The sequence below is a fragment of the Cynocephalus volans genome, chromosome 8 (genome assembly GCF_027409185.1).
Source record: "Cynocephalus volans isolate mCynVol1 chromosome 8, mCynVol1.pri, whole genome shotgun sequence".
Taxonomy (NCBI): Eukaryota; Metazoa; Chordata; class Mammalia; order Dermoptera; family Cynocephalidae; genus Cynocephalus; species Cynocephalus volans.
The window spans coordinates 45,523,400-45,810,985 of NC_084467.1; the positions used below are offsets into that span (position 1 = coordinate 45,523,400).

Sequence of the window (287,586 nt, forward strand, 5' to 3'; positions counted from 1 at the left end):
GAGCTCTGTCCTCACACATCTCCACCTGTCCTCTACTTCTTGGGCTCGCTTAGCACCTTGAGAGGCACAGCACCCAGCCATGACCTCTCAAGTTTCCGGATGACAGGAGCCCTTTTGAGTGGATCTTGGCACTAAGGATATGGCTGGGTCCTCATCAGTGTCCCATGATGAGACCCCACCAGCCACCAGACTGCATAGACCCTACATGGAGTGAGGGGAAGGGGAGGACAACACATTCTAAGAGGGTCTGTCAGTCACCACTGGGTGGCCATGTCTAATATTTAAACATCAAATATCTAAAATGGGACAAAGACAGACAAGAACTTCCCCAGACCCTCCACTCCTTAAGTGGGGATCCCCTTAACACCGTTAACTATGAGTGAGAGTATTGTTTTTGAGGCCTTTACCCTCAGTGGCAGTGGCATGTCCTCGGCCCTCCCCTAGGCTATGTTAAAGCCCCTGCCATCCACCCTCCTAGCACGCCATACTTCCCCTTTATAATGCTCATCTCTCTTAGAATTAAGTTTAATTTCTGCCTTCTGTGCCAGGCTATCAGCTCCCCCATGGAAAGGGCTGCATCTGCCTCATTTACTGTTGCTTCCCTGGTGCTTACAAGAGAGTCACGCTTATAACAGGCCCTCCAGGAGTATCTGTGAGTAGAATCAATAGGACGTGCTAACTGAGGGAGAGGAAAGGGTGGAGGAAAACTTGCAGATTTCAGAGCCCCGAGAGAGGAAAGTGCCTTGCCCAAGTCACAGGCTAGGGAGGAAGAGGTCACAGATCCTGCTCTGGAGCTCTGAATCTCAGTCTGTGCCTTTTCCACTCACTACCCTGTGCTAGAAACCCACAGAAAAGTGTTCCATAGTTAAATAAGCTTCTTTACCATTGGTCTTCTCAGAGCCTTATTACACTCATATGCATACGATTCTTGGAGAAGGTCACATACCATATCCCCCATATGTATGTGACTGTAGAATACTGCCTGGGAAAGTTTGAAGCCTTTGGCACCACCCCCTGGTTGCTTATCATGATTTAGTGAACATGGCATGCACAGAGATTTGTTGCAACTTTTGGGGCAGAATAGGAAAATACTTTTCCACAAATGAAAACTACTCCAAACTCCAATATATAAATGGGATAAAAGACTCTGGTTGAAGGGGGGCCTGGAGATCCATCTGGCTGTCCCTGCACCACTGCCATTTGAGAAACTCTAGCGCCCTGTGGAGCCATTGGTACAGAACTCAGCACAGGGTTGAGATTAGGAGACTTTTCGTGCTGGCTCTGCCATTGACCGTTTCTCCTTGAGCAAGTCATCAAGCCTCATTGGACCTTGGTTTCCCCATTTACACAATGAATCTGTTGGACTAAATGCTTTCTGGTGTCCTGAACTTTCAGCATGGATGTGATGAGGACTGCAATTCTGTGACTCTAAAAGTCTAACTCTAAGATCTGATGGCTTAGTATTCTGATTCTGGGACTGCCTATAGCCAGCCTGAGCTGGTGCACACACTGGAGCCTAGGCTTTGAAAAGCAGAATTCATTAACTGCAGTACATTGCCCAGGGGTGCTGGGCTCCCTAGGCAGGGCATGCCTTGTGCAGGATGGAAGTGGTGGGGTGGGGTGGGAAGGAGATGGGTGGGTGAACTGGAATCAGCTGCTGCTCAGTGGGCAGAGCCAAGAGAGGAACCCAGGTCTCCGACTCCAGCTCTATCTTTAGATCTCCATAGCAACTGTTGCCAGGGCTCTGGAGCTGAAGGCGCAGGCTGAGCCTGCTGCCTGCAGGAGGAAGGAGGGGCACTTGCTTCCTGTGCCTTCTCTTTTGCTGGGGAAAGGACTCTGGGCTGGGCTCTTGAGCCAGGAAAGGGACACTGACAGCAAAGCAGTTTGCAGTGGGAAAGGCTTGGGGCCAATACAAAGGTAATCCAGGGCCCCACCTTGCTCTAAGAACATAGTCAAGTCAAAGAACCCAAGACTTTCGGCATGTTAGGCTCATGGCACTGGAGGTACTTTAGGCAAGGTCCTCCTCCAAAGGGCTCTTGGCTTCTTTTGGGATCATTCCCTAAATACCGATGGAGCACCTAACCTGAGCTGGTGCTGAGGCCATGGTTGGAGCTCCCAAGAAACCCTCTAAATCAGAGAGCCAGGGAAGCTCCTCTCGCCTCTTCTCCTGCCCAACTGCTACTCATCCTGGAGCTCAGCCTGGACTGGACTTCCTCTAAGGAGTCCTCCCTGACTCCCAGGCTGGATGCTTGCCTCCTTGGAACACCTATAGCCCTTGGCCTCCCTCTGCACAGCAGGAGGCTGGGAGGGAATGATTAACTTCATGGGGCAGATGAGAAACGGAGGTATAGACACTTGCCCCCAAGACACCTGACAAGCTAGCAGCAGGGCCAGGCCTGGACTCGGTGTCTTCAAATTTTAGTCTGTGCTCCTTCCTGTGTCATAGGAACAGGCCCTGGCCTGGGCTTTGGAGGGGAAGCCTAGACTAAAAGAGGAAGTAGGAGTCCTTGGTTATGCCGGCACACAGCAAACACCCAGCCATGTCCTTGGTAAACTCAACTGAGCCACACACCAATACAAATGGCTTTCTCCGACAGCAGCTGAGCAGCTCTTCAATTAGGTCCTGGCCCAGGCGGCCAAAGTGAGTCTTCTCCCGGTAACTCCAGGGAAGCTTCTCTGGGGAGCTCTCCTGGGAAGACAAGAAATAGGGGGTGTAACTGTTGGGAGGTCCTCAGAGTTCACCCAGCCAGCTCCTCTGCCAAATGAGGAAACTGAGGCAGAGGGGGTGGAAGCCAACCCGTTCCAAGCCGTACCATGAGCCAGGCACTTCCTCATCTCCCTCTCTGCAAGCCTATGGGTGGGCTGTTCCTCTCATACAGCAGATGAGGAATGGGGAAACAGGGGCTTCCCTCAGGGCACTCAGTGAGGCGGGGGCAGTGGCAGGACTAGAACTAGAGCCCCACTGTCTCGCCACCTCTGTCTTCTCCCCATGACCCTGGGTTTCCCAAACTCTTTCCAAGGTTATCCATCATTATTACCCTTGCAGCATAATTTCCATTCATTTAAGGTTTCAGTGGACTTATTTATTTAACAGATATGTACTCAGTGCACCGTGCTGGGCACTGGGGATATGGCAGCTGCTCAAAACAGACAAGGCTCCGGCCCCATCCTGGCTGCATGTGACACAGCCAGCAGTGCCTTCCCCAGGAAAGGTTTCTTTCTGTCCCACAAGAAGGCTATGCTAGCAAGCACTCCAGGGATGTGCGATGCCCCCAGGGAGCCAGGCTCCATCTCTGTTTTGGCCCTTTCCAGCCTTAGCTTGTGGCTTTCCTTCTCAGGGCCACAAAATGAAAGCTCCACCTCCAGCTGACTAGGAGCAATTTCTTCTATTTTTTTAAGTAAACATTTTATTTAAGTATAACATACGCATAGTGTACAAATCATTAAGTATATACAGTCTGAAGAATTTTAATGAAGAGAACAAACCATGTAACCAGCACACAAATACAAAAACCCAAAACCAGTGCAGGACCTTCACTGCAGATTCGATGAAGGTGAGCTGTTAAATCCCAGGATGGTAGAGAGGCAGGATTGCGGGGCACGGGAGGAGCTGGAATCCTAGTTCCACTGCCACTTCCTGGCTGAGTGACCATGACCTCTCTGAGCTGTTGTGCTGAGGGCACTGACTGTGGAAAGGCACTGTCCGGTGAGCCACGGTGATAGCACAACCCCTGGTAGAGGCTCGTGAACAGAGGCCTCTGTTGTCAGGTGCGTGCACAGGGCTCTGGAGCCAGGCCTCACAGTGCTTGTCTGACCTCGCAGGCCTTCTGGTGTTGATGAGGGGGACCCTCTCTGACAATCTGAATCTTCCCTCACTCCCCCCATGGCAGCTTGCTTCACCTCTCCTTCCCACTGCCCAGTTCCCTTGGGCTAGTCACCCTGAGCCCCATAAACACTGGTAGTGCAGTTGGGGTGCTGTGAAGGAGGAGAGCCAGGACTGTGACAGGAGAGACATCAACGCCAGCCTGGGGGCTCCAAGAGAGCTTCCAGGACGGAGCTACACCTCTGAAGAGACTGAGGGATGAGTGAGTGTTAGGTGAAGATGGTGGGAAGAGCTCTCCCAGCAGGGCTAACAGCATGAGGAAAGGCCCAGCAGCCAGGACAGCATGGCACACTTGTATCCATGAGCAGACCAGTGACACCAGGACACAGCATGCAGGGAGGGCAGGCTGCAGAAGCTGGCAGGCCACTGCACTTGGACAGTATCCTGAGAGCAGCAAGGAGCCAGGAAAAGGTGGGAAGCAGGGTGGGGGTGGGGGCAGATCTGCCCTTCAGGCTGCAGGATGAAGGACAAATGGGAGTGGCTAGAACTGGGCACCCTTGAGGATGTTGTTGCTGTGGCCCAGGGAGGGGAAGGAGTGTCCTGAGTCAAGGGAGTGTGATGGGCAGGAGCCACCACAGTCACCCCCTTCACCTGCCCCTGCCATTGCAGTCCAGCCCACTCACCTGCCCGACCCCAGTCCACCAGCATCATCAAATCTCTGGCCCAGGGCTGAAGTCCTCCGTGCTGGTGAACTTCAGTGCAACCCTCAAGCCCAGGCTCAAATGCCATCTGCTCTGCAAAGCCCACCCTCACCACCAGCATCCTGAACACTCTCACGGAACCTGTGCTGTGCTGTCTTACACTGATACCAACTTAGAGCATGACTGCTGGGCAGGACCACTTGGTTTATACCCAGCTCTCCACCAGTTAGCTGGGATACCTTGAGCAAGGTTCTTAATCTTTCTGTGCCTCAGTTTTCACATCTGTAAAAGGGGCATGATGGCAGCACAAGCCTCGTAAGATTATGGTGGGGACTGAATGAGTCAATACATATAAAGTGCTCTGAATGGTGCTGGGCACAGAGAAAGTGGTTAAGGAAGGGGAGCTGTTATCAGCAAGCCCTGGTGCTCTCCCCCACATGCAGTGAGTGTCTGGAGGGCAGTGAAGGGGTCATGTCCATTTTTGTGTCCCTTACACCCAGCATGTGGTTAGGGAACAGAGGAGAGAAAGGAAGGCTGGCCAACAGCTGGGTGTCTCTGCTGGGTGCTACCTTCCTGCCCTTGCTCTCACCGTCACTGCCCAGGCTCTCGGGCAGGGTTTACTGTACCGCTGGGCAGTGGTGGCCCTTCCCCCACCCTCTACCACCCAGGCTACACACCAGCCTTGGCCTCAGTCCCCTGCCTTGGGCACTTCCCTGATGCTACTAATGTTCACCAAGCATGAGCCTGAGCATTTTACCACCTGGACAGGCCCGCAGACCCTGGGCCCTGGAGACCCCAGGAACTCTGGTACCAGGAAGGGAGATCCAGATTCCTGACCCCCTGCCCCCAGCCACAATGCTGAGGATCTCCTAAGTCTTTAGGGACTATCCAAAGCTTGCCTCAAAGAGGAAATTGATGAGAGGGGGCTCTACAGTACAGGGCAATAGGACTGACACTGAGCAACATGGAATGCAAGGGAGGGCCCTGCAGGGATGCAGAAAGGAGAAGTAAACACAGATGGAGGAAGGCATGTGAACAAGGCAGCTGGGGGCCTGGCTTGAGATAAGGGGCAAAGATGGTCCCCCACACTATGGCCTGTGGGGAGAGCCCAGGAAGGGTCACCTGAGTGAACAGAGGGCATAGAGAATCAGGTGGTAGGTTCGCTTCTGCTAGAGAATCTGCAGCTTGATGAGTTTATGGCAGCTATTCCCCCAGGGAGGGACAAACCGAGGTGGTAGGGATCCTAATAAATGCAGTGAACTCGGATCCAGTTTACTCCATCAGTCGCTGTCTGAGTACCCTACTCTGTGCCTGGCACTATGCTAAGCACTGAAGTGAGAGTGCTAATCCTGACATGTGGTCCCTGCCTCGAGGCACTCAGCACAGCCTGGAGGTCCCTGCCCTCTGACTGCATGGCCAGGCCTCTGGCCTGCGTAACTTATGATGCCAGAGGGCGGATGGAGGGCAGCAAGCATGGCAGGGCGAGCCGGAGCTCAGGAAGCACACAGACCTGGGCTCCAGTCCTGGCCTTGTCCCCGTCTAGCAGCACAACATGGCTGCCACCTTCACCTCCCTGAGCTCCCATTTCCTCACCTGTATAATAAACATGATGATACCTGCCTTCCATGCCAGGCACATGGTGGGTGCTCCACCAGTGGCAGGAATTATTATTACAGCATGGGGTGGGGAGGCCACAGCTGGTGCTCAGGACAGGCGCAAAGGGACAGCAGAGTCTTGGTGAAGGAAGTCACCACCCTGGGCTCACCTGGCTGAGTACAAAGAAGGTACGGACGTTCCAGAAACGGGCCTGCTCCTGGAGGAAGGATTTCAGGTAGATGCTCTCGAAGGTCTTGAAGCAGCCAACCAGAGTGACAAAGGTCTCATCATCTGCATTGTCTGTGATGCTCTGCAGAATGGGCACCATGGGGGCCAGGCCTGTGCCCGCAGCCAGCATGAGGAGCTCACCATACTGGGAAACAGAACAGGTACATCAGATGACAGGTGAGTTGGGGGGGGGGTCTCACCCCACCCACCCCACTATGGAGCCTTTTCTCGGGCTTGCTTGAATTTGACAGTAATGCCTTTCCTGGATGTCCCAACCATCTCTGTCCTCTTTCTACCTCCTCCAGGAAGCCATCTTACCTTGTGAAAGGTGTGTGAGGTCAGAGATTATGAAATCTTGAGGCTGAAAGGGAACATATCAGTGTAGCCCATTCTGTAAGTGGCTTATTTGCCTTCTAAAGCATCATCACAAGGACTCTCTGCCTATATACTTCTGCTCATTACAGGGAGCTCCTTACCTCCAAGGCAGCTTGCTTTATTTACTATATGCCAACTCCCCTTGTCTGTGAGGGCTCTCCACCTCACACTGAGCTGAACCTGTTCCCACCAAAGCCTTGCCCACTCCCCAACCCTACCCCATCCCTGCTCTCTGGGCTGCTTCCTCAACCCCAGGGCAGCCTAGCAGAGATCTCAGGGCCCCAGCTTGAACCCCTGAGCCTGCTCTTCTCTAGACCAAATGAGATAATATACATAAGTACCTAGCACAGCACTGGCACAAAAGAGCCATGCAATAAAGGTGAGTTCTCACTCCAAGAGGACCCAGTTCCATAAATTCCTCCTCACTGAACCCATTTCCTGGCTCTAGGTCTCTTAAAGAAGGGCAATCCTCTTTAAGATCAGTGCCTTAATGGTTAGTGCATGATCCATGCAGAGAGCTATTCACCTCCCTCCTTCTAGAGATTAGGTCTCTGTGTATAAATCCCCAACCACCTAACCTTGGCTAGCTCTTTCACCAATCTGAGTCTCAATTTCTCCACTGGTATTAGCACCTATCTCAGAACTGTTGTGAGGATTAAATGAAATGACATAAAGTGCCTGGTGCAGAGCCTAGGCTTAATCCAATTAGATTCCTTCCCCTTGCTAACTCCTGAGACTCCCTCCTGTCAGCTACTGCTGGGCCATGCCATTCTGTCCTATATTTGAGTTCTCTCCAGCCTCCGAGTCTTTAGCCTGCCATGCTCCTCCTCTTTCTTCCAACTCAGCTCAGGTTGTCCTCTGGAAAGCCTTCCCTGAGCTGGGAGAGGTCCTTCCTTTGTGTTCCCACAGTTCACTGTGCATCCTTCTGCAGGACACTGGTCACACTGCGTTGCTGTCATCTGTTTGTGTGTGTCTCTCCCGTCAGACTGTGAGCTTCTGGAGGACAGGGGCCTTGTCTGACCTATCTCTGGGTCTCCAGAGTCCAGCATAGGCCTGGCTCTGGGTGGACACTTGTGTCTGTACGTTGAAAGAATGCACAGACAGATGCTAACGTGTCAGTCCTCAGGGCTGATGTAGTATCCATCTGTAATGGAGACAACTGCAGAGCAGAAAAATAGACTAGAAGAGGGCAGGAACACCCTGAGTGTCCTCATGGGAGCAAAGCCAAGACTTAGCTGGAATTCAGGGGCTAAATATTACTGTGTGAGATGCCATCTCTTTTTTCTCACTGCTGGGCCCTACAACCTTCCTAGATTAGAAATGCAGGGGCCTTCAAGTGTTCTGTGGATGAAAAGGAGTAGCCACAGGCATCGAGAGGCTCCACCCAGAAAAGGTGGTCAGGACAATAGTCATCCAATGTCCATTCTAGGCCAGGAGGAAACAGGAACAATTCCTATTCCCTGCTCTCAAGGGCCTGGGGACAGGGGCATACTCTGCTAAAAATGCTGTGCTAAGCATGGCTAGTACGAGGAGAATATTGTGGAAGAGTATTTATATATGCACCCCACACATCTATAAAATGGGGGCAGTAGTACCTAAATAGCTGCTGTAAGGATTAAATGAGTTACTGCACAGCAAGGTCAGAGCCTGGCACGTAGGTGTCAAATACGTGTTTGATATCATTATACATACATACATACATGTGTGTATGTGTGTGCTTGTGCACATTTGCGTATACACCCACGCATGGAAGAGGATTTGAAAGGACATACAAGGTAGTAAGATAGGTGTGTCTGGGTAGACGGCCTGTGGGTGTTTTTTATTTTCTTGTTTTTGTTTCTCTATATCTGCTGATTTTTTTGGTAATAAACATGTACTGCATTTATAATAAGGAAAAAACAATAAAAGCTATTTTTAAATTAAATAAAAAGAATGAACAAGAAGGCATGATTCATTCTTTTCCATTTGTTTCTGTTTTGCTTTGTTTTCCCAATTATAAAAGTAATATGTGTTCATTGCAGATAATTTGGAAAGTATAATGAAGAAAATAAAAATCACCCATAATTCTACCACCCAAAGGTGCTAACATGTCATTGCATTTTCTCTTCATATTTTTTCTGTGCATTTTAACTTGGTTTCCCAACCTGTTGTATATTCACTTTGGTACCTGGTGTTTGTCACTTGATCTTATGGCATAGACATGTAATAACATCATTTATATACACAATTTTAAAATCCAAGATAATATTCTGTCAAGTAGCTGTAACCCAGTGTACTTAGCTAAGGTTGTTGGATATTCAGTTGCCTCCAGTTTTTTGCTATTATAAGGAAAGATGCAATGAATACGTGCAAAAGAGTAAGCAGTTTGGATTCTTTCCATAGAACAGACTTCCAGAAATGGAATTACTGGGTCAAAGGATTTGAAGATTCTTGATACATACTGCCAAACTGCTTTCCAGATATGCACCAACTGATCAGAAATAACTAATTCTTTCTGGGAAAGTTGGGGAAGGATTTGCACATGCCATGAAAATGAGGGAAAGAGCCTTCCATATTCAGAGGCAGTGGGCCCCAAGCAGGGAGTCATGGCGTGTATTTAGGAAACTACAGTGTATATTTAGGAAGCCATGGGATATATTTAGTCTTGTGACTGAAATGTGAAATTGGAAAGGTATCTGAGGGCCAGATGGTATGGGGTCCTAAACACCAAGTACACAAGTCTGATTTTCTAAGTAATGGGCAGCCATGATAGTCACAGAGCATGGGCAGGCAGTTTTCTTTATTAGTGCCTATTGCATCTCCACTGTGTCCAAACCCAAGGATATTATCAGGATTGGGTTCAAGCTCAGGGAGAACGGCATAGTGAGATTTCATGGCCTGAAACATGAAAAGCACATCCCTGGAGGATAAGCCAAGGGGGATCTCCTAAGGACTAGGGTGCTAGCACTGACCTGGTTTGGTTTATAAAAGAAGTTTCCAAAAGGTCCTCGCCAGAAAGCTGTGTTTCCTGCTCTCCAGGACTCGATATACCGGGACATCAGCCCAGTCTGGTAGCACTGGAAGCAAACACAGGAAGATCTCAGTGGGACAGGCACATGTTGCCAACACAAATCAGATTAGCCATTAATGTGGAGCTCTTCCTGTAATACTAAGTTCTTTACATATATTATCTCATTTAATCTTCCTCCTCATCCTGCAAAGTTGGTACTGTTATTCCCAATTTTCGGATGAGGCCCAGAAGCTTACCCAGAAGGTAGATAGCAAGGCTGGGATAAGAATCCATAGTATCTATAGCCCTTACCCCAGAGGTCTCAAACCCAAATGCGTATAGAGGACATGCAGGTAATACAACTAAATGAAGAACTTGGTGATGATTTCATTAATGGCAATTAACACTCAGTCTCAGTGTCAGGGAGACAGGAGGGAGTGGTGGGGACTGTGATAAATTGGTGAATGAATGCTCCTTCTAAAGAGGGAAGCCACTTTGGAGCTTTCAGGCAATAGTTTGTGGGCTGATGATGCCAGATCTTCTGATTTTCCAAGAGAAGTAGGAAGTCCATATTTTTATTTAAAATCTCCCATTTCTGAAATGTCAGAAATTAATTCAAGAATTTAAAACACTATGCAGGTGAAAACCAAATACGTTTGTGGGCTGGATTCAGTTTGCAGGCCATGCATTTGTAATCTCTGCGTTATTGTACACCATCTCCTGGATGGATGAAAAAATGAAGATTGTAGAAGGGATTCCTCCATGGGGGGAGGGCAGTCTACATTTCCTGGGTGCCTGCCCACTCTGTGCCAGGCACCATGCTGGGGCTGCAGGGAAGACAGCTGGACCTTAAGCTCCATGAAGGTAGCCAGTGTCTGAACCATGGGAAGGACTTAATAAATATGTGAATGAATGATTCAATCAATCAATCAACCAATTAATCGAGATTCAGGATCTCCCCTTAAGGAGCTCACAATCTAGGAGAGACCTAAGTCTCAGACATTACATAAGGTAGAGATGACCTAATACTCCATGAGAAGGATAAAGTGCTAGGAGAACCCTAAGGAAGACGCAGTCATTTCCATGGAGTGGGATCAAGGATGGCTTCCTGGAGGAGAAGGCATTTGAGTTGGACCTCAAAGGATGGGCAAGATCAAATTCACTGGGAATGGGAGCAGGAGTGCAGAAAGGATTCTGGATATCAGGCATGGTATGGTAGGACAGGCTGGGTTGTGTTTTGGGAAGAATGAGTAAACATGGTAGAGTGGGGATGTGCAGGAAGCGTGGGGAGACAGGACTAGAATAATGTGTGGAGTGAGATTATAGCCAGGCTTGAAGGAGAGACTGGGCTTTGGTCCCCAGACCTGCTTTTAAGCACCCATAGCAATCTCCGATACCACTGCTGACTTCCTTGGGCACCATCTGCATAAAGCAAGGGAAGCCCTTGGCTTACCTGGACAAGGTCTGGGAAGGAGGGTATGGTTTTTCTCCTGCTTTGCTGAAGGCTGTGTCGCAGAGCATGCTTTGTTTTTTCGCCCCAGTCTTGGGGGAGACACAACCCCAGCTGTGGCCTTAGAGGCCCTCTGGCACAGATGGCACCCAAGGAGAAGGGAAGGATTCTTCCGTGTCTCTAGCACCCACACAGAGCTTGGCACAGAGGAAATGCTTGATACACTCTTGTTAAATAGAACTGACATGGAACTTTTGTCCTTCCACTTAGATCATACGATTATTACCTGAGGGGCCTCGGTACAACGACATTGACTCTCTGAGCTTCAATTTCTCACCCGTGTAATGGGGATAATATGATCTACTCTGCAGGGTAGTTATGAGACAATGAGAATAAAGAGCTAGAAGCAGTGCCTAGTGCCCAGAAGGTGCCTGAGAAATGGGAGTTCCTCCTTCCTTCCACATGGGAGGGTAAACCTATAAAACCCCGCCTGCCTTCCCAATTTGCAAAGACATTTCCAGCTCTTCCTAGCCAGCAGCTTAGGGATAATTAAGCATCTCTCTAAAGAGAGGCTTCCCGGTAAACGAAGGAGAAAATCAGCCTTGCAGCTGGGAGAGATCCAGCTGCCCTGAAGAACTGTCTCCAGGCTTATCCTTTCAACAGAAACATACCCAGACAAGCAGCTTGGGGAAGCAGGCCATTTGGAGAGGATTTGTGGAATCTCCCAGACAAACTGTTGCGTGGAGAAGGGATCCCATCCAAGCTTATGTGTGAGGGAATAAACACTCAGGTTCTGAAGGCAGGCAGGGAAGGCAGGAGCCAGAGACAGTGCTGGGGTCTCAGAGTCAGGGGGCCAGGGCTCACCCACCAGCAGCACTTCTTACTAGCTGTGGAGCCTTGGGTCCTCCTAGGGCCTCAGTTTGCTTATCAATGAAACAGGGATAATAATTCATGTCTCATAGAGGAGATGAAGGAAGTGAAAGCTACTCTTAAATACTGGTATTTCCTAAGATTCCATTTGGGAAATGATGATCTAGAGCTATATATTAGGTTGAGCAATACGAAACTGCTGTTTCTGTAAGTCAAAAATGTTATAGCATCAGCAATTTCATGTAGTTCAACCTAATTGTTTTGTCCACGTACTTGGACCTCCATGACTTCTTATACGTTTGTTATCTATTCCTTGGGTCTCCAGGGTGTTTTGTATCCAACCTATCTGTCCATCTCATCTCTGCCAACTCCTCCACCAACCCCTGCTCCTTCATAAGCACCCTCTCCCCCCACCACTCAGACTGGGTACAGTTCCCAGAAGACCTGTTCTATTTCACCCATCCCTGCCTTTGGTGATCCATCCCCTTGGCCTAGAGTGCCATTCCCTGCCAATGCCAGATTGTACTACTTCTTCAAGGCTCAACTCAAATGCCTGCCCCTGCCCAACCTCCCCTGAGAGGCGATGTCAGGTTAGTTCAGTACACAAGGTCCTCCATGGCCCACCTTTTGCCTGATTCTCTCAGCTTGCATCCTGCTGCCTTGGCATGCCCCCCTTCTGTTCCAGGATGAATAACTTACTTCCCCCAGTCATGCCCTTTTTTGCCACCGGCCACACTGTTCCCAGTGCTTCCTGTCCACATTTTCCCTCTAATTTCCCATCCTTAAATATATGGCTTCTGCTAGGAACCCCAGCCTGTCTTCCCTGCACCCCCAGCTCCCCGAGTTGGGCTGGGCCTCCTCTGTCACGGCATCTGTTGTGCTGCATGGTCCTGGTCTGGTCACTTGTCCTGGCCTGGGTTTCTCTAGGGCAGGCACCATGTCTGACTCACCTCTGGACTCCAGTACCCAGCACACAGTAGGTGTGGAGAGACTTGGTTTCCCTTCCCCTGCCAGCTCAGTGTTCACTCTTCATTGATGGGTAAAAAGGTGAGAATGGGCAGCTTTCCCTTTCTCTATCAGAGCCTTCTTTGAGTAAAATGTGTCAAGAGTACGTCCTTTGTTGGGCATCTTCCCTTCCCCAGGAAAGAAGGAGGTAGGAGAAGGCCTTCTTCACCTGTCCCCTCTCCTCCCTCAAGTCAGCCTCCTCCCATGTGAACAATGGCCTTTCTCGTGTCAGTGAGAACTGCCCCATCCTGACCAAGCTGGCCAAGGAGACACCAGTCCGTGGCATCTTAGAACATCCTTGACAGTCAACTCACCTTAATTAAAACTTCAAAGTATCCTTCTGCATTGGCAGGGCTGATGGGCGTATAGGCTCTCTGAATTTCTAAGTCATCTACTATCCCTCTGGGAAAGAGAAGCACACAGTCAGGCAGTCAGCCAGTCATTCAACAAACCCTTATCAGGTACCTCTTCTGCCAGGCTGCTGAAAGTGAAGGGGAGGTCCAGTCATCCCCAGAGGATCTCACTGAAGGGCAGGCAAGGGGCAGCATAAAAAAGAGCACTGGGATCACCCACTGCCATGTGCTGGCTGTGAGACCCCGGGCTGGTCATTTAATCCCTTAGCTGCCCTTTCTGTAAAATTGGAAAAGCCATCTGTGTTCTGGTTTTGTGGCTCCACTGGGATTAAAGATGGGAGAGTGCTTCAAAAAGTGCACTGATGATGTGAGGTGTTTTGGGGACATTACTGTGGTTTTTCCTGATCTCTTCTCAGAGAAACTGGAAGGATCCTTAAAGGGGCCTTAGTCCAAATCTCTATCCCACACATGAATCCTCTCTACAATGTTATCAACAATGGGATAGGGATAACAATCATGAGTGATAATAATAGCCATGTCATATTAAATGCCTACTATGCACCAAGCATATTATATGCGTTATCTCATTTAACTCAAACAATGACCCAAACACAGAATCCAATGCTTACAGAAAGGAAGTCACTGGCAGGGCTAGAATTCAGATGAGATCAGGCACGTTCAGGGTGGTATGGCTGTGGACTGGCAGGGCTAGAATTCAATCACAGCTCTGACTCCAGAGCCAGGTTCCTCACCTTACTCCTCAAAGCTTCCCAGGAGCACTTAAGCACTCCTTTCTCAAGTCCTACTACGTGTAAAACTTTCTTCTCTGAGGTATGAAAAGATTAAAAAGGCCCTGTCCTAATGCATCAAAAGCAGGGGAGCTGGATGTAAATATTTAATAAAGGCTTATGAAACAAATGAGAAAAAAAGGAGCAGAACATATGACATGGCCTCGATGCAAAGAGCACTATGACATCTGTGGCAAAAGAGGTAAAAACTGACATGTTTCAGAAGGAGTGACCACTCTCATCCGGGGAACTGCAGAAGCCTCCTGGAGTTGGGTATTGAAGGACAAGCAGACCACTAACAGGTGAAAGTGGGGACAGAAGGGAAGTAATTCCAGACAGAGGGAATAGCCTGGGCAAAAGAGTAGAGGTAGGACAATGTGGGCAAGTCAGGAACTGGAAGTGGATCAGGAGCTGAGACAAGGGGCGTGTATGGGGTGAGGGAGGGAGAAGAACTTGGTGGGAAAGGAAGCTGAAGGTCTTGGGTTAAGATGTCATTGTGGAGGCAATGTGAAGCACCAGAAGGTATCTGAACAGGGAGTGACTTGGTCAGATGTGTGTGTTAGGAATGTCACTGGAGTGGCAGAGAGGAGGGAGGAGAGGAGCTAATCTAGAGGCAGGGAGTTCTGGGCATCCCTGGTTTATGGATAGAGGGTTGCATGGGGCTGTGACCTGCCCTGTGGTCCTTCTTGCCCACTGGAATAGTGAACTTCAAGGACCACCAGCCAGGACACAGGCCAGAATGAACTGGACACAAACACCAGGGTCCATTGTGAGGCAACTGGCCAGAGTCTGACCAGCAATAAGCTCTCTTCTGGTTCCCAACTTGTCCTCTGGCTGCACCTTCTGTCTCCTTTATCAGCTCCTTTTTCTCTTGCCAATACCATAAATGCTGGTTTTTCCAGGACTCAGTCTTATGCCCTTTCCTCTTTCCATGCACACACATTCCCACATGCCATCCAGGGATGTGCCAATGACTCCCAAATCCATGCACGCAGCTCAAATTTCTCTGCTAAGTCTCAGACCCATAGAGCCAACTGCCTGGCAGACACCACCACCTGGACATCTCAAAGGGTCTTGTCCCTGGGCAGGTAGGAGTAGAGATTGGGGTGGCAGCAGAGTGCCAAAGTAGGGTAGGAGGAAGAAGAAACCTCTGAGGAGTGGTTAAGAGTGTAACTCTGGAGCCAGGCTGTCTGGGCTAGAATCCTGGCTCCATGACTTATTAGCTATGTGATATTGGGCAAGTCCCTTATTCTCAATGACAGTGTCCTTTCTATCAACTGGTGCTAATAATATTAAGTTAATACAATAGACCCTAGAGCCAGACTGCTTGCCTTCAAATCCTGGCTCCAACATTTCCTAACTGTGTGACCTTGGGCAAGTGCCTGAACCTCTCTGACTTCAATTTTCTCTGGGGATGATAATGGCATCTAGCACACAGGACTTTGTAAGGGTTAAATGAGTTCACTCATATGAGCACACAGAACTGTGCCTGGGATGGTAAATGCTGTTAAAGTGCTCATGTTACTATTATTTATTAGGAAAATGCATTATTGAGTTCAATCCCAAGAACCCTCATGTATTACTATGTCTACTTTTTTTTTTTTTTTTTTTTTGTCTTTTTCGTGACCGGCACTCAGCCAGTGAGCGCACCAGCCATTCCTATATAGGATCCGAACCCGCGGCGGGAGCGTTGCTGCGCTCCCAGCGCCGCACTCTCCCGAGTGCGCCACAGGCTCGGCCCTACTATGTCTACTTTGAAGATGACAAATGGAGGCTTAAGGAAGGTTAAGCAAGTTGCCCTAGGCCACCCAGCTAGCAAATGGCAAAGCAGGGCTGTAAAGCTTGGTCCTCCCGCTACCTGAGTGTACCGTAGGACAAGGTGCTGGCCAGGCCGCAGGCCAAGCTGGCTGTTCCCGGGTAGTGCAAACCGGACATAGTAGGTATCCTCAGTGAGTTTGTCCATGGCACTGATGTGGAAGGCCAGGAAGGTCTCTGGACTCAGGCTGGAGGGGCAGCTCTGCAATAAGAAAAGATCCAACAGCTAAAATCCAGGGCTCAAGGGACACACAAGCACCAACATGCATCCTACCCACTTTCCCCAAGGAGAGGCTGTCTTGGCAGGTAAGTGTCCTGTGTAACAAAGAGTTATACCTTAGTTCCATTTCATGCTTTGGCCTAAGAATGCCAGAGCACTTTATATTAAGCTTACACTGCCTCCCATGGTTCCCTCAGCCCCAGGATAAAGTGCAGCCTCCTTAGCTGGACACTCAAAGGCCCAGTGGACGACTCTCAAGCCTTATTTTACCTCCCGTGCATCAGACTTTTCCCATCCTCCCAAGAATACCCTTCTACCTCTGCTACCTCCTACCTCTGAGTCTTTATTTGCTCAGGCTGTGCCTTCTGTCCAGAACATTCATCTCCAATGTATGAAAGACCTACTCATCCTTTAAACCTGTTAAACTCCAGATTTGCAGAATTTAGAAACTGATGGGACCATAAAGATGATCTAACCCCATGTCTTGGAGAAACTGAGGAGAAACTGAGGCCTGAGTGGTAGTGACTTACTTGTCCAAGGTCACACTGTAAGCAGGGACTTAAATTCATGTATTCTAAGTCTCAGCCCACTGCCCTTAACATTCTACCCCCATCTGCACCTCTTCCAGGAAGCTTTCTCTGAATGCCACAACTAACAGATCTCTCTCATGTAATATGCTGTCACTCAGTTCACTCCTGGGACCATCCCCCCATGCTCAGCTCAAGGTCTAGCACCATGTGTTCCAACTCTGGAACCCCAATTACACAGAGTAGTGCTGACAGTGTCATAGAATTGACAAACTTTCAGGCTTGGCATCGGAGGCTTTGTCTCCATTGCACCTCCCCCACACACCCCCCATCCAGGCCAGGATTACCTCTTTATCATCAGCCAGAGCACCCAGGCACCCTCTGTCACAGCTGCCTGGTGCTCTGCAAATAGCACTGAGCTGGGAGTCAGGAGAACTGGGTTTAGTCCCGCTCAGCTACTGTCCACCTGTGGGGCCTTAGGCATATCATTTGATGCTCTGGGTCTCACTTTCCTCATCTGTAGAATGGTGCTTCTCATCCCTGATAACTTTATTGGGTTATCATGAGGGTCAGGTGAGAGAACAATGTAAAATCATGTTATAAAATATAAATTGCTATGAAAATGTAAAATCTTTTTCTATTATTATTATTTCATTAAAAGCTAAAAATGAAATTTATCATTAGATTGAAATATGCTATTTTATAAGACAGACAAAATTTGTATTATCATCCCACTTTCCATTTGCTATAATAGGTGATAACAGCTACTATTTACTGTGCACCTACTATGTGCCAGGTACTTTATGTATTTATCCCATGAAATCTTCATAACAACCTAAAGTATTACCATCCCCATTTTCAGATGAGAAAGCTGAGGTGTAGCAAACTAAAGTGACATGCCCAACATCACACAATTATCTGGCAGAACTGGGTCTTAGTTCATGCCCTTTCTATCACATCCTTGTGGTTCTCTGTCCCTCTTCTATAAACTGGGTTTTTTGAGGGCTGGTACCCTGGCAAGATACTTTCATCATCAACCTCTTTGCGCTGAGCATACAGGACATGGTACTCAGCAGATCTGGGAGAAACTCATTCATTTGTTCAACCAGTACTTATTATTGAGTGCTGACTGTAATGCCAGGACATGCTCATGGTACTGAGGAGAGAACAGTGAGCAGGACAGCACCTCCTTCTCTTTCAGAACTTATATTTTAGCAAGGAGACATAGACAATAAACATATAAACAAGTACGTCTTAATGGTGTCTGGTGATACTGAGAGTTAAGAAGAGAAATGAAATTTGAGCAGAGATCAGAAAGAAGTGAAGGGGTAAGCCATGCAGACATAGTGGGCAACAAGAAGAAAGAAACACAAAAGTTGTCATGAACATTCCCCCAGTCGCCGGCAGAGGCCAGAGGGCTCTGGTATCCTCTACCACTCTCCAAGTGGCAGAACTACAAGGGACATTTAACAGGGATAAATATAAAGTCATGTTTTAAGATTCAAAAAACAACTGTATTTGTGCAGGATGTATGTTCTATAGTTTAGGAACATGTATAAAAATGACTGAGCTTTGGTTCAGTCTGGACCCCAAGAATGGAGAATGGTTGGCCAAAAAGTGATGGTGAGGCCAGACTGCGTTAACAGATGTGGAAAAGGGAGGAGAGATCCCTATTCCACACTAGTCGGAAGGGACATGAACAATGGGAAGCCCATTCAGAGGTGGGAGACCAGAGAGGGACAGATTCAAAATCAGACCTACACACAGCAACAGAAGAAACGGGTCCTCAGTTTCCCTATCTGTGTAATAAAAGGGTTGAACTCTACAGTGTTCTGACATCTGTAATTGTAACTGTGAACTCTCTCAAACATTATAATGAAGGGCTAAACTGCTTGGTCCAGACCCTGCAATCCCATAGGAGTTCAGAAAAGGAGGAAAAAGTCCATAAGGGCCAGAGAAGAAATAACAACAACATCCTCTATTCACCTAGTAGAAACAACTATATAAATGCTAGTTTCCTCTATGAAGGCAACGACTGACTGTCTTGTTCTCTCTTGAATCCCATGTGTCATAGGGCCTGGTATATAATAGGTAGTTGATAAACATTTGTTAAACGAAATGCATGTCAGGCTCTGTGCTAAAGGCCACAAATGTTTATCCCCACTTTACAAATGGGGAAACTAAGGCTTACAGAGATGAAAGGACTTTGCATAAATCCACACAGCTGCTAATAAGTTGGCTGCAGGGCTGGGCCTCGAGCCTGGAGCTGTCTGCTTCCATCATGCACTCTTTGCTCTCTGCTGCCCAGTCGGGGGAGGCTTCCCAGAGCAGGTGCATCGAGCAGGGCCAAGGCCAGGGAGACTCTGCCACCCTGGCCCTCTTGTCTGAGGAGCAGCCTCTCTCACCTGTGAGTCCTCTCCACTTAGCAGGCTCCTGTCCTGGCAGGCTCGAGCTGCCTCCCACCTGGCCAGGTCTCGGTGATAGAGGTCGAACACGCAGGGCGAGCAGCCGCTGCCGCAGCACTGGGAGGGCAGGGGCTCCATGGGCCGCAGCTGCAGCCAGGCTTCCTCAGCAGCATCCTCCTTCCTCTCGCCCATCGGCAGTGGGCTTGGGCAGCCTGGGAGGGACACCGGGTGTCTTCCCAGAGCAGGCCAGTTTCTGCGAGGCACAGGCCCAGGCCCTCCTCCCTTGCTGGCCTGTGAGAAGGAAAACACGGGGGTTATACTCTGGTCTCCTTCATTCTTCACTTTCTCCCTGAGGGCTGCAGGTGCCAGGCTCTGTGCAATCAATGGGGACAGATATGGATCAACCATGAAATCTGCTGTTGGGTGGGGAGCACTTACCATTTCTTGGCACTGGTTTTAGGTCAGTCCGTCTGTATGAAATAAATCTTTCTTTAATAGAGGAAGGGATTTGGCTTCAGAAAACCTGGTTCTACTGCTCATGAGCTCTATGACTGCAGGAAAAGTTCAGCAGGCTGGGACCCCCTTGAGGACAAAGATGGTGTCTTGATCTTTCTATATTCTACTACCAAACACAGCCTGGTAACCAAGGTTTGCTTACCTCTTCCTGTGTTCTGAGTGCTGGGTTAAGCACTTTACATGGAAAATCCCACTGAATTAAAAAAATGTTTTAAATGATGAAATAAAACATGCATATAAAATTTAATGAATAATTAAAATTATAAAAAATAGGGCTGTCTGGTTAGCTCACTTGGGAGAGTGTGGTGCTGGTAACACCAAGGTCATGGGTTCAGATCCCCTTCCTAGCCAAGCTGCCAAAAAAAAAGATTTGTTAGAGCACAGCCTTATAACCCCAAGGTCACATGTTCAGATCCCATACAGGCCAGCCACACACACACAAAATTAACTAAAAATATTATAAGAGAACACCTGTATGACTATCACTCAGTTAAGTAAAAAGAACCTTGCCAGCATCCCAGAAGCCACCCTTGTGTGGCTTCCTGATCAAAATCCTCTTCCCCTAGGTAACACCATCTTGACTTCTGGGATAATCATTTCCTTCATTTTTCCTGGTTTTGCCACCTTTGTTTGCAACCCTAACCATCACGGTTCAGCTTTGCCCAGTTTTTACCTTTATGTGAGTAAAATCAAACTAATGTATTCTTCTGTGTCTGGCTTCTTTCACTCAGCATTGCTGGTGAAAGTCACCCACCAAATTGTTGCATCTCATTTAATCTTTACAACATTTTATAAATGAGAACCTGGGGTCCGGAGAGGTTCAATAACTTACCCAAGGTCACACAGCTCCTAAAATGGGATTTTAACTCTGGTCTGTCTGGATTCGGAACAACCACAGGAAAACAGGAGGAGGTTGTGATGGTCCAGGTGAGATGTGATGAGGATCTGGACCAGGGCAGCCTCAAGTGGCATAAGAGGACAGGGGTCAATTAGAGAAATACTGAAGGGGGATGAATAGGACATACAGACTGATAGGTGCGAGGGAGTGAGGGGGATGGAGGGGTTGGAGGAACATCCAGGAGTCTGGCTTGGATCCCAGGGTGGACAGTGGGCTCAAGAGAAGAAGGCGAGTTTCAGGGGAAGGAGGAAGGGGGTAAAGATGATACATTCAGTTTGAGGTATGCTGAGTGCCTATGGGGCATCCAAGTGAAAAATTCAGTTGTGAGTTGGATTAAACAGGTCTAGATATATGAGTCTGGAGATGGAGATCTGGGTAACTGACACCAAAGGAGGAATGGTGAGTAGAGGAAGAAAACAGGTGCAGGTGAAGGCCTGTCTGGCATCACTCCCTCCTGTCAGTATTTCACAAACTTGTACGACCCCTGGCCATTGTAGGTGCTCAATAAACACTTCTCAAATGAATGAGTCTCTATTTTAAAGTATTCACATTGTTCAGAAATTACATGTTCATGCATATCTCCTTTTTGAGATTGTGAACTCTTTGAGGGCAGAGTCCTGTTTTTATTCATTTTATGAAACAGCACAGTCGTTATTTTTTTAATCTATGTGTTATGTGAAAGGAAGGAAGAAAGAAAGAAGCTTGATTTCGGGTATTAGATAAATATTGTGTAAAAGACAGATCAGTGAGGAAAAGTTAAATGGCTAGGAATTATCTTGGGATGTTTCTGCGAGGACAGTTTGGGATTTGTCAGAGTTCTCCATAGTTACATGTGGAATTCTACAGTTCATATGGAAACAGACCTGATCATCTCACCTGCAAGCAAACTATTCATTTAAAATTCCACAAGCAAGTCAAAAAGAATCCTCTTGACACTGAGAGCAAAGCTGAGAGGAAGTCTGATGTCACAGTATTATTTGATGTAAATAGCATGCCTCTAAAATTCAACTACCTCTAAGCTCTCCCAGCTTTTGATTTCCTCCCATTCATTCCTTACTAGGCAGGAACGAGGTGCTGGGACACAGAGGTGACAGTCACTCTTCCCAGGCCTTGAGGAGCTCCTGGCCTAGTGGTAGAGTCATCCACTAAACAGGTAATAACTGTTACAAGAATCGATGCCACATACTGGGCCAGAGTCTGTGCCAAGTGCTTTGCACTGCCTCACTCAATCCTCCTAACAGCCATGTGTAGGTGGCCATACTCTTCCTTATTCTACAGAGGAGAAAACTGAGGCCTCGGTGAGGAAGCCAGAAGTGGTAAGGCCAGTACCTCCAGGATGGTGCTCTTTCTCATTAGGCTTCCAGCTTCCAGAGGGCAGGGGAGGGCAGTATCTTCATCTCCAATTCCCAGTGCTCACACTGGGCTGGCATAGACCATGGGCCCTACCTACCACATTGTCATCGAATTTTATGGGCATCTCAGGACCTCCAAATGGCACTAATTTCATTTGTGCATAAAGTGCTAGGATGGAGGTGTGGGCCATGTCTGTGGGAAAACAGAGGAGGAAACTACCAAGTATGCTGGAGAGGAGGGAAGTCCCATTTCTGGGTTCGCAATCAGTCCCCAGGAGTCCCAACCTTTAAGATCTTTTCCACTTTTCCTGCTTCCCACCCACATTTACACCCCCCACAATCCCAAAGGATGTGCTTCCCATCTCTCCCTATGCCATCCATCAGCGCACCTGCCACCAGCTCTGACGACACCAGTCCTCTGCTTAGTAATCTCTAGCAGCTCCAATCTCCTCACCTGGTGTCCAAGGCTCTTCCTGATCAGACTTTATCTAAATTCTCAACATTTAGTATCATTGGTTTTAGGAGGGCAGTCCCTCTGTGTGCAATAAATCTTTCTTTAGTAGAGGGTTTGGTTTCAGAAAATCTAGTTTTACTACTTATGAATTCTATGACCTCAGGGGGGTTCAGCAGGCTGGGACTCCCTTGGAGACAAAAACCATGTCATCCTTTCTGTATTCTACCACCAAGCACAGCCTGGAGTAAGGAAGGTTCCCAGTGACTGGTGAGTGTTCATTCAGTTTATAAATATGATCTGGGAGCCAGGCAGAGTGCTAAGTGCCGGGATGCAATAGAACTAAACAGGACATTGTCCCTATCTTCACAGAACCTAGCATGGTGTTACATTGATCCAATCTATTTTTATTGCGTTCTATGTACTACTATGCACAATCAGTGAATGAGGTCTGGTCCCCTCTTTATGCCAGTTTCTTACTCCTGCAGTCTTGCAGGCTAAAGTGAGATAAAGGAAAGAGCTCAGTTAATTGTAAACTGAAATACAGTGTGAGGGTTAGTCATATCAGTCTTTGCCTTACATTTACCTTCTCCATGTTTTAATAACCCTACTTTCTCTGCTGTTTTGGAAATTGGTAGAGGAGTTGGTCATGCCAGTCGTGAATTTTATAGAGCCGGTTCATTCCTCCTCTCAGCCTCTATCTTTTCAGCCTAAGAGGCACCATCTTTAAGCCAGGCCTTAACACATGTTGTTGCCTCTGCCTGGACGACTCTCTCTACCCTTCAGGCCTTGATTTAAAGGTCATCATCTCCCCTGAGAGGCTGTCCTTGAGCCTCCCTCTTTCTCATTCTCCATCAAGCACCCTATTTGTCTTTATTGTGTACTCATTCGTTAAACATATATTTACTTATGTGCCAGGCACTGTTCTAGGTGCAGGGGATACAACGGTAAAGAAAGAGAAACCCCTGAACTCATGGAGCTTATCCGAGTGGGAGAGACAGTCATTAAACAAGATCAAAACAGAAAATGTATGATACGATAGTGTTAAATGCTAAAGAGAAAACAACTGGAGACAAGCGATAGGAATTGTGTGTTGTAAACTAACTTACTCGTTTACCTGTGTTGTCTATATCTTCTACTAAACTGCAAGCTCTATATCCCACATCTGCTTTATTGGCCAATGTCAATCCACTGCTGAACACAGCGCCTGACACACAGCGGCGTCTAATCACACGTGTTGAGCAAGGAGCAAAGGAACAGCTCCATCGCTCTGGCCTTGCTTCTAGGTGGTGAAGAGGGAAATCCCGAGGAAAAGGGAGGAAAGTCACTCTCTCCCGGCGCTGGGGAAGAGGCCGGTCAGTACGAGCAGTCGGGCAGTCGGGTGAAGTTGGTGTGCCGGACGGGGCCACTCAGGCTCAGGGGAGGGGCAGCGATGAGCGCCCGCAGCAGCGAGAGGTGGGCGGGGAGGGAAGGAAATTTACTGAGCACTCTGTCCTGAGCGCTGTACACGTACGCCAGCTTAGGCATTTCCAACTCTATTTTTACAGTGAGGGACGTTGGGGCTCAGGATACTGACTCGCCCAAGCTCCAACTGCTCGTGAGCGGCCAAGGACGTTCTAAGGTCAGGTTTGAAGCGCTGGCGCTTTTCACCAAGTCCCGCCCCGGCCCCTACCACGACCACTCACCTACACGTCTGCGCTCTCCGTCACGTGGGGCTCCTCCAGGTTCCGCCCACCCCCGGGAGGTGGGGAGCGCTTGGGTCTCACCTATACAAAAATGGGATTGGTCGGCGGGGGGGAACAAGATAGGATGTCTGGCGGTGATTGGTTGAAATGGCTGCCACTCACAAAACGAGCCTTGGAGCCCAGCCCCTTTCGTTCCCAGAAGTCCCTGTGTGGGGAAATATGGCAGCGTCCTGGTGGAGATCTTGAGGAGACCGGGTCCGTATGGCGTTGGCGTCGGGGCCCGCAGGGCGGGCGCTGGCTGGCTCTCAGCGGCTCGGCCTTGGGGGCTGTGGGGTCCCGAGACGCGGGGCGTACGAGTGGGGCGTGCGCTCCACCCGGAAGCCCGAGCCTCGTCCCCTGGACAGGGTGTACGAGATCCCTGGACTGGAGCCCATCACCTACGCGGGGAAGATGCACTTCCTGCCCTGGCTGGCGCGGCCGGTCTTCTCGCCCTGGGACCCCGGCTGGAAGCACCCAAAGTTCTGCCGCTCGCCCCCGATTCACGAGCAGCCGCTGTACAAGGACCAGGCCTGCTATATCTTCCACCAGCGTTGCCGCCTTCTCGAGGGTGAGGCCCGAGGACAGGCGCAAGGGGACCTGATCCTCTGCCCAGCACGGACTCCTACCCTATGTGGCTTTGGGCAAGACGTTGAAATTGTGTGGGTCTCAGTTTCTTCGTCTGCGAAATGGGTTCATCGTGATTCCCATCTTCTCAGAGTTGTCAGGATTAAGTGGGATATAAAGAGCTGTGTTTGTGTGAGTTTGAGTGTTAAGTTAAACATTATAGAGAGGAATCTCTAAGAAAGTTTTATTTGGGAATAGGGCATTGTAGTGGGAATACACATGCCATAGTAAACTATGTGCGTATTCCACGAGGTAAAGAAAGACAAAATTAAGGCAAAAGAGAAAAGTACATGTAATTTTTTTTGAAACGGAGAGCATTAGTTACAGGGGCTTATCATAGGGATTGATGCCAGTTCATTAGTGGGAAAGGTGTCAAACGAGATCTTGTGCATCCAGCTAGCTGTCCTTGCGACTCATGTAGCAAGTTGCAGTTTGAAAGGTCCTTGGCAAAAGTTTTTATTACAAGCAAATGTGTGGAAGAGAGTCTTTGTAATACTCTTATCTGGTACTTATCTTAGGCATGAATGTATGAGGGGCCTCCCTTCTCAGCCTCCAGCTGTGTTTATTTTTTTAGAGTTTGACACACGTGACTTCATTTTGATTCTGACAATTTTCACCGTGTTAAAGTGAAAAGACCTGATTTCTAGGCCTCGCCCTGGTTCTAACTCTGTGTGTGACTTTGGGCAAGTGGTTGACCGTCCTGAGCCTCCATTTCTTGTGAAATGAATGGTTTTGACCAGACAGTCCTTATTGACCTGTCCAGCTCTGACATCCTGGAGATTGACTGTACATTTAAGAAATAGATGGAGGGAGATTATAGTGGAAAGGGACAGCAGAAAGAGTGCTTAATCTCCAAGCCTATCACCTCATTTCACAGGAGAAGGGAAGTGATTTGTCCATGGGCACATTATGGCTTGAGAGTGAAGCCAGGACTACAACTTCGGTTTCCTAGGTCAGTGTCCTTTGTAAGAGCTGAGATGTTTTCAAGGAAAGGATCTGGACCTGAAGGTCTTCTAGTCCCCTTTCACTCCTCTTTCACTCTCACTAGGAACAAATCAAAATGACTGAACCAGTCTGTCTGTCTACAGCAGTACTAGGAATTATTTTCCATAGTCCATTGGAGTGAGGGGGCCTTGTTTATTGAGAGTCCCTTTCCCCAGTCTTCCTTCCCAACCCAAATCAGGATGGGGATAGGGCAGATTTTGAAAACAAAATGGTTGAGGTAAGTGGGAGCAGTATTTTCCAAGGGCTAATTAGGAAAGAAAGAGACCTGGTAGGATTTGGGGACTAAGCCAGAGAATAAATCCTAGATTTGAAAAAACTTAAGTCAATTGGCTAGCCTCTTAAACTGCTTAATCTCCTTCCTGATAGCTGGTTTTCCAGCTTTTAAACATTCCAGTGTCGTTACAGGGTTCTGAAGGATCTCACAAGACTTGGCACCCTTGAGTGACCCTGTAAATGGAATACCAAGTAGATGAATGCATTAGCAGTATTTCAGAAGTTAAGATTACACTTGTTTGACGAGGCTGAAAATCTGTCCTATATCCTACGCTTTCACCACTCACAGAAATGATCTGTAAAGTCTGTAATAAAACTCTGCAAGGTACAGTGCTAGAGAAGCCGATTGGGGTAATGGAGAGATTATTGGACTTTAGGGTAGACCGACTCAGGTTCCCCTCCCAGACCTGTCACTTACAATTATGTGACTTGAAGCAAATTCCTTAGTCTGTGAGTTTCATCCTTCATTTCATAAAATCCCATCTAATTTGTAGGTAAACTTCTGGCATGTTTAGTAAATGGTAGCTCTAATTATTACATATTATTATACTACATATATTAATATTATTATTATGCTAGTGGACCATAAAATCTTAATATTTTATCCATTTTCAAGTTTAAGGAATAGTGGCAGTGTCAAGACTAAAACTCAGTTTACCTTTCAATGTGAGGTTCTTTCTGCTGCAACACAAAATCCAGAAGTGACATTTCTTTTTTTTTAAAAGATGATTGGTAAGGGGATCTTAACCCCTGACTTGGTGTTGTCAGCACCATGCTCTCCCAAGTGAGCTAACCAGCCGTCCCTATATAGGGATCTGAACCCGCAGCCTTGGTGTTATCAACACCACACTCTCCCAAGTGAACCACGGGCCGGCTCTCAGAAGTGACATTTCTAAACATTTGTATTTCCATTGTGATTTCTTATGAGCCTTAAAATGAAAAGTCTCATTACCCTCACTGCTTTTCATTTATTACCACAAGAGGGATTGCTTGAGAGTGTCTACCCCAAAGTGTCTTCGGCTCCCTTTCATTCCAGACATAGCTTTTCAAATGAAGATATGTCCGTGAGTCAGAGTAGTGTTTTTCCAGCTGGGATTGGTAGCCTGCCAACCAAAGCAGTCACCAGCTGTCCCCACTAGATTTTCCTGTTTTCCTGGTGGATCTGGGGAAGAGGGGGTGGGAGAGGATGCTGACATAACTATGCAATTCTTGCCAAAGGAGGATTACATTGGTATAATGACTATAATTTTTTTTCTTCTGAGTATCACCTCGTTTTTTTTTTTTTGTCTTCCTCCAACCTGACGTAGTGGTTCTAGGACCAGGTCTTACAACTACAAATGCGGGAAGCAGGGAGGATTCATAAGAAAGTGTAACTATGTTTTTAAACTTTATGTCAGAATTCCAAAGGGCCTCATGGGAGTGGGTTGTGCCTTCAGTCCATCTGGCAAAACCCAGGTTAACAATGAATGCAGCTATATTGGCTGGTGTTAAATAATAACCCACTAGTTCTGCACCTATGTAATCTTACTCTATATGAATGGGAGTGGACTGAGGGAGAGCACTTAAAATAGTAGTATTGCTGCCTGCAATCTGAACAAGCACAGTCACCAAACCTAATGTCCCTTCCGAAGGTGGAAAAGTTTGGGTATTAATGGAGAGAAGGAGGAATAGCAGCTGAGGGTTAAGAAATGAATAAATGGTTATGAACTGAGGGGAATTCATATTACATTAATGCCTCAAAAGAAGCTGTGAGCACAAGATGACATTGTCTCTTAGCTCAGTTATACCAGATGCCCAAAAAAGTGAGGTTATGTTTGCCAAAAACCACTCCTGCTTTTGGAACCTGAAAAGATTGAATGGTAGCCTTCAACCTGAGTGACCTCACCCAGGGAGACATTTATGCAATATCTTGATACACTGGACTAATTATTAATGATTAAATGGGATTCTTCTAGTAATTTGCCAGTGTCTTTTGAGTTGTACATCCTTTTGCTGTAAGGGATCTGTCTTCAAAGACCAGAGGGTACACTGTGATATTTTGAAATACAGTATATATTTGGTCTTTGTTCCCTTCCTTTCCCTTTCCTGGTGTACAACTCCTAAAATTCTTAGAATCGCCAAAGTGATGAGTGTTTTTTCGTATGCTAATAAGTTGGCCCTTAGGTAGCTTCATGATGGGGGTTGGGCAACACTGGAAACACATAGGGTTGAGACTTTCAGCTCACCCCCCAGCCTCCAGGGAGGCTGAAGAGAGCCTGAAGGTTAAGTTGATCACCAGTGGCCAATGATTTAATCAATCATGCCTACATGACGAGGCTTCCTTAAAAACTCAAGAGGCCTGGGTTTGGAGAGCTTCTCGGCAGCTGAACTCATCTGCCTGCTGGAAGGGTGGCACACCCCAACTCCAGGGGAATGGAAGCTCCTGTGCTCGGCACCCTTCCAGACCTTGCCTTATGTACCTCTTCATCTGGCTGTTTACTTGTATCCTTTAAAATATCCTTTATGGGCCGGCCCGTGGCTCACTCGGGAGAGTGTGGTGCTGATAACACCAAGGCCACAGGTTTGGATCCCACATAGGGATGGCTGGTTAGCTCAGTGGGGTGAGCGTGGTGCTGACAAAACCAAGTCAGGGGTTAAGATCCCCTTACTGGTCATCTTTTAGAAAAAAAAAAAAAAATATCCTTTATAATAAACTGGTAGATCTGGGAATATAGTGAAAAAATATACCAACGTACTTTCCCTAAGGATTTTAGAAGTATACCAGGAAAGGGACAGGAAGGGGGATGAAGACCAAATATATACTTTCAAAATATCACACCAGCCCTCCATCAACTTGTGGGCATGATCATTGTGAAGAATATATTGTTAACTTTCATCTGAGGGTGGAGGACTCATGTGCTTACTTGATCCAACAGGTCTGTGCCTGTTTCTCCCTTAGGGAAGCCAGGTTTGGGGAAAGTGAAACTAGGGAGGTTTTGCCTGGCACCACAGCCCATCCCACTGAGAGTATCTAAGGTTCCTTAATGTTTAAAGACTCAGTCAGTCTGAAGTGAATCTATTTTAGTTTATATATCATCTTTTCCTGAAAAGTATTTGGGCAGCTTACAAAAATCTTACAGTACAACCAGATTAAATTAAAAATAGGTAGGTGAGGGAATCAGCACAAAGGAAAAATAGAACAGTGAGTTGAATACAAAACATCTATTCTGTCAGGCCTACTTGCTAAAGGGGATCCCCAAACTTGGCTCTGAGCTTGCCAACAGTCAACAAATGGTATAGGGCTGGGGTAAGCTAACTAGGCCAGCTGCCTGTTTTTGTAAATAAAGTTTTATTGGAACAAAACCATGTGCATTTGTTAATTATTGCCTGTGGCTGCATTCGTGCTACAATGGTAGATTTGAGTGGTTGTGACAGACTATGTAGCCCAGAAAATGAAAATATTTATTACCTGGCCCTTTAAGAAAATGTTTGTTGACCCATGGTATAGAGAAAAATGTTTTTGGTTATGCAGTTCACTATGTCCATGAGACAAAATAGTTCTGTACCCAGGAAAAGCCCAGCCTTTCAGTACTAAGGCCAGAGAGAGGTTCAGAAGGTTTCAGAGATAGAACATCCTCAGTATGACCCTTTTGAAAAGTACAGCAGTATGTTTCATAGAACTGGTTCATACAAACATCTGTTTATAAAATAGCTCATTTGATAATCACAGGGTTAAATGAGATGTGAAAAACTATCTGTTTACATGGTCTTAAAATCAGGGCTCCTTCAGTTATTCATGAAGATTCAGAAGTTATTCCTATTATTTCCCAAAGCAACTGTCCCTTGATAAGGCAGCATGGGCTTAATCCTGAGCCCACACCTCATAAGTGAGGTATATTTTGTACACAGGCTTTTCTAGTTGTGGTGGGGGTGTGGGTTCATAGAAAGGATCTTAAGTGAAGGGTCGAGATCCATTGATCTAGTCCCATAGTCTGGGGTCTATCCACTGCCTGCAGGATTTAGTCATATGATCTCAGCTGTCTTAGCTGCTGTTTGAATTCCTCCTGTGGCAGGTGCTCACTGCCCCAATCAACTGTTAACCATCCTGAAGTAGACAGTCATTCCTGAAGTTGAGTTGAAATCTGGCTCTCCTAGCTTCCACTCTTGGAATTTGCTTCTGTCCCCTCAGGTGCCACAGAGCAGATCCAGTCTCTTTCTTGAGACACCCCTTTCCCCAAGATGCTACCTGGCAGACATAAGCAGCTCTTTCTGAATCATCTTCTTTTTTCCTTTTTGTGTTTTTGGCTGATTACTCCCAAGGTGTGAAGCAGGCCCTCTGGCTTACCAAGACCAAGTTAATAGAAGGCCTTCCTGAGAAAGTGCTTAGCCTTGTTGAAGATCCTAGGAACCACATAGAGAACCAAGACGAGCGCGTTCTGAACGTGATCTCTCACGCCCGTCTCTGGCACTGCACTGAGGACATCCCTAAGAGAGAGACCTACTGGTAAGTTCCCCCAAGTAAATACAATTTCCAACAAATGGATCTTGGAGTCAACTGTTGCTTTAAGTTTCCAAATGTCTCTTTTTTTCTCCAAGCCCAGTCATTGTGGACAGTCTGATACAGCTGTGTAAATCTCAGATTCTCAAGCATCCTTCCCTGGCCAGGCGGATCTCTGCCCAAAACTACACTTTATCCACCACCTGGAATCGAGGTTGGTCATTTTGTACATCACCAGAAAGCCTTGTCTTTTAGCCCAGCCATGAGCTCACATCCCCTCCCCGCAAATACCTGTCCTCACTCCTGTCCTTCATGGTCCAAGTTTGTAGGCTCAGACACATCCTCAGTATCATTAGCTATAGTTCACCCTTTTTTTGTTTTTTATTACTTCTTTCTAAGACTGTTAATTCAACCATTAACAGTCAGCTATATCTATTGTGTGCCTGTGATGTGCTTGGGAGTGCCTAAATGCTGAAGATAAGGAAATAATAAAGCACATATAAGTCTCTGTCCTCACAAAGCTCATATTTTATTGCAATAGCCTTCTTACCCAATTCACACTTCTCTACTCTTTCAAATCCATTTTCAATATAGCTGCTAGAGTGATCTTTCTATAGTACGAGTCTTTTTATGTCCCTTGCCTGTTTCAAATTCTTCACAGTCTCCCAGTAGCTTAAACCATTTATCATGTTATACAAGGCTTTCTGTGATTTGGCCACCATCTAGTCTTCCTAGTCTTATCTCCTGCTTTACTGCCCTGTCATCCTTGCACCACCCTCTATCCCTAAAGTAGCGACTTGCAGCTTTTTGGCATCAAGTGTTCACTCCTTTGTGACTTTGCACATGCTGTGCATTCTGTCTGGAATGCTCTTTTCCACTCTCCTCATTTGACTAAATTCTGCTTATCTGCAAAACCACTGAAGCCCCTTTCCTTTGTGGATCCAGACTGGGCTGGCTGTTTCTCCTCTGTATTCCTTATATCCATTCTGCCATCATAGCACATGTTGCTCTATATTGTCTGTTCTGTCTGCCACACTGAACTGTGAACTGCTGATGACAGGGACCATGCCTTACTCCTTTTGTCCACAATGTCTAACAGTTCATGGCACACAGTAGGTGCTGACTGAAGGGACGGATGAATGAATACCAACTCTCAGGTGTTCTAACTGGTGGAATCCTGGAGCAGGGAAACCAGCTATGGGAATAATTTGGAATTTTGGGACATCTGCTTGGTCAGGTTTCTCCAGCTTGCCCCTTTGTGTATGGACTTTCTGGCAAGGAGTCAGCTTTGCAGAGGTAATGGCACCACTAAGGAAATTAGTGAACCTCATTAATAGAGGAGTACTTGTTGGCCCATCATCAAGTATTACCTCTAATTAAACTGCCTCTTTGGAGCTGTCACTGGAGGAGAGATGTGGAGGGAATTGAATTAGAAACCACACTAGAGTGGTCTGTGGGGAGAATCTAAAACCCAAGGTTAGGAGAGGTCCGGGCACATTTATTTTCATTGTAGATTATATGTTAGAAAACAGGAAGTAGTTTAGAAAACTATTCTTGAGGTGTGAGTGTGATGTATTTTAACAAACAGGTCTGAGTTCATCCATCCACAGATGTAGTCTGTTTTTTACATACCCAGTAAAGGAGGCCACACACTAAGTATATGACACTACTGTTCACCAAACCAATTTTTAAACATACAAGAAAAGCAGGGCTGGCTGGTTAGTCCAGTTGGTCAGAGCATGGTGCTGATAACAACAAGATTCAGGTTCGATCCCTCTTCCACAGACAGCTGCTAAAAAAAAGAAAACCAGCCTTGGAGTCCTAGATAGGTGAACATGTGGAGGTTCTTAGAGGGTGGTGCACCTGGGGAGGCATGGAAGCTCCGTGCCCCTTTCAGCTTACCTTGTGCTATGCATCTCTTCATCTGTGTTATTTGTAATATCCATTGTAATAAAGGAGTAAACATTAAAAAAAAAAAAAAAAAAAGCAACCTTGATCCATTACCATCACTCTGTGATGTGACTACTTCTAAAAACCCAAGCCCCTTCAGAGGAAGATTTGCCTCCATGAAGACTCGTCAGAGGCCATTCTCAAGGAGTCTTTCCAGGCACATTTTGTCTGGTGGTGGCATGTGGCCTCCCATAGGGACCACTGTGAAGGGCATCTGCACACATTCACAGTGGCAGGCTTGTGATGAGTGAGTTTGTTTCCTCATACCACCCACATCTCCATGTAGCACATATGCTAGTCTGACTGAAGTGAAGCTTTCTGACTGGCCCAGTTTTTTTCACTGTCAGTTGTTGAGGACAATCTTGCCCTTTCCCTGGGTTTAATAGCCTTTCTCCTCACCCCTAGTTCTTAGGGCTTCTCTCTCCATCCCTGCTTCCCTACCATGTCATACTCTAGCATCTGGATTGATTTCTCTACACTCTGCTGTGGGGCCTTTGCATGTGTTACTCCTTGACTAGAATGCTTTTCTTCCTCTTTCTTTGCCTGGCAACTCTTACCCAGTGGTTTTCAACCAGGGACAGTTTTGCCATGTAGAAGACATTTGGAAATGTCTGGAGACATTTTTGATTGAAATGCTTTGGATGGGGGCGTGTAGGATGGGGAGGGAGTTCCACTGGCATCTTGTGGGTAGATGCCCGGGATGCTGCTAAACATCCTGCGATGCACAGGATAGCCCCTCACCAAAGCATTATCTGCTCCAAAATGTGAATAGTGCCAAAACTGAGAGACCCTGCTCTTACTCTGTCCTTGAAAACGTAGTTTTAAGGCATTACTTCTTTCAGGAAGCTTCCTAGGCCCTTCAGAGAAGGTCATTTTTCCCCGCCTGTATTATTTCCAAATACAGTTCAGATTTTTCATTGCAGCACTGACTACCTGGTGAGCTCCTTGAGAGCAGAGAGTAAGTCTCACTCATCTCTGGGTCCCCAGCTTAGGGCAAGTGCTTGGGAAGATCTGTGTGGGGCAAACCTAAACCTTCAGAGACCACCGGGCTCAGGGTTTGTTGGCAAGAGAACACAAGGAGACTGTGTTGGTTTATCCTCTTAGCAAGGATCCCCGGTTTAACATCCGAAGGCAAAGTTGTGTTCTGTGCTTAGGCTGATCATCTAGAAGTGTGTGAAGGACTTCGATGCATGAAAGGGCTTTAGACTTGGCTGAGCTGAGAAAAGGCTTTAGACCAGGTTAGACTAATTGTCTTTCTCCCGTTTTAGACTCTATTCTCCTTCAGGTTCGTGGTTCTAGCGGAGCCCGACTGAGTGCCAAGGATCCTCTGCCTCCCATCGCCTTCAGAGAGGAGGTTGAAGCTACTGAGAATCATGTTCTTGAGACCTTCTATCCCATATCTCCCACTATTGATCTTCAGGAATGCAATGTTTATGATGTGAAGGATGACACAGGTAAGGATTGAAGCCTTTGATTTTTAGGCAGCATGGGGATGAGAGACATACTTTTTCCAAAGAGAACAGATGTACTAAGAACTTACTAGCTGCTGGGCACCTCACGTGCATTATGTCCTAGGATCCATGTGGTAGCCCCTTGAGACAGGTACAATTATCTTCATGTTATAGGGAAGGAAACTGTGACTCAGGGATGTTAAGTGATTTGCTGAAAGGTTGACTTTGCTTTTGACCCCTAAGAAGTAACTCTTTTACATCAGAGTTTTAATGGGTGGCTTGAGGGTCTTTTGACCAAGGCTTTTCCCTTAGTCATAGGTCCCTTGAAAGACACCCTCCTTCTACTCACCCTGTAAACTGCGACCAACCTCCTTTGACTGAGGAAGCCCCTGGGACCTTAAATGAGGCTATTAATTCAAACTCTATCAAATGAGGTGCCACCATACGCTTAGCAGAGACAAACTAGGGAGTCCAGTTAGGCTGGCCCCAAATTCCTGCCATCCACTCCTGCTATGAGCTGCATTGTCTCTTCACTTTCACAGCTACAGCCTAGGTCAGTCCTTACTGTCCTTACCTGGACTGTTGCCACGGCCTCCCATTCTGGCCCCAGGCTATTTTCTTTCCAGTCCATCTAGTTCACAATTTCAGAGTAGCCTTTCTAAAACATCCATTTAATCCCACCTCTCTCCATGCGCACCTCCCATTGCTTATTGGGTAAAACTGGAACTCCTTAACTTACCACACAAGGGCCTTCACGTCTGGCCCCCGCCTCTCTCCAGCCTCATCTCTGCCTCATCCCCGCCTCATCCCCCACCTGCCCCCTGTATTCCAACTACACTTAGCACATCATGCCCTTTCTCACCACTGTGATTTGGTGCTTCCTCTTTCCTCTGCCTGGAACTTTTTTTTCTTCAAATTGAAACATAATTAATTATATGTATTTGTGGGATTCAGAGTTGACTGTCAATACTTGTGTACAATGTGTGATAATCAAATTAGAGTAATTAGCCTATTCATCCTTACAAAATGTAATCATTTTTTGTATCCATTAACCAATTTCTTGATAACCTCTTCTCCCCCTTTCCCACCTCTAGTATCCACAGTTGTGTTCTCTTTCTGAAAGTGCAGCATGTTACTGTAATTGTTCTTTTTCTCTCTCTTTTTCTTTCTTTATTTTTTAGCTCCCACTTGTGAGTGAGGCTATGCAGTATTTCTCTTTCTGTTCCTGGCTTATTTCACTTAACACAATTTTCTCCAAGCTCATCCATGTAGCTGCGAATGGCAGAATTTCATTCTTTTCTATGGCTGAGTAGTATTCCAGGGTGTAGGTATACCACATTTTCCTTATCCAGTCGTCCATTGATGGACAATTCAGGTTGGTTCCATATCTTGGCTGTTTGTTGTAAATAGAGCTGCCATAAATGTGGGAGTGCAGGTATCCCTTCCACATGATGATTTCCATTCCTTTGGGTATATACCCAGCAGTGGGATTGCTGGAGTGTATGGCAGTTCTATCTGTAGCTGTTTAAGGAACCTCCATACTGTTTTCCATAATGGCTGCACTAATTTATAGTCCCACCAACATCAGCTCCACATCCTCACAAGCATTTGTTATTCTCTGCCTAGAACTCTTGACCATTCGTCCCTTTTTGTTTTCACCTTACTAGCTCTTCATCTTTCAGAATTCATCCTGGGAATCACTTCCTCTCTGAAATGCTCTGGTATCTTCCAGTCTCATCAGGGAACTTTCATTTACCCTCCCACAGTCTCCTGATCCATTTCGTACTTGACATATCTCTCTGTATGGATATGATCAGTTTTCCCCTCTGGACTGAGAGCTCCTCAAAGGCAGTGGCAGCCTCTGCTTGGCCTGTGGTCCTGATACCTGTCTTAAGAGTTTGGCACAGTGAGTGCTAGGTATTTACAAGTGCTGAGTGACTGAGCAGACTGAAGGACCAGAGCATGCAGGAAGGCCATCTCTCTGTCTTCTGTCTGCCTGTTTGTCTGTCTGTCTCTCTCTTTCTCTTTTCTATTGGCTGGCTGGTAAGGGTCCAAACCCTTGCGCTTGGTGTTATCAGCACCATACTCTAACCAAGTGAGCTAGCCAGCCACCACTCTCTCTCTTAAGTAGTGTTGTCCTCTGGGATTTTCAGAGCCTACATTTTCCCAGCCTCTTTGTTTCTCCTTTTCATCCATATTCACTGATCCAAGTTACTTATTCTGGAAGCCCCAAACCTACCAAGGGTTACCCATAGCCATGCAGGAGAAAAAAATCATGACTTGACAGGTTCATGGCTGAGATGAACAAGTGCTAAACTTTGATTCTCGGCACCAGTGTTGTGCAGCTCAGTTATATGAGGCAAGCCATTTGTTACTAATATTAAAGTAATGAACTTTGCAAATGATTTACTTTCTTTTTAATAATTACCACAGATTTCAAGTTATTCTTCTTTAATGTCACTGTCATCTGTGCACCTGAATGAGAAAAGGGTAGAGTTAGAACCGGCATGCAAAAAGCCCCTGTAACATGTTGGCAGGCATTTTCTGTGAAGAGCCAAATAGTAAATATTTTAGGTTTTGTAGGCCACGTATGGTCTCTGTCACAGCTACCTGGTAGACATATGTAAATGAGTAAGGTTGTGCTCCAGTAAAAACCTTATTTACAAAAACAGGCAGCGGGCCAGATTTGGCTAGTGGGCTGAAGATTACCAGCCCTGAACTACAATGATAATATCTATCTTGAGTCTCTCTGCAGTATCTGTCCCTGAACTAAGGTTAGGTGACTTTCCTGAGGCTTTGTGACAGACATGAATTTTTTACACCCCTCCACATGATTATGTATCTTGCAGGATTCCGGGAGGGTTATCCTTACCCCTATCCCCACACGCTGTATTTCCTGGAGAAAGCCAATTTAGCATCCCACCGCTTTCGACCAGATCAGCTTCGGGCCAAGATGATCCTGTTTGCTTTTGGCAATGCTCTGGCTCAGGCCCGGCTCCTCTATGGGGTATGTATGTGGAGAAGACCATTGAGCTGCTTCACACGATGTTGGTCTCCTGCCTCAGGACACTGCTCAAAGGGAGGAAGCGGGTGTGCGGGGACTCCTTGCTTGACTGAGGAGTTTTAAGGAGAAGCACTTCCACTCACCCTGCTGAGATAAACCGTCACCCACTGGGGGCTGACTGTTTGCCTGTGCTTTACCCAGATACCTCATTTGTGGATCACAATAGCCCCCAAGGTTTCATTGAGATCCCCATTTTCCAGATCATGCCACAGAATCACAGGGAGACTAAGCAGCTTCTCCAGTGTTACTCAGCAATAAGTGGAGGAAAAAGGACTGGAACTAGGTGTACCCCACTCTGAAGTCTTCAGCTCTTTGTGCCCCAGCACACTGCCTCTGTTCTGTAGTATCTGGATTGGAGCACAAAGCTCTGTCAGGCAGACAGAAGAAAGTGAAGCAGTAGATGCTGCCCAGACCTGCCTGCCAAGTCAGAATGGGTTCTGGGGATCCAAGATACTGCTGGGTGGTAGCCCCTTGATCTTAAGAAGCAGTCTTGGACCTAGATGGTGTGTAAAGTGCAGGCTGAGAGCTTGTCACAGAAAGCTCCCTACAACTGGAGGGAAGCCTGGCTCAGGAGCAAAGGCCCCCAGGGAGGGAATGGCCACGTGGGACTCCCCAAGCAGGCCTGGGATACCAGATCCCTGTTTTTGTTGGGGGGGAGGGTGGTGATTCTGAGAGAGGCTGCTGGGCTCCCGGGTCTTGGTTAGAGCCTAAGGCCCTCCTGGAGGAGTGAGAAAACTCACAGTATTCTGCTTCCCATTCTCCTTGGTCTAGGCACTCGGTGGGGTTGAGGAGGTGTGGTTAGCCACATGAACAGGGAGTGGAGTAGACCTTGCCTGTATTGAGCATCTGCTACATGCCAGACATTATAGTGTTTTATATCACTGGTTCTCAAAATACTTGTATAGCCCTGGATTAGCACCAGGAGCGTTATCTGGGAACTTATTGGAAATGCAAATTTTCAGACCCATTGCAGACCCACTGAATCAGAGAACCTGGTGTTGGGGCCCAGCAGTCAGTGTTTTAACAAGCCCCCCAGGTGATACTGATACAAACACAAATTTGAAAGCCACTGCACTAAAATTTGAGAACCACTGCATTATGTAATCGTTGTAGTAACCCTGTGTGGCAGATGCTGAGAGGCTCAGGAGGCTAAGTAACTTGTCCAAGGTCATACAGCTAGGAGATTAGCAGCTGTCACATCTTTATGTGACCTTCTTGTCTTTCCAGTTCTAAGAAGGTTATCTTTATTCCTATTCTCTGACTGCGTACTTCCTGAAGGCTCTGAAAGTTTAGGTAACTTGCCCAAGGCCCCATAGCTAATGAGCAGGGAAGCAAAGACTGGAGGTGTGATTCTTCTAGCTTTGAAGGATGTGCTGCTTCCCAACTCAGTCAGCGAGAAGAGGCAGAGATGGTGGTCACATGCCGGGTCCCAGGCCTGCAGGCTCATTGTAGCTTCTGTACCAGCTACTGTCAGCAGAGCCTGGGTAGCAATGCTGCCACTAATTGCCACCTGGTTGGGTAGGAGAGGAGGATTCCCCCATCCCCTCTAGGTACAGATTATTCCTGGGGATGTGAACTTGAGCAATTATGGGAAGAGCCTCCGTGTAAAAGGTAAAATTGCTGAGAAATTTATGTACTACCTGCAGTTTTATTGATCTGTAGAGGGAGATAAGAGTCAATACAGAATGCTCGGCTAACACTTACAGGTACTTTTCTTTTTATTTATTTCTCATGCAGCTAAGAACAGGGATTTCTAAGGCCAACAGCCCCAGTGTGGCCCACACTGAGGTCTGACATTAGCTATTCCTAATGTCAGATTCAGCCCTGGAGGGGTGAATGCAGGCAGCATTTTTGAATCAAGGATGCCCTGCTTCCTGGGGCCTGACTCCTGGATCTTTGTCCAATAAGTAGCAATCACCAAGCTGGATTGCTGCAAAGTCTCAGTAGATTGACCATACGATTTATCATCCAAACTGGGACACTATTGGGAATGAAAAAAGGTGCTACTATCAGATACTGTGGGACAACAGGTGTAAACTAGAGCAGTAGGGTTTTAAGTGACTCATAGCATGGGGTCTGATCCTGGGTCATACCTCATGGGTGACCTTGAGCAAATTATACTACCTCTCTGAACCTCAGTTTGCTTATCTGTTAAGTGGGATTATACCTCTAGATTTATGAGAGTAGAAATGACTTATATAAAATGGGCAAGATGCCTGGCACCTAAGTGGCCTTCAGTAAACAGTTTTAATATTATTACTATTACCAAGTGGCACTAACTGAAAAAGATCATTAGCAAATGCGTTGACTGCTGAAATCCTGATGGTGATGTGGCTGAACAGACACATTAGGAATGTGGCACATTCTGAGTTGCAGTAAGAACATGAAGCCCAGGGAAGATGTCTGCCTGCTGGTTTAGGGCAGTCCGGGATGCCAGGCCCTGAGGTGCAAGGCAGAAGTAGAAAATGTGCATGGTCTAGCATAAGCCAGTTTAGGTTCCAGTGCCACATATCTTTGTGACTTCAGACAAGTTGCTTTATCTGGATGAATCTTAGTTTTCTCATCTGTCACATGGAGTGAGAACTGAATGAGATTATATCTATTCATTGACCCTCCATTTGACAGCTTATGTCACTGTTGTCCCCATCGGGTAACTCCATGAGTTTGAGGGATTTCCATCACTAGCCTCCCAGCTTGCCTGCCTGAATTTTGCAGTTTTGTGGTTTGCCCAGTAATCACCTCTCAGTGGCTGGAATTATTACTTTAATGTGCTCCAGTCAACGAGTAGGCACGCTGGGGCCCTGAGGCACAGGGCAGAGCCAGGCCAGGGGAGGGAAGGCTTGGCCCTGTGCAGTGCCCTCAACTCCTCATTCTATTTTAATTGCCCCAAAGTGAAGCTGTTAAATGGGAGTGGGTGGGTATTTTAAAGGGCAGAACTGGAAGCTGCTTGGTTGGCGTCTGCTCCTTGTACCCCCAGTTTGATTTGTTTTACTTGTTTTCCCCTTTTCCTCTCAGAATGACACGAGGGTCTTGGAGCAGCCAGTGGTTGTGCAAAGCGTGGGCACAGATGGACGTGTCTTCCAGTTCCTGGTGTTTCAACTGAACACCACAGATTTGGCCTCTGATGAGGGTGTCAAGAATTTGGTGTGGATGGACTCAGACCAGCTCCTCTATCAGCATTTTTGGTGTCTCCCAGTGATCAAAAAGAAGGTACTTGTGGTAAGTGCAGCCATCTACAGCCTGGTGATTGGAAAAGGACCATGACTTGTGCTAGCCAGGGTGAGCCTGGGGGGGTGGGGGGTGAGGATTGAAGGGGTGCTCTGAGTAGAACCCTGGCTCCAGGGACTTCATTCCCAGGATCTCTGCCTAGAGGGCTACTTCAGCCCCGCCTGTCGCCTATAACATGACACCTTCCACCCTGGGCCCTGTTCAGCCCTTCAGTTCAGCTGCATCCCTCTGCACCCCGTCCATCCCCACATCCCCAGCTGTGCCCAGCTCCTTACAGCTCCATGGTGTGCTCTACTGCTCAGCCAGCTCCGGACCTTTGCAGATGCTGCTCCTTTTGTGTAGAAGGTTTCTCTCTTCTTTCCTTCTCCCCTCCTCCGTCTCTCTCTCATCTGAGCACTCTCTATTTGTTCTCCCAAGTTTAGCACAAGTGTTTCTTACTCTGGGAAACCTTCCCTGATCACCACTGTCCCCACCCCCAGCCTCACATAAGTGCCTCAGGTAGGCTCCCCTAGCCTCTGTATTCCTCTTCACAACATGATCACGCTGCTCTGCTGTACTTATCTTCAGTTTATGTGTTTTTTGCCTCTACGAAGCAGAGCTCCTTGCTTCTCAAGGGCAGGGACTGTGGATGGTGCATTCATCCATTTTATTGCACAGACACAGATGCCTCCTGTGGCATTGTCACTGCTGCAGCCTGCTGCCCAGCTGACAGAGTCCAGGTCTGCTCTTTGTGCATTGGGCAGCGACAATATCTAAATAAATTCATGATGTCCCATCAGGCAGTGATAAGCACTTGGCAGAGACATAAAGCAGGATCAGGGGTAAAAGAGAACAGAGTAGGGTAGGGTGCTGCTGGGTCTCTGACTAGCCACGTCCCAACAGGGCCTGAGGACAGGTTTGCTAAATGGAGCTGCTGAACCTTTGGACAGTAGCAGCGTGTCAGCTCTTTATTTAGTTCTCCAGCGTCTGTTGATGTTGTTCCTACCCTTGAAACGCCTGCCAGGTCACAGGTCCACCCTCTCTGCTCTTAGTCGTGTTCGCCCTCATCCCTTCGTGTCTTCAGGTTGTCTTCCTTCAACCTCTTCCTTCCATAATACTAATTCTGGTTTGGTCAGACGGCTCCTTCTTACTTGTCCGATGTCATCTGCTGCCACTCCACCCACTCTGCCCCCACCCACTCTGCCCTGAGCCCTGGCTCCAGCCTCGCCCCCGCCCTTCCCGTCTTCACTTTTCCCTCTGCACCACCTCACATGCTGGTCTCTCTGCAGTCTCCTCCTTCTCCTTCCTCTTTCTGACCCATTCTACTTGCCCTTCCCATTGTGAACGTGGGTGAGTTAATCATTTCGCCCTTGCTTTTTTAGCACCTTTTCCTACTTCTATAGTGAGGTCTGTCACCTTTTATTATTACTATTTGAATGCCTGACTGTAAGTGCCTTGAGGACAGGAATCAGGTTCAAGTTACTGCTGATGAGTCTTCAGCACTGGGCACAGGCCCAATACAGAGAGAGCAGGTGCCTGATAAATGCGTGTGCAAAAAGTGAGGGATTATTGTCCCTGAGATTAAAGGGGGCAACAGACCATTTGTTCCTGGTGGTTGAAGTGGGAGGGATTAGGGAGCAGGACAGTGTCCACAGATAATTTGGCTGAAAGGTGCCAGGAATGCTTCCTGTCCTCCTTCCCAACCACAGTCCCTCATTCCTCAGTGCCAGCTACTCAGTGCCCCTTCTTGGTCCATGAGAGAGGTGATGTCAGAGAAAAGCATGTAAGATTCGCATAAAACCGACCTTGGTGTTAATTGCTGCCATGAAACCTAGTAGCAGAATCCTAATAGGCTGTGTTCTTTCCAGGAACCTGTTGGGCCTGTTGATTTCCAGCCAGAGACATTCAGGAAGTTTTTAGCTTTGTATTTGCACGGCGCTGTGAGAGCCGAGGACCATCGTGAGGCCTGACCCCCTCACCCCTCTGCCACCGAAGAGCCTGCATCGTGGGCAGTGCCTGGGGCCTGCTTGGAGCCTCAGCCCTCGCTTGGCCTGGTCATCTCACTGACAATAAAGAGCGCTTGCCTTGCGCTGGAGCCTGTGCTTGGTGTGAGGGTGCTGTCAGGTGGGGCACCGCAGGGGCACATGGGCCCCTGCAGAAGTACAGGCCCTGGAGCCTGACCTGCCTCAGTGCGAGCCCAGCTCTTTCTCTGACCATGTTGTGACCTTAGATAATCATCATCTCTCCGAGTTTCACTGTCTTTATCTGAGACTTGGGGCTAATATAAATCTTGCTTTGAAGACTATAGATGATGTATCTGTCTGCCATGTAGCAGGTGCTGTGATGGTCACTAGGTTCTTATGGAATGACAAATTGTGGACACACTCCACTATGACTGCAGAAAATCTCAGTAGAATATTCATTGTAGCCTTCTCACTAGTATCCTAGTTAATGGACCATGTAAACCCTGGTTCAGGGGCCTCTATTTGTTCAGATAACACCAAGTCCTGCTCTGTGCCAGACACTGTGCTTTCATGGTGGGCACAGTGTCTTGCTTTATCCTTACACAGCCCTTATAGGGTAAGTGCAAGGTAAAAGTCACTTCCACATTCAAGAAAAACAGAGTGCTTGGTATGTGCTGGGCACTGTTCTGGGCCCTAAAGATAAGAAAAACAGATAATTTAAGGAATTTGCCCAAGGTGACACAACTGGCTTTTTAGATCATCTTCCCTAGGAAACACTCGAGATGGAGATTTGAATGTGAAAGTTTAGGGAGAACCTTTAGGACCAGCACCTGTTGGGGGTGAAGTTGGCTGCACTGTGGGGAGGAAAGACTGAGCTCAGTGTGGGTACACCTGAGGCCTAGGCCAGTTCCATGGCGCTCTAGAGCCAGAGTTGTCCCACCCGAGGCAAGGGAGTGGAGCTTTTCTACAAACACCATCAGCCTGTGTATGCGCTGGACCCCACAGCGGGAGAGACCTTGGGTGCGGTGGCTTTGTTGAGCTGTGCACTGTTTGTGGGGAAACTTACAGCAGCTGGAGAAGTCTCTGAAGAGAGACCTGGGAGCATGCTGCAGTGTCCACGCTAATAGATGGCAAAGCTGGTTTTCCAGCCTGTGCCTTTGACTCCCAGGCTTGCGCGCTCTCCGCTTTACAACTAATCCTTTAGGCTTGGGGGGGGGGGGGGGGGACAGGAGGAATTACCAGGAAAAGCAACAGCATGGAAAAGCAATCCTGCAGGATCCTGGTGAGTTGGGGAGTTACAACATGGGGAGTGCAGGGAGAGTTGGGGGCTGAGGCTGGAGCCAGTAGCTCATGGGGGGCCTTTAAGGCCAGACACTTCAGGCTTCCATTGGAGGTGATCTGAGGCCAGGGGGGTCCAGTAAGTCCTGTTCATTTTACTTTTTATTTTAAAGATAAAAAGTCTAAAGTCACCACACCATGGCAATCACTAGTCCTTTTCCCTAAAGGTAACCACAGCTTATTTTTTTACGTTCTATTTGTTAAAATGTATGTGTATAATGAGAATGCATATATGTACATTAGTGTCATCTTGTTTATAGCCTCCTACACTTCATTTTTCACTTAATATTTTGGGATTGCAGGATCTTGTCACATCGGCACACCCTGTTCTTTTGAGCAGCTGCATTAGTATCTATGGATGGATGTTTAGGTTGTTTCCAGTCATTAGTTATTACAAATAACACTGCAGTGAGCATCCTTGTTCATGTATCGTGGAGTACTTTTGCCAACATAACCACTGGGTAAATTCTTGGCAGTAGAATTGCTGAGTCAAAGTGATTTTTTTAAAGAGCACTGGTGGGCACACAGAGGACGAGTTGGCAGGATGACAGTGCAGAGCCCAGCTGGAGGCCATTGAAGTAGTCCTCAGGTGACTGGTGATGATGGCTGAATCCGTTGGAGGCTGGTTGAGTGGGGGCTGACAGGGTGACGTGAACTGAAGCCCTGAGTGTCTCTGAGTAAGCAGTCAGCAGATGACCTTGAGCTTGAGGACTGCCCTGGAAGAAGGCCAGCGTTGCAGGGCAGGCCTGGGCAGCCTGCCCTCCAATCCATCCTGAATGAGGACAGCCCTGATGGCTGGCCTCGGTGCTAAGTTGGGGAGCCTGGAGCTCACTGCAATCTCCCTTCAAGGGGAGCTGCAAAGTGCAGCTGATCTGCAAAGTAAGGTAGGGGCAGGACTGGCAGTTTTGACACTCCGCATACAGGTGAAGAAACTGAGGCTCAGAGACCACATGAGGTGTGAAAAGCTGGAAACTTCATCTGTGTGACAACTGTGCCCCTCCACAGAGATGTACTTAACTTCCCCAAATCCCAAGTGCCCATCTACCTCACCCCCACCTTGCCTCATTAAACACAGGAAGAAATAAAGGGCGACATTCTGGCCCCATCTGACCTTAACACCTGAGGACAGGCTACCCAGGTGGCAAGAGCGAGTCTGGGAGAAGGAAGCAAGACATGCACTGTGTGGGACAGTGGGTGCAGGGGCACACTTGCTATCGAGATCCCACTGTAGGGACTTCTTGGCAACAGATTTGAAGCCAGAATGTTGACATTCCCATGTGAAACCTATATGTAAACATATTATAGCTCATATATTTAGGTGCCTGGTTGATCCATTAGGAAGTTCCTCAATTTACCTTTGGGGCTGCATAGAAAAAAAAGTGAATTCATTTCTACCAGATTTCAGTAGGAAGGGAATAACAATTTTGGTCTGGAGGGAAGCCATTGCCAAGAGCCTCCTATATTCCAGCTGCGCTGTCAGATCCTCAGCTTCCACATCTGCAAAACAGGGATAAAGCATGTCCCTTTCAGGTTCTCCCCACCTTTGGATCAAATAGGCTGCATTTGATTAGGAGGCTTCAAATAGATGGGTTTGAAATTTTAAGAGGCCCCAGGAAAAGGTGGGTTTTCTTGCAGGGGCCTCACTTTAGGCTGCTCAGGCTTAGTTTGAACCTGGGGCGAGTGCTTGCCAGAGCCTTTGTGACTTGGAGGGCTTTTCCCCTCACTCAACTGCTGCCCAAGGCTGGGGAAGGTGCATGACAGGGTCATCTCAGGTTTTAGACAGCATCTCCCCAGTTTTTGTGGTAGATGAAAGTCCCATAAAGCACGCAAGTGACCCAAGTGTCTCCAACTCCCTTTAACATGAATATTCAATCTCTGTGACCCACAGGCTACCTGCTTGACTGCTGGAAGACCACTGTTGTTGTTCGTTGTTCAGGGACCCCTCTCCAGATGTGTCTGGGAATTCCAGAGATGTGCACTTGTTACCAACCGGTCCTAGTGCCCACTCCTCCCCTCAGGATGACAAATGCTCAGTTACTTGACTCGTTCATCCTACGAGTATTGATTGAGCATCTAGTGTATGTCAGCCAGGAGGCAAGGCACTGGGACAGTAAAGAAATACTTGTCAAAGTGAAATGAAGAAAAGGGGAACAGGGTGTCTTAGAGGTGTGGCAGATGTTTACTGGGGAGTGTTCTCCAGAGGGAGAGATCGATAAGGAAGCGGGGGTGGGGGAGTGGGGCACAACTGGGCAGAGGGAGAATCTGAGGCCTCAGCTGATTCTATAGAAAACTGCAACTAGGATGGCCTTTCAGAGCTGTCCAAAATTGAGACAAAGTGAGGTTTTGTAGTCCCACATCAGCCACTGGCCACCGCCTGGGAGGAGGTGAAACCATGGGTGAGGCAATTCACAGGAAGGGACAAGTTGTGAGCTGTCAGCGCTGGGGAGTGGGTGTGTTGGCTCTTACCCACAGAATAAGGGGTGCTGCGTTAGGTAACCAAGGTCAAGGAGGGCCTCTGAGAAAAGGCAACATTTGAATAGAGACCTGAATGAAGTACGGAGCTGGCGGGGGAGATACCTGGGGACTGCAGCTGCTCTGAGATTGGCATGGGATCGGTGTTTGCAGAGCAGTAAGGAGACCAGTTCTCTGCTGGACCATAGGCCCAGTCATCAGAACCAAGTCCCTCTACCCAGCCCCCAGCCTGCCCTTCTCTGCAGCATTTGCAGAAATGGATCTGCGGTAATCTTTAGCCGTACTGGGAATTCAAGTCACAGATCAGCCGAGTCTATGGAGACCTCTTATTTATTCATTCATTCATTATTTATTTGGTGGCTGGCCATATGGGGACCTCTTAGTGGTGACAATACAGGCCCAAAGCTGCAGTAGCAGGTACCCATAAAGACCACCTCTTTCCCCACACTTGAGCACCTACCCACAGGTGACAGCAAGCAAAAGGGAGGGGTGCCATGGGGTGACTGTACTCAACAACATCCAGTTACTCCATGAATATTCATTGAGCATCTACTGGGTGCCAGGCCGTGTGCTGGATGATTCTGCGACAAAGACGACTAAAATAAGGTCTCTGACTTCATGGCGCTCCTGGCCTGATGGAGGAGGCAGACTGAACCATTACAGCATAGTGGTCATGGGGACCCAGGCAGAGCTGCCCCAGCCTAGAAGGCTTCCTGAAAGAGGCCATTTGAGCTTGGTTCTAAAAGGCATGTAGGAAAGGCACACCAAGAGGAGGAGACAGCAGGTACAAAGGCCTAGGTGGACAATTATTCAGAGAGAGCTCCACATGGTTGAAGCATCAAGTGCTGAGGGCAAGAAAAAGCAAGAGAGGCCTCAGGGGTGTGGCCCTACAGGGACTGAAGGCTGTGAGTGGTGTGGCCTTGGCCCTGGCTGTGGTGGCATGGCCATCGGCATGGCCTTTTCTTCACATGGCCCCCAGGTCTTCTACTCACTTCTTGGCCTCTTTTGCTGGTCCCTCCTGTTTCCAGGTCTATGTGGAGAGCCCCAGGGCCCATTCCTGGGGCGTCTCCATTCATGCCCCAGTGATTTCAGCCTGTCTTGTGGCTTTAAAGACAATCCACATGCCTACAACTCCCAAAGTATGTCTCCAGCCCAGACCTGTCTACTTGACATCTTCACTGGATATCTAATTTAACTTGCGTGAACAGAGCTCTTCCTGCAGCCTGCCCCACCTCCACAAAGGGCACCTCTATCCTTCCATGTCTGTTCCATTCACTACTGTGTTCTTAGTGCTAGAACAGTCTCTGGCATATGAGGTGCTCAACACACACATGAATGGGTAAGTGGATGGATGAATAGAAAGAAGGAAGAGTTTACGGAGGCTCAGAAGTGAGATCTTAGTGGCATTGGAAGGGCTGAGATGGAGGCAGGAAGCCAAGTAGGTGGCTGAGTGTCCAGATACCAGATGTCAAGGACTGGAGCTCCACAGCATCCCAGGAATTGAGAGGGAGCACCAGTGCAGGACAAAATGGGCCCTCTACCTTTCAGCACCCACCCTTCTTGGTCTGGTCCTTTGTTTTAAACTCCCAGCCCCAATGTTAAGCTCCAAGTGCCAATGAGTACAGGCCTGGGCAGAGTAGGGTTTACCCATCTCTAGCCCCTTCTCCCTCCCTGCCCAGCCCCTACATCCAAGCCATGGGGAACTCTGCAGACCAAGTCTGGAGACAAGGCCTGAGCCCCAAGAAATTCAGCTCCACTCAGTTCAGGGCCAGACTCAAGGTCCGGATGTATTCTGAGCTCAGCCTCCTAGAGTCTATGGAATCTGGAACACAATCCACCATGTTTCCTGGATAGCAGAGGCTGGGAATGGGTTGGGGGTGGGGATGGTACGTCTTCAGAGTCACCCAGGGGGCTGGCTGAGTGGCCCCAGCCCCAGTTGGAGTCCTGCTCTGGCTGTGCGTCTTGGCAGCTGCTGGCTCCTTTTCTAGCTCTGGGGGAGGGTGTTGCTTTTAGGAAGGGGTACCCAGAAGGGAGTGGGGGAGGGGAGTGGGTCTCCAGTCAGCCAGCCTTTCCTGACTCAGGCCTGGCTCTCACTCTAGACTCTCAGGCTGGCTGCACCCTAGAATCAGACAGTGGTGACTAGCAGGGAAGCAGTAGCTTTGCTGGGTCCCAGCTCCTGGAGCCTCAGGCCAGGCCTCTCCACACCTGCCAAGGTTTCAGTGATGACGGCTAAAGCCTTCCTCAGCGGAGGACAGACACAACATCCCGCTCTCCTGCCCCTCACTTCGGGATCCCTATGCTGGCTCAGTGCAGAGCTCTTGCCTGACCCTGCATCTCAATCAGGCCTGGGCTGGGCAGGGTGTGCTTTCTGCAAAGATGTGCCCTAGGGAAGGTTAATCCTGAGCCAACCCTCACCAGGGCCATCTGTGTTGTGGAGGGAGCTGGGGACAGCTGAAGGGTGCTGGGGAAGAGCACTCAGTACGGTCACCCTACAAGTACAGGTGGGCGGTGGGGTGCACTGCAGGCCCCTTCCTGACCTCTCCACCAGGGCTCCCACGCCCTGGCTTCCTCTCCAGCTTGGCACCGTGGCTGCCGTCTGTGCCTGACTCCTGCTCCACAGAGCCTGGGGGCAGCAAGGGTAGCAAGTGGACGTGCCACCATCCCCACCTCCCCCTTCCCCAGCTCTGGGTGCGCGTGAGGCAGTCGCCTCTTCAGAGCTGTCAGGGCAGGTTAATCACAGCCTGAGTCTCCTCATATGTCCAGTGGGGATGTTTCCCCAATAGTTCAAAGGTGTCTGTGCTGAGGAAAAGCCTAAGAACCACATGGAAGCTTCCAGATCCTCCCAGCTACTCCCCATCACACCCATTTGGATTCTCCACAAATATGAGTAACAGCATCACCAGTAGCAAGCACATACCGCTCTTACTACGTGCACTGTTCTTGGCACTTCACATGAACTGAGCCTCACAACCCCATGAGGTGGGTAAACCCTTACCCATTTTATAGGTGAGAAAACCAAGGACAGATATGCACTAACTTGCCAGTGGCCACGAAGCAAGTAGTGGCAAAGGCAAGATTTGAAGATGGAAATTTACAATCTGGTGGTCCTGAGATCTTTGTAAACATGGATTGAGGCCACACTTTGCTCGAGCACTGTGTGTTGTACCCCCACCCCCACCACAGGCCTAAAATGAGGTCCCCAGAGCTCCAGGTCAGTAGAAAGCTCAACTTTCTAAACTTCGTGCAAGTCAGCGCCCACCTCCGCTGCCCTCACCCCAGCCCTCAGTATCTCCTGCCTAGATGACAGTTGAGAATGGCTCTCCCACATCCTGTGCAGCCCACCCAATGTAGCTTCCAGGATGCAACCAGCCTAAGTTTTCTAAAATTCAAATCAGACTGCACTACTCTCAAAATCCTTCAAGGGCTCCTCTTTGCCTTCCAGAGATTAAAAAACAAAAATCAACCTCCCTGTGGCCCAGCCCCTAAGGACCCTCAAAGCAACCCCTGCAGTCCCGAACATACCAAGCAGGCAGGCATGGATGAGGGGTGACCTTTGGTGTTAGCAAATTCCAGTTCAGGGGAGAGAGCAGGGTGAGGCTGCAGCTCACAGGGCCATCCTGGCTCCCAACAGAAAAACAGGGCACCAGGAACCTTCTTCTACTTCCAGAAAGATAAAGACATTCCGGCAAACCAAAATGTGTTTGCAAGACAAGAAACTCAAACCAGCTAAAAGCCTTCTAACACAAGGCCCCCAAATATTTGGATTGAGAGTGATGTCCTCCCCTCCCAACCCACCTTCCCCAAATGTCACTTTGGCTCTCCGCAAAAATGCGGAGTTAACATGCCCAGGAAAAGAAGGCAGACACCTTCAACACAAAACAAAATCTTGCTATGCGCCAGCAACAAAAACTCTGTGCCCAACAAATCACCTTGCATTTTGTAATCAGTATAATAAACTCCAACCCATGTTCACCCAAACATGTCAGGAAGGGCTGCGGAAAAAAGATGTCCCTTTAATAAAACGTTATCAACATATATCGTACACAAACTACAATGTATCATAATTACTTTTTTTTTCCCCCTCTCTTAATTCAGAACCAGACTACAAGGTAAGAAAAAACACAGAAACAGCTACAATGTTCCCAATAATCCGCACAAGGTCTTTTTTTCAGGCAGATGATATCTCACATGATATGATATACATGGACTGGGAAGGGGAGGGAATAAAACAAAGACCAGCTACAGGGCTGGGAAGGAAGGAGAAGGGAGTGTCAATGTACAAAGAATTCGGGTGTCTTCAAGGGCGAGACACAGGTTCCCATGGGGGGTGGTGAGGTGAGAGAGGCCACCGGTCACCCCTCCTGGGAGTGGACAGGCTCCGTCGTCGGGTTTGTCGGTTTTTGAAAATAAAAACAGGGGCGGAAACAGTCTGTTTGGTTGTTGCTGTTCCCCCACCCCCACAGCTAATCCAAAGTCTTTCCATCCAGTTCCAAGCATTTACAGCACAATTCTGGTCAACATCCCATCATTGAAAAAGAAAGACAAATTAGGAGAAAAAACAAAAGAAAACCAAACTCCAGCCCACCCTGCCTGTGCACACGACGACGACGCGAGGATCGCGGGACCAGAACGTGGAGGTCATGGTTTCCATGTCCCAGGTCATAGCCATCCCGTCGGTGGCAGCCTCTCCTACTCGGGTCCGGGCCACCACCCAGCAGGCAGGATTCTCGCTGGGAAGACTGGGGTGGGGGCTGAGCAGGGGCTGGAGAGCCAGGACGGGGAGAGAGATCCGGAAGAGAGAGAAGAGGAAGAGGCAGTCCTGGGAACACGGTGCACGCCACCAGGTCACAGCGAAGCCTCGGCTGTGGCAGAATCCTGAAAGGGGGTTGGGCAGTCTCGTCCCTCCGACCACATGATGGGGGAGGTGGGCTCTGGGGTCCCAGGTGCTGCTGCTGTTGCCACCTTGTCTGGGAGCAAAACAGGTTCCCACCCCTCCCCTGCCCGTTGCCCAAACCAAAACCCAAGCGGAAATGGGTGACTTCGTTTTTCTTTCCAAAAAAGGCTTTGTGAAGGAAACCACTGGTTGTAAACTGTCCAGTTTATTATTATTTTTAGATGGCTACAAAGACAGTGTGAGACTTCACACCTAGACTAGCTTTCCTGGTGGAAGGGTTTGGGTACAGACAGACAGCAGGGCTTGTGGGTTTTTTGTTTGTTTTTTGCCTTTTTTTTCTTTTGTTTAAAGAAGAAAGCAAAGAGATTGACTGGGGCAGGGTGGGGGAGGGCTTGCTAGAAGCTTCCATTAAAAAAAATCCCCCCCCCAAAACCCCCCTGAAAACAAATAAAAAAGAAATCCCAACAACGGTAAAACCCCAAACAAAAAACAACAAATAAGTGTCATGTACAGAAAAGGTCCTTTTGGGAAAGGGGAAGGGGTGGGAATTTTCTGGTCATTGACTTGAAATATATTTTTATTTTGAGTTTTGTCCTTCATGTTTTACGGAATAAAAAGTTCAGCCTTTTTATTGCATGAAACTAAAATTGGGAAAGGTGGGGGGACTGGAAGGGGAGGTTGGGGTAGAGGGGGAGCGGGGAGATGCCCTCCCCCAGCTCCTGGATAATGACCCCTCACTTCTTCTTGCATAATTTCTGGCGTCTTCTGCCTGCAATGCCGGCTCTCTCAGCATCTTGGAGAAGGGGGTCACACGCTCATCGTCATGCTTGGAGAATACTGGAAGGGGAGAGGTAGACAAGGGGGAGGTCGTGAGGGCTGGGCTGCGGGGAGGCCACGGACACACCACGGTGCCAACAGCTCTGTGAAGGTCTCACTGCACACAGATGAGCAGGGCCAGGCTGGGGTGCGGCTGGGCTGAGGGGTGTGTGATGGCACTGGGTGGGCAAGAGCTGGTAGCGCCACGACAAGGGCAGGGAGGTGGGAGCTAAGCCACCTCTCAGCCGCAGCCCGAGTCCCCCCCTCAGGAGCCATGGCAGCCAGAGGAGCCTCCCTCTGCCCCGTCTGCTCTCTGAAGCAGCCCTTCTTTCTAGCCCAAGGAAGCGGCACAAACAGCTTTCCTGGAGCCACGAGACCACAGGGAACTGGGGTCTTAGGAGCCTGAGCACAGCCAGGGTGCCCTGAGGGTGGGGGCCAGTCTGGGGTACTCAAAAGCCACTTAACCACAGCTCTGTTTCTTCAATTGAGATTGTACACAGAAGCCCCCTACAGAAAAGCAGCCAGCCAGCCCCTCTGTGTGGAGACCCCTGGAATCATTGGTTGCATAAACCTTCCTCCTCAGGACAGATGGAAATGGACCCCGAGAGGCAACACTGTCCCAACTCTCTCTGCCCAGGGCTTTTCCAGTCATATCTGCTTAATCTGTGCCAAAGGCATCTGGCTGGCATGGAGCCGCCAGCAGGAAAACTTGGGGCAGTGGTGGGGGCTCCGCATTTGGTGTGGGGGAAAAGAATGAGGTGAAGCCCACAACGTGGCTGCTGGGCCACCAGCTCAGTGGCCGTGGTGCCCCGCTCCCCAGGGCATGAGGATCCAGGGATGCTGGAGTGAGCAGGGGGCAGGGGCTTACGTTGTCGTTCTGGAAGGAGTGGAGGAAGTTCCCGCCTAGCTCACCGTCGTCCCGAGGGGTGCCTGGAGGGTTGCTAATGCCACTTATGTTGTTAGGAGAATTCTGCAGAAAGAGGAGACAAGGTGAGCTCTGTATGCCCAACAACCTGCCCGCATGATGGGTGTGTCAGGAGGAGACACCGAGTGCACACTCACTTTTGGGAGTCCATCTATGTCGCCTGAACCTGGAAGGGAAAAAGAATCCCATTCAGTTTCTTGCTCACTCTCCTGTGAAGGGTCTCCAGCGTCACAGGAGGACCCCTGCCTCCAGGCCCGATCCAAATCCCACACTATTCCGTGCAGAAACTTCTGTCTGGGCAGTGTCCTTCTCTTGGGATCTTCCTGTGTGCCAAGCTGTGGCCAGGGCTGGTTCCAGGCCTAGCTGAGCCAAGAGCTGAGGCACTTCTGCCTCAGGAAGGGCTGGGCATGACTAGGGAGAGGTGCTGGCTTACCTAATGATCCGTTCATGTGGTGTGGCTCCATGCCGCCCATACCTCCCATCGGGCCATCCGAGCCAGGACCCATCGGGAACTGAGGGAGAAGCACAGGGCAGGGTGGCTCAGTGGGCCCCAGGCCCTCTGCACCCCTCACGGGCTCCCTCGCCCAGGGAGTCAGCCAGCAAAGCTCACCAAGCACCTCTGAGGCCCGGGGTCCCGGGCTACAGCTGCACAGAGCCCTGCCCGCAGGAGCTTCCATTCTGGTGGGCTCTTCTCACACACACTTGGACACTTACCGCCCGGGAAGCTGAGTTGGAGGGCAGAGATGCTCATCGTTACATACCAGGTGAGGAAACAGAGCCAGAAAGGGAGGGGACTGGCCCATGGCCACTGAGCTCCACACAGAGGCAGCTCTCAAGCCTCCCGGATCCTGTTGCAGGACTCTTCCCTTACCAGGGGTGGGGTGTGGGGCTCACCACAGCCTCACGCAGAGGGTGTCTGACCATGCCAGGCAGGAACCAAAAATATCAGTGCTTTTCATGCCCATTTTACAGATGAGGAAACTTTAGCACAGAGTGGAAAATTCTGGCTTGAGGTCTCTCAGCTTGGAGATGGAGGGACTGGGACTGGAACCTGGCAGCTGGGCCCAGAGCCCTCACGTTAGCCTCCTCCAAGCTCTTCCTTAGAAATGCAGAAGCTTCTTGGGAGTGGGCAGTGAGAACAGACTGGGTTGCTGAGCCACAGGGGCAAGGGGAGTGAGGGTTCTGGCGAACAGGATGGCATCAAACCTTGGGGCTGTGGTGGCTGGTGGAGGGAGGTCACTAATGAGGCTCCCACAAAGAACTGAGGGTGCAGGCAGATCAGAGGCTCAGAGACGGAACTGATTCTACCCCATCCTCAGGACTGTCTGGAACTATCAAACTCATCTCAGAAAGAAAGCAATTGAAGGCCAGAAAGGTCACATTCAATGGCCACAAGTCACAAGGCCAGGGAGGGAGCCCAGTCTGGAAAGCCAAGGTCCTGTGATGCAGACCGGATGTAGGGTGGCAAGGGGTGGAGATGGTGGAATGGAGAACTGTTTGGCACCTGGCCTGGGCGCTGAGGACAGAGCTCAGTCACACCTAAGCCTCAGCCTGAAGGAGGTACCTGACTACCTCACAGGTCAGTGGTGCCAAGTTCCAAAGACAGCTGTAGACAAAGCATGGCTGCAACTTCAGACAGAGGAAGGGAAATCAGAACAGGCTGCCTACAGGAAGAGGCAGAGCCAGAGCATCACTGTAATTCAGGGGTAGAATCTGGGTAGGCAGAGAAGTCATGGAAGTCATTCCAGGCAGGAGTCCTGCATCAGCAGAAAGCTATCTAGCAGGTGGCAGCATGGAGTGACAGAAGAGGAACACTTACGTGGGGAGTAAGGCCCAGAGCAGTCTGTGGGGCAAGGCTGGGGCCTGAGCTACTTTCCCATGCCACCCGACCACACTGCGGTGAGGTATCCTTGTCTCCCCAGAGGCCCCCAAGGCAGTTCACAAGCTTTGGAGCACATTTTGCCACCTGGCAAGAAATTTCATGCTTATTGACCCAAGGGTGACCAACGTTTCAGGGAGCCAACCCAGGACACAGCCATATCAGACCAAAAAGAAGTTCCAAAACATGATAATGTAATATATAATCATGCACATGTTATTACTTTAACATAAATATGTCATTACTTTAACAAAATATATAAGAAAACAGGTATTTATTGGAAATTATATATTATTGTGTATTTTTTGTATATTATTTTGATAGCTTGAGATCTAATTCACATACCATACAACGGGCCCATTTAAAGTGTACAATTAAGTGGTTCTTAGTATATTTACAGGGTTGTATAACAGTTACTACAATTTTAGAACATTCTCACCGCCTCAAAAAGAAATCCTGTACCCATTAACAGTCTCTCTCCAGAACCCCTCCAACTCCCAGACCCAGGCACTCATTAATCTGCTTTTTGTCTCTATGGATTTGCCTATTCTGGACATTTCATACAAATGGAATCATGTGATCTTTTACGGCTGGCTTCTTTCACGTAGCATGTTTTCAAGGTTCATCCACGTTGCTGCATCAATCAGTACTTTACTCCTTCATATGGGCAAAAAATTAGTCCATTGTATGGATACACCACATTTTCTTTATCCATTCAACAGTTGATGGGACATTCAGGTTGTTTTCACTTTTTGGTTACTATGACTTATGCTACTACGGACATTAATGATCACGTTTTTGTGTGGGCACATTGTGTTTTCATTTCTCTTGGATAGATGCCTAGAAGTGGAATTGCTGGGTCAACCAGTAACTCTATGTTTAACCTTTCGAGGTAATGCCAGACTGTTTTCCAAAGCAGCTGCACCATTTTACATTCCCACCAGCAGTGTACGAGGGCTCCATCTTCTCCACGTTCTCACCAACACCAGTTGTTATCTGTCTTTACGACTATGGCCATTCTAATGGGCGTGGAGTGGCATCGCACTGTGGCTTTGATGTGCACTTCCTAATGACTGATACTGAACATCTCTTCATGTGCTTATTGGCTATCATCTTGGGAGAAATGTCTATTCAGGTCCTTGCCCCATTTTTAAATTGGACTGTACTTTTATTATTGAGTTGTGAGAATTCTTTATATATTTCTGATTCAAGTACCTTATCAGATATATGTTTTGCAATTACTTTCTCTATTCTGTGGGTTGTCGTTTTACTTTCTTGTGAAGTCCAATTAATCTACTTTCTTTTGTTGCTTGTGCTTTTGGTGCTGTATCTAAGCAGGCTTTGCTTAACATGGGTCATGAAGATTTACTCCTATGTTTTCTTCTAAGTGTTTTATAGTTTTAGCCCTGACATTTTAGGTCTATGATTGAGTTAATTTTTGTGCACTGGTGTAAGGAAGTAGTCCAACCTCATTTGTCTGCATGTGGATATCCAGTTTTTGCAGCACTGTTTATTTTTCTGTATTGTTTACTTTCCTGATACATAAATGCTATTTAAATAAAACAATAGGACTAGTTAACAGTGGCAATTAGTAGGAGAACTAGTTAATTACATTATATATGTGAGAAAAATATAAGATTTTTGTCATGTTTCTGTCCTCTGATACGGTAATTTAACTTTTTAAAAACTCTTTATTGGAGGGCTGGCCTGTGGCTCACTTGGGAGAGCGTGGTGCTGACACCACCAAGTCAAGGTTAAAATCCCTGTACAGGTCATCTTTAAAAAAAAAAACCTCTTTATTGGATATTTAAATTTTGTAGGCTATAATACTGTGTATTAAGATACATAAATGCAAGATTTAAGAAAAACAACACAAATACAATAGGATGAATTAAACAAATATTGCCTATATTTAATTTTAAAAATAACAATGACATGTTTCTTTCTACCCCATGATACGGTGGGATATTTTTGCTCTGCTTCCTTTTCCAGTGTTACTTCTTTGGTATGCCTACAGCCTTTAGGACATTTTTTTTTTTTTGATGCAGTGATAAAGTTGAGCATAGTCAAACGTGGAATTCACTTGACTTGCCACTCTGCATTTAGCAAGCCCACGTAACACTGATTCCTGGTGTCACTCCAACATGATAACACCAAAGTAAATATCCTCTCCACATAACGTTTGCACATGGAGTATTTAGGATTTTACTTATTAGCACAGGTTTTCAGACTTGCAGGAATTCATTTCCAGCTCTGCAAAGCTGTCCGCTCACTCCGTGTCTGCAGGCTGGCTTTAGTGGACCAGCTGCTTGTCAGTCAGGACTTCTGCATCTATAAATTCATCAGATGGGCTCTGTCTATGATGCCCATCACTTTTAAACACTCCAAAGCACACCAGATGTTAAACCTCTCAGAAAAAATGGTTTTAAAAGCACAGGGGTAATTTGAACTTGTGAGGTTGAAGGTGGATTCCATCTAAGTTACAGTTTTGTTTTGTTTTAAAAAAGATGATGGGTAAGTGTTTTAAAAAAGATGACTTGGTGTTGCCAGCACCACGCTCTCCCAAGTGAGCTAACCAGCCATCCCTATATGGGATCCGAACCCGTGGCCTTGGTGTTATCAGCACCGCACTCTCCTGAGTGAGCCACAGGCTGGCCCCTAAGTTACAGTTTTAATGAAAGAATTGAGAAAGTCCTGTTTCACTTGGCTGCCCTTTCTGGTGACATTTTTTGAGTTCTCAAGTAGTTTCACTTCCAAAACATGACTCGGTATTTCTGCTGTATGAGGTTCTGTTCCCAGCTCCATGGCCCCAACAATGCAGGTACGGTGGGCTCCTTTCTCTCTAGGCTTCTCATGGCCTCTTTAAAGATAAAACAGTTTTGGAGGAACAGCATATACACTTGATCGTAATTCCTTTTTCCATTCTCATCTTAACGTATTTCCGAATTAGAGAAGGACATCCTTTGTGTCTTATACTTTAAAGAAAATCAGTTTTCGCAGCAGGCCAACATCTTATCTTAACATTTTTTCTACGGCCAGCAACAGTGACAGGCATCTTGTGGGCACTTGTCTGAGGAATTCTCCATTTCTACAAAGTCAACAACCTCAGTAGATGCTTCTGCACATTTTGAGGAACTTGCAAAGTGATCAAAAACTTTCCTTATGAAAGCTGATCTCACAGGTGGGCAAATCACACCTCTTGGTGGCAGTGTAGGGTACAAGGTGTGCAGGACATTGAGCAGGTAAGATATTTTCATTGGTAAGAAGCTTACAGACTAAAAAAAATTTGCCCAATTAACTGAGTACTATCTGTGAAAAAGGCAGACACGTGAGCAAAGGCTAGTCTGTACGAGGACAAGAAAACAATAATCTTTTATGTTTTCTGCAGCTTCATTAAATTTCACAGAGGTGAAGATGATGATTTGAAATTCTAGTTTTCAAATCAATGTACCTAAGAGGTAGTGGAAACTTGTTTTTATTGCCATGACATGAGGCATCACTTGACATAGTGTAGAAAACACGATTGTTGGTAAGATCAGACAGAATCAGCTCTACCAGAAGGGCCAACACATCTTTTCTTTTGGCAGCTGGCCGTTACGGGGATCCGAACCCTTGACCTTGCTGCTACCAGCACCATGCTCTCCCAAGTGAGCTGGCCAGCCACCCCCCTTACACATCTTTTATCAAAGTTTCCTTCCCTTTTGTTCACACAGAGGACTTTTAGCTGTGACCTCCCAGTCAGTAAATGTAACCTTCTCGGCTCATGGCGCAGTCAAGGGAATGAGATGATAACGGTGCTCCCTTGAGGGGATGCCCAAGTTAGTTCTGTGACCACTAGTTTTCACTGAGCACTGGTGTCTCTTTGGAGGATGAAATAAAAAAAGTTTTGATTTAGAAAAATGTGCCTGTGTCTTCCCAGACTCAGAGATTCTACCTCCAATGCGCTTCCACATCTCCTTCTCTGCCAGGCCTAATTCCAAATTCTTTCCTGCAAACTGCGCAGTAGGTTCTGTTCTGGTTCTTTACCTCCCTAGTCTGGTTGTGGGTGTCCTTCCCTCTGTCGTTAAAAGACATGGTCGCTGAGCCTTCTTTCTTGGTGGTGTCTGGGTCATGCTGGTGCTCACACCGTCATCGTTCTCATAATCCCAACTCTTAGAAAATATAGTCATGGCATCCATAATGCCAAAAACGAAACCAGCTCTATCTCGACACAGCAGTGAACACAAAGGTGAACTCTGCTGGTGGCCACGATGCTGCGCCCTGGGGTCACAGCCCTTGAGTGGCAGCACAGGCGACCCACCAATCCATCGTGAAGAACCACAAGTCACAATGCCAGCATCCGTGGGAGGCAGATAATCTATGCCATTTCCATTTGACACTAAAAACAGTGTTCTCTATCCCTGACTTTCGGGCCTGTGTACGGGCTTCATACTTTTCCACCCAACCTTCTACAATCACTGCCAAAACCCAAAACTTTCTTATCCAGGGTTCCTCAGGATGCAGGGCTTTTAGTTCTAAACCCTGGATGGTCGGTCACCCTAGTGAGAGGGGAGTAATGAGGCTGGAGTGGTGGGAGGTGCTGGTTGCCCAGGAGAGGAGGGAGAGGGGCAGCGGGACAGACTGTAGCAGGTGTGGCATGAGACCCTGGTTAAGAGGCCAGGGATCCTCACCTCAGAGGGCTGGTAGGGGAGGGGAATGTGAATTAATTGTGTCCTCAGCCTGGGGCAGCCCACACTCGGGGTTTAACATAGAACTGAGCCAACAAAACTGAATAGAGTGCCCCAAGGGCCCCATTCACCCTCAACCAGGCCAAAGGGTTCTGAGCCCACCCTCTGGCTCTGCAGTCCATAGACCTCCTTTTTAGACCATAAGCTCCCTGAGTGGGCCAGGCTGGACCTATTCACCACCCCACCTGCATGGAGGAGGGAGGAGATGAACTGGTGTGGAAAGGTCATCTGTGGAGATGAATCAGACCCGGCCCCATCCTTGGGGAGCTCCCAGCTGGGTGAGGGGGGCAGGCTACCACTGCATAGTCAAGCCCCATCCAATGGGCTCGGGGAACACAGAGGGAGCGTGGGTGAGCAGGAATCAGAACAGGTGCAATCTGAGCCGCACCATCACTCAAGGATTGGAACTCTGGGAGGCAAAGAAGAGAGGGAATGGTTTCTAGACGAGGGTATGGCTTGAGCAGAGGCAACGAGGTTGCCAGGAACAGGAATCACAGAGCTCACAGCAGCCGCACAGGGAAGGCAGGTCCCCAAATGAGCTGCACACTCCTGCTGTGGTCTCCACCCTCAGCTCCAAGGCCATGGAAACAGGGCCGAGAGGGTGAGGGATCACTGGCATGGCACAGCCAGTCAGTGGAGTGGGGACCAGGTGGACCCCATCTGCAATCTGGTGCTTTCCCTGCCAGCACCCCACACAGTGGCCTGTCCTAGAGGCAGGGCCCTGTGCCCTCACTCTAACCAGAGCCCCTTCCTTCTCACCCCTGCCAGCTACATAACGGGAACCGAGTTGCCCAAGAGTTAATCACTTTCCTGACGGTTTATTTTATTCATCTTTGGTAACAAATGGCTGAAATCAATTAAACTTGCTTTCCCCTCAGCTGATGAAGTTAATTATGATTTGTTATGGTGTCTGATATGTAAATTATTAGAAAGCAGACTTACGTTGGACCGGCTGCCTCCAGGCGGCACCGGATTAATCATTGTGTAGATGTTGTCACTGGAATTTGTTGAATCTGTAGAACAGTGGAAACCCACAAGTCGGGGTGATTAATTCATTTCTTAATTAAAACAAACTCGTGGCACTTGAACTCATTCTTTTGTATTTTATCACTTAAAATTTCCTCTAAGTACCACCATTTTCTGGCTAATTTGTATTTAATGAAGATTCACAAAGTTTTTAATCATAGAAAATTCAACTGTGAAAACCACTCAACCCCGGCAGTGTGGACATGACACAGGGGATTACAGGTTCAAATTCTCATCTCCCCACCCCAAACCAAACCTGGTCCCCAGATACTGCTTGGGACAATGTGGGGGCAGCGAGACCACCCCCTAGGCTCTCCCCCTGACAATCCCATCCAGCAGTTTTAATCAAATTTGGAAAAGGGAAATGCTACAAATGACCAGGGGCCACCCTGCCAAGCTGATGGGGCAGGAGAGAGAGGCAGGGCTGGGGCTGGAGACACATTAGCATATGGAGTGGGTTAATGTGACCCAGACTGAATGTAGGTCATGCAGCTCATCAAAATGCAGCAGCAGAAAGAGGGAGCCTGCAAGGGAGCCGGTGCGGGAGCGGAGCATCGTGGCCGCCGGCAGCTCCACCCCTGCAGCTGAGCAGCTTCCTTGGTACAGGGAACCAAGGATGGGGTGGGGGAGGGTCCCCGCCATCTCCCCAATTAGCCAAAAAAGTCTCCTCAGGAAATCAGCTAATGTTCCTTTCAAGAGCAGGCACCATATTTCTCAGGCAGAAATCCAACTAGCTCTCACTTTTTATTTTTGGGGTGGTAAGGATTGTATGTTGGATTCTTCTAGCTGGCTAGAATCTATTCTTAGCTGGGAAAGAAACATAATTGTGATGCTGTGTGAGTGTGTGCATGTGTGCATATGCCCACGCGTGTGCACACGTGCCCTCTTCTGATTAAAGAAAAAGAGAGAAGAGACCTTCTACATAGAGAACCAGAAGCCAAGACCTATGGAAACTCTGGTCCCAAGATGCCAGAACCCAAAAGCCCATTTGCAAGTCATCTAGGAAAATGCCCATCCAGGACAGAGTTCTCCCTAACAAGAGGGAGCCAAGAACAATAAGACCCCTCATCCCACACCTCCCTGTTCAGCCCTGCCCTTTATAAACCAGTGCCTGAGAACCAGAAGATGAGTGGTCTGAGGCCACACGAGGGGGTCGGTAGTATCGGAAGCCTCCTGCCCCCTAAATTCCTGGATGCCACAATGCTCGGTGGAGAATGTGCTACTGCAGAAGGAGTGGTGGGAAGCTTTGGCTTTGCACCCAGGCCCTCCAGGATTCCCCAGAAACTACATTCCCCATCAGAGGCACTGTCCCTGAGCTCTCTTACCTGCAGGACTAGGCATGATGGGTGTTCCGGGGGGGCCGCCACCACCAGGGGGTCCCTGGAGATGAGAGAAAAACTGGTATCAGTCACCCACTGTGATGGCTCACATGGGGAGAGGCCACCACCACGCCCTCTCCTAGTCAGCAGCAGCTGTTCACCTAGGGCCCATGTCAGTGTCCCAGGGCTGAGAGATTAAATGTTTAAGCTTGAGGAGAATTGGACTCAGAGCCCACCTTCCTTTCTTCAAACCAAGAGGCACCTGTGGATGTGCACATGTGTGCTCACACCATGCCGACTGGTACAAACCAGAGTCCTGGGTGGAAGCTGACCAGCCCACTGGTCAGCTCCCCAGATGGAGATCCCACTCTCAGGTCTTGCTGGGGATTTCTGGGCCACTCCAGACCTGTACAGATGCCTGAACATTTTTTTGTCTTTTTTTTTTTTTCGTGACCGGCACTCAGCCAATGAGCGCACCGGCCATTCCTATATAGGATCCGAACCCGCGGCGGGAGCGTCGCTGCGCTCCCAGCGCCGCACTCTCACGAGTGCGCCACAGGCTCGGCCCAGATGCCTGAACATTGACAGCAAGGTCTAGCAGTTTGGAACCTGTTGCTGAGAATGTGTTTGAAAAGGGAAAGAGACAGGGACCACCAAGCAGTTCTCTTGCACACTCATTCAGTCACACGTGGCTAGACATGTGATGCCCCAAACCCACACTTACCACATAGGTACCGGGTGATGAGGAGGAGTATGGAATCTAGAAACAAGATGTGGGGGAGTCACACGTCAGAGTCACTTCCTCCGATAGGCAGTGCCCCTCAGCTTCAAAATCCACTTAGGGACACAACCTTGCTATTCATAGGAAAGGCTCTGGGGCCCAGTGTGGCAGTTGTCTGATTAGTTTCCCTAGGAGGACTAGGGATGTCAGCAAAGTCCAGTTCTCCCTGCTACAGTGAGTGATCCTGAGAGCCTGGTCATCTATTCACCAGTCTTGGGAGGGAGCTACAGGGTCAAGGGGGCATAGGAGACCCTCCAGTTTGGGAGGGAAGGAAAAACAGGGCTTCACCCCACCCCTCTGACCTTCTCCCCTGGACTGTCTGCACTGAACCCCTTACCCACTCCTTCCTCTGAATGCTGGACGCAGCCCTGCCACAGAGGAGGAGATAGGCGGAAACCTCTACCCTGAACAGTGCCTCTGAAACCAGCTTCTCAGCTTAGACCTTATAGCTTCTGTAGCAGTAGGCTGGGCAGGGCAGAGGCCAGCATGTGATGACCCCAGCGTGTGACTCCCAGGCCTCCTCCACACACAGCCTTCTTCTTGGGGGCATCAGGTGGGGTCCTGCTGGATTCCCCCACCCCATGACACCTCCACCTGCACCTAGAGGCCTTTTCCTGACAACCACCATCCACCTGACCTGGGTACTCACTGAGTTAGCACTGTTAGGATTGGGCCAGGGTCTGCCAGCTCCCGGGCCCCTGAGAGAGGGAGAGAGAGAGAGATATAGACAATGAAACAGGCACTATAAACTCCAAGGTCACAGCTGGCAGGGGCAGACCAAGAGGGCTAAAATCAGAGCCAGGAAGTCCTTCTCCCAGTCCTAGGGTCTTGGAGTCCATCTAGTTTTGGGGTAGCAACGGTTAGTTCTGTGGATGGAAATCTATGAACTCCTTTAAATTACACATAAGATATATAACATTTATAAAATTATAAATGAAGTATATAAAATTCCATCTGTATGTGCATTTTCCTAGGACGGGAGTCCATAGATTCTCACAAAGGGCTATCACTAAAGCACTAGAGAACAGTGGCTAATTATACAGGGGTTTTCAGATCTCGACTCTGCCACTGAAAGCTGTATGAGCCTGGGCGAGTTACTTCACCTCTCTGTGCCTCAGTGACCTCATCTGTAAATGGGGGATAATAATAACTGTCTCATAGGGTTATCATGAGGATTAAGGGAGCTAGCCCAGGTAGCATGCCCAGAACTGTGCCTGGCACACATAAGCACTATAGGAGGCTCAGCTCTCATCACCGGGATCATCAACGACCTCATTCTACTGATGAGGACACCAAAGTCCAGAGAGGTACCAGCAATGACTCGTATTGCGAGTCTTCCAGGGTGCCAGCAGAGGGCGGGGAAAGCCACGGGCTCTGAGCCCCAGGCTGGGTCGTTTTCGCCTTACATGTTAATCCCGGGCATGGCGGGGCCGAGGGAGTTGGGTGGTGGTCTCATGCCGCTGCCGTAATTCTGCAACGATAACCAAGGGTCAGTCTATGAGAAGGAGAAGGGAACCGGAGGGAGAGGAGAGGGGAGAAACAGACAGAACATAAGCAAGAGGGTTAGTCTGTGAAAAGGATCTGATGAGAAAAAACATTCTTTCAAAAAAGGCAGGGGAGGGTGGGAACCACGCAGTGGGGACCACAATGACACAAGCCAACACAGAGGGGCAGTCACAACAATCAATGCACTTTCAGGGACTTTGAGATGATCTTCTCAAAAGCGTGGACGTCAAGCAAGCTGCACACAGCTCTGGGCCCCACAATGCTAGTCTACACCTTCCCTCCCCATGGATCTCAGGCAGGGAAGAGGGAAGGGACTCAGTCGTGGGACCCAACAGGTGAACAGGAGCCGCGTGGGAACTGAGGGAGAAGACGCTGCTGGGGGCAGAAAGTCCGGGGGCAGCTGAGTGTGCAGGGGAAGAAATGCTCCTGAAGGCCTGCCCTGTGGTGGGCCCAGGCCCGGTATGTAGAGATGCCCAGCCCTGCCCCAGTCCTGGTTGACCCCCACGCCACCCACAGGTCAGCACGGGGGACCCTCAGCAGGCATGTTGCTAGAGGAACAGGAGAAGACTCCAGCTCTACACTCAGGGGATCACTATTCTGTATGAGAAGAGTACACAGAACTCAGAATCTCTGTGAGTCCAGATTCAGCTCAGTACGACTCACTGAGGCAGAGTGGGGTGGGTCACAGTGCACCCCGGGCCTCTTGCACCGTTCATCTCCTGTCACAACCAAGCCAGTGCTGCCCCCCGACTCTGCTGAGTGCTGTTTTCTCTGCAGGAGTAAGTGCCTTGCCCCCTTTCTCTACTTGGAGGGCTCCTATGTGTCCTCCAATGCCCTCCTCCAGCAGCAGCTCCTCTGTGAAGCCTTCCCTGCCCCACCCCTTGGGGTTGACCGCTCTTCCTAGTTACTCCCATAACACCTCAAAACCTCCCCCCATCACACTGGTTATGATCATGGCCACACGTCTGTCTTCCATCTGTCTCCCTGGACTCCGAGTGCCTTCTGAAGGTGGGGACTGTGTCCTAACAACCACACCCCTGCCCCCTTCACTCCATGCACCTCCTGGCACAGACTGGGGGCTCAATAAGCCAACCCTGAAGCAATCCATGAAGGAGGGAAGAAGTGACTGAAAGTAACAGGAAACTGGCTGCAGCTGAAGCTCTGTCCTTGTAGGGGAACCTGAAGGAAGTAGGCTGGTGGAGCTCTGATGGCAAAGGAACAGCCTGCATTAGCTGCCCCTTACTGAGCACATAATATGCTCTGCATGCAGTCTCTGGTCTGATCCTTAGAACAACTCCAGGAGACTATATTATTCCTATTTTATGGAAGAGATTGAGGGTCTGAGGGAGAAAGGTTTGCCAAAAGTCAGTCAGCAAATGGCACAGCTGGGGCTTAAACTTGGATCTGCAGGCCCTGAGAGTCTGCATTTTTAACCACACATCTGGTGAGAGACAGTGAGAAGGGGACTGAACAGGAGGATTGAGACCTGGAGCTGACAAACTCAGAGCCAACATCAGGCTTACGATGGGTTCTCATGAAGGGACCATCTCTCAAATCTCATCACCTTGGGGCCACCTGCTCTGCTTGGTCACCCACAGAAGCGTCTGGAGTCTAGAAGAATGCCCAGACAGGATTGTAACCAGTGACAGGAGCAACCCCAGGCTGGCTAGCCAAGAGCAAGGCCTGAAGTCTGACAGGGATGGGGACAGGGGGGCAGGCTGCGCGAAACCCTCCAGCCGCCAGCACTTGCAAGCCTTGCATCTCCCTGTGCCTACCCAGGGCTGAGCCTGCAGACCAGGAAGAGACGTGCACTGGCTCCCAGCAAACAGCGGCAGTCCTGGGGACATGTGCCAGGGCCAGGCCTGCTTCACAAACGGACGTCACAGGTGGCAAGCAGAGCCCAAGATGGGAAGTCAGAGCATGGGAGGGCTGCTGACTTTGGGCAAACTATACAAATAATGACAATGCTTACTCCAAACCAGGCTGTGCTGTATGCTCACTGTGCATCACCTATAACACCGGCATCATCCCCAGTTCAGAGACTAAAAACGATGGTGCAGAAGTAGAGCAATGGCCGCTCTGTACAGCTGTGCACGGCTGAGCCTACAGCCTGGCCCTGGCTTTAGAGCCACACCCTCTCTGCTGTGCTGCCTTGTCTGCAAAATGGGGACAAGGAGCCCCACATGCTTCCCACTGTCCAGGGCCCCATGTGGATCACAGGAAATGATGACTCTGAAGGGCTCCCTAAGCCCTCAGAGGTGTAGGCTGATTGGGGTTGTCAGCAACAAACACCAAAGCCCTTTGTGCTGCCCAGTGTCACAGAGCCTTGGGCCGTACAGGGCCCTTTCTGAGGCCTACATGCAGCTACTAGATGCCTGCTACCAATCTCAGCCTCACTCCCTTACTCCAGAACAAGAAGCTCACCCCTCCCCAGGCAGCCTACTCTCCTCTGGGTACAGCCTGGCCAATTAGAAAGGTCTTTCAGGGCCTGCACCTACAGCCCACTGCCTCTCCCACCAGGAGGAAGGCCTGTACCTTGGGGCAAGAGTGGATGCCCTGGATACCACAGCACTCAGAGTGGGGCCAGGGGTGTACCATCCTGCTGTTCCTAACCTTACCCAGCCCTCAGGAGCCTCTCAGACAGACAGCATGGCAGCTTCCCCGGAGGGAGCTTCCCCACCAGGTCCTCCTTCCTACAGAGGCACAGACCCTGGAGGGCCACTCACACTTCCTCATTTCACAGATGACAACCTGGAGGCCCAGAGAGACCAGAGATTTGCCCAAGGCCATACACAATAAGTCAGGTATGAAAGTCGGGCTGAAATCAGGTTTGGGGGAAAAGTTTTCAAATCAGAAACACCAGCCTTTTCACATATGGCTGGAAACCTTAGAAGTGTGGTTTCAGAGCCCAGGTAGACACGGGTTCCCTCTCCTCCCAGCTCCTGCCTGCCTGTGGCACTGGGCTGCTGGAGGTGACCACGGTGAAGCTGTGCAAGGCATGGCTACTGACAGAAGCTCCCCCTTCTTCTGCCATCCGCTCTGCTCAGCAGGGACAGGGACGGCTGGACAGAAGGGAGGAGTCCCCATGCAGTTGTGGGTGGGGACACACGCACGGGGTGTCTCTCACCCTCACCCACGTGTGTGCCCCAGATCCTGGACAGAGGGGTCTGGTCCACAGTCAGGAGCAACGCAGGCCCCCTACCTTCTCAGTTTCAGCACTGTGCTCTTCCACGGGAAGGCACCAAGAAGCTTCTAGAAGGGGCTGGGCCTGGGGGTGGGGGTTGCTACTGCTACATCCCGTGACCTCCTCAGAGGAGCTCTTTCTTGGTGCTGCGTGTGGCCCAACCCAGTGCCATGTTTACCTTGAAATAGGGGAAGAGCTGTCTAGTCTTTAGGACTCATCTCTAAGAGTGGACTTGAGGCTGTCTGGGCGGTTTCTGGGCAGCCTGCCACGCCTCCCTCTAATCACGTGGGGGCCCCGTCATCCCACACTGGGAGGCCTCCAAGGGGCCACCCAGGGAAGTTCCTCCAAGTGTCCCACACCCTCCTCACCCAGACCCTAGGGTGCCCTGGGACCAGGATTAATGATCCTTCCATCTCTTTCTGTGGACTCCACTCAGAGGCACTGAGCTTGGACTCGACCTGGACTAGCAGGGAGCCCCAGGAGACTCACTTTCTCCTCGGTGGCACAGGATCATCCCTGGGGGTGACGAATCCTCCTTCATCTGAACTTTCTCAAAGGCACACAAGCCAGGATGGTGATGCCAGTCCAGGCTGTGCTGACCCCTGCCCCAATCCGAACACCAGAAAGGCTGAGGGATGGTGGCTGCGGGGTCTGCAAGCTGCAGCACTTCTCATGGGGTCTTGGTTCTCCCCACCTGCGTGTGACCAGGAGCCCCCACAGCTTTAGCCTTGTTCCAATAGAATTCACTTTTGAAACACCTGGACAAAAGGTTATGCCTGACACCGACACAGTATTTTTTAGAGAAAACATGATGAAGTGGAAGTATTATCTCCTTTTTGGCATTGGCCACTTCACAAAACCAGAGTAAAATCTGTCTGAGGCACTCAGGGCAAAGGACAGGGTGACGCCTGTGTCACTGGTGCCTCTGGGATGTTTAGGCTGAAACACAGCATAGGCTCAAAATTGCAATGTCACTCCATTAGGTTTTGAAATCCATGGACCACACCGTACCTCCTCTTTGTTCAGAACACTGTGGAGAGGTCACTGGCCAAACGCAACCTAACTCCCTACTGGGACCTCCCTTGCCCTCGGGGATGCTCCTGGGGCCTGAGGGGAGCCCCCCCACTTGCGCACTGCTCGGCTCTCAATGGGCCCAGGAGGCCCTTTCCAGCAAGACCTCAGCCTCCGGGACCCTCACCTCTTTCAAGTGCACCAACAGAGCATGCTGGACTGCTGGTGAGAAACACTGACATGACGAAGCACCCCCCCATGCCTGGAGGAAGTCCTAAACTTCTGGAACACTCTGCTCTCAGAAAGTCTGATAACATCCATTCCAGCTTCTAGAATCTTAATATTACTACAGGTTTAACAAACTGTTGATTTCACCAAGAGGAAATAAAAAAAAAAAAAAGGAATCACCAAACCTGAGCAACCAAAGTCCTGAACACTGGTATTAAGTCCCCAAAGTTAGAAACCAAGGGGGGGCCACCCTGTGCCAAGCACCAGGCCAAGGACTCGTCCGTCTTCCTTTCAGCAACCCTGCAAGGCAGGAACCATTCTCACTCCCATTTTACAGATGCGGCTGCTGCGCCTCTGAGAATCCACATGGGTGGGCAGTGGAATTAAATTCCACCCCCTATTGGATTCCATCTCCCTAAATCACCCAGATTTGCAAGGGACGTGGCATTATGAAACTCCAAGGCCGCTGATGATTTCTACACCAAGAATGTGTGACTACCGCACAGGCTGAGGGGACTGAGAGCCACTTCTGACTCACGAGGGGACGCACTGCTTTCAGATCCAGCCCCCACCCCCGCCTGGGTTCCCTGGCCAGGCAGCAGCCCTGCAGAGGTCAGCTCAAGACGGCCACCAGGCAGGAAGCTGGCGGCTTAAACAGGGCTGGTGAAAACATGGGCTTTGGGGGATTTGAGGAAGGAAGAAAACAAGGACGCCGGAGGTGTAACGGCTGTGGGCTTGCTTCCTTTTAGGATTATGGGGCCAGCAGAAGCCAAGGCCCTCCCTAAAATCTTTCAACACCACAGATGCTCCCACCACCACCACCACCACCACCACCACCACTGAGAAGGAAGCAGCGGGGAGCTGGGTTTACAAATCTGGGATGGAGCCGAGGATTGTGGGCCTGTGGGGCAGACACTGCTCCCTACAAAAGGAAGCACATGTGGGGGTGTGTGGGGGTGAAACCTGTGGAGGGGCCCAGAGGATCCCAGACACCTACAAGCAAGGGACGGAGAGACAGGCAAAGCAGACTTCTAGGCAGGGAGAAAAGAAGGGAAGGAACACATTAAAACAAAACCCTCCCCTTTTTCAGATTTCTAGCTTCTTTTAGATAGGTTCTAGAGAATTCTCAGGAGGGGGGAATATGGCAAACTCTCTGCTATGGTTACTGCAGGAAACAGCCATGTTCAAATACTTGGAGGGGTGAGAGCAACTGTGAGAAGGTTCAAGAGTGGGAATGGCCTGTCGGTCCCTTGCCTGGATAGTTCTGCCCTGTGGGGTGTGCAGCTGGGTCAGAAGCGGTGACTTCTTTGGTATAATTGTAAAGAAGGATACAGGGCACTTGACATAATTTCTTCCAGAAGTTTCTAAACTGCTCTTTTAGGCAACGGAGCCCTCTGGTCAGAAGGAATCTTAGGGAGGAGCCTAGTATATAAAGTTGGCTAAGGCTCTGGGAAGAAGTGGGTGCTAGGGAACCTGGCAGCCTGGCTTCCTCTTGCTCCCAAGAACCATGGCTCACCCCTCATTTGACAGGTGGGGAAACAGGCCTGCTGGGGCCCACTGAGGTCAAAGGTATTCCTCCAAGGACGGACAAATGGTGAGTCGCAGGCAGAACTAGGAACGCCAGTCACTTGCCCTGTGGGTCACAACAAACTATGGCCCTTGAGCCATCCTGAGTCTACACCACCCAGGGTGGGGGTCAGCTTTGGGATTCCTGGATGCCATGGCTTGGGGCACCAGACCCTCTGCCCTTCAAATTCCTTGAACTCCATACCAGAACACTCCACCCCAGAAAGGGCTGTCAACTAGCAGGTTCCCCAAATACCTCCCTTCTCAGACTCCCTGGGGGGTCCTTCAAAATGGCTTGCGGCCTGCCAAAGGTCTGCTCCTGGCTGTGTGGGGCTGGCCTACTGTGTGTGCCGCCCTTTCTGTCCCCCTGCGAGCGGAGAGCCATGGAAGACTGACAGACCATGGAAAGAGGAGGGAAGGTAGGTACACACAGTGACTGGGGTGGATGGACAGACAGATTGGCTGGTTACCTGTGGGCCAGGACCCATGGGCCCCATGCCTCGGGGAGGGTTCATTCTCTGCATTGATCCTCCCATGTTGGGGTGGCCTGAGTGACAGAGCAGGTGAGTTGTGACATGGCAGGTGTAGAGAGACGAGGTGTCCCTCCCAACACCCCAGCCCCGCCCGCCCTCTTTACCTTGTTGTCGTGTGGGATCCATGGAATTGGGCAGCAATGGCTGTGTCCCAGGAACTCCTCCTGGAGGCTGGAAGAGATGTGAGACATGGGTGAGTAGTGTCTCCCCAGAGCTGGTGGCTGGGGAAGGTCCTCCAGGGAATAGCAGTCAGTGCGAGCTAGTGTTAGCTAAAACTGCAGCATGGTGGTGGTGGTGGTGGTGGGGATTGGGGTTTTGTCTGTGGGAGAACAACCATCTCCCCACCCTGCTGTCTTCATGGGTCTCTGCACCTATCAGAGCCCTGAAATGAGGCAGGAACATTCTCTAGGTCACACTTTGGCTGCACTGCCTGCCACACCCCCTTCAGGGACAGCAGTACTCTTTCCCTCCCATCTGCCCAAACCCTACCTGTCCTTTGCTTCATGGAGATGTAATTTCATTTTATCTCTCCCTCCAAATTATGGGGACTGAGAGACCCACTAGCTAAATCCTACCATCATAGGAAGAAACCCTTTTTAAGGGGGAACAGGGCATGAGGAGGTTTTTGAGATTTGTGGCTTTTTTGGTGGCTGGTCAGTATGGGGACTTGAACCCTTGACCTTGGTGTTACAACACTGCACTCTAACCAACTGAGCTAAATAGCGAGCTCGGTCTTTGAGACTTAGATTGGGAAACTGTAGATCAGAGGCTCAAGGGCCTCTATAATAATAGAGCCACGATAGCAAGCACCCAGGTGTACTAACTGTCAACACACAGAATGCCACCTTCCAACCCCGGGGGTGAAGAGGAGGCTACGTGGAGAAGAGCCAGGGGTGCTGAAAGAGAGCCTGCTCTCGAGGGCCTGGTGAAAGTGGTGGATGCTGTGTGGCTGCTATTAAGAAAGCAAGAATGGGGGGCCACAGGTTCCTGGGTGAACACTTGGCACACCTGCTGTGTAAACCTATTAAAAGTCATTTACTTGGGACTGAAGTTATTTCAGCTGCAATTTGAAAAAAGAGAGGAGTAGCAGCTGGGGGGAAACATTTACTTCTAGGGCCCCATCCCTCAGGACTAAACACAGCTCTCACCTTTGAAGGGAAAAAGGCTTTGGAGACAGGGTTCCCTTTCCCACCTGCAGGGGCCAGGGCTTGAGAGGCTGGGCATCTGTGCCAGGGAGTCTGTCTCTGAGGGCCTCCAGCCCCTTGCCCAACAGTGACCTCCAATCAGGTTTTGGAACGAGGTGATGGGAAACGGAGGGACAAATCCTCTGTATTCCCTGGCTTAAGAATGAAATGGGGGAGGTGTGTGGCTAGGGCGGGGAGGCTTGCCTGAGGGCCACACAGCACCAGAGCCTGAGAAGTCCCTGATATCCATCAAGTGGCATTTGGCAGCTGCTGTTTCCACCTGCCTGGGGGTGCTCAGAGTCTGTCTTCCCAATCCTTGGATTTTAGCGGTTTCAGCCTCTCTCCTTCCCTCAGCTCTACTTCCTCGACCTGGGTTCCCAAGTTCTGAATCACGCAGCTCGTTGTGTCTGCCCAATGGGGGCTTGGCGTTTTTAGAGGCTGGTTACAGAACTGAGAGGACCCAGGAAGGCCTACCACTGAGGCTGTCTTGAATGGGGGATTCCCAGGATGTTGAGGTGGGTGGGGAGGCCTCCAGGGTCATGAGTTACCCAGTGCAGGATGACCCCCAACCTCCCCGAAGGCACAGCCATGGGAGTTGGACAATCATTTCCTCCCCAGGTAGCCCAATGTTGACTGCCAGTTCTTGTAGAAAGCTTCTCCTTGGCTTCCCCTAACCCTACTTTATGCCAGGACTCCAGGAGGAAAGCTGGGCTGTCCAGAGGCTCAGAGGGGGCCCGGGAGCCACTTTCCTTACTGGAGTGGTCCCGAGATAGGGATAGGACAGTCTGGCCTCCCCTAGAAGGAAAAGAAGGTGTGCAATGACCAAGGAGAAGGGGTCTCGCACTGAGAAGGCTGATACCTCAACATAGGAAAGAAAAAAAATGACATCTCGCCTATGGGACTATAAGTGTGTGCACACACCCCCAGGCCACAGGGGAACGTGATGCTCTGTGGCCATCACACGAGCTCCTGGAAGTAGGTCAGCTTTTCTCCTTGAGCACCGTGGGGCAAGGCATAGGAAGCATCTGCCCAGGAAACAGACAAATCCTGGCTGCATCTGCATGTTCTCCCATCTGCTCTGTGGGACAGCCAGCAAGGCCAGGTGGGAGCTCACTGAGCTGTGCATGGGAGGGCTGACAATACTGGACCCCAGACCCTCCTCTCCTAAACCCAGCTGAACCCCGCTGCCCACCACCCATCCAATCACCCTTGCTTGAAAAATGGCCCCAAACCTCTAGTTGGGGAGGCAGGTGGGAAGCTGGCCTTGCAATACCTTGAGGCCAAATCAATGATCAATGACCCTTAGCTTCTTGTTCCCTGAAGTGCCTTTTCATCACCCTTACCCAGGAGGTGCACTTAGAACAAGCCTGGGCCTAAGCAAGTCCACCTGTGAGAACTGAGTTAACTCAGGTGGCACAGAGGCTTTTGTGCAACTGGCAGCTCCAAATGAGACACCCTCCAAGAAAGCCCCAAGGGCAATGCCTGTGCAAGGCGCACATTCCTCCTTGGAGAACAAAAATTTCTTAAGTTCACAGGAATCTGGAAAATCAGTGTAGATTTCTGATGGAGGGTGATGGGGAGGTTGGGAAATTGGGTTTGTAATGCAAGATACAGATGATGGATTTATTCTCCATTTGCTCTCTGGGGTACTTGCTCATGCTTAATTGTTAAACAGAAATATACACATTCCCTCTTCATGTCCCTTGATTGCTGGAGGAAGGACCACAATTATGATAAGAAATTATGTGCTCTTTCCCTGGAGCAGAGGCCAGTTTAGGGTAAGGACAGCCCCGGGATGGGCAGGAGGGAAGGCCGCTGTGCAAGGGCTGCCTTGGTGAAGGGTTAAAAACTAAGGCAGGGGCAACAATCCTACAACTGTGGAAGTACAGTGAATGGTGTGGGGTGGGGTGGGGGGAGAGCAGACATAGCACTGGGCTGGGAGCCGGGGACTGACTCAAGCCCAGCTCACTGACAGACTTTGGGAAGTCACTCCTCCACTCTGACCTTCATCCAAGGGTCCCCACATGCTCAAAAAACTGGGTCTCTACTTCCCCTTTGTGTCAGAGAAAACAGGAAACAAAGGACCTTTGGAGAAAAAAAAAAGGTGGAAACCTGATAGGCAATTTAACATTAAAATTGGAGGCCCCTGGTTATGAGCATCTGTATCATTTCACTCAGGGGCTTTCTTGCAGAGCCTCAAGAACACTAAGAATCATAGTCAGATAACGCCAATTGAGGTGGTGACCAAACTCCCTGCTCCAAAGGCAACAAGGGCTAGATACGCTGGTATCGCTGCCAGATTTTTTGAAGGGCTTTTGCAAAGTCACTGAAAGAATTCTGTTAAAAAATATTTTGGCATGAAAAGAAATTTCCCTGACTTTTTTTTTTAAAGTTTCTTTTAGGTCTGTCTACTCTCAAAAGAGGTGTCTATTCATCTTTAGCTCTCCAGCTTCTCCCCTGCCCCTAGATGGGCTGAACTGGAGAGGGCAGTGCGGGGGCTGATTTCTCCAGACCACCTAGAATTGCCAACCCTAATGGGCCAGCATAAGGCATACGACCCCAGGCTAAAAAGCCCTCCCCGAAAGCAGACCACTTTTATAATTACACGAACAAATCCTTTCTTGTTTTGAGTTGGGTCTGGGAAGCAGGCAGATGTTGCTTAAAAACTCACAACGTCCTGCTCTGCTGCATCCAGGCTCCTGATCTAAGCATTCCTATGGGCCATTTCTTCCCCTAATAGCAGGATTATATTTACCAGCCTTGGCAATTCTCAAAAGCTTCCAGGAAAAATGCGCATTGTCAATTAACTTCATTAAAGAGGAAGACCTTTTTCCAAGAAGTGGCTGGAAGGGGCATTACCACTTTCTCTAGAAGAGCCGAAACCCTGCAATCCCACCCAGGCTGCTTCTACAGCTGCCCTCCCAACTCCAGAATGGGCTGCCCAAAGCCCACCAGGAGGGGCAGGGGAAACGCTGCCCCATGGACACAGAGCAAACACAGGGCCTTTTCTTGGGACCTGCTGGTGCTATCCCCCACGTTAAAACCTGTCCCTCTACCCCTCAATCTTTCCCCAAATTGTGATTTGAGTCGAAGTCCACCTAGGGCCAAGGATGGCTGAGTGAGGAAAGAAAGAACACAAAAAGGTACAGTACCTGGTTTCCCATTCTGATCGGGGGCCGGGGGCCGCCTGCGTATCGCGGTGACATAAAAGGCTGCAATTACAGGGAATTAGTTCAATGACAGCCTGCAATACTGCACAGTGACAAACACAAATGCTCTTCACTCCACAAAGTCCAGTTTCGTTACAACTAGCGATCTTTTAAGCTCTCTTTCTCCTGGTAGCCTCTTCCCTCCAGGCAAAACTTCCTTCAGGCAGAGGGAACAATAGATCTATACAACAAATGGGTCCCCCGACTCCGCATTTGTTGGCAGAGATCTAGTTTGGGTGGAGGGGCAGCAGATGGGGCTTTGCACAGAATGCAGAAAAACAGTTAAATCAATACAGGGCAGAGGAGGAAACCTCTGCTCTGGGTAAGGGCAAAAAAAAAAAAAAAAAAAAAAAAAAAAAGAATAAAGACTTACACATAACATTTTAAGGGTTTGCAGACAAAGCTGGACAGGCGCGCACACACGCGCACGCACAGAGAAACCACCGACAGAGAGGGGTGGGAAGGGGCGAGGATTTAAGGGGGGAAAACACAATGGAAGACGGTGGGAGGAAAGCGGGCTCCCTAACTTAATGCGGGGGAATGGGCAAGGAAGCTTTCTCAGCAGCAAGAGTGCACAAAGAAAAGGCTTGGGATGCAGCTTTGGTTACAAACAAATGGTTAACCAAATTCAAAAACCAAACCAAAGGTGGGAGAGGAAAAAACAAAAACGCAAAGGCCACTGACAAGGTCACAGAAATATTTTTGCTTTTCTTTCGGTTTCTTATCCAAGCTGGGTGTGATGTCCAAGGAATGAAGACTATCTTTAGAGAAAAAATTGTTTTCTTAAAATTTCATTTGTCCAGAGAGACTTGAAGGCAAGGCAAGAGCACATTTTGATTTTTGTTTTTCCTCTGCTGGCTCGCTCCTTCCTCCGCGCCCCGCGCCCCCCGGCGGGCGGGCGAGCCACAGTGCGTTACCTGACTGTGGGGTCCCATCATGCTGCTAGGATTGTGAGGTGGAGGCTGTGCGTGCGGCGAGGGCTGTGACCCCGGAGGACCCTGTGAGGCCAGACAGTAGAGGCAGGTTATAGATCACAGCACATGGAGAAGCGCAGAAGAAGCTTAAAAGAACAAAAATTAAACCAAAACAAAGAGTGGGCGGCGGGCGTGCGGGTGGGTGGGCTCTGGTTGGCGGGGAGGTGGGAGAGCTGCTGCTTGGGTCACCGGCTCAATGGTGTGACACGGCGAGCAGGAGGGAGAGAAGCTGATAATACATTCACAGGGGATTCGGAAGAACAAAAAATAAAATGAAGCACCTTTGTCAAAGCACACAGGAGTAAGGTCCCGGACACAGCCTACCCTTTGAGCGGAGTTTGCCATGTTAAATACATTGGTTGAGACAGGCTCAGAGAACCACAGTGACACACGGAAACAGGGTGCACTATGCACCTGGCCCCAATGCAGTGTGTCAGTGCCACTTGTGGGGAGGCAGGGAAGAACCAGGGAGGGTCCTGCCCTCAAGGAGCTTACAGTCTGGGGGCACAGAGACTCAAGGCGGGATTAATCAAAGGTTAGTGAGAGCCCACGTGACTAGTCTGCCGGGGGAGCAGGGCCTGGGGCACTGACGGAGGAATAACAGAGGCGGGGGGAGTGAGATGGCACCACAGCCTGAACAAGAGGGGAACAACAGCCAGTAGCGCAGTGGGGCTCTGTGGCTCATGAATTCACCCGCACTTCGAACCAGCCCTGTGAGGTGAGCTTCTCATTCCTATTTTCACCAAGGAGGAAACTGAGTCCCGGGGGATGAAGGGACATGGCCATGGCCACACAACTGGTAAGTGGCAGCCAGGACAAGCAGCTGATGGGTCCAAGGCTCGGTCCCCCCCTGCAGCCCAGAGGTGAGCAGAGGCAGGGCACGTGAGAGGCTTGGGGGGAAAGGGTTGGAGAGTCCTGCATGCTGCGTGGGCAGGTGGGAGGAGGGGCTGGCTTTCCACACCAGTTCCAAGCTGTCCCTGAAGCCCTGGGCTATGCTGACCTCGACTCCACCAAAAGAGATGGGCAGATGATTCACCTAAACCACATGCAGTTGGTCAAACTGTGGGTGCCAACCCATCAGTGGGTGGTGAAATCAGTTTAGTGGGTTGCAACTATTAGTTTTAAAAATTCTAAAGCAATCGGGCCAATCCGTGGCTCACTTGGGAGAGCGTGGTGCTGACGACACCAAGTCAAGGTTTAAGATTCCCTTACCGGTCATCTTTAAAAAAAAAAAAATTCTAAAACGATAAAAAATATATATATCAAGCTTTATGTGTTTTAAGGCCGCTATCTTTCAGGAACATCTATTACATGTGTAAATACACATGTATGTGTGCAGACCGGGGTGCAATGCCAAAGGAAATCTCCTACTGTGGGCCACAGTCACAAGGTGTGAAGAACCTGCCTCCCAGCCCACCCCAGCCATTTGAGTTGGACACCGGTGCTGGGGATGGGGAGCCAGGCCCCAAGTCATTCTTCTCCACCCAGGACTGTGCTGTTATCCTTGGAAGCCGCTTCTGAGGCAAATCCAAAATGAGCGTGGCAGATGGGTGTGGCTACATTAAAACAAGAGAGGGAGACGCATAGGTAGCGTTTTCCTCCTCAGCCTTCTCCCTCAAAGCCAGACCACCAGCCTCCTGCTCGCTCAGGAGATGGTGCAGAGCTGGGGAGGGGGAGGCACGAGCCGTGGGCATGGAGACCCAGAGGAGAGGTGTGCTGAGAAGGACGGGGGGCTGTGCAGGGACCCAAGGGCGCCACTGAGGACAGGCCTGGGAGCTTCTTGGCCAAGCGAGGGGCTGTTCACTTCCCGAAAGCTCTGAGGAGCAGATGTTCTCCTACCTGCCATGCTACTAATTTCAACAAGTGTGTGTCTTTCTAGTGGCTGCCAGCAACGGCATGGTTTGTTACCATGAGCAATTTTCTTAATTAACAGACATTAATTAGCCATTTAGCAATTTTGCAAGCATTTGTTTAGCGGCTTTCCTAAACATGAATACCACTGTGATAATGGCACTGATTAGAGGGTCCCCTAATTAACAGTACAGGGAAGGAAAATTGAAATCACATAAATTAAAAAGGGAGGGGAAGTTAATGAAGGCGGGACATATTTGCACCTGCAAGTCTTTTGTACCACAAAACTTGGGTGTAATGTAAACAAAACAAGATAATTCGAAGCCAACCCCCCAAAAAAGAAAAATAAAAAGAACGGAGGAGGAGGGTTCAAGGGCGAGGTCCAGTTGCCAAGAGGGGGCAAAAGAACCAGGCTTCTGTTGGTTCCTCAGCTCCTGGCAAGAAGGGAGCCCCTCCTCCCTTCACGACCCTCCGCCTCCCTGGCAACGCGGAGTGCGCGCTCGGGGCAAGCAGCATGGCTCTGGCCAAGCCCCTCATGCCTGTGGACCCATCGGTCAGGGAGGCTAGCAGCAGCCGACTTGCTGACCAACCACAGAAGTAAAGCACCCAGGAGGGCCTGGCCCATGCAGTGGGGCCCCAGGCGATGGCTGTCCACTAAGCGGCAGTAAGCAGACCCAGGTCTGAAGGGTCCTGCACCAGGGCTGCTGAGGTCCGTGACTCCTCCACGAGGCCCCTGAGGTCCAGAGGGCAAGGCTAGGGTGAGTGCTTCCCCTCTGTGCCTGCCTCAGAAGACCCCTGTCGGGCTCCAGGGACTGGTCCCTGAATTAGCGAAGACGGCACAGGTTTTCTCTCAACTTGATGAGCAGCAAGGACGGAGACCCAACCCTGGCCACTGCTCTAGCTTGTGCAGGGCAGTGGGGAACAGGTTGTTAAATCTGGGGAGGGAACAGCAGCTCAGAAGTCTCCCCTCTGACTGGGAGTTGGGGTTTGGAATAACGAGCACTAGGGAATCCTGGCCCAGGCCAGCCAGTCACTCAGGGAAAATCCCACTCCAATCGTGACACAGGTGAAGACAAATCTCAGTATCCACTTCCCCAGGGCATCCCAAGCACTACAGGAAGCTCTGTGGGCTGGAAAGCTTTTCCTCCACGGAGCCAGAAACCTACCATTTCCCAGGGAGTCACCATATCCACATGAAACTCCATCCTCTGTATCCCCGCTACCTCCATTCAGCCTGTAGCTCTGTCACTACATTCTCTGTGTCTGGGCTGTGTCCGTAAGACTACGCAGCTCACAGGGAGTGCGGCCATTATCTGCACTGCTCACTAATCCTGAGATCCATGCAGGAAGGGCCATCAATTACTCCACTTTATAGCCAAGGAACCAAGACTTGGAAAGGCGAAGCCATGCACCAGGATCTCAAAGTGATCCAAAGTGATGGAGCCAGGTCTCAAAGTCTGATTCAAGAGCCCAAGGGGGTCTTAGGAAGCCTACCATTATACAAGCCTGTAAGCAGCACCCCTGTGTCATGTGTCAGGCATAGAGAGCGAGGAGCAAATAGGAACGGACCTTAGAGGTGGAAGGACTTGGGAGCGCATCTGGATCCAAGGTGCTGACCTCTATGTCCCCGGCCAGCCCCATGCCAGGGTCTCAGGGCACATCAGACTTACTGTGGCCCTGGAGGGCTCCCAGGCTTATTGGGGAGAAGGATGAGGACACAGCGACAAGTAAGCTGGAATGTCTGCTTAACCTACCAGGGGCTCCAAGAGAAGGTGATGACCAGCTCTCTCTCACTTCCTAGAGAGGTAAACTGAGGCCCACAGCAGCTGTAAGCCCAGTCCCTCCATGAACCGACATGGAGCTGGGATGAGGACTAGGGTCTCCTGACTGGTGAAAACTCTTTGTCTTGTATCGCACTGCACAGCAAGGGGATCTGAGCCCATGGGAAGACCCTAACTCGGGGATATCCATGCTCCTGAACCTGGAAAAAGGAGGCAGAACACATACCAACTTCCTATTTGGCCTTCATACTGCCCCAGACCTTGTTAATGGACTTGCCATTCCATCTCGGACATCCTTAAGACCTTTTTGTTTGTTTTTTCTTCATCCTTAAGAACTTGACCAGACATCATCTATCTCCCACACTTCCTCTTTATTCTTTTTCCTGTAATTTCAGCATTGGGTAGTGTTACATCCAGCAGCTTCTGAGAGCCACTTAGGCAGGGCCCAGGAGGCTGTTATGGGTGTGATCAAGTCAAATGCTGGGCTGTTGCACGAAAACTCTCAAGTCTGGACACTGACAGTTTAGTGAAAAAGTCTTTAGCAGCATCAACATGGTGGGAAACAGAGTGTTTCCATGGCACTACGGATTAAAAGTCTCTGTGGAACAGCATTACAGAACTTCAGCAAGACCCCCCATCCCTCCTGTCACATTTTGGCTAGGTCCCTGTACTTCATTAAAGCCACTCTTGAGGGACGGCCTGTGGCATGCTGGGAAGAGCTCTGTAGTTACACAGACCCGGCACCCAACCCCAGCTCCTCCAGAACACACCTTGAGCCTTGGTATCCTCATAAGGAAAACGGGGACTACGCTACAAATACTGCAGGGGTGTGGTGCAGCTGATAGTGTGAGACATGTGGAGGGTCCTCAGTCTTCATGGTCTCCCATGCCTTATGTTCCTGTAGCCACTCACTGGCCAGGGAAAGCGGGAGCTTCTCTCTGCCGGGAATGTCCCCCAGCCTGAAGAAAGCCACACGCCCTCCTTTGTCAAGCCTTTCCTGCACTACCCAGTCAAGTGCTTTTCCAACATGGAGCATTCCATTCTGACATGCTGCCGTATCTGTGGGTGCTGCATGGGCCCCTCACTGCTGGGCCTAGTGGCCCTACCCAAGGGCCTCAGGGCAGCAACTGTGGCCTTTCACCCCATGGGTGCATCCAAGGCAGGGCCCCAAAACAGCAGTGAAGCTCAGCCATCAGGCAGACCATGCAGCGATGGACAAGGGGCAAGACGCAACAAGCTCCTGGTGGGCACATCTAGTACCTCTGGGTTCAAGGAACCAGGAAGAAATACTAGCACCCACAGGTTGACCAAGCTGGTCCACTGAGCTAAACATTCTTGGAAGTGAGGGAGCGTAGCTCCTTACAATTAAAAATCAGATTAAACCTGCACTGGTTTTTTTTAAAGGAGAAAGGTAACGTAAACTATGTTCTAAGTTAAATATTCTCCAAACTCACTGCTTCCTCCCCAAAGGCCACTTCCCATTCCTCAAAACTGCCTTCACCTGCTGGGAAATCACAGACAGGAGAGAAAAAGAGCTGGGACTTAAGTCCAGGCTTTCTGGGTTCAGAGGGGATCCTGGGAGGGAGCGTGCATGAAGACAGGCTTCGCCCAGGGCAAGAGCACCATTCCTGAAAGCCCAAAGAGCTATGGTCGAAGTCCTGGACTCATAACCCAGGGCCTTGGGCTTATCCATAAAGCCAGGCAAGGGGTCCAGGCTGTGCCTTCCTCATGGGGACACAAGAGCCATGAGAGTACTTTGTAAACTGCCCAGGGATACCTAACAGAAGGCAGCATCATCACCATCTAGGCCAAATCTGCCTTTTGTCTCCACAGAAAGCCTTTGGGGAAAGGGGACTTGAAGTTTTAGGTTGCTAAGAGAAACACTCCACACATCCCATCCCTCCTGACTCCTGGGGACACTGGCCTCTAGTCTGACAAGGCTGAAGGGGTGGATTTTATCAACCATCAGCAGGAGGCAGATGGCTTGCAGTACTGGTGGCCTGTGAAATCTGCCTGTTGGGCGTGTCACTTTAATTGAGTGAATATAAAATTACAATAATTACACACATAGCAAAAGGCATGACGCGACAGACAATTCAATTTGCTCCTTGGACAGAAATACTGACGGAAAATGCCATAAGCCTGTTCTGGGGAGAGGGCCAAGGTGTGCCGCTGACACCCTGAATCTGTCAACGCGGCCTGCCTCCACCCACGGCCTTTCTGGAGTGGGAAGCTGACCACCCGGCAGGTTGAGGGAGGGAGAGCAAGTCAATTTTACATGCAGCTCACTGGAGAGAAAGTTATTTCCTCCTTTCAACCCACAGGAATGAACTCCACAGGACTGGAGAGCTGTCTTCCTATCTTGCTTCAATCTGTCCCCTGGGGAAGAGGTTTCTTTGCATGTGCGTACTTGTGGCCAAAGCTGGGACTGAGATTACCAACTCGAGGGCATGGGGAGTCAAAGCCATCTGTGCGTGCACCCAGTGTGTACCTGGCATACGCACAGTAGGTCCTCAGAGGGCTGAGCTGGACCACACCCAACAGTGTGGTAACTGCCTGGGCTTCAGTTCAGGCCTGAGAGAGCTCCCAGTCATGTCGGGATCCTTCTGCCCAATAGTTGAACCCACAATAATCATGACTCTCCGTGGGCATAGGATAAGAGGTGCTAGACCACTTTCTAGGACAGTGTGGCAGTCACCAGTTACAGGGAGCTGGAATATACCACATCTCTCCTTTGGGGTCACCACTGCATAAACGTCAGGGATCCTCACAGCCACCAAGGCCCACTCTGTGCAAAGATTAGCAAAAGGTTCATTGATTTCCCTTTCAGCAAAGGCCCCAGCTGACCTCCCTTCCGCCATGTGAGCCTCTCTGAAGAGTTGGGACAGCCCTAGGCAGACAGCAAGGGCGCAAGGTCCGCACAGCTGTGAATGTGGCTTCCCAGGATGGGCCCTGCTAAGACATGCGCAGGAGGTGCTCAGTGAAGGTTTTGCTCAACAGGCATGAGACACACTTGCCCGCCGAGGTGCAGAATCAGCAGGCAAAACAAAGGGAGGAAACACGGACGATGAAAATACAGGTGGCGCCCAAGACCTATTGTGGAGCTCCTCCACACCCTGGTCGCCACTGCCTCTTCTCAGCCCTCGCTGTGACTGCAGCATTACACAGGTGGCAAGACTGGGCATCAGGGGTGTGAGCTCACTGGTCCCAGGTCTCACCCACTTCCAGGGTCCATGCATGGTCCCCTGCACTACACCATGTACCCAACAGTGGAGGCTTGGGTCAGAAGTAGCATCAGGATCCCAAAAAGCACAGCTACCATGCTGAGCTAGAGCAAGCTTTAGGCCAAATCTGGCCTGCCACCTGTTTTAGTAAATAAAAAAAATTTTTCTAGGGGGTGGTGTGGGGGAGAGGCAGCAGGCTGGTACAGAGATCAAACCCTGGACCTTGTTGTTATCAGCACCATGGTCTAACCAACTGTAAATAAAGTTTTACTGGCACACAGCCATGCTCATCCGTGTACTGTCTACGGCTGCTTTCACGCTACAACAGCAGAGCTGAGTAGTTACAACAGATACCAGATGGCCCCCAAAGCCATATTTATTAGCTGGCCCTTCACAGAAAAAGTCTGTGGACCTCCTGAGTTTTATGATGATTCTCAAGACTGAAAAGGGAAAAAACTGGGATCTTTTTTAATTCTCAAGGAAAAACAAAGCAGTACTATTATCTACTTTCTGATTTTTAATGTGGCATCTCACTCATAAGACAAATGAAGCAAAAATTAACCACTTTTTACAAAGGAGAAAACCGAAGTCCAACGACATTAGTTATTAATGGAAGAGCCAAGATTTACCCCACTGAGGACAAAATGTGCACCAACCCAGGAGTCACAGACCTGGATTCTGATTCTCCCACCAACATGCCACATCACCCATCAATATGTCCTCATTTTCCTGGCCATTGGTCTTGAACAAAATGACAGTTCATCCTCATAACACAAAACCAGCACTCATGCCCACTGCTGGTCCCAGAGCACCTCCTTGCTGATGGTCTCTCCAATTCTGTTCTTGCCACAGGGCTGGGGAATCAGCCCTTCCCTCCCTTGCCGGCATACTTTGGGGGCTTGATTCCCTGTCCTGAGTTCTTCCAGCAGGTTCAAACTGTTTGGACCCTTTTCTGTGGAATGGATTCACATAGGGATTCTCCAAGAGGAAAGGGCTTGACCTTGAATGGCTGTGGTTGGGATGGGGCAGGGGATGAGAGAAGTGATTTCGCCTCTAGCCACTAAACCCTTGAGGGTCTCCCTGCTGGAGACTGTGTGCACGTGTTCATACAACTGGGCACTCTTTTCAGGGTCACAGGAAAAAGCATCAATACGCAGAACATATGGGCAAAAGCCACCTCTATCTGGCAGCCCATCTAGCCACTGGGTACTGGCACCCAGGGCTGAGTGTGTGCTAAGCACTGGAGACACACTAATAAGCAGTCCTCTGCCCTCCCATAAAGAGTCCCAGGCTGGCTGGAGAGATCTGAGTTTAATGCTGCAGAAGCACTATAACAGAGGCAGGTACCAGGTACAACAGGTAGTGAAGGTGAAGGGGGCAGAGATCACAGAACTGTCACTTTTAGGTAGGACTTGGGGCTGGCTGGTTAGCTCACTTGGGAGAGTATGGTGCTGGTACATGAAGGTCAGGGGTTCAGATTCCTGTACCAGCCAGCCTCAAAAAAAAAAAAAAAAAAAAAAAAAAATTCAGGCAGGATTCGAAGGATGAACAGGCATCTCTTAGCAGAGAAGAGGAGGAAGGGGATTCTGGGCCGAGAAGACGGCATCTATGCAGCCCAAATGTGCAAGAGAGGGTGTGGTTCTGGAGGACGGTAAGCACACGATGGTAACCTTGGGGCTGGGACCACCAGGCCGAGGAGGGGGGTATTAAGTTGCGGGAGCTCATGCAAGAGAATGGTGATCAGACCTGTAACCTGGGAACCTTACAGCCATTCTGTTCCTTCCCAAAGGTGTTTCTACACCCTCTCTCAAGTTAGAAGTCAAGACTTACGGGCACTGGAAAACAGTGAGTTCACAGCTGTCTAGGGTGCTAATTCCCACCTACGGCAGACAGCACATGGAATGAGGAAACCCATGAGACTCTTGTTCACGAGTGGCTCTTCCATCCCACCTGCTGCCCCACTGAGCCACCCCCCCCCCCCCGAAAAGCCAGCCTTCTCTGATGCTAGTGAAGGAGCTGGGCAATCCAGTGACCCTGGGGGGGGGGCGGTTTCTGATGCCCATTCCCATCATGTGGGTTTCTGGCAGGATCCAGATGGCACATCTCTCCCTTCCCAACCTCTACTTGCTGCAGGAGAGACAGGCTTTGTAAGTTGGAGGAAGGGACAGACCCAGGATCCAGAACCACATCAGTCCCTTGGAACGCAGGGGAGCACGCCTGCCGTGCCAAGGGAACCAAATCCTCTCTTCTGCAAGATAGCCCTTGGCTCTGAAAATGGACAGTGCTGCAAAGATGCATCCCGCTCCTGCTCATCAGCCTCCACACCACCTTGCCAGAGCCCAGGCTCCACTGTTAATCACAACAACACAGTGAAGGTGAGACGCATATTAAAAAGGCACTGCCTCATCTACCCAGAGAATCCCTGCTCTACTTTAAGCTCTCCAGACACACGCGTGCACACAGCCTTCCTGCCCTACCCCTTTCCATGACAAACAATCTCCAAAAGTAATGAGTCATCATGTCCAACTAGGAAGGAGGACTGCAGGGCCCTGGAAGCCACAAATCCAGAATGCCCAGAATTCAACCCAACTGTCCCTTGAGCAGAAGAGGTCTAAGAATGGAACCGGAGGGTCGGCCGAAGTTTTTTTCTTTTAGTCTGGCAGCTTCCTTAGTAACTGGGTGGTTTCTCATGGCTCTTCCTCCCTGGGAAGCCCAGGGAATGGCTCAAGACCTTTCCTTCCTTCCTCTGTTAAGGTGAAGCAATAGGATGGGGTAGGGATAAGAACCAAGACTCTGGGGAGACACAGGTTTGGGAAGCCTGGTCCACAGTCACACGGGCAGTATGTGAGGATACCTGGCGAACACTGGCAGCAACATGAGGAGCAGCGCTGTGCACTGCTAGAAGAGCCCCAGATTCATGGGGCCAGGAGCCCAGCCTGCAGTTCCCTCTGAAACTCACCTCGTGTGGAAAATAGGGCTGCCCCACATGCCTCGCAGAGGACCACAGGACTGAGATACTGAGAGTCCAGTGCCGAGAACCAGCCCTCACCGAAGGGCAGCTGCTACTAAATCAAGCTGTGTCTTGGCATCCTCCTGCCTCATAGAATCCTTCAGGAACCACCTCTTCCTTTGACTCAGCTTTCTTTATTACCCACTCCACGGGAGCTGCCTCCCTCGCCCAAGACACAGAACCTGTCCTAATCTGAGCTAGTCTTGGAGCGGGAAGCATGCCCCTCAACGAGAGGCCCTCAGGAACCCCACCAGCAAACTCTGTGGGCAGGAGCCATCTGGACCTGGAAGTGGTCCCCTACTTCATTTGCCCCCAAAGCCTTTGAATGAAGGGCAGATTCAAAATCTGCACAGGGCTCCTGACCATATTCCCAGACTCGTATACAACTCATAGCTGGAGAAGCAGGTTGATCTGGTCCTATTTTACAGGTGAGGAAAACAAACTCAAATGATACTCAGGTGAAATTCACTAGATAGAACTCAGTTGTATAGGCGAAGACCTAGCTCCCTGTTCAGAGAGCTGGTCTCCATCAAGCTCACGTTAACAAGCTTGGGAGGAATAGGGTCAGAGGTTCTTGGACATACAATCTACTTTCCTGCTTCCACCTCCCCTGGCAGCCCCTGTTGGTGGACCAGGGCCCAAGGAGGTAAGTCAGGTGGGCAGGACTAAGTGAGGTAAACATAAAAGCCAACTGGGACCCAGTGCTTAGTAGGTGCCAGATCTGTCAAACTGAAGGATTAAGCACTAAAAAGCTCATCGCTCTGGAGAATACCAGAACTTCTCTCACATATCAGTGCCACTAAAGCTGTGCTAAGCTCCTAGGACTCTCCTTCTGGAAAGAGGAGAAAACTCAAGGTGGCCCTCACTCTTGGAGGAGCTGGAAGACCTAGCTCTACCCTGCCCTCTAGTGTGCAAAAAGACAGCCCGGGACACACCTACAGCAACACTCCTACCCGCTAACAGGTAAGAGTGTTTACCTGGCAGTGGGCAGGGCTTTGTGTGCATTTTCTCATGGCAACCTCACAACTGCTCCAAGTGGTCAGGGCTGTCATTTCCCCCAATTATCAGATGAAGCAAGTGAGGTTCCAAGAGGTTAACTGACGTTCTCAAGGTAACCCACATACCCAACCTGGGCTACATGACCGCAGAGGCCACCAGGAAGGAGGGACCAACTTCAGACGGGGTGAGGGAGGTGTGAGCCCAGCGTGTTCCTGCCCAAGACAGGGGCAGATGAGCCAACAGGCACGATGGGAGATCCAGGGGCCCAGCAGCTCAGCTTCCAACCACTGGTCAACATGGATCCTGAAGCCAACCCAGTCATCTTTGAACAGCAGTAATAAACCACTACTGAACATTAATACACATTTATATGTACAGTCAATTCATACTAAACATGAATACACGTTTATACGTACAGTCAAGCTCCGCAAAGGAAGCAGCATGATTTGCTGCATGACTGCTCCTATAGCACAGCTGAGGAAACAGTGCCTGAAGAGGTCAGGCAACTCCCAATCACACCGCCAGGAAGTGGCAGTGAGCTGCCTTGCTCCAAAGCCCCCGCTCACAGCCACTCCGTGTTCTCTCTGAACCCCAACTGGGTGCCTTGCACTCCCCATCCCCGCACTACAGAGCTGATATGGCCCCTGTGGTCGGGATGCCAGCAGGGAAGCTTCTTGGGGTGCCTAGCACCCAGCACAGAGCTGGCACTTCATGAAGGCTTTACCTACCATTTTGATCTGGAGCAAGAGACAGGGGGCTTTTCTGGGAGAAAAATTCACAGAAACATGCATGGGTGGGCCTGGGCCAGGGGCTTCATTTATTCCAAGGCCTTCATTTGGGGGAGAGAGCTTTCCAGGGAAAGGTTGCCTGGGGAGTTAATTTAGGCAAAAACAGGACATGACCCTGAGACCTGCACTGAGAGTCCCTGCCATGTCCCCAGCACTCAGAACAGTGCCTCATGCTGAGCTGGATGCACGCACGGCCCCTGACCTGTGTACGATGCGCTGGCCTGGCTCAGCCCAGACTCCCAAAGGGCAGTTTCGTTTCACTGTGGCGTGATCTTATTCAGTGGGTCCATTCTGATCCATGTAATGCCGAGGCGTGTTATTACAGGATTCTGCTGGAATTCTTTTCCTGAAACCTCTTCTGCTACAAGGGATGAGGAATGTGACCTTTTTTTTTTTTTTTTTTTTTTAAGGAAAAAAACCTCAGCACAATCTGCTGAGAAGTGGAGGAAAGAGCAGAGGAGGGCCTGCCCCCTCAGTCAGCTATGAAGAGACAAAACAGAACCACCATCTACCCCCACAGGGGGCTCCTCCACAATGAGAGGCAGGAGAACTTCATGGGGGAAGGAGAACAACCGTGGCACAGCACTGGGAGAGATGACAAGACATGGCAGCTCCCAGGCACAGGGAAAAAATTCAGTTCTAAGAGACACCCAAAGTAGAAACACAGGTCCAAAGGGGAGGAGACAAATCAGCCCAAGCTCTTAATAACCGAGAGGTGAAGGCAACTATTGACACCAGTCATTCCAGTACCTGATCCATAAAAGCCAGAGATGCAGACGGCCCAGGAGTAGAGGCCCAGAGAGGGGAACAGCAATGAGAACACAGCCAGGCCTCCTGGCTCAGGGTCCTCCCAAGACTCTCTCCCCTCCCCTCTCTCAAAGACAGCAGAGAGACCTGGGGTGGGGATGACCGTCCCATCGCGGGAGGCAGGCAGGCAGCCAGCCAGGAGGAGCAGCGGGCAGTCTGCCGGGCTCTGCGTTAGGGGGCAGTCGAGGCCCGCAGAGCTGCCGGGTGCTTTGTTACTGAGCAAATCTCCCAGGCGCTGACTGCTGATGCATAGCTAACCGGGCGGCAGACATTGATTTATGTTCAACTTTCCATTTCATCGGGGAGAGTTACAGCGCTACATGCGGAGTTCACGTTTTTCGGAGGGGAGGGGAGCGGCGTAAGTGTGCAGATGTGAGCATGTCCACGGACGGGCGTGCACACAGGCACGCTCCCAGTCAAGGCCGCAACTTTTTTTCCTTTTTAAGAGGGCGCGTGAGAGGCCGAGGCAGCCACCAGGGAGGCAGCCTGGCACGTCAGGAGTAACCTTTTGTCCACTGTTGCTAGGAGCCCTGGTGCCGGTCATCTGCCATGGGGCAGACGTTAGGCACCAGGCTGGCTGCCGGGCAGGGAGGGAGCACAGCCTGACCTTTACTGGCAAGAAAAAAGGCTTTCTTCCCTCTCTCCTGCCCCAGGCCTTTTCTTGCAGGCCGAGTGACTATGGGGGAGGACCAGCCCAAACCCACTGTGCTGCAGAGTGGTGGCACCCCTCACTGCACAGATGAGCAGTCTAAGACCCAGAGAGGGGAGGAAGGCTCCCCCAGGACATACAGGCGTTTGGCAGCAGGGCTGGACTCAAACCAGGGTGTCCAATTCCTAGGGCAGGAGGCTCCAGGCTTAGAGCCTGTGGCTGGCTTCAATCACAGTGACCAGAGGAAGGGGCTGCTGCGACCAGAGCCATGTCAGTTTGGAACAGGTGGGGCTGGGGGTGGGGAAGAAGAGCAGTTCCCCACCTCCGACTGTGGCCTGGAGCCCAGCAGTTGGGGTCCCCCGCCTCCTCTCTAATCCTTCTCAGCAGGGGTGACCCTGCCTTCTGTCAGTCTGCAGGGGTACAGCAGGGCAGAGGGACTGGAGCTTCTGTCCCCTGGAGGACCTGGCACATTCACCCAACACAGCATGTTGTCTTCCTCTCCCACAGACCCCTTCCACCTGTAGGGAAGCCCACAGGGCAAGAGGCTAGGGTCGGAGGATAGGCCCAGAAAGAGGAAGGGCATCTGCTCCCCAACAGACAGGCAGTTCATCAAGAAGCTACAGATCCCACTGCCCCATCCAGGCCTTCTTCCCGAGCAACTCTCTTGGCATTTGAGCCTTGGTTTCCTCATCTACACAGTAGGAATGCTATTGGTTCTTGGGCCTATCTCAAAGGGTCAAATGAAGTCACAGAAGGGGACCCCTCTTCTAACCTACAGAGTGCTCCCACCAACAACTATAAGAGGGGTTCAGACAGTTCCACTTCAGGGCCTGGGAGCACTGGCTGGGGTGGGCAGCCCCGGGACCACACACTGGGCTCTGGCTCCTTCCCAGGGAAGAGAAGGAAAGGGTCTCATGGGGTAGGAGGCAGCTCAGACTCAGCTTCTCACCACCACACCTGCCTCCTGCTTCCCCCAACTCCCACCTCAACCTGCACGAGGTACTCAGCATTGCCTGTGCAGGCCCGGACCTCCTTCTGGCTCTGCCTCCTGCCTAGCTCCAAAATCCATCAAGAGGCCACCAGTCATGGGAAGGGAAGCTGCTCTCTGTTTCACCCAGTCACCGCTCCAGCTCAGGGCTGTAGCCACCATCTGAGGGGACCACAGCCAAGACTCCACTGGCCAGCCTGCCAAGGGCCCAGCACCTCCAGCACTGATGCTCTTCCTAGAATCGTGTTCCCCTTGGTAGGAACCTTCCATGGATCCCCTGCCTTTATGTTAAACTCCTTCCTGTGTCTATTCCTGGCTCACCTCAGGCCACCCTGTCCACTTCCTAGGTCTGTCCCCACGCCCTGGCCCAGCCATCCAGGTTTCCTGTCATCCAAACTTGCCCTTTCACATCCACGTCCTGGCACATGCTCCCTTTCGGCTGGCATACTCCCCTCCTGCACCTCCCCGCTCACTGGCAACTGCCTCCCCCTCCTTGTGGCTCAGCTCCAATGTCAGACCCTGGGGAAGCTTTTCCAGATGGCCTCCAGGCCAGACTGGCCTGCCTGTCCTCCAACGTGGCATGTCCCACCACATAGTTGTTCCCTGCCTCCTCCACTAGACCATGAGTCCCTGAAGACCCTGTGCCCTTGGAGACCACATCTGACCAATGGGCTAGGGGACGATCAGGCAAGACTAGCCAGGTCCCACATGGCTCAGGTTCCAGCTCCTTCACCTGCCCGACCTGAGCCTCACCATTTGTCCAATGGGGGGTCCTGACCCCCAGTCATTAAGTCCTTACTAGTAGCAGGCTTTGGAAACCACAAAAACAAGGTGTTTAATTCTTCCCAAGTCTCCCTAGTGCCAAACTTGTCCTAGTCAGCAAAGGGAAATCTCTCCTGTTGCGGCAACTTTCTGGCAGGAGGAACGTCCGCTCGCTCCGCTGCTCACTGCTTCGCACTGGAGAGGAAGGCAGGAAATGGACAGCACACGGCCCCATTCCTAGGAGCTGCCGCAGTCACTGCCTGGCATGTTCTCATTTACTGGGCTTGGACTCTCCCGGTTGACATATCACCCACCTCGAGGCTCACGGCCCCAAGGCTCTACTGGGCATCTTGATTACCACCACTGTCAAGCAGCTCACTACTTCATAGTTAAATGGGCGGATGGTAGAAATGTCTTCCATACAAAGACCCAAATTTGCTTCACTCTTCTTTTCTCTCGAGCACCTGAGTGCTGAAGCCTGCAGTTCTGAGTACATGGTAGGTTCTTCTACACGGCAGAGCTTCAGATGCTTCAAGACAGTCATCAGAGCCCTCCTGAGGCTGCTTCTCTCCCAGAGAAACCCCAGCTACTTTTGCAGGAGATGAGAAGAAAATCATTCCCTATAATCTCAACAGGAAAGCTTTAAGGTCATGTGTATCTCTTTCCCCTCTTATTTTCTGGATCACTTCTCTGGTTCCTGGGCTATATGCATCATTTGCTCCTTCTTGTCTCCTCCCCCATAACTGACTGGGAGGGTTCTCTGGGGGCAGACCTCAACCTCTTTCCAAGGTGGGTGGGCTTGTCCAGCAGGAATGAGGACTCACTGGAATGAGGGGATGTGTCAATCACTCCCTATTGTTTGCCACCACGGTGGAAGGTATCTGGGGATATTCAGAGCAGGACGCGATGAGCTTCTGGCAAAGAGAACTGGACCTCCCAGCACTGTCTTTTCCAGAAAAGGCACAATACTTAACCCTATGACCTCTGCTGGGTCTCTGCAATGCCAGAGTCCATCATCAGTGTGGTCAGCTCCTTCCTGAGCACCAGCTGCAGCACCCAAGTCCCCGCCTCCACAGAGCCACTGGTGCAACTGCCCAGGAACTGTTTTGGAACACAGATATGACCAAGGCATTATCCAGGCCAGGGTGCTCCAGTGGTTTCCCACTGCCCATACTCAAAGCCCATCAACAACTGCCTGTCAACCTCTCCAGACGTTTCTCCCACTGAGCACCTGTCACCCACCTCATTCTGGACACCATCTCAGCCAGGGCTGCACTGCTGCCAGGGAGTCCTTCCTGACTTCTGATCTTGGCAGGCAGGCCTCTCCTCTGTCCTGTTACAGGGCAGGGGTTTACCTGTCAGTCTCTCTGGTAGGTTGGCTGCTCCTCTGGGCAGACCATGGTTCACTCAGTTCTAGCCTAGAGCCAAGCCGCATGCCTTGCACATTAGAGGTGGTTGATGACTGTCACTAAGCACAGTCCCTTCTACTTCTGGGATTCCACTTCCACATTATAATTAAGAAGTCTGGACTGGCTTGGGGATGGCAAACAAGTAGGATATGTACTACCGCTGATGTGCTCATGGTCATGGGAGACATTGTCAATCACTATCTGCTGAGCCTGGACACAGCTTCAGAATCATTCTCAACACAGTGTTCTGAGCAGCCCCCATTAATCAATCAGAGCTGGCATTTGACTGGAAAGTTATTTGCTACTTTTGAGAGAAGATAGCTATGGTTTCTCTCTCTCTCCACTGTCTCCCTCCTTTTCTCTTATTCTCTGTTCCTTCTCCTTCTAGAAAATCAGACATGTATCTACATTTGGACTTCTGTCTATGCAAGACTCTGTGTCAGGAACCAAGAAACCCGTGTTTAGATTCTGATTACAGCCCTCTGTTGATAACTTTGGGTGGGCCATTCACCTTCCTGAGCCTCATTTTCCCAATCTGTCATGCCTCCTCTGCAGAAACACTCAATCAAAATGAAAGTTACATGTTTAAAAATACTACATAACTGAAACAATTATTGGAATTTAAAACAAAACAAGAACAAAAACAGTCTGTACCCAATGCTCTGTTTTCTGTGACCCCTGCCCTCCTGTAATTCCCAAGTTCTGGGTCTGGAAATCCTTACTGGACATTGCCCTCCTTAGGATGACTTTAGGGCCAAGGAGCTAGGGGACCCACCCACACCAGGGGGCCTAGCCAAAACCACGCTGGATTTGCCAGATGTGCAGCCCCACTGAGTTAAGCTGCATGGAAAAAAAAAATGTCACTGCCTGGTTATGTAAAGTCCATCTGCATCCAAAGCAGAAAGTCAAAGGGGGAAGGGCCCTCAGACCATCTGGTCCAGCCTGCTCCACCGACTGCCAGGAAAACTGGGGCCCAGAGATGGGGAGCAACTTACCCAAGGCCACTCAGCAAGTATGTGGCCAAGTCCTCTTTGCCCGTCCCCACTCCAGAGCACCACAACACCACTCCTGGACCCTATGCTGGCTTCCTGTTAGACTCTCCTAGTCAGGATGCTGAATCTAGTACTTTGGGGCTGGTTGGGCTCCTCGCCATACTGTGCACAACACAAATAAACTCAATTCAAACATTTACTGGGTCCCTAAATACACACCACGTGCTGGGATGCCAAGATTAGGGCAGTCTTGCTACTAAACACATCTCATGCCATAGGACTGGACAGACACTGCCCACCTTGGAAAACCAGACACTGAAGAAGAGAAAGCAAACAGACCCTAATGAGTGAATGGCTGAAACTTCTGATCCCAAAAGCGGCCTTGAAGCCTGGCAATTAGAGACCTGAGGAAGGAAGTCCCATGTGTTGCTTTCTGAGGGGCTAGGGTGGGGGTGGACAGCTGCTCCCTCCCACCCACATTGGAGGCCCCACTGGCTTCTAAATTTAGGACCAACTAGGGGTGAAGTCCTGACCTGACAACTGGGCTGGCCACTGTGGGACAGGATCTGGCCAAAGCTAGATCAGCTACCCCAGGCTGGCCCCTTACTTTGAAGCCCTCCTGCGGCAGGAGCTGCCTGCCCAGGCTGCAGCCAACGAGGGGAAGAAGTGCAATTATTGGCAACAGATAAAACCCTTGATACCATCTCTATTTCCCTTCTAATATCAGAGTGGCCGCCTGCAAGATGAGCAAGGGGCAAGGCCAGCAATCAATAGCTAATATTCCTGTTGTGAGTCGCCCTGCTCCGGAAATGGGCAACCACTGCCTCCTTCCAGAGAGATACCCTTTCCCCTCAGCAGTGACCCAGACAAGTGGTTCAGCATCACAGCCAGGAAGGACAAGGCTGAGTACCTGGCCTGCCTGATGCCCCTTTGTCTGACTGATGAGAAAATGATGAAGGGGGGTGGGACAAAAGAGTCATCCAAAGTCACCCAGGAAGCAGAGGCCAGGGCACGCAGCTTGACCTCAAGTCAGGAATGTCCAAAAGTTACCTCTTTGATGGTGGCTGGTGGTGGCTAAATAAGGATAAGAATCAGTCTGGGCTTTCTGACCACACATCCCCAGACGTCACAGGGGAGGGCCCAAGAAGTATGTTTGGAATTAGGCTTCAACCATGGATGATTATATCAAAGCAGGAAGTTGGGAGCTGCCCACATATCAGGCAGACCTGTGCCTTGTCCTACACTCTGGCCAAAATAGAAATCAATGGGCTATTTAAAAAAAATACACCTGGCTATTGTCCACCTCTTCCCACCATGATGGCCTGCACTGGACTCCCAGATGCTAGCAAGCAGCCTCAGTAAGGGTGCACACAGGTGGAACATGGTACCTGGGTGGGCTCTGTCCACCAGGCAGGGAAGCCACACTGCACTGTATCAAGGGCACCTATGGCATCACAGGTGAGGACATGTGAGCCTGGGATAGAATTCTCAACTAGACAAAACATCAGTGGGAAAGGCTACCAGATGCATGCAAAACACCTGTCTGCAGCAGCCGGGGATGGCTGCTCCCATTGAGGATGATCCTCCGAGACAGTAGCCCCTCGGCTTTCCCCCTTCTGGAGGGGCAGCAGCCCACCTGGCACCTGCCTTTCTCGGGTTTCACTCTCTCAGCCCCTCTTCCACGTGTCTGCAGCCTCACATCAAGCTGAGACCACGACAGTGCCTGGTCTGGTCTGACCTGGAGCCTCACACATCTACTGCTGAGGCTGTACCCATCTCTACTGCTTGGACAAAGCCCCAGTTTTCGCAGCATGCTGGGAATACATACAGATTCACATGTGGCCATCCCTGCCTCCTTCTCTCTCCTCCCACTGCCATCTTAGTGGGCTACCTGCTGCTTCTGTTTTAGGGAAATCCAAATTTCCCTAATGCCCTTCTTGGCTGGTCAGCAGCATGTCCTAGCCCTCCTCTCCTGGGAGTTAACACAACCAAAACGTGAAATAGTGCAAAAAAGAGCGTCTTTTGGTCATCTCCCACCCAGGGGATCACTCCCTTAATGTCTCTAAGTGGTGTTGTCACATCCTTGCTCAGATGCTTCCAGCGCCAAGGCCCCTACCTCCCAAGGCAGCCTGTCTTGCTGCCGGACGTGCTTATACAAGCAAGAGTCTCCTTGGACTTTGTCTCACTGGTTCTGGTTCTGAATTCTTAGGCTTCGTAAAAGAAATCTGCTTCCTCTTCTACACAACAGTTCTTCCCATATTCTTATCTGGGCGTGCCAACACTTTAAAGGGTCTAAGGAACTCAGGTGGATCCTCAAACTCAGCTGCACACAGGCCCAAAAGGATGAGAGATGCTATAATCAAGAGCGTCATCACTAAAGTTCCTTATAGCCCCGCACAATGAACCTCCCTATGACAGTATTTCTCAGTCTCCACTGGCTCAAGTTGAATTAGCCTCCAGGAGAGGAAGGTAGAGGTGGAGGAAGAGGTGCAGAGGGGGTGGTAGCCACACCCAATCCCAACAAAACACCAAGCCTGATTTCACAAGCAACCGAGAAAAAGGCCAACAAAGTGTCTTTTGGGGAAGGCTGGTCTCGCGACCCATGTGGGATCTGTTCCTGCCTGTGGCGGGTAGGGTGCGGGCACAGAAGCTTGTGGGATGCCGTCTGTGATCACACTTGGAAAAATCAAGTGGTTAACCAGAAGGAAAGGATTCCCAGACCTGCCAGGATGGTGGGTTTTTTGTTTTTTTAGATTATGCCTAGGGTTTGTGTTGGACAGGCAAAGTAAACAATGACAATGACAGCAGCAACAAAACAGAAACAAAGAACAGCTTACTTATTTTTTTAAAAAGGCTTTTGTGAAAAGAAAGTTCCCCACTGGCTTGGAAGCACCCCTGAGCAGGGACAGGGTGCGTCACGCCTACAAAGCTGGTAGGAAGAAGGGCAGCCCCGCAGAGGTGCAGAGCAGCGCAGGAGGCACCTGCCTCCCCTCTCTCCTCTCCCTTCTTAGCTTCCAGGTGGGGTGGAGAAAGAGATGGGCAGGGCAGGGCTTGAACCAGCATAAAGCAACTGTATTTAGACCATGGCAAACTGAGCTACTCACTTCTCTTCCCCTCCCTCCTGCCTGCCAGGGCCCCAGCCTGGAGTGCAAGGAGGAGCCCGAGACCCAGGGCTCAGCACGTACCTGAAAGAAACCTGGTGGGATGGGGCCTCCGGGCATCCCATCATTGGGGGGAATGTTGCCAAGCACAGGGCTCGGGGCAGCTGCTGCACTCTGTGGAGACAGGAAGGTAGAGGGTCAGTGGCCAAGACACAAATAGAGACACAACATCCCATGCCCTGCCCACATCCCCCACACACCCTCCTCAAAGGCCACCCATCCTAGCTAAGCATCACCTCGGCACCAACATGGCATGGGCATAGGTTTAAAATCCAGATGTGTCACTCACTGGGCAACCAATGAACTCTCAGCCTCCATTTCTCATCTTTAAAATGGGAAAACAATGCCCATGATTTAGGGAGGCTGTGAGAATGGCCTAGGACAAAGTGCCAGAGGTACTTCCTGCAGTGCAGAGCAGGAGCTGGTGGCCAGCACACAGTACCTATTACTGACATTATGATAGCCAGGCCTTACCGACCTGGCTTCTCTAAGAAGCTCTTTGAGGACAGGGAAGGTGATTCATAAATTCCTGTGGCCTCTCCAAGTGGCTGCCAGGTCGCATAGAGCCGAAGATCAATAAATATCCACACAGCAATGAATAAATGGATGGACCAGCAGGGAAACATCCCCGGAGACAGTGAAGGAGGGCGGGGTGCGTTCTTGGCCCCCACAGAGCCCTGGGTGCCTCATGAGAAGGGAGGGCCCCATGAAGGGGGACTGTCATTTCTTTTCTCTTTCAATGCTGGTGTTTTGGCATTTACCTGGTACATTTGCCTCCACAAATGCCTCCCAGGGGTGAGCAGATGTTGCCCACCCCAGCCTGGCCTCCTTCCAAACAATCATGTCCGACCTATTCATGTGGTTGGCGTGTCTGTGCCTGGTCCATCTGTGCCTGGCCCAGTGCTCACACAGGCAGGGGTGAAGCTGGGAAGCCCATGCACCAGCTCTGAGGAAGTCACAGGCCTGAAGATCCTACCTGGGACTGTTCCCTGTCCCTCCCCACCAATTCTAAAGCTCTAGGTGCTCCTCCTGCAGAAAGCCCACTTCCAACCTCAGTGGTCCCCAAACCCCACCATGACCAAGAATGTGAAACTTAATCATTAGTCTATCTCCCACGGTTCTGGCTGGTTCTCTAAGATAGGAGTGAGCCCCTTGGGGTCAGGAGACATTGCCTCTTTTTCTCTTATAAACAGCCTCCCATCACCACCTTGGAAATGTAACGTTTCCTTCCCTTTCTTCAGTCATAAAATAGGAATCAGCACCCCTAACTTTCAACTTAGATGAAAGAAAATGAAGCAATGTGGGAATACCACTGCATGAAACAAAATGAAGAAATACACCTGGCTTCAAGAGCTGTCACCTGTCCTAGTGAGTGGGATGGCTGCGGGCGAGCTGCACGGCCTTTCTGAATTTATTTCCTATAAAAACTGGGATAGCTGCTGTCCCACCTTCTCATCAGGATTGCAGAGGATTAAGTGAGGAGATGGGCTATGTTTTGTAAGCTGGAAAAGCTCTGTGAATCTGGAAACAAAGACGACCCAGTATGGGGCATGTGGTGGGTTTTGACAGACCTCGGGTGGAGAGCATGGGCTAGCTGTACGCTACTTTCAAAATGATTCTGCCTACAGAACCACCACCCTCTTGGTAATTAAAGAGATTCTGCCAACCATCCTGTAATGTGTTTACAGGTTTCAAGCATTCTCAAACATTATGGGTCTAGGTCTTCCCGCCCCCGCCACGTCTGAGCCACAGGCCCACTCAGGAGGAGAAGACTCCGTGGCCCCCCGACCCCAGCATTATCTGGGATGGGGGCCACATGGGGGACCCCGCCAGGTTCTCCATTAGCTGCATTATCGTTGGCTGCATTACTGTTTCTTTGAGGTTAGTGGTTCTGTGAAAATGCAACTTTTTGTGATTAATTGCCAACAGTTACTCCTCAACAGAAGCAAAAAACTTTTTTTAAAAAATGGGGTGGGGTAAACATCCACTTATATTTTCTTCAACTTCTTTCTGAGACTGGTGTTACACATAACTCTTTAACTCTTCACAGACAGCTCATTATTTAACCAATTTAATAACAGGCACTAAGTCAGTGTTTGCTAATTTGGTAGTTCTTATCTCTTTGGTATTTGGTATTTTTGCTTACCTTTTAGATCACTATCTTTTGAAATGGTTTACATTGGTAATTTGTAGATTAATTGTCATGTTAAAATATTCATGTCCTTTGTTATTTGGGCATTTGAGTTTTTATATACTGAGAATATAGCATAAGAGTATATTATAACTTTTTTCAAAAAACACTTTTAAATGAAAACTTGAACCTGTGAGTGCTCTGCCGCATTACTTATGAGGCTCCTTTTCTTGAACATGTCATTTTCCTAAGAAATCAGAAGTGAGTCGATGGTTCTAAGACCTGGGGGTGGGCGGTGGTCTGTGGTTCTTTGACTGTAATGGTCACAGTAACCAAGGTTCTGGTTAATGATGATGATATTCTCTGAACTCTGGGGTGGGGGACGGAGTTTTGCTATCCTACAGTGGAGGAGGACAGCAGAAGCAGGCCATGTTAGCGCCTAAGGGGTTAGGAAGCTGAGGAGACTTTTATCATTCATTTAAAGCCTCCTCTGGCAACAAAATTATGTAGCTCCACACTGCTTAAATCGCTGTTCTGAATTATGAGTTATTGCTGTTACCCTCTGATTATGAAGCAAATGCACTCACAACAGAAAACTTTTTAAAAGGGCAAAAAAAAAAAAAAAAGTGCAGAACAAAATGAAAACAGCAACAAGTGTCATAGCGCAACAAAGGGTTAAGAGGTTGGGCAGGGCTCAGAAATAGCTGTTGCTCATAAAACCCAATCCAAGGAAGTCCCTTGGATTCCACACCTCTTAACACGACACTGGATCCCCAGCCCCACCTTCCTGCACCTCAATAGCAGGGGTGCCCAGCACAAAGTGAGGCATGCAGCAGGTGTTTAATAAATGATTACTACTTGTATTATTCAAAAACCTGCTCAAACGTGACCATCTGGAATCAGGCCTTTCTGGATTGCTAGGAGTCAGCCTCTCCCTGTGGTTTCCAACTTGGAGCTACAGAGCTCCATTAAGGCACTCAAGCAAAGCATCTTGTGTGAGTTTTCTCTAAAAACACAAAACCCAAACCGAAACCCCCTGACATTCACCGAGGCCTGCAGTATGCCAGGGTTGCGGTAGGTGCACGGGATAGAACTTTCCCACCAGGGTAAGAGGGGAAAGAGCACTAGATTCAGAAACCAGAAACCTGACACAGGGGCTCAGGTCCTAGCTGGCAGTCCACAGACAAGTCCCTTTTCGTTCTGAGACTCAGTTTCCCCATGTGTTCAAGGATGGGGTTAGAAGAGATAAACACTAAGGCCCTTCTTCCAACCTGCTCTCCCCAGCCCAGTCCACTTACCCAGGGAAGCAGGAACTAGAAGTAATAACTCCTGCATGAACAGGAAAGCAATCCTCTTTCCAGAGGACCCTGAATTTTAACTCTTCTCTGTTCATTATAGAACACTTAGAGATCAAAGATTAAAAACCACCCACACACCTATTTGTTATCTGAGCACACAGATAACCACCCAGGCCTTCCTCATCAACATTTATCCACATATGCAAACATACATGGACTGTTAAGAAGTAGAATCGAACTGCCATGCAGCTTGGTAACTTGCACTTAAAAACAAACCACAAAAAACCTAATTTAAAATTCTCCCCTAAACAGAAAACAGGCCTTGCACAGGGTGACATGGCCCACTTCAGCCAGCTGCCTCCTCTAAGCCTCAGGGGTATAGTCAACTTGAAAAGCCTGAGGTGCCTTCAGAAGACTGCCTGAAGCTCCCCTGCAAAGTTGTTTTGCTCTTGGCCAGGGAGACTTCAGAGCAGGACTGATCCCACAACTTTCTCTCTAAAGAGAAGGGTTTCTTTAGGATCTCAGGGTGGGTACACAGCCACTGTGCTCAGGGCTTCCCACTGTGACCACAGGCACCCCTTCTTGTCCAGATCTGCTTGGCTTTCAACAGTGAGGGGACACGTGAATACCTCAGCACCAGCCTCACCCCAGGACAAGGACATTCTCCCCCTACCCTCCCCAGGTGGAGAAGCAGGATTCCAACCTGGTGCCCCAGGGTCTGAGTGACTGGGAGGAGCCTTAGAAGACAGGCTAAGGAATTCAGACTTTCTGTTCTGGGAAGTGGGGAGGATTTCTAAGCAGAAGAGTGACCCATGACCTCTGAGAATCCCACTTTGCCCCACCTCACCCTGTGCCCACGTACTACTGCACCGTTGACAAACCTACCCCAACACCCCCAGAGTACCCAAGTGCCCACGCTCCTGGAAGCCTCTCATCCCACCCAGAAAGAGGAGTGGCTCGTAGCAGGCTACAGCATTTGTGCTTCCTTCAAGAAGCAAGGGTCCAGGGACACTCCCTGCAAGATGTTATCTTCTGGCCTCACCCCAAGAACTCCAGTTATCCTCACTCACAAACTAGCATGAGATCCCCCACCCATTTTTTCTCTCTTTTAAAAATAGTTCTGTGTACACAAAGCTCCTGGAAAACCGAGTAAAAACAAATGCTCAATGCTCAGAGGGAACTGTGGGACTACTGCCAGGCCGGCCAACCCCTCCTGACTGATTTACAAGGCTGCAAAATGGTACTTTGCTCTCAAATCCTCTCCCTCCCTTCTTGCCCCGCCCCAATCCTCTAGCCTTGGTGTATAGCAGTGCGGGCCACATGAGAAACCACCAAGTGCATGTAGCCTTCCTTAACTGAAACTCAACATAAGCCTCGTGGCTGAGGGCACAAGGTGCCAGGGGGTGGGGATGTATGCTGGGAGTGTGCTGGTGGCTGGAAATGGAGATCAGCTTGGGAAGCTTGGGCCACTTCTGCAACGACTACAGGAAGAGGGCAAGCAAGAAACAAAGGCCTTTGAGCAATGCGTGTCTGATGTCCCAGAGAGGGGTGGAAGCTTGCACTGGTGTCTGCAAGGAGCTTCAGGATTTGCTGCAAAATATTGGAGTGACCTGGGTCCCTCTAGAGCCAAGTTTCCTGGAGGGAATTTTAGCAGCATCTACAAACTGAAGATGTAGATGTGGAATGGAGAGAATGGAGGAACATCATCACCCAGATGGGAAGGCCAAGACTGACAGTGGGGTCCAAAGAAGGGTAGGGGACAGAAGGAGGTCTCTTGGTTTTATGCTTAGACTTTAGAAGAAAATCAGCTTGGGAGAACAGGGGCTCTTATTCTGCAGCTTGGAGAAAACACAGAGCTGTTGCTACGTGAAGAGACAGAACCAGCTGGTGTTAAAAATAGGTTCGGATGACACACGGGAGTGACACAGGATCCCTGCCTTCAAACAGCCAGGGGGCCGTCATATGGGAGGGATGGACATGCCTCTCGATGCCAAAGGATGGCCCCGGGTCCAACAGTAGACGCCCCAAGCTACAAAATGCTTCTTCGATTTGAGTATCAGAATTGGCTGCCTTAGGAGGTGGTGGACTGCTTAAATGTGGGGCTGCTTGAATTTGTGACATGGCAAAAGCCATGTTAAAGGGGACTGCCACTTTACCTACCACTGCCTGATGTTTCCTGGGGATGATTATGAGAGAGGAGCTCTGGACTGAGGGTCCCAAGGTCAGGGTTCCAGCTCTGGCTGCAAAGCACCTACTGTGTGACTTGGGCAAGCCTTCCTGCCCCGGGTCTCTGCTCAGCTCTGCGTTAAGTCAGCTGAGATCCTGCTGTTCCAATGATATGGTGGGTGTCACACTGAGCTCTTCAGCCAAGCAACCTGAAAAAGGGCCAGGTGTAGACAAAAAAAGCACCAACCTGCCACAGCCAGGCCATTAGGCAAATGATGTCGGTCCTGACATCAGAGCTTCTTTCACCATGTCCCATCTCATTTCTGTCTCCCAAGTGAGAAGATTGACCCAGGAACACAGAGAGGGCAGGAGAAGCAACTGCCTGTCATTTTGATCCCCAAAACCAGGAGGAAAGAGGAAGGAGGAAATATTTACTGCCTAATGCCCCTGGAAAGATGTTTTACTGGTAAAGAAACTGAGGCACAGAGAGGGGCATTATGTTAGGATCCTGCAGCTAATAAGTGATTCTAACTTTAGACTTTCTGTGCCTTCACCTTGGGTTAAAGAAACCCAAGTAACAGCCTAGCTGATTAGCTCAGCTGGTTAGAGCGCAGTGTCATAACACCATAGTCAAGGGTTCGGATCCTTGTACCAGCCAGCAGCCAAAAAAAAAAAAAGGAAAAGAAACCCAAGTAATAGTCTCTTCCCACGAATGCCTGCAGTTCCCGAGAAAAGTCCTGTATGCTTCTCAACTCTTAAGAAAGAAGAGCACACAGATCATTAAAAACATAAGATAAGCGCATTCATCCTCTGAGTTTTGCTCTTCCCCAAGTAGACTGACCTTCTAACTCTGCTCCTTCTAACAAATATTGCAGTGAGTTGGCATTAGCCAAGGGGGGCAGGGGGGTCTGTGTGCACGCAGGTGTGTCAAGGAATGCAAGATCCTGGCGGAGGGTCTTTTGGATCTAACTGGAAAATCACCCTGGGAAGAGAAGGAGAAACGAGATGGGTGGGAGGTGTAAAACGGTTATGAGTGCTTTATGCATTCAGCAAACACCTGCTCCTGGGGCCTCCCAGACTGGGCTGTGCCTGCTGGGACAGGAGATGACAGGGCAAGGGTCTGCCCTGAAGGCCTGGGGGATGAAATGAGTCGTGGTGACAGAGAACTGGGGGACTTGGGAAGGTGCTCTGGACGGGTTCTGTGAGACAAAGATTAGGGGGATCGGGGAGGCTTTGTGCAAGAGGTGGCATGTGAACCAGGGCTTTAAAGGATGGCAGGACTGGAAAATCAGAGACATGATATGGGAGTGGGAGATCACTGCTGTCATTTTAACCCTTCCCAGGCACAGGGCCTCCTGACAACCTCTCCTTCCAAGCATAAATCCCTCCAGGATACCACCCACCCTGCACTCCATTCCATCTCTGCGTTAGGGGGTGGGCATGGGGCTCACTCACTTTACCTCCCTCAGCTGGGGGGGGGGGGGGGTCTTCGCAGGAGTGGAGCCAGACACCCAGTCAGAGAAGGGCTCACCATGCCCATGGCTGTCACTTCTGAGCTCACTGTGTGGCTCATCCAGATCCTCTTCCCTCACCCTCCCAGCAACCCTGCAGTCACTGAGAAAATGGAGGTTCCGAGAAGTAAAGGGACTTGTCCAAGGTCACACATGGCTCAGAATGGGCAGAACTAAAAGCCAAACCCAGCTTTTCTAACCACAGCCCCAGCTCTTGGCTGTGTTTCAGAATTGATGCTTAAAGGTGGCCACCTAGGAACAGAAAGGTTTGGGTTCAAGGCCCAGCCCTTTCATTCACCAGGAGCCGGGGTACTCAGGTACCTCACTTTACCTTTCTGAGCCCTTCATAGTCATCTGTAAAGGAGGGGAGACCCCTACCCTTTGTGAGGAACTTAAGTAGGACTCTCAGGTAAGGTGCTCAGCCAGGCTCGGGCCACTGTTAGCATGGTACCCAGCAAATGGTAGCCCTTGAGTCAGCAACACAGCACCAGGCAAATGACAGGCACACTTATTGTTTATGATTCCATGAACAGAGTGGGCTAGGTGGGGGGCCAGAGCTGTAGAAAGACTAGATCTTCTGCTCTGTAGAAGCCACTCTTCTGAGAAGTTGCCTCTTTTTAGTGCTTTCTTTAGAAAAATATTATCTTTTTTAAAAATGAAAGAAAGGCACCCTAGTCAGAACATTTCCAAAAGTCAGAGGAACTGGTTCCACTAGGCTGAGGAGGCTGAGGTCGCCACCACTCTGAGCCCTGCCCTCCATCCTAGGAAGCAAATGGCTTCTTTTGGAAATGGGATCAAAGGGCACCGTGCTGGTAAGAGGTGGAGCCCTTGTAATTAATACCTGGTTATACCGTGGATCCCGGCCAGGACACCCTCTCCATGTGCAGACACCTCCCTGCTAGGCTACAAAGCACAGGGCTCAGGTCCTAGGCATGTACATGCAAGATGAGGTAGATTAAGGGCTAGAGGTCCCCCCACAAATGAACACTGTGGAGTGTATCAACAGCATGCTATTTGTACAATGCTGACTTTCTTCTTAAAGAGGGATGAGCTTCAGGCCCTGGTTTACACCATGAGCAAAACACACACACACACGCACTTGTGCACGTGCACACACATTTCCCACTGTCTTAAAGGAGCTACTTACAACCACAAATATGTCATAGTAGGCCGGTGACAGCTCCTTAACAAGAACACTGGCAGTTGCTTCTGCAAAATGGAAAATTTCCTGGCGTGGACCCGCACACACGTTCAGTTCCAATGACAACTTAATCCTGCCAGGACTGAGGTGTGCAGAGAAGAGAAAACCACCCCATTCTAGAAAAAAAAAAATTTTTTTTAAAAAAAAGTTTAAAAGAGGGCTGGCCAGTTAGCTCAGCTGGTTAGATCAGTCTTGTAACACCAAGGTCAAGGGTTCAGATCTTCACACCAGCAAGCCCCCGGAAAAAAAAGAAAGAAAAAAAAAGAAAGTTTAAAAGAAATCATTAAAGGCAGGGGCCCTCAGAACATCTTTTAGAGATGGGAGCCCATACTTCCCTCAGATGGCATAAAGTAAAGTAGGAACAGAGTCACGTTCCCTCATCTCATCCTCTGCTACAACAGGACGAATGTGCATAGTCTGAGAAGTTCAGGGGAGTCCCCTTTTTAACAAAGCTGGGGAAGTTTACACTTGGCGGGGAAGGGTCACATGACTCAACCCTGACACTGCCTCTTCTGTGTAAATGGTGGGACCAGGAATCCTTGGAGACCTCTTGACAGGCCAGGAGGGAAGCTGTGAGCAGCTGACCACCGTGGTTTGCACAGCCATCCCCAGTGCATGGTCGACACACGGGCTCAGAGCTGAGCAGATGCTGCCTAAGCCTTTAAAGCACGAACTAATTGCGTTAATTTAGCTAACAGTCTCTGTTTCGTCCCCCACCCTGAGTCAACCAGCGTCCTTTGGTACTGCTGGAGAGATGCAAGCTGTTGGCTTTAGTGTTATTTTGTCAGCCATTAAACGATTCATCGGAGTCATTAATTGATTTATTACTGCTGCCTGCTCAGAGGGTTTAGCAAATAAAGAATGATGTAGGTCACAATGCAAAAGAAATTGCACCAAACAATGCCACAAGGACCTGGGCACTTAGAATGTCTGCTGTTGTCCATGAGGGCAGCCCCCCATGCCCAGCCGTCAGGTGAAGGCAGCGTCGATGGCTCTCCTGTCTGAAATCTACATGCCAGCCTACCTCCAGCTCAGGCACTGATGCTGCCAAAGATGTGGAAGGTGGGGGACCTTGTCTGGAGCCTCTGGAAGTAGCCCCCGGCACCTGCCAGATTCAGTCACCAGCAACTGAGTACAAGGGGAGAGAAGCCTACACTGCCCCCACCACCAGGTGGGCACTGAGCAGCAATGGCTGAGCCCTCCAGGGTGCTGGGAAGCCAAGGAAAGCCTTCCCCCCCCCAGCCAGGGCTCTACTTCCTGGAGGTGACATGCTCCAACTGCACCCTCTTTCCCCCACTGCACTGCCCATGGGAGTGATAGGCCAGCAACAGTTGACATGTTAACAGGTGGCTCCTGATGCCTGGCCTTTTATTTACTTATCTCTGATCTTCTGAACCGTCCTATGGGGTAGGTGGCATTATCTTCCTGTGTTACAGAGAAAACACTGAAGCTCAGAGAGCTGACCTGCCTGAGGTTGCATGGCAGGCCAGGAATGGCAGTTCTGGGATTCAACCCAGGTACCTGATTTTAAAGTCCACATTTCTTCCCTACTATGTAATTCTTCAGACTGATTCAAAAGGGCCCTACAGCTCGGCCTCAAAGAAAACCTTGACAGGAACTAGCTACATGACCAAGAGCAAGGTAACCCCTTCCCTTCTCAGAGCCCCAGGTTCCTCATTTACAAACTGACATGGTTAAGGTGGGTGAGCCCTGAGGCCACACTGAGGAAGCAGAGTCCAGAGCTCAGTCCCATCTGCCTTGCCAGCTGCCCTGTCCCACTGCGATGGCTGACGCACTGGTTACTGGCCAAACTGTCAACAGAGTCTCGTCACCTGATGCCACTTCTGCCATGAACATTCGCTCCTGTGCTGTCAGCGAGCCCTCCCCGGGTTCTGCATCACCCCATGAGGTCTCGGCCGCCTGACCTGCCCGGCAAGCCCCGGACTACACGGCAGCGAGTCCAGGAAGGTTCACCACACTGGATTAGACCAGAAAGAAGCGACCCTCCTTTGACCTGCTCCCAGTCCTCAGGGGCGTTGAGGCGAGGGGAATGTTAACACCTCTGACAAGAGGATTCACAAGGTCACATTGTGTGCGTACCTGTGTGCATGTATACGTGTGTGTACATGCGTCTCTGAGGTAGGAAAGGTAATGGCTCTGGTGCCTCATGTCCCTAGGAACTAAATACAGTCTGAATGTCTCAAATTCTGTGATCACAGTTATCAGCCTCTCAAAGAGGCATCATGCCCCCACCTGGACCAGTGGCATTCTAAAACAGAGCCCATCCTGTCAAGCTTTCAGAGGAGGTTCCCGGAGGGTGGTGACTGGTTGATTTGCTCCAAGAGGGGGTGGGAAGTGGTCAGGTACCAGTCTGCTTTGGTCCTTGACACAGCCCTGGCCTGTGAGCTCAGTCTGTGGCCAGCTAAAGACTGGGAGAACCCCGGAAAGTGGGGCTGCTGCTTCAGAGCTCATCAAGAAGAGGTCCACAGATATCTGCTGGCAGGGCCTTCTTGTGAGCAGCCCCAACAATAGATCCAGAGCATCCATGAACACACAATCCTTTAGAATCCTAGTGAGAAACCTGCTATGGGGTGGGGCCAGGAGCTTGGCCTGGCAGGACCAGAGAGCTGGCCAGTCAGAAGGTTCTGAAAAGACATAGAGTTCATCTACTGAGAATTCTGACCCAAACTCGGCTGCTGAAACTGACACAGGATTTCCCATGGTACAGACCCATCCCTCCATCCAACAATATGGTACGGAAAGTGCAAAGGAAGGTCTTTATGAGACATTTCTTGGGGTCCAACAAATTAATCTTTAAGTCCCATTTGACAAAGAATACCCTATTATTACTTACATATATTTAGTACTTAGTACCAGCTTAAAAAGGCTTTTCTTTCCCATATATTGACTTGATGAATATACCCAACCACCCTTCGCAGAGGCTGGTCCCTCTCTCCGGAACACTCCTCCACTCAGGCCTGGTGATACCTCTTCGTTCTGTGTGTTTCCCGTCACAGCGAATGTCACAGCTGACTGTCAATTCCTTATTAAGTTAGCTGGCTGTTTTCCTAGGGATGGGGATAGGAATGGTGTGCATAGCACAGAGATGACACTGGCTCTGTAAATATTTTTTGGACGAATAAAATTCTTGCTTTCCATGAGAAGTCACTACAGCTACAAGGTCAAATTCCAAGACTAGCTAACTTAGTCACCTTCTGCCAACTTACCATTTGGCTACAACCAAACAACTATTCCCTCCACTCCAAACGACAACTACAACACACACACACACAGCCCATACATGTCTCACGACACGCTGTTCCTCTGCCTGTAAAACCTCCACTTTGGGCACTCAGAAAACCTGGATGCTGGTGCTTCTCGGCCCTGGCTGGCAAATAACTTGGGCAGACCATGTCTCCTAGAGACACTGGTCCATCAGTAAAATGCGGATCATCGCTGGACCTCCCTTCCCAAGACAGCTGTGAAGACAGCTAATACCTGGGGACAGCCTTTACGGTTCCAAGGAAGGACAAAGGCAATGAGTAGGAGTGGGGTGGCCTCAAGCAGCTGAACCCGTTATTCCCACTCTGGAAGAAGTCAGTGGTCTCTATGGGTTGCTAAGATCTAGCTGCCTCTCCCAGCACTCTCAGCCCAGCCTCCCATTCCACCTCCAAAACAAAACCTGCTATTTATTCTCAGACAGGTTGGATGTCCTGGCTCTCACCCACTCTGAAGAGAGGTGTGTGCTCCACTGGCCCACGAAGCCACTTTGCCCACAGAGGCCTCTGAAAGGGGCTAAGCGAACCTGCCTACTAGCTGTGGGGTCCAGGGACGGCAGAGGGGGCAGGGACTGCTCCCAGGCCTGGGCAGAAGCTGGGGAAGATAGCAAGGCAGAGGTTCCACCCTTCAAGCCTTTCTCCACGTGCCAGAAAATGTGCCCCAGAGGCAGAGGAATCCTCTGCCAGCCTGGGGACTGCCCTTCACAGCTGGACCCTCCAAGCCACAGACTTAGACAAGCCATAGCACAAGCCCTGAGCTCACTCGAGGAACGCATCGCCCTCATGGTTGCAGTCCTCTTCCTTCTCCTCCCCACCTTTCCTCAATCTCTCACTTGACATGAGATAAAACTTGAGAGCGGTAGCGAGAAGGAGGAAGGCTGAGACCAGGCTCCCTGCAGCCCGCAGGCACCTCTGCTCTGCTCCCTCCCTGCCCTTACTATGTCCTGGGAATGGCTCCAGCCCCTCACCAATCAGGTCTCAGGTCCCTCACTGTTCATGCTACTTTCACTTTCTGTGCTTGACAAGCTCTCCCTATCCCCTTCCATTCAGCTACCTATAGAACTCCTAGTCATCCATCAATGCCCAACTCAACTGTGCCTGATTCCCCGCCCACAGCAGGCACTGAAGTTCCTGAGTAGGTTTGTTCATGAACTAGAACTCAATATTAGAAGATATCAGTTTCCACCTATGTCCCTTTCATGAGGCACACAATGGAACACTCAATACCAGTGGACTCCTAACCAAGGATTGCAGTGGTAAAGCAGACACAGCAATGAACTTAGGGCTGGAGCTTCAGCTCCCCAGCACCCCGGCTAATTGAAAGAAGCAGACAATTCACCACAGACTTGAGATGCGCCCCTCTAACGCAGGACAATCTCTCTCTTGAGGTTGGTATGAGAGTTCAAGAAAACAAGGAGATAATGAAAGGGCTGTGATCTCTGTCTCTCTTCTCTTCCTCCCAATCCAACCTCCCTCTTTTCTTGTACCCTGAGCTTTGGCTACAGGGAACACTTGCTGGTCCCCAGCCTTTGCACAGGCTTTCCCTGCTACCATAATGCCTACCTCCCTGCCGGTTTCTGCCATTCTAACACATCCTTCAGGTCGTCCTGGGCACTGACCAGGCAGGATGATTTATTCATCTTTCAGCTCCATGTGAGCCCCTAACTCTTCCAGCAACTTCTGCCTGGCCTCAGTACATGGACAAAGGCTATCTCCCTGCAGGACTGTTGGTTCCAAAAAAGTGGAATCCAAATATTTACTATGTCTAATAATCAATAAACATCCAACGACTGGGGACTGTAAAGAACTTTCTGGACAAAATTAGGCTTGGCTCTTCTGGGAAATTTCTTTCTTCTTCCTTATTTTCTTCCTTTATAAAGGTGTAACTTTAAAAAACAGAACAGACTTTTGTAGCCCCAAATGTCAAAAGGGGCAAAAGAGACCTTAACTCCCAAAGGTTTTCATGTTTTTCTCCTCAAATGATGGCTGGAGGAGAGAAACATGGAAATCTTTGGAAAGATATGAATTTGAATCCTGGTTCTGTTCCTAGCTTGAAACTTGGAATTCAGATAAAGTTAGAAGGACTATCCTTGACAGATGACTAAGCTCCCCTATTCTGCTGCAAATCTGGCCTAAAGCAGTCTGTTTTTCTTCCATTTTTGTCTAATTCCATTTAAGGCTATGGCCTGGGTCTTCTCCATCCAAGACAGGAATTTTTAATAAAATTTGGATAATACATGGGCCTTCAGAAACACTGAATCTAGAACCTAAGAGCAGGAGGGAGTCCTACAGCTCCTAAGTATAGATGCAGTCTCCTGGCCACATACCAGTGTCAAGGGTAAGAAAGGTCTGGAACATGTGTTTCCCAAGATGTATGTGCCCTGGCTGTCTCATATAAAAAACAAGGATAATAAATCCTGCCTGTCTCACACGATTTATGAGGGTAAATTTTCTGCTGCCTCCCCTAGACCAGTGCCAGATGCTACATAAATACCTGTTGAATGGACACTCCTTCTAAACCCTCTTCTCTACCTGTTTTCTGCTGAGGAAGGCCCATCTCCTGTGGGGACCAGCTAGGCAGTTCTCCCATGTAGATCAGAGCCTCAGAGCGTGCCCATCCCTGCCCCCAAAGCTTCCTGGCTCTGTGTCCCAGGAACAGTAATAAGCCCCCAGTTCTAAGACTTACTCTATGAAGGCACCAAGAGAGGCTGATCTGACTTAATCCTCCCAACAACCTCCTGAGGTGAGTGAATCCACTCCATTATTGTATATCCGACCTATCTTGCTGGTGATGATCAGAACAGTTAAGTGCCTTGCACGAGGTCACAGTTAACAGAGGCTGGGATTTTCCTCCTGGCTGGTTGCAAACCCACGTTATACCCCCACCTCCCCAACCCCCCACAGTGGGAACCAGAAGGACGACTTAAATCACAGAAAGAAAAGTCCTTAACCCTAGAATCTAGCCCTCTGAGTCTGGCACCAATTTGGGGCAGGTCTCTCAACCTTAACTTGCTCATCTGCAAAAAGGGAAGTCACTAATCCCTGTCTCGCCTACCTCACACAGTGCCAGAAGCACAGATAAAGGAACAAAATAAAAACTGTCTGTGAACAGAAGGGCGACACCACCACCTACATCACTGCGGACAATCCAAGGAGCTGGGAAAGAAGAGAAGATGCTATAGTGACAAGGGCTCTGGGTGAGGAGTCAGGTCCTTGGCTGGCTGCCCCCTGACGAGGCCCTTTCCCTCCCTATAAAACACAGGAATGGATTCAATTCCTGGTTTCTACGCTTGGCTGAACATCAAAATCACCCAGGGAGCTTTGCAGCAACCCAGCTGCCTGTCCTCCAGAGGGATCCAGCTTTTGGGAGCTCCTGGACCAGATATGCCATCAGATCCCTCCTGAGTTCTGTCTCTGCTCTGACCCTAGCAGGGGAAACAGACCCCAGGCCCAGGGACAGCCAGATGGGTAGGCCTCTTCTACCCCCTCACCCTCCCCAGACAGGCTCCCAGGAGGCCTGCAGGAAGCCTCCGGGTGCAGGTCAGGGCTTAAACAGCCGCCCAAACAGGTATGGGCCCAGATTTAATTGGCCTCTCGGTTAAGCTTTCTAATCTCATTAAAGCTGCCTCCATCATGCAGACCGAGGCTCTGAATTTAATAACAGAAGAGCCCTGCCCTGCCCTACTGTAAGCTGATTAGGTCTGCGGAGGCCCGACTCGGACCCCTCTCTGCCCTGCCATGCCTGCTGCCACATGGATGGCACAAGCTCAGGCTCAAGGAGAGAGGCACAGTGACAAGGGTGCAGGAAGGAAAGAAATGCGAAGAAGTGCTTCCAGCAGGGGTGCAGGGCCAGACCTACCTACCCCACCCTGGAGAGCCAGTGCTGTCCTCAAGACTTTCAAAAAATACAAACCCAAGAGTCATTTTATCTCATATCTTAGTAGAGTGCAATACCAGAGTCCACCCCACCCCAGGAGACAGCTGCCATTTTGGGCAGAGCGTAGGACTCAACAGCTACCTCCCCCGATTATTTCTGTAGCTTTAGACCCCTTCTTCATTCAGATGGGAAGGTAGCAGCAGAGGGCTTCAAGCAGATGCTTTTCATCTTTGGCAGAGAAGGCTTGTCCTGCCACTCACTCTCTGCTTTCCACCCCCTCAAGAAGAAATACTCTGCACAGTCCCTCTCCCACAAGCATATAGGGAGGGCCAAGGAAGGATCCAGCTCCTGGACGACAGCTCCGAAAACACCACGGCCGACGTGTGCAAACAACCCTGTGCAAATACACGCCGCCCACTTCTCGATCATCTCGCTTTATCTAAATGTATCCCAAGGAAATAACTTGGCAGTGGTGACAAATTCTGCAGTGGCTCCAAAATAACAAAAACAACACACACAGAGCTCTGTTCAAGGTGCCACGCTGGGCCGCGGACAGATGTGGAGACAGAAATGCTCACAGGAGACAACTGCCCAGGGTGTGCTGGGGGTTCAGTACTCCTGTGGGTTTGTGCCTGGTTATCATTCATATTTAACAGAAAGACAATATTTTAGAAGGGAAGGGACTCCATGCAGGTTCCGAGCTGGGCTAGTGCAGATGCCCTGTCCAAGGGAGATGTTAGGGGGCACGCCCAACCGAGTTACACACACCCATCCCCACACCCTGTGGGACTCGCTGCGAGACGCTGGCATTTTCCACTCCACCCAGTCTTACATGCTTGATCCTCAAACCCCTGGAAACAAAGGCAACAGTCATGGGGGGTGTGCTAGCATACCTCAGGCGTTGGTTTCCCAATCCTCTGCCATTTTCACTGAAAGGGAACCTAAGGCCCAAGACAGGAGACAGATTAATGCCCAGAACCTGGCCAGGGTACCTCTTATTCCAACATGCTGTCATGCTGTGGATAATACTGATAGAAGTGGCTTTTCTTTTTCAATGCACTCAGCTGTTTGCAATCACTCCTAAGGACATCCCCTTGGGCATAAAGGTACCAAATTATTAGGAAAATGTCTGAGGGTCCAGGGTGCCGTGGACAAGCCTGCCAATCCTACCAGCTCTCAATGGGCCAGCCCTGTCTTCTCCATCCACTATCTAAACGTGGACCACAAGCCTGGAGTAGGGTGAGTCATGGCCTCTCTGCTCTCTGCTGCATGCTGGCTTAGATGGGCCCTTCATGACCTGACCTGGACTCACCTTCAGTTCCAGCTCCATCCACACAAGTCCTCCTTCCCTGAACCTGGTGTGTCTTTTCAAGCTTCTGTGTATTTATAGACTCTTCCCTTACCTTGGAATGTAAGGTATCATCACACTCTTCCCTCTCAGTCACCAACTTCTATTTCTTTTTTCTCTTTTAGATCCACACACAATACCACCTCGCCCAGAAAGCCCTCTGCATAGAGCCAATCAGGCTTTCTCTTAGGACACCCAGTGACTAGGTCCCTTGGACAGCATCAGCATCTGCTTATGTCCATGTGAGCCCAAACGGTCTCTTCTGCATCTCCAGGGCCTGGCTAAGGGTTCAGCACATCAAAGGCATTTCCAGGCAAACACCAGTTCTAAAAGAAACTTAAAATCTCAGAACCAGACACATCATTTAATACAATACTAGGTTTTTTTAAGTCAAGAAAATGAAAACCCAGAGAAGATAAGGGAGTGTCAGACATCACACTGGTTAGCAGCACTGGGCTGGTTGCTGGCTAGTCTTCACTGACTCCTCCAGGCTGGCCAAAAGCCCCCAAAGACCACCCCCAATTCACCAGTTCTACAGTAAGACCAAACTCAGGAGAGGGCTACTAGGGACCAAACATGTAAGAACAAGGCCCCTTAGAAAGGTCTAAAGGCAGCATGGGAAGAGGCGGCTCGGGGGCTCATGAGCCCAGCAGACACAAAAAGCACGTACCAACCTGGAAGCCCTGAGAGTGGAGAACATCATGATGACTCAGCTCAGGCCCAGAACAGGTGCCTGGCGAGGACATGAAGAAGGAACGAGGATGGTACCTGGCACGTGCAGGCACTTGATAAACATGTGCTGTTGCACAAATTAATGGCACAAATGACCAATTATAAACCAATGCAATGCACAGTATTGCACAGGCCTGTACTTGGCTCCAGGATCCCAGAGAAATGAAGGATTATTTCTGCTGGAGGGTGGGGCAGTCTGGGACAGCTTCACAGAGCGGTGACATCTGATCAGACACCATCTGTTATTTTTCTCTAATTGTTCCACATGTGTGAAATTTTGATTCTCAAGCTAGACTTCAGACTCTGAGAGGGCCAGGACCGTGGCTGCTTTCCCTGCCTTCCTCAACTCCCTCTCCAAAATGTCCATTCCACCGCTGGACTCCCAGTCAATAATGAGGGAACTCCAATAAGAGTGATGGACCACACATTTACTTCAAAGAGGAAGTCAAAGCAAAGTTGTTTTCCCACAAGTCTGCTTTACCCTGCAGAAGCAACCTGCACCCCATCACGAAACCCAGCATCCCAAATGCCCTGTGCACCCGGTGTAGCATTTAAGAGATGGGCACTCTTAGATTGTGTTGAACACTTCCCGTGTCCAATGGGTGGCACTGGGTCTCTTACACGCCTTATCTATTTCCCCCCTCAACATACCCTGCAAGAAAGGAATCAAGATCCCCACTTGACAGGCTGGAAAAACTGAGGCTCAGAGAGGTCACAGCAAGGTCAGGAGCAGACCCACATCCGATCTTTTACTGTATCACACTGCCCATAATATCAATTTTCTGCCAACAGTTTCCTGCAGCAAAAGCCTCACCAGGGCTGTTTGGAAGGCAGGAATTAGTGCCCACTCAGAAATCCCATCTGTGAAAAAGTATTATTATTAAAGAACACGACCCCCAGCACACCACCTTTGGTTTAGCAGCACAAATTTACCTAAGGGGCAGAGGGTACCAGGAGGTGCTCACTCATACAGACTATACTGTACCCCACTTTTTACAGACTGTGACTCACCTTCTCACTCTGAGGCCTGACAACCCGCACCCCCAGAACATCCCAGTTTCCATAGAGGCCCAGAAGAACACAAACCCCATTATTCCCTTTCTTGTGTGGATTACGGACACTTCACAATTCTCCCTCCCAGGCTGGGACCCTTGCTGTTCCTAAGGCTCAGAACCCTGAGCAGGCGTTCAGTCCAGGAAAAGAATAAACGGGAGGGGGGATGGCAAATACACACAACAGTAAGCTCCAACCCAAACAGAACTAATCCATTCAGAGCCAAGTGAAGCTGAGCAGATGGGAAGCCAGGCAGCCCCCGCCTGCCGGCCCACCCGCCCGCCTGCCGCCACCCCAGGTTCCGGGGCATTCGCCACAGTGGTATAATTATACAGGGTGACCCAGCCACATGCTGCTGGGGCCGCCCCTTGCTCCCAGGCACCCGCAGGCACCGCCTTCATCTGGTTTGCGTTTAGAATCCTACCCAAGCCTGCCCCAAATCATATACGCAAAGGCAGGAGCACAAACACCCCAGCCTCGCGGCACCACTTCCCAGGGAAGGAGGAGGCAGACGCAAACTTTGTGCACTGCTCTTAGGATTCTCTCCCCATTCTTCCCCTGGCCTCTGCTCCTCTCCCTCAGGGCACCCCCACATGTGTGAGCACACCTTTGTTAGTGGGTGCCCATTTGTCTGCCTCCCCCTCCAGCCTGCAGGCTGTTCTGCTCACGGTGGTACCCCCAGCACTAGCGCAGGCCAGGCTCTGCAAATGTATTCAAGCACTTGCTGAGTGAATGCAGCTCACAACTCTGAGTATAATATTGGCATGTTTATTCCTTTAATATTTGTTTCCTTCTCTACCCCTTAAGTACTCCAAGGGCAGAAATCCTGTCTGTCTCATTCATCACTGCCTCCCCAATATCTGGCACTTAGTGGGCACTCCATAAATACTTGCTGAGCAAAGGAATGACCAATGGAGGGATGTCCACTACATTAGAGAATGTGAGGGCTCAATGGGGGACTCAAAAGCCACTGTGTCACTTGCTCATTTGTAACAGGAGGGACAGTGAGTTGTTGACAGCCACAACTAAGCTGGTGTGGCCGATGCAGGACTCAAACCCGGGCCCCGAAGCCAGGCTCCTGACGCCGAGCCATGACCTGGCAGTGCTGGGCCCAGTGGGGGAGACAAAAGGCACAAAGACGGTGCCTGCTACTCAGAAGGAGCAGGTAATCTAGCGGGGCAGACGAGACAGACATGTGAAACAATTAGTGAACAAGATAACTGCCAGGCTGATGGTATTATATCCTGATATAATAAAGTACATGCTGTACAACACAATTAGAGACAAGAGTGAAGCACATCGCACTAATTACAGAGGACAAAGAGAGAGCTAATGGCAGCCAAGGGGCGCTGGTGCTGTCACAGAAGGCTCTGGGGGCCAAGACACCAGAGGTGAGCTTGGGGTGGAGGGTGCCTCTACCATGAAGCCTCTCCTGACTACCACCCCCTCCTCAGTGCTCCTGCTACCTCCAGTCCCTATGCTAGGCAATCGCTCTGACAATTCACTGTCCTTGCTCAGGCAGTTTGATATCGACCACTTGGACAGTCAGCCTAGGGGCAAGTCCTGGTACCCAGCCAGCCCCTGGTTCCTTAACTCAACATACACAGCCACCAGGATTTCCCAGGACTGCACGCCAGGCAGGCCACCGTGCTGACCCTGTCCTCCTCCTCTCATTTAATCCTTATGACAACCCTATGAGGTGCAGATAACAAGCTCAGAGAGGGGAAGTCACCCAGCCAAAGCCACAATGTCAATAAACGGCAGAGTCAAGGGACAGTATAAAACAGGTCCACCACTCTACAAATCTGGTGGTCTTAAATCTCCAAACCCACAGGGCCCTGCATGGAAGTCCTCATCACAAGTGGTTACTGAGTACTTGAAATGCGGGTGGTTCAATTGAAGATGCGCTGTAGGTGTAAAATACATACCAGATTTTGAAGATTTAGTATGAAGAAAAAGAACATAAAAGATCTTGTTAATAATTTTTATATCAGTGACATCTTATGACAATATTTTGGATATATTTGGTCCTGATTAAATGTTTCATTTTAGTATGTTATATGGCTGCGAGAAAATCTGAAATAACCTGTGTGGCTCGCATTATATTTTTATGGGATGGTGCTACTCTACATAGCAGTGGCTCCACGTGTCTGCTGAATGAAGGACCAGCAGGATGTAGATCAGAGGACAGGAGAATGGAGAAGATGGCACTTGAGGCAAAAGGAACCTTGGAGCCAAGATGTAGCTTGGGGGGCAGCCCTGAGCTCATGTAGAACAGATGGGCTGTAATGACATTTGAACATAACTGGGGGAGCACTTGGTCAGGTACACTGGAACCAAATGACATAAGATATGGAAAGCAGGGCAGGTCTCTTGACCCGGGGATTTTGATAAGGAGAACAGCAGCAAAGCTGTTCACCATACAGAGGAGAAGGTGGCAGTGATGATTCCATGTGACACCAGTGGCCTAGAACTAGTCACCCTCCTGTCTCCTTCCAGAACATGACAGCCACACCTTGATTTTCTTGATTTCAGTCAAAGAGCTCTGAAGTGGGTCTCCCTGAGGACCAGGAAACACTTACTCCAACTGGGCACCAGAATATGCTGTGGGCAAAGGGCTAGTCACATGTGGAGGTGCTGAAGAGGCTGCAGGTGGGGGTGAGGGGGGGTTTAGGAAGTAGGGGTGGGTGAAGGAAACAGCAGGTTGAGGTACAGAATGGGTCATTCCAGGCATAAGGTCCAGTGCATGCAAAGGCCACATCCATAGAGGAGCAGGAGGTAAGAGGGCAGCCACACGCAGAGGTGGTAGAGTCCAGAGGGGTCCCTGGAGCCAGACACCAAAATTTTCTGCTAGACGTTGTTTCAAGGTTGGAAGTTGAGTTTGGAGATGCTGTCAGAGAATGAACTGGTCCTACTTGTGGAAACAACCCCAGAGTCTGGTACAAAGGCCTCTCAGATGTCTTCTGTTGAGATGAGTCTTGGCCCAGCCAGTGCAGCTGTTGTGAAGGAGATCACACATAAATACATCCTCAATGCCCACAAAAACACTACCATCAACACCACTGTGAAGGAGCAGGGACGTGTAGGACCTGACGCTGATCTTACTGGAGCATGCTCACTCCACCGGCATGGGTCAGGTCATCCTCTACGCCCGGCTGAGGTTTCCTATGACCAGAGAAAGGCAAGGCAGAGGATAGGGGCCTAATGTGTCTGGTGGGAGGCATGATATGGGGGTCATGGGTGGGAGAGGGTAGTAACAAACTTCAGCTTTGACATCACTAGCTGAGAGATTACAGGCTGGTTCTCAGCTGAGTAAGAGGGGAACCACCACCTTACTCCCCGGGGTGCCTATGATGAATAGAAAGAATCAGTAGCTGTGAGTTACCCAGGACAGACCCAGGCCCTTCCCTTCCCAATGTCACCAGTCCTCCAAATGCATCCTTTCCCTATTCAGTGGGCAGCACATGGTATGGTTTCAATAAGTAGCAAATTTTCTATTATCACATGTCACAGATGAGGAAACAGCAACTTAGATCCATCTCTGGCTGGAGGTGGAATTTAGGAGAGTGGAAAGCTGCCTTACTGAGCAGTCACATGGCCAGGGAACCTTCTTAAAATGGAAGAAAGCTTCAAGCTGGAGGCCACTGGCTTCCTGTGCCAGGTTGGGCAATTGGTAGCTGTGGAGAAGCAGCAAGGGGACCCAATTTTGGATATTACTGTAAAACCACAGGCAAGAAGAAACTGTCACTTAGTTTGGGGGCTCATGACTATCTGGTTCTTTGTCCAGCAGACTTTACTCCCCTGCCCAAGCCCAGTCGCTCTTATCTGCAAGCTATTTCTTATGACGTTATCTTCTATCATGATAACCTTCCACCATTCCTCACGTGTGCAAATACTACTGCCCTTCACGGTCCCATGGACATGCCACACTCCTCAACAGCCCTTCCCAGACTTCCCCTTGCACCCTGATCCCAAATCCTGGCCCTCTTGCAGCCAGGCTGGCAGCTGCTGGGCTCATTTCTTATTCTTCCTCCTGGACCATAAGCACTCCCAGGACAGGATCAAGTCTTGCCTGCACAGAACCCAATGGGTCAGTCCCAAGAAGTGAGTGGATATCACATGCTGTTGCTAAGTGAAAGAATGGGAGGAATATGATAAGACACACCTTGGTGCGATAAGCCCTAGGCTGGTGTCGGCCATGTGTCAAAGATCACATCCACCGGGCGATGGGGAAAGCTACAAGTTCAAATAGGCATAGAGTTTCAGGCCAGGACACCAGGCTCATTATTGGCAAATGCTGGGTTATTTGAAACCAGACTGTGTAACAGAGGTAAAAAGCCACGGCCACAGTGCGGCCTCACCAGGGGCCATCTTCTCCTTTTACATGATTATCCCTGCAATGAGTGGGAAGGCTGCTGGCTGGGCAGGGGAGCACAGGACCCTGACATTTCTTAGGAGTTGTCACTGGTATTATCATTAGGAAGATGATAACAGTAAACATTTACTTGGTGCTTCTGTGTGCTGAGCACTTTCTGTGATCACCTCTCTTTACCTACCTTCACACCAATTCCAGGGCATAAATACCTTGTAAGAAGCATTTCACAGAGCAGGAAACTGAGGCTTAGATTGCCGAGAGTCACACAGTCATAGGTGGCAGGGCAGTATCCGCCTGACATTGGGCTCTTTCTACTACAACTTTCCCACTGGGGCCCACCAACCGTTACTTACCTTGACTTTCTTTTTTTTTTTTTTTTTTTTTTTTTAAAAAGATGACCGGTAAGGGGATCTTAACCCTTGACTTGGTGTTGTCACCACCACGCTCAGCCAGTGAGCGAACCGGCCATCCGTATATGGGATCCGAACCCAGGGCCTTGGTGTTATCAGCACCGCACTCTCCCGAGTGAGCCACGGGCCGGCCCAACTTACCTTGACTTTCAATCTTGGGATTCTAAAGGTCAAACAATGAAGACTCAAATTGCATTCCAGCTATTCCCTGCCTAGGCTTCAACAGGCCGCCTAGGCCCCACACTCCCTTTACAGGGTCACATTGTGTTCCCTCTCCTCTTTCTCTCCTTCTTCTACTCTTCTGGCCCTAGAGCCACTGTCTCCATTGAAGGAAAGGGCTTCCCCACCCCCTTCTGGTCGCCCAGCAAACATCCACTCTCCACTCCCAAAGCAGCTCCAGCAGCTCCTCCCCTACCAATTCTTACACGCACCGCCATGTCTCCCTTGGCCCAGGGAGAACCAACCTCTCTCCTCTTCTCTGTGCCCCAGCTGACTCTGGCCTGGGCCCTGCATGGAATCTACACTGCTTTATGGTTTTTAATCTTTGTTTTGCTCTATCAGACTTGGACTCCTCGAGGGCAGGGATTCTGTCTTAATTTTCTTTGTTTCCCTGGTGCTTATAAAACACATTAAATCATGTTTTAAAGTACACCTCCCTTCAAACAACCCTGAAGCCCCTCACCAGAAATGCTTGTTAATAATTAAAATAACAAAGAAGAGAAGGATAGGTCACTAGGAAAGCAGGGATTCATTCTGAGGTCAGTTCTGAAAATGAAGACTCTAAGAACACCTAAGATAAAGGCAATCTCTGCTGGTGGCTTGTACAAGAAAAATCTGGTTAGGAATAATCTGGGATAGGAGATGAAAAGCTGGTCTGGCTAATCAATATAACAAAATTGTAATGTTCTTCTCACATGTGAGGCATACACAGAATACAGCTTTAGTAACTAAACAGGGGTCACTTGTCATTAGCACGCCCAGGGCAGGTAAGCAAGCAGTCAGAACAAGCTGATCTCGAGTGGTTTATCAAGCAGGTTTCCTAATCTTCCTGCGTCTAATGAACACTACTCACTTGCTTGGCAAACCTGCCTTCTGGTCTTGGCCTAAAGGAGCGAAGCATAAACCCTACCCTAAGGGAGGTTATAAATCTCTATCAGATCCCATCAAATTGAGCCACTCTCCAAAAGCACATTTTCCAAGTAGCTTGATGAGGGCCTATGATGCTGAGCCTGATCAAGTCAACACTGGCCAGTGAAGACTTTTGCCAAGATTGGTAACAGAAGACCAAGGCAACATCAGCATCCCTTCCCTGTACAGCAAAGAGGTGAAACAAAGCTGCTACGCCAGCCTTTGCCTCCGACTGACATTCAGGAGAGCAGTCCTACTGAGATTTGAGGCAGAAAGCACTGTGAGAAATTATTTGTCCTATACACATAGACACAATGAGCTGAGAAAATGCCAGGCGGTCGGAAAGTTGCTTCTTTGCCACTCACTGTTCCTGACACCACTTGGTTACTCAAAGACCCTGGAGTGGTCCCGAAAATCCCCAACTCCCCTGTTCTCAGAAATAACCAAAAGCTTTAGCCACTGCCAAAAAAAGGAAAAAGAAAGAAAACCCCAGGAACACACCAAATCCATGTCCAACTCCTTTGCCCCTTAGAACAAAACCCATTGCAGGCACACACAAAGAGGGGGAAGGCAGGACAAAGGAGAGGCCAGGTCACACTCGACAAGACGCTTTCTTGTCGTTTCCAAAACAGAACTGTCCTCTATTAAAACGCCCTTGTTGCTCGGATGTTGGTGTGGGGAAGGAGGGGGAGCACAAATCTCAAAACAAAAGGCAAGATGTGGCGGGTGGGGAGGCCCCGGCCCCGGCCCCGGCCCGCTCCTTCTCCTGCACACTTCCAAGCCTTTGAATGCCCACAGACCTCAGTCCAGAGCTGGCAGCTGTCCGTTATTATCCCAACCACTCCACGGGCCCCAGCACCAGGGCGCGTGTCCCGAGCAGGTGAACGCCATCTGCCCGGCTCTGACAAGATGCCCGTCTTCGTGCCTGCTGCCAGCCTCTCACCCTCTCTGGATGGTTCTTCAACTCAGCCAGGCTTTCTTCTCACTCCCCAGGGGATGCAGGCTCAGTCACTACCTAGCATTTATCACAGAGGGAGAGCTCTTTTAAAAAACACTTGGTCACCTTTCATAGACGTTTCTAAAGGCAGTGAGAGTATGGTTTTTCAACTGGTGGGGGGAGGGAGGGATGCACAGAGTTAGGTCCATATGAGAAAACACAGCCCACCAACACATCTTCCCAGGGGTTAATCTTAAGAAGGGTTTTTAATTGATCTACAAAGAGAAAAAAGTTTTCTACCTGCCTTTTAAAAAGCAATCCCTGCATCAACTAAAATATTCCCAACACACCTCAGCCATTTCCTCCCTCTCCCACCCTCACGGTTTTAATTGGGGTAAGTGGCTCCCCAGTGCAATCTGCAGAGTACTACTCCAGACCGCGGGAGAGCAAGAGCTAAGTGCAAAAGCGGGGCCGGGTGGGCAGAACCCGGGATGGGACTCAGCAGGCCTAGAGTTTTCCTGGGAAGAGCAGGGCTGACCCCACCCTTACTATTTTACAGATTAAAGTACATTTACTTGCTGGTCTGCCAAACAACTAAAATATCTACAACGTGTGAGACAGGCAGGGGAAGTCACCCCTGCTGCCTTTGGCAATGGAGCTGCCTGCTGGCCTTTGGGTCCAGGTCTCCATGGGGGATAACAGCACCTGGAAGGACCGCAGGTCCCCCACCCACATCTCTCTGGGGCCCTTGGGCAATAAGAAATCTGTGGCTTCCAAGCCACATGCTTGGGTCTATTTCACTAAGACCAATCAATGTCAGTCAGACTTCTCTCTGCTTCTGACTGGCCAAATGTTGATGAGAAAACAAGGTGGGGAAGACGCATGGGCGGGAACTGGCCATCCCAGAAGGGGGCAGCAGAGTTAAGGTCTGGCACCGGGCAGTCTCTAGGCTTGAGGTAGAAATCCACCAACAGCCTGGAGTAGGGAGCAGGGTCCTCATATGCTTAAGGCCAGCAGCTGAAAATCCCCATGGGAAAGGCTGAGACCAAGCGCTCTCTGTTTCTGAACAAAAGCCAGAGGAGGGTGAGGCAGTGTGGAGAACCTGTGAAGTCAAAGCCAGAGCCAACCCTGCTAGACCCCCAGGCCCTGGGTGAACTTTCGGGCACAGTGAGGACAATGACTCTGCCTGCCTAACTTCTGGGATCTGTTGTGGTGTGCTTGGCTTGAAAAACTATTAAAAGACTGTACCAACAAGGTGCCCGAAGAGTCAACCTTGCCTACCTCACAGGACACTCATCAGGAGCGGGTGAGCCAGCCATGCAGCCCACAAGGTAAGGCATCCGTGGCCACGGTGGCACTTCCACCTCTGCCACTCGGAGGGAGCAGCAGGCTCAGGAGAGCGGTCCAACTGCACTGAACAAGAGGCCTTTTCTGTCTCCCCCATACCCTGGATAGAGACTGAGTATCTGACTTTCAAGGCTTGCGGCTGGAGAATGAGCAAATTATTGTCACTACAAATAATCAAGTAGGAGAGACACAGAAATCGTCCTTGCACTACTCTCCCCTAAGTAAGCTCTGTATTGTGCCCTCAGGCCCATGGTTCTGGGGACTCACTGACACCTGCAGCAGCCAGGCCCTGCCCTGGCACCTGGCACTGGCAGAGGCCCTCACACAGCTCTGTCTTAGCCTAAACCCAACTCTGCCTCTCTCCAGCATCCATAGCTAATCTGCCTTCTCTCACTATTGTGCAACAGTGCTATCACCCACAGAGAAAAGGGCTCCAGCACACACAGCACCAAAGGAAAGGGAAATTGTTTGGGGCAAGTGTTCAATCAGAGAGGGCTTCCTTTCACCAGGAGGGTGTAGCTCATGATGAGACTTAAAGAATATGCAGGATTTCATAGGGGATCGGGAAACACACTCCTGTTCACTCCTCCACAGACCTTACTCTGGGGCCAATGGAAAGAGACGACTTCTCTCTGTCCCTTTAAGGCTGTCCCATCCTGTTGTCACAGATCCTGAGCCCAGCATTCGGATCAGACCACCTGGGCCATGCCAAGGGGCTGCCAAGCCTCACAACCTGTGGGTCCCACGTGGGAGGAAGAGCCCATGGCACAGCACCACAATGAAGCCCCTGGGAGTCTCCTTGCACTGAGCTCCCCTTCCAGTGGGGGATGATCGGTCCAGTTTCCTGGAAACGTCTCCTCCACTTTGAATCTACTTCAGAAACGCAGGTCCGGACAGGAGGCCAGGGAGGGGCTGGGATGGGAAGGAACATCCTGTCTGCATCAGAACAGGGGAGGTGGCTCTTGGGCTACCCACATGTGCGTTGGACTTTTCATTGAGCAGGAAGTGTTCATTCGACTGACAAACAAGCATCTGGGGTCGTGGTAGGGTGAGGGCGGTGGAGCCTACCTCTGATTTGTGGAAGTGAACGATCTAAGACAATGGGTGTACAATGGCGGAGAAATCAGCTCCAGATGCAGGCTGGGGCCAGCTGCCCAGGGACCAATCAGGGCAATCAATCCTGTTGATATGTTTATTCTCAAAAGGAGGACCTGGGAGAGGGGGTTGCAGCCTCTGCCTCATCAGACAATGGAGGGCAGCTGGGAGCACAGTCTTTTGTTGCTCCCTTCTGACACAGTCTGGGGTTCCTGCTCTCTCTTGTGCCTCAGGTCTTCCCTGCTCCCTGGCCAGGAACGGGGGTGGGGGTGGTGGTGGAGGAACCAAAGCCAGCAGTGTGCTTGTGCTTTTTGATATCAACAGTCAAGTGTTCTGGGGTCAATGCCCAAGGTCTTGTGCCAAAGTGTGGGGGCTAGCGTGCCCTCCCCCATGGCTGCAGGCTGCCTATCATCTCTGTGCAGTGGTCTTAAGTGCTGCTAATCAGGGTCAAGACAGATCAGCTTTCTCAAACCTTAGGGTAGCTGGTAAGGACAACACCTAGGGTTTTCACTCTTCACCCTCAGGAGATATCAGAGTAGTTAAGATGGAAAATGGGGGCCAGGAAGGGCCTAGCCACCACTTAATAAGGAACAGAATTGGGCCCAGCACCCAGGTTTCCCTTCCTGTCCTGGGGCTCCTCCTATCCAGCCCCCAACATGTAATTCTAGACCCAGGCCCCAAGGGAAGACAGATTACTTGGCTGTCTGGCAGGGATGGGGGAGGAAGACCACACAATGAATAGCCACACCAACCAAGTATGAGGGGACACACCAAATAAGTTCTGAGGCCCTACCATGTAGCACAAACTTAAGGAGAAGCAGAGTACCCCCGTGCACAGAGCTTCAGACCCACAGGGAGAAAGGCACAAAAACCCTTCTATATCACTTGACATGACCAAGAGCTGTGGCCTGGAAGTTGTACCCAGACCTGGCTAGTGTAGTTTCACCAGTGTTGGTGGGGACAGCAAGGACTCCCCACTAGCGCACACAAGTAAGCCCTCAAAAAAATTTTTTTTAAAGATTTGTTAAATAGATTGTTAAATGGATGAGAAGTTGAGCCTGACGCACACTGCTTCCCAAGACAAAGATTCTATGAACTTAAATATTTCTTTAGACCCTGTCTAAAAAGGACCTCAAAGGGCTCTTAAGGAAAAAAGTTGATCTTTTTTGTGAAACTGGTCTCACCAGAACTGGGTAGGGAGCTGCCTACTTAGGTAATGAGCACCCAGTCATTGGCTATATCCCACCACAGGCTGGGAATGCCGGCTTCCCAGCATAGAAAGTCCATGAAGTCATAAAGCCATCTAGGTACGAGCACTGGACAAGGAGGGAATACTTGTTGATTTGCCTGACCTTCCTTGATAAGCAGGAGAGGGGGAAGGGAGTTGAAAATCCTAAGAACAAAAGAACGGCAGAGCTTGTCACTCTGGCCCTGATCATCCATGGCACCCTATCCAGCCATCTGTCACATCATATAGAAATTCCCTGTGTGTGATTCTGTCTGCCTGGAGAGACTGCTGGCTCTTATCCATCTCCCTATCCCCACTGAGCCTGGTGCCCAGGAGGCCCCCATAAATATGACTGAACAAGATGATGAATCAAGGACACTACCGGAGCCTTCCTGTACTGAGCTGGCACTAGCTGTACCCATTCCTCAAGGCCACAGCTCTCTAGGCCACACACTTCCTTCCTCAACTTCTGAGAGCACATGTAGCTCATGCCACACACAGTAGCTCGAGATCATGCCTGTTCTACCTCTGTGCCAATGAGCTGCCGCCTCTCTCCTCTCCCCCAGGCAGTTGTGAGTCCCTGTCAGTCAGGAAATGGAAAGAACTCACCACGTACCACTTGCTACTATGAGAAGCACACAGCAGTCGGACGTGGTGGTTGGTACAAAAAGTAGAAAAGTTGGGGTCGTAACATTTTTCATCTGAAGCAAAAAAAAAAAAGAACTTCCTCAAAAACCTATTCAATAATCTCCAGCACAAGTAAAACTGTAGTTACCCATTTATCTATTGGTAGCATCAATATAAATCGAGACAACCCTTTTGAAAATAATTTGGCAAAATGATTCGACGGTCTTAAAAAGAGAGGTCCATACTTTCTGACCTAGTAATTTCACTTCTGGGAATTTATTCCAAGAAAATTATCTTAGTCCGTTCCTGCTGCTATAACAAAATACCTCAGACTGGGTAATTTATAAACAACAAAATTTATTGCTCTAGTGGTTGGGCGGTCCAAAAACAAGGCACCAGCAGACGTGGCATCTGGTGAGGGCTCACTCTCTGATTCAAAAATAGTGCCTTGCTGCTGCCTCCTCACATGGTGGAAGGGGCAAAAACACTCCCTTCAGCCTCTTTTATAAGGGCACTAATCCCATTCAGAAGGCCTCTGCCCTCATGACTTAATTCCCCAAAGGTCCCACCAGTTAATAGTACACACTGGGGATTAAATTTTCAACATATGAATTTGGGAGAGACACCAACATTCAGACCATAGCAGAAGTCATCCAAAATGAAATGCAAAAATGTTCATTGCAGTGGTATGTACAACAGTGGGGTGGGGAAGTGGAAGACAGGAAGGAATAGCCAATAGCAGTGAATGGTTAAAACAAAAGTATCCATTAAAGCATAATTATGAATAACTGAAAACATGCTTATCAAAAGAAAAAGCATTAGACCACAAACATATGTGTAGCTGGACAGCATTTTGTCCAAGTCTAGAAGCTGTGATAGGGTAACAACAGAGTGAATGTATTCCTTTAGCTTTTCAAAATTTCTAAAGTTGAAAGAGACAGGGGTGCCACGCTTATGGTAGGAGGACAGCGATGCCTGTGTCTCCATCCTCTTTCTAAGCCATCTACCTCTATCTCCAGGCCTAGGACATGATTGAGAAACGGGTGGGGTGAGGGGACTCTGAACCAAGCAAGGCAAATGAACGAGGTTTCAAGCAGTGTTAACGTGACACCTCCAAGAATGACATTTAACCAAAAAGAACCTTCTGGGAATATTTAAATACCCTCCAAAAAAACCAAACCAGGCAAGCAGCTTTATGTATGTAATGTGCATGTGCGTACAGAGAGAGCGCCACAATTTTCAATACAGAGAGAGAGATATACCATTCCGTTCCCTAACAGCAGCAGTGGCCAACTTTCTACCCCAACCAGCCATCTGGGGCTCAAAGGGAAGGTGTCAGATTGATCGCCAGGGTAGGATTAAATTTTTTTTCTTCTTAAATCCCCTTAACTGAGAAAGCAGCTTGAGCCAATTCTGCTTTTCTCACAGACACCAAAACACCAAGCTATAGTTACACCAGTTCATCTTCACACCCCCAGTGTTTGGGGGCTGGGGAAGGAAAAAGCTTTCCAAGCCGCTCTCTTCCGAGTCTTACCTCCTGGTAGAGGAGCTGGAAGCACAGGCTTAAAGGAGCAGGACTGCCAGGAGAGGAACGTACCCCAGCCTTCTCTCCCAGGTCTCCTTCAGATGAAGGAGGTGGCACCACCTTTCAGAAGCCTCTGCAGCCTATCATCCACTCCAAGTCAGGAATCTTCCCCCCTCCTCTCCTTGCCCACTGCTAAGATTTTCTACACTATTATACTACTTGCACCAGCCTGACCTATGCCAGTTAAAATATCCTTAAAACTTAATTGAGAGACTGATGGGAGGGGAGGAGGCTGTCCTGTCCCAGGATGTACCAGGCGCCTTCCCCCCATGACTTCATTCTCCCCCCTCAGCAATCCGGTGAGTGGGAATGCCCATTCTATAGATGAGCACATTGAAACCTGGAAATGCTGCAATTCCGTGACTGAATCCTTAATGGCTGAGGTTCTCCAAACCACACTGGCTGCTAAAGACCACATTCAACAGAGGAGAAAAGGGCTAGCCGGTTACCTCAGTTGGTTAAAGCACAGTGCTGTAACACCAACGTCAAGAGTTCAGATCCCTGTACCAGCCAGCCACCCAAAGAAAAGGGGAAAAAAAAGAGAAAACAGAGGAGAAGAAGAAGCAGTCAACCTACTGAGCACCCGGGGGCTGCCAGGTGCCTCTACATGTATTCTTTTTCTTATCCTTTTAACAAACTACTTCCTCATCCCCAACCTACAGATGAAAACACTGAGGCTCAAAGTTGAGCCAACTTCCTTCTCATACAGCTTCCTGGTGACTAGGCAGACTTCGGTGCACGTCCCCCCACAGTGACTGTTCAATCATCTCCCCACCCCCACCATTAGATGAAAATGTCCTCCAGGAATGGGACTGTTAACCGAGCTCTGTAGCTCCCAGCCAGGCCTATACCTGACACTATGAAGGCACTCAAGACATCTGTTCTTGTTGGGGGGAAAGGAGAAGGAAACCAGGGTAGGGATACCTCTTGAGGATTTCCCTCTAGTGGGAACACAAGAGGCAGGAGCCTCGTGGCTCAGCTCCTGGCTAAGCCTTAGCAGGAGGCTTAGCATCTATCTTCAGCCCCAGAGTTGGCAAGGTCCTTAACACCCCACACCACAATGCAAGCCCACTTTCTGTCTTACTGTTTTTATCACCCAGACCCTCCAGGAATTTGTTAATGATCAATTCTCCAGGCAGGCACCAGCCTTCCAAGGGGACAATGATCACCTCCAGGAAAAATGGCCAAAAGCAGGTTCTCCATCAATGTATTAGGTTGTAAAAAAAGAAAAGAAAAGGTGGGGGGGGGTCCCCAAAGAAAGAAAGAAAAGCAACTAAGACATGGTGTTTTTGGTATTCTTGGTATTTTTATTGTTCTTTTGTTGGCTCCTCTCTTTGAAGATGGCAGGTGACCGGGGAGGGGTCTAACGAATGAGCCAACCACAGAGACTAGTGCTGAGGAGACTGGTTTCACACTCACTGTCTAGACAGATGTCACAATTTCAAGTTTTGACGGAGGCAGGGGGACGGCTCTTCAGCTCTCAAACCCCTCTGAACCACAGCAGCAGCAGGCAGCTTGCCGTCCACTCTCCTCAATACACCTAGCACCTGCTCCCCACGCTGGTAGGAGGGAGCAGGCCTTTGCAGGTGCATCACAGGCATCTCGGCCCTCCAGTGGCTTCCAGTCTAGTGGGGGAGACTGGCCACAAATGCCAGTGACTTCCAGGGGTGAAAAGAGGTTGAACAAAAATTATATGAAAGAAAAGCTAGTTTCTGAGATGAGAAATTCTGATACTGCCCCCAACACCCCCCGCCCCCCAATAAAAAGGAAAAGGGAAAAAAACTAAGACCAAGGAGGGGAGAGGCCCAGCTTCAAAAAAGTCAAAGTAAAGGTGACACCAAACAGGTTTTAAGCTCCTACCAGAGTGCTGAGGGTGGGCAGTCAGTCAGGATGTGGATGTTGAGTACTGTCCAGGTGCCAAGAACCTGGGGCAGACACAGACACATGCCCTGACTTCAAGAACAGTAGGGGAGGGGGAAGAGAAGCAGAGAGATAACTTCAGTTTACAGAGCTAAGCTCCAAAGCTGTCTCAGAAACTCCAGCAACTAGCACAGTGCCTGGCATATAGCAGGCATTCAACCAGTGAATTTGTGGAATGAATGAAGAGGAGTACAAAACAGGGAGCATTTTACTCCACCTTGGGAGGCAGGAAAGATCTGCTGGGAAAATACCTTGGAGCCCAGTTGTAAAGGGAAACTTGTCCTCCAAGCAAGTAAAAGGAGCAAGGTGCATGCTGGACAGAGGGACCTGCATGTGCGAAGGCACGATGGCCTGAGGGAATGTGGCATTCATGCCAGAGAGATGGGATGTTTGGTGGGCAAAGGGCAATGACCCCACAGGGCCTCTTCAAGGCTTTGAGCCCAGCTAGGGAGCCTTAGACTTCATCCCGAAGAAGAGGAGAGAGAGCCCTCAAGATTGCAGGCACTGGTGCAGCATGGCCAGGCTTGCATTTCAGAGAGAGAACTCTGGCAGCAGTTTCTATTCATCTCAGTGCTCCCAGTTTCCAGACGAGGAAACTAAGGACTTGAGTGGGGCAATCACTTGAGGTCAAGTGGCTGGATGGTGTCCATCCTGGCTTCTGTCCCAGGGCTCCTTTCACCACACCCTGCTACCGTCCTGAGAGCTCTCACTGCATTATCTTAATATTCCACAAATGCTACAGAGGCTCTTCTGGATGAGTCTGCAGAAACAAGTAGTGCAACTCTTGGGCCAGAGCCCTGGGAAGGCCTAACCTGTCTGAGCTTCAGCTTCCTCCAGTGGAAAATGGGGGAATCGATGCTAAACCTAAAGAGCTGCTGTGCAAATCAAATGAAGGATGTGCAAACTTCAGCACAGTGACTTGCAGATGGTAAGCCCTCCAAGGATGACTGACTAGTATCACTCACTCAAACATACTCAAGTGTCTACTACGTGCTGTTCTGGTAATTAACAGCAGGATGAGAAAAAGGGAGCTGAAGTTCAATAGGATCAAAATGTAGAGAATGTCCCCATGGTGGGGGACAGCGGAGTCCGAGCCCACAGCCTTATGAAGTAGGGGGATTATGAAGTATGAAGATTTTGTTCATTGCTTTATTTCCTGAAGATTAAAAACAGAAAGATGTTTGGGAAAGAGATAGGAAAAACGGAATGCATACTGCTCTACCCTGTCCCTCCAAAGCTTCAGGACTGGGAAAGGCGTGGGTCTACCTGAAATCCAAGGCTGCAGGTAGGAAAGGGGAGGGGCACAGCTGTGGCCCTGGTGTCCAGTCTTTCCAAGGTCCAGCTTATGAGATCACTATACAAGAAGGTTCTGGATTGGTCTCAAGTCTCTGCTATTCCTCTTATCCCTGCCTGGCTGCTGGGACAGGCAGACCAGTCAGGAGAGTAATACTGTACACAGTTGCAGGTACTAAACAGTGTTGATGTGGACTAAAGAATCCCATGGATCTGAGGTACTAAGGGTCCAATGCAGCACTGCCAGGGAAGTTTTGTGGCATGGGAAAACAGAGGCTTCCATGGATTGAGGTGTATGTGAGATGAACAAATAGTCATGGCCAGTAGCCACCAGCATGAACAATGGCCAGCCTTCTCTGATCTGTGCTCACTGCTAAGCTTATGCCCCTGGGTCAGGAGGCAAGCCCCCCCTGGATCCACAATGTAGCTTGTTCTTCTTGCTGCCACTATCTAATGATTCATCTGGCACCTAAATTCAAGATGCCACCTACCAAATTCCACAAGATAATGGCCAGGCCAAGTCAAGAAGGAGCATGGGGTGTACGCTGAAGAGATGCAGGTGAGGCCCTCCTCCCCTAGTTAGAGCAAAAGTCAGAAAAGGAAGAAACAGCTATGGTCTCCAAGAAACAAGTCAGCTGTCTCCCCGCCCCCCCCGCCCCCGGACACCACATCCCAATCAACGAAGCGAGGTTCAGGTAAAACCAGCAACCCACTTATGCCTCAAATGTTTAAGTCAACTGGCATTACCAGGCAGCCTTTGAAAGTCCAACACGGTGCCTGACATAAAGTAGGCACCCATACAATCGTTGGTTGCCCCCAAACTAGACAGGCACCTGACTGGGAGGCTGGGAATAAGAAGCCAGAATCCCTGCCTTCCAGTACAATACTGATAAATAATGACTTACACTCCACGGTCTGTTCACTGAACCCTGACCTATGATTTTCAAGGAGCTCAGGAGGAGACTCCAAGATCTCAGGACAAAGACAAGGCAGAGATATTGTGAATTACTAAGACCTTCCTTGGGTGGGCAAAGGAGAGAGGTAGAGGGTCCTTCACCCTCCTCCTTCCCAGATCAAGCAACCAATGGTCAGCCCTTAAGCAAGTCAGTTAAGCTCCCTCAGCATCTAAAACTGTTTCAATTGGAAAAGAAAAAAATCTAGGCCTCCAAACTCTGTCTTGAGGGCTTAATTAGCTTTGTAAATGGCCAGGAGATGCACAGATAACAGAGACCTCTGCCAAAAAGGGGGGAAAGAGTAAACTATTCAAAGAAACAGAGAAAATCCATGCCCCAGCCCCCAGGCTTCTTGAATCCCAGGATCCCTCTAGCAGGTGGGGCTGAGAGTCAGGCCCTAGAAACCAGTTCCTCCAGCAGGGCAGGATGCCAAGGCATCCTGCTGGAAGAAGGCTCCCCATCTTCTAGCCTCCTGTCCCAGCCTGCTTGCCAGACCCTGTCCCAACAGGCAGGCAGGACTGCTTCTGGCCTCACCTCATCCTGTGATCTGCCTTTAGGAAAGCAGGGAGAAGGCCCAGAGGTAGTGGGTTCTTGGCTGGGAAAGCTCAACCTTAGATTGCAAAAGCCTGGATTCCAATGACTGCTGAATTCCCACCTGTTCTGGAAATGAAAAGAACTGACGAGAGAAGGAGCAGAAGGATCTGACCCAGAGAGACTCTAATGAACGACTCTGTTCCTACCTGTAAAGTGAAGCTGCAAAGCCTGAGGGGAGGGAGATAGGGAACTATCCAAAAAGAGGGTCTTCCCCCTTCAGGCTAGGACAGGCCCAACCTTAGGAGGAGGTACAAGTGGGGTGCAGCTATATCCTGTGTGCGACCTCCCTTGTAAGACTTACCAAGTATCATTTATAGAAAGCCAGCATTAGTAGTATCCTAAGCATTTTACAAGAATTTTCTCATTTAATCCTTGGGCATCCTTAGAGAATGTGTTTTATCCCCATTTCACAGATGCAGGACAAAGCTGAGAGGTTTAGTCTGTTGCCTGAGTTCCTGAGGTTAGTGACCAAGAAAGCCCGTGTTTCACACCCGGGTCTGTCAGGCTCCAAAGCCTCAGCTCATGGACAGCATCTTCTTCCAAAAAAAGGAAGCTCTGGCCATGGAAACCAGAAGTGGAGATGGAGTCTTTCAACAGTCTTCAGGGGTATGAAGAAAGTCCCTTTACAACAAAATCCCTCTTCAAAAATCAGAAGAATCAAGGAAGGGGTTAGTCCCTTCCAGACGTCCTTGACGGAGCTCCAATGCCCAGTTCAACTGCTATGCCATCAAGAGGCCCACTGCAGTTTCTGTAGCCCCTCCTGACGACAGTCCAATCCCTACCCTAGAACACTGTTCACTCAGTGATCCCACAGGTCAGAGCAGGATAAAGGAGAGCAACCCCTCAAGACTGACGTCCATCCCTGGGATGCACCCTTGCAAGCCTGCAAGGCTGAAGCTTTACCTGACCCCATGGCATTCCATCACCAAGTCCCCAGCAGCAGGCCCGCTGGCGAGTGAGGGGAAGAGAGAGCCGGCCTGATTTACAGAATTTACCAAATGGGTCCGTTTTTCACCACGTTCCAGTCCTTTTGGGAAAACTCCAGGTTTTTAGGAGTAGATTAACAGCAGGGAGTTAATGGGGCAGTAATATATCCTGCCTGAAATTTTTTGAAAAGTTCTGTGTCGAGGTGTCCAAGTCCAGTGGCCCCACTGTAATTTAGTGTGCCAGCCCCCGAGAACAGGCAGGTCCGCTACGTCAGTAAATCTGCTAAACGAGGCGGTTTCTGGAGGGCGGTTTTCAAGATATATGGCCTGACGTGTTGCCAAACTTCCCGGCTAGCTGAGCCCCCAGTGTGAAGACAATGGGAGAAGTCAGTCAGAAAGCAGCTCCGCTCTACGGACAAGGGAAAGCCCAACCAGCAGCAGCCAGCAGCAGCCAGCACTGGGAGCTGAGCACTGTACTTCGGTTTGCTGGCTTTCTGCTTTGGTGGGAGAATGAGTTCAAGAATAAAGAAACTTGACAGCACAGCCAAAAGAGAACTTCAAGAGCACCTACTGCAGTTCCATTTTATGAATGGAAAAACAGAGCAGTCAAGTGTCTGGGACCATGACCTGGTACTAGCATGGGGGTTCACCCTAGCACTGACTGCCCAGTACCTTTTGGTATTTTAACCACACCCCTGCCCACCTCTCCAAAACCCAGCCAGATCCCTCAGCCTAGGAATGCACTTTTCCCTAAGAGCTATGATAACCAACAAGAGGGTTTGTGAGCTTCTGATCACACAAGGAGAAGGCAGGAACAGAATCTTCCTCCTCGAAGCCCAAGTATCACAGGACTTAACAGCTTCTGTGGGATCTACAGACACTGCTGGAATGAATGAAGACAGGAATCGGAGGCTGGAAGCCCTCCTTTCTGACACACCCTGCGGGAAAAGGTCAGACACACTATACCAAAGCTTTCTGTGGGCCAAGGCTTTAGGGATGCAACATATCCGATCACAATCACTCCTCCCAAGTGAAATACTCCCTTATTTTACAGCTCCCGCTGATGTAAAATCCGTATCAGATCAATTACGACGCCACCATTCCCCATTACCTTTGCTAGGGGATTCAATTATTGGATTAATTTATAATCTGCCTTTCTAGTTGTTTTTTGCCTATTGCTCTCTTTATACTAAAATCACAAGTAAGTAGAACTTAATCAAATAGTCCAAAAAGGCATTTGAATTTGGCTTGACTGCTGACGTCAATTCATTACATGCGTTACTGTTTTTTCTCTAGTTCCCTCCACCCTCCTTCTCCTCATTTTGAAATCCCTAGAACCAAACCTCTTATCTGTGGACTTAACACAGTAGCAAAGATAATCAAAGGGAAAATCCTGCCTGACATCAGGGGATTGTGCTCTCAGGTGGATTTCACAGGCAGGACCCACCCCCAGCAGCCTGTGACACCTTCATGCAATGGCTTAGTGAGCATCGGCTGGAAGTGGGCACGGTGGGCTGGGTGCTAGGAGCAGGGTCCCTTTCAGCAGGAATGGTGGTACTGGTGGCGGCAGCAGCAGTTCAAACTCTCAAATCTCCCTCCTGGAGCTCAGGGTAATCTGATGATCACAGCGGATAATTAGAGTCTCTTATCAAAACAATTAGCGGATGAATGAACAGCCAGCCCCATCTCTGACACAACTGCACACAGTGCAGCAATGGGGGGGGGGGGGGGGGAGACAGAGGCAGGGGAAATGATGAATTCCAGCCCCCACCATCCTGCCCATTCCAGGGACAACAGGGCTCCAGCCTCACCTCCAGCTTTTCCACATCTGCCCAGAATGCCCTCCCACATCCCTTCCCCTTTTTAGCCAGGTCAGCCTCCTTTTTCCTGGGTACCTCTTCCTACTCTGTAGAAACCAGACTTTCCCTCCTCCCCACAGGAAGGTCCCGCCAGCCGAGCTGTTCCTCTGCCCCGCAGCACTTGGTCATAGCCCTCTGACCCTACGTTCACTTTCTATTTAACTAGGCTGGGATGCCCTGGGCAGAACTCAAAGCTGTTACTTTCCACAGCTTGTGGCACCTCAGAGGGCTCCAGAAACGTGTGTGGAGTGCACAGCGAGCCAGGCCGCCTCTCCCACTCCCAGCCACACTCTGACTCTAATAAGCTTTGCATGGGAATACCCAGGCGGTTCTACCCGGTGCCCTCGTCTGCAATTTCATTAGCTAATGTTTATAATTCAAAGCTCCTCCATCATTTCTGTGTCTCCCCATCTGTAAACAGGTCTGTGGATCCGATAGCATTTGTTTCCACCACTGAAAATACACAAGGATTAGCCAGAAAGCCCTTTGGAAACATAATCCTAAGTAGCCCAGACCATGAGGTGGTAACGATTTGTGAGAAGAGCCCAAAAGTTGGTCCTCCCTGTTTGGTTTGTGGACCTAGGAAACGGGGCAAAGGGAAAGGGGGCAGGGGATGCCCAGGATGTCTCTGGGGTTTTCAAGGACAGGCCACGCAGGGAGGAGCCGAGCCTGCTAGTTTCCAAGCAGCGACTCAGACACTTGGGGTTCGGGGCATGTCATCTTGGTCCCAGCCTCTCTAGGAACTTACCCCAGTGTCACACTCAAAAGTGATATGTTCTGGGTGGTGTTCTGAGGGCATGGAGTGCCCCTCCCCCACTTCCTAATGCTCAACAGAAAAGGGAGGGAAAAGGAAAGAAAGAGGAAAGAAAAAGGCAGGGGCCAGAGCAGAGTTCTCCATCTGCTTTTGTTTTCCACTGTGTTCCTTTCAAGGCCCAGGATCTGCTAAGCCCCGGAAAGCCATGGCATCATCTGTCCAGTTCCCCTCTGCAATCTGCTGCCCTGCCTGCTCCTGACAGACATCAATCACTCCGTAATGTGCTGACCTCAAGGCTCAGGGGATGGAATTTTCAAGTCAAATGTAGCCGTTAACATAAATAAAGCATTGCCCTGGATTTCTTTCTTTCTCTCTTTTAAAAAAATGATTCTGCAGCTGCTGCTGGGGACTCAGTAGGCAACAAAAGTGAGGGCAGACAGGCAGAGTGGAATGGCAATTCTACATTTCTGAGTCATAACAATTACCATGTTGTGATAAGAAACATTTTCTACTTGAATTTTCAAGTACCAGTTTTCCTGTTTTGCAATTGTCCCAGGGGAGAAGGATAACAAATTCAACAGGACTGAAGGCTACAACTCAACTGTCCTGAGCGAGGCAGACCCCTGGATCCCTTCCCCACCCCCACCCCCATGCCCCCTCTAGCTGGGGCCCACTCTGCATCTTAAATAAAGCAGTTGTCCTTTAAGCACATTTACATGCAAACGACTTCCATATACCAAATATAGTTCTGTAAGCCAGCATTTATTTTTAAACAAGAAGAAGAGTCTCCCATAATAAAGCTCATGATAAATGTTATGATACTGAAAATGGTTTTAGGGGAAGAGGAACAGCAACTACAGGGAGTGTGGGAGGAAAAATGGGGACTTGATCTCACACCCTGACAGATCCCATTCGGAGAGGTATACCCCACCTCTCACCCTTTCTCCCCACACTCTGAGTAACAGGCCCCAGCAGGGGTATAATGAGTATAGGAAAGGATCACGTTGTCCAGTGTGTTTGCAACACCAAAGGGATGGTCCCCAGAGATATAACTCCCAGATCTGGAATAGGGCAGGTGGCCCTACACAAGCCAGGTATCTGTTAGAGCCCTGCTCCTGTGTTAAAACCTGAGCCCCGGGGCCGAGCCCGTGGCGCACTCGGTAGCGTGCTGCGCTGGCAGCGCGGCGATGCTCCCGCCGCGGGTTCGGATCCTATATAGGAATGGCCGGTGCACTCACTGGCTGAGTGCCGGTCACGAAAAAGACAAAAAAAAAAAAAAAAAAAAAAAAACCTGAGCCCCGGGCCGGCCCGTGGCTCACTCGGGAGAGTGTGGTGCTGATAACACCAAGGCCACGGGTTCGGATCCCATATAGGGATGGCCGGTTGCTCACTGGGTGAGCGTGGTGCTGACAACACCAAGTCAAGGGTTAAGATCCCCTTACCGGTCATCTTTTAAAAAAAAAAAAAAAAAAAAAAAAAAAAAACCTGAGCCCCTGAGTCACCAGCATGGCCCACCTGAGGCAGTAGGTTGAGGTGACAAAAAGCTCTGACCAGAGGAAGGGATACCTGTCAAGGCTCTGGCCCTGGCTCTACTGCTGATCTTCTGTATGACCTTGGCCAAGTCACCGCCCTCTCTGGGCCTCCATTTCCTCACCTACAGAACAGCGAAGGCTAGCCCAGGCCTGTGCATGAAGCTCTCCCAGAGGCTTTCCCTGAGGCAGGACACTGCTTTGTCCACCATAATAGTGTTTTGACATCTTCACTCACATCTTGAAAAACTCTGGGTTCTTTCAATTCCTTCTGGGAGAAAAATCAACAGCGAGGTTGCCAGGGTATCTTTATAAAAGCTACACATAGTGACAAGATGTAAACCCTACAGACTGATACACCCTCCAGTGGCATCTCCCTCACCTGTGGCTCAACACCCACCCGAATCTTAACTACACTTAGTAGGGGCCACTATCCCAACCTTGAGAATGAAGTGCTGGCCACAGACACCACGAGGCCACAGGCTCCCCTTGCACCAGGCCCAACTTCCTTCACATTACACTGGAGCAGGCAGCCGGGGCTTGCTGTTGCAGGGGCTGAGCCTGCATTTTCCTTTTTTTGATCCTCTGGCTAGGGGGTTTTCGTGGGAAGTAAGAAGGGTACCCTGATGGAATAAACTAGAAGCCAGTGCCTGTTTCAAAGTCCAACAGCAAGTTCCAAAAAATATCCTAGAAACTCTCTGTATAGCTTTACCAGCCTCAAAATAGGGGAAACAAACATACCTCCCGGACTTCTGAAAGGAAGGGCATTTGAGTCTATTCCCCACCAAAACTCTGCTCATGGAAGAGAGGTGGACAGAACATCAAAGGCAGAGGGAGGAGGGGAGGGAACAGCCTGTGACCCTGAGGATGAATGATATACTTTTTTTTAAAGGGCTTATTCAAGGCAGACACATTAAGAAGGCTGCATATTTATCTTTCTGACATTTTAAAATATGCTGCAAAAAGCTGAATCTTAAATCAAGGTGCATTTTAAAGGCATGTTAGTCAGAAACAAAACTGCTTCCTTTCTTCCTTCAAGAAGCATGCCTGCCAAGGAGCAAGGATTACTGCCTGTGATAAGTCTCAGCCTCCTGCACAATCAATACTGAGTTATGTTTTGGGAGGTGGCAAGAAGGCTGGCCGGGTTGGGTTTCGCAGCCACACGCAGCCCATCATCAGGGGCTCTGCCTCCTGCCGCAGCCCCTGGGCTGGGTCCAGGACCCCATGCTACAGGGGAGCTGAACAAGCCTCAAGGAGACCACAGGCTCTGCGAGGGATGACCAGAAAAGGACATTTCCCCGACCTAATTCAGGGATCCAGCTCCCCATCAATTGTTCCTAGATACACAATCTTAGGCAGGGAGACCCCAGCTTCTTGGGAATCTGGATCTCATGGCAGCAAATGCTCAACACAAAACAGCTGTCCAGCTGTACCCCTCCCTGGCTGGCTGTCCTCCTCACCCCACAATTCACGTTAGGTTACTAGGGCTGCATGCGGTAGGGGAGAGGAACACTACTGGATTGCTTTTTGGGTAGATTTTAGTCAAATGTCCCATAGCCGGAGGGAGAGTCTTCAACATATACCCAGGAGACCACACATCCTAGACATTCCAGGTTTACACTCGCTGCCCCAGCATACTGATGAACTGCGCCGCATGGCTATAAAAGTAGCCTAGTTGAGAAATTATATGGTCTCCTAATATACACACACTGGAGCCTTGAGCCCAAGGAGAAAACGGACCTGCATCAATGCCCCCATGGCAGCCCCCAAAGCAGAGAGCAGAGCTGAACACATACGGGAAACTTTTCTCAAGGCCTCTCACTGCTAGGGGCTCCACATCAGACTCGAGCCAGAGGGAAACCTGGGCCAAACTCCACTGTCAACAGCAAAAAGCAAAAATCAATAAACGTAACTGCCACCACCGCAGTGGGAGGGCTAGCCCAAGGAGCACTGTACCAGGCAAATGAGGATTTCTGGTAATGAGAGGGAAGTATTATCAGCACCCCTTAAAGAGGGTGACATGTAGTTCAGCCTCCATGCAGTTCGGCTCCAAATACCTCCAAGTGCCTCCTCCATCCAGTCCTGTTTTATTCACCCTGTGGCTACCAAATTCTTCCTGGCAGTGAATCTAACATACTACTATGAATCAGCCGACTAGCAGTCCCTAGGGGCAAACAGGTACAAGGGAGACCCCTTGGTTCGCGGTGGTCCTCCTCTACCATCATTGGTCATCGCTTCTCTAGGTGGCTCACTCACATCCCTCTGGACACTCTCTGTAAGATTTGAACAGTGTTACCTGCCTGTCACTGACAAGGTGAGGGCACAGGCTCTACCTGCTGACACAGCCCAAATCTCAATACAACCAAGAGCTCGAACTTTGTGCATCGTAAAATTCCTTCCATAGCCTAACTCTCAAGGACATATCCGTCCCAGAAATTCCTCAGGACGGGCTCCCACCCATGTCAAAACCAGGCAGCAAAGAGATACCATTTTCAGAAAGCCACTGCAGGCCACCTTGAAGACTCTGCTGCCTCTCTGGAGCACTCCACTATGAATGGGGAATCACCACCCTAAGTGGTGGGGAGCAGGGTTCCTGTAATGCCTGTTACAGCATAGCCTGGAAATAAGTGAGGAAATGGCTAATTATAGTGTCACTGAAGGCACTGTTAAGTGGTTTATTAAACTTTGTAAAGAAAAATCAACATCCGTCATTGCACACACTTTTATATACATTAAAGCACTTAAAAATTTCTTCACCCCAAGTTAGAAATAAAAGTTTATACATTTGTATGCTGCATAAGCGTATGTGCTGACATAATAACCTCCACATGTAAAGTCATCTATATAGAAAGAAAACAGCTATATGCCTGGTTGGAGAGACAAAGGCATATTATCTGGATACAGGCATGCTATATTACAGAAGTGTGTGCACACACGCACACATACATCCTTGAACCAGATGCCCAATCATTTCCAGATGCTGCAGTCTAGGATATCCTTTGTGAAGGAAAAGGAGAAAAAAGCTTGCCCTTCATGTCCAGATACTTGGGTTTGAGTTACATGAAAAAGGATTAGTTCAGAAAATAGTACAACTTCACAGCCAAAGCAAAAACCAAAGAATGAAAACCACATAAACAACCAACACAACGGTAAGACCGAAGACAGTGACGAAAGGCCCCAGGCTTCTGGTTTTCCTCCAATGCCCCCTCCCTTCACCCCCATACCTGTGATCTCACATGGAGTGGAGTCTCACAGGTCTAATAACAGGACTGGAGTTTCTCTCATGACAAAATCCAGTGGCATCCAACCCAGGGAGACGACACCAGATTTGGCACTTGCCTGTGCCCAGCTGACATCCCTGCCATGCCAAGCAGCTGCAAAGCCCGTCTGCTGACACATCCACCAGCAACCTCTCTACCCTGGGCGGTCGCCACTAAGGAAAAGCAATGTCTGTATTCACAGCACTGGTGCAGAGAAAAAAGTGACAGAGAAAGGGTCAAAGATGGTGAGGTCCCTTGCCCCAGTTGCCTGCCAGCACCTAATGCCAAGTGTAAATGCATGCCTGCGCCTCCCAAGACAGGGCCTTTCCCACTAGTCCAGGCTGCCTGACTTTCCCTAGAGCCTCCAACCACAGGTCAGCGTGGCTCTCACACACTTTTCATGAAAATCACCACCAGTCACAGACCCATAGGGCAGGAAAGTCACTGGAGGTTATCTAGTCTAAATCATCTTATCTCCCAAATGAGAAACCAGGGCTCAGAAAGGTTAAACGACTTGCCTAAGGTCACACAGCTCATAAGTAGAAGAGCTTAGACTGGATCCCAAAACCACCGAGCTAAGTCCACGTTCCTTCCACTAAATTCCAGATGCTGCTACCAGCTCCCAGGAGGCAACGGAAGTGGTAACTGGGATAATCAGCTATTGGTGACCACAAAAGGCAGCAGGAGCAGTAGGTGAAAGGACACCTGCATGGCAGTCACAGTCACTCGCGTCAGCCCTGCAGGAGAAACAGCAGTAGAAACAGATGCAGAGAAACTGCAAGTGGAAGTGGGGCTGCTGGTGGGGGTGGGTGTCATCATGGAATTTTGAGCCTTAGACCTGGGTTCTATTTCTAACTCTGCCACTGATGACCTGAGACACCCTGGCCAGGTCAAGCTGTCAATCTGGGCCTCATTTCCTCATCTGTAAAATGAAAGGGCTAAACAAGATGTTCTCAAAAGCTCCCTCCCCTCTCCATTTCAAGTCAGCTTCAGGCTATACTTCTTGCTAGTTATGTGGCCTCTAATAAATCCTTTCCCCTGTCTGTGTCTCATCCCCTGGCCTTAGACAAGGCTCCCAGGTCTCCTTGCCAAGAGCTCCGAAGTCATGTGAGCCTAAGGGGTCCCCCAATTGCCCTGGTATTGGGAGAAAGACCAAAACTGGCTGACTTGTTCCCCTGCCCCACAGCCAAAGCTGCAGTTCGACAAGGGCCCCAAGTGGGAGTCTAATGTGCCCAAGAGCCAGGCTGAGGGCACGCAGGGGATCACAAGGGACAAACAAAGTGTGTCATTGCTGGCACTCAGGTCAGGAGGCGAGCAAACACACGCACACGCCTCCTCCCATGCAGCATTGTTCCCCAGTGCCGCTGTCAGCAGTTCTGCCGGGCTTGATGACTGGAGCTTCCTAATAGGCCATGCTGGACCCAGCGGACACCCAGCCACTTCCCCTCCAGTGGTCCTCAGGGATCATCACTGCTTAACATACCACTGCCTGGGGGTGGGGAATGTCCAGGAAAGCTGGGCTTGTCCTCAACAAAGAACTGGGAGCCAGCCAGCTATATGGGTGGGCCCTGGAGACCGCTCATGCTCCACACATGAGGTACACAGAAAGGATTTCCATAACATCAGAGACTCTTGGGGGAGAAGAGGATGGTCTCCTCCACTCTCCTGCCTCCGTGGGCATGCCTGACTGGTGGGCAGTCACCCACCAATGGGGGCTCACTACCTCCCTCAAGGCACATTCTCTATGGCCACCTGGTGTCCACAGAATAAGGAGAGCAGAAGCCTCTCCCTACTTACATGGTCATGCTCAGGCTGTGGGTCTGCCCTAGATCCAAATGGGACAGACATCATCCTGCTGAAGAATGCAGTCAGATCTCTCCCCCAGCCATCAACCCCACCAGTCTGATTCTCTCTAAGCCTGTATGGCCTGGTAATTAAGAACTCTAAGCCACGCTACCCAGGTCTGAATTCCAACTCTGCCACTTATAAGCTGTATCATCTTGGGCAACTTACTTAAACTCTTTGTGCCTCAGTTTGCTCATCTGTAAAATTGGGATAATAATAGAGTTAGTATGTATAAACTATAAAGCGGTGCCTGGCACAGGGCCATATAAAGGTCAGATGTTATAAAATCTGCCTTCACACTAAATGCCATTATTTCCTTCAGCATTTCTTCATTCAGAATCCCCACAACCTACTGACACACTAGCCTGTTCCAAAAGATGCAGGCTCTAAGTCGGACCTGGATTCCAGTTGGTTCTGCCACTTTCTTGCAGTGTAACACTGGGCAAGGAACTCAGCCTCTCAAAGCCTAGGTCTCCTCTTTTGAAAAAGGATGATCAGATGACCTACCTCACAGCTTGATTTTAAGGATGGGAAGATAATAAGATAATGCACGCAAAGCACCTAGCTATTATTATTAATTATTAACAAGAACAACATCATCCTTCTCCTTGTGGACATGATACTTGTGCAGGAGCCTGCATTACTTTCTTTCAGTGATGGCCAACTGCTGGCATGTAGAGCCAACTGTCAGGTAAATTCAAGGGCCACTTGCCCACTCTCTGTTAAAATGAATCATCATCAGCCTGTGCCTGTGAAGCTGATTTTCCTGAACCTACACATGGGACTTTACATTATGCTTATTAAGTTTCATCCTGTTGTTTTCAACCTGGAAATGGGAACAGGAGGATCCGCTAATCAGCTTGGACTCAACCAGCACAGAGGCACTATCCTGAAAGAGTGGCGATCCCCAAGAAATGACAGGGGTCTGGAGTCGCCAGGCTCCCAGAGCTAAGAAGGTGACAACCACAGCTTGTGAGGGCCTCCGCCAGCTCTGCCTTTTGTTTGCCCAACACCCAGACACAAGAGACAGCTCTTGTTACCAGAGTCCTATCAAGAGGAGGGAAAGCACCGTGCTTTCAAAAATAAAGCCACATGTGCAAACTGTTGTCATAAACACAGCCCCGTTCAAGGCCTCGGCTGCATTCCTCCTCGTGCAGCAATGTGTTTCATTTCTTCAACATAAACACAATCAGATTTATTACATTCCGGCAACATTTTTAGGATGGGGATTGAGAAAGCTGTGTTCCCTGGGAACAAAAGGCACTTCTGCATAAGTGTGCAAAGAAAAAAGGAGAGAAAAGACAAAAACCACCTTCCAGACTCTGGGCCCCAGCGACTGTGGTCCATGTGAAGAACCTTTATGCAATCTGCCTCACTGTGGCTGCCAGAGATACTGGGAGACAGAGGCAGAATTAGGGTTGAGGAGGAAGATCATGTGTCCAGACAGACTCACAACTTGACTGCCACAGGTTGCAGAGTTTCACACCATTTAAAGTCTATCTCCCTTGAGCCCCAAAACATCAATTCAATGGATCCTTCCTGGGACCCTGAGAGGCCCAACAAGGCATAAGGCTCTTTCTTCTCTGCCTGTCCTCAGGAGACAGGTATGCATGCACAATCCTATAAGACAAGCACTCTGTGCACTGATAGGTGTCAGAGAAGCCATGAGGGGCTGGGCTCTCGCTCAGACATTCAGCTCTTACTGCTTCTCCCAGGCTGGATGAGGCAGCACCTGCAGAGGGATTCCTGGGGAATCCAGGCAGGAAAAGGAAGTGGTTAAGGCCAGGGCAGGAGAAATGAGTCTCACAAGAAGGGAGAACTAAGAGCAGGAGCCAATGTGATGTCATAGGAAAAGTATGGGCACTGGAGCCAGAGAGATGGGCTCAAATTCCAGTTTCACCACTTCCTGTGTGGCGTTAGACAGATAACTTAACCTGTCTGAGCTTCAGGTACTACAGGGAAAGAAGGGAATAAACAGGACCATCTTCTAGCACTGACACTCCAGGTTCTTAGCCAGGGACTTCTGTGCCTTCTGTGTGCCTTAACTTTTTAAACTTCTTACTATCCATTCCAGAGAGACTACAATAGAGTAGTCCATCTTGTTTCCTTTTACGTGCTGGGTGTTTGTAGTACACAGGGTAAATATAAGATTAGATTAAACAGATACTGACTGACATGACCAACCCAAAGCCCTCAGAGGCCCCACCTCCTCACCGTCCGCCCTCCTCCCCTCCTGCTCTCAAAACACTAACGAGAAGGGACTGGATTCAATTCCTACCCGTGATCAGTGGGGACCCCTGGCTCCCATGCACCTGGAGTGGGGGAGGAAAGAGCCAGCACTGTCTGGAGCCTCCCAAGCCCACGGAACCAAGCGGCACCAAGCAGATGCCCGTGCCTCTGTGCAGACGGGCCCAGTTCAGCAGCTTTTCAAAGTCAACAAAGTAAGGTTTTCAAATCCTAAAAGGCTTCTCAAGCCCCTTCTAATCTGTCTGCCATTTTGTTTCATCTGCTCAGCTCAAGTCAAGGGGAACTTGACATTTGGAATACTAACTGCAAATAATCCCATGCCAAGGACAGGGCCTGGCATGGTGCAGCATAAGCGTGGGCTCACAAGATGGTGGGGACACTCTACCTATATGCAGAGCACCGCAGAAGGCTCACATGGGTCAGGCCCCTTGGTACCTATGCAGTGACCACTTTGAATGGTCAGCTACCCAAGGGAGGGCTGTGCCTCATTCACTGGCTTCCTCAACACCTTGCCCAGGGCATGGCAGGGCAGAGGTGCCAAGCAGAATACATTCTGGACGAATAAGCACAAATCTCAGTGGTGGAAGCAGAAAGAGCACTGAGCTAGTGTTTCGACAACTCCAAATGTAAGCCCCTGCCCCAAACCAACCATGCGCGCATACAACACACACTGTACTGTCTCAGGTGAAACACTCTGCCTCCTACTTTATAACATTTACTGAGTCCACTGCTGGTTTTAACATTGGCATCTGCCAGCAAACCCTCCACCCTGGGCCACACACCTCCACCTACCCCAAAAGTTCAGCAGGGCATGCGGGCAGGCCTTGTGCTCATCCCAGTCTCACACACATTCAGGCAGCACAGCACACAGGCCAGGCCAGGACCTGGGTCTGGGGAGCTTCGCAATAACCCACTCCAGCTGCCCTCTCAAGAGGAAGCAGCGCAGGGACTTCAAGGGAAGGCTTTGTGTGGCTTAGGCCACTGTTGCTCCAATCTCTGACCTCTGAAGCAACAAGGACTTGGCTGACACAAGGCATTTTTTTCCCTCAAACTTTTCAAAGACAGTGAGCTCTCTGGTTATAAAAATAAAATCCCAGGACCTCAACTGACTAATAAAATAAAATATAATGACTATAACCACACATAACATTATGTATGCATATCAATGTTTGGGGGCTAGCAGGTTAGCTCAGTTAGAGTGCACACAGCCTTGTAATGCCAACACCAAGGGCTCAGCTCCCCATATCAGTCAGCCGCAAAAAAAAAAAAAAAAAAACAAAAACCATGAATAATGCCTGACAACAAATAAACCATAAAACATAGGTACATACAGCCGTCCCTTGGTATCCAAGGGGATTGGTTCTGGACCTCCAAGGATATCAAAATCCTCGGATGTTCAAGTCCTTGATATAAAATGTCATACAGTATTTGCATGTATCCTATGCACACCCCCCTGTATACTTTAAATCATCTCTAGATTACTTATAATATCTAATACAATGTAAACGCTACGTAAATAGCTGTGACACTGCACTGTTTAAGAAATAATGACAAGGGGGGAGAAAGTCTATATATGTTCCCTACAGACGCAGTTTTTTTCCTGAGTATTTCTGATCTACGGTTGGTTGAATCCATGGCTGCAGAACCCATGGATATGGAGGGCTGACTGTACTTGAAACCTCTTATCCCTCAAATTCATTAAGCCAGCTCCTGCCACCCATCCCCCCCTCCAGGAAGCCACCTCTGACCACCCTGTGTGACCCAGGCACCCCTCCTCTGTGTTTCCACAGCCTCTGTGGACAGCACTGTGTTGCCAGCACCTTCAACAGAGCCTGGCATGTATGCTTGGCTTGCACATATGCTAAACTGAATGTTTATTTTTCCATTTCCCCAACTAGACTATAAAATCCTTGAGGGACGATACCTTTTTTGACTTCGCTGTGCAAATACCTGGAAAAATATCTAGCGTGTATCTCAAACTGAAAAACCATCTGTTGAATAAATAAGGGAAAAGATGAACACGTGGGTCCTCAGCTACACCTCCCACACTCACACTCCCCCTACCCCCACTTTCTCCACCCACCCCCAGGAAGCATTTTGGAGAGCCCTGGAAAATCTAAGTTCAAACTATCCAGGGTGACTATGGTCACTTTGGGTCCCTCTGCCTTTATACCAATATATCTACTCAAGGGGTACAAGCTCAAGTTTCCATACAGACCCAAGCAGCAAAGGAGTTCTCTCTTCCCGGCTGAGGCTAAACAGGGACCCAACCACAAACATCCAGTAATTCTGAACATGACGTTAACAATGTAAAAATAGCTCCTGTATCTCTTTGCCCCCACCCTTCTCCCCAGCAACACAAAGGGCAGAACAAAGTGACATCCCTAACAAGCCTTAGCTTGTTCCGGCACAGATAGCCCCAGCCTCCTACATCTGGCCCAGCTGCTGTGAGCCAACAGGGGATTCCAAATTACATTTTAATTACTATAATTTTTCACAGGTACCTGAAACCAGATCGCAACGACAGTACAAAAATCCCCAAATAGGATGCATGAGGTCCAAGTTACAAGCTAGTCTCCTAAAAACACACCTTTTCTTACATGCCTTTCATTTCAGGCAGCATTTTACAGTTTGCAGAGTGCTTTCATGGGCCTTCTCTCTCCCACAGGCTCTGAATTAAAACAACATGGTTCAATTCCAGCCTCCAAAGTACACTGGCCTCTACAGAGACCTTGGATAAGCCATTTCACCTATCACCATTTCGTGCAATCTGGGGTGGCGGAAAGAAACAAAACAAAAAAAACCCAGAATGGGAAATGGGGGAGGAGGGGGATTCTTATCCCACAGGGTTACTAGGAATATTAAAGAAGATTAAATGGAAAGCACAGTGAAGATTTTTAAGGAGAAAGCACCTATTTAGGATAAGGCATGCTGGGCAGATGGTGGTTTCTTAGCAGACATGCATTCTCAGTGTGGATGTCTATACAGCTAGTGGTTAGGAGCATGAGCTCTCGAATTAATGTCCTTTGATTTGAAGCCAGACTGCAACATTTTAGCCATGGAGCCTTGGGCAAGTTAATTAATCTTTTTGGGCCTCCGTTTCAGCAACTGAAAAATAGGGATGATGTCAGTAATTACTTCACAGGCTCATGTGAAGTTCATGAAATAAATGCAAGCAAAACACTAACCTAGCCCGAGCACATAGAAAGCACTCAAAAAAACAAAGACTGGGGGAGAGGGAAATCTCACACCTTAAGCAAGGGGAAAGGTAAAACATAAAGTTCAGCATCGTAAGACAGATCTGGAAGGAAAGGTGGGGTGGGGAGCAGGACCCTGTGGTTCTCCGGATCTAATTCTGTGTTCACATTTACATCTTTCTTCCCCCACCTAGAGAATAAGCACCTTCAAAGAAGGGACTGTGTCATGTTGCCTTTTGGTAAGCTCTCAGGTCCCTGACATGTGACTTGGCATAAAACTCCTGCTAGGTTAATATTTACAAAATTAAATGAACAAATTAATTTTATTTCTCTTGCCTCTGTGCATTCCAGATATCAAACAGAAACAGCCTGCACAAAGAAAGTCCTCTAAAGTGGCTTGTCTCTTGGGCCGGCCCGTGGCTCACTCGGGAGAGTGTGGTGCTGATAACACCAAGGCCATGGGTTCGGATCCTATATACGGATGGCCGGTTAGCTCACTGGTTGAGTGTGGTGCTGACAACACCAAGCCAAGGGTTTTAAGATCCCCTTACCGGTCATCTTTTAAATAAATAAATAAATAAATAAATAAAAATAAAGTGCCTTGTCTCTTTTCGGCTGCAGTAATATTTGCAAAGGGAGTCAGCATCCCCATGTGTGCAAAGTGCCAGCCCACCAATGCACTATTTGCTGCCGCAGAGAACCAGAGGTGCTTCCATGTGGAGGTGCTGGGGGTTCTACCCTCCACGAGGTGAGCCACATTAAACCCATCAATGTCCCAAGTTGTGGGGATCCCTATGCTGGCTGAGGAGTGGGTGGGAGGAGGGGACAAGGGGGCAAGTGGCTCCTGTGAACCCCCAAAAGAAAACCCAAGCACAGCGAGGAGAGCTAATGTATGCTTTATTTTTAGCCACAAATGATGGAAAGTTACTCTCAAGTGGTACGGATTTTGCTTCATCGTCCTCAGTATCTTTCCAGTCTCCCCAGCAGCGTCCCAGGGACATGGAGATGGATAAGGTGAAAGAAGAATTTCTGAAGCTCTCTCAGAGGTGGAGAGGCAGGAGACAGAAAAAGAGGTGAGACCAGGTGGAGAAGAAAAGGTGGTCTCCATGAACCCCAGCACCCCGCACCAGCCCAGACGGCTGGAGGCAACAGAGGCTCCCACAAGTGGCTACAGCTCCACTGGCTAACAGGAGGCCGATGGTCCCCACTCCTGCCACCCCAATAAACCAAGCTGTCACCCTGCCCACCTTTGCTGGTCAAAAGAACCAGGCTATGGAATCAGAAAGATCCAAGTTCCAGTCCCTCCTCTGCCGTGCTCTGAGACAAGCAACCTCAGTTCCCTGAGACTCTGTTTCCTCCTCCATATATCAGTGCTGCACAACTGAGCCACTTTACGGAGCAAATTAAACAATGCCTGTGGAGTAAGCTGGCTGGCACCAGGTGCTTGATTGATTACTTTTTCACAATTAAACTGGGGCCCAAGTAAAGGGCCCAAAGGCATTGCTGTGTGGGCTTGGCTAAGTCCTTTCAGTTCTCTGGACTCCATGTCTTTCCACCCACAAAGGCAACAACCTTCTAGGCACATGCCAGCTCTGGAATACTGCTGAGCACCCTGGCCTACCAGACAGTTGGCAGAAGTCTTCCGCTTTCATGTGCTGGGGGCTCCACTGTGAATCCATATCCTGACCTCACAGTAGGTCCATACCTTGAGAAACATTAGGAAATCGCAGTGACTTCTGATTCTAACATTTATTCCCTCCACCCTCACCTAAACTATATCCATCAGCCAAAGAGAATAGACCCTGACCCGCCATCCATTCCTTCCACAAGGATTTACTGAGATCTTGCAACAATAGGTGCTACCGAGCAATGAATATTTAGCCAACAGCAGCCAATGGCAGAGGTTAATATTTCCCAGAGCTTAATTGCTACATGCTGTGAAATGTAAGTTAATTTTTTTTTTTACTATGCTTGTGGTAAGAGCCACAAAAGAGAAGTCCTAGAAGCCATGCGGGTGTATAAAGGGAGTCCCAACCCAGCCGAGGATATGCACAGGTTCCCTAGGACGTGCCCTCTAGGCTGAGACCTGAAAGACATACAGGTACTAACGTGGAAAGGGAAGAGAGTGAAGCACCTTCCAGGGAGAGGAAACAGCATGTGTGAAGGCAGTACCTGGAACTTATGAGAAACCAAGAGAAGGCCAGTGTGGCCACAGGAAGACCAAACTGCCGCGGGGGCTGGCAAGGCAGGCTTCCAAACATGGATTGCCCCTGCACTCTGTGTGAGGCCACCCCCAGAAGGTTTCCTGGAACCTCTGGGTTTAAGTAAAGTTTCCCTGCACAGACTGAGCCAGGCAGGAGGGGTGCAGACAGCTCAGGGCATAGGAGAACAGAGCAGCCACGGTCTACGGAATCCAAGCACCTGGTCTGGAACTAGAAGGTACTTTGAAAAGGACCTTCTTCAAACACCCTTTCAGTTTTCCCAAGGTTTTGCTCCATCTCTGCCCCCCACTCCCACTTGTTTTGTTTTGCTTCTTGTCTTATTTTTATTTATTCATTTTTAAACTGGGGCCTGCTTACAGTCAGGTTAATGCATTTTTAAAAAGAAAGCCTTGAATGTGCTGCGGCCCTCCCTCCCTGAGTGGAGAATCAATAGCCCTCTCAGCCTCTTCCTCTGCCACCAAGAGTGGCCAGAGGGGTGGGGGCCAGGGCAGGCAAGAGCGCTCCCTGCAAAGCAGGCCTGAGAGCAAGGCTTATACCCTCCCTCTCCACCCCCACCCATCCCCAGGCAAGACCTCCCACACCCTGCCCATCACCAACACTGGTAACACCCTGAAATGGGAGGGCCAGACTGGGGTAAGGGAGAGAACACCCGATAGTCTAAAGACTTAAGTTCAAATGTCGATGCTCAGCCTTCTAGCAGCCTTGAAATCCTGGATGAGAAAGAAACTTGCCCAGTGGTGATTTGTCAAAAAATTAAGAGAAGTAATGGGAAAAGGGGCTAACACACCCTGGGAAGAACCTATGCCTGTGTCTCCCACCCCCACCCCCTGGATCCACCCCACTGTCACAGACCCTCCTTGCCCACCTCCCCTGCTGGTGAGCTGGCGTGCCTCGAGCTCCCTGTTGCCGATGCTGACAGATGGGAAGTCCTAAAATACAGCGTATGGATCATGTTTCGTGACTACCAAACACAACAGCCTGGATACTTTGAGAACCCAGCCGGTTTTCAGGAACAGGATTTTACACATTTCCCAGGATTGGCGGATCTACGCTCGCCTCCACCCGCCTTCAAGCTCCTCTGTAGCCTGGATCCTACACCGGGAGGATACAGGTGGGGGTGCCTGGGGGAGGGGAGGCTGTGCTCTAACCCTCTGCTGCTCTTCATATTGCTACTACCACTTGCTGAGCTCCTGATAGGTTCCTTGCTGTGTATCTGGTACTTGGCACATGCTCTGAAGCCACACTTACTGGGATCCAATCCTGGCTCCTATTGTAAGATCCTGGGCATGTTACTTTACCTCCCTGAGCTGCAGTTTGCTCATCTGTGAAAGGAGATGGTAGTACCTTCCCCTCACTGGGTCAAAGTAAGGACTGGGTGAACAACATAAGAACTCAGAAGATGTGAGTTGCTTTACTAATCATCATCCTCACAATGGCACGACTGTGGGTAATATCATTGCAGCTGTCCTGCAGAAGGCAAAATGCCAGCTGTCCAGGCCACCCAGGGGCAGGGGAGCATGTCTGACTCTATGGGGCCTCTCCTTCAGAGGGTCTGCAAACCCAAACCCCGGACTTATTATGCGTGATTATGTGTACATGTGAATATGTAGTGTTTGAAGAGGAGATGATGAATTTCATCAGTCTCACAGCCATCTACGGTCTCATAAAGGCTAAAAACCATATCTCCATATGACCTTGTCTGCTGAATACATACAAGGCCTCCTTGGCATAGCAGTCCTGGACTCCAGGATCTGGAGCAAGCATTACCCCCCATTCCCTCTCCCCAAAGGAAAGAAATTGGTTCTTGGTGACATCCATTATGAAGAGATTCTGGCTAGAAGAAGGGGGCTGGCAGTGAAGGGGTGGGCAAGCCCCCTGGAAGAGAACTGTGTGTTAACCTAGGTTCCAGAATTTTAGAAGGGGACAGGCAACCCAGCAAACTGAGGAAGGGTGGTCTGCACTTCCAAGGGCTCAGAGACCAGAAGGGGAAGAAGGAGATGTGGCAGTGGGAGCCAGGCACCCGGCAACTGAGGAAGCATGGGAGGGGGAGGGGTATGTATGGTGGCCGAGAGGGACCGCTAATGAGATGTCTGAACTTATCAGCCACACAGACTGACAGTACCCTACTGGATGTGACACCCTCAGGGCAGGGACAGTTTAGAAAAAAGGTCATACCAACAAGATACAAATCAGGGTACAAATAATATTCATCTTCGAATAGTGGAATTATCAGAGTTTGTTTATGTTTTGTATCTAATTTCCTTCACAATGAACATATATCCACACATACTCTGGAAATAAGACATGAAACTAATCTAATTGCAAAAATACTCATGTGAAGCACACAATTAGTCTTGACAAAATAAATACTCGTGTTTCTGCCCACAGATGGCTCTTGAAGGCCCCTTCTGAGAACGGGTTACCCAAGCCACTCCCAGGAAAAGTATCATTTTGGAATAGAGAGTGAGGGCATTAAAGTATGTTCAGGATACTGCCTTATAAACTCTGTGGGTGGTTCATTAGGGGCACACAAATGTGCTCTTGCCTCCCTGTGATGACTGTTGGAAAGGACGACTTAATCCAGCTGACTCAACATGCTCAGCATCTTCAGCATGGTGAAGGCCTTGTGAAGAAAAGAAAGGACTGGGGAAAACACCCAATTAAATTTTTTTCCTCTTTTTTGGGGAATGGAGGGAAAGAAGAGAAAAAGAGGTGAGGGACAGACACAGAACAAGGTCCCCCACTGTCTAAGCCCCTGTTGCCTGCAGACAGCACTCTGAAGTCCACGTGCACACAGCTGTAAATTTCACTTGGCATGTGTGGTTTTCAGTTGCAGTGTTTTGAGGATACGTATAATCCAGACTTCCTATTTACATTACATTGGTTTTCACCAACACAATAGCTACAAACGCTTTACTCCACTCCTGTCATCTGTGCGGAAATTCTTCTCAGACACAGGGACACTGTAAAGTCATGAGAGGAATCCGCGTGTGGGGTGAGTGGACTCAGTCTCGTTTCTTTCTGCTCAGCTGGGAAACTTCTGTAAGGGAAGAAAAAAGAACTGGCCCTAGCCATTAGACATTAACCCACACTTGGTTTCTTCATGTTTATCCACAGCAGAAACACAGGAGCCGCTGTAAAAAACATCCTTACTGACACTACACAATATTTGTCCTTCCAATAAAACAGTTCCTAGCTAAAGGCTGCCTGGAACAGACATCAGGACACACTTTAGAAATCATCCAGGTCACAACCCACACTTGCAGGGAGAAGACTGAGGCACTGAAAGAACTTCCAAATCCAGTGGTTCCTGGCCACCTTTCCCCATCATCTTCTTTCAGAGAGAAGAGAGAATAAATCCTAGCTTTTGCCAGTTGGCCTCAAAATTAATAGTGCAGGAAGGAAAAGCCGGTCCATATTTCTAAGGCCATCCTGAAGCACTAGCATAAATATTTCCTTTAAGCTTTCTTTAAAAATCCCTGATTTCCACAGAAGTAGCTTCTCACCCTAAAAGCCTTGTGGTGTCCCACGTCTGTGCCTGGCCAAGCCAAGAGCCTGGCACATGGCAGATTCCTAATATAAAATTACAGAGTGGATTAGGATCTTTAGGGCCCCTCATAACACAAATTTAAACTTATCCTTGGGGTTTGGAGCCTGGCACTCTCACCCTGTGTTGTGAGTTGAACTATGTTCCTCCGCCCCTCCCTCCGCAAAAGATATGTTCAAGTTCTAACTCTCGGTACCGGTAGACTTGGAAATAGGTCCTTTGCACATGTAATCAGGCTCAGATGAGGTCATACTGGATTAGGGTGGGTCCTAACTCAATGCCTGGTATCCTTATAAAATGAGAGAAATATGGGCACACAGACACACAGGAAGAATGCCATGTGGTGACACAGGCAGAGATTGGAGTAATGCAAGCCAAGGAACGCCAAAGATTGCCGGCAACACCAGAAGATAAGAAAAAGCCATGGAACAGATTCTCCTCTAGAGAGAGAGAGGGCGTGGCCCTGCCAGCACTTTAATCTTGGACTTCCAGCCTCCAGAACTGTGACAGAACAAATTCCTGCTGTTTAAAGCCACCCAGTTTGTGGTACTCTGCTACTGCCATCTAAGATAAATTAATACACCTTGAATTCTTTCCAACCCTCTCAATACTCTCACCCACCCAACACCCGCCCCTTTCCTCCTTCTCTGCACTGTTCCTGCTTCAGGATTACATGACCCAAAATAACGTTGCTGAGCCTCGACATCTGTGATCCAACCTTGACTGTCCACCAATACAATCTGGGACAGGTCAGATTCCCCATCCCCATCTGGGTCACAGAGACACAGAGTCATCTTCACCAGGTGGTGGACCCTGTCCCTTGGTCTGCCAACTGAGAACAGCCAAGGAGGGTCTGAGGCAAAGCACAAGGTGATAGGAAATACAGAGATGTGGGGAGGGGTGGGAGGGTGATGGGTGGAGATTAGGAGAGAGTCAGTGGAAAGAGGAGAAAGGAAAGAAGGTTCAAAAAGGAGCCTGAGGGCCGACCCCGTGGCGCACTCAGGAGAGTACGGCGCTGCGAGTGCAGCAGCGCTCCCGCTGAGGGTTCGGATCCTATATAGGGATGGCCGGTGTGCTCACTGGCTGAGCGCGGTGCGGCCGGTCACAAAAAAGACAAAAAAAAAAAAAAAAAAAAAAAAAAAGGAGCCTGAAGGTCAAGGGGATAGACAAGAGGCAAAGAAAATAGACACCCCTCTGCACTGCCCCCCCCATGGTTGGTCACTTGCTTCTAACTTCCTCCCCACACACTTGATGCCTGCCTGGAACTTTACTGCAAACAGGTTAACACCCCAAAAGCTGTCTGCCACACAGCTGTTGCCCTTTGAGCTTCTGCAAAGAGAAAGCCAACCTGCTTCCGTCCAGGGCTGGGCTTTATTTGTTTTGGATTTTCAGTACCTGGAACTTGGTGGGGCCAAGTCAACACTGCAAGGCTAAGGAACTGGCTGGGCAGATGGAGGGGACACGAGGTTCTACACACTACCTCACCTGGGCCAGTTTAAGGTCACCTGTGGTCCTGGTGTAGTGGGGCAGGCGCTTTCGATTCTCACTGCCCTCCCACACTCACAGTTCAGATGGACACACTAATGTGCCTCAAGCAGCGAGGCCAGAGAACTCACAGGGCTGCAAAAGTGAGTGGCCTCTAAATCTCTCCCCCCCACCATCCCATAACCACCAGAAACAAAGGAATCCTCCAGCAGTGGCAATGATAGTTAACACAGATCTAGTTTGTGTTGGTTAAAGACCAGACCAGGACCTTGTACTATAAGCTTCCTAGGCTCCGGCACTCAACCACATTCAAACCAGTACACAAAACTAAGGCTGCTGCTGCAAAGTGACAGATGTGGTACTGGAGAAGTAGCCAAATATCTTGTAGGGAGTCTGGGCTGCGCTAGAAACCCAGCCACCCTGCCTGCAAGCTATTGCCATCATCTACTCAACCAGGTTTACTGAGTACCTACTATGTGTATTCTCAGTGGCATTGTGTGCAAAAATGGGGTGAGAATACCTGTCTGAACAAAGCCCTCCTGGGGATCGGACGTGATGACAAATATAAAGTGTCCGGCACAATGTTATGCCGGGCACATGAAAAAGAGCCACTATGAAGGAGAGATTAGAGTTATTACAGTCATATTTTCCAAATAAGAGCTTGAGACCCAGGGTCTACAGCAGATCTCTGTACCCTCTACAACAATGTCAGCTCCATCAAGGCAGGCAACGTGCTGTCCCCTGCTGTACTGCCAGCACATTCAACAGTGCCTGGCACACAGCAGGCACTCAAATGTGTGTTATGTGAACACAGCAGCTACCCAGTATCCAAGGCCCCCAAGGTTGAATGCAGAAATATCAAACTGCATGACACACTGACCATCTTGGGGATAAAAAGACAGAATCTGAGGTTATAAAACAAGTAGTCTTGCTCCACAGACAGGAAACAAATGGGCCAGGAGGCCGCTAATTCCTCCAAATGAAACCAGATTAAAGAGTAGACCAGCACAGAGGTACCTCAGGTTTCAACCTCAGAGAAGCACGTTGGCTTCTCCAGGAGAAAACAGGTAAAGGGTTAGGCATGCCGCTGTAGTCTTATGCATAAAACGAAGGCTGGGGGTCACACTAGGAAACAGGTGTGAAAGAGCCAGAAAAACATATCAAAACCATTACTTTGCAAATGTCTTCTTTGAGAGACGGCTCCCACTTCACTTGAGATGCAAAGCAATTTCATCTTGTTCAACCTCCCCCTCCTCTATCCATTTCCATTTTATGTTCAAATATACCTGGCGAGCATCCTGGACTGCACAACACAAATTGCTGGCCATCTGGAGCACCCTGGTACATGATTCACCTTCAAGGTCCCTTCAGCCTCAGCTGTTAGCTGTCACTCCAACCCTTCTGCCCCAGATTAAAACGCACTAAACCCCAACTCTGGGTATTTAACCAGAAATGCCTTTACCACTTCCATCTCTACTGGCTGTGCCTCACCTGTCACTCCCAAGCTGGGACTATGAAAACCCACTAAGAGATATGAACCAGGGGGCATCCCCTAGAAAGGCATCACAGCAGAGCGACCGTTTGACGATTTGGGGATCCCAAGTCTCCACCACCACCTTCCTGTGGGTCATGACTTGAGGACAGGTTGCTGACCTTTCTGAGTCCCAGTTCTGCCATCTGTAAAAATGGGCAAAATAATAATAGTACCTCCCGATAGGGTTGTCATGGGGGCTAAAGGAAAGAACATGAGAATGGCCCCTAAATGACTATTTTGTAAAGTGCGGTACAAATGCAGTTACTAGGAAATCTAGTCTCCTCTAGTTCACCAGTGGAAGAATGGACTGAGGCGCAAGCTAGAAAATCATGCCAAGCACAAGGCAGCCCTGCAAAGCAGAGGTAGTTCCTTCTTTTTCAAACGATTAACAGGTCCAAGAAAGGCTGTGATGTGATTTACAAAGGCCACAGCCAAGAGAGATTTATACGGGTATGGCCTTGGGATGGTTTTCTAAGACTTGTGCACAACCCTGGCTTGGCTGAGTATCTCAGCGGCAAGTAATTTTCTAATTGATTCATTAGCACTCCAATCAACCACTACTTTGGACACAAAGGGCCCTGCTTGGGTCTGAATACCCGAGACCAGGATGCTGAGCTGAATGGACCACTCCTGCCTTGGGGTGAGCAGCGGCCCAGGGGCAGGCAAAGAGAACCCCACATGGAGAAGACCCTCCAAAAATCATACCAACATGGAAACAAACTCAGAGTCTTGAAACAGAGCCTATATGGCTTCTCAAATGCTATTTTTTATAATAAGAATTTTCTGAGAGGAACATGATTATGTAAAAAAGTTAAGTGAAAAAGGAGGGAAATGGTCTGAAAGGAAATACTCAAAAACTTAGCACAAAATTATTTCTGGTGGTAGAATGATGGGTGTCTTTCTTTTCTTCTACTTTTCAAAATAAGCATGTATGGGACATATAACTTCTATAGTTTTCTCATGTGTAGAAGGGCAGCAATGACATTAGTCCCCAGGGTTCCTGTTAAGGATGAAATTAATTACATATGAAACAAGCAGAACCCAAGAGCTGTGGGCACCAGACAGCATGCCAGGCTGACCCATCAACTCAGTGACTTCTGGGCCCACCTGCCTCTTAGACCAAGATTCAAAGTTATGCTGAAGGTCATAAATTACTCCAGTTACTTGTAAATTGTTGAGGCCACAAAAGTTAAAATTCACAGATCTCAGGAGTAATGCTGTACTAATCTAAATACAAATTAAACTTTAAAACAATCTTCATCATTTCATATTCCTTTGGCGTGTAGGATATACATCTAAGACAGGGTTCCTCAACAGATCAAGCCATTTATGAAGGAACCTCCAACAGATACTCTAAGGGAAGCATCAGAAACTTTACTGGGCCCTGATGAGAGCCCCCTGCAGCCACCCTCTGGGGACCTGCTTGTTGCCTGTACACCCAGCTGTAGGAAACCCTTCAGGTTCCAATATGGCATTTTGGAAGAATGCCTGAGTCAATCTGCCTGGATCAGCACTCTCCTCTACCTATCCATCCATCCACCTATCCAAATTATCTCTGAGTTTATTCTCCAGAGGGAACTTCTAGTGAGCTAAGGAGCAGTGTGAATAGGCTCGTGTATTAGGAAAGGCGAAACATACCAAGTACCCTCTGTCTGTACTGCCTTGTGCTAGACAGGGCTCAAGATACATAAAAGGATCCAAAGTCCAAAACTTCAGAACGAGCACAGGATGCTTTAGGAAACATGAAGAAAACTAAGTCGTACTTAGGGAATTAACATATTATCTTAGGCAGTGTCATACGCCAGAAAAGCCAAAAGGGTCCAAACCTCTTAGCTGATAGGTGAGATGGGTTCTTCAAGTGACATCACGGAAAGAAGTCAAACTTCTCCACAAAATGTCCCTCGGAAGCCTTTGTCAGAAACTGTCCCCACTGGGTCACCCTCACTTTCTATGAGGCTCCATCTCATCTCCCAACCCCTCCCTCCTTTGCCCTCACCTCCCACCTTCCAGACCAGAAAGTGATCCATCTGGGGTCTTACTGTGGCAACCTTAACACACAAGGCAAAGGGAAAACAGGGTGGTTCTCATCTCGTGAGCTCACCATGCTGGGTCTGCGGTGGGAAGCAGCCATGTCTCTCTTGTGCTTCTGACCATCCCAGCACCTAGCACGGCCGCACTGCACTCACCGCTGTCATTACCGTCATTGGCAATGTGCAGACAAGGGAAGTAGAGAGCTACCATCTCAATCAACTGCTCTGGAATTTCAATATGGGGGTAAATTCTTTGTCATTATTTTCCTACTCTAAAACAGAGGAGGACTGACAATAGAAGAACCTTGACAAGATCCCCACAACACAGTGTATCACCCACCCAATCCCACAAAACATCACAGACCCAGAGAGCACCCCGCTGAATGGCAAACCCACAAACCACAGGAGAAACATGACGTGGTGGGAGAAAGCGGGGAGTTGGCTCTCAGGGCCCTAGGTCTTGGTGCTGGCCTTGCCAACATGTCCCTGGGCAGGTACCCCATCTGTGTGGGCCTCGGTTTCCTCATCCATAAGACCCAGCAGCAGGCTCTTGACAGACAGTTCCCCACACACCCCTGCCACGGAGAGGGCCTTGGCCAACTTTTGAGCTGGATACACAGTTTGTTTTATTTTGCATCTAAGGAGGCGTCAGCTCTCTAATTAGAACAGGGCAGACCCATTCTTTACATAGAAATCAGGCCCATTGTGAGGAGAACTTTGGGCCAAAATGCAAGCTAAAGGGGGAAACAGGAAGGTCACCTCTACGTTTATATCCTAGAGGCCCCAGAAAATCTTCAGCTCAACCTGCCCCTACTCCGCCTGTGACTTACTCCAATGCATCCAGCCCCACCCCACCAGCTTCAACCTGGGAAAATTTTTTCCATTTGCCCTTCTGAGATGCTTCCACTTTTAAAGACCCTGCGGTAGTACCCTCCACGCTCACCCCAACTCCAAGCCAAGATCTATCCTGAAAAGAAAATTAGAGTGTTCTGAGTATCCAAATCGGAATCCAATTCTGACCACCTCTTTCAGGCCCCATAGGAATCAGACAAAAGTGGGCAGGGTCCCATGGCAGCTCTCGAGATGTGGTCAACCACCTCTCACCCATGCTGCAGCCCAAGGAGATGGAGGTGGCATTCAACAAACCCTGTGGCACTGCTGAATTGGGCAAAACTATACCCAAGTCAGATAAACCCTAAAGCCACTTTCTATACTTCGAAGTCCAGCAGTGCAGAGACTGCTGAAATGTCTCTTCCTATCCACAGATGTGAACTGAGGGACCTAAGAGGGACTGTGGATGATCAGGTTAATTTCTGCATTTTACAGGTGAAGATACTGCAGCATAGAGGGGACTACAATAGCAGCTAAGCTGGACCCAGACCCTGGGTTGCAGGTGGCTGACCATGTCCCCTCCCAAGAACAGTCCCACATCCCAACACTGTGCCAGGCTGCCCAGCAGAGGAGACTCCCAGCCCAGTCCTCTGAACCCAGAAAGCCAGTGCATCTTCCTACCTGTGGTTCCTCTGGTCTTACAAGGATGAATATCTGCTCTGCTTTCTGCACTTCCCAACCCATCAAGAACCACATTCCAGTCCAACCTTTCCCACATACCTGCCACATGCATGGCAACATGGCACAGTGGGGCAAGTCCTTGCCTGGATCCCAGAGCCCCAAGAGTGTACACACTGCCACCCTTGCTCTCTGGTCCTCAGCATTGGCATCTATGAAACGGGAGCAAGGAACTTCCACTATGACCTGCTGGGGCTATAACACACAGACCTCTCCTCCAAGAGCTCACAACTGAGATGGGGAGAGGGAGTAAGCCAAGTAACATCCCAGTGAGCGTTATGCATTACTCTCCATCCCACTCCCCTCCTCCCTCACAAAGCCCAGCAATGCTCAACCTCTCCAGAAGGAAGACAGAAACAAGAAACCCAGGAAGTCAACCAACTGGAAATCCCTTTGCATCTGGGCTTGATCTAACATGAACACTGCACAGGACATGCGCTCATGGGAGTGGACTTCAGAGAACACACCATCTACACACACCATCTATCTGGCCTGTGGATTTCCTGGTAATTATAGCCAAGAGGAAAAGGGGAGAAAAGAGTAAGGTGGGATGAAAAACTGTGAATGCTTCAGCTGTCCCAAGGCTGAAAGACCTTGTTGCCCTCCACACAAGGTACCTCTAAAAGAAGGGAGAGGGTTAGTCTGAGTTGCTCCCTCCTCCTCTCCTGGCCTTGCTTCAAAGGCCCCTCACCCACTAGGAGGCTCAGGTCAGGACAGTGGTGTGACCTGCCCCTTCTCTGCAGTGCCTGTCATAGGCAGGATCCAATGAATGTCTGCTGCAGGAATGAATGAAACCAGGCACGCTGTCCTGCTCCTCTCTGCAGAGGGCACAGGGCCGGGCACACAGCGGACACGAGGCTAATGTGTTCAACTGAACCGAATTTCTGGACACCATCCATTTGGAGATAGATAAGAGGAGGGCACCAACCACAGACATTGCAATGAGGGTCTCCCCCCACTTAAAACTGGCCCCCCAAAATTTAAAAATGATTCTTGGCAAACTAAAGTAATTTTCTTAAAATCCTCCTAAAAAGCCAGTCCTTCTCAGGGCACTAAGAAAAACTGGATTCAGTTTACAGGAGATGGTGTTTCAAGAAGGCAGCTATTGTATGCAGGAGAGAGCCCTAACACACACCCCCCATCCACCCTCTCACTTTGTGCAGGGGACAGAGTCCCAGGTGAAGGCTCCTGGAACCCAGCTCCTGCTCCTCCGCCCACCCTGCCTGGCCAGACCCCCATTAACGTACTGCTCGTGCCATCAACACTGTTGTTTTGGAATGTGCCAGTAATTCTAGTGGCAGGAACAGCAAGCTTTAAGCTCAGCAGAGAAACCAGCTGGAGAGGCAGCCTCATGAAATAATGAAATGCCAAACCAACCCTACATCTTCTCCAGTCTCTCAGGTCACCTACCAGATTAGAAGGCCTGTTGCTACGGCAACCATATCTTGCAAGTGTGGCTGAACTTCCCTATAATTTTTAACCCTTTAACTAGCTCAGAGAGGGTGGTGAGCAGACAGTCCTAAAGAGCTGGACTGCTCTGGCTGTGCTTTTACAAATTAAAGCAAGAGAAAAGAAAAACGGCAGTGGAGGGGAGGGGCAAAAGTCCACAGATGGGCAAACAGGCAAGCAGTGTGAGGGAAGCGCAGCACACAGTGGCCACTTCTCCTTCCCACCAGTGCCCCACAAACACCATGACCACCACCGGCTGTAGGCGACAAACTTTTCCAGCACCTGGCAACTCCCAAGCTCAGGAGCTGCAAAGGCGATGGGAATAAACAAAAGCAAAATGGAACTCCACCTGCCCCTGCCGGCCAGGCTCCGTGCCCTGGCGCTGCAGCCCAGTGCTGGCCCTTCTGAGGCAAGCAGAAGGTGGCGAGAGCTCGGTGGAGGGGACAGATGGCCACGCGAGCACTGGCACTTTCCAGTAGCCTGACAGGCGCCTGCTGCCAAACAAGCCCCCCACCTCCTCACAGCCCCTCCCACCCCAAACCCAGATCTGGGCAGCTGCAGTGCTGGTTCTGGGAGCCGCTCCTCTTGCCCGCATTCCAGCCACAGCTGCGCATGGAACGCACACAGGCCAGCAGCGTCCACTCCCTGACCACGGGGGCTCGCTCGCCTTCCACCCACCCACCCACCCGCTGTGTGCTCAGCAACCAGCGCTCAGGGGTCTTTAAGACTAAATCTTTTCGGGGCCGGCCCGTGGCTCACTCGGGAGAGTGCGGTGCTGATAACACCAAGGCCCCGGGTTCGGATCCCATATACGGATGGCCGGTTCGCTCACTGGCTGAGCGTGGTGCTGACAACACCAAGTCAAGGGTTAAGAGACTAAATCTTTCCAATGTCTTTCCTCAGCCTGTCCGATTTGACAGGAGCGACTTCATAAAATCACAGAGAGGCAGAAAGAGACCTGCCCCGCAGGCTTCCCCACCTCACACACTCTTCTGGGTGCAGGGAATGGTGGAGGCCTGTGTGGTCTCCCCAGGGGACCAAGAAAAGGTCCCCGAGAGTGAGGAAGCAGAGAAGAGAAGGAAGAAAGAAAGGAAAAAGGAAAGGAAAAGCAAGCAGACAAGAGGCCTGAGCCCACAGTGAGAGAAGAGAGGAAGCCAGAGGGGTTGGGAGGGGAGGGAGAAAAGGGAAGGGGCAGCGGGAGTGACAAAGCTCCTCACAGGCAGGCGATGGGGCCACGTCTCCCCGCCATGCCTAGCCCAGTGACCTGCGGTGACCAATGAGTCTGCTGTGCCACACACATATCCACCTCTCTCCCCGTGCTGGGGGCCACCTGCGAGAAAGTCTAGTCGGCGAATTAAAGTCCGAATGTCATCTTTGCTGAGTAAGCAACGAGATGTACCACAGCACCAGAGAGGAGCGATGAGTTTTACTAGCAGGTATGCCCGTCACCTAGTCACCTAGTCACCTAGCCCTGCCGGGTGCAGAGCGGTCAGCCAGGTTAAAGAGGAGCTGAAGCGAGTAGGGTGGGGGTGAGGGTAAGGGCAGGTCCTGCCCCTCGGGGAGGGGCATGGAGTCACTTCAGCTGAAATTCCATCATTGGCCTGCACGCTTAACAGGTATTCAGACACTGGTCAGTGTTACCCATGAGACACTGATAGCAGCAGCTTGGGAGGGACCCCTCAAGGGACGACTCTCCAAAGTCAAGGGTAGGCAACCTGTATTTATAGAGGACCTACTACATCATCCAGGCACAGGGGTGGTATGTTTTAGAGTACGGTCTCCTCACATAATCCACTCAAGGGTAGGGCTGAGACTGCACCTCTACAGGTCTGGGACAGAACAGGAGCTCGAAGAACATTTTCAAGATAAAAAGGAATGAGATTTTTCTATTTTAACCCACCAGATGGGCATACTGCCACCAAACTTATCCATTGTTTTGTCTCATTTATATCCAAATCCTTTGGTTCATTCAACAAATCCTTATTGAGCACTTACTTTGTGCCAGGTAATGTACATACAAAAATGAAGACTAACACACCTGTCTGCCCTCAGGGAGTACCTCTCATCTGGCAACTAAATGTTGTACTCTGACAGCTCTCCATTTCTACCTTGTATGCAGCAAACCCTCAGTATCTGGATACAGCGGCCTCTTGGGTTCTCATTGGATGCACCACTGAGGCTTGGCTCAGGTGGAGAGAAAGGTAAGGGCAGAATCTCATGTGCAAATCCCAGTGCCTGCTAACTAACTGGAAGCTTCATAAGCAATTCTGTAATTGCTCAACTAAAGGTCATTTCTCAGGGGCTATTGCTCATGCCTTACTACACGGCAGACAGACAAGAAATCTGGCTTCTAGCTGTGTGACAGAAGGGAGGTGGGCTGACCTGCACCCCTGAGGCTCAGTTTCCCCTGCCGGTAAAATGAAGGGGTGTCCAGTCTGATCTCTAAAGACAACCTAATGAAAAAACATCAGACTAGTACCATCCTAGTTAGATGGGGCTTTGGAACAAAGGATGCGGCAGAGAGGATTCCAGGCAGACTGGGCATCCCGCCGACACATCCCCACCTACACTCTCAATGACACAGGGAAGGTCTGCCCACAGCTCTGAATAATAATAGAAGTAACATTTAGGTAAGGTTGGGGATTAAGCTAAACCTCACTTAAGAGGCAGGGATGTTGGCATTTGGGAGCAGGAAACAGGCCTGGGAACGTTGTTAATACCTACCACAGAGCAAAGCGGATCACCGCCAGCTCCTGACTCAGGAGCGTCTTCCACCCCTGCCACACTTCTCCCTCTGCCAACTCCAGAAACCTCGAGGGGGCCAGACCGAGGAGTGGGGACTGGAGGTCAGTGTGGGAAGCCACACTTTCAGAAGAACAATGGCAAACCAGAAGCCAGGGAGATACCTTTCAAAACAGAACAGAGGCTATTCTAAATGGAAACCCACTGCTGGGGGTGGAAAGAGTTTTATGAGAACAGAGACATATATGAGTTGTTATAATTACCTGCCCCTCCCCCAAAATGCTATCATAGGAAGAAGTCATCTTTCCATTTGGAAGTGGTAATAACCATTCTATCTAAAACTGAAATGGGCCACCCTGTCAGGTAGTGAGTTCCCCATCACTGGAGGTAAAGCAGAGGCTGTAAAGGAAACCAGGGCCAGGGAAACTCATAGTCAGAAGGAACTTCAGAGATTACCGAGTGATAAAATACTAATGAGGAAAAAACACAAAGAGGAGCTCTCAGGCCTTTTGTGTTTTACAATAGCCTTTCCTTAAAAAAAAAAAAAAAAAACAGTCTAGATTCCTAAGGAGTACATGCAAAGGTTTTGCCTGCCCCTCACTGACCCACAGACAGCTTTTTATAAACATAAGGTTTCCCTGGCATCCCTGGTCCAACTCCACCCACCCTTCTTCCCAGCTGCAGAGATCACTGTGCTTTTGTGGCAAAAGCTGCAGGTGGTGATTGAAATGCTGTAAGTAAGAAAAGTTCCATTATGTAAAAACTCAAGTGTTTAGGGCACTTCTGTGAAGTAGAGAATCAGAAAAGAAGTTTCAGAGAGCAGACCCTGTATAAGAAACGTCGCAACATTAATCATTTCAGGTGGACATGCTGTCACCTGGCATCACCCAGCCTGGCAAGTTGAGGATGGACAGTGGACCCCCTGATTAGTTAGCACTCACCACCTACTTTAGAGAAATGTTCAGATTACAGATTGGTGGTAACCAAAGAGTCAAACCTCAACCTCCCGTCACTACTGGGTGTTGGTGACTCAAATTCATTATAACTGCCAACTCCTTCAGAGTTTTGTTCCCTTGCTGAATTCTCGGGACCTAGAACAGTGCCCAGTACATAACGTGCTCGAGAAATACTAATAGAAAGAACAGATATTAAAATGAATAAGCAAACCAAATATCTTTTCTCTCAGTTTTAGAGTCAATAGAACTTTGTTTCCCCCAGCTGATTCACCTATCTCCTTGCATTCAACCCAAAATATTATGCTAAAATTATTATGCCCAGCAACAAGCACTGAGCTGCCACAGGAAGCGCCCTTGGCTCTCCCAAGCAGGGGTGGTATGGGGCCTCGGGCCTTGGCCCCCCTCCCCACCAACAGCCAGCCCAGCAACAACCACCAAGCCACAGCAAGAAGAGCCGAAGGTTCAAGAGCTGGGGAGGTGGGAGGTGAGGGCTTTTGCCACACCCCCCTGACATCTGGACCCAACCTGGCAATGACCAAGCCACTGCTGGAAGCCCCTCGGTCTTCCCTATGGGAATGAGGGGGGTGCTACAGGCCTCAATCCTGTCCCTCCTCCTTCCTCCTTCTTCCATCACATTTCCTTCCCCTTTCCCCCTCCCTCCCAACTGCTCTGCAACAACATCATAGTATAAAAAATAATGTTAATAAAAATAATAATAATAATTAAATAAATAAAATTATTTCACATTCCTTTAGTTCCTGGTGGGATATAAGAGCTGTCCAGAGGCTTAGGGAGAAAAGTTATAGCATGGGAATACGGAAAGCTCAGTTTGAGCTCCACAAGGGTAGGAATGTTTGTGTCCTGTTGACTGCTTTATCCCTAAAATGTACAATACCGACACACAGAAGGCACTCAACAAATACCTAAAAAGAATCAGTAAACGACTTCACTACAATCTTAGCAAGTCACTTCTCTCTCTAGGCCATCTTTTTTCAACCATAAAATGACAGTGCTGGGATTTCAGGGGTCCACAGCTAGTTCTAATGTGTTTGAAAGTCTGTCATCCAGGTAAGCTGGCCTGGGAATGGCTTTAACAAGACAAAGCCTGCAGGGGTCCCCTTAGGTATTTCCACATGGGAAGAAGCTAGGAGGCAGTATGGTACCATGGGGGGAGAGGGGGAGCACAGACTTCAGAGCTCAAATGTTTAAGTTCCAGCTCTGTTTGGGACACATGACCTTGCAGAAGTCACTGAACCTCCTTGAGCCTCAATTTCCTCATCTGCAAAATGGGGGACCATGCCTAGCTACCTCCCCAGGATTATAAGATAATGCATGCAAAAGCACTGGAGTGGGGAGGTGGACCAGGACAGAGTGAGATTCCACAAACTCTCAGTCACAGAGGAACTGCTTCCCTTACAGCTCCAAACCTTACAATTTCTTCAGCCCTCAACGGAGATGCCAATTCAGGGCAAAGAATATTTAAGATCAGTTCACAAAATAACATTATACAAAAGTTCCTGCTCTGTAACTTGGTCTGTCGTAAACATAAAGACGTAAAGCTTGATAGAACATAATTCATCTCAAACTTTTTGCTATCTTCTCAGTTTTAAAGCAGAGAAGGGGAAACATTTGGAAATTTAAACAACTTTAAAAAGAAGACAAGAGCCCTTCCGAAGCTGCAGTTGAACCCCACACTCATAGTCAGAGTGGGATAAGCAGGGAAATGCTGCCCCCAACAGAGCAAGGCCCTCCTAGGCTGAGCAGAAGAATTTTGGAAGAGCCTCGTAGATAACTCTGGTCCTGAGCATGCCGCCTCAGAGAGGACATGCGGAGCCTGTTCTCACAGAACGTGGAGTGCTGTCCCTCCTCCTCATGGCCCGGCAGCAGCTACATAAGCAAGCAGTGACCTGCAACAACAGAGCATCTACGAGAAAAGAAGTGACAGCCAACACCAAGACAAGTGACCTTTCTGGACGCTGCCAGTACCCTCAGGCCCCCACACCACAACAAAACCGCCAGGCAATGTGCGTTATCACTAAAAGTTGTAAAAGTCCCTATTTCTAACTTTCCCTAACTAGTAGGTGTTGTCCTCCCATTTCCCCATGGGTTTGGTTCAGCTCTCCCTCCCTCACTAAAAGGGTGCAACCAGAAAGTTCTCCCAGAAAGAGACTGGGGGTATGACTAAAAGAGCTCCAGAAAGAAAGGGTTTAAGACCCAGCAAAGGCATCTCAGGTAGCTGAGTTCAAAATCTAGAATTTACATCTTTTCATTCCCAGTCTGGCATGTTAATTGTCTTCATCCCTGTCTTCACCTCCATGGTAAGGACAAGCGTAGGAGTCCATAAATAAACACACCCACACAAATATCCTAGTAAAGAAAAACCCTCCCTTTCCTCACTACTCATTCACTTCCTCACTCTAGACCGGGAGCTCCCCAAGAGGATGTTCAGTGGTTGTGGCCAGCACTGTGTCCCCTGCACCATCCCCAGCACCAGGTGGGTGCTCAATTAAGAATGAACCTCCAGGGCCAGCCCATGGCTCACTTGGGTGAGCATGGTGCTGACAATACTAAGTCAAGAGTTAAGATCCCCTTGCCGGTCATCTTTAAAAAAAAAAAAAGAATGAACCTTCTCACGCCCAACATGTGGCACTAGTCTGCATCCTTCGAGGCAGAGCAGTAACCCCTCAGGGTCACTCTCACCACAAACAGTCCTGTCTTCCCCAAACTGGGACCTAGCAAAAAGCCGGGGCCATCAGGGGCTGCTTTGTGGAAAGACTGACTTAGCAAAAGAATTGTGGGGGGGCATCTGGGCTCAAGCCCCCTTTAGCACCACAGTGACAGTCTACTTGGTGACTGAGGACCCCAAAAGGCAGAAGCCCCACCCAACCTTGACTCCTCCAGGTGGCCCCCACACAGGTATGGCTCCTGCGAGACAGGGAAGGAAATTACATGATCAGGAAGGAACATCCAGTGGTATATCCCCCACCCTATAAGCTCCCAACCTTGAAAGCTCCAGGAAATAGCAGGACCCCAAAGCTAACTTTTTCATAGATCAGGGAGTTGGTTTTATTTATTTAAGTTCTAGTTTATCTTCTTAAGCTGTCCAAACATTTGTCTGAGCATCTCAGCCACATGCTAGGCTACCCTGGGGGTTAGTTCTGTTTTTCATAGTATTTTTTTCTCCCTCATTCTCTCTCCCAGATAGCAGCAGTGTGTGCTTTTATAAAAGCTGTGTACCTCCCAGGAGTAGCAACCTGACTGGAGGGGTGGGAGAGGAAATGAATTGTCTACATAGCACACCTCTGTCTTACACAGATTGCATATTTACATGGGGAATCTTGGAAAGAGGGGTGTAATCCTCCCAGCCTCCACCGGTCTGTATACACCACAATCTGGGGGCATTCCTGAAGTGGAATCTCAGGAGTGGGCCTCAGGAAGTACACTCCAACACAGCACCCCTGAACAGCCTGGATTCTGTTTGCTGAGTCACATCTTAGTTTCCAAGGGAGAATGACAGACACTTTGCTTGTCACAAGCATATGAGATTTTCCATCTAGAACTGCAAACCTCTTAACTACACCATGCCTTGTTTTGCCAACCCAGGAAGTGGGGACAAGTGTTCCCTCTCCCTACCAGTAATTCAAAGGGGGAGGACCCACACAGCCTTCAGCAATGGTGTGAATAATGAGTATTTCTTCACTTGTAGGCATAGTATTTAGTGTAATTCAAAAAAATGAGAGACAAATTTGCTACTGAATCATCGATCTGGTACTACATTGGACAATTACAAATAAGAGAGATAACCAAATCTTCCCTTCATTCATACTCTATTCCCACTACCACCACCACTAACCACAGTCTTCTCTGGCCCTCAAATAGCCTCTTAAAACCAATAAGTTACGTGTGAGGGAGAACAATGCTATTATCCCTGAAACCACCCTCTCTACCACCAATTTTTTTAATGTAAAAATAAAAGACAAAGAAATCCCTAAACTGAAAGAACCAGGGTTTGATTTTCTTCCTCCCACTGTAAAGGTTATTGCAGGGGAAAATACGCAAGTAAACGTATATGGTTTTGTGGTAGAGAGTTTCCTTAATCAGACTTAAAACGGGATTAACCAAACTGCACAACTCTTCAGGGACAGGGTGATTTGCATAGAGCTAGGCACACCTGCACCCTAGAGAGGCCTAGACCAGCCACATTCCTAGCTCCCAGTCCCCAGCTACCAGAGGGGAAACACAGCGGGCAGAACAGATTCATGGCCAGGTGGCGCCTCAGGAGGGTTCAGGTGTTGGTCCCTAATTTAAGTAAGAACTTTGTCCTTGCAGACTAGCCTAGTGCATGAAAAGATATCACAGCAGCCAAAGAAGACACTCTAGAGCTGGGGTTGGCAACCTAAGGCCCATGGGCCAAATCTGGTCCACTGCCTGTACTTGTAAATAAAACTTTACTGGGACACAGCCACACTCATTCATTTCTGTATCATCTGTGGCTGATTTTGTGCTACAGTGGCAGAGCTGAGTAGTTGCAAGAGAGGACACACAGCCCACAAAGCCTAAAATATTTACTATCTGGCCCTTTACAGAAAAAGTTTTGCTGAACCCTACTCTGAACCCCAAACGCATTTCATTACAAAGGCTGCAGTAATAGAAGGGTTTCAAAGAATGAGGACAGCTAGTTCAGCACCTCTACTTTATAGATGGAGAAACTGAGGCCCAGACAAAGGAAAGTAACCTGCCAGGGTCGGACTGCTAGAAAAACCAAGGTCCCACTTGCCTTCCAACTCAGCACTCTGCTCAACACAAAGTAAGGGGTGAGGCTTCTCAAAATAAACACCAGCAGTAGGAAAATATATAAATAGAAAATTAAATCCTACAAACAAACAACAAAGCTTGCCCCTAGTTTAACATCAGAAATGTGAAAAATGGAGAGAGGAGAAAAGGACATGGGATGGTCTAAGCAAACTAATATTCAAGAGGACAGAATACTTTAAGTGCTTTTCAAATACTCCTTTCCATACACCCAGAAGGCACATGCACTAATGACAAATCCTGCCTCTCTTCCTGCCCAGGAAGATGCCCACTCCTCCTCTCAGCAGTGACAGTGAACTTGGCACTACCGAATCCAACAGCCCTTCCTGACCAGCTATCTGCAATGTCAGCTCTTCTTGTTCTCAAAAACTCTGCCCTTGAGAAGTCTGAATTAGTGAAGTTCATGCTAAATTTTAACACTCCAATACCTAAGACCTCTCCCAAAAGGAGTGCCTGGCACCTCCCCTAAAACTGCTGTGGAAAATCAGCCTGAGAAAGAAATGCTGATGGAAAGGACCCAGGCCTTCACCGAAGGGACAGGAGTGAGGGAAGATGGACCAAGGAGGAGGCTCTGAATCCCTTTCCTCCACTTCCAGCAAGAAGACAAAGGCACCGAAGAGCTCTCCTTGCACCCATACCGGGAAACACCAGACAACGTGAGCGGTGTGTGCAGATGAAGCAACATCACAAAGTTAAAATTAATTAGTTGGCATACTGACAGAGGCTCCATTGTGCCGCGCAGTGAAGCAACACAGTGCGAGGGCATCACACACAATGTCGCAAGACCCTTGGCAGTCACAGGTACAAGAGGGTGAGGACATGCTCTGTCGTGTCATCAGCATGGTTCCATGGAGGGAAGGTATGCGTGCTTTTGTGTGTGTAATTGTCAATCAGATGGCTAATGGTAAGACATGCCCGGCGTTAGAGTTTCTTAAATTAATTTCAAAAAAGCAATAACCAAAACACTGACAATAGCAACTACTCTACTATTTGAGAACCTAAGTGAAAGGCAACACCTGAGGAACCGAACTGCACAAAGCCTACCTGTAAGCTATCCAGAGTGGCCTGTGAGAGGCAGGCAAGCAGGGTGGGTGGGAACTGACACTCAAGCGCTGGGTGCAAGGGAGGGCAATTCTCCCACTCAAGCAATAGAACTCGGGTGGGAAGAGGCCCAACTACTGCAGATGTTAGTGATTCTAGGTGCTCCCTTATCTGTCCACAATCACCCTATCCAGCTGTGTCAGGAACTACCACTCCCACCTCCCACTCACCTGGACACCCTGCCATCTCCCAGATCTGCCAACAGCCGTCTCACCCCAGCCTTGCTTATGCTGGTACCTACAATCGTCCAGCCCCATCTTTCCTTGAAGTCTGCTGGGCTGCACAACCCCAGGGTTAAGAGCACTGACTCTAAAACCAGGCTGCCTGTGTTCAAATCCTGGCTCAGACACTTACTAGCTGTGTGACGTTGGGTAGGTTACTGAACCTCTCTCTGCCTCAGTTTCCTCATCTGTGAAACTAATCACTGTTCTGAAGTCAGTCCTCTCTCCCAAATAATACTGATGCTATGCATTTATAAGAGCCGTGTACCTCCCAGGAATAGCAACCTGACTGAATGGGGGGTAAAGTCAGAACTGTGATTAGTTTCCCCAATGAGGAAACAGTTATCGGTGTGGGTTACAGGCATTAGTTTACATAGAGCACTTAGAACACTACCTGGCACAAAGTCAGGGCTAAATAAGTCAATATTTTTAAGGTTCCCGTCCCTTGATGGAGGGCACCTCCTCCAGAAAGCCTTCCCTAATTCCCTCTGTGGGTTAACTGCTCCCCACTGGAGCCTAGAACTCCAACTGCTGCCAGCCCCTCTCTGACGGCATTTATAGCTTATTTTATATTCATGGCTATTTATACATCATTGTTGCTGACACAACTGTTCAGTCAGAGTACTAACTACATCCGTTCCTGCAACACAGGGGCAGTCTCAGGTAACTTTTCCTCAATCCTTCATTTGTTCCATATACTGGACCATCACATAGTTAACTCATACTCCTTTCAACAACCCTGTGCTACTCTAGGACTATCACCCCAAGGATACAGACGAGGAGTTTGATGCTTAATCTCTCGAGGATGTGTGAAATACCCAAAGTTACAGAGCTGGTACGCTGCTATTTAATTTTGGCTTGCTGAAATTAAAGAAATAGAGTAAATGATGGGATCTCCAGTCATAACTGAAATGGCTTTACAGGGCTGAATCAAAACAGATAATAAATGTAAATGCACAGAAAAGGGTCTAGAAAGACACCCTCCAACTGGTTATGCCTGGTACCAGAAAGAAGAGGCTGGTGAGGAGCGGGGGGGTTCTCTTCACTTTTAATTTTATATACCTCTATCTTAGCAATTTTTAACACAAGCACTACTTATGTATTACTTGTATAATTAAAAGGTAAATAGCTCAGTATAAAGAATCATGCTAAACTCACCTCCTACAAAAGACCTTGAAACCATTCTGATTTAGTTCTAATGTAACTTTAGAGGTGTTCAATTTTCCTAGACCAGAAGGTTGGTAAGAACCAGCTTTGAACTCAGACAAATCTGGCTTCTAGTTATAGTAGCGCCCTCCCTTTACAGCTGAGTAACACTGTTCACATCACTAAACCTCTCACATCTTGAATTCCTTGTGCTGGAAAGGGAATCATGACATCATTACCCTGAGGTTTTCATGAGGATCACTCGAAGCAACACACCAAGTTCTGATTCAGTGCTCTGCACACAAGAGGCCAGAAGGAGGGCTGCCTACCCCATTCACTGCCAAAGCCAGAGCTACTTTAGAAGGGTTAATCCTAGTCCATATCCACGAGTCAAAACGGTCTACTTAGGCAAAAGAAAAAAGAGAGAGAGAGAGAATGCCACCAACCACTCGTATCCCTAAACTCCACCCCTGAAACTCCCTTCTGAGAGCATCAGCGTCATTTAGGAGTCAGGCAAGATCCAGGCAATAAAAGCGGAGACAGAAACCTTCTTGTGAACAAGGTCCCTGATGCCCCATTGTCTCTGTAGTCCAATCTGTGCAAGGTTTCAGGGATGTAAAAAGCATTCAGATAAATGGGTCTCCACTATTGAGCTCTTACACAGGGAGAAACATCTAAATCTAAATCAATTAATATGTATTAAGTCCCCACAGGGCCCACTGTTCAAGCAAAGCGTTGGAAGAGTGAGTGGAAAAGGGACAAGGGGCAGGGTCCCAACCCTCCAGCACAAGACTGGCCAGAAAAGGCAGCACAGCAGACTGTATGAGGCCCTTCTCCGATTCCCCAGGACTGGTTACTCGGGCCAAGGTTGCCTCTGCAGCTGGTCCATTCCGACAATGCTCATTAGTACCTTTGCCAGGAGCAGCACCAGGAAGCAAAACTGAGATCATTGTTAAGCAATGTACTAGTGGTTCTGTCAGACTTTCATTTCTAAAGTGTGCTCTATGTACATGACCCAATAATTCCACATCTAAGAAAACCATCATGTCTGTGAGCACAAACATTAAGCCATGACGATGTCCAAACATTAAGCTATGAGGACGTCCAAACATTAAGCCACGAGGATGTCCGTCAGTGTTGTTTACAATATGTGAAAACTGGAAACGATCTTAATGTGAAAGAATCTTAATTAAAAAACCAGAAACAATCAATAGTAAGGGACTGGTGAATTATGGCACATCCAAGAAGCAGAATACTTGGTGACCACTAAAAAAATGGAAAACATTCAATGACATGGAAGGACAGATGGGAACTCTTTGCCTGACACCAAAAAAAAAAAAAAAAAAAAAAAAAAAGGTGCTTATTAAGAAAAAAGGCTCTAAAGGATGGAGATGCTTTGCTGCAGCCCAAGAGAAGGGACTTGTTCTTGGATTGCCAACTGGACCCACAGTTCTCCACATTTTAAAAAAATTGGGCAACAACTTACAACCTACTCATCGCCCTGCCTGTGGCACTTATGAAACAGTTTTAGAATAGGATTCCTAAACCTAAAATTAGGAATGAGGTCCTGCAGTCAAGTAAGTTTGAGAATTACATATAACACCAAGGTCACAGGTTCAGATCTCCAAACCAGCCAGCCACGAAAAAAAAAAAAAAGAGAGAGAGAGAGAAAGAGAATTACTGTCTTTTATAAAACTGTTTATCCACCACATACCTTATGCTAGCCCATTTCTGAGATCTGCAATGCACCCTAACACACCAAAAACTCTGAGAAGCCATACATTAAAGAAGCTACTTCACCTTGCATTTTCCAAAAAGATCTGGCTACAGACCCTTTATGGAAATACGTCTGAATATCTCACTGAAGAGTGAGGAATGCTGAAAGACTAGAAAGCACCCTGTATGTTGACTCTTACTTACTGGTTGACTCTCACTGGAGAATCTTCAGCCAAGTCATCTCCTAATCCTGGGCACAAACTCTGCATCTGGGAGCTGACTAAATCAGAGGTATTGTGAATTACGCTCCCACAAAGGTGAAACCCCTGGAGGCTGCAAGGGGAGGTGTAACGATGGGAAGCTCAGAGGGCAGGTTCTCAGCACCCACTATCCGCAAACAAGTAGATGGCTCTGTTTTTCTGTTTTATGATTTGGGATTCCACATAAGACTCTTTAAAGAAAAGGTTTTACTGCTAAAAAGAAAAAAAAGCAAATCAGAAACAACTGGTGCCTATGTCCTATATCATTTCTCTTAACCATTACAGGTGACTTTCTTTAAATCTGTATTTCATGTGGGAGGAATGTCACCTCAAGTGGGGGGCCAAGCCAGGCTTCCTGGAAAAGGCAAGGGTTTTAGTTGAACTTTTTCCAGAGGAGCCTCCATGGGATTAGGGTTGGGGATGAACCAGGGAGGCAGGGAGCTTGGGTGACCATCACACGGGAAGATAAGAGGCACCGTGCAGGGGTGACGATGAAAAGGCATCTTGAAAACCAAAGTTAAGAATATCCATGTGGAGGCTGACAGCAAAGAATCAGTTGATGTTTGAAGAGTTACGTGATCAAAAAAAGAGAGCCACCAGTTACATGACCGTGGCAGACAGCCTCTGTGTCTCCGTGTGGAGGAAAGACTGGAGAAGAAGTCCTGCAGTCATCTGTTCTTGTGGTCTGGCTATACATGGGCAGATGCAGAATTCAAGGTTCAACTTGAATGAGAACTTCAAACTCAACCTGCTGCTCAAATCTGGTATACGAAGATTCCCAGAAGAAGATCAGATATTCAGACTCACCAGCCAATCTGAGAACTTGACCCTGTCCTTGGAGCCAGGATGGGGTTCCCAAGGATGGCATACAACACTCTCAGGCACATCACGTCCTGATTTTTTTCACCCTGCCATCTCTTGGGATCCCCACATTCCACCATATTCCACCAGGGTTTTTATCTGGTATGAAAAGCCATCCTTGTGACATCCTAAGAGAAATCAAAATGTGCAGTGGGACTCAAGGTGTCTGGAAGAGAAAGGCATCTCTGTGTTTCCCCTTGATGCTTCCTTCAACTAGGAGGGCTCAATCACATCTCAGCAATTCGCTAGTCCCACCTTCCGTCCCTTCTGGATCACCATCTGGCCTGCCAATTCAAACAGCCCCTCTCCAGGCAAACACCATGCATCTTTACTGAGTCTTCAGGGCCTTCCTGCAAGCTGATAGTTGGCTCTGTCAGACAGGTACAGGGCTTCCAACAGGAACTCATTTACGGTATGCATCCAACTTTCACTTATCTGGAAATCCAAACAACCAGGAAACTCATACAACATCGTTGGCCAACTTCCAGCCTGGTGTGTGACACTGATGACAATGAACTCATCTTGCATGCCAACATTATTCGATTGATAATGGCTGACTATAAGGCTGTATTGAAAGTTATTCTGAACCCGGGGTCAGCAGGAGAAGAGTTACTGTGATCAACTTGCAATGTCTGACACCAGCAAGGGAGGAAGGTCGGAGTTATGCGCCAAATATTTACCATCTGTCCTGTACACCGTGCCTAGCCTTCAGATTGGATTTTACTCTTAGCTTCATCATACACTGGACATGTGACTTTGGGAAGTCACTAAAGACACCTGCCTTTTCATAAACAAAATGGAATAATAAGCCTTGTCTCTCTCCCCCAGGATTGCTAGAGGGTGCCAGTGAGCATGTACTGGAGACCATTCTATAAAGTGTCCAGTGCAGGGGATTATTATATTTAAGGGATTACAGTTCTCCACAAGAGTGTCCCTGAGGCATTCCATGATCCTGAAGAAGCTCCCAAATCAACAAAAAATTAGCACAAGTATGGTGGCTGTAAGCGGTGGCAGCCCTCGGCGTGGCTCAGCTCGACTCTAAATTTGGGTACAGGCTTGGAGGCTGGTTTTCTGTTCCCCTTCCATACAGGATAAAAGGATCCCTGTGCTTCAGAGGTTATTCCTGATGTTTCTTGGCACAGTGCCACGGGCACACATGGTCAAGAGACCCGAATGCTCAAATGCCACAGGGCCCAGTGAGCCAAATGACAGAACCAACCACCTCTTTCCAGTGGCAGTAGGGTGAGAGAAGAGCATTGATATTGCTGCCAGGAGCCCACCCAAAGGGGGTGTGCCAAAGGGCCAACAGGAAGAATCTCCAGGCAACCCCAAAGACACAGACACTTCATCCATTGTGTTACTTTTATAACCACGTTGGGTCACCGTGTAGGCAAACACCATCTGTATTCTCTGGACAGGAGCTGCGTGTTCTTGCAAGACTGAGTTGTTCCGAGTTGAGATCAGGTAATAGAGTACATTAACATGCCAGCACCGAGGACAAATGTGTTGCTGGTGGTGGCAGAGACACTATCATGAGCTCAAGTGCCCAAGTGGGAGAAAGGGCAAGTGTGGACACCACAAGTGCGTGAGCTTGTTTCGCCTTACACAACCCGCACGCTTTGGAAGGCTGTCTCCAAGGAAGCCTTGTGTGACGACACACAGGGAGAGGCTGCTTGGAGCCTTCCTGTGATGTGACACAGGAGCGCAGGAACTGGAGTGAGGCACACCCAATTTGGTGTCTCAGCATGTCTGCAAATTATTGTCACTTTGGATGCACTATCCACCCTCTAAGCTGTTTCCTCTTCTATAAAGTGAGGCTAAAATCACCCACAGGACTGATGAGAGGACCATCAATAATAATTACTAATATGGAGAGATAAGACACAATAATGAAAATGACTACTGTTTACAGGGGCTGTGCATGTGTCAGTGCTATGCCGGGCACTCTGCCACGTTTTATCTAATCATGCTGAAGTCTGACAGGCTCCTGGCCTCTAAAACTAGGTGGTGAGGCGGGGGCAGGGGGAGTAGCTGCCTTAAGACCGAACACCTTTCCACCTTGCAACCACCACCTGGTGAAGGATCTAGGGGTGTGACAGCTCCCAGATTCCAAAGCACTCTGAGCACAACCCATAGAACAAATTCCGTCCAAGAACCTCACTTCGTTTCATGGACATGAGTTATATTCACTTTACAGATAAGGAAACTGAGGCAGGGTGGACTCACCAACTCAACCCACTAGTTAATGAGCATCTCCCAACAATAGGACCTGGGTTCCAGCCTGGCAAGGCAGGGGCTCCAGTGGTTATGCATGTGCATGGTCTCTGGAGCCTGACTCTCAGGTTTGAAGGCCGGATCCACTATACTGTATGAGCCCAGATTACTTCGCTTCTCTGTGGCTCAGTTTTTCAATGGCAAAAGGGAATAATACCTGTCTTACAGGGTTGATTATGAGGACTAAAATTCTTTAAACACGCAAACCACTTAGAATAGGGCCTGGCACAGACTAAGAGCCCAAAAAATGTCAGCCACTATTAGTGTACACTGGCCACAATCCCCCCAAGACAAGGATCTGCACCTGCCTGGGATGTCCCTTCCCCTATGCTTTCTCACTCCTTCTCTGAGGCCCAGCTGCAACACCCCCTCCAGGAAGCCTTCCCCGTCCCGGAAGCAGCCAGTAACTCCCCTCTCTGAGTTCCCTTCAAATCCTGCCTGTGCTCCTTCCCATGAGTGACTATGACCTGCCATGTTAACTAGTCTGTCTGTCCTTCCAGACAACAATCAACACAATCCTCACTCAACTTTGCATCCTTTTGGTGTTGTGGCTCTGGCAGGGCCTAGGTGACACTAGATAAATGGTAACCAAGTGACTGGAAACCCACCCATGGCAGGTTTCCAACTCTTCTTCCACCAGCAGTCCTTTCCTGAGAGCTCAGGAGTGTCAGGCACGATGCTGAGCACTGCATACCTGTACTGCTAGTGTATACCTGTACCTTGACCCTTTTCTATGGATGGGATAAACTGAGGCCCAGAGGAACCAGACGATTAACCCAAGGCCACACAGCTGAAGAATGGCTGGGCCGGTACCAGAGTAAAGTCAACCTGATTCCTGTAGACCTTACTACCTAGTCATCCTATACCTTTTTGCTTTTCTTCATTTTCTATTGGGGGTGGGATGACATGTTTTTGCACAAAGTGTGATGTCCCTGCATATAATTTCCCCATGACCGGGAACAATTAATACAAGCCAACAGGCCTGTACACTGGATGGCTCTGATGTGCCCAGGCCCTCCTCCCAGTGTCACCAGTACTAACCCACTGGCACAGACGCTCAACTGCCACCTGACTGACAGCCTTGCTTCCACCTTCTTCCCTCTTCCCCTTGAGGGCCCCCAGAACCAACAGGGGAAGTTGGTTGCTAATGGCAACGGCCTTGGGAGCAAGGTGAGACCTGCTAGCCTGCTGCTAGGGCTGAAGAGAAATTTTCGGCAGCCTCTGGGGCCCTTTGTTGGTCAATCAGGGCAGCCTTCTCCTTGTCCAGGACTCAGTTTCCTCTTCTATAAAGTGTAGGTGCCGCTGTTCGTGATTCTGGTTATAGAACTGAGAAGGGTGAAGGGAATCCAGCCAACCTGGGCCTCTGGTGGTGCCCTGGATGGCTTTAGATGGGTCAGCACAGGGTTGTTTTTTAAAAATGGAAACTCCTCCCAGCACCCTAGCTCAGCAGAACCCCCTACTCCCTACCCACACCCAGGGGCTGCACGTGGAGCATGTCCAAGCTGAGTGTGCTGAGCTGACCCTGGGACATGCGCCTGACCCATCCTGCCCCAGCCGCATGTGCTTCTAGACCACTCACGGGAGCCACAGTTCCCGTGATTGTCATCCCATCACCCGTACTACACTACACCCTGCTAGACAGGAAAGACCGCTATTACTGATGCTTCCCCACAGAGCGGTGCACAGGGAGTTCATGAGAAAAGCTGACTGAAGGGCTCAAAAGCCTGTTGGACACTGGGCTGGAAGCCTGTCTTCGAAAGCGGCAAAGCAGTCCGAAAAGTTTTCTTAGGAGAAGTCAGGCCTCACACAGGGCTTCGAAAGGTAGGCTGGGCTGGTAAGATGTAGGTGGCAGGAATGTATGCAGAGGCCGGGTGGGAGGCAGCCCACTGTATGTCTGGGGGCCGGGCACAGGGCAGCCAGGTAGACAGCAAGCCTGGAGCCCTGGCTCCCATGACTATTCACAAGGTGGCACACACTCCGGGCAGATGGCTACTCTGAACAAACACCCTGGGAAAGCCTGTCTCCTCCCTTATGACCTTTGTTACTAATCTTTACAGCAGGCCACAAAAGGGCAGCATTAACTCCTGCAGGCACCACTGGGCCTGCCCCCTCCCACCCACAAGTTCTTGACCTGTCCAAGCCTTTCCGGGATTATCAATACCAAATACCTAGCATTTTCCAGAGTGAAATATGTTCACAAACCACCCTCATCCCCATTCTACAGTTGAAGAAGCTGAGTTTCAGAAGCAAGGCAGTCAATGAAGCTTGCACGTGTGCTACAGCTTTCTCCACTCCCTTCTCCCTCTGTCCCCTGCTTCACCTAGGAGAACAGAATGCAAACCAAATCCACACTCACCCCAGGGGACCTACCAAAAATACCAAGCATCTAGCCCTGGGCCCTAGGAACCTAGAGGTAGTTGCAGACTACTCATAAACTAGTGACCCCCACCCAATCCAATTCAAGGTATAGGGGAACTAACTGACTAGTAGGGAATGAACTTGCTTAATAACATGTTTTAGTCCTCATTTTGTGGAAAGGCCATAGCGTAAGCATAACTCAGATAGGCAGGAAGCCAGTGACAAGAGAAGGGGAAGGCATGAGGGCGCCCCCCCACCTCCCTCACTGCAGGAAGATGTAAACAGCAGCATTACACCCCACCCCTCACTGCAGGAGTCTTATCTCCCAGCAGATAACCCTGTCCCATGGCAAACCAAGCAGGGCAGCAGAGGCGGCCTTTCAGCCAGCTCCTCACTGCCCACCCTCCTTTTCCACTAGTTGGAACATGAGTCTAGGGCCTGCTTCTGTCCCACGTCCCCGTCCCCAGACGTTGCGCAGGACCCTCTGTCAGAGCCCTAAGGGCTCAACATGCACAGCATGACAGCTTAACAATCAGACAGCCAGACCAAGAAATGCTACCACCATTTTACTGATGGGGAAACTGCAGATCAGATAGAGACGCCCAGAGGTGGATGACAAACGGTAGTACATGTTCCTGTTAGGGTCACACCACATGCATGTACCCATTTACTGTTTTATTTAGCAAAGACGTGTGGTGGATGGACCAGCCCTGACTGCTCAGGGTCTGCAGGGGTGAGCAAACACTGAGCTGCCACTCTACAACAGCCCTGGCACCTCTTCCCACTCTGACACCTGGCTGACACCCCAGCCACCAGCCCACCTTCGTTTCCAGCAGCTGGCAGTGTCTCCAGTGACGCTCCAGGAGTGTTAGGTTTTGAGGCTCGGAAGACAGGCCCCCAAAACGCACCCCTTGAGAGGGGCTACTAGCCAGTCTCCCTCCAGAAGCCTCCAGGCTCCAGGTGGAAAAGATGGCCAGGAGCTCACACAGAAACCGTTTTTATAAAGTACCATCTTCCAAGGAGAGAAGCACAGCCAGGGCCTTCCTCTGAACTTTATCTTGACACTACAGGCAGCTGCGGTGGCCCTGCCTGCCACTGGGGCCCTGCGGTGGAAAACCCTGTCGGCAGGGAAGCAAAGGCAAGGCTGGCCCCAGGCCATCAGCTGGCCAGAGGAGCCACAAGGTGGTGCTGACCATGCAGGGTGGGGCGGACACAGGAAGGAGAGAGGGGGAGAGAGGGAGAAGGGTAGAAGACGGCAGGGAGGGGGAGGGGACGAAAGAGCCTTTGTGGAGGTCTCCTCCTCCAGCTCCAATCCAGAGCAACAATCAGTTATGCAAATGTGACCCCTCCCCCAAGCCTAAGCCATCCACTCCTGGACTCCCTCCCCCTCCCTCGTCTCTGTCTCCCATCCCCCACATCTTGTGCGCATCTGTCTTTCATACACATACACCTGCACAGGGCCCCCAAGGCATTGCCCATTTAGGAAAAAAATGTGCCCCCACCCCCTTCCTCAAGTTTAATCCCTGCAATTCCACTTCTGAAATACATTTTACCCTGGCTTTATCAGCGCCTACACTGCTAGAGGCTTAGCATACCACAGGTTTCTCACTTTAGGCCCAGCAATGGTTAATCAAGAGATGGCGTTCACAGCTGGATGGAGGAGCTTAAACCTTCACAACTTATGTGAACACACCACCCATTTCGACTTCATTTCATTAGTTCTCTCAGTGAAATACATCTGAGAAAAAACCAGCCTTGAGATAGTGCCCTCAACATGTGGTCAGTCTGGACTCCTGCAAACCAGTTGGAAAGTCTCAGCCAGGTGACAACTTCTGGCAGGGGGCTCTTATCCCCCTTACTCTTCTTTTTTCATGATATACTTTTGATTGTTTCAGTTTCAAATTACGTCAAACATCTAAATTGGGAATCCAGCTCCTCTACCACAGGCACATCAAAGGTGAATATTCAAAGCAGCACTTATTTACAAACTGCAATGCAAATTTGTCCCATAAACCTGGACACCCTTGACACACACCCCTGCCACGTCCATGCAAGGAGTTTCCACCCCAACCGAGGACCATGGGTGTAAGTGTCATCTGTCACCCTGTGGCCGACAAACAATGACCATGACAGGGATGACACACAGAGCCTGGAGCCTGTGTTAACAACTCCCGTTTGAAATAAAAGTCATTAAAAAATAAAGCTTAAATGTTTTCTATGAGTCCTTTCCACAAACTGGTAACGTCCTCTCACATTCTGGGCACATAGTCACCAAACCAAGGGAATTTAAACCATTCCACTCTGTGAATACCAGCAGAGGGCCACAGGTACCACATTTAAAAGGAGGGCAATCAATAAATGGTCCAGGGTTACTGGCCTCACCTCATCCCATGGCTGTCTCATCAGCTGGAAGTGCAACCCCTTTCCCCAGGAATGATTTCCCCACTCCAAAACCCCAAACTGAAACTCACTGTAGTCCTGGCTTTCCCCACGAGGTATCCCTCCAGGCCTTGCCTGATAAGCCCCAAGGTTACTGTGTAAACTAGAAGGCCAGGAATGCTCCAACCAGCCCAACCTCCAAGGGTGAATGTGCTGAGTGCTTACTGTATACAGGGGACTGTCCTGAATTCTTCACATGCTTAATCCTGAGAAGTGAGCCTTTGGCACTGTTGTCATCTGCTTTTTACAGACTGGGATACTGAGAGAGACTCAGAGAAAGATCAGGGTCACACAGGTGGTATGAGGTGGAATACTCAGGAAGGGCAGTGCCCACTACTCTCCAGCATCAGAACAGGGGTCTCAGATCTCCTGGAGCATTTCCAGTGATAGACACCTATGAGACAAATTCTTTACAAAGCCAACTGCCTTAATGTTATAATAGGTCCCTGTGGCTAGGGACAAAATTCCTGGAGACAGCATCATACATAAAATTGAAAAATAATATATCTCAAACAACTCAGAAGGAGTGTTAGTGATATGTCCTAGAAAAGTGGGTTAGAAAACAAGTGGCTTTGGTGACAGTATTTAAGACATTGATGCTGAGAATGCATATGAAGACCTAGAATAAAAATTTTTTAGGTAAGTTGAGGGTGGGATATAATATTTCTAAATTTACGAGTAATTTTTTAAAACATGCATAGTTAAATTAATGTTAAATATTTTAAGTAGGGAAAAATACTTCCAGCAACAAAGAAGCCACAGGAGTGATCACAGTTCTGCCCCACCTCAACCCGGTACAAAACCACACATGTTTCTACCAAACTTATACAGGCCTTGACCCCTTCAAATCTAATATTATGTGCCTGACCACACAACCCCAGGAAGCAGATGCCCACAGACCTCTGGCCATCAGTAAGAAACTAGGCACCAGAGTTTCCATTTTCCTCACAAAAAACTGAATCAAGTACAATTCTTCCACCTTCACAGCAACTGAAGTTCACGGATAGATTTGCCCAACTTTCAGCTTTTCACCCCAGATTTTTGCTTAACCTCCTAATGATTGCCAATCCTTGCTCAAAGAGGCTGAAGACAATATTCTCACAAATGTGAGTGCTTCACTACTCAGAAGGGTGGGTTGGGCTCCATCAGAATTTAGCATGGCCACATTTCCAGGCATTGCACAAAGAACTCACGACCAAAAAGGCCCCAGAACCACTGAGGGCAGGACAAAGAGGGTTTCTGATGGAGACCCCGGGGCCCTTCACCAGGGAAGGGGAATAAAGCTAGGTCCACCAGTCTCAGCTGCAGCCTCTGATCCCTCTGGCTCTGGAAGCATGCCCCCAACAATGCTGCTCCCTCTGAAATGGCTGCCGACAGCCAGCGCCAAACTTCGAAACTAACAATCACCTTTGGGGGGCTGGGGCAACTGTGTTTGGTTCCTTTTAGTCTACAGTGCTGACAGCCTGGCCCAGGCCTACTAGCTACTTCTGTTTCACAGGGAACAGCAAAGCCAGGAACACAGGGGCCTCGGGTTAAGTTAAGTTTCACTGGTGAGTGGCCGGCGGGGCACAAAGGAAGGAACCGCTGGGGGAGGGGAGGCTGCAGAGCTGGACGGCTGGGACAAAGGGGACAAGAGACAAAGAGACAGGAAAAGGGAGCCTGCTTTCTCCTCTGAGGAAGGAACTCCCCATTTAGTCTAATATTTCTTTCACACATCCCCAGGCAAGAAATGCACCATCACTCATTTTAAGAGGTGGCCTCTGGTGTCTCTGACACCCCTCCCAGCCTCGGCTGGACACTGGCTCTCCTGGTCCCCCCGCTCCTGCCTGTCTATGTCTGCTCCCTGGACCGCTTGTTCAAAGTCAGCAAGGCTGCCTTTGATCGGCTGCCTCTCTCCGACCCCGATCTGCCACCCTGAAGAAAGACCAAGAATTATTTATTTGGAGAGAAGAAAAACCCTCCAAGAGTGTCAGCCAGTGACAGACATGATACTTTGTACACAGGAGTGAGATGCAGGTTTTCTAGTCTGCAGGGGGGCTTTCACCAGCAACACACACACCCTCAGATGCTCTCTAAAATACTACCTGCTTGGCCCTTTGTTATTTTGTTCTTTTTAAAACCCAGAGGTTGTGATGATTAATCCATATTGAAGGTGAGAGTGCCCAGCACCAGGATAAGGACGTTTTCCATAAAGATGGCAAAATCTGAAATGTGGGTGAGGTCAGACCAAGCTCCCAGTCTAGGGCAAGGGAAACCTCAGGGCCATCTTCACCAAGGCTCTTGATTTGTTTTGTTTTGATTTTGGTTTGATTTTGATTTTAGCAGGAAGAGACTTGATCCCATCACATCTTACACTTACAAAGTAAACCTGGCAACAGTGCCCAGGATCAAACCAAGAAAGGGGCAGTTTGAGGATGAGGCTGGCTGTCACCACTGGCAGGGACAGTGGGAGAAAGCCAGGAGCCACCAGTGCCCCTTCAATAGACCACTGCCTTCCCACTGCCACCCATCCCCTAGCCCTTTCCAAAGTCCTGCTTTCTCTGGACACCACTTCATTCACTCAAATATCTGAGCCCCTGTAATGTGCCAGGCATAGCACAGGGCAGTGTGGTCCCTGCTCTGCCTGCAAGAACATGGCTCATGATGCATGAGGTCCTTCACGCCCACTGTTTTAAAACATAAGACTTAACTGAGCACTGACTTTTTGCCCGGCGCTGGGGACGCACTCATTTGTTGGGGCCAGGAAAGCGGTACTCCTGGTCCTACAACAGGGACAATGGGGGCCTCCGTTAGTGGTAAAATGCCTGTAAAGCCAGAGGAGGGAGGGCTCTGGTCAGGGAGAGGAAAATGGAATGCCGCCAACCTAACCAGAGAGGCTGCTGCAGGCTCCTCCCGCCTATGGGGTCTGGGCTGGGCAGCCAAGCTGGTGGTGGCCTGAGCTCAGGCATCAGGTCACACAGGTAGACCCTCCCCCCAGAACAGCAGATACTGCTGTTACAGAGGAGAGTGACCCGTTCTGTGGTCTGAACAGGCCAAGTCACACCACATCTCCTGTCCCCTCCCCTCCCCATGGCTCCTCCTCACTCCCCAGGCACAAATGATTGAGTCTTGATTATACCTCGAAAAGGGCCCCAGCAACTGGCCTGCCAAATAATTAGACCAAGGATCAGGCCACAGTCTTTGGATTGTGAACACAATGCTTTGGATCGGAATCAGTCTCTCTGTTGCATGTAGTGACAGCTTCTGTCCTCGTGAAAAAAACGTTGTGGCGATGCATGCTCTGAGTTAAAAACACTTTCAAAAAGAAAACAGGAGGAGGAATGAAGCTATTTGTATCTCAAGTCTACAAGGCAGCTCTGGACGGGGCCAGCACCAGCTTCCTGAGAAGCTGCGGCCCATAGTGGCCTCAGCCCATGCCCCCGGCCCTTGACGGGGAGGGATATTCCAGCACAAACTCGCTGACTCACCGGAAAGGGTGTCGTTGTGGCCGACACCTGTGCCTCAGCAGTGGCCACGGCCTGGGTGCAATGCCGAACCCCAACCATGGGGGGTGGGGGTAATTTTCTGTTTTTGGTAACACAAAAATTAACTCAAGTCTGAGAGAATGTGGGACCCTGAAATCTTCCTTAAAACCAGTACATCCTTCATTCTTTTGGTTTACGTTCTTGTGGGTTTGTGTTTCCAATAACCAATTTAAAAAAAAATAGCTAGGGGGCCGGCCCGTGGCTCACTTGGGAGAGTGTGGTGCTGATAACACCAAGGCCCCAGGTTCGGATCCCATATAGGGATGGCCGGTTAGCTCACTGGGTGAGCGTGGTGCTAACAACACCAAATCAAGGGTTAAGATCCCCTTACCGGTCATCTTTAAAAAAAATTAAATAAATAAATAAATAAATAATTTTAAAAAATAAAAAATAAAAAAAATAGCTAGAATAATAGCCTTATAGAGACATTTTTATTCCAACTGCACCTCTGGTCTGTGCTCTAAGGGGCGATCATCACTTTCTCCAAACTCTCCCCCATACCTCACGAGGTAGTTGGACCAGGCCCTCGAATGGCTTAGCTCGGCCAGGCACAGACCCATGCTGGGACCACAAAGGTATCATTTACCACCACTTTACAGAGGAAGCAAACACTCAGCTGAGTCCAAGCAACCAGTCCAAAAATCACAGAGCCAGCCAGCGCGGCGGCAAAGGATGTCCTCGCTGACTGCAGGTCAGGGACTGCAGGCACACAGGGGAGGCTAGGAAACTTTCCCATGCCTTCCTAGAGCACAAGCCAATCTGAACCAGCAGGATCTATCTTAAAGATGCTCAATTAGCATTTCAAAATACATAAACCCTAGATAAAGAAGAAGAACAGCGTATAAGCTCTGTGAGGGCAAAGGATTTGTCCTTCCCTTCTGTAGCCACACCCATAGAGATATCAAATATTTGATGAATGAAAGACTAGACAGACTTGATGAATATCCCGGAAAAACAAATACCTGTGATGACCTACAGGTGGATTTTTGGATAAAATATCCTCCCAAACTGATACTATTAGTGTAGTCTTAATAGAAAGCAGTTTTTTAAAGGGAGTAAGCATTTCAGGCTCTTGGAACAGCCTGAATGGCCAGCTTAAAAACAAAGAAGCCCCTCCACTAGGGTGAGGCTGGACCCTCCCTGAAGAACAGATAAAAGGCACTCACAATTAGAAGCAACAGCCTGCACACAAAGACCCAAAGCCCCAAGCCCTGAGCCACCCCCACTGGAATCTTGTTTATCCTTGGCTAAGCAAACAGGAGTCTTCTCAGATAATGCAAAGGTCAACTGTAGACTTGTATGGCTGATAAAATCGCCACCAACCCTAACTTACAGGGGGTTGAATAATAAAATATTCCTACAGATATGGAGGCAAGTTATATGAATCAGAACAGGGGGCTATTTTCCATCCTCCTATGCTAACACCCCACAAAGATGCAGGCTGAGTGATGGTGTTCTGGATTCCAGACCACATCCCTGCCCACCTACTCCCCACCACCTTTACAAAGAGCAAAAACTGGGCAGAACAGTCACAGGGATTCCAGCCTGAGAGGCCTCAGAAGTTGGCAAAAGGCTGGGTTAATTGGACACGGAGCACTTTCCCACACATCTCAGAGGACACTTAACATCTGAAGCTCCATCGACATGTCAAAGACCTACTTCAGAAAAGGAAGGTGAACTCCAAGGCCAGGGCTCCAACTGAGCAGCCAAACTTGGACTTGTTCAGGGAGCCCTTCAAATGCACAGACTGCACACAGCTGGAGCCCTGGAGGTGGGCAGCCTCCTGATAACTTCCTCATCACTCAATCAATAAATATGAGCTGGGTTTCATCAGGTGCCAGGCCCAGGGTTTATGAGACCTACCATGGGCCCTGCCTCCAGGGGCCCAAAGATAATTATGAGAAGTTTCTTAAAATTAAGTGATATCTAAACTGAGACATGAAAAATGAACAGGGCTCCCCTAGAGGGAGAAAAGTATGGGGGAAAGTGCTCCATGCAGGGAGAACAGCCTGTGCAAAAGCCCTGAGGCAAGGAGACTGGCCCTTCCCTTCCTTAACTGCAGCCCAGCTGTACCGTCACATTCTAACCCGACAACAAAATTACTCAGCCACAATTTTTATTTCAAAACAAACATTCTATAAAAGTCCCTTAAAATTTTTCCTGACATACAAGGTACACCACCTTCTTGACGGTCCCTGATGACCCCCTTTCCATTTCTGCGGTGGTTTCCCAAGAGCAGTAGCTTCTAATTTCTGAAGAGCTCACATGGGCCTCCAGTTTAGGTCACACCCTAGTTCCTCACTAACCAATGGTCGCCCCAGCTGCCTGTCCATGTCTCCAGATCAGGCCTGGGCAGGAACAGGAGAGGACATGTTTCCTAAGCAAAAGAAAAGAGCAAACTGCAGGCCAGGAAGGAAGTAGGAAGTCATCCTGAGTACAGAAATCCTCACTCATCCCTAGATGAGGCCAGAGCATAGTCCCCAGCAACAGACTACTCTTTCCTGGGGATAGGGCAGCTGGCACTTAGGAAGGGATTGTGTAGGGACAGGGAGCAGGATGACACACTTCCCTGCCCCTTTCTGAAGGGCATAGTGTGTGCTGGGGACATACAAACACATCCAACCTAAAAGCATTTTGGCTCCTTTGGCTGTCTCTGTCCTCACCCCTATTCCCTACCAAAAACAGGCTTCAGGAAGAAAATGAATCAAGTTTTACAAGCTTCCCTATTTACCCAGGGGTACAAATCTACCAGTGGGGAAGCTTTTAAAGTAAACCTTCTCCTAGCATTGTCACTTCCTTTCTTCCGTGTGCCATGCCACCCCCCCAACTCCCAAATACGCACATGCACGTACACACACATCCCCCACCTCTTGTGGGTTTCTTTAACTTTGGCTGTGGATTCTGAGTCTGAAAGAGGAATTCCAAATTCAGCACATACATCAATCCACCACTCATAAATACTTTGTGCTTTTCATTCTCTTCCTCATTTATTCATGTTTGTAAACATGCCCTGGAATAGCTCCCTAAGCAGCGATACCTTCCCAAGAACACTAGCCACCTTTCAGCCTCTCATTCCTTCATTCCAGAAATATCTACCAGGCATCTTCTAAGATGCTCTGCATCACATCTCAAAACGGCTCTGCAAGCTGAGTGCAATCCCCATTTTATACATGAGGACGCCGAGGCTCAGAAGTTAAGCAACCAGTACAGGTGACACTGTGAGCAAAGGCACTAGTGGGGACTGAGCACAGGCTCCACCTTGATTCCCCAGCACCCCATATCTGTCACACACAAAAAGCAACGTTGCTTCCTTTTTTCAAAGAAAAATGACTCATTCTGGATCACCAACAGCTTTAAATATTAAATGTTAAAAGCTAAAGGCCATTTTAACTGGTGCTTCAAGAAGCATCATGGAAGACACAGCCACAAGAAAACCATCCAGAAAATAGAGTCTGTGCTTCCACGCTGATTAGCATGGTTCGGCGCAGTTCCAGGAGGCACAGGCGTTTAGGGCAGCTTTTCCCAAGACAGAGAGGCTGGGTGGCCTTCCCAAGCCTTTCCTAAGGTTTGAGGTCCTCCAGACAAAATGGCCCATCTGTATAGCACCTTACAGCTTCTAGAGTTGGCCATATCATGAACTCCCAGGAGCTGGGGGGAGGGCAGGGGAGACGGGATAGCCCCTCTGGTCAATGAGGGCACCCAGGCTGTGTTGGGGTCTGTGACTGGATGCAGCTCAGGTCTTCTCACCCCAGTTCCAAGACTGCTTATATTCCATACCTGCAGGGGAGGCAACAACATAGCGTTCCCCAGAAAAACAAAATGGGAAGAAGGACTTGCTCCATTTTCAAGGTGACCTACCCCATTCCTCCTAAATTCTCTGGCTGACTTTCTATATCTCTAAATCCACAGACTGGCCCTCCTTTCTGGTCACAAGCAGGAGGCTTCCCTTCTGACACTCCCAACCTTCCTTCCTGCCTCTCAGCTCCCCCACCCTGACCCTCCACTACTGGGCACCTCACTCCCCAGTTCTCAACTTTCCTTAGCCAGAAAGCAAAACTTTTATTCCATGAAGAACTTTCCATAAAGAAAAGAACGTTCCATAAAGTAAGAACTTTCATTCTCTGTCCCTCTCATTGGGATGCCCAGTGTATGAGAAAATACTTTATAGATCTTATTCTTCCCACATGCTGGTGTTTCCAAGATCCCACCAGACTTCATTTGCAGAGGTTTCCTCACTGGATTCTGCCTCCTTTTGCTTATTGTTTCTGGGGTGCTGTTCAGAAAAAACCCTGAGGGTGAGAGACTAGGGGAACCCTAAAAACGAACTCAAAGAAGTTGAAATCCAACCTCTCATTTACACAAAAACAAAGCTGCTAAATGCCAAGCCACGCATCCTTCAAGAAGGGAAGGATTTCCAACTACCCCTTTCAACTAAACCCAGTGTGGGCTCTTCAGTGAAATCCCTCCTACTCCACAGAAGGGTCTTCTCGGATTATTTTCCTTCAAAAAAACATAATTTAGACATTAAGTGTCTTTACTTTCCAAACCATTCAGAATTAGGGATAGGGGGGAAAAACACGTCTGTTTCTATTTGAAACTGTCAAAATTAGCATTCAGTAATTAAAAATCACACCCTTTCTCTTAATAACCTAACCAGCATGATACAATCAGGTTGTGCCAACTCTTTAATCTAATTGACTAATTACAGATTTTAATTTAGTCAGTTACTGAACAACTGTTGACAATTTGTTTTCATTAGGGACAGAACAGAATAAATATTTAGGCTTCCATTCACAAAGACTCCTGCGATTGGCTCTCTACTGTGACCCCAACTTCAGAGTGAGCTCTGGCTCCATCAGCATCTTCAGACACAGGTATCTGGGCTACTCTCTGGCCACTTCTCAGTGACTGCCCCTGCCTGAACAAACCTTACCACAAGTCCCTCCTATAGCAAAAACCTTAAGTACAAGCAGCGGCCTCCATTCCCAAAGTACAGGCAATTCCCAAATTCACACACGTCACTCAAGAAGTGGCAAACACTTAAACGTTGTGAAGAAAAATAAATTCAACACTACATGTCACTAGCTTTTAAAGCAACAAAATAAGTTAACAGTCAAAATACGTTTATCTGCATTCATCTCACTGGGAAGCAAACTGTCACTGACATTTTTTTTTTATTTAAAGACACACGTTTACAGGTTTCTACTGAAAATGATCCAATTTTTTCAAAGTGCATTTTTCCCCAAGGTCCCCATCTCCCAAAGTCATCCAAAAGTTTGTCAAAATAGCAGTGTGGCTCAAAGGCTAGGAGTGGGGCCCTGGGTTCAAATGCAGACTCTATTATTTAATGACTTCATGACCTTGGGCTCATGATGTCACTTCTTTGAGCCTCAGTTTCCTCAGCCAAGAAATGGGTTAACAGCCCCTGCCTTGTGGGGTATCACAGGGATTAAAAGTCAAGCCCACGCACAGAGCTTGGCCCAGGGGAAATGTGCAATAAATGCTGGTCACCACTGTTTCAGAAATCATTCTTATATCCCTCACTGTCTCCATGCTACAAATTAGGAAACTGAGACCCAGAATGAAAACAATGACCCTTCAAGGGTGATTTCTGGGGCCGACCCCATGGCGCACTCGGGAGAGTGCGGCGCTGCAAGCGCAGCGCCGCTCCCGCCGCGGGTTCGGATCCTATATAGGAATGGCCGGTGTACTCCCTGGCTGAGTACCGGTCACGAAAAAGACAAAAAAAAAAAAAAGGTGATTTCTGGACAGGCTGTCCAGTGATCCACCTCCTCCAGTTAATGCCAGCTCAGAACTGCAGAGACTATGGGACTTCTGCCATTGCAAATGTGTAGGGAGTGGGGGGCTCTACAGACGTGAGCTTTCCACTCACACCCCTCGCCGTCTGCCCTCCAAGCTGTGTCATCCCAAACAGAGATGCCTCACCTGCACTGGTGGACGACCTACAGAGGGGCTCCGGCATCTCCAGAGAGAACTCTGTGTTCTGGCCTACCCAGGAAATGTGAGGGACTTCCCTCTATAGAGGCCAACCCTGGCCTTCCCAGGACAAAGTTAGAAGGTGCCACCTACATTGCTAGGTGGGTAGGGGAAGCACAGCTGCAAGCCAAGGTTCCCAGACTAAGGATTCTAAGCGGGCGGGGCTCCGGAAAATTTTACTGGAGACTTCTGAGGCATCACTAATATTTTTTAAGCTCAACTGAAGATGGAACCAAAACTGCCAACGTGTTCTGTTGATTGACTAGAACTCCACCAACCTGGTATGCTCACATGGATTCCCCTGAGCTGAGAAGAAGCTCTAATCAGCAACTATATAATTGTTTTTCATATTTCTTCATTAAAATTAATGGTAACTCGATGCTCGCAACCTCTTTGTAAATAAAATATTTTCAAGCATGGAGTCCACAGGGGTTGGTAGGAATCAAGAAAACGGGGCCTTGTAAGTGAAGAGACGGAGAACCTCTCCTTTAAGTTACAGAGGCCCATGGCAAGATGTTTTCTTCCTGGATGAGGTCATTAAAAACCAGCCCAGAGCATGTGCTGATAACACCAAGGTCTAGGGTTAGATCCCTATACTGGCCAGCCATATAAACAAACAAACAAACAAATACCAGCCTAGTCCCTGTCTCCACAGAGAAGCACAGCGCTGGTAAGGAGCCCTACAACCCACAGGCAGAGCTTGGGCTTGCCTATCTCCCCAGGGACCCACTCCTACCTAGTCCTGCAGTCCCAGCATCATACCACCCCAGGCTGGGCAGTGGGTCATCAACTAATTAGGCAGAAAAGATGCCAAATCTGGTACTAATTCTTAGGGAAGCAGCATGGTATAGTAGTGAAGAACACTTTAGAAAAAAGACAAACCTAAGTTAAGTCGACCTTCAAGATTACTGAATCCCTCTAAGGGCCTTCATTTCCTTATCTACAAAATAAGAATAAAAACAGAACTTAGCCCACAGGGCTGGGAGAGTATGACATCAACAGTGCCTGACATACTGTTGGCACTCAATAATTATTTGCTATGATCAGTTCTTCCTTTGTGAAATGGGATGAATGTCCTACCCTCAACATTGCCCAAATAGGGAGAATTGAATAAGAACACCTTTTTAAGGGTCTCGGCACATAATAAGTGCTCAGTAAACACTCATTTCCTTCATTAAATAAGGGATCAATTATTATTATACCATAATGCCGTCACTTAGTAATTTATCCCTCCCCAAGAAACCTCCACCCTCACCCCTAATGGCTCACCCTCCTGTGGAAGACTGCCACTCTCAAGAATCACGGGGCCAAAGGCAAACACTGATTCTCACCTAGTCTCTTCTCAAGTTCCCTTTGATAAAGACACTGCTAGCAAAATAATGCCAAAGAAAGTATGTGGCGACAGTCAACTAGATTTAAGTTCATTTTCTGTAGCTGGGGGTCAGAATCGACTGAAGCACCCTGGTGATCAAGTTTTCTGCAATTCCCTATTCCACGCATTAGCTCGCTGACAGAAATTCACTGCAGTATTTAAAGTGGCAGCCATCACAACTAACTCAAATTGTATTGGCTTCTCCAATGCTGAAATGCTCTGCTGAAACCATCAATTGGCCAATTCGGAGATAACGTGGTGGCTGAAATTCCCTGTCATTCTGTAAAATCCCCCTTTGAAGCGGCTCACCAGCACGGAGATCTGCAGCCAGCCCTGCACCCAGAGCTGCGGGCCAGAACTGCCTCGTGTTACCAAGTGGGCCCGGGAGCGGGATCTGGCGGGCGTTACTGCCAAGAGCAAGGGCCTCCAGAGAGAGGATAACATTTTCTACTGGAAGCCTTCTAAAAGAGAGTAAGAAAAGACCGGCAGCATGCACACGCCCAGCACCAGGCCTGCCCACTGGGCTGTCTGCCCCCTCAGCACAGGCCGGATGGCCAAAGCCACAGGAAGCTCTCGGCTTCTCCCAAAGAAAGCTGCAAAATTCCTAAAGGATGGCACAGACACCGACACAGGCGCCAACCTCTTAGGTGGAGGTTTTCTAAACTCAGTGGCAGCCACAGGGATCAGGAGCCCATGCAGCTATGCATCTGCCATGTCATCACCCTACCCCAGGCCTCAGTTTCCCCATCTGGAAATTGAGAGGCTCCTTCTTGATATAATTTGATGGTCTGTTCAAATTTGCAACAGTCTTCTCAAAAGGGGACCACAATTTACAAAGTCTTTTCACATGCTCTCAACTGACTTCAAAAAAGCTGGAGAGGCAGAAAAGCTGCCCTTGTTGCACACCATTTCATATCACAGATGAATAAACTAAGGCTCAGAGAGGCCCAATGACTCACCCAAGGTCAACTGAAAGAATGACAACTTGTACCCTGGTCATCCATGTCCAAATCCCATCTATCCATGACACTATCCATGACACTGCTTTAGTCCCCATCACTGAGAAGCAAGCCAGGCAGGGCACCCAGGAGTAACTGCCCACCACTTGACCGCTTTTCCTGTTGGTCTGCAAAGCTAAGAGCTCACAAAGCTGCAGCAGCATCCCAGGCGTCGGGGAGGTCTGCCACCCCACAGCCTCCTCTCTCAAACAGCCTTTGTGACTGGGAAAAGAAGGATCAGAGGCAAACCTCAGATAGCAGCCCCAGGGAGCAGCCATGCTTCTTAAGGTCAGAGGACTGTGAAACAGAAGTGAAATGTCAGGCGCTTCACCCAAACACACAAAGCAGGAGGGACACAAAGCCTGCCCTGGGAGCTGTGCAAACAGCTGTCTCCAGGAGGGGACAGGGAATTCAGGAGGCTGGGCCAACCTTGCTCAGACAGGATGCCCTGCGACCTATTCTCAGGATTCTCACTGCACCACAGCCTGAGCCCTGTTCAGACAACACCCTCCACAGGGGGCTGGGGACCCCGCCTCAACCCCGCCTCCATCACAGGCAGGCAAGAGGAGCTGCCTCTCAGCCAGCCATCAGGGACAAGTTGCTAACTCCATGTGGACTCTGTGGTTGAGAAGCAAGACTGTCCTTTGCCCTTTCAGGCCCTCTCCTCCTGCTCCCATTCCCACTCCTAAGTGTGAACAAGCTGTGGTCCCACCCCTTCAAGTGGGAGCCACTGCTTACTCAGCACTCAACAGCACTTGGGGAGTACCTTCCACATGTACATGGCACTTAGAATATGGCAGCAAACCACACAGACAAGGTACCGAGTGCCTAGCAGGAATCACCTTGCAAGCACAAGATGTGGTGGGGAAACAAGGAAACCATTATCCCAACAACTCTCCAAGGTGGGAATCATTTCTTGCTTATTACAGATCTGAAAACTGAGGCTCAGTAATCACTTGTCACTTGACCCAAGTCACCCAACCTATAGGAACCGAGATTCAATCTCAGCTCTCTCTGGGCTAGTGGTTTCGTTAGGATGAGACCCATAATAAGGTAAATTTTACATCACAATCCCAGAGTACACACACATTTATATGCACACATAAATCACAGAAAACAGACGTTTTTGGAAACAATACTTGTGTTTACTCTGTGCAATGCAGTTGTTTCTTTTTTTGTAATTGTCAGTCATGGCCCACTAAGTTGATTTCATGATGCACTAATGGTTCATAACTCACAGTTTACAAAACAGCACTTCACCTCGTGCCACTCTGTCCTTCCTCACTAAAACATGCATTCAAGATGCTTGATGCCTGGGCAGGGATCAGTCCTTCTCACCTCTCAGGGCTCATAGCCTTGCTCACTGACTCAGGATTTATTCAAGACTCTGCAACAGGCCTCAGGAACGCAGGTGACGGAAGGGGATGAACATCAAGTTCCTACCCTCAAGGAGCTTTCAATCCAGAAAGGGAAGGGAAGAGATACAACCTTGACTCAAGTAACTCTCCTTCCAGGCAGCAAGTAACAAGCAAATAGGAAAGTTACAGAGTTCCTGGGGAAAAAAGAAAAAAGACGGGTGTCTTCCCATGGGTGGTCCTGGCAGGAGCAAAACTCCCCCCTCAGGTGGTATGGTACCACAGGGGAAGGCTCAGATGCAGCTGGGGAAAGAGGCTAGTTCAGATTCCTAGAACAAGAGAAGTGGCTGGAAGAGCAGAAAATGAACACTAAGGAACCACCATGGGCCAGGCGCTGGCCAGGAGGGGCCACACGCCACCTCACTGCATCCTCGCAAGCACCAGAGCTAGGGCGGAGGCTGCATGTGTGACACCTCCAATCACTCAGGGGTGCCCGAAACCCAGGGATCCAGACATCTCATCATCAGGTGAGCAGGCAAAGAATGGTTCACTCTCCACATGCCTCTCACACTGGGAACACTCTGCTGCGGCCCCTTGCTGTCAATCACTGCAAACACTGGCCATTGGAAAGCAGGACTTAGGCCAGGCCGGAGGGGAGACGAGAAAAATGACAGCACACACTTAACGCAGCACGTACACTGGGCCAGGAACTACTATGGAGAGAGAGAGAGAGAGAGAGAGAGAGAGAGAGAGAGAGAGAGTTTGTGTGTGTGAGCTCATTTAATCCTCAGGACACCCTTGTGAGGTATGTATACTTTATTAACCCCATCTTCTACCTGAGGAAACTGAGATACAGTGAGGTTAATAATTAAGGTAAACACATTGTCAGTGTAGCAAGACAGCAGAGGGCGAAGGAAAGCATCACGGACCCTAACTGGGTTTGCAGGTTTGAATCCTATTAGTGACCTCAGGCAAGGCATCTTTCCTCTCTGCACCTCGGTTTACCTACTTGTAAGACAACTAGTGACCTCCAGTTCCATCACCTGCAGTTCTACCATTTACATCTACATTAAATATATGTCCTGCCACCACCTGGGGGAGAGACTGCTTACCTGCTCTCCTCCCTGATCCTGACTCTCTGCATCCTGGTCTCCCAAAGGAGCAAGATCATTCCACACAATTTTTTTTAAGCACATATCACATCCTGGGCTGCACCAGTCTCTTCAACTAAACAATGAGTAGAGCAGACATTCAGTAACATCAAAACTTGGGCATGTCTTGTGCTTCTGGTCTGGGGGCCGACTGACCAAGGCCTCAGGCTCATCCCAGGAAGTCCAAAGAGAAAGAAACCGACATGGGTAAAACCAGCTTTCTGTGCACCTGTAACAGCCTACACTTCTTAAAGCTCCTTTTGGGACTCCCTCACCCAATCAAAAACTCAGGTAAGGCTTAAGCACCTGCCAGGGCAGGAGACATACCAGAGACCATAAGGTAAGACTCCTAATTTAGGAACTCTGAATTTGTCCATTCTTATTAACATTTATACAACACAACTAGCTTTCCCTGGACAGCGCTCCATGCCTTTCTCATGGCCACCACCATGATGGGCTGCACAAGGATGACCTGTGTCCTTATGCCTATTCAACAGTGAAGGGATGGACCTTGAGAAGTGAAGGCCCCACAGCTAACGAGGAGTGTAACGCTGAAATTCAAATCTAGATCTCTGCTGATGCCAAGTCGCAGGCCCTCTGGGCCTTACCACTTACTTATGGAGTGGCCTCTGTGGGAGTGGGACAAGACCACTCTGTCCAACACAGATAAGGGATGCAGTCATCTCAGGGGCGCATTTATCAGTGCCAGCCTGTGGCAGAACCGTCAGCTCTGCCCCTTGCAAGGGTGTGTGGGTGAGACAAGACAGCTGGGGTGGGAAGGCCTCTATGACATATCAGGGGAGCCCTGGAACAGGAGGGCATCACTGAGAAAGTCCAGTGTCCTTTCCCTGGGGTTGCTCTCCCAGAAGAATATGCTCTTGCTTCTCCAACATGGTTAAGAGTTTTCTGGAAAAACTTTAGGGCTGTAAAGAGCAAGGAAACAAACTCACCAAGCACTAACCACAGAGAGACTGCCACTGTACATATATTTTATCACTTAACCCTCACATCAACCATACAAAGGAATCACCATTTCCCCATTCTACAGATGGCGAAACTGAGGATCCCAAAGTTCACCCAACCAGGAACCAACAGAGTAGGGACTGGAATTCAAGTTCAAGTCCAAGCACCACTCAGAGCCCAAACCCTTCAAAATCCAGAGGATTCAATTGCCCAGAAAAGAAATGCATAACATGGAAAGAGACATTCCTAAAACTCATCTAGCCAAGGCTACAGAAAACCCCATTACCCTGGCGAATCAAAAACAAACAATCCTGATTGCCTCCTTGCTGTAAGCTCCCAGCAACATGTATGAAAGAAGTTTATGTGAATCGTCTAATGCACTTGTGCCATGGTCAAACTTATTACCAAGCTAAAAAAGATTAATTTTTCTAAATACTCTAAACCCTCAGACACTATTTCATAGGCTACAGCTAGTATAACATTTCTGTTATCCTGGTTGACAGGCCCTCAAACACATGCACCCCCACCACCTCTTCTTCTTAAAACTTAAACACACACACTCACAGAAGCGGGAAGGTTGAGGGAAGGGGGCCGAGTACCTCTGGCCTGAGGTCCCCACTACAGAACCCTCCTCCCTTACAAAACTGAGACAACCTAGGGGCCGGCCCGTGGCTCACTCGGGAGAGTGCGGTGCTGATAACACCAAGGCCATGGGTTCGGATCCCATATAGGGATGGCCGGTTGCTCACTGGCTGAGCGTGGTGCTGACAACACCAAGTCAAGGGTTAAGATCCCCTTACCGGTCATCTTTTTAGGGAAAAAAAAAAAAAAACAAAACTGAGACAACCTAAAGGACTCTGCAGGGAGAGCTGGATATCTCCCGGCTCCCTCCGAGTGCTGGCTGGCACAGAACTAACTCTCGGTCCAAGTTTGCAAACGCTTAGCTAACAAAGATGGCATTATGCAAAAGACTGGTGCACACTGTTGGTCTGGGAGTTCAAATGAAGTGACCACTGCCAAAAACTTTGTTTGGGTCTCTACTAGTCCCCCCCCCCCCCCACCTTGAAATAAAGGGCAAGGATTTGCAATTTGGGGTCTTGCTGCCACTTGAAACCCATTAAGGTGGCCACGCTGCCTGGATTCTGGCAATTCCAGTTTCTCATTTAATGTTTAATTAGCTACCAATGGAGGAGTCTGGCAGCCTCTGGAGTTAAGAGGAATTGTGGAAAACAGGGTGGGAGCCCAAAGAGGGGCCTCAGCACAAAGTCTAAGCTCCAAGGAGAGTGGGGGCAGAAAAAAAAAGTGTGTGTGTTTTGTTTTTTAATCTACCACACAATGGTGCCAAGGGTCAGAGCCAAAGGCAATGCCGTGAACTTGCCAGGACCTCTGGGCAGATAGCTAGGCTGGCTTATCGCGGGGGAAAGCACTCCCCCAGCTCTCCTTGGAGCCCTGCTGCAGGCCTTCTCCTACCCCTGCCTGCACTGCCACCCTTTCTCCCCCTCTCCCCAAAGAGTTCTGCCAGGCATGGACATTCCCTGCCTGGCAGGAATCTCAACTCAGCACATCTAAGGAGAGCCCTCTCAAATATCACTTTGCTATTTCAAACCCACCAAGGACACTGGACCCCTGCCACACAGCCACAAATACCTCAGCTCCCGCTCATACCCAGGACTCTGGGGCACTTTCCTACTGTCACCAACCCTGCTCAAGACAAAGTTGCACAGGTGGGGGTAGAGGGAGGGGTCAGCGGAGTCTTGCTGGGTGGGAGCAGAGCTGGCTCCCTTAGGAGCAGGGTTGCGGAGCTGGGGTACACAACAACTGAGCTAAAAGCAACCTCAGGTCTTCACAGCCAGGAAACTGAGGCAAGGAGGGAAAACTCGCCAACGTCATGGGACTTCATGTCCACTACACTCCCAAAGCTCCCCGCTGAGGATCACAGAGGGGCTTGGGGTTTGGAGCAGTAGTCCACAAACTTCCTGAAATCATGTACAAAGTCTCCTTTATGAGGACACATGCATTTTCTAGAAAGAAAGTCCATAGCTTTTATTGTATTTTCCCTGCCAAAAGTTAAGAGTCACTGCACCATAACAAACTCCCTTCCCAGAGTTGATGTCTCACCTCTGCAGTTCGCCTCTCAGGGCTTCAGTTTAATTCTGTTGAAATCATTTCTTCAATGAAAGTACATGGGAACCAACAAGGTGCCAGGCACACTTCAGGTCAAGTGCAAATACCCTCCGTCTGTTTTGCAGGAATTCTCTATTGAATTAGTGTTGTCAAAAGCTGAGAGGTAGTATTTTTTTTTTTTTTTTTTTTTTTTTTAAGATGACCGGTAAGGGGATCTTAACCCTTGACTTGGTGTTGTCAGCACCACGCTCAGCCAGTGAGCAAACCGGCCATCCGTATATGGGATCCGAACCTGGGGCCTTGGTGTTTTTAGCACCACACTCTCCCGAGTGAGCCACGGGCCGGCCCCTGAGAGGTAGTATTTGACAGATGAAGAATTTCTAGGCCCAGTTGTCACCTCCTGGCTACCTACGCTCGGACAAGCCATCTAAACCCCAGGCCTGTTTCCTCATCTGTAAGATGGGGATGAGATCTAATAACAAAACTCAACCAACAAGGTAGCTGTGGGACCCAATTACAATCATGTATGCGAAAATATGTTCTAAAAAGCACAGCAGACATGAGCTATGTAAGGATCCATCACTATTCTCCAGAACCTTCAGCTCAAAGGCCTTCAGGGCCTTCACTAAGGAAAAGACAGAATTAGCTACTACAAAGAGGAAGGAGGAATACTGGCAGTTTGAGAAGGCACCAAAGACACCTTTGTCTCCTGGAGGAGATCAAAGTGGAGTAAATAGCTGGGGCACCGAGACACCCCTGCAGTTGAGAGTGTGCACTCTACAAAAGACAGCACCCGGACAACAGTGTCTAAGATTCTCAGCACTCTGAAAAGCACTGCTCTGACCTGAGGGGAACAGCGAGGAAACCACACCAGGGACCTGTGATTCTCCTCCCCTGGACTCAGGGGCTCTTGTGATTTAAGACTAACCAATTTCTCAGTAAAGTCCACTCCAGATACTGAATCACCCAACACTCCGTGTTACATATGGCCAACATCAGGGCTCTCCAGCTTGTAAACAACAAGCCAAGAAAACTGAAGTGGCCAGGTATGAAGGTAAACAGACTGTAACGCAAATAAAATCTCACCAATTCATAGAAAGTTTAAACTTGTGCCCCGCCGAGTAGGTGACTTGGTTCATTCCAGGCATGACAGCCTCTCCTTAACATGGGAGGGGACTTTGAGATCATCTGACCCCCAATCCAGCCACCAAGAAGGGGAGATGAATGCCAGTATCACCATATCTCTTTCCTAAAAGAGCCCGGACTAGGATTTTCCATGTAAGGTCCTTTCCAGCTCCACAGGAATCAGGGACTCTCTCCTCACCTCTGCCCCCGTGAACACTTACCACCCACCAAAGACTGGGTCTGGTATCTGGGCTGCACAGAGTTCCCAAACTCTCAGAATCTGTGAATCTCCTTGATAGAAAATGGACGGCCAGTAAACATACACTGTTATTTACACTCCATATGATATTATAAAAAGGATTTAAGGCAACCAGTTAACCAGCATTAAAATCACCTTGTCCAAGAGCACCCACAAAAATTAAGCCACCGAAAGAACACCTTCCAAAATTCCATTGGCCGTGACAGCCCAGGTTACTCAATGACTCTAAATTACCTATTTGTTCTTACCCTTACCTTAACCTCTTCATTCGATTAGCATGAGTGCCTACTACATGCAAGGTATTATGGGAGCTACAGAGATGAACAGCTCATGGTCTCTGCCATGGAAAAAAAGAATAAGCTGCAGCCAGAAAGACAAACCTAAAGGAGAAGTTAGCCAGAACAGCACAAGCAAACGGCACTTGCTGTGGGCGGGCCTGGAGTCAGTCACGACCTGTGTGCGCACCTAACACTTTTTAGCTGGGAATCAACCTCTCTGTGCCTCAGCTTCTTTCATCTGTAAAATAGACTTAACAACATGCCTTCTCTCACAGGGTCACTGGCAGGATGAAATGAGGGAATGAACCTACAGCAGTTAGCACAGTGGCCTAGCACATGGAAAATTGCCAACAGAGGCCTTGTATGGGTGGCTTTTATAGACACTGAGATGAAGGAGCAATCTTAGTGTGCAAAAAACTATCACAAAAGTCTTCCAAGGAGAACTTAATAGATGGACAGGATTTGAAATGGATAAGAGAGGAACACATTCCAGGTAAGAGGAAGGGGGTCTAGCTACTGCAATGATTCTAGCAAGAAGGAATGAGGCTAACTACATGGTAGCTGTGGGAAGGGAGAGACCAGATGAAGTTGTGAGAAGAACAAAGAAGGTTCCTTTTCTCCACCTCTTTAAGTATCTCTTAATTTGCCAGTTGCTTCTCTGCTGCCACCCCTCCAACACAGTGCCACTCCTCAACTCCTTCATAATCCCCATCATCACTCCATCCCTCCTCCCACATCACCTGACTCTCAAGCCACGTGACGCCAGGAGGGTCCCAATACAAGGTTTGATGCTGGCTGTTTATTTCAGTTGCTTAGAGTGTGGTGCTGATAACCTATGAATCCTGGGCCTCAATCAGCGTGATATCATCTCTTAGTAGCATCATTTAAACGTCAATGCCAACCTCAGCAATCTCTACACAACTCTACTGCCATTCCTTAATAAATTACTGAAAGCAAACCCACATGGAAGCTTTCACTACCACCATACTGTTTTAATATGGTGGACCAAACCACACATTGCCCAAGAGGTCCTCGCATTATTTACTAGCACACCAAACTTGGTTAAAAATCATTAACTTGAGGGCTGGCTGGTTAGCTCAATTGGTTAGAACATGGTATTGTGACACTAAGGTCAAGGGTTTGGATCCCAATACCACTCAGCCACCAAAAGAAAAAAAAAATCATTAACTTTTCTGAAAGGTACCCTGCAAAAGATAGCACAGATATCATATCCTGTATCAAGAGATTGGCTTGAAAAAGGCACGCACACACCCCCCACCAACTCTAAAATGAAACCATTTGCACAGTAGTAATCAAAGACTAGCCACACAGGGTTGGCCATCCATACGATTAAAAAAAAAAAAAAAAAAGCAAGATTTTTACCAGGTAGAAAGGTCAAATTCACCAGCTATTTTTATATGGCTGTTATACTTCTTAGCCTCCTCCAAGCTCCAGTTGAAGAAACCCTATGATCATCACCAAAGGATTTTCCCAGAACCACATCACAAGTGAACCAGTCACCTCTGCCTTCTACTACTAACAGTTTACCAGGCCAGAAGTACCATTCGCCAGCTTCTCTTTTTCATCCCTGGAGAAAGCACAAGAACTGGCCAATTTCCTCAGCATTTCACTCCATGCGCATTAACTTTTCAGTCGAAACAAGACTTCATTACATTGCATATTCTCAAAACCTGCAAGCCTCCAGCCGAGTCTCTAACTTGTGAGTCTCTAACTTGCCCTGTCACAGGAGAAATTTTCACCATGAACATATTCATGATAATGGGATTTAACCACTTATGAAACTCAACCAGCTGGGTGCTGGTCTCCTAGGCCAGTTTTAAATTCTGCACACAGGGGACGCAGCTGGCCTTGCCAAGTGGGTAGGACCTGACGGTGTTCAAGAAACCAAGTCCCATGCCTAAAGCATGGGGACCACTCCTCTCCACCTCATGCAGAAAAGCAAGACCAGACAGATCACCTGCTACATGCACACACATATGCACACAAGCGCATGCATGCGCACACGCATACTTAACCATCTACAGGGCCAACAAGAAGCAAGAACTGGGAGGAGGCCACAGAAGAAGGCTGTGGAAAACCTTCAGACACTTCCCCAGACAGATCCTAACCTGTTTCATTGCATCATAAAATGACTCCTACCCAGGTCTGGAGTCCATTTTTTTTGAAGGGGACTACTGTGGGAAATGGACACATGACAGACATCTCTTGTAATAATTTCATAAATCTTAAGAAACTCATCCAGAACTCATTCAGGTAGAAAGTGAATGACAGGGCAGAAGGCACTATAATCTGATGAAATTAACTATCTTCACAAGAATATTTTGGACAAAGAATTATGGATTAGTTGAGGATCTCAGAATATACATCGCCTTAGTGGATACAACACGAACCCCCACCAAATACACACACACCCCATAATTCAAAAGATTGCTCTCTGGAAAGTAGAGTAAGAGTCCATTTCACCAAGTTCTCACTCAACTACCTCTTCTACTTCAAAACACAAGTATCATATTTGCTTTTTTTTTTTTTTTTTGGTCACTGTCATTTTTTTCTTAAACCAATAGCAAAAAGGCTCAGTCTCCTCCCAGCTAACTGTCCACTCTTAACATACATGGTTGTGAGCCCTGCACGACACCATTTAATCCCCCAGATAGGTATCTATTCTCTTTCGTATAATTACAACATTATGAAACACCATTTACCACGTTAAAACACTGCTGGAGGAGGTTATGGTGGGGAGGATAGCAGGGAGGTGGGGAGGAACAGAAGGAAGAGCAAGGAGAAAATAAAGACCACTGCCAATTGGCTGTGTATTTGCTTTCAGTACTAAAGAAGTTAAAGCTATCCAACCCTGTAATTATTGCCAGGATTAAAAATTTGTTACTCACGTAATCATGAAAGGCTTTTGCTTCACTTGAATGTTCACAAGTGTCTCTCCTTTCAGGAGCTGCACAGTAAAGGTCCCAAAATACGCTGCAAGTTGAAAATAAAATAAAATCCGGTTACTAATTACCACTTGTGTACACAACAGCAAGGGTACCATGCATGGTGCTAACAGTACCAGGTCTCCCAAAGGATCCATCCCACCTTATGAGCTTTCATTGGGCAAACTCAGCCTAGAAAACAAAATGGATCCAATCTCTTGTGGCAAGCCAGCAATTGTAATGACAGTAATAGTTCTCATCTATTCAGCACCTACTATGTGTTGGATGCCTGGAAGCCTCACACCCATAAAATTGCTCGCGACTACCATTTCTGTAAGGTAGGCAAATTTCTTTCCACTTTACACATGTGGCAACTAAAGCTCTGAGAGTTTAGTACAACCCACCCATGGATGACCAGGTAGGACAGGTAGAAATCTAAAGAGAATCCACGCCTGTTTCATCTGCATTCCAAAAAAAACCAAAAAACCAAAATGGCTGCATATGATATAAAGGTTAAATTGTCAAAGTCAGGACACAACTATGATTCATATGCACAGCAATCGGACTGACTCTGGCAGTAAACAGAACCTCACAGGTTCTTAATCCCAGAGCCCTCACCCCCACTCCTCCAACCGCACCCCCACTCCCACCCAGATCCTCCCCTAAGGAATTTTTAGGCAAAAACCACTCCTCCCCTGCCCACCAAAGAACACATCAATTAGCCAAAGGAGAGGTTACGGACGACCGAGCATCTTGCCCTTTCACATTGAAACAGAGAGCCCTCTCAGAGAGGTACCTGTCCAGCAAAGCGTGGGGAAGGGGAGAGTAGGCCTCGAGACGCCCACAAACCCCTCCACGATTTTGTACGGTCACTCCAATACTTGCATTAAATGAGAACAAATGTACAAGTCCTTTGTCAACCAGTAAAGCCCTATACAAACACAGGGGTAGTCACTGGTATTCACAAGGGGCCTTAGAAACTCTCCAAACCAGGAGCACAGGGCCCAGGGATGAAAGTGGCTTAAAGGGTAAGGTTGCTACCAGAACCAAGTCCTGACTCCCAGTCCAGTGCTCCTGTACCCATCATAGCAGCCAGCTCTGCCAGTCATCAGACAAGCATCTCACTTCAGGTATGTGGTTAATGCAGCTTGCTCCTCATCGCATCAGCTCCACTGCTTTCACCCACTCCAGAAAGCCATGGTCATTTGTTCAGTGTGAAAACACACGAGGCAACTTCTAACTAACAGGACCACAGCCACAGACACTCAGAGCCACCACTGCCTGAGCCCAGCACAACAGATGCTATACTCCCGGGGCTGAGACAAGGATGGAGAAATGCCAGGGGATTCTAAACACACCAGGAAAATTGGGGACTTCTACCAGCTGCAGAGGGGAGATAGAGATCGTTCCTGTCTTCTAAAGTGGAACACAATTTAACTCCTCCACACATTTAAGGTTTTTAAGACTACAAACTCCCCAGCCTTTTCTAAGTAACTTTCATTTATAAGTCTAAGTTTCTACATGATCCTCTACTATCAAACCCACCAACCCCATCCACACAATCCTCTCCAAAAACAACAACAGAAAACCCATCACCCACTCCTACAGGTGGAATCCTTACACCATATCAAGTGCCTCCAATGCCGGCAGTTCGGAGGTTGGCAGAAGTAATTAAAAACTCATTTTCTCTGCACAAGTTAGAACAGACACTTCATTCTCCTGCTATGCAGAGACTTGAAACAGTAACCTGAGTCGGCAGTCAGGTTACGTGCTAACATCCCAATAACACCAAAATATCGAAAGCCTCTCTGCTTTTTCTTTTCAAAAGGATGTCAAAGACTCCACCAATCGGTCCCACAAAAGGCCCAGGTAAGACACTCATGGCAACTGGCTCTCACTGACCCTAAGCCTCCCTCCTGCCTGCCACAACCCCAACACTGCGACCAGACCTGCAGAGGTCCCACACCCACAGGACCTGGAGGCCTGGTTGGTGGGTCACAAATAGAGACCTTAAAATAAAGCTTTGCAGTTTTAGGGATGCTTGGGAGGAGGAAGGAGGTAGGGGAGAGTTCTCAGAGGAAAGAAAGGTCCAGTCAGTATGAAATCAGTATCTTTAAAGGAAGTGGCAGCTCTTTCTTGCTTTTTCTCAGGGTGCTTGGAAAAGGCCCTAGCAGATGTTCTCTCTTAAGGTAAGCTCATAGAAGAAAAAGGGACAGGCCACTTGTAAAACAGACCTGGTATCCCCTCCACTCCACTCCGCCCCGCCCCTCTCCTCTCTAATTAAAGCAGCATGTAGAATTGACAAAAATCCTTCAAGGTTTTTTCAAGCCCCCTGCCTAGTTCCCTGGAATGATATGGGAAAGTAAGGAGTTTCCACCCTTACACCACACAAGATTTAGTTGGTTTTCAATATAAGGAAAAAAGACAAGGAAAAAACTTTAGGTAGCAGCCTTTTTTGCCCTTTTCCTCCTTGGCCAGTCCTGCTCTGAGTGCTCAGAGGTGCCCTGCTCTGCGCAAAGCTGAGGGCTAAGAGGTGATGGGCCTGCTCTGGTCTCCTGTCTTTGTTCACTTGGACCCAGGTCTCAAAACAAAACAAACACATGCACAAAACTATCACACAAACTTACCACCACCACGAATGCAAAAACCCAGGCGGTTCTCCCAATGTGATGTTTTTTTCCCATCGAATCTGGAAAGGAAAGAGCAGAGGCAGCTTAGAAGAGCAGAGAGGAGGGGGTGGGCTGGGGGCTTCTCGGAGCCAAAAGGCTGTGAAGACCAACTAACAATAAATGCCAAAAGGTGATAAAAATTCAAAATGGTGGCCACAGTGGCTGCTCCTGAAAACAAAGGCTCTAAGAATAGTGGGGAGGAGGGGGTGTCAAGAAATTGGATGCTGGGGGGAGTCCCACTCACCTCTGATAAGAAGGTCTGTGCAGATTTCTGTGCTCCAACGTGCAGTAAATATTCATAGACGTATAAAGCTAACCTAGAGAGTAAGCAAGGGGCAGAGAGAGAAGAAAGGTGTCAGATCACACCGGGCGCTCGCTCCCGGACCTTGCCAACCGGCTTTGAGCCCTGTCTGCGCTGTCCCATTGTAGCCACGACCAGAGGTGAGCAGCCAGCTCACTCCAGGCAGGGCCGCCGGGTGCCAACAGTCGGGGGTTGGTTACCAGAGAACGTTACCTCAAGTCAAGGGGTCTGGACAGCAGCCCCCAAACTTGAACTTCCAAGTGCTGTCGGGGCCAAACCCACCTAGGTCTCTCAAACTTGCAAGCCACCCGACCCCACAGCCACCCTCTATTTCCCGACACTCTCTTTCTTGTCACCCTCTCCCCAGCTTCAGGGGTCCGGGGAGACTCAGCCCTGGACTCTGGGTGCTCGGCACGCTCTGGAGAGGACAGCAAAGCGCCACCCTCACCACCTCTCTCCCCAAACTGTCTCCCAAGCCTAGAGCCAAGCCGGCGCCACCGTCCCTGCCTAGCCCGACGCCCCAGAGGGCACGGGACGGGCGCCCAGGCCGAGGGCAGGGAACGGAGAGCACTCCCGCACGAACAAAGCCCCGGGCACGCACTCCTCACGCCGCGGGCGGACAAAAGGAGCCTTCGGGGCTGCAGAAGCCACGCGCCCCCTGCCCGTGCCCGGTGGGCAAAGTGCGGCCACAGCGGCGAGCGCCCCGACTGGAGCGAGCGCCCAGGCTCGCTCTCGGGACATCGCCCATCCCTCACCGCGGGCCCCCGTGCCCGGCCCGCCCCGCGGCCACCAAGTGCCCCCTTCCCGGCGGCTCCCCGCCGCCCCTTCCCCGATGCCCTAACCTCTGCTGCCTCCCAACAATGGGCTCTCCCACGCCGCCCTCCGCTGCTTCGGGGAAGGGGCCAAGCAGGCGGCGCGGGGCCCCGGGGGCTCGAGGGCGCAATAGTCCCCGGCCCGCGTCCGCCCACCTGCCTCCCACCGCCCGCCCGCAGCCCGACGGTGGCGCGGCCACCACTTGCAAAATAGGGCTTACTTTTCCCGAGCCTGCCCGTCCGAGGGCACCGCCGAGCCTTTGCCTTTGGCAAACATGGTTTGCAGGGAAGAAGGCGCCGAGCCTCGCCGCCGCCGCCGCCGCTACCGCTCCGGCTCTCCCGAGCTGCCCCTCGCTCCCGGCCCCCTCCCCGGCGCTCGCTCGCTCGCTCGCTCGCGCTCTCCTCGCCGCGCTCCCCTCCCTCCCCCCCAGGCGCTGGCTCCGCGCTCTTTCCAGCTGTCAAAGCGTCAGCCCCGGCCGCGGCCCCATCGCCCTGGAACTCCTCCCGCGCCGGCTCGGCCTGGGGTGCCGCCGCCGCCGCCTGCCCGGCTGCCCGCTCGCTCGCTCGCGCGCCCGCCCGGCTCCGCCTGCGCCGCCCTCTGCGCCTCCGGCACCGCTGCCGCCGCCGCTGCCGCTGGTCTACTTGGAGCTCAACCGAACGTGGCTACCCGGGCGAGGGAGCGAGGCAGGCGTCAACGTCCCGCGATTGATGGCCGCCGCGGCCAATCGGCGCGCGCGGGGGCGGGCCCGGCGGGCCGGGAGGGACGCCCTGTCAGCGCCCGGCCGCGGCAGTCCCTGCTGCGGTCGCCTCCGCGGAGCCGCTGCCCTGTTCCTGCGGGCGAACTGGGGGTGCCAGGGGGCGCGAGCTTCTTTTCTGTAGATGGGGTAGGGGGCGACACGAATTAGGATGGGGACGCTCTGGTCCCCGGCCCCAGCGAGGAGGGGGATTTGACCAGCGCTCCCCGCGGCGTGGACCACCGGGGGCCGGGGGGCGCTGCGGCAGCGTCCGAGGGGAGGGGGCGCAGACCCCTAGGCAGAGTGCCGCTCGCTCCCTCCCGCCACATCCCTCTCCCTTATCGGCCCCTCACCTCCCCCGCCTTGGCCCGCACCGCCCAGCCCTTATCTCGCCCTCCCCCTCGCCGGTCCTCCCCCTGGGCTCCGACCCCGACCCCCTCCCCAGACTCCAGCCGGGCTCCCCGCCCGCCCCGCCCCCGGTCGTCCCTTTCGCCTAGTCTGGTTTCCGAGCGCCGGGCCCGGGGCTCCACGCTGAGAGCTGGGCGGCTCGAGCCGGCGCCGAGGCGCGCGGCTGCTCCTTTACTAGATCATTAAAATACTTTGGAAAACCCCAAAGTGGAGCCGCGCGAAAATGGCCCTTGGCGTGCTTGGGGGAGCCGGGGCGGAGGGGACGGGGGACTTGGGCGAAGAGCAAGGAGAGTGATTTTCCCAAAATTTCTAAGGTTTGCCGATACTGGCAAGTTAGCCCCTTGGCTTCTCCACGGGAAAGGGTGCCACTCGGGGGTGGGGGGGCGTCACCTGGGCGCCCCGCGGTGCAAAATGCGCGCCACGGAAACCTGCAAACTTCAAATAAATGGAGCTAAACTGGGGAGAGGGGGACGAGAGTCAGGGTGGGGGAGGGGAAGCTTCCATTGTCAGTGACCCAGGTGTACAATGGGAAATTGAGGGGGGGCTGGCAGAGTGACCCAGCTATTTGCTGTTGACTTCTTTGCCCACGCCGAGAACCCAGAGGACACACCGTGTCCCCATCATTAGGGGCTCTTGAGACCAGAAACCGGCGAAATAGGGGAAGGCTCCCCCATTTTCAGACTGTTTTTGGAGTGTGGTTCTCTTTAAATGTGATAAAACACTGTCGGCGCTGTCTCTTTAAAAGAGTCAAGCAGAAAAAGCTGTGTAAGCGCTGATTGGCTGCCTGTTTGGATACATCTTTAGGGGAGCCTTGAAACTGTTAGCCTAGGTTGATTTTTTTTTTTTAACTGCGCTGTTCCAATAAACAAGTAACGCCCCTCCCCCTAACATGCCTCGCACCAAACAATTAAAGGATAGGTCAGTGTCCTGGGGAAAACACGTTTCAAGTAGGGAAACTCAGAACTAGATTTCAACAAAATAAACAATAATTCCCTACCATTAAAGTTTGCTTATTTTGATCTGTTCGAGAGAGAAAAGGGGCTTTTCAAAGAAATGCCCCACAGCAAATGCATGTGCATCGGTTCAGGAAGGAGACTCTGGGTGCATTTTTGGAAAAATGTACTTACTAATCAGTGTAACAGCCTCCCTAAATTAGAATACAGCCAGACACTGCGGACACCTCTGGACTCACTCTGCTGTGTACCAGGAACCAGCGCTCACAGGAGAAAGGGGAAGAAAAAGGGAACACAACCCTAGTTTATGGGCATCTAGTGTACTAGCCTCTAGCTTATTAAAGGTTGTTTTGTGAATGAGAGAAGCATGAAAGTTGGAAGGAGGTTAAAATACAACGATAAAGGAGAGAAGGAAATAATTACAGTTATTTTTTTCCCCTAGGCAGTTTAATTTAATAGGGCTAACTTAGGGTACCTTAGAGTCCACACTAATTAAATTGGCCTGCCCATACCTTCCCCTGGACTTCCTTGTATTTTTGATGGGCTAAGAATGGCCAAAGATGGCTTGTCAACAGACTGACTCACAAGAAGCCTGACTCATCTTGTGTCTGCAAGGCCCACAAATTATGAGTATTGGTTAGGCTTTGGCTAAAGGAAAACACTGCCCTTCTCCGGCCCTAGTACATCTGTGGTCTCTACACAGGTTGGCCATGCCGGATCAGCCTCTGGGCTGCATGCAGCACTAGCATATCTATTTGCCCGTCAGTTTTTTCATCTGTCAAATGGCAAAGAGTGTTTAGAAGATCTTTAATATCTCTTGATAGTCTGATGTTCTGTGATGCTAAGATTTCCCTTCTGTATTTTTCTCTCTCCACTCCCACCCCGGAAAAAGGACTAGCACCTCCTTCCAGAGTGTGTGTAGCAAGAGGAGAGGGGTGGTGTTCTGGGACCCTGTGCCAGGCACTCTCTTCCTGTGGTCTGCCTTCTGCCAGGGCTTGATACAGAATGATGCTCATGAGTCTCCCTGGGTTGATAGGTCCATGGGGGAGCTAAAGGTGAGGCAGAGAGAGCAGGGAGGGTGTCTTACCCCTACCACCGCCATCACCTTCAGGGAAGAAGAGAGCTGATGGTTCCCTGGAAGCAGGACCACTCAGCAGCCTCAACTAGGTGTGTAGCTGCTGACACAATTATCCAAAATGTGATTGGATTAGAAGCAAGTCCAAACACCCAAGAATGGCATTAGAAGCCCCAACTTCCCTTTCCCCACTGGATCCCCCAGTCCACACTTCTGTGGACCATATCTTTAGGCCTGCTGTCTCTGCCTGGAATGCCTCTTGCCCCCACCCCCTTTCTTTGACCATTCTTTAAGGTTGACATCCCCTCCAATGCCATCTCCTCCACAAAAACCTCCCTGCTTTTCACTCCTGGAGCAAAACCCATCCAACTACTTTTGTCTCATTTTGCTTGAACTTCCATTCGTTCTGCCCATTGTGTAGCCAGTTGTTTACTGTCTTTCCCATCAGACTGGGAGGGCAGGATCAAAGTCTGAGTCATCTGTGTGTCTCCAGCCCTGAGCACAGTTTTGATACCTGTGTGTATATTAACACTGAGTGTGGCACCAGGAGCTGCCGGGTTCCTTGAGAGGAAAAGATCACCCTATCCCCAAAGTACTCTGGGCCCACTGGGGAGATAAGAAACAGACACCACCAACAATAGAATTAGATAAGGCCACTCCCTCAGCTCAGCCCCACCCACCTAAGCTACAGCCACCTGGAACTACTGTACTTTCAGTTCCCAGAATGACCAAGCCATTTCATTTATCCACCCTAGATTCACATTCTCTTTCTCTTTTCCTCCCTTTCCTCCTTCTCTCACTCCCTTGCTTTTTTTCTTTTAGGACATATTTATTGAATACCTACTATGTACTAAGCCCTGTTCTAAGCATTGGGTAATAAACCAGACAAAAATCTTTACCCCCTGGAGCTTACACTTGTGAAATCCTCAGCCCAAAGACTCTTCCTGTGACAGACTCCTACTAATACTTCTAAAATCTAGACTGGGCAAATAGCATTTCCAGAGAGCCTTCCCAGGAATCCCTTTCTGGGCTCCCAGTCTGTGTCAGGTGTGACCCCACCACGGCAGTATGCCATTGACCACACTGCATGGGTGTGGTTCAGATATGCATTTCCCCCATGGGGGAATGTGACTCCTCAGGGTTAGGTCCCCTTGGGACCTCCAGTGCCCAGCAACAATGGTGAAAGGAAGAGAAGGACAGAGTGACCAGATGTGGAGGCACAGGCAGGTGAAGTGGGAGCAGGGAGGAAGGAGAGGTGAATTCTAAGCCTAGGCTAGAATGACCACTCCTCCCTCTCTCAGCTGCCAGGAATGAGGGCAGCAGAAATCCTGGGCTCTGGGACCATGTGGTGGGGGTCAGGCCTCCAGAAGGGGGCAGTTAAAAGAAAGGGACTCAGGATGGTGGCTCATCCCAGGACGATGTGCTTGCCAAGGTACCAGAGGACCTTGTTTCCTCTCCCTGGTTCGCAGCTCTATCTCCATGTTCCTCACAGCTGCTAGGAGGATAGAGGGTCCTGTTGGGGGCTTGGGGGTTGGTATTTGAATGCAAACTGAGTGTCCAGCCCATCTCCCTCTTATTCGCAGCATGCTGTCCTGGAATTGCATGGAGGCATCTCTGACCAAAATCTTGGGCTCTTCCCCAAGGGAGGCTCAGGCCCAGGCTGTTCAGCCCCGGTTTCAGCAGAAGTTTCCCCAGGGGTATCAGGGGACTACATAAGAAGAGTGCAAACTCCAATGCCCAAAGACCTGGCTTCACTGCCTCCCTGGCAGACTTTGGGAAAATGACATCTCCTCTTGAGCCTCAGTGTCCTCCCTGTGCAATGAGGAGGTGAATGCGCATGCCTGAGGCAGGCTGGGAGGACCAAGTGAGGGAGCTGGTGGGAACCACGCTGGAGGCTGTCAGGCGGTGCTGACCGAGCCGAGGTTCTGAACTCCCCGTGACCATGCGGCTCAGCCACTTCAGAAGGGTGCTCGGGGCTTACCAGAGAGAGTAATTGATGAAATGTTTTGTAAATTGAACAAAATGATTACCCCTGGTGTTATTTTATTTTTTATTTTTTAACAGATGACTGGTAAGGGGATTTTATTTATTTATTTATTTATTTATTTTTTTAAAAATGACCGGTAAGGGGATCTTAACCCTTGACTTGGTGTTGTCAGCACCACGCTCAGCCAGTGAGCGAACCGGCCATCCGTATATGGGATCCGAACCCGTGGCCTTGGTGTTATCAGCACCACACTCCCCCCAGTGAGCCACGGGCCGGCCCCAGGTAAGGGGATTTTAACCCCTGACTTGGTGTTGTCAGCACCATGCTCTCCCATGTGAGCTAACTGGCCATCCCTATATAGGGATCCGAACCCATGGCCTTGGTGTTATCAGCACCACACTCTCCCAAGTGAGTCATGGGCCAGCCCTGGTGTTATTAGCATAGCAAGCCAGCAAACAGAGTGGGGCTGAGGAAGAAGGGAGTGGATTTAAGATCAAATGTGTGTTGAGATGTCTTCCGGCCGACACATTCTCATCCTGAATCAACTTGTCATAGCAAAACAGGTTTCAGGTAATATGTAGAATGGGCTTAGTTTGATCTAGAAAGCACCTAGTATGTGCTAAGCCCTGAGCCAGGGACTCTGGGCGGTCCAAGGAAGCACAAGGCCAGACCTGCCCCGGGGACAGGGACGCCGGGGAGAGGAAGCTGACCCTTGGTACTGCAGCTCCTCTCCTGCTCCCCAGGGTGCCCCAGCCTTCGTGTGCACTCACATCCCACCCTCCACGAAGCCTTCTGCGGTGTCTCAGTACTGACTGCAGTTCCCCACTTTTGTCGCCTCAGCAGCTGTGTCCTTTGCAGGGCGAGTCCTCTACTTGCCTCGACCAGCACTGGCTCTATTCTCATTCACCTGCTGCACCTCTGCTGGTGCTGTTCCCTCTGCCTGCAACGCTTTTTTCCCAAATAAAGGCTCCACTCCCTCCCTCGCTGCCTCCAGGTCAGCAGTACCAGAGCCCCTCCCTGAGGAACCTCTATAGAATGGCACTTGCCCCCCATCCTGTTCTGTTTTTCTCCATAGCAACCATCACCACCTGACAGATTACATGTGGCTTTTTTTCTTACCTATTTCCCTCATTAAAATTTAAGCACTCTGGGGGTTTTTCCCCACTTTTAGAACTCAGTAAAAAAAAAAAAAAAATATATATATATATATATATATTGTTACACGTTGAATAAAATAATGCACTTAACAAATTTAACAAGGGCTTCCTGAATGTCTGGTAGGACCAGGGCTTGTCGTAGGTACTGAGGACGTCCAGGTGAACAAGAGCATCATGGTCTCCTGCGTGGAGCTTTCAGCGCAGCAGGAAAGACGAGAGTTAATTTGATAGGCACACAGATAAGTATGTCATTACAAACTGTGCCAAGTACCAGGAACAATCTGTAGAGAATGCCTAACAGTGGGTCTGATCTGGTGGGGGAGGAGTGGTAGTCAGGGAGGGCTTCTCTGAGGAGGTGACATTTGAGATCTAAAGGAAGCGTGGGAATTAAACTTGCAAAGGGGAAGGAGAATGTTCCAGACAGGGGAGGGAAGTCTCTGCAGCAGGGAGGAGCCCTGTCAGGCGGAGTTATTGATAGCCGGTTCCTGTGGCAGGAGCAGAATGCCCAGCAGTTCCACATGTGTCCCCTGCCATGGTATCAGAGAAATCCCAGGGCAGAAAAAAAGAGCTCCTTGGTGTAACTGAGGAGAGGTGCTGTCAGGTAACACCACAGGAAACTGGTAACCATAGCAATGGCTAGAGTCAAACCTGGGCTGACCACACCCATTAGGATGGCATCAAAAAATAAAACAAACAAAAAGACAGAAAATAACAAATGTTAGCAAGATATGGAGAAATTATAATCCTTATGCACTGTTGGTGAGAATGTAAAATGGTACAGCCACTGTTACAGCCGTTTTTTCCAGTTTGGTGGTTCTTAAAAAAATTAATGATAGGGTTACCATATGATCCATCAATTCTGCTTCTAGGTATATACCCACAATAATTGAAAGCAGGGACTAGGACAGATATTTGCATACCCGCGTTCATAAGCAACACTATTCACAATGCCAAAAGATGGAAACAGCTCAATTGCCCATCAACAAATGAATGAGTAAACAAAATGTGGTATATACATGCAATAGAATGTTATTCAGCCTTAAAAAGGAATGCGATTCTGACACGTGCTTCAGTGAATGAACCTTGAAGTTATTACACTAAATGAAATAAGCCAGACCCAAGAGGACAAATCCTGTATGATTCCATTCATATGAGGTACCTAGAGTAGTCAAATTCAGAGAGACAGAAAGTAGAATGGTGGTTGCCAGGGGCTGGGGGAGGAGGGAGTGGGAGGTTAGTGTTTAACGGTACAATGTTTCAGTATGGGAAGATGAAAAAGTTCTGGAAATGGAGGGTGACGGTGGCTGCATAAGGATGCAAATGTACTTAATACCACTGAACTATACACTTTAAAAATTGTTAAAATGGGGCCGGCCAGTGGCTCACTCGGGAGAGTGCGGTGCTGATAACACCAAGGCCCCGGGTTCGGATCCCATATATGGATGGCCGGTTCGCTCACTGGCTGAGCGTGGTGCTGACAGCACCAAGTCAAGGGTTAAGATCCCCTTACCGGTCATCTTTAAAAAAAAAAAAAAATTGTTAAAATGGTTAATTGTATGTTATTTATATTTTAGCACAATTTTTAAAAAAGAAAAAAAAGTAGGCTGAGAGCAATGAGGCAGGGGACAAGAGATGTGTAATATAGGATGTTATGAAGTTTCAAAGAGGGCACTGGAAAAGGGGAGCATCTAAGCCCGCCCAGGCAGTGCGTGACATGGAGTGGGAGGTGGTCAGATCAAGTCTAAGCTGAAGTTGGGGGGTGGGGTGGGGCGGGGGTGGAGTATGTTTCAGACAGAAGGTTCAACTGAGGCTGGACCATTCAGGGCCTTTGGTGTCATGCTAAGAAGTTTGGTCTTTGTCCTGCCAGCAGGTGGCTTTAACCAGGGGAATGAACTGTTTGTCCTTCAGAAAGAGTACTGGGGGTAGGGAGGGTTATGGAACAAGTAAGCCTAGAGGACGGGAGGGAGGTGAGGTGACAGGTTTTGGGCTGGGGGCCTGGAGAGAAGCCAATGCACCAGAATTGCCTGGGCTTGGTAGCTGATGGATATGAGGGTGTCGAAGGTGACTTCCAGGCTTCTGGCGTGGGTGCTGGTGGTGCCATTCAGGGAGCTGGGGAGCCCAGAAGGGGAGCAGGGATGTGGGCAGGGAGTATGACCAGGTCAGTCTTGGACAGGTTGAATTTGAAAAGCCCATTAGATATCCAGATGGAGACATCAGGAGACAGACAGATGATGAGTCTGGGGCTCCGGGGAGAAGTCTGGCCTGACAACGTAGCCTGGGGAGTCATTGAGATCTAGGGTTTAGATCCAGGCTGTGGGGAGTAGCTAAAATGACCCACGCATAACACTTGAGAAAGAAGATGTGTGGACATACTGTGGAATGGTGCAGATCACCGACCTTGAACATCAGAGGTCCCGATGTTCCCCAAATCCTCTTCTCCCACAGTTTCAGGAGCTCTACTCTCTCCTGGTTTTCCCCCTTCCTCTCTGACTGTTCTTCCTGTTATCCTTTAAAGGATTCTTTTTTCTCTAGCCTCCTCTTAAGATTTTATTAGTCAAGCTATTGCTGACATAACACGCAGCCCCCAAATCTCAGTGGCTTAAAATAAAAGCCATTTATTTCTCCTCACAGGTCTGCAGTCAACTAGGCAGCTCTGCTTCAGGGTGCAGCCAGGTCTGCCCCTTGGGTCTCCTGCCCCACGGCCCAGGCTGAAGGGCTGAGGCAGCCTGGAGTGTTCTTTGAAGAGTAAAGGGGCACCAGAGACCAAGCCAATCCATGCAAGCATCCCATCACACAACCAAGCCCAACACCAATGGGGCAGGAAGGTGGGTGAATATTTGCTGAACAGTAACACAGTCTATCACAAATGGGCTTTTCTCAGGCCCTGTCCTTGACTTTCTCTCTCTTTGGGCAAGTTCACCCCTGCACGAGACACTGATTGCCCCTGAATCTCAATGACGACGACTGCTGAATCCATCCTACTGGCCCGGGTCTTTTTTTCTCAGCACCAGTGCCATATCCATTTAGTTACAAGCCTTTTCCATTGGAATGTCCCTCAGGTGGACTCTTTGGTTGCTCCCCACCCCATGCAAGATGCAGCCCAAGTTCCTCAGCAAAAAAGGTCAAATTCCTTCATGATCTGGCTCCTGCCTACCTCTGCAGTCCTTGCTTGCCAGGATTGTCCTGGATACTGGGGATGGATATATGCACAAGAGAATCATGGTTCCTGCTCCCTGGGGGTTTGCAGCCTATGGGGAAGCAGACAGAGCTCTGAGGAGCACCAGCAGGTCTGACAGAGGAGGAGAAGCTGGGGAAGGAGACCGAGGAGGACTGTGCAAGGAGTATATGGGGAGGAAGTCCAGGGAGGGGCAGCCCAGGGAAGAGAGCACTTCAAGGAGAGAGAGATTAAGTAGCAGAGAGCATGAAAACAGGTTTTGGAAAGAGCTCTGCAAAAGGCATGGTTGGCCTGGTGAGAGCAGTTTTGGGGAGTGCTGGGAGCAGAAGCCAGATCACAGAGGTGGAGGAGAAAGTGGTGGGAGAGAAGAAGAGGGACAAACGGGGACAGCAAGTGCAGATAACTCTTTCAAGAAATCTGGCTGTGAAAGATTTTAAGAGACAGGCCACAGCCAGAGGCAAGGGCTTTGCTGTGTTTGGGATGAAGAGGAGAGAGCCTAGAACCTGCGTAAATGTAGATTGGAAGGAGCCAGTAGAGAGGGGGAAGCTGCAGGCACCGGATGGAGGTAGAAGACAAACGACATTAGGATGATGTCACTAAGAAGATGGGAAGGGAGGGGACTCAACACAGATGGAGAAGCCCCTTCACTTTCTCTCCTGGCATGCAGAGATCGAGAGACCCAGCCTGCACCCTCAAGGTACTCTCAGTCTAGGGGCTGGAGGCTGTCCAGAGGAGGTAAGCTCAGAGCTGTGGCTTTGAAGGACGAGCAGGAGTTCGTAGGCAGACCAGCAATGGACCCCAGGCAGGGGAACAGCATGAGCAAAGGTGCAGAGGCGTGAGCGGCCAACATGCTTGAGAACCAGGGATGGCTTAGGGGGTGGCATGTGGGGCACAGGAGGGGCGTGGAGAAAGGTGAAGCGGGCGGGGTGGACCAGGGAGCTTCTCGCAACATTCCACAGACAAATCCGTGAGCCTCTGAGATCTCAGGGCCCAGCCTGGGTGCCTGTGCATGCTGAGGGAAGCCAAGGTCTGTTTCCTATCTACCTCTGTGCTGCCCAGTGCCTGGCTTCCACGTGTGTTGAATAAGCAAAGGATCCATGTTTGTGGCAAAGCCTGACAATAATTCTATCCTGAGGATGAATGTTCTGGAAATTTCAAGCTTTCTTTATCTGAGCCATTTATTTCATTCCATCCAAGTGCCAGACTCTGTGCCAGAGTGGGGATACAGAGGTCAGCACCAGGTACCCACTGAGTGCTCAATAAACATTAGTTATGTCCTTGTGGAACCCCATGCTCAAAACCTCCCTTCTAGCCGGCCCTTGTGCGGGGGCTCCGGCCCCCCTCCCGTCAGCCTGTGGTGGGGGCTGAGAGGACCCCAGGGGTTCACTGATGAAGGAGTGTGCCAGTCAGTGGCCCTCTCACCCTAGCTATCTGGGGCACCCAGAGCTGAGCTTGTAGGCTCATTCTCTGATTCCGATTCCTGTTTCCACGGAAACAGACATCGGCAACCCGTCAAAGTCCCAGTTTTCAAACACAGGTCTCTTCCAAAACTTACTCTCACATGATTCATAGACTCCATGATTGTCAGGTTTACAGGAGTCTTAGAGAGTGTCCCACCCTCCACCTCGCTGTAAGGGTCCTGGCTCCCAGTTCAATGCTCTGTCCTTTTATCCAGTGCTGCTCCAAACCCAAGAGGCCCCCAGTGATCATCCCGTCCTGTTAGCCTGGGCTTCAGTTTACCCATCCACATAATGAGGTGAGAGTACCTGACATCATCAAGCACTTGTTGAACACCTCAGGATCCTGCCAGCTCAGAGTCAGGGAACCCAGGACAATGGGTCCAGGGTGTGGAGAGTGGTTGGACTGGGAGTTTGGCCCTGGCACGGCCCAGAGTCTCCAAGGCCTCCCTCCAAAGCTGATGTCACTGGAACCCAAGACCTACTTTCTGGTTACTGAAGACTGGGGTCCTGCCTAGAGGACATTGGGAGGAGAGACTGAGAGGGCACAGGTCACCCACCAGCACTAGCCTGGTGGCACAGAGGAGGCTCACAGGAAAAGATCTCTACGCACTGTCCACTGGGCTCAATCTCCCTCCATCTCTGGAGTGCTGTTCCTGGGCTCATGCTCCTGAGGTCTCCCCCTGCTTGTCCCTCTGCTCTGTCTCTGTTTGGCAGCCCGTCGCTCTCTTTATCTCTCTGCATCGGTATCTGTCTCTACGTCTTGGCACATCTCTGTCTCTGGGTCTCTCCATACAGTTCCCTCCCAGTGGGCTCCTCTCTGGCTTTTTACTTGTCTCTCTGGGTTTCTCTACTCTACTCTCCCACCAGAGACAGAGATTTTGTCTGTGTTGTCCATTGTTGCATCACCATGCCTAGCACGGCATCTGGCACTCAACAAGCATTTGTGAAATGATTTTTTTTTTTATCTGCTGTTTCTCTCTCTCTCTCCATATCTCTGTCCTCCTCTCTTGGCCTCATCTGCTGTTTTGTGCATCTTTTGACTTCTGCTTCTCTCTTTTCTTCCTTTGTTTCTTGTCTCTCTCTCTCTCTCTCTTTTTTTGTGGCTGGCTGGTACCGGAATGTGGGGTCTGAACCCATGACCTTGGTGTTATAAGGCTGCGCTCTAACCAACTGAGCTAACCAGCCAGCCCATGTCTCTTGTCTCTCTTGCTCAGTCTCTCTTGTCCTCTCTCTCTCTCACTGCCCTGCCTCTCTGTCACTGCCGGCCTTCTCTTAAACACATGCACACACATACACATAAAACCATCTGAGGCATTCTTTCCTGTAAATGTTTCCTAGGTTGATGTGGGTTTAGGAAACCTAACTTCAAGCCTTCGGCTCCAACTCTCAGAAAGCCACCTACACTCATCCCACACCCCCACCCCCCCTTTGCCATTATAAACAGGATCGGGCACTGGGCAGCCCACAGCAGAACCGGGAAGTCAGCAACTTGTTTCTGGTGCCTTCAGCTGGCTCCTGAGTCACTATTTTCCTTTGCTCAGTGCTCATCCCTGAACAGCAGGACCCCAGGGCCAAAGGACTACCTTTTCCAATCACCTGCTCTAGGACGAGTTTCTGAGACCAGCCACTCATTGCCCTGGTGTGATCCTAGTCACCATCAGACTTCTTCAGGGGCCTGTCTAAAAGTGTTTTTGGGGGGTGGTGGAAATATGAAGGGCTTGCCCCAGGAAGGAGTTTTCAATCTCTAGAAACATGAGGCAACAGTATTGGAGGAGTTCAGAGAAAGAAGATGCATATCTTTAGATACCAACCTTGTAGACTTCCCTCTCTAATTGAGAGACAGTGTGATGTGGTGGTGGGAACATGAGTATGGAGTCCAACAGAAGACCTGTTCAGCGTCAGCTCTACCCCATATGTGCTGTGCAGCCTCGAGCAAGCTAGCCAACCTCTCTGAGCCTTAGTTTCCTCATTTGGAAAATGGGGATCATGATGCCATGCCTTTGGGGTGAAATATGGAGCAAGACGTATAAAGTCAATGATCATTTTTATTTCTCTATCAGTGCATGGAACTTGCCAGGAAAATGGAGTGAGGATGTAATCAATATCTGTAACTTGCCAACCCCACCTGTACTAGGACTGAAGGCTGATCTTATGTGGAGGCTAAGAGCTCTAACTTTGGGGCTGGTTGGTTGGCTCAGCTGGTTAGAACACAGTGTTATAACACCAAGGTCGAAGGGTTCAGATCCCCATACCCACCACCCAACAATAACAACAACAAAAAAGAGCTCTAACTTTGGGGTAAGAGAGACCTAAGTGTGAGGCCTGGTTCTGCCACTTATACTGTTCATTGATTTTCTGTGAGCCTTGGTTTTTTCATCTGTAAAATGGGGTCATCACACCAACTCTTTAGGTTTGCTGGCAGATTCAATGAGATAACAGCTATAAAGTGCTTTGGCCAAGTGCCTGACCTGGTATGATCAAGAAATGGTAGATGATATTAGTCTTTCAAATGTTATCCTATTAGCTGTCACAACAATCCTAAAAGTAGGTGTTATTTCATCCATTTTCCAGGGGAGGAAGCTGAGGCTTGGAGAGGAAGGGTGATTTACCATGTCTCAGTCTCTCACAGGTGTCAGGGCTAGGATCGGAATCTGGGCATCCGGACTCCAGTCTCTTACTCAGCATCATCACTGTTTTAACCTTTCCTCTCCTTTCCAAAGCCTCCCCAAACCTGGAAGCCAAACTCCAGCCTATAAGTCTTCTCTGAACACACTCCTATGCTCGTTTTCACCAGGCAGTGATGTGATTGCAGCAGGAAGCAAGCTGTAAAAGCAAGACTCCTGCCCTGGGAGTGTAGGTACCTGGGCTCATCCAGGACATCCCAAGCTCTCATCTCACAAATGGTGGGAGAGAGATGGAGGGAGCCAAGAGCCATGAACAATGGGACATTTGAAACTCCTTAGCAAGAGTGTCTGCTAACACAATTTCCAGGGAAGTGTTATTCACAAGTGTGGTTCATCTTCTCTACTGACAAGGAAAGAAGAATCGTGGGCCTGGCACCCCACTGGCACTCCTAGGCTTCCTATGGAGGGAGGGAAGAGAGGGAGGCAAGAGCTCACAGGAGTGACCTGGAGACAGTAAAGGGATCTCATGGCAGAAAATCTAGCCAGGCCCACTTGGAGCCTGCTGACTCCATGACCTAGTCCTCCAAATGCCTTGAGGTCAGGGCCTAACCCAATGGGCAGCCTGGAGTGGGAGGACCCAGCTTAGCCACAACATCTGGGCCACATATGTTCCATTCCATCCGCTAAATGGCTCAATTCCAATAGCAAGGTGGGACTACTAACTGAGCCATCTGGAGTGGGTAGAAGGGGTGGGGGTCTTCTGGAAAGAGGGCAGTAATAAAGATTATCAGCAGTGTCTGGCCGATGGGAGTGCATGATAATACTAATCCCCCCTCCCCCATTTTTGGTACCTGCTTTACATTTTTCCAACTTGTTGGAGCTGTGAGTCACCCTCTAAGTGGAGGGATTCCCACGCCTAGGTGCTGGTTGGATGGCAGATGCCAAAACAAATCAAAGACCCAGTTAGTGAAGTTCTTGGCTAGGTTTAAGCAAGATGCTAGGGTGGTGTTCTAGGGGAGGCCTGTCACTTCTTGGAAAATGAATTGTCTTCAGAGCAGCAAGTTCCTCTGTTAGGCATTTATTTATCCCCTGCCACTCCACAAACATGATTCCAGTTCAAACAGCTTGTAACAAAGCGTTTGCGTTCAAGGTTAAAGGGAAAAAAGAAATCAAGAGGACCAAGGAAATAAAAGAGAGAAAATGTGCAAGACATCTGCTATGAATGAATACCAGATGAAGTTATAAGCTCCCTGCCGGCCAAGGCAAAAAGGGAAACATGATCATTTATGGAACTCTCAGCACAAAGTGAGTAAAAACTAACATTTGTTGAGAACAATTCCAGGATTTTAAACATACATTACCTCATTTCCTTCCCAATACCCAAGCCAACTTTAAGGGAAGGAAAGTGAATCTCAGATGTTGCAGTAGATAGAGTGATAAAACCAGGATGCCCTCTCCAGGGCCAACACTCTCATCAGCTTCTGAGAATATTGGCTGCTGACAATTCAGAGGCACATTCCTCCCTAGGAATTGACGTTGACTACAGGGAACTACTTCATCCAAAGTTACATTCTCTTTAAGGAGAGCTTCCTATCCCTGCAGCATGAGGCCCTGAGGATCTAACGGTCCCAAGGGGGGAATGTTTCCATCAGGGGACACAGTGAAATTTCCACTGAACTTTACTCTTTTTTTTTTTTTTTTTTTCTTTTTCGTGACCGGCACTCAGCCAGTGAGTGTACCGGCCATTCCTATATAGGATCCGAACCCGCGGCCGCTGGGAGCGTCGCCGCGCTCCCAGCGAAGCACCCTCCCGAGTGCGCCACAGGCTCGGCCCTCCACTGAACTTTAAACTATGACCGCTGCCTGGTTATTTTGAACTCCTTAAGCTAAGAGACCATCAGCAAGGAGACAAATCACCCTTCTGGTGGAGATAATTAGCCCTGATCAGCAGTAGGAGGTAGGGAGTGTGGCTAAATAACAGGAACAGAGAAGAATATGTGTCATGCTCAGGTGATCCACGGTGGTGTCCTGAGGTGCTAGCTAGCATGCCTGGCTTTACTGGTACGTGGACAAGTAAAGCAGTGTGGCCTGAGCAGAGCATGGCAGCCCGGGGCTCAGAACCTTCAGGGTTGAGGATATATCAGAAGAAATGCTAACAAAAGGCATGGGGAATCTAGATCAGGTGGGGGCAAAGGGTGATAACAAGTATCAGTTACAGCCTTGAGATCAACTTCTACAGTTAGTGCTGCAGTTACCTCACTAACCCTTCTCTTTTAGGTTACGTAGGAAACACACCCGACCAGACACCCAGAGAAGCTATTCCCAAATAGATAGGAGCAGTGCAAAGGGTGGAGTGTAGTGGGTACTTTGGTCCTCCACCTGGATTGCTCCTTCAAGGCTGACCCACCATCGTAAGCTGCTTGGAATATTGGCTGTAGATGGCTCACAGTTGTATCTCTCACAAGGAATTTCCTCGGCTACAGAGGTCCTCACCCATGCCCCTCCCAGGGGTGGCCCATGGCCAATGACTAGCTACTGCAGAGCTGCAATGCCCAGGTGGCTACCTTGCTTCAACATAGGACACCTCTGAAGGGCCATCCCAGGTCCAGGGCTCACTGTAGGATAAGCTGAGGCCTCAATTATAGCCATTGCAGGTCAGCTTCTGCCTCTGCCCAATCCTGCCTTCCCACCTTCCTTACAGGCACACCTTCCAAGAGCATTTCTGGATAAACTATGGGCCACATTCTCAAAACCAAGGTCGGTCTCCAGGGAGCCCAGTATAAAGCAGACATGTTAGTAAGCTTGTTCAAGGTAACAGTCCAGACATAAACCTCCCCCACTCTGTCAAGGAGGTGATTTATCAAAGAGGACAAATGTTTTCTCACATTAAACAATACAATTTTAATTTTGTATTTATTAAAGAGTCAAAAGGTTTTAAATGTGTATACTTGTAACAAGACAATTTCCCTGTATTCCAGGTATTATTGTTGCATAACAAACCACCCCAAACTTGGTGTAAACAACAGCTGTTTAAGTGTTCTTAGGGATTCTGTAGACCTTGGACAGGGCACAGCAGGGATGGCTCTTCTCTGCTCCATGGTGTCTGGGACATCAGGAAGACTTCAAGAGCTCAGAGCCAGAATCCCCTGCAGGCTTCTTCTCTCACAGGTTTGGTGCCTGGACTGGGATGACTTGAAAGTTGGGCTTAGCTGGGATTGTGGCCTCTCCATGTGGCTTGGACAATTCACTGCACATCACCTGGGTTTCAAAAGCAAGAGTCTCAAGAGAGAGTTTTCCAAGAAACCAAAGTAGAAGCTGCATGAACTTTCACTACCTGGCCTCAAAAGGCACATATTGTCACTTCTGCTATACTCAAAGCAGCACTGCTTTACCCAAATTCCAGGGTCAGGAATGCAGATCACACCTTTTTTTTTTTTTTTTTTTTTGAGGCAGCTGGCCAATACAGGGATCAAACTCTGGACCTTGTTGTTATCAGCACCACACTCTAATCAACTGAGCTAACCAGCCAGCTTGGATTGCACCTCTTGATGGGAGAATTTGCAGCCATCTGTTTTTTAAAACCACTTACCACTCTTAGGGATGTATCATAGGAAAATAACAAAAGTGTCTAAAATCTGTGTAAAATGAAGAAGTATACTGCAAAGTCGTTTGTAGCTCTAAAAAACTGGAAACAATCTAAATGACCAACAGTCTATAGGGGTTGAATAATTTATGGCACAGTGTGTCAATACCATGAAATACTATGTAGCTATTAAAAAGATGATATAACGGATAGATTTTTATAATATATGGTTAAATGGAAAAAGCTGGTTGCAGACAGAATGTATGGTAAAAGATACATTTTGATAAGAACAAAATGGGGTTTTTTGCTCTTGTTGTTGCTGCTGTTGTTGTTTTTTAAAAGATGATGGGTAAGGGGATCTTAACCCTTGACTTGGTGTTGCCAGCACCACGCTCTCCCAAGTGAGCTAACCGGCCATCCCTATATAGGGATCCGAACCTGTGGCCTTGGTGTTATCAGCACCATACTCTCCCAAGTGAGTCGCCGGCCGGCCCCTGTTGTTGTTGTTTTAATTACAGAAATATTCAGCAAGCTGACTGAGTTTGTCGTGTGTGCCAGCCCTGAACTAGGCACCAGGAACACAGATCCAATGAGAACCAGCTCCTTGTGGGCAAAGAGCTTGCAGTCTGGTGGGGCAGTTAGACACATAAGAGGAGGGATGTGCTCTTTGGCAACTTTCCAGGGGAAATAACATGGAGTTTTGACATAAATTAGCCAGACGAATGAAGAAGGCAGGTGTTGTAGTCATGGAAGTTGACCTCCAGCATCCCTCCCACCAATCATGATCTCATTTCTGTGTCTGGTGGTTAGTTCAGAAATGGGCATGCGACCAATCCTGGCCACCATGAGATGAGGGGAAACCTGCCAGGGGGCTTCTGAGAAACGTTCCTGAGAGCCTAATAAAGAGATACCAGACATGGTCCATTTTCTTTGTGTGGATGTTGTCATGTCTGGGCATGAAGTTTGAGTCTGCTGCCATATTCTTCTAACCCAGGGAGGATTCAACTTAGAATGAGTCTGACTCTACTGGCGGCAGAGAAGAGACAGAAAGAGCTGGCTCCTCAACATTTTTGAGCTGCTGATTGTATAATAGTGCCTGGGGCCCATCTTGCCCCTTTGCCAAGCGAGATAATGCATTTTCTGACTGTCTAAACCAGTTTGAGTCAGGTGTTCTGTTACTTGCAGCTGAAAGCATGCTAACTATTGCAGAAGAGCATTCCAGGCCCCAGGAACAGATCAAAGAGAATAGGCTGTAGCTCAGTGTGGCTGCAGGGGAAGCTGTATGGGGGAGGAGGAGTGCTGAGAGCTGACAATGGAGAAGCCAGTAGGGCAGGGTCATGACAAGATTGTGCCATGCAAGGTGCCAGGACTTTATCTTGAGGGAGCTGGTCAAGAGATTTAAGCAGTGAAGGATTTGTTCAAAGCTGCCTCTTAGTAAAATCACTCTAGTAACTAGAAACAATTTGAGAGAGAGACAGAGAGCCCGTGAGCCAGTGCAGGGAGACCAGTTAGTCTGATGCCCACGGGGACAGCTGATAGGGCAGTGGCAGTGAGATGGAGAGCAGGAGGGGGGCCAAGAAATATTAAGGAGGCTGAGTTGCCAAGCAGGGTGACCAACTGGCTGCGGTGGAAAAGAGAGGAGAGGAGGTTCCTGCCCAGGTTTCCAGCTTGGGCATCTGGGAGGACAATGGTACAACAAGCTGAGAAGGAAATGCCAGAGAAGTCTTGCAGGGAAAGCAAAGGGCTTAGTGTAGACGTGGTGTGTATGAGGTGCCCCAACACCTCATTAGTTTAGGAAACTCACTGAAGGGCATCTAGTGCCCTTCTTCTGATAACCATCTTCACTGGCTTTGGGGAACTATCCCTCCACCACTGGATAGAGTCTTGGGGGGACTGCCATCAAAGGGTGGACCCTAATCTGAGCCTGGCCATTAAATGCTTTCCTTTGGAATCTGAATCTTGGCCTTGTCTCACAGGGTAATCAATCTATCCAAAGACAGGTTTTGTCTTAGTCTGGGCTCCCCTAAACTTAGAACCTGAGCAAGGACTTAGGTGCAGGAAGTACATTTGGGAAGTGGTTCCAGGGAGCAGGAGAAAGAAATGGGAAGTATGGTACTCCAGCCCTCTGGAACCTTCTGAGGAGTAGAGCATGAGTCTCAGAACAGTCTCGGTGGGGGAGGGGATTCATCCATTGGCTCCTGTCCCCACTAAGTAAGGGTGTACACCCCACTTCTTTGAGCTGCCCATGCATGAGAGCCCAGCAGGCTCCTACAGGCACCACAGGGGAAGCATCAGAGAGGTTTGGGACAGGAAGTGAGAGGCTGCAGCCCATCTCATTTTGAGATGAAATGCTGTCAGTGCACATTGGGTGGAAGCCTGTGCAGAAAGGCCACGGTGGAGGCAGAGGGAAGCCTAAGAGAATGTGAGGCAAGGCACAAGGGATGTCTGATACGGGTCTCCAAAAGGCTGTCTACTGGTTCCTGCTGCCTGGATCTCCAGAACCATCCCCATGTCATTATCTCCAAGGCCTAACATTTCAGCTTTTCTCTCAGTTCTGCAAGCTACACCATAGCCTTCCAGCAGTTTCCTTTGGGCTCACATTAGCCATGGTCAGTGTCTGTTGCTCAAGACCAAAAAACCCTAATGGATGCAATGCATGACATCACAGAAAGTGAATTCAAAAACCATTGTGCAACAAATCAAACAGTTTCCTGTGGTATTTCTTGAAAGGTTCTTTGGTGAAATTGGGGGGCTGAGGCATGTGCTGTAAGGGTGTGGCCTTCCCTCATCCTCCCTGGATCTAAGAGAACACTTGGAATTGTAAGGGGAGGGTGTCCACCTACTCTTGCCTTTATCATCTGTGCTCCTGTCTCACAACAGCAAAGTCATACCTGCATTCTCATGAAAAGCTCTGGACAGGTGTGCACCTCTGAACAAAAAGAGGGTCTCAAAGGTACAGCATCTAAGTGTGGGTCTGCTTAGACTAAGATCTGCTCTTGGTCCAGGGGGAGGGGGGTGCACTTCATGAGCTTATAGGCACAGGATGGAATCACATGTGAAACACATGATGACTGTGTGTGTGCTCCTATGTATATGTTGCCTCCTTAGAGACAGTGCCCACAGTCACTTATCAGGTGTCACTTAAGGCAACTGTGATAAAAAGGCAGGGAAAAGAGACGGCTTGGCAAGTAAAGACAAACTGGTGGAAAGGAGACATGCCGAGTGGTGTGTTTATTTTTCACTCCATGAGCATTGACTTAGCTTAGATATTAGATATCTGTGCCCTCAAGGAGCCCTAAGTCTAATACAGCTGACTGACACAAACACAATGTTTAATAGGAAATCATAAGAACTGAGATCGAGGGACATGCAGTGTGGCACAAGGGAGTGAGTATTTTATTATGGAAAATCTGGAAATATGACTCAGAGGAGGAAGTGCTTGGATGGGTCCTGAAGGATGAGGAGGAGTTGCCAGGGAAATGAAGGGGTTCTAGGGAATGATAAACAAGGAACTGGCATCGTAAAAACCAGAGAGGTGTGAAGCAACGGGGAGCATTAGGGAGCATGGTGAAGTTATGATGGGTAGGTAGCTAGTGCTAGTGGTAGCTAGTGGGCTGAATATCCCCCCGAAACTCATTGAAGCTTGATCCCCATTGTAATAGTGCTAAAAGGGTGGGAAATCCAACTATGGACCTTGAGAGCTTGTTTGGAGGTTCTAGCAGGGGAGCGCAGCTACTCGTATACCCTTGACCGAAGAACGGTCCTCTCCTCTAGCGGGGAAGGTCGTCCTCTTCGACCGAGCGCGCAGCTTCGGGAGGGACGCACATGGAGCGGTGAGGGAGGAAGGGGACACCCGCCTAGCCAGCCAGATCAGCCGAATCAACCCTGGCGATCAATGGGGTGACAGATGTCGCAGCCAGATCGCCCTCACATCCGGGAAATCCAACTATGGAGGTGAGGCCTTTGAGAGGTGATTGGGTCATGAGGACCATGCTCTCATGCATGCATTAATCCATTCATGGAGTAAGGGCTGAATGGATTAGTGGGTTGTCATAGGAGGGGCACTGATGGCTTTATTTTTATTTTTTATTTTTATTTTTTTTTAAAAGCTGACCGGTAAGGGGATCTTAACCCTTGACTTGGTGTTGTCAGCACCACTCTCACCCAATGAGCCAACCGGTCATCCCTATATGGGATCCGAACCCATGGCCTCGGTGTTATCAGCACCGCATTCTCCCGAGTGAGCCACAGGCCGGCCCCACTGATAGCTTTATAAGGAGAGCAAGTGAGAACGTTAGAGAGCTCTTGTCATTCTTGTCATGTGATTGCCTGTGTCACCATGAGACCCTGTAGAGAGTTCCTATCCAGGAGGAGGCCCTCACAGGGATGTGCCCCCTGAACCATGGACTTCCCAACCCCCCAAATTGTAAGAAATAAATTTCATTTCTTTACACATTACCCAGTTTCTGGTATTCTGTTATGAGCAACAGGAAATGGAGTAATATAGCTAGGGAGTTTGGATTTGATCTACAGGTAACCTTAACAGTTTATAATTTACAGTTAACAGTTTTTTTGTGTTATCTTTCCAAATATTTTCTATGTATCTTCAAACACATTTATATATGTATCCTTGTTATTTCCAACAAATTAATTCATGTTGTATATAATGTTCTGTAGCTTGCTTTTTTCGCTTAACAGATCTTAGACATCTTTACGTATTACACATAGACACATCTCATTCTTTTTAACAGCTTCATAGTATCCCGTAGAATAGGTGAACAAATTGCCTTCCAAAATTAGACATCACTAAGAATGTTCCAGTGAGCCTTACCCTCTTGTCAACATTCCAGCAATCTTTTTAATCATGACAATCTGGTAGGTGAAAATGGTATCTCATTGCTTTAATTTGCATTAGTTTAATTGTAAGTGAGGTTGCTCATCTTTTTACTATGTTTATTGGCTATTTGTATTTCTTTTTATACAAACAGCTTGTTCACATCCTCTATCCACTTTTATGTTTGTCCATTCATCTTATTAATTTATGAAAGTTATTTTTATTTTAATAAAATTATACTTTTGTTTCTAAAATACATTACACTAGCTTTTCTGCACATATTAATCATCTTTTGCCTTTGTTTACAATGTTTTCTGCCATATGGAAATTTAAAGTTTTTTATGTTTTCAAATTTATCATTATTTTCTTTTACAGCTTCTAGGTTAATGTCATGCCCAGAAGTCTTTGACCATTCCTAGGCTGTAAAATAATTCATGGATGTTTCCCTCCAGCACTTTTACGATTTCATCATTTACTTTAAAATCTTGGGCTGGCTGGTTAGCTAAGTTGTTTAGAGCATGATAACACCAAGGTCAAGGGTTCGGATCCTGTACTGGCCAGGCACCAAAAGAAAAAAAATTACTAAAATCTTGATCCTATTTGGAATTTAATTTAGATATGTATGTCCCTAAGCACACACTTTGCTAGCATCTTCCTCTCTTCATTGTTCCCTGTATTCTCAATTACTTCTTCTGTTTAATCATGTTTAGATTTTCTTCCATTCCCAACTTATGGATGAGGCTTATAATAAGGAACCATGCTGAAACCTCAAGCAATAAAGAGAAAGTAACAGGAAACTCTGAAGCCTGCCATCCTACCCGTATCTGAGACCTTTCATATTCTGCACAAGATGGGTAAATGCAAATGTGAATGCTCATTATGTTATAGAAAGGGGAGTAAAATAGTAACCAGTGTTGGTGAGGCTGTGGTGGCCTAGCTCACCCATGGATGCTGTTGGGTCTGTACCTGGGACCAGCTGTTCTGAAGGGCAGGGTGGCAACCTATGTCAGGAGGACTTATGTTCTTTGACCAAGTAAGTACACTTCTGGGAATTAACCTGAACAAATAACCAGAGATGTGAATATTCACATACTATAGAGTTCATCACAATAAAATTAATAAGAAAGAAACATTGAAATAGTTGTAATAGCAATAGGTTACAAATAGATAAATTAATAATGCATCAATCATATCAGAGAATATATTATAGCAATTAACAATCACGTTTTAAAGAAATAGTAAAAAAAATAAAAGAAATAATTAATGTCATGGGAGAATGTTTATGGTATAATTTAAAAAAAAAACGTTACAATACAAACTACCTATATAGTATGAGACAATGTTTTTCAAATTTTATGTGTATGATGTGTGTGTCTTTATGTGATCTGTACATCAGTTGGTAGCTCTGAATTTGAGCAAGTCACTTTTCCTCTCTAAGTGTCAGTTTTGTCCTCTGTAAAAATGGGACACTGATGTTACAATGGCATCATCATAGACCATCATAGTGGTACCATAGATGGTATCTCACAGGATTGCTGTGAGGATTAAATAAGACTGAGTCAAAAAACATGAAAAGCAATTGAGGAAAGACCCAGAAGAAATATCTTAAAATGCCAACCATGGTGGGGTTACATATACTTTTAATTCTCTTCTTTACAATATTTTGGTATTTTTAAAATTTTCTAAAATGACAAAATTATTAGGAAATAAATAAATTTATTTAGGTCAGTAAGTGAACTGTTGTTTCTATTGTTCTTTAAATAACCTACATGGATTGAATATAAATGATTGAATTTTTTAAACAGAAAATACCTTCTAATGTTACCATTGAGGGGAGGACTAAGCTCTGAGGTTCTGTTGCACTCAGGGTGACTGTGGTTAACAGGACTGTGTTGTATATTCCCAAACAGCTAGAAGAAAGGATACTGAATGTTCTCACCACAAAGAAATGATAAATGTATGAGGTAGTGGATAAGCTAAATACCCTAATTTGATTTTTACACAATGTATACATATATTGAAACATCACACTGTACCCCATAAATGTGTACAGTCATTATATGTTAATTAAAAACAAAATTAAAGAAAGAAAATTCAGTTTAATGGTCAAAAAATTTTAAAAATTATAAAACTATTTACACATGAAGAAAGTGTCTCTTACCCAGCCCTGTCTCACAAGCACTTACCGGTCTTTGTGGAGGCCACCGCTATTACTAGTTTAAGTTACTGTTTCCTAACGGGATCTTTGAAACAGAAAAAGTTTCCCATACCTGGTGATTTAATCTGGATCTGACAGAAAACTCAAATTGGCTTAAACAAATCATGCAGCTAAAAAGTCCAGGGGTGGCACTGGCTTCAGGCTTGGCCAGGTCCTGGACCTCAAATGCCACCCTTAGATACGTGTTTCTAACTCTTCACTCTTCTTTCTTAGCTGTTGGCTTCTTTCTCAGCCAGGTTCTCCCCAGAAGACCCCAAAGACGGCCACTGATAGTTCCAGGCTTATGTTCTACCAGCTTGGTCACTCCCATGACAAAGCAGCCATTCTCTCCTGGTAGCTCTGCCAAGAATCCCAGGTTTTCCTCTCACTGGCCTGACCTGGATCATGTGACCACCTCTGGGCCAATCACTGTGCCCAAGGTGATGGAATGCTCTGACTGATCAGCCAGGCCAGCCTGGTGGCAGCCCCACCAAAAGCAACAGGAAGGCAGTGAGTCCTGAAAGGAAAAGCAGACTTTGTCAACAAAGAAGGGGGAATACATGCTGAGCAGACAAAGCAACATAGGTGCCCACCACCCTGCCCTGGTCTTGTAGAATATTCCTTTTACCAGTTTACTTACATTTATATTCTACTCTTCAGAGATCCACGTAAAAAGGAGCACACCACATTTTTGCATGTGTAATGCAAAACGGTGTGAATATCTCTGGGAGCTGAGTGTTGCTAACCCCCTGCCCAGCTACTCACACTGACATCACGTCATGAATTAGTTTCTTAAGTTCCTTTTTCAGTTTGAATAAATTAAATGAGCATTTTACTTTGATTTGGGTGATTGGCTGGTACAGGGGTCTAAACCCTTTACCTTGGTGTTATCAGCACCACACTCTAAACAACTGAGCTAACCGGCCAGCCTAAATAAGCATTTTTAAAAGCACAAAAAATTTGCTGTGTGTTATAAAAGGGAAAGAGGAGTGAATTTGGTGGGGGTGGGAGGCTACGGGGGAGTACTAGTGGGAGAGTAAAGAAAAAAATTGGCTCCTGCCTCAGGGCAGAAAGGGACCAACCATATTCCAGACACTTCTACACACTTACTTCATGTACTCCTCATATGCACCTAGGAGGTATGAGGCATTATTATCGCCATTTTATAGATGAGGAAACTGAGGTTCAGGGAAGATAAAACACTTACTGAAGCCACTTAGGGAACCAGTAGCAGAAAAGGGATTCAAATCCAGGTCTATTTGACTTCTTTTCTTTCTGATCCATCTTTCTGGCTCAGGAACTCACAGATGACCCTATCAGGTTCCAATTGGGACCCCAAATTCTATTCCCAGTCTCAGGCTTCTCCAAGTACTTCTTTCTACAGCAGACAGAGCCAGCCAGGAGACTGTGCCATTTAAACAATGTTAACAACCCTATTTGTTATATTCAGTCTTATATATTTCTCTCCCTTGCTCACTTCTGTTTGCCACCTACCACCACTGCAACTGTATCTCTTCTTCTTCTGTGCCTCAGTTCCCTGGGAAGAACTCCTGTTTCTGCCAAAGTCCAGGTAGAGGAGAACTGACCCTCTTCATCCATTCATTCTTTCATTCATCTATTTATTCATTCAATACTCACTAAGCTTCTATTGATGTCAGCCCTGTGGCGAGAGCTCAATGAGACAGCTCCTGCCCCCGGGGAGCTCATAATCTAGTGAGTGCAGGGGGAGGCCAGTCTTAGCACATTAGCATGTTGTGATCAGTGCCATGAAGTCAGAAGGCCACTAGAGTGGCACCTAACCCAATCCAGGCAGGGGTGGGATGCAGAGGGGCTAAGGGAAGGCTTCCTGGAAGAGGTAACACTTGAAGACGCCTTAAATGAGTTGTAGTTCACTTGGTACAGAAAAGGGCATTCCAGGCTGAAGAGACAACATGAGTGTAGAGGAAAGCTATATTCATAGCTTTCCATCTTCTTCTGAATAGTCTTTCTGTATTTAGGGTGATTCTCCCTAATGAGTCCCACCTTCTCAAGGTAAGCTCCAATTCCCAGCTCCCATTGCATCTAGGAGGCAGACACGTGACCTCGGCTCTGCACTTGTCCAAAACTTTGATTCAGGAGAGAGCAACATGAAGAAACAGGCCCTGGAAGATTTTGTACTTTGCTGGTATAGGTGGCACCTGCCTCTGGTTTGTGGGGCAGCACACATTGCAAGGTTGAGTCCCTGACACAGATGTGTCATTGGTGCTTGTGGCAGTAGTGGCTGCCATTGAAGTTGAGGTCTTAGCCTTTGGTGTTTGCTTATGGTGGTGGTGGTGACTGCAGGTCTTCAGATGGCCAGTTCTGCATTTTGGTTGGGGCCTGGCTCCTGGAAGTTATGCTTATTGTTGAATCTGTTTCTCTTATCCTCCTGATGATTCTCTGAACTACCTAACAACTTGTAACAAACACACCCTATTTCTGCTTACATGGCCGAGTGCATCTGTTGCTGGCAACTAAAACCTATGATTGATACACAGAATGTGGATGATAAGGTGAGAGAGGTAGCCTGGGCCATCTCATGGAGAACCAGGGCCGGGTTAGAGTTTAGGATGTAGGCAGCGGGGAGCTACAGAAGGATGAAGCAGAGGAATGGCAATGCCTTAGCGTCACTTTGTGGAGGCCAAGGGAATATGGAAACAGACTCAAGAATCATGAAGTTGGAGAATAGGATCCTCATTTTCTGATCTACGGAGGGACAGCTTTCAAGGCTTGAAGTAGGGAATATAGAGAAATTGTTAAGAATATGAACTTTGTCTGCTCCATGCCTCAGTTTCCTCATCAATAAAATGGCAAATTATAGTACCTATCTTATGTTTTGAGGATTAAATTCGTTAATATATGTAAAATGCTTAGAACAGTGTCTGACATTTAGTAAGCTCTTTGTAAATGTTAGCCATTATTGTTGGGAACTATACCAAAGGAGCTTGGGCCTGGGATTTGGGCTAATGGTTTCTGGTGCTTGTTTTGCCATAACTGTGATGTGTGATCTTGAACAAGATGCTTCCTCTCACTGAGCTTCTGTCTCTGATGTATGACATTTGATGACTGGATCTCTGATCCTGCTTCCAAGTGAGCCAGCTCTTCTCTGTGACCCAGGTCTCCCAGCCCCCTCTGCCTCTGTCCCAGACATGGGACTTGGAGACAAATCCAAATTGGGTCTTTCCTCACTTGACCTCTTGTTGACACAGATGACCACTTTTTCCTTGGAACGTGGTCTTCTTTGGCCTTCTTGATACCTGGGCTCCTGGATTTCCTTCATCCTTTCTGGCTACTTTCTCAGTCTTCTTCCCTGGCTTCTCATCTTCAACCTGCCTCTAAAATGTGGGACTGTACTGGGCTTCTCCTCTTTACTCTACACTCCATCCCAAGCCATGTCCTCTGTTCTCCGGGCTTCTATCACCTCCTCTGAGCAGAAGACATCCACATGAACATCTCCACCTAGACCCCTCCCTGAGCTCCAGTCCTGCATGGCCACCTGTCTCTTGGACATCTCCACACATATATACATAATACATACAAAAGAGAGCTCATATTTGCTTCCAGCCCCAGATGTATAGTCCCCTTCCCTGAAGATAACACCACTGCCATCCACTTAGATGCCTGGATCAGAAGCCCTTATTCTCTATGAGCCTCCAACCTAATTTATCACAAAGACCTGGCCACTCCACCCTCTCAGAGTATCTTCTTCATTCACCATAGACTCTACCTCAGCCCAGGCTCTCCTCCTCTCCCCTTGACCTCTGCATCAGCCTTCTCATGGTCTCACTGCCTGCAGTGTTGCTTACTCTGATCCATGCTATACAATGGTATAAGGGGTATGATCAAGGGGGGCTTATTCCAGAAATGCAAGTTTAATTTAATATCCTAAAACAGATCAATATAATTTATCATATTCATAGAATAAAAGAGAAATAGAATTATTCCAGTAGATAGAAAAAAAAAGGCATTTGATAAAATTTAATACAGTTCATAATAAAAACTCTCAGCAAAGTGGGAATAGAAGAGAATTTCTTTAATCTGAGAAAGGATATCCATGAAAATCCTATGGTTAAAACCATATTTAGTATGAAGTATTGAATATATCACTTCTGATGTTGGGAGCAAGACAAAAATATCCAATCACACCATTTTTGTTCAACCATTTTACAGTACTATTGGTCCTTGCCAGGATAATAAGGCAAGAAACAGTAATAAAGATATAAGTATTATGGGAAAAAAAGTAAAACTGTCATTCTTTTATGATGATATGATTATATGCACAGGAATACCAAAAACATCTATAAATGAACTATTAGGATTCATTTATCAAGGTTGCTAGATACAAGGACAATATACAAAAAAATCACATCTGTATATACTAGCAACAAGCAATTAGAAAATGAAATTTGAAGATAATAGCGTTTACAATAGCATCAAAAAATGTCAATACCTAAGAATAAATGCAATCAAATATGGACAAAACCCTTATACTAAAATTTTAAAATTATCAATGCAAGAAATAAGAGACCTGAGTAAATGAAGGGATATACCATGTTCATGGATTGTAAGATTTAGTATTGTTAAGACATCAAGTCTTCTCAAATTGGTCTAATGACTCAGTGCAATTCCAATCAAAATTCCAACAGCTTTATTTATTTATTTATTTTTTTAAAATTTTATTTTGTCAATATACATTGTGGCTGATTATTGCTCCCCATCACCAAAACCTCCCTCCCTTCTCCCTCCCCCCTCCCCCCCAACAATGTCCTTTCTGTTTGCTTGTCGTATCAACTTCAAGTAATTGTGGTTGTTATATCTTCTTCCCCCCCCCCCGGTTTTGTGTGTGTGTGTGTGTGTGTGAATTTATATATTAATTTTTAGCTCCCACCAATAAGTGAGAACATGTGCTATTTCTCTTTCTGTGCCTGACTTGTTTCACTTAATATAATTCTCTCAAGGTCCATCCATGTTGTTGCAAATGGCAGTATTTCATTCGTTTTTATAGCTGAGTAGTATTCCATTGTGTAGATGTACCACATTTTCCGTATCCACTCATCTGATGATGGACATTTGGGCTGGTTCCAACACTTGGCTATTGTAAAGAGTGCTGCGATGAACATTGGGGAACAGGTATACCTTCGACTTGATGATTTCCATTCGTCTGGGTATATTCCCAACAGTGGGATAGCTGGGTCGTATGGTAGATCTATCTGCAATTGTTTGAGGAACCTCCATACCATTCTCCATAGAGGCTGCACCATTTTGAAGTCCCACCAACAATGTATGAGAGTTCCTTTTTCTCCGCAACCTCGCCAGCATTTATCGTTCAGAGTCTTTTGGATTTTAGCCATCCTAACTGGGGTTAGATGGTATCTCAATGTGGTTTTGATTTGCATTTCCCGGATGCTGAGTGATGTTGAGCATTTTTTCATATGTCTGTTGGCCATTTGTATATCTTCCTTAGAGAAATGCCTGCTTAGCTCTTTAGCCCATTTTTTAATTGGGTTGCTTGTTTTCTTCTTGTAAAGTTGTTTGAGTCCCTTATATATTCTGGATATTAATCCTTTGTCAGATGTATATTTTGCAAATATTTTCTCCCACTCTGTTGGTTGTCTTTTAACTCTGTTAATTGTTTCTTTTGCTGTGCAGAAGCTTTTTAGTTTGATATAATCCCATTTGTTTATTTTTCCTTTGGTTGCCCGTGCTTTTGGGGTTGTATTCATGAACCAACAGCTTTAAAAAAAAAAATTAACAAGCTGATTCTAAAGTTCATATAAAGTTGCAAAGAGCTTAGCAGGTTAGCTCATTTAGATAAAGTATGGTGCTGATAACATGAAGGTCAAGGGTTTAATGATCCCTGTACTGACCAGTCACCAAAACAAAAACAAAAACAAAAACAAAGAAAAAAATAAAGTTGCTAAGAAACTAACAAGCAGTGCAATGCTGGAGAAGTGTGAAGACTTACACTACCATACATAAAAACTCATTATAAAACTTCAGTAATTGGGGCTGGCCAGTTAGTTCACTTGGTTTGAGCATGATGTTATAACACCAAGGTCAAGGGTTTGGATTCCCTTACTGGCCAACCACCAAACAAAACAGAACAAAAACAAAAAAACTTTAATAATTAAGGCATATAGTATTGGCACATAGTAGACAAGTAGACCAATGATACAGTGCAGAGAACCCAGAAAAAGACTCATACATACATAGTCACTTGCATTATGAGAAAAGGGCCACTGGAGGCCCTTTTTATTGGAGGGAAAAGGTCTTTCCAAAAAATGGTGCTGGAAGACCGGATGGAGGAAAAAGCAAACCCTGACTCCTACCTCACCCCATACACAAATGTTAATTCAGCATTGATCAGAGTCCTAAGTATGAAAGATAAAATAATAAAGCTTCTAGAAGAAAACATAGGAGAGTCTCTTATGACCTTGAGGTAGACAAAGATTTTTTTAAACATGTCACATACACACCACAAAATTCATCCATTCAAGGAAAAGATAAAGGAAATAGATTTCATTACAAATGAGAACTGTTCATCAAAAGATACCACTAAGAGAGTAAAAAGGTAAGTCACATACTGAAGATATACCCAGAGTATTTATAGAAATCTTACATATCTAGAAGACAAAACCAGACAACCTACTTTTTAAAAAATAGGCAAGAGACTTGAACAGACACTTTGCAAATCAACAATAAGATTTGAAAAGGTGCTCAACATCATTAGTTACAAGTAAAATGCAAATTAAAACAAGAATGAGATGCTATTATACATCTGCCAGAATGGCTAAAATAAAAAGATTGACATTCTCAGGTGTTTGCAAGGATGTGAAATAACTGGGACTCTCATACATTGTTAGCAGGATTATTAATCGGTACAATACTTTGGAAAACTGGAAGTGTCTACTAAAGCTAAACATATATATATCCTATGTCTCAAGAATTCCACTCCTGGGTATATAACCAACAGAAGTGAGTATGTGTATGTCCACCAAAAGAAATATATAAGAATGTTCATAGCAGCATTTATTTATAAGAGCCAAAAATTGGAAACAAATGTCCATCGACAGTTGAATGGATAAATAAAGTATTGTTCATTCACACAGTAGAGTTTTATATAACCATGAAGAAGAACAGGAAATTGCTACATGCAGCAACACAGATGAATCTCTTGGAGATAATGTTGGGCCAAAGAAGCCAGACACAAAAAAGTACATAGTATATGGTTCTACTTACATGGCTTCAAAAACAGGCAAAAAAAATATGTGGTGATAGAGATCAAAATAGTGGTCACTTTACAGGAGGTATGGCTGGGAGGGAGGATGAGAAAGCCTTCTGGGCACTGGAAATGTTCTGAATCTTGATCTAAGTGGTAATTATAATTCATCAAGTAGTATTTTTAAGGTTTAGGAAATGTAATGTTTATAAGCTATGCCTCAATTTTGAAAAGTAAGCATTAAAAAGCCTAAACTATCAATATCCACCAGTGTCTTCCTATTGCTTACAAGATAAAATCCAGATTTTCCTTCCAAGAACTGATCCCAACTATAATTAGTTCATTGTTTTTGGCTTCTACCCATCCCAGACTAGATTGTAAGTTCACTGAGGCCAGGACCACGACTGCACTTTTAACTGCTGTAATTCCAACTCCTAGGACAGTCCGTGGAAAAAAGCAAGTGCTTCATCAATATATATTTTTAATAAATTAATGGATGAGTAGTGGCTTTATCTTGTCCCAACAGTAACACTTCTGAGCTCCCTCTTCAGCCTCCCCTCCACAGGTTTCTGGAGCCTCCCCAGTATTTTCCAGCTCCTGAGGGCTCCTTACCCCTTCACTACAGGCTGTGTTCTTGCCCACCTACAGGCTTGCATGTGCTATTCTGGAATGTTCTTTCTCTTTTCTCTATCTGACAAACTCCTGCCTATCCTCTGGGTTTTTTTCATGTGTGATCTTTCCCAAACCCTCTCACAACTCGCTCCTTCATGCTCTTAAAACTTGAATACCATACTTATCATTTTGTCTTTATTTCTATGATCCACAACTCACTGACTGAGAGCTCAGACACATTACCTAACTCTCTGGGTTGGTTATTCTCAGTTTACACCACCCCCCCAGACCTATTCTTTGTCTTTCTCCTCCCTGCTCTGTGCCCTACGAGGATGACCCCTATTGTCACATCTCCTAGGAAACCTTGCCTTCTGGTTTCAACCAATGAGAGGTCCCAGCAGGAGAGAGAGGAAGGAGTATTAATTCCTCACAGCCCACCCCGATTCTCTGTAGCCACAGTGCCTGTCAGGTACCCCATCTTTCACATCTCCAGCTCTCACTTGGTTTTGGTGACAACCTTCCCACCCCTTCTTCCTTCAGATCTATAGGTGGTAATGGTTTCCCACTGCTGTTAACCCCAGGGCACCTCACCATCTCTTGTAGTTTTCTTTAACCCTTCCCTCACCTCATAAGTAGACCCAGTATTAAATTCTCTTCAAGAGACCCTTTCACTTGCTATCCATTTCCTACTGGGACCCTGACTCACACACTCTCTAGCCCTCATATTTGCTTGTTAGTTAACTGGGAGGCAATAATATTAATATATATCTCATAGAGTTGCTGTGACAATTAAATGGAATCATGTATATGCTGTACTCAGGACAGTGGTGGACCATAGTAAATACCCAAAAAACACGAACTACCTTTTTAATTATGATTTTGCTCCACTATTTGGCTGTGAGTGCCTTTGCTTCATTTGATGGAAGCTCAATAGTTTGGTGTTGTTTTTTTTTAAAGCAAGCAACAGTTTATTTAAAGAGAAGAGAGCTTATGAATAAGAGAGGTAGCTACAGGGAAGCTAGCTCCCTGAGGGGAGTTGTTCAGAGTCCTTTATCAATAGATATTGTTGAACGAATCAATAGGTGAGCAATGACACAGAGTAAGACAAGGGTCACCATGTTACTTACAGAATCATAGAATCTTTGCATTTAGCTAAAGAACCTTTTGATAAAACTGTCTAATACAGGAGATTCCCAGGTCTCGAAGTGTACAAGTTCTGGAGGTAGTTAACAACTGATGGTGATATTGAGACCGTTCATCACAGCCAGTGGCATGGAGCTGGGGGAGTTGGTTAGACTTTTAGAGACATTTCCAGCCCAAGACTCTGGAATTCTCTCACCAGGAGTTAGAGGAAAAGAAAGAAAATCCTGTGGCTCAGGTTTTGAAGAATAAACAAGTCCTAGACAGCTCTTTCTTTTCTTTTTTTCTCTTTTCTTCTCTCCCCCCCCTTCTTTCTTTCCTTCCTTTTTTCCTTTCTTTTTTTTGGGGGGTGGTTGGCTGGTGCAGGGATCCAAATCCTTTACCTTGGTGTTAACAACACTGCACACTAAGCAGCTGAGCTAACCAGCCAGCCCTTTGGACAGCTCTTAAGTAGCATCCAGTGGGCCAGCTCATTTGCAGAGGAGCAAATAAAGCCCAGAGAGGGAAAGGGACTGGTCTAAGGTCACATAATCAGGCTAGAACCCAGCTCTCCTAACTTCCAGCCTGGTTATGCTTCTATATGCGTCAGGCCTTGGAAGAAAATGTGCTTCTCTTACAAATCTACAAAATGACTTCTCTCCACACCTTTCTGGAATCAGGTGCAAATCACAGCAATGAGTTGATGGGCTGGCAAGGGACCAGGCTTGCGGCAGGAAGGGGGCACCATCTGAGATCCTACTGAGGATAACTCACAAGGCAAGAAGTTGCATAGTGGGGGTGGGGACAGGAAGCACATCCTCACCGTTTGGGGACTGTTGGGACAGAGGGAACAGATGCAGTTAGTGTGGCCCAGAGCAAAACAGGGAAACCTGGAAGCACCTACAGACGGCAGCTGTCAGAACTTTCCAGCAGAGTGATGGGTGGAGGGAGAGAGCTCCTCATCCTATGGGGCACAGAGGGGCTACACGCCCACTAGTCACCAGTTTTGGAAAGGGGGTTACTATCCAGGTTGGGGAGAGGAACTAGGAGTTTCTGAAGTTTCTAATCCACAAAATTTCAGAATTTTAAGGTTAAGAAAAATCAAATTCATCTGGTTAATATCCTCATGGGATGCTGGAAGCATCTCTACAATATTCTATGGTAGCTCAAGATGTATCACGAGCCCTCTCCTTAGACCCTATAGTCTCATGTGTCTCAGAACTCATCTTTTCTTTAATTTTAATCTTTTTAAATTTTTTTAAACTGACAATAATTGCATGTGTTTATGGGGTATAACGTCACGTTTTGGTACATGTATACATTGTGTAATGAGCAAATCAGGATATTTAGCATATTCATCACCTCAAGCATTTATTGTTTCTTTGAGGTGAGAACATTCAAAATCCACTCTTCTAGCTATTTTGAGATAAACAATACATTTTGGTTAACTATCCTACCGTGCAATAGGACACCAGAAATTATTCCTCCGATCTAATTGTAACTTTGTACCTGTCAGTACTCATCTTCTAAGTCATGATTGTCCACCCCCCAGTTAAACCACCATCGGACCCCTCCCACAGCCTCTCCCTGTTCCCACCGCCCCATCCATTCTCCACCCAGAAGCTAGAGTACCTATCAGATCATTCCCTTCTTCAAGCCCGTTATGTTTAGCGTGAAGTCCCGGGGTTTCCAAGGCCTTCTAGACGAGCCTTTGCCTCCCTCTCTGGTCACTGTCATACAACTTTCCCTCACTCAGCCCACTCTGGCCCTGCTGGCCTTCTTTCTGTGTCTCAAACAGGCTAAGTTCATTTCTGCCTCAGGAATTTTGCATGTGCTGTTCCCTCTGTCTGGAAGGTTCTTCCTCCAGGTCCTAGCACGAGCAGTGGGGCTGGGGTGTGCCACCCACATCTCCCCCCAGTGCTGAGGTACACATTCCCCTACTGGCCAAGAGTGCTGGGACTCTCTGTGGGAATGACTCTCCACCAAAGACAGCTGGCTCACCCCAAGTCTTGCTCCTTCCTGGGGGTGGCCACATCCAGTGGCTGGCCAGTGCCAGGGTACAAAAGCCTGGCCCTGCTGACTTGAGCTTGGGACAACTCTGAAAGGCTGTCCTTGCTTTGGAGTTCCCTGGGGGGTCAACTGAAGGCTTTGTTATGACTGTGATATAGCCCAACTTCTCCCCTTACCTCACCCTGCCTCCCTCCCTACCCCTCAGGGGTTGAGCCCAAGAGTCTCCCCAATATACTTCCTGCATGCACATCTCCTGACCTGAGCCAGCAGGGTGGCATTTCCTGGTCATTCCAGTCTCGGCTCAAACATTACCCTTCCTGCCCACCACAGGCAATGTTGCCCCATTCCTCTATCACCCTACCTTGTTTTATTTTTATCACCGTTTGAAACTACCTTTCATTTTTGTTTGCTCATTTATCTGTTGTCACTCTCCTCCCGGAACATAAGTTCCACGAGAGCTGCCATCTCGTCTTCTGCTGTGTCCCCAGTAATGATGACAGCACCCGGTTCATAGTTGGTGCTCACTAAATATTTGTGGCCTGAACAAATGTGTGTGAAGGAGTGAGTGGGTGAAGGAATGAATGACTGTGTGAGTGATGCCTGCCATTCCTGCTCTCTCATGTCCTGCCCACCCCCCAGCCCCTGAGCCAGGCGTTGGCCCCCCTCCCCCATGTGACCCCGGCTGAGCTAGGCCTCCTGGGAGGATGGAGCCTGCAGCCGTCTTGGCTGCTTGCCCTGTATTGATCAAAGCTGGGAGGCCTGCTGGCTGAGGTCTGTCCCAGCCCGTGGGGGCGGGGGAGCAGAGAGCGATTCTGGCTGAGATTTGTGCAGGGCTTGCCTGGGGCAGAATTGTGCTGCTAAAGATCCATCTGCTTCAGGGGCTGACAACACCCCTTCCCCACACCTCTCAAGGGAGGACAAACTAGCCCCAGGAGGATGGCTGGGCAGAGGGTGCAGGGGACAGTTGCAGGGCTGTGGGCTATGGCCTGGGCAGTGAGTGCTCCTGGTCTTTTGCAACACCATATATTTGATTGAACATCACTGTTTATGGAGGTTCTATTATGCTCCCTTCCTTGGGGACGGTGAGTGGACTGGATGAGTCCCTTCTCATACAGGCCCGTTGAGCAGCCCTCTGTGCAGACTACTGTGCAGGACCCGGGAGTGCGGTTCTTGGTGAGCTCTGGTTCTGGCTGGAATCACTCTTGCAACAGCTCCTTGTGATGCTGGGGCACAGGAAAGGAAGTGCTGTGCCATGGGAGAAGCCCAAGAATGGTCCTTCCTTAGAGTCCTGACCTAAGAATGAATAATAGATATAATTCCTATGGGGCCAAAAGGGACCTTCGTCCAGAGAAGAGAAGTGACTTGCCCAAGGTCACATGGCTATTAGTAGTTAAGATGGAGCTGGAGCCCACTCTCCTACCCTGCAGGTAGACTCAAAGTGCACAGGTACCAAGCACCTCCTCTGGGCCAGGCCAGTTGATGAGTGCTGGAGATGGTATAGGGCTGAGCAGACACCCACTCTGACCTCAGGAGCTCACAGCCCAGGAGACACACACACACACACCCCAGTAATTCCATCTGGTCCAGTGATAAAGGTACACAGCTAGAAAACCGGATGGTGGCAGTGGAGGAGATTATCTGCATCAGACAATCTAGGAAGACTTTATGGAGGAGATGGTCCCTGAATATGTTTTAAAGATGAATGACTTTTAAAAAGCAGGAAACGGGCTGGCTGGTTAGCTCAGTTGGTTACATCATGATATTATAGCACCAAGGTCAAGGGTTCAGATCCCGGGCCGGCCTGTGGCTCACTCAGTAGAGTGCGGTGCTGATAACACCAAGGCCACGGGTTCAGATCCTATATAGGGATGGCCGGTTTGCTCACTGGCTGAGCGTGGTGCTGACAACACCAAGCCAAGGGTTGAGATCCCCTTACCAGTCATCTTTTTAAAAAAAAAAAAAAAAAAAAAAAAGGGTTCAGATCCCCATATTGGCCCGCCACGAAAAATAATACTAACAATAATAATTTAAAATTTTTTTTAAAAAGCAGGAGATATTGGGAAGAGGCAGCCAGGTATGGAGCACAGCATGAGCAAGGGTCTGGAGGCCACCGTTATCTGCTGCCTGGGCAAAGGCAACAGCCCCTTCCAAGTCTCCAGACTCCAGACTCCCCACCCTCCACCCATAAACCACACCACTGCCAAGTGAGTTCTCTGAGATATGACTCTGATTATGCCACTCTCCTGCTCAAAGCCCGTCAGGGGCTCCCCACTGTTCTCCAAATAGTGTCCCTCCATCATAGAACTTGAATGCTAGAGGTTACATCAGGCATCCCGTCATCATCAGTCCATCCATTCTTTTACAGAGAAGGAAACTGAGGCTCAGAGAAGATCACACAGTGAGCTAAAATAGTGGACTTTTGACCCCCTGGCAGAGCTCTTTCCCTGACACCACACCCATTGCCATCCAGCTGGTTTTTAAGGAGCTGAGGGAAGTCTGAGCATCCTCAGCTCTGGTTAGAGACTCAGAACATCAAAGCTAGAGTAGATCCTGGCTAGCACTTAACTCAGGCCCTCATTTTATAGACAAACGAGCTGACACCAGGAAGGCAAGAACCCTTGTGACCATCAGATTTGTGGTTACTAAAACACTGGCATAAATGTTCTTACTTAATTCTCACAACTCTGGGAAATGGACTGGGTAAAAGTTATCATGACCATTTGGTAGATGAGGAAACTGAGGCCCAAAGAGCAGAGAGGGATTCAGGGTCACATGGTGGGTTCATTTATTCATTCTTCATATTTACACTGTGCATTTAGGTGGGCCCAATGCTGGAAACACAGCAAGGGACAAGATGGTAGTGGGCCTGTGCTCATGATGCTCCCAGTCTACTTGGCAATACAGATAAGCTACAGCTGCAGTGCCCCGCAACTGAGGCCAGCCAGGAAGCTCAGGGGCTAGGGAGCCCGGGCAAAACATTAGGGAGGGGGTAGATATTTCAGGGGAGTTCAGAGTGGGGGCTGGTGGGGGAGGGAGTTCCAGGCAGGGCCCTGGCCAGCCTCATGCTTCCCGCCTGCCAACCCAAGCTCCTTCCTGGAGGATTTAAGACTGTGTCGAGCAGTTGTTTTAAATTTCCGGGCAGGGGGCTGCAAGGGGGGGCAGGGGGTGCTGCAGGCTGCCTGGGGTGTGGGCTGCTATTTACCAGGGCCCTTTGTGGGATGCAGCTCTCTGGGCTGGGGGCTCCCACAATTGCTTCCAGCTGGGCTGTCAGCCAGCCAGGAGGAGTTGGGGATAGGTAAGGAGGGGTAGCAAGAGAGGACTGCAAGGGCACAAAGTGTCCCTTCCATCCCCGTGTCCCCTGTGCCTCCCGGGTGGCTGCTCTGGCTGGGCTATCAAGCCTGGTGGGGCATCCTTGAACATAAATGTATCTATAAACTGGGAATCCATCCGGCCTGGACGTTTCTGAGCTTTACAGCCTTTATGCACTTAATCTTTCATTTCCTCTCCTGCTTCATCTCCCTGCTCACTTCCCCTCTTTCCCGGGAGGAACTGCTCAGCTCCACCACGGACCTCCCCCCCCCTCCCCTCCCCCACAGTGTGTTGAGACTCCAGGGCCCCTTTGTCAGAAGGTACCTTATAGGTACAGCCATCCCGGCTTCCGTGGTCTCTGCCTGGGCCCCCACCAGTCATTCCCTCTACTACAGCAGGAGTGAATAAACACTGCCTGGTATGAAAACCTCTTGTGGCTCCTCAGCACCCATAGGACAAACTCCTTCTCCAGGCCACCAGGCCCCTCCAGCCTCCTGTCTCGCTCCTCCCCTCAGGCATAGACCATGTTCTGGCCATCGTGAGCTACAGCACGGTGTTTCACCACTTTCAGCCTTGCTCTCATGGGTCCTTCGGCCAGGACATCCATCGCCTGTTTAAAGTGGGCTGAAGGGGGCCCATCTTTCCCTATCACTCAGACATCGCTTTCCAGACACCCCACTCCAGGGCAGGGCAGGGCCGTCCTCTGTGCCTGTAGCCTTATTTCCTGTAAAAAGAGGACAATCTTTGGTCTTGTTTGTCTGATACGTTTGTTGATAGGTGAAGGGGATAAAAGAGCTTTGCAGGTTATACAGGACTGTAGCAATTTGAGGGTAGGGAGGCTAGTCATCTTCTACCATTTTGGGGGGTCTTACTTAATGGAAACATTACTTTTACCTCAAGTCACTTTGTTCTCTTTCCTGAATTCTAGAACTAGATTCTAACAATATAGTTTGTCTCTGGTATGAGCCAGGGGCTGACTCAGGAAATCTCTCGTGAGATCCCCTAGTGCTTCTTCCTCATTTTACACAAGGGAGACCAAGGCCCAGAGAGGGAAAGGAACTCACTCAAGGTCACACAGTGAGTCAGGGCAGGCTTGGGATCAGTTTCTTTAAAATATACTGAGAAATCAGTTAATGAAAATATCCCTTGGCTTGGAGCCAGAAGAGTTGGTTTTAGCCCCAATTTAGCCCCCACCCCAATCTCAGACAAGTCCCATGATTGCCATCTTCTCACACCTCTCTCTTGCCCTCCTCCCCATCTTGTTTCCTTCCTGCTAATTCTGATCTTGGAGTGGGAACATTTTCTGAAAGGAGGCTCTGCTCCTTTAAGGTCTCTCTTTCCCTCTCCTGTTCAATCAAAGCTTCCCCGGAGAGGGGCTAGGACTGGGGGGGAGGTGGCAGGTCCCAGCTGCAAGGCTTGGTGGGTCCTTCACCCAGAGAATGAGTCTGCACAGGACAAAGAATGTCAAGTCCTCTTTGTTCTGGGGGTGGGAGAATGGGGATGGGAGTCCTGAGCCGGCATGGGGAGGAATGGAGCAGGATGGATGTGATGGCTGGGGTGGGACAGGGTGGGGTGTGGGTGCAAAAAGGTGGAAAGGTCAGACATAGCCTGCCCTTCCAGGGCTGAGAGAGCTTTGGCCTTGTGGGGCTGGGCTGGGTGGTGATGGGGGTCACTTGCCTGGTCCCCCACAAGATGGTGGGAACTTTGGAGGCCTGGGCCCCACAACTCGCTCTCCCTGTGCCTTCTCATTGGGTTTCTCTCCACTCCTCACCCCCTGTCTGGGGAGCCCCCACTGTACTGTCCTTTCCCCATCCTCAGAGAAACCCTATGTGGGTGGTCTCGTTCCATTTTACAGGGATGGAAGTGACTTGTCTCTAGCCACTCCACTAGGGAACAGTAAAACTGGAATTTGAAATGAAGTCTAGCTCCAAAGCCCAGGCACTTATCACCTTACCATCAAGGGCAAAGGTCATTCCATGCCAGATTTTAACTGAACAGAGGGATCCTCAGAAAGGTGGAGTGACTTGCCTCAGGTCACCTGCATGTTTGCGACAGGGTCTGGCCAGCCCAGCTGTCCTGCTTTCTCTGACTGGCGTCAGCCTCTGATTGACTAAATAACCTTCTCGAGGGCTCTCAGCCACAGGGAGATGGAGGCTGGGGAGACTCGCTGAGATAATGAGGCAAGAGGCAAGGGTGGGTAGCACTGACCAGGTGCACAGTGAAGGCAATTCCCTCCTTCCCTCCCTTCTTTTCTTGGCCCGTGGGCCTTGAGGTCAGGTCAAGCCTGATAAATGCGCTGACCAGAAGCTAGTTCAGCAGTGCCTGGGGGGACACAGGCAAAGGGAAGCAGGAAGAAGGAGGGGGACAAAGAAGAACAGAAGCTTCAGAAGCTTTTAGAAGCTTCTTCAAAGAAGGGAAAGCTCTGTCTTAAGATTCCTATTCAGAGACAAGAATTCATGTCCTGGGGGCTCATGGCACTTGAGAACCCTAGACTGTCTATACTGGAAGGGAATGTTCCCTGCTCCTTGCCCTAACTGTCCAGGTGAAGAGACCACAATAGGGCCTGGGAAGGTCTCATCCAAGCACTGGTAGAGCAGTCACAGAGTAGGACCTGCACAGTAGGGACAGGATGGAGGTGGTGGAAGGGCTTATCTTAAAGCCAGTGAGCACCCTCTTTTCATGCAAGCTGCATGTCTATTTGGGATGGCCTGGGGAGCTGGGTAGATCTAAGGCTGGACAAAGCTCCTTATCGAGGGGTCTCCTCGGACCCAGTTTTCCTGAGTCTGCTCCACCTACACCCACATGTTCCCTGCCCTCCACTCTTCAGATGAGGGGGCTGCACTTCAGGTTACCTCTCTGTCCAGCTGGACAGATTCCTGGGTCTCTCACGGAAGATGCTCAGGCTCTTTAAAAATAAATAAATAAATAAATAAACCAAACACCAGATTTAAAGTCTTGCCTGACTGCTCTCAGTCTAGCTTCATCCTTCCTGCTCTCCTGTAGCCCCTGCTGCCTAAGCCCCTTCTGGGCATTTCAGCCTTCTCGTAGTATTAGGAAGAGCGGGCAGGGATTGCATGTTCTTTGAGTGTCTGTTGTGCCGGGCACTGTGCAGCAGGCTTTCCCTCTGTGCTTCAGCCTTCTAAAAACCTCATCAGGCAGCCACAGGATCCCCATCTTCACAGGACCTGGCAGAGGAGAAAAGTCAGGCTGAGAGAGGGCAGGGAATTTGTCTGAGGCCGTGTAGAGGCAGAGCAGGGGCTTGTCCTCAGGTTTTCTGAGCCAAGTTTCAGGGTTCTTTCCTTGGCTGAAATGGGCAGGCATCAGCTGGAAGGGGCCTCACAGACTATTTCCAGATGATCCTTTCTCATATGGATGGAGAGAGTGAGGCCCACGGAAGGTAATGAGCTTACATAGGGTTCCACAGCAAGTTATTCTAAGTGCCATACAAGGTCCTGGGGCTAGGGAACCAGACCAAACAAAATGACAAGATTCTGGTCTCTTGGAGCTCTTACTGATGAGGAGACCAGCAGCGCAGAATGCTTAGGGCTCTGATAAGGGAAGAACAGTGGCCTCTAATTACACAGAGCAGCCCTAACCCAGCCTATGCTCTTATGGAAGGCTTCTTGGGGGAGGTGATTTCTGAGAATTGAAGAGTAGCAGGAGATAGGCAAAGAAGTCCCAGGGGGGAAGAGTGCTCCAAGGTGGGAGTTTTCTCTATTTTCTGTCCCCCAGGGAAACACCAGAGAGTTTTAAGTGGTGAAAGCACACTGATTTAGGATTGCCGGGTAAAATACAAGACACTCAGTAAATTTAAATTTCAGATAGATAACAATGAATAATTTTTTAGTATAAGTATATCCTATGTAATATTTAGAATATACTTATACTAAAAAATTCTGTATGGTTTATCTGAAATTCAAATGTAACTGATCTGAAATTTAATTTAAATTTAATTCTGATTTTACCTTCTATCAACTGGGTGATCCTTGGGCAAGTTATCTCTTCTTCCTGAGCTACAAAGTCCTTACCTGTATACTGGGGATAATTCTGCCAGAGGCAGCAAGAAGGCTAGCTGGGCTCCAGGACAGAGAAGGGGGGCTGGAATAGAGTGGTGGACGAGGGAAGACACTAGAGGCATCAGGAGACTGACTTTTTTTAAAAAAAAAGATGACCGGTAATGGGATCTTAACCCTTGACTTGGTGTTGTCAGCACCACGCTCTCCCAAGTGAGCTAACCGGCCATCCCTGTATTGGTATCCAAACCCGTGGTCTTGGTGTTATCAGCACCACAATCCCAAGTGAGCCACAGGCCAGCCCAGGAGATTGACTTTGGACGCACAGAGTGAGAGGGACAAGGAAGAGGCAAGGCAACACGGCTTCTGAGTGGCCAAGTGGGGTCTGGAGGTGGCCTTCCCAGGGAGCATGCTGGAGGGAGGCAGGGAGCATGGTGAGTTAAGTTCTGGATCGCTCGTGGCTGAGGGTCTCCGGGGCTCTCCAAGAGGAAATGTTCAGGTGACGGTTGGGGGCAGGGTTAGAGGATAGCGGCTGACTTGTCATTGGCAGACAGTGGGGGAAAGAAGATCCCAGTGGAGGGAACAGCAGGGGCTGAGGTGTACCGAGCATTGTCTCCTCCCAGCACTCCCATCACATGCCCCAGTTTTAACTACTGGCTCAGGGAGGAGTTCAGGGGGCAGGACCCCAGCTGCAGCTGGTCCCAGTCCCTGGCAGTACCATCCCAGGTCTACCTCTGCTAGTCTCTTACAGCTTCACTTCTGAGTACTGGAATTTGACTTTATCTCCCCAAAGGTCACCTTGCCCATGGCCCTGCCCTGGGGGTGGACATTCCTCACATTCCGTGCTCATCCCTCCCCAGAGATGACAGGCCCAGGTTTCTAACTATCCTCATCTCCTCTTTGCAGGACTTGCTGAAGGTCTACTTTGGGTCCCTGGAGTCTGGGCTAGGGGTCTAACCGGCCTGAGTTAAATTTTGACTCTGTTTTCTACCACCTGGGTGATCCTTGGTCAAGTTATGTTTCCTTCCTGAGCTACATCCTCCTCCCCTGTAAATTGGGAATAATTCTGCCAGGCTGTCAGGGGGGTTGTATGGTCATGTCTTTCAGAGCACCTACCTCAGCACACGGCATTCAGTAGGTGCTCTATAATGCTAGGTCCTCCTTTGCCTTCTCTGAGCCTCTGTTTCCTCATTTTTAAAGGAGAATAGTAGTATTACCTCCCAAGACAAGTCATGAATTGGGCACTTACAGGTTGTGATGGCCCACAAGGTGGCTGTATGGGGGCCTCAGAATCCCACCCTCCCCAGGGCCAGCAGAGGCTGGCTGTGGCCAGAGGCAAAGTCTGAGGTGACCTCAGCTGGTCAGAGAGCAAGCATATGAACTAATGTCTGCAGCCTCCATAATATGGCTTCTGGGAACCAGTGGGATGGCCAGAGGGCCTTCGTGGGAAAGCCTGGTAGGAACAGAGGTGGGAGAGCCCATAGATCTGGGTGGCTGGGCCCCTGCTCTGAACTCTATCATATAGGATTCCCCTATGCCTTCCTCCAGCTCCACTCCTCCCTACCAGGTGAGGTGTGTGGGGGAAAAAGGGGATGTGCTTATCAGGGGCCCAAGCTCACCATTCTAGATCACACTCCAGGTACCTGGGATCTGGAATTCCCTGCCCCAGGGCCCCTGTGCCCACTCCAAGGACCTGTGCCTGTCCTCCCAGTGGACTGTGCTACAGGTTTGTGCAACCCTAGGCCTGAGGGGTGGACAAGAGAACTGTTTGGAAGCAGGGGGAGATGTGCCTAGGAGTTTGGAAGTGGGGCCGGGGCCCACATTCAGTAAGGGATGAAGCAGGCAGGAAGAGAAGGAGAAACCTGGCAGGGGGGCTGCCATGCGAACTCTTGCCTCAGGCTGCAATATCAGGGTGGGCTGCCGGTGAGGGGCCAGTGCCCAAGGAGTCCCAGGGCAGCGGTTGAAGGCTTTGATCTCATGATGGGCCAGTTTTACCTGCAGATTCCCAGACCCACTCCTGGAAATTCATATTCCTGGCTCTTAGGGAGGATTCTGGAATGTGCATGTTTAACAAGAGAGCCTTCCTTGTGCCAGAGGTCATGCTGGGAGCTTTGTGTCCAGCATCTCATTTAATTCTTATAATAACTCAGCAAAGTATGTACCACGAAGGAAACCGAGGCTTGGTGAGAAGACTTGCTTAAGACCTCACAGCCAGTAAATGACAGACCTGGGACAGGCTGGTATAATATACTATCTCCTTGTATCTTTCTGTCCCTCCCTCACCCCCAAACAACTTTCTAAAACCCCTAAAAGCTCAGAAAGAGATAATGGTACATGTACAGTTTACACCGGAATTCCTGAATTTCTTTTGGGCAGATTCCACTTGGCCCCCAGGGAAAGGACTGAATTCACAAGGACCTGTCCTCTTCTCTGTGGAGAGGGTGGTGGCCTGGTGAGGGCTCCACACACCTGCTGACTCTGTGACAGCTCTCAGGCCCTGACAAAACTTGACACCATCCAGACCCTGATGTACCCTCTCTGGTATCTCCAGACCCACACTGAGGGGTTCTCATGCTGGACAGCGCCCACAACCCCACCCTTGCCACACATAGCAGCTCATCATCTGCCTCCCCACCCCAAAGCTGCCCCTCTTCCGGCCCTGCCACCCTCCCAGTGCCCAAGCCAAGCTCCTGAGCATCCACGTCCATCGCCATATTCAGTCCACAGGTCACCATCCTGCAATGCCTTCTTCCTTGGGAGCTCCTGATTCTGTCCCCACCTTCCATTGGCTTTGCACCTCCTTTTCTTTTTTAAGGTTCAAAGAGCTGTTTTATTTTTCAAAGGAAAAACAGCTCAGTATCTTAAGCAAGTCCTCTTGACATGACAGATATAGTCAATGAATACAATTGATTCTGTGGAACCTAGCTAAACACTGAAAAGTTCCTATACCTTCTAAGTATATAATCTGCAACTCTATATAAATATGTAATCTGCCACTGCACCTCCTTTTGTTCAGCCTCATCATCTCCCAGCAAGGCCCCTCCAAGTCATTCTGTGTACAGCAGCCAGAGTGATCTCTAGGTGAACAAGGGACTGCATCACACTTCTGCTCAAAACCCTTGGGTGGCTCCTGTCCCAGTGCACTCCAACTAAACCAGGCTCTCCTAAACTCTGCAGCAACACTGAGGGGCTTTGTCAGCCCCTGCCCACCGATACTACTTTTCACCTCTCTCCATGCTGTTCCCTCTTCCCCTGGGTCTCCTGACTAACCGCTACAGCCTGAATTCCAGCACCACTTCCTCTAGGCCTGCCCTGCTGCCCCCAGGCTGGGTGAGGACCCCTCCACTTCTCCCTCTCTCGAAGCACGTTTGGCCTGCGGTGATAATCAGGTGATATGTATTGAGTGCTAACTCCAAGCATTTTTCTTTATTGACCCACAACCACCCTATGAGACAGGTTCTATGAGCCCCTCCATTTTTCAGATGGGTAACAGGTTAAGTAAAATGACTAGGGTCACACTACTTGGGGACTGGAACCCAGGCCGGCTGTCTCCAGAAAGCTGGCCTCTAATTCTGAGATGCCGCCTCCTCCTGCAGCACTGGGTGGACATGTGCGGGTCCTTCTCTGCCTGTGCGACTAGAATGTGAGATACAGGAGGGCAGGGTGGCTTCTGATCCATCTCGATGGCAAGGGGAGGTGCCCGACGCCTGGCGCTGCCTGCCGGGGTCTCTGGCCGCTGCGGGGCTGCTAGGGCCCCGGGGCGGGCCTCTGCGGGCGACCCAGCTGGGGCGGGCTTGGGGCCAGATGGGCTGCGCGGCTGCAGGGAGCCCGGGCCGGCCGGCCGGGGCCGCGCGTTGCCATGGGGACGGGGGGCGGTGGCCCAGCCCCGGCGGGCGGGGGAGCAGGTGGCGGGACGGTGCGCAGGCTGGGGGAGGGGCCGGAAGGGGCCTGCGGGGTCGGGTCGGCCTGGCGCTCCTCCCACCCCCGGCTCCTCCAGCACGCGGCCTCGTAGCTCCCGCTACTTACTCCGCGACTCCGGCCAGGACACGGAGGCTCCGGTCCTGGCTTAGACTCTGACTCCCTGAGCATTTTGGGCAACTCATCGCCTCCCCCCTCCCTCCTTCCAGCCTCAGTGTCCCCGACTGTGAATGGACTGTGGGACCAGGAGATTTCCATGGACACTTGCAGCGCACACCACTTTTTGTAGCCCTGCGATAGGGCCGGGAGGATACAGGGTTAGGTAATTTCTCACCGTCTTCCTAGGTGGAGGCCCGTCATAGGACCCAGAACCGGGCAATGTCAGCTAGAAGAGCTGGCAGAGTCTCTGCACCCAGCATCTCCATTGTATAGTGGGGGCAATAGCAGCCCAGAGAGGGTGAGGGACTTGTCCAGGGTCACACAGCAAATCGGAGGCAGAGGCAGGATGAGAAACTAGGTCTTTGCCTCCCAGCGCCCCACCCATCACCTCCCGCTTTGGAGCCAAAATCGGGTGAGAATGGGGGGAGGGGCAGGTTGCTGTGGGAGGAAAACAAACACCCCTGCTCTCCCTTCTGCAAGCTCCAGCTGCCAAGACGGCAGGAAGACTGCCTGAGAGCACAGACCTGAAGCAGGAGCTTCCTGTCTGCAACAGACCCTAATGGCTGTCCTGCCACTGCCCACACCCTCACGGTCTCCATCAGTGACTGGTACATAGCTCTGTGCCCCTGTTGAAAGAGGTGTGAAGGTTGTAGCCTCCCTCCACAGACCCCCAGCCCTGGTAAGTGAAGAGCTGGGATCCTAACCAGCCAGTCCTGCCCCAGAGCTGGGCCTCCCCCCTACCTTCCTGCAGTTCTCAGGGGAGGGCCAGCTTTCCTCACGAATAAAGCCCCTTTCTCCTCCCTCCTGTAGGACCCATTTCTGAGCAATCAAAGCCTCAGCCATGGAGGGGGTGGTTGAGAGGGCTGGGCTTGCTTCTCTTCCCTCAGGCTGGAGTCACTGGGGACAGGCCCTGCTCGGTTTCCAGCTGATGGTGGTGGGGAGGTGGGTCTGACTAGGGGTAGAGGTAGAGGGAGCAGGCGAGGCAGGGTCTGTGCCTTTAAGGTACAGCCTGCTGCTGGAGTGCCACATACACACACACACACACACACACAACCAGTCTCTTGCACACACGCAGTCACACAGCCACACAGCCACACACATGCACTCCCAAGCTCTGTTCTCTCCCTCTCCCTCCCTCTCTCTCTGTCACCCTCTCTCTACACACACACACACACACACACACACACACACACACACACACACACACACACACACACACACACACACACACACACACACTCTCTCTCTCTCTCTCTCTCTCTCTCTCTCTCTCTCCCAGGCTCTGTTCTCTTTCCCTCTCTCTCCCGCTCTCTCCACACATATACACACTCAGCCATACAGAAAAGCATCCACACTCTCCCTCACTCCCCAAGGTCTAGTTTTAAAAAACAGGGGCAAGGGGAGGAAGGGCAGGGGCCAGGGGTTCTGACCTAGAAAATGAATCCTGCCCCCTCTGCTTCTCCCAGGCCCAGGAAAGGGGGCTTATTTTTCAATTTGGTATCACTGCTCTGGGTCAAGGCTGCAGGGAGAAATGGACGACCTGCACAGAAGGTAGGGTTAGACCCTTGGAGAGGGAACGGAGGGGGCTGCTGGGCCGTGGGCCCAGGCTGTTGGATACAAACTCAGGAATCAGGAAGGAGCCTCCCCCTTCCTCTCCTACTCATGAAATGTGGGGCTCACTTTTAGCACAAAGGAAGCATGTGTAGGGTCAACAGTAATCAGGGTGCCTTGGTCACAGAGGGATAGACCAGTTGATCTTTTGACTTATGATGAAAGGGCCCTTGACCCTCCTTGGGTCATTTCATACCTTTAGTCAAATCCTAGATTAGAATTTTTCCCAAAGCTCTGGGATAAGTCCTTCCTTCTTCTTAACTAAAATTCTTGCTGCAGTTCCATGTAGAGGCTGGGAGTGCTCTTTCTGTGTGACTCTCAGGCTCCTCATTTAAATTTCCTCTGACCATGTTTTATTTCCTAAATAAATAAAGCCAACTCCATGGGGAACTCCTTCAAAAGCCCAACTCAAAAGTACCCTCAGATAGAGATAGCTTTCCGTGCCTCAATCTTTTGGGCAGAATGAGTTCCTATTTCCTGAAGGCCTCTTGGCTTTCTGTGCTTTCTATGGTTTGAACACTCGCATAATTTAATAAGCAGATGTGTACCTGACTTCTGGATATTGCTTTTCTCACATTATCTCATTTATTCATCACACCTTATTTGCCTCTGCAGTGGGGATTAGGATCACCACTTAACACGTGACAGGAGAACACTCTGGCTCAGCAAAATCAGCTAAATGCTCTGGTTGAACAGCTAAAGAAGATTTGAACCCACATCTACCTGGTGTTAGATCTCGGCATTTCCCTTGTCTCTGATGGCTCTTCATAGGCATCTTTACCTACAAGAGACTCAATTGAGGAAGAGGAAACCCATGAAAGGTCTCAGAAAGATCAGAGCTGATGATGTCACCACAATGTGCACTAAAACGTACCCTCCTTAGTTCAGCAAAGCTTTACTGAGCACTTGTTGATGCCAGACCCTTCCTGGATGCTGGGATATACAGACAAAATAGACACTGTCTCTCATCTGTGGGGATGATAGGCACACAAACAGGCAATGATGATATAGGCCTCCCGCAGGGATCCCAGAGGAAGCGCTGGCCCAGAGTGGGAGGGGCGCTGGAGAGGTTGGGAAAGGGCTCCCCAGGAGCTTGAAGGGTGAGAAGGAATGAGCCAGGTAGACTGGACATGTGAAAGGCCATCTGGGGAGGACACCAAAGAGCCTTGAAACCCATGCAGGAGCTTCACTTTTATCCCAGGGGCAAAGGAGTCCTCACAGGGCTTTGGCTACACCTGCCCTATTCCCCAAATGACTTCAATGTCAGACATTGTGCTTAGGGGCCTCCTGCCAGCTGCTCTGCACTCTGGGGGTGGAAGTCCTAGAGTTCCCTCCTTAGAGCCCCCTCAGAATCAGAAGAATGAAGTTGACAATTACCCAGGACCAGATCCTCCAGCTTGGGCTTCCTTCACCATCTCCACTTCATAGGGGGGTGTGGCCAAGGTGTTGCAGTTAGCGTTGGAGTTTGCTAAGGGAAATTCCATGGTAAATAGAGTTGATCCCATTATTATTATTATTATTTTTTTTTAAAAGATGACCGATAAGGGGATCTTAACCCTTGACTTGGTGTTGTGAGCACCACGCTCAGCCAGTGAGCGAACCGGCCATCCGTATATGGGATCCGAACCCGGGGCCTTGGTGTTATCAGCACCACACTCTCCCGAGTGAGCCACGGGCCGGCCCCAATCCCATTATTAAATGCCCAGAGAAATGCCTACCATCTCCCACTTTAAACAATAAATAAATAAGTAAACAGCACCTAGATTGTAAGTCAGTTTCCTAAAGAAATGACTGATGTTAGAACTGAAGAGTCATAGGTGCCCCCCACCCAAGATCTTTCCAAAATCTGGTTATTTGTACCTCTCCTCCATGATTTTTGCCATATCTGCTTACCTCACCTACTTTCTGTTTTTCTTTAAATTAACTCACTTTTACAAAACCTTATTTAACAGGGAAACTGTATCAGAATTCTAAATGGAAAACCAGTATGGCTTTTCAAAAACAGAAGGTAAATATAAAAATAAATTCAATGAAAATGAACCAATTATAGCTTAGATACTCTTTCCTGCTAGGAGACCTCTCTGTGCTATAAAAGGAGATTTGCAAGTGTTGGAAAGGCATTAAAGACATACCAGCTCTAAGCCGAGCCTTTCTGCTTCTCCTAGTCTTAATCAGAATAAAAAACGGAAAAGGAATAACTTTCATTAAGATGAGATTGAGGTTCCATTTTTCAAATAACTTTCATTGACGTGAAGTTGAGGCTCACGGCCAGATCTGTGGACTTCCTACTTCAGTCCCCATCCTGCTGGATGTACGTGTCCAATACTCTGGGGAGACTCTGCCTCAGTCCAGGCCCTTTGGTCCAGAGAGAAGAGGGGACATATCCAAGGTCATTCAGCAAGGGAGTAGCCAACCCAGGAACACAGGCAGGATTTCTGGCCAATGGTGGACCTGGCTGAAGAGAAGCTGGGCCCAGTGCATAGCTGAGGGACCCGGTAAAGGAGAGTGAGCACTGGACTGTGAGTCACAGAAGCCCAGCTCTGCTTTCCTATAGGTGTTTTTGAGCAAGTCCCAACATTGCTCAGAGCTGCAGCTTTTCACCTGTATGGTAGGACTAGGACGAGTCATTCTTGAGGACCCCTCTACTTGCACACTTTAGTTCTCTCTTACTATGATTACTTCCCAGGTGATATGAACCCCTTGGGGCCTCCCTGCAACTTACAGGGTGGAGTCCTGACTCCTTTGCAAGACACACAGCCTATGCCCATCCCACCCCATCACCCTTGCCTACCCCTCTGGCTCATCCCCTTCCAATCCAACACAGTGATCTGCTGAGCGTGGTACCTGGAACATCACACGCATGCCATCAATATTTGTTGAATGAATGAGTCAATGACTACTTTGCCACATGCTCCATGCTGCCTTATCTCAGCATCAACTGTTGCCTTTGCTTGGAGTGCCCTTTATTTTTTTCTTGGTTTCCAAGCTTTTATTCATTTCTTGAAACCCTTCTTAGATGCATCTCTCTTCTAAGAAGCTTTCCCTGAAATTCCCAGAAGAGTTAATCACCCATTAATTCAATGAAAATCTATTGAGTGCTTCCTATGTGCCAGGCATGATGCTAGGTGCTAGGAGACAAAAGTGAACAGGATAGGCAAGGTTCCTTCCTGCTTTGACCTTCCATTCTCCTCTGAGCTTCCCAGAACCCAGCTCTCGTGGCTGCTCTGGCATTGGCTGCACTGTGTAGCAGTTATTAGTTTGTATCTAGAGCTCCTGGACTGTACACATTCTCCTGGCTTCAGTCACCTTGGTGTCCCAGTGCCTGACCCTCAGTTTGATATGCAGTGGGGTGCATTGTCAACTGACAGGCAGCCCTCCCCACCCCCAGAGCTGGAATTTATAGAACAATGTGAGCATGAACAGAAGCAATGCTGGGCACCAATTGCAGAGCCCGTGACAGCCTCCTGTGTGCCAGGCACCTGACCCATGTCCTCTACCTCCCTGACATTACACTGCAAGTTGGTGGCCATGAACTAGGACCCAAATCCTGTGCTGCAGGCCACACGTCTTCCCCAGCGGCCCCTCAGCCCTACGGGAGCCTCCTCCCCTCCAGAGGCTGGATTCCAGGAGTCTTCTCATTCTGAGCCTGGCTCTGCGCACCCCCATCCCCCCAGCACTGGCCTGGCTTCCTGGAATTTGTCCTCCTAATTGAAACCAAACACCGGGGCTCCTCAAGGGCTGTGCCCCAGAGGCCTTGGTGGGTATCTCTTTCCCTCCCTGCTCCCTTCTCTGGCTGGGGGTGGGGTGCTCAGTCCTAGGCAGCATGGGGAGGGGGGCACTTCTCCTGCACTGAGTGTGCAGTAAGGGGCCTCCCTGCTGCTGGGGTCTGAGTTAAACCCCTCCCTCTCACAGGCCGGAGAGGTGCAGGAGGACACGGCAGCAAGTGAGGGGGAGAGAATGGAGAGTGGTCTGGTCAACCAGGATAAACCCAGGAAAACCCTGGATTAGCCCTGTCTCCTCCCTCTGGACCTACTGTGTGACTCTGGGTAAGTCACTTCAACTCCTGAGCCTCAGATTCCTCATGGTACAAAAGCGGGAATATATGGAACCTATCTCACAGGGTTACGGAGAAGTTTGGACATGATAACCCACATAAGGCCATGTGTCTGTGGTAGGTGCCTAATAAATGAAACACAGCCACCGTTACTGCTATCAGCAGTAAGATGGGGGTGTAGTGTTGGTGGAGGCATGTTTGAGGAAATGTGGGGTTGTGGAAGGATGTAGTTGGGAAGTTTGCTCAGGGTCAATAAATGTTTCCTGAACGAAGAAATTCACTCCACTTTCAACAAACGTTTACTGAGCGTCTCCCATGCACCAAGCCCTGGTACACACCTGTGAGCTAGAAAGGCACTGCCCTCAAGGCCCAGAGGCTGGAGAGGGATGGGCAGATGGGTGCTCTCATTAAGGGTGATGAAAATACAGACTAATCAGTGCTGTGACAGGGAAGCAAAGAGGCCTGGGGGGGGGGGGTCCCCCAGGAGGGCCTAACCCAGGCTAGGCAGGGGACAGGGTGGTCAAGGACAGCTTCCCAGAGATAGTGACTGGGTAACAGCTAAGCCTGACCTGCCTTGATGTGCTTACTTCAACCAGCATTGGCATTGCATGCCACCTGGTCCCAGGTATCGCCTGAGGCATGCAGCTATGCTGGGGGGTAGCAGCCCTCCCCTGCACCTCCAGCACTGTTTTTCCTGAAGGGACATCATTGCTCCCACCACTTTATCATTATAGCCACTTGTTTGCATGTCTGTGCTCCTCACAGCACTGTCCCGTAGACACATAATGCAAGTCACGAATGTGAACCACATCTGTCATTTCCAATCCTCTTGTAGCCATATTTTAAAAAGAAACAGGTGAAATTATTTTTAATAATATATTTCATTAAACCCAACATGTCAAAAATATTCATCAACATGTAATCACTATAAAGAATATTAACAAGCTAATTTACATTTTGGGGGGTACTAAGTCTTTGAAATCTGGCATGTAGTTTTACACTTACAGCACATCTCTATTTGGATTTGCCACATGTCATGGGCTCATTAGCCACATGTAGTGATTTGGCAGCACATTGGATAGTGCAGCTCTAGAATGTGGGTTCTTCTAGGGCAGGGGCCCTGTATTTTTCATCTCTTTCTTCCATGTGTAGGGGGATGTCTGAGGTAGAGGGCACAGTGTGTATAAGGACATAGAGGCATGAAAGAACAAAGGACATTCAGGGAATGGCAAGCCACTTAGTATGCCAGAGTATAGGTAAATCAGTGGGGAGGAGCGAGTGATGGGATCACGTGTGTGTCTGGAGCCAGGTCAAGCAAGGGTTCAGATCCCCATACTGGCCAGCCACTAAAGAGAGAGAGAGAGAGAGAGAGAGAGAGAGAGAAAGGGCCTTGAATAATGTGCTAAGGAATCTGGATTTTGGTTATGTGGGCAACTCAGGTCACCGTTTATGTATAGGCAGAGCAGTCCTCTGCTTAGGTTAAGACATCAGAAAGAGCCCTTTGGTAGGCAGCATGAAGGATAACTTGGAAGAGACTAGTTAGGAGGGAAGGAGACCAGCTAGGAAGCTGATGCAACAATACAGGTGAGGGATGATGAGGTGGGGACTCGCTGGAGAGATGATAAGAAGGCAGAACACAGGACCTGGAGATCGGCTGACTGGAGGTAGAGTGGGAGGTCTGGAATAACTCCCAAGTTTCTAGTTTGTTGTGTCAGTTTTCTGAGCCAGGACACATAGGAGGAAGAGGAGGAACAGGTCTGTTGAGGACATCAAGAGTTCAATCGTGGTACATGCTGACTTTGAGATGTTAGCAGGACATCTTGATGGACATGAGCAGTAAATGGTTAGCATATACTGTGCTAGAGTTCATAGGTGGTAGTGAACTCCCTGACACTCGAGGCATTCAAGCAACGGCTGGACAAACACTAGTCCAGGATGTTGTAGAGGGCCTATGTGCAGCCCAGGTGAGCTGGGCCTCGTGACTCCCAGGCTGGGAAAACCCTAGAGTTTTGCTGCATGTGTGTGCAGGACACTATCTATCAGAGCTTGGGCACGTCTGTAATTTGGGGACCTTTGTGGTCCAGGGGTGGTTTGCTTTTTGGACCTTCACCCACGACCAGAACCGGGGGCAGGATACAGCCACGATGGCTGCATGGGGACAGAGACTTCACCCAACAGACCAGGAGAGAAGATAGCCCTGAGTTCCTGTTGGATCCATATTTTAGAACTACAGAACAAGAAGGGTCCTTGCTCTTTAACTAGTCTCCTTCCACCCCAGGTCACACAGCAGGGCATGACTTCTGAGAGAGATCCTGGTACCATCTCCCCAAATCTCAAGTGCCTCTAGTGTCTACATCTCCTTGCCTTATCTCAGCATAAGAGGCGTTCTTTAACACACGTGGAAAGAGATCCTGGTTCTTTTTAATTAGGATACAAAGAGAGAAGTCAGACAGCCGCCCCCACCCACGGTTGGGAGACTAAGAGCTCCCCAAATTACACCGCAGATGCCAGGGCTCTGGCAACAAGACCCAGCTTGATAGCTTTGTGGTAACCACAGCCAGCATAATTTTATTTTTATGTTTTAACTCCTCTGTGATATATAGACCTCTCACAGGCAGGAGAAATAGCATCCAGAACTTCTCCCTTAAAAAAAATTTTTTTTGAACTTGCGCAATACACGCCCAGTTTAATTAACCCTTTTGTCAGGAAGCTTGGTCTGCCCCAGGCTGGGTGAGAAAACTTTCTCCTCTGTGAGGCGGGAGTAGTGCAAAAACCGTGGGGGTCCTGTGCCTGCCTGGCCACTGCATTGCAGTGGGACCCTTGGCTGGCCCCTGATCCTCTGTGGCCTCTGGGTCCTCTCTGGACAAACAACTCTATTTGCAGTTTTATGTGTCTTCTTTGGGGTCTCTATTTTTTTTTCTGCTTTTAAAACTTCAGCCTATGGTATTTGTTTTATAGGAGTCCCTGTATCTCATCTCTGCACCCTTCAAATCCCTATTTCCATACAGACTTGCTATTCCAACTAGAACCAGAATGTTTTGAATCAAAGCTCACCTCTGGCCCCTCCCACTCCCTCAACCCCATGTGCTAAAGTTACTGAGACTCCTCCCTTTCCCCCATATCTCTACATTGTGTCCTTTTCTAACCACACTGACTCTGCCTGCCACTTGCATTATTGCACCTCCCGTCTTCCTTAGCTGTCTTGTTTTTTGTTTGGAGGCTGGCAATAAGGGGATGCAGACCCTTGACCTTGGTGTTACAAGGCAGTGCTCTAACCAACTGAGCTAACTGGCCAGCCAATCTTTTGGTCCTTTTTTTTCCCCTTGGCAGTTGGCTGGTGCAGGGATCCGAACCTGGGACCTTGGTGTTGTAACACCTTGTTCCTTAGCTTTTTAACGCGCAGCTCTGCTCTGTCACTTTCTTGGCCAGAAAACATCAGGGACCCTCTCCCCATTGTCTGAGAGATAAAGTCTCAACTCCCCCATCGCCTAGGAACGGTGAGCTTAGCCCCTGGCTTCTTTTGCAACCATTCCCCCCACCCCTTGATGTTTTCTGTGCTCCATTCATTCAACAAGCAAATATTTGCTGAGCCCTTACTATGTGCCAGGACTTGTGTTGGGCACTCAGAACATAGTTGATGCACAAATGCCCAGAAACCAAATATGTTTTGAGAGCTCGGGCGTTCAGGGGCTCTGAGGAGGGGCACCCAATTGAGAGAGGCACTGGGCTGCGGCCAGCTCTCTTCTCTCTGGTTTCCTGTTTACTATTAACAGCTGCCCATCCCGCCTAGCGCACAAATACCCAAGCGAACATTGGTATGTTTTCAGACCGGCAGTTCAATCACAAACGTGAAGCAGGCGACTTGAAATCCGCCTTCAGCTGCCTTGAAAACCTGCAAAGGAACTAACTCCCTTTAATCCCTCGCCCCCAATCCTCTCCCCAACTTCTGCCTTCCTCTTCCCCCTTGGAGGACATATGGCCCCTTGAAGTTTTTGTTTGCTTGCAGGGGGACAAAACCCAGCTTCAGTGTGGAGGGTCCCCCTCCCTTTTTATTAAGCATCAAGAGACATAGCAATCTGCTTGCAGATACTGTACGTGCATAATTAATAAAATCTCATTATTTATTTATAAAGATACACGAGGAACTGAAGAATTAGGGCTATCCCCATAATATATGAAGAGGAGACAGAGTGGGAGAGAGAAGCAAAATAATTTCTGAACGTTAGATCCTTCCAGAGAAGTGACTCTCTTAATATGCAATGAATAAAAAGGCATGTACGCCTCATCGAAGTGGTGCTCCCTGCCCAGAAGGCATCAGAAAGCAGAAACCTGATTCAGGAGCTTAAAAAAGGAACGGGACCGATTCCGCGCTCGCAGTGCCCAGCATGCCTGCTTCGGGTAGTTGGCAGGAGAGCGAGGCGGCACCGTGGAGGGCCTGGCCTCCGGGAAAGAGTCAGTCCGGGGCTTCTAAAGGAGGGGACTCGGGCACAGAATCCCTGGCAGGTGGGGGGGAGAAGCGGGAAGTCACCCCACTGGGCACTATATAAGTCACCCAGACGCCGGGTAAGGGGAGCCGCTGGTTTCTCTGGCCTTTACAAGGCAGGTCACATTAACTTGGTGGCGGTGGGGGGGTTCCAAATGGCAGCTTTGCCCTTGGACCTCTGCATCCCGGATGCCCGGGCAAGACGGACAGTATCAATAACCCAACTTATTATATAACCGCCCCTGAGACCAGGGAGGCAGGGGTCAGATCCTCCTGACTTCCTGAGTTGGGGATGGACCGTCTCTCTCCCTCCCCCTCGCTCATATTTTTCTTGAGATATGCTTTAAACTAGAAAACAGGCTCGTGCAGGAACCAAACCCATAGAAAAAGGGTGGTTTGTAGGGATTGCCCCCCCCCCCCACCGCTCCCCCGAGTACAAGCAACTCCTGCAGCGCAACGCCCGGCCTTCCCCGGGAGGTGGGCTCCGGGAGGCGGAGCGCAGGGTGTGCTGGGGGGTGTCGGGCTGGGCAGCAGCCCCCGCAGGGTTACCCGGGCGCGTGCAGGGAAACGTCTCAGCAATTCCAGCGCCGGAGCGGAGCGCGCGGGGGGGTGGGGGCGCACGGCGCGGGGCACCTTGAAACCGCCGGCGGCCGCGCTCTGATTGGCCGAGCCGCCGCCTCGGCGTTCCAGCCAGCCGCCCCTCCCCCCGCGCCGTCCACCCCGGAAGGAATTTCCTCCTCTGGCGGCCGCTATTGTTGTCCGCCTTCGCTGTTTGGGTCGGATCGCGTAACCATAGTATCCAAACTGTGTCCGCGCGGGGCCCCTGCCTGGGACCCCTGTGCCCCCAACCCCCCAGCCCACCCCCCACTTTTTTTTTTCTTTTTGCAGCCTACTTATCATGACTTCATCGGACTCCGGGGAGCAGGGGAGAGGGAGAGGGAGAGGGAGAGGGAGGGGGATGGGGTGGGGGGGGCGGGAGCTAGCCCGCTTCTGGCGGCCCTTACTTCGAGATGTTTTCAATTATAATTTTTTAAAAAGTCTGCTTTGTGGGTTCGGGGCTTTAAATTCTTCCTATCCGCCCCCCCACCCCATAAAATGGTTGGACTGAACTTGAATGGGCTTTCCCCTTCGTCTCCCCTTTACGGTCTCACGCCAGCCCCTGACTTTAAGGCTCCCAGCTGGGGTTAGGGGGCAGTTCGCAGTAGGAGTCGCCCCCCTAACGCAACCCCTCAGATCGTGGCTGTGTCCCGGCCCCTGGGCCTGGGCATGAGCTGGGGAAGGCGAGGCTGGTGGTGCGGTCAGGAACAACGACACTGCAGCCCCCATCCCCCGCCCCGGAGCTCGGGGTACCGCCCGACGTGGATCTGTGGGAGGGGGTGCGGGATGGATGCCCGTCAAACGTCGAGGAAGGGTGGCAAAGGGATAAAGGGGTGACGGGGGACGCAGCTGGCGGGTTTTTGGAAGAACGCGCCCCCTTGCCCCTCGAATTTCTCCCACGGATCTCTGAGCACAGACATCCTAGTCCGTGCGAGCAGCCTGAGTCCAATGCCTGCCTCCTAACCCCGCAAAAACAAAAACAAAAAACCCCTGTCCCGGCGAAGTGCATTCTGCTGGGAGAAGTAGGGAGCGGGCAGCAAGTCCGCACCGAGCCGGCTGCGGCGCGGCGCGGGAGCCCCCGGGGCTGGGGCCGGGCGGCGTGTGTGCTGGCGGGGGGGTGTCCGACATTCCCAGAACCCAAGTATTCTCCCGGCGCTCGTTGGGGTGGGGGCAGTGGCGGCTGCGGCCCAAGTTCGGGGCAACACTGCCCCCTTGGGGCCGCCGCTGGAGGTTTGTGACCGGGGCGGCGACGGGTCTTGAGATTTGGGTCTAGTTCTGGGACAAGGCACTCTGCCCGCAGTGTTTCAGAGGCCTGCTGAGCCCGGGGAGTACCTGGGCAGGGGCTGCAGTGATCCCCGGCAGACCGGTGATAGGCCAGAGGAGAGTCTCCAAGTGCCAGTTCTGGGGGCCGGAGGGATATGGTGGTGGGATTTGGATTTTTGCTCTAGAATTTAAAACTACTGCATCCTACAGGCTCTCAGCGATGGACCGGACCTTAAGATCACTGGATCGAGTCCCCTCATTGTGCAGTTGGGGAAACTGAGGCCCAGAGATGGGAGCGCCTTGCTCAGGGACATAGGGTTTGAATCTGGTCCTTCTGGTTTTCATGTGGGGTCATGTGGCTTTTTGGGGTTCATAAAGCCCTCTTTTATTACTGATGTCGGTGGCTCCTTGTCAGAGAGGTATTAGCAGTCTCATTTTACAAATGAGAAATCGGAGAGGTGTCGACTTGCTCAGTCAGCTGAGTGAGAATAAAATGTTTTATTTTAACATTTACTTGTACGTATTTGTGGGGTAAGTCCCCTGTCCAGCCCTCTATACCATGGGGACTTTGGGGGGCTTGAATCTTTGGTTCAATTAGCAGCCAGCCCTCTGCTCTGGGGCCCCTATGATGTTGTGTACTCGTCCCTGCCAGATCAGGGTGGAGGTAGCTGCTCTTGGCTGGGGGAGGGGTTTCCATCAGAATGGTGTGAGTTTGCTGAAACCTGGGTTCTAGGCCTTTAAGCAGCTGCCATCTCTGGGTCTCAGTTTCCCCATCTCTAAAATGGGGGGTGGCAAGAGGATCGGGAAGGCATCTTGCATCTCCAGTGCTTGTGACACTAGGGCGCCTCCTCTTTTGTCTGCCACGCCCTCTCTTCTGCTCTCCGCTCCTCGGTTAGTTCAGGGTCTGCGAGGCTGGCTTCCTCCCGCCCTCCCTCCCTGCAGGGCTCTTGCGGCCGCCCCTCCCCACCCTCCTGGCAGGCGCAGAGCCGACTGCGGGAGGGAGCGGTGGGCACGGAGCCAGCAGAGCGTCAAGTCAACCCCTGGGGAAAGTGGGGTGGGGGGGCTGCTGGCTGCTGCGAGACTGTTGTCAGAGGCTGCAGCTCAGCGCTGGCGGGGGCGGGGTCCCTGGGGGTTATTTGTGTCCAAGGTAACTGGTGTCCGAGCTGGCTGCTAGTCTCCTGCCTCTCTCCCTAGAGACGAAGGAGCTGCGCCACCAGGAGTCATCTGGACACCCTCTCCCTTACCGCCCACGAACAATCAGGCACCAAGTCTGGTCTTTTCTTCCCTTAAATCTCCGGTCGCTCCCTTCTCCCCTCATCCCCTCGCGACCATCCAAATCCAAATCTCCTGCCCGTTGATCTCCCAGGAGCTCTAAACTGGCCCCTGCGAGCCCTCCTCCACCAGGTCCCTGACCTCTCCTGCTTTAAACCCTGCCCTGCCTCCGTTGCCCTCGTGATCATCCCAGGTTCCCCTAAGTAGCTGGTCAAATCCTCTAAACTGGGCCTGCTCACCGCTCCAGTCTCATTTTGGGTCCCTCTCTGACACATACTTTGTATCCTAGTGACACTGCGTGTGATTTCCAGAGCCGGTCATACTCCCTGGGCTCCCACACATTGTCACTCAGTCAGTCAGGTCCTGCCAGGCCTTGCAGATTCTGAGATGAACAGCTCCAGCCCTTCCCTGCAGAGAGCTCACAGACCACTGGCAGAGACAGCCAGTGTGGCCATAGAATTGTTGGCAGAAGCGAGTCTTACCCAACGTGGGGGTAAATCACGGAAGGCCCCCTGAAGGAGGTGATGCGATGCGTGGGCTGAGTCCTAGGGAGGAGTGGGAATTGGCCCAATACACAGAGGTAAAGAGGGAAGACAGTCGACAGTCCAGAAAGAGGGAACATCGTGGCAGGCACAATCCTGAGAGAGAGTGGCTCTTAAGGAAATAGTAAGACAGTGTAGCTGAAGTGTAAGGAGGTGGCACTGGGGAGGTGAAGCTGGAGAGAGAGTCAGATCAAGGTGGCCCTTGGGTGCTGGCCTAAGGAGCTGGGACTTCCATGTGCAGGCTTTGGGAGCTACAGGAGGGTTTTAAGTCCAGGGCTGGAATGCATGTTGGGAACACCCTCCCTCTTGGAACCAGGCCCTGGGAAGGCAGATGACTATTTTTGTCTACCCAGTCTATCTGCTTCTTTCCTGTCTCATTCCGTGAAGGTTCTGGAAGGGCACTAAAGAAGGGTCAGATATGGTTCTTGCCTTCAGGGAGCTTGCAGACTGGGGTGGGTAAAGCATAAACTGTGTCAAGGCAGAATGAAGAAAGCTCAGAGAGCTTTCTAAAACTCATTCCCTGAGGCCCTGTTAATCGCTGATTTAAGCCTCTCCATTGGCTCCCAGTGCCCTCAGGGCAAGCTCCTCCCCTTTGTGTGGCATTCAAGGCTCCTGTGGCCTGCTCTGGTGGCTGCTCCAACTCTCCTCTCAGCCACACCGGTCCTCACTCCCTTTCCTCCAGCCAATTGAGATATTCGCAGTTCCCTGAATACACCATGTTTCTCCACCTTCAGGTCTGTGCTCATGCTGGCTGCTCTGCCTGGGATACTGTTCCCCAGCGCCCAGGCCTCTTGTCCTTTCTTCATCCAACTGCTGGCTTTTTTAAGATGCCACTCAGGCATCACTCCCTCTAGGAAGCCCTCGTTGCTCCCCAAAGTTGGGTTTGGGTCCTCCTTTGAACTCCCATTGTCCCTGTGCTTCCTTTTATCACAGCACCCATCCCAACATAGTTTAATAGTCCATAGCAGACTGGCAACCTCATCTCTGATTCATCCCCTGGGTCTTCCGAAGGTCACACTCGCCTGGGCACAGAGTAGACACTCAGTTATGTTTTTGTTGTTGAAGCCTGTGTCTAAGCTGCTTGTGAGTAATAATAGAAACAGACATTTATTGCCTGCTTGCTATGTACCAGATACTGTGCTATAGCCACTTGTCTGTCATGTGTTATTTTTCTCTCCCAACAAGCCTGTAGGGTTGACATAATCCCATTTTGTAGATGGGGAAACTGACTCAGACAGGGGAAATGACTATCAAAATGACAAAGGTATTTGTCAAAACTCATTGAATTCCCTGAATTTACATCTGTGCATGTAAATTATACCTCAATTTTTAAAGAGAAAAAAGAAGCAAGAAAGCCCTAAAGCATATATTTCCTATGTCTGAAAAAAAAAATTCTGGGAAATAAAGTTTTTGTTATCACATACACACACACAAGAGAAGGCTTAGTTGGTGAGAGGCAGGGCCAGAACTTCACCCATGTGGCCTGTCTCTAAAGCCCTTGTTCCGACCTCACTCTAGTCCCTGATGTCATCTGGAGGGCACCAAGAAGGCTTCCCAGGAGAAGGTGGTCCTTACAGGATGTGAGGGTGTGAAAGTCCTCAGCTTGTCAAGGCCAGAAGTTTAGTGTGATGAGGTGTCAGTGTTAGAAGCATGAAGAGGAATAATGAGAGATGAGGCTACCCAGACCCACTGTTTCCAATTGTGGAGGTCTCTGAACACCCTGATAGAGTTGGAATTTGTGTCCAGACAGGTGGCAGCCATTGACTCCCAGAGAGCAATGACCTGAGCTACTCTGGAGGAATCGGTGCTTTGGGGATGGGGGGTGCTGGTTGCTGGCCAGGGCTGGGCTGGATTGGGAGGGGCCAGAGCTGGGGTGGGGGCAGCAAGGGGCATGGAAACACACAAGGAAAGGTAGAGGCTGGGGTTTGAGTGCCAGCAGGCCCAGTGGACGCCAGAGGCCACAGCACCAGATGGAGGAGCAAGGCCGGCTCATGGAGCCCAATTCAGCATTCAGCGAGCTGCAGTTGGGGTGCACTGAGGCAGGGAGGAGGCCAGCAGGCTGGCCAAGGCCTGGGTCAACACAATTCCACTCACTCCCATAGCTGTGTGACCTTGCATAACATAACCATCTCACTGAGCCTCAGTTTTCTCCATCTAAAAGGTGGAGATATTAATAGTACCTACCTCATAGAATCATTCCACAGATTAAATGAGCTGATACAAAGCTCTGATTACTGTGTCAGACTCCCAGCAAACACTCAATACACATTGGGTTTTTTCATTCTTCTCACCCCCTCCCATCCCTAGTCTCCTCTCCCAGTCTCCTCTTTCCATGAGCATCCACTCCAATAAATTCCACTTATGTCATGTTGTTTTGGGTGCTATAGGTCTCATTCTGTAGCTTTTTTCCCCATTCAATTCTCTGTTTGGAGATATCTGTGTTGCTTCCGGTTGCTGTAGAGTTCCCCAATTGCACATGCAGCACATCTTATTCACTCGTTCCCCCAGTGTGGGCCATCTCCGTTGCCTCTGATTTCTTCCTCTCACAAATGAGTCCCTGGCAAAGCATGCTTGTACGTGTCCCCTGTGGACCTGTGTGAGAATTGCCCTGGGATATCCGGGGTACAATTACCACAATGTGGGACACACACCTACTTAGTTTTACTACATATTGTTAGGTTGCTTTCTAGAATGACTGAACCACTTTGCACGCCCCCTTACAGTACATGAGAGTTCCCACCTCCCCACATGCCTGTCAGCACTTGGAATTATCCACTGTTATAGTTTTTGACACTGTAATGTGAGTAAAGTGCTAACATTACTCCCATTAATTTGTGTTCCTTGGATTATCAGTGAGTGTGCAAGCAGCTCTTCATGCACTTGTTAGCCATCGGGCTTTTCCTTTGGTGAGTTGCTTGTTATGTCCTTTGCTCATTTTCCGTTGAGTTTCTTCATCTGTTTTCCTTTTGGGTATTCTACAAACAAACACCACTGAGGATAGTCAGGTTGTCTTCAAGGGCCTGAGGTCTGGCAAGTGATCTCTCTTAAACCCTGGTTTCCGTCACTCAAATCTCTGTCATTTCATAAACCCTTCCTGAATACTTACCTTGTGTTGGGTCCTGTGTGGGCCCCAAAGACCCAAACAACTCAGGCTGCTCCTGCTTCTGAAAACTCATAGTGCAGTGAAGGAGACAGAATAGAGTTATTCCAAAGATGAAATCAAATGAAACATACAAAGAGCACTTCCCCACAAGAGACGCCATCGCACTTGATGGTCCTGGCTTAGGTAATGGAGGAAAACATCTGTGGCTGCACCAGCAAATGAAACCAACCTTCTATGGAAGGAGCTCCAAACTAAAGGATGCCTGGGGCTGAATTTAGGGCAAAAAATCCTGGAGAACTGCTCAGCTTTGTTGAGGACAAAATTTAGATTGGGTGTAGAGTTGGAAGGAAGGGGTGAGGAAGAGAGGGGAGATAAAATGTGAGGTGAGGTATACAGAGTGAAGAGGCCCAGGCATAAACCTCGGCCATGAACAAGGATGTCTAATATCTAATTTCAAGTTGCTCAAGTTGTTCCTATGTCTCCTTGAATCCTTTGCAAAGCCCACCATGCCCTAATTTGCCTTAGGTGAGCCTTTTGTGGAAATTGAGAAAGGGATTGAGTTTCTGTGGAGGTCTCATGCTGTGTGACAGAGTCAGAACCCATGGGCCACTGAGATAGTCCAAAAATTGATCAAATACAGCAGAAGTAGGAATTTGGAATCAGAGGTGACCATGGAAATATAAGTTAGCCCCTAAAGAATTTGCAGAAATATGGAGGAGTTAACTTCCAAGGGTGAATGGATTGTTCGAGGTGGTCTTATTTATATCTAAGTGGGTTTCGCAGCAGATGGTATTTTCCAAAAATGGTCACAATAGTATCTCTGCTCCCACATGCTTCTCCTTCTTTTATTTTTCTTTTGGCAGCTGGCTGGTACAGGGATCGGAACCCTTGATTGTGGTGTTTCCAGCACTACACTCCCCCAAGTGAGCTAAATGGCCAGCCCTGCTTCTCTTTCAATGTGACTTTGACACCCCTCCCATCAAATCAAGAGGCAGGGTCTATATCCTTCTCTTTGAACCTGGGTGGGTCTTTAAGATTGCCTTGATCAACAAAGTGTAGCAGAAGCTACACTATTTTTATGACTAAGATCAGGCCATAAAAATGCTGTTTTTCTGCTTTGTTCTCTTGGGAAATTCACTGTGGTGGAAAACAGCTGCCATGCAAGCAGTCTGACTGCCCGAAAGCCTCCATGCAGTGAGGAAGCCCAAACTAGTTTAGAGAGATCACCTGGAGAAATCCAGAGACTAAATGAAGAGAGAGGTGCTTGGCTGTCCCCTGGCTGCTCCAGTCCTTGCTGTTTCGTCTCCTGTCTGTCTGCAGTGCATGGGAGACCCTGAGCTAGAACTGCCTGGCTGTGCCCTTTCCAAATTCCCTATCCACAGAAATCGAGAGAGACAAGAAAATGATTGTTATTTTAAGCTAGGAAGGTTTGGGATATTTGTTGCACAGCAGTAGATAATCCAAACAGGCTTATACTTATTTTATTATCAGTCTTCCTTGATAGACTATGGTATTGTCTTTACCTCTGTTCTCAGCACTTAGCCTGGAACATACTAGGTGCTCCACGAATATGTGTTGTATAAATGAATAAAAGTTAACAGACCATATCAGCATGTTGTTAGGGGGAATGAAAGAGACTATGGGAGCCAGAGGAGGCTCCTAACCCAGCCTGGGAGATCTGGGAAAGCTTCCTGGAGGAAGTGATGCTGCTCTGAATCCCTGAGTAGTACTGGGCACAAAAGGAATATCAGTTCCTCTTCTCTGGGTGTTGCTTGTTCGTTCTTGGCCCAAATGAGGTTTCCTGGTTTGGTGTGTGTCCATCTCTATGTCCATTTCAAGGTGTCCCTTCTCTATTCCCGTTTCTGCTCTTTTTTCCCTCCCTCTCTGCACCTGTAGGCTCACTCCTCCTGCCTCCTCTGACTCTGGGTCTGGCTGGAGAAAATTAAGTCAATGGGGAGGGAGGAGTTGACAAATAGATGGTCTGGTAATTGAATTTTTTTTTTCCCTCTCGCCCTCTCTCCATCCCCCAGAGAGCAGGAGGAATTAGTTCTCTAGACAGTGGTTTTCCTTGCTTAAGGAGCGCTTGTAGTTTGCGTCCCTTCCTTGCTTAGACGAGTGGGGAGGAGGGGGGAGAGATAAAGTAAGGGCCTTCTTAGGATCCTATAGGGCTAAACTTTGTATAGAGGAGGAAACTGAGGCCCAGGGAGGGGAGACATTTGCCCAAGGCACTCATAGGGTTAGAATCTGAGCCAGAACTGGAAAGGAACTGCCATCCAGGCCAGCTCTTGCACTGCCCCAGGAAGGCCAGGAAGAGGGACTGGGAAGGGTTCAGTGTTTATTTAGCAGGGACAGAGGTCCCGCCCTTGCAGAACACCTGGGGCTCCTGGGGCTCCTGCAGGAGGCAGCCCCTTTACCATGGCAATTGGTTGGGGTTTCCTTGGTTGGGAAGGGGTGGAGTTGGGTTATCCAGGAGGTGAGCCTAGTGTTTTGCAGGTCCAGCCACCCGCAGGACCTGGCTACCAAGTAGGTCTTTCAAGTAGAGCACCCTCTAAGGGGCAAAGGGCAGAGGGGAGGCAGGACTGGAAATAACCCACCACAGGCTCATAGTCTCACCATTCTGAAAAATGGGGGTGGCAGCATAGATCTCACAGGACTGCCGTGAGTCGTGGAGGGCACTGGCTCTTAGTTGGCGCTCAGTCAGGAGGGTCTGATATTGCTCCATTGCAGGGATGAAAATACCGAGGAGATCGCGATTCTAGGTCGCAGGCTAGCAAGTGAGGGTCCTGCCAGGATTCAAATCCCGGGCAGCCTGGGGCCCCCAAGGCCTCTCCCCACACAGGTTTCTGGGCTCGCGGGGAGGCGGCTGCGGGCGGGTGGGGCTGCAGAGCCTGGCTCCACAGGGCAGGAGGGAGGCGACCTTCTGTCCCCCCAACCCGGCCCAGCGGGGGTGGGCGCCGCGGCCCCGCCTCGCCGAGTGGCGGCGGCTGCCGGCTCCGGGAGCGCTTGATTTATTAAGCTAATGTTCTAGCACATTTTCCCCATCCCGTAATGAGCTGTTTCCACAGGGGGTGTCTGCAGGGCGACGGCGGCTTCCGGCCGCTCCAGGAGGGAGGCAGGGCGGGCTGTCTGCGGGAGGCTGGGGGCGTCTGGTCGCCCGGGGAGGGGTGAGATTGCAACGTCTGGGTTGAAAAATCTCCCCCTGGTGGGGGGCCGGTCCAGCCCCGTGCAGCCTGGGAGCGCGCCCCACATTTCTCCCCGTGCCCCCCAACCTCAGGGGGCCTGCGAGGGAACCCCGCCCGGCATTCTGGCCTGCGTCCTTCCCCGCGCCCCCACACTCTTCACTCTTCTGAGGGTTCTGAGCTCGGTCTGCCTGCCGCCTGCTTGATACAGCCTCAGAGCTGGCATGGATTTCTGTGGCTTGATGTGACACTGACGTCCTTTGCAGCCAGCCAGATGTAGGTTCAAATCCCAGCCAGCCACCTTCTAACTGTGACTTCTGGGGAATCCCCGACCTCTCTGGGCCTCAGTTTCCCATTTTAAAATGGGGATAAGGAGCTGTGTTTTGTTGTGAGGACCAGCATAACCCTGCCGAGGCTGGGGCAGACCTGCTGGGCAGCTAAACTCCCACCATTGGCATGTGTGCCGCAGAGGCACCTGGACGCCATCATCTCCAGAGAGCACCCTGCACCTGCAGCCCAGTCACCAGCAGGCCGGGTGTGTACCTCCTGACAAGACCCAGTCAGAGGCCTTGCTTTCCTCACACTAGGCAGAGACGGTACTTGGTTTTGGGCTTTAAAAGAACAACTTCATTTTTCCTCACAAAACTCACATGCCCCAGAGCCTGGACTCCATGCTGAATTGGATGAACTGCTTGGTAGTAAAACTGTTCCACTTGGCGCTTGTTCCTTTCTGTTCTTTTTTAGTCTTTATTGCTTTTCTCATCTTTTGCACATGCCTGGCACCAACAAGGGCTCATGGAGTGGTAGCTGTCATTGCTCTTTGCATTGGAGAAGATGCTGTCCCACTGACCCCATCCCCTGTGAGGGGACAATAAGATGACTAACATGGGCCTCTTACATGGTGCTTTCCCCAGGAACTGTTTCCCCAATGTATAGGGCAGGGTGGTTGAGTGACTTGCTTGGGCACCTAGTATATGAATGGCAGAGCAAAGACTGAAGTCCGGTCTGCTTGACTGACTCTCAAACAATTGTTCCTTCCATTCCTCACTGGAGGTCCCTGAGGGAGCCTCCTGGTCTTCAGCAGGCTCTCAGCACAAAGGTGAGTTCTCGCAGCTTCATACCTGCAGTGGGTAAACCATTCTTGGACTCTGGGTGAATATGGAATTTTGTAGAACCTTTTCAGGATGGGCTACGTTTGCAGTAGAGGCTTGGAGGGGCCTGCCAAGGACCCCGCTGGCTACCTGTGCTTGCCATCTTGTTTTTTTTCCTCAGGGAATTTAGAACCTCTCTGAATTCCCCTCAAAGAGAACTGAGCCACCCCAAAACATCAGTGAGCAAGTGGCATGAACCAAAGACTGAAGCAGAGATGGATGAGGCCGCCGTTCATACCGTATAGTAAAGAATTTAGAAAAACCCAGGCCCCCGCTGGGCTGCCTGCCCTTCTCACATTCTGTTCCCTGCCTTGTCGGCCTCCCTCTTCCCCGCTCTCGTGTCGCCAGCCTTTGCAGGTACTGTTTCCTCCTTGATGGCTTCTCTCTGTGTGGCTGGTGCCCTTGAGCATTTAGTCCTCTCTCAGCGACCTCCTCAGAGAGGCCTTCCCTGATCACTGTATCCAGAGACGCCCTCCAGCCAGCCCCGGTCCATTACTGCCTTCTGTTGTCTTTGTAGTAGTGTCTACAAGTTCCTGTGCACTGCCTGTCTCCCTTCTAGAACTGAAGCTCTGTGAGAGCAGGGACTCCTGCTCCTTGTACCCACAATGTGTCTGAGAACGCAGTGGTTGGATAATCTGCTTTAGATCCCTTTCTTCTCAAATTCCCCTGTGCCTCTGCTCCTGGCTTCAAACTCACACACTTAAATTTTCCTCAGGACTCCAGGGATTTTATGTCAATGGCATCCACTTTTTCGACTTTTGCTAACACTTGTCAGGTATTTGCAGCTACTACTAAGTGCTTTCCATGTATGAAATCACTTAATCCTCACAACACTGTGAGGTAGGTACCACACAATTATCATCATCCCCATTTTACAGATGAGGAAACTAAAGCTAGAAATAAATGGCTCAGTCTCACACAGCCAAGTGTCAGTTGTGAGACTGAAACCGAGATGGGTAGTTCTCAGAACGCCTCACCCAGGCTGCTTCCAGAGGCAGCATGGCGCTCCTGTCTGTCTTCCAGAAGACAGCTCCCACCACCTGGTGGGAAGTGAACGATCCCCTGGATTTGTTCCTGCACCGCGTCCCCACCATGATCCAAATGGCTTTTCAAAGTGTTTCTTCCAGATACATGTGGTGTTTGTTCCAAACTCTACATGCTTGGGAGAGCCGAATTTCTTCCATTTTGTTGCATGTTGAACAGAAGCCAGTTTAAGAAAGAAAGGACTATGTTTAAAGGGGAAGGGAGCCTCTTTGGGAACCCAGTGGAACTGGGTCTGGGTAGGGGCCATATGAGCCTGGCTTGTAATGCTGCCTGGGATTTTTTTGTCTCTCTATGCCCTTCTTTCTTCCTTCTTCGTGCTCGTCCCTTTCATTTGTCATTTCTGCAGTCTTTTTATCTGCATTTTCTGGGTTCCATTTGGACAAGAACCTCCCCATGGCTCCTGAGTGTTTACATATATTCCACATCTGGGAAGCCTATTTCCACGATGAGAGAGACAATCTGATGGTTGAGCTTGGGCCAGGTGGGTCCATCCGAGGCCCAGTCATCTGTGACCAGGGGACAGTGTGTGTATTAGTCCATTTTCTGTTGCTTAGAACACCTGAAACTGGGTAATTTATAAAGGAATGAATCTTATTGCTTACAGTTTTGGAGGCTGGGAAGTCCAAGTTTCAGGGAACACATCTGGTGAGGGTCTTCTTGGTGGGGACTCCCTACGGAGTCTTGTGGCAACAGAGGGTATCACATGGTGAGAATGGCATGAGTGAGTGAGTTAACATGCTTACTTGCTCTCCTTGCAAAGCCATCAGAACTACTCCCTGGTAACCCATTAAACCATTAACCCATTACTCCATGAATGGATTAATCCATTCACGAGGGCACAGTGCTCAGGACCCAATCACCTCTTAAAGGTCCCATCTTTCAAATATCGTAATTGCGTTTTTCCCACCCTCTTAACAGTGTTACAACGGGGGCAAGCCTCAATGGATTTTGTGGGGACATTCACTCCACAGTAGTGTGGGATCACAGTAGTAGGTACAACCATGGCTGTTCTGGCCTTGGCCTGTGGGGGGGTGAAAGTCATCAGAGGAGAAGCACAGCAGTGAGCTGAGCAGACAGCACTGAACATGCCTACCGTGGTCATGAAGAGTCTGGATCACCACACAGAGGCGCTTATCCTTGAGCGGAAAGAGCTGGCAGTTGTGACAGCCCACTCGGGGTGGAGGTGGGCTGGAGGGGCCGGAGTGGACACAGGAAACCTGGGAGGGCGCTGTTACTCCTGTGGAAGGTGGGGAAGGCCTAGACTGGGGGCACAGAGTCCTCTGAGGAGGAAGCAGTGGCCTACCCTGCCCTCTACTCTGGGCATTTTTGTTGCTTCCCTCCTGGGCCAGCTCTGGGACTCACCGTTCATCCATTCATTCTGAGTGTTTACTACACCCCGGCCCTGTGCTGCTGCCGAGACCCTGCCTCAGAAGCTCACTGCCATGGCAGAGACAGAACAGAGACAGACCTCAGTTACACTGGGGAAGTTGATGTGTGAGATGAAATGCCATAGAAGATCTGAGGAGGCCAAAATTAGTTGGGGGTGGGGTGGGGGGGCAGGAGTGAGGGTCTGGGCCATATTTTGTAGAGTTTCGGCCCAAGCCTGGAAGAATAGGTAGGGGTTGAACACGTGGAGCTATGATGAAGGGCTTTCCAGGTGGAAGGGACAGCCTGGGCAAAGGTGCAGAGGTGGGAGGAAGTACGAAGCATGGCTGGGGACAGCAGACAGTTCTGTTAGTGGGGTGTGTGGAGTTGAGTCATGGAGATGAAACTAGAGGGAGGCAGGGGTCTTTCTCCACGAATGTTCCTCATGGAACATTTTAATTGCCAAGCCAAAGCATTTTGATTTTATGCTGTGGCAGTGGGGAGCCACAGACTGTGAGCTGAGGGTGACATGGTCAGTGTTTGCCGTCAGGACTCTGACAGTGTGGGTTCTAAAAATTAATCTGGGGGGAGAACATTCAGGCCTTCAGAGTGCCAGGGTCAGGGGGAGATGATGGTGCCTTGAAATCCCCACAGAAATGCCCACTCTGGTGTCCGAGGGCATTTGGGAGCACAGCAGGGCGGTGGATGAGGCCAGGAGTAGTATATGCAGGCACGGGGTGGCCATGGCAGCTGCCACATGGCTGAGGGCCCGCAGAAGCTGCTGATGGCTGGAAGGTAATTAGCAACTGTAATCACTCCTGTCATGACATCATTAAACTCCGATTGCACTGGCTGGGCGGCTGACGAATGGGCCTGGGAGTCACAACTCAAGGGGAACTCAGCAGGTGGAAGACCAGCAGTGGGGGCCAACGTATCTATATGTAAGGGTGCTATATGTAAGTGCTAGCTGCCATCGTGGCCTAGGTCAGGGCAGGCAAGGCTGGGCCCAACCCCGTACAGGTCCAGACTCCATAGCATTTGATGATAAGCCTGAGCTGGGAGATCTTGAGAAATCATTTAGTGGAGGTGCCCTGTGGTGGGGGCTGAGGAAGGACAGAGGTTGTGGAGCTCCAGGCATCCACCCTTGCTTCAAACCTCTTTTTTCTCTCTCAATGGAAATGCCATGATTGTTGATTATACATGATTGTTGAGAAAGAAACCCAAACCATATGGAGGAAGCCTAAGTCCTCCAAGATCCCATTCCTTCACCATAACCATTGCTAAAAGTCTGGCTAATGTTCCAGTTCCATTTGGTTAATGTTCCAGAACTACCATCAGATTCCTGCTAAGATTCCTTCTGTTCGGTAGGCTATCCTGGTAACTTCCCAAGAAATCTCTCCTTTTGCTTAAAAGTAGGGTAATGCTTACTGGTAAGCTTACCTGCCCCTCCAACCTACTCCCCACCCCACCCTATCTCCTGCGGCTCGTTCTGTAGGTTGTAGCCTGCCATTTTCATTCAAGATAGGCTTGGAAACAAGCTGTAATGTCCTCAGCTTCTGCTGTTTCTTTGTGGAGGCTGGACTAGAAGGCTTTGTGTTTAGCCGGGTCGCTATGTATTTACAGATGCTGGCTTGAGGCTGTGGGTGGGGTGGGGGATGGGGTAGGGGAGGGACCAGCGCTAAACCTCATGGAAGCAGCAGGAACGGGGGTTGTGCAGAGGCAGCTGGGTAGAGGGGAGGAGGGAAAAAGCCACAGGTATGTGGATGTGGGCTGCAGGGATGTCTCCTGCCTCTGTTTCCCCTCCTCTACCTGAAGTGCACTCTTCAGCTCTCTTTCCATTCCTCTTGTTTATTCCACATGAGAGGAGGAGGAGTGACTCATTTGACTGATAAAATCTTGGGGAGCCAGGTGAGCCCCCCGGGGAAAAAATCACCACTTTAAAATGTGATGTGTTTGGGGTTAGAGGTGTCCAGATATTTTGTACTGTGTATCAGATTAGCCCCAAATTTAGTGGCATAAAACAGCCAAGAATTCTGCTCACAGATTCTGGAACTGCTGGCTGGGGCAGTTCCTGCCCTGTCTTTCTCTCTCTCACCTATAGACCCTGAGGTGGAGTGTGGGCAGCGTCTGGGCACAGATTCTCTTCTTTTTCTGATTGTTGCTATTGGGGTCAAGGGACGGTAGTCCTGCAGTGTCTGTGCTAACAGCTGTGGTTAGGTAGAAGCCCCCCTGATCCCCAATCTAGCCTGACCAGTAATAAAGCTGATTCTTCCTCCATCCTTGCCAGGGTTTCTGAGGCCCATGGGGGCAGCAGGTGATTGATGGGGCCCCCTGCCTGCTAACAAGGGAGAGGAGAGATGAATTAGGAGCCCTGGGAGCTTGTGAGAGGAGCACAACCCGAGAGAGGGACACCGAGGGGGGATGGCCGATGAGTGTCCACAACGGTGACGCCTGACAAGGGCTTTGGAGGCATTTCCTGCTGTGAGCCCACGTGCCTCTGTGGTTGCTCTGAGCCCACGTGCCTCTGTGGTCCTGCATTCCTGGATATACTACTACTCACAACACTCCTGTGTTAGTAAGGATTTGGAGGGTGGTGGAGGAAGAGAGGTGTGTCAGGGTGGGACCAGCACTGAGGAAGCAGACAGTGTATGTAGACTGCCTGGGGGCAGAGAGGGCTCACATTAAGCTTCCTGTGGTAGCTGGCCTCCAAGAGGGCCCCTGTGACCTGTACCTCCTTGTGTGGTTCTCTCCAACACTGGATCAGGGCTGGCCCTGTGTGGCCACTGCAGTAAGATTAAAGTGAGGATGTGTGACTCCCAAGACTGGATCGTAAAAGGCCTTGCAGATCTGGGGGAAACCAGCTGCCATGCTGTGAGAACACTCATGCTCACATGGAGATGAGCTGAGGCCCTGGACCAAAAACAAGCTCCTGCCTGCCAGCCATGTGGTGGGTCATCTTAGGAGTGCATCCTTGGGTTCAGTGCAGCCCCAGCTGACTTTCGACCGCAGCTAAATGAAAGACCCCAAATGAGAACTTCCTGAGATACTGACCCACAAAATGTGTGAACGTAATAAACAATTGTGTTACATAACTAAGTTTTGGTATGATTTCTTGCACAGCATTTGGTACTGGATACCCCCTGTCTTAGTCCATTTGGGCTGCTATAACAAAATACCTTAGACTGGGTAATTTGTAAACAACAGAAATTTATTGCTCACAGTTCTAGAAGCTGGGAAGTCCAAGATCAAGGTGCCAGCAGATTTGATGTCTGGTGAGGGCTCTCTACTTTATAGATGGCACCTTCTTGCTGCATCCTCACATGTAGAAGGGACAAACAAGCTCCTTCAGGCCTCTTTCAGAAGGGCACTAATCCCATTCATGAGGGTGGAGCCCTCATGACCTAACCATCTCCTAAAGGCCCCACCTCTTGATACTATGACATTGGGGGTTGGGTTTAAACATATGAATTTTGAGGGGACACAGACATTCAGACCATAGCACCCTTGGGTCTCCAAATACCCCGGAGGAAGCTGATCCTTGAGCAGGAGAGGGTGGGAAGCAGATGAAAGGGGATGGGAAGATAGTGCTCTCCCATTCCCTCATGAAACTGGGGGAGAAACCCAGGACTCGATCAGTCTGGAGCCCTTCAACATTGTCCCTTCCAGTGCTGAGTTCGCTTAAGAGTGCTCTGTAGTTTCCCAGGGTGAGGGAGTGGTGCGGGTTCTTGCAGCATAATTAGGCCAAAGTTACATTATCAGTTGTATTATCAGACACAGTGAGGGTTTTCAACAGGAAACTAGTTTGTGAGGTGTGGGATATGGCTGCTTTTTAGATGCATGAGGAGAGAGCAAACTGCAGCCCAGTTTCCATGACCTCCTGCCTCACCCCTGGGACCCAGAGCTTCTGCCTCCTCTCAGCACAGCACCTCTTGGAGAGGAAAGATGCCAGGGCCTGTGGGATTCACAAGGCTCAAAAGGTGATTTGGGACATCTGGGACTTGACAGGGGCAAGGGAGAGGAAAGGAAAAGGTTTGGATTTCAGAAGGAGGAATGGGCTAAAAGCAAGAGAGAGAAGAAAAGCATTTGAAAAAAGGGTTCTACTGGAAGAGTGTTTGAAGATCCTCTATCTAGTTGAACCCCCCCTTAGACTTCCCCTGCCCTCATCTTGTAGAAGACTGGACGGTACCTCAGGTTGTGATTACCCATCAACAGATACTGATATGAGGATTAGAACGCAAGCTTGTTTGGGAGGTGATCCCAGGAGGTACTGAAAGGAGAGAGGCAGGTGAGACAGGGAAGGGAAGGCAGCGATAAAGTTTTTACCAGGGTAGTTACTACTGTGGGCAACTGGGTAAAGCAGGCCCCACCTTGGAATTCCACCCAAGGGGTGAGGAAGCTGGGGTATTTATCCTCCAAGTCCCATTGGCCATTGGCTGAAGGCTGTGCATCCTGGGCCCTTCTGGCCTGCCCTGCACCACACCTGAGGCAGATGGACAGCGCCCCCTGATGAAGCTCTCACCTGAGTGCCCGGACTGGGTACCATGTAGTCAGATGGCCCTATCTGTCCAGACTCTTGACTGCAGACAGCAAAGCCCATGGAAAGTGGTGTGTTCTAGGCTGGATGCTTACTTGGTGAGTACTGCTGGATGCTTGTTGTGGAGAAGAGCTCAAGGTGGAAGTCAAGAGGAATGAGCTCAAATGCTGACTCGATCCCTTACTCGCTGTATATAGTGATTTTTATTAGGTTTATCTCCTTTCTCAGCCTCTGTTTCCTTAGTTGTGAAATGGGGCTGTTAATCCCTACCTTGCTTACCTTGAAAGCTTAGAGGATTGTAGTGGATATTGGTAGTTTGCCTCCTAGTATCCCGTCCAGTCCTCCTTCTTCTGACATTTGGGCATCCACCCCTCCCCCACTCTCAGTCCAAGTGGTTTGGGTGGGACTCCTGGATGCAGACGATCTGAGCATGCCATTCCCCTGGCCACAGTGATTGGTTCAGAGGTAGGCATGTGACCTGAGCCCATCCAATCAGAGTACATCCCAATGCTTCTGTAGGAGCTCTTGGAAAAGCTCCTCTTTCCTGGTGGACTTGAAGCTGAGAGGTGAAGCTGGAACTGCTGCAGCCTTCTTGTCACTACGTGGGGACTTATGAAACCTATGTGCAGGAGAGCGTAAGAACAAGAGATATAGAAAGACAGATCCTAATTACTTTACTTGTGCCCCTGAATTCACCATACCTGAAATAGCTTGGTACCCCTGGACTTCTTGATTATGTGAGCCAATGAATTTCCTCTTTGCTGAAACCTGTTTGTGTTGGATTTTTTGTCACTTGCAACAGGAAGATTTTTAACTGATAGAAGTACTAGACACCGTGTTGAGGTGAGCTGGGAGTTGAGTTACAGGCCTTTTTTTTGTTTGTTTTTTGTCTTACGTAAAAGATTATGTGTGAGATCATCCAGTCCTAGACCAGAGGAATGTTCTAGAGTGTTTGTTGAATAGATGAGTAAATGAATAACCTAACTTGTAGTCTCCTATTATCACTTTGGTGAATGGACTTGAGGAGAGATGAAAAGAGAAGATGGAAGAGTTTGTTGAATTTTCCCTTTTTCCCCCTGACATTGGAAAAATGTTGATTCTTGTCCTGGGGGGGTAGGTGAGACCCTGCCATTATTATGAGGATGAGGAAAGGTGTGAGGGCCAGGCTAGGACCCTGGGGAGAGAAGACACGAGGGAGGAGGCAAGAGTCCCTTGCAGGGAGTTCCAGGGGCTCATGTTGGGTTTCACAGGCCAACTCCTCCAAGCTGCAGGAAGAGAGAGGGATCAAGCCCATGGGAAAAGCTTGGGCTCTCCTTCTGACAGCCATTTTAAATGCTTGCTGTTCTGGTGACAACCTGTGTCGCTCTGCCTCACCTGGCTATAAGCTTGGATCTAATTTATCCTTTGTACCATGTGCTGTGCCTGGCACAGAGGTGGCATCAGAGCTGACTCACAGAATGAAGGCAAGACTGGCTGGGAGACTCCTCTCCCCATGATGATGACATCTGTGTTAGAGTCCCAACTGTGTGTCTGTCTCTCCTCTTATCAATCCTCTTTCTCATCAGTGTTCAAGTTTTCCTTATCCCTGTGAAATGAAGCCTATGAACAGCCCATTTTCACTCCTGAAGCAGTTGGTCCCCCCAAAAAGAGATTATTTTCTCCAAAGCCCACCGACTGCAAGCAGATGAATAGCCCCTTTCCCTTCCTCTGCCTCCTGCGGCATGTGGTCATGGAGCCAAGGGAATTAGTCTCACCTCTGCCACTTACCAGCTGTGTGGCCTTGGGCAAATGTCTTAGTTTCTCTGAGCCTCAGCTTCCTTATTGGTAAAGTGATGATAATTCATTCTTTGTTGAGTTATGTGAACATTAAATGAAATTCTGTGTATGGAAGGGCTGAGCATAGTGCTTGGCACAATGTTGGGCACAATAAAAGATAATTCCTTTCTTCCAGCCTCTACCAAGGGTGGCACTGAGTTAACACTTCTGTGGATTGCTCTCACAGGACTCCACATGTTCAGATACGTGTGTGTGTCTGTGTGTGCACACTGTGCTTATAAGCATATGCATGCTGTTTGTGTACATCTGAGCACAGATATGTGTAAACAGAGATGTGTGTGTATGTATGTGTGCTTGTCTGTGTGCATGATTGCGTGTGTGCGTGTGTGTTTTCCCAGCACGATTAGTGGAAAGCTGTAATTATGCTTTATGGTGGCAGCAGCAGCGACCGCAGCAGCTCTGTTCCCCCAGCCATTCTGTTGTCTCCTTCCACTCATCTGTGGGTGGGGAGGAGCTGGAGCCACTGCCCGCCCTCCCCTGCCCCTGCATGCTGCATGAGCACTGCCCCCCCCCACCATATGCCTGTCTTTTACAGTTCTTTGGTGCGTGGTGCTCATCGAGTGGCTAATTAGCTAAATGAATTAATTGACATCCACACGTGTAATTAGCAAATGGTTATAAGCAGCTATTCTCCTTGGGATGTCTAAAATTTTTAAGGGTCAGATTCTAGGGGGAGGGTGCTTTAGGGAGTAAATAAGAGATAAGAGCGGCCAGTAGGAGTGTTGAGAAGTGGCTTGGAGGGCTCTGTGAACTTGATGGCCTGGCTAGAGAGGGAGGGGGCTGGGAAAGAGGGAAGAGGTGGCCATGAGCCTGGCAGGGGGAAATTGACTCCATGCACTGGAAGTCAGGAGGACTGTGTTCTGGCCCCATTCATGCAACTTTCTCTGTGACCTTGGGCAAGTCCCTTCCCCTCTCTGGGCCACAGTGTCTGCTTCTAATGGAGATGGATGGGACCAGCTGGTTTCTGAGGACTCTCTGGCTCTGACATTATTTCTTGCCTTAAGCCAAACTTTCTAATAACAAACAGGGCTACATAAAGATGGGGTGATATGCCCCACTTTTCTATTCCAAGGCACACCATCACCATGCTCTCACACTTGAAGGCTTGGTACATGCTGTGCACTCCACTCCACATGCTCTTGTCTACCTTCCCTGCCTTTAAGATCATCTAGAGCAGCGATGTCCAATAGAACGTGCTGAAATGATGGAAATGTTCTATATCTGTGCTGTCCCATACGGTAGCCACAAGCTGCATGTATTTATTGAGCACTTGAAATGTGACTAGTGCAACTGAGGAGCTGAATTTTAAATTTATTTACTTTCAGTTCATTTAAGTTTAAACACCACACATAGCTAGTGACTATTGTATTGGGCAGCATAGCTTGAGATCCTTTAAGATCCAGTCCACCATTCATTCACTCATTCATTCGTTCATTCATACAACAGATATTTTCCAAGTACCTGCTGTGGCAGGCACTGAGGAGACTATTGAGAGTAAGCAGGCATGACTCCTGCCCTCATGAAGCATTTATAATGGGAAAGGATAGAAGAGAGGAGAAGGAAAAGAAATAGACAAAATAATTGGAAGTTATAATAAAAGCTAGAAAAGAGGTCAACAGGGGCTGAGATGGAGACTAGAAAGCCTCGGAGACCTTTAGATGGATTGGTCAGGAAAGGTGTCTCTGAGGAGGTGTCATCTAAGCTGAGGCCCCGGGTTGAGAAAGAGCGTTCCAGGGAGAGAGTGGGAAGGGGGTGCTGCAGGCGAGGGCCCAGCTGGCGCTGAGGGGGAAGGCAGGGAGGACCGCTGAGTCTGAAGGAAAGCAGTGGGATGGGGTAGGGGGCGAGGCTAGGAGATGAGGGGCAGGGGTGGATGAAGAGACCATGGGGAGGACATGCCTTCTGTTGTAAGATCGATAGAGGTCACAGAGGGGTTCTGGGCAGGGGCACATCTTCAAAAGCTGACCTGACCACTCCCTGGGGGTGGGTGAGAGAGGCCCTGAGGGAAGCTGAGAGATGGTTGTCTAGAGGAGGGGCCTGGCCGGTGCAGGCTGATGCAAGGGGCTCACAGGTCACCTCTCCCAGGAAGCTGTCCCTGGCTTCCCCAGGCTAGACCAGGCTCCTCTCTAGACCTCTGCCACCCCCAGGCCTGACTCTGCCATGGCACTTTCACCTCTTGCTGCTGTCACCTAGTAAGGTCACCAGATGTGGGCCTTCCCCCATGTGGCCATGTCTGATTCTGTGACCCCACCTTGCTCAGCACAGTGCCTGGTGCCGAGTGAACGGTGCTCAGGGAGGACAGCCCCTCCCCAGCTCAGCCTGAGTGTCCTCTATCTCCTGGGAAGAGGCTGTTTGGGAAGCTGGCTGTGGTGGTGAGAGAGATGCCTGGGCCATTGCCTCCTCTGTGACACCGGTTGCCTTGTGTGTACACTCTACAGTTTACAGAGCCTCTTCTCCATCCCTGGCTTTGGTGACTCTCCAAACAGCCCTGAGAGGGAGGTGGAGCAGTAATCCTCATATTCCGTTTTACAGATGAACAAACAGGGACCCAGAGAGGCCAGGTGCCTAGGTCTGGAGCAGGGTCCCTCAACCTCTCTG

At 49.3% G+C, this 287,586-nt stretch overlaps 3 protein-coding genes across 8 annotated transcripts; 1 reads left to right on the top strand and 2 right to left on the bottom strand.

The window, feature by feature from the left end:
* Nucleotides 1–1,618: 1,618 nt before the first annotated feature.
* Nucleotides 1,619–19,401, bottom strand: LOC134384802 (NADH-cytochrome b5 reductase-like). The gene is made up of 6 exons (XM_063106565.1): nucleotides 19,146–19,401; nucleotides 16,047–16,195; nucleotides 13,352–13,439; nucleotides 9,675–9,779; nucleotides 6,290–6,493; nucleotides 1,619–2,689 (listed from the first exon to the last, which is right to left on the bottom strand). Exons 1-6 carry the CDS (start codon nucleotides 19,335–19,337, stop codon nucleotides 2,486–2,488), a joined length of 942 nt encoding a protein of 313 aa, XP_062962635.1. The 5' UTR covers nucleotides 19,338–19,401; the 3' UTR covers nucleotides 1,619–2,485.
* Nucleotides 19,402–24,252: 4,851 nt separating this feature from the next.
* On the top strand, nucleotides 24,253–42,351 carry MRPL37 (mitochondrial ribosomal protein L37). The gene is made up of 7 exons (XM_063105340.1): nucleotides 24,253–24,654; nucleotides 30,288–30,471; nucleotides 30,564–30,679; nucleotides 33,684–33,869; nucleotides 36,716–36,873; nucleotides 39,946–40,149; nucleotides 42,006–42,351. Exons 1-7 carry the CDS (start codon nucleotides 24,309–24,311, stop codon nucleotides 42,105–42,107), a joined length of 1,296 nt encoding a protein of 431 aa, XP_062961410.1. The 5' UTR covers nucleotides 24,253–24,308; the 3' UTR covers nucleotides 42,108–42,351.
* An 8,643-nt stretch (nucleotides 42,352–50,994) lies between these two features.
* Nucleotides 50,995–208,772, bottom strand: SSBP3 (single stranded DNA binding protein 3). 6 transcript variants are annotated; one of them, XM_063106579.1, is made up of 18 exons: nucleotides 208,615–208,772; nucleotides 207,525–207,597; nucleotides 207,239–207,300; nucleotides 204,576–204,660; nucleotides 96,119–96,208; nucleotides 75,617–75,697; nucleotides 74,643–74,702; nucleotides 70,411–70,477; nucleotides 70,244–70,320; nucleotides 63,685–63,749; nucleotides 62,928–62,976; nucleotides 62,222–62,257; nucleotides 61,504–61,558; nucleotides 60,095–60,165; nucleotides 52,980–53,058; nucleotides 52,684–52,712; nucleotides 52,490–52,591; nucleotides 50,995–51,642 (listed from the first exon to the last, which is right to left on the bottom strand). In XM_063106579.1, the coding sequence occupies exons 1-18, from the start codon at nucleotides 208,668–208,670 to the stop codon at nucleotides 51,613–51,615; spliced, it is 1,167 nt and encodes a 388-aa protein (XP_062962649.1). In that variant the 5' UTR covers nucleotides 208,671–208,772; the 3' UTR covers nucleotides 50,995–51,612. The 6 variants fall into 6 exon arrangements, with proteins under 6 accessions (XP_062962649.1, XP_062962650.1, XP_062962651.1 ...); XM_063106580.1 differs by lacking the exon at nucleotides 75,617–75,697 and having other exon boundaries at nucleotides 208,615–208,771; XM_063106581.1 differs by lacking the exons at nucleotides 204,576–204,660; nucleotides 207,239–207,300; nucleotides 207,525–207,597; nucleotides 208,615–208,772 and adding an exon at nucleotides 146,820–146,870.
* Nucleotides 208,773–287,586: the final 78,814 nt, after the last annotated feature.

Coding starts and splice junctions, on each gene's coding strand:
- LOC134384802 (XM_063106565.1), bottom strand. CDS start 19,337: ATGGGCGAGAGGAAGGAGGATGCTGCTGAGGAAGCCTGGCTGCAGCTG. Junction 16,196..19,145: donor TAAGTGGAGAGGACTCACAG/GTGAGAGAGGCT, acceptor TTCTTATTGCAG/AGCTGCCCCTCCAGCCTGAG. Junction 6,494..9,674: donor TCTTTTATAAACCAAACCAG/GTCAGTGCTAGC, acceptor TCTGTTTCCCAG/TATGGTGAGCTCCTCATGCT.
- SSBP3 (XM_063106579.1), bottom strand. CDS start 208,670: ATGTTTGCCAAAGGCAAAGGCTCGGCGGTGCCCTCGGACGGGCAGGCT. Junction 207,598..208,614: donor GACGGGCAGGCTCGGGAAAA/GTAAGCCCTATT, acceptor CTTACTCTCTAG/GTTAGCTTTATACGTCTATG. Junction 70,321..70,410: donor GGATCCCACACGACAACAAG/GTAAAGAGGGCG, acceptor TCTGTCACTCAG/GCCACCCCAACATGGGAGGA.
- MRPL37 (XM_063105340.1), top strand. CDS start 24,309: ATGGCGTTGGCGTCGGGGCCCGCAGGGCGGGCGCTGGCTGGCTCTCAG. Junction 24,655..30,287: donor GCGTTGCCGCCTTCTCGAGG/GTGAGGCCCGAG, acceptor ATTACTCCCAAG/GTGTGAAGCAGGCCCTCTGG. Junction 30,472..30,563: donor CCTAAGAGAGAGACCTACTG/GTAAGTTCCCCC, acceptor TTTTTCTCCAAG/CCCAGTCATTGTGGACAGTC.